Genomic DNA, 288,358 nt, shown 5'->3' with positions numbered 1-288,358 from the left:
AGGAAAACTTACAGAATATTTTTTTAAGTATAAAATTAGACTTTTCAAAAAAAGTTTCTAGCATAAAAATTGAGCGACTATGATCAAAATAAGGTCGGTATAGTATTTTTACTACAAAAGCGATATTACGTAGGTCAAAATTTTTGACGTAATAGAACTGTCAAAACATTAGAATGTGACTTTTCATTATTGCCATGTTTATAATAAACACGGCAATAATGAAAAGTCACATTCTAAAGTTTTGACAGTTCTCTTACGTCAAAAATTACGTCATGGCAATAATGAAAAGTCACATTCTAATATTTTGACAGTTCTCTTACGTCAAAAATTTTGACCTACGTAATATCGCTTTTGTAGTAAAAATACTATACCTACTTTTTTATACGAAAAAATCAGTGAAAACTATCCTCCTAATTCAAATTGATCTTCGGCCTTCTGTAATTCTTTTTATATATGTATTATCAATACACCCAAGAAGTTTGACCTATTTAAAATTTAGAAAAATTGGAGTTAAAAGAGATAAAATTGGAGATTGGAGAGATAAATTTTTTTTGAAATTTCTTCAAATATCTCTTATTCAAAATATCTCTTATCTTTTATTCAAAATATCTCCGAAAATATTAGGGATACAAAAAAAATATAAAGTATGTATTAAATTGTATCTTTTTTTAATAACTAAAATTAACATTTGCAAAGACTTTCTTTACAGTGAACATTTAGCGCGGTATAGCTGCTCAAAACCTCTAGTTACAAGCAGACAACTCCTTATTCGAGCCCTTTAAACTCATCCTACTTAAAACCTAAGGGATCTTACGGAATTTAATTTACAAAGTCTTTATATATAATTTAGCTCTTATAAGTAGCTATAAGATAGCCCACCAGTTATAGAAAAAGACGAAGATGGCATCGATCTCGATGAAGATGACTAAAAAACTATTTGCATTTGCATTTGTAAATTCGTATTTTTGTGTAAATAAATGTTTTTGTACGTAATTCTACTTTTTTTCTGTATTAAGTAAGATCTTTTAAATTACTTATAAAAATTGCAATGTTATTAAGGGTGATTTTTAAGGGTTGAAGTATTATAATATTATATCCTAAAGCATGATACAGTCATTATTTAACCAATCAAAACCAAATTTGACCCATATTAAGGTTTACAATGTTTTATATAATTTTTGACAATAAGGGGTAGTTTACACCCCTAAAAATAATCAACGCCCTTGGACATGATATAGAATATGAAGTAAAGGGTGAGATGATCCTAATCCCAAATTTTTATGCAAATCGATGCAAGCCGAAATCATTCTTTTACGATAAATAATTTTTTTATATATAGCTCCAACAAGGGTGGTTTTAAGAGTTGAAATATTATAATATTATATCCTAAAGCATAAAACAATGATGATTTAACTCATAAAAACTAAATGTTGACCATATTAAAGTTTAAAATGTTATTTTATAATTTTTTACATTAATTAGGGGTAGTTATCACCCTTAAAAAACCAAAAGCGTACAACGGCTCAATATAGAAAATATATTAGAGGGTAAAATGAGCCCAATCCCAAATTTTTTGTACAAATCGATGCTGGACGAAAAAATTGCGAGGTTTTTCCATTTTTTCAGCTTCAGTTCCTGGCCTATATGTTCAAATCATGATAAGTAGTCAAAACAAAGAGAGTCATCAAAAAAGCACGTGAGATTATACTCGTATAATCAACATTTACTGAATCGATCCAGGAATAGTCAACTCAAACTAGTAAAAGTTGAATTCAATTTTTCAAATCAACTTTTACTGCTCATTTTAGTTGGAGTTGACTCGAACTAGGAATAGTCAACTCTAACTGAGAATCAACTTGAACTGTAACATATACATTAAGTTCACTTTATTTTTCTAACACTCGGGTTTATTGGGTTGATTTTGTCTATCTATGGTGTAAGCTTCATGAATTTTGGACCTTCTTGGTGGGATGATTTCCCCTATTTCCCCCCGTAGACCCACCACTGCAAGCATATAATCTGGTGTTGCAAAATCTAACACCAATTTCTGTCTACGAAAATTAGAAGCTATATTTATGTTTAAATTCAATTCAGGTTTCTCTTTATGGTATCACTTTGGTAAAAAACTATCAATTAAGATTGTCTTTAATATACCACCTAGCATTTCAATAAATCGAATTCGATCCGTAATTAAAGCGGCATCTTCATTTCATTAACTATTGTCAGTTGAGTTTTCGTTTATTTATAGAGTTGAAGACCCTGTCCTATACATAACGGAGATTGTGCCTCTCAAATGACCAAGACCGTTAATTGAAGAGATACTTGGGTTTGGTCTAATGTTAGCATTGAATTCATCATGAAGATTAGTGAAGAAAAGCACAGGTCCGACTTTTGCGAACTATACAAATGTTCATAATTGTTTATTGAAAGATGAATGGAACAATTTTTTATAATATTTTTTTCGTAAAATTGCTATTACAATATTTAATTCTTCTTTTTAAGGGTCGATCTTCTATCAGAGGTTGGATGTCAAAATGGCAATTCTTATTTTACTTCTCTATTCAATCCTGACCCCCCGGAGGGAGTGTAGTGGTCGACGTGATGTCGTATATTGTCTGTCTCCAAAGATCTCTGTCTCTGGTCATTTCTTTTAACTCATGCATAGGTCTTTTGCATATTCCTGTAATCTGATCGATCCATCTTGTGGGGGATCTTCCTCGTGATCTTCGGCCTTCCACCTTTCCTTGTATAATGAGTCTTTCCATGTTTTCTGTGTTGGCTCTCATAACATGTCCAAAGTATTTTAATTGTTGAAGATGGACTTTACTGGAGAGCCGTTGGCTAACTTTTAGCTCTCTTAAAATCGAATTATTTGTTCTATGGTCGGTCCAAGGAATTCGTAGCATTCGTCTCCAACAGAACATTTCAGTGGCGTCTATCTTTCTTCTTTCCGAGTTTCTCAGGGTCCAAGATTCACATCCGTAAGTCAGTATTGGGAATATTAAGCAGTTGATCAACCTCATCTTTAACGCTCTTGAAATTTGACAGTCCTTCCATATTGTGGTCATTTTTGCTGTGGCGACTTTTGCTAGATCACAACTATGTTTTATTTGTTCCTGTAGTGACCCTGTGTTTGTGATTAATGATCCCAGATATAAGTATGAGTTCACAACCTCAAACCGATCAATTGTGGTTATATGTGGATGATTGTTATGTAGTCTATCCACTATCATGATCTTTGTCTTTGATATGTTTAATTGCAGACCAAATATTTGACTTTCGTTTTCAACCAGTCGTATAAGATCAATCAGCTCTGCTTGACTATTTGCAAGAAGGGCTGTGTCATCTGCGAAACGTAGGTTGTTTATTTTATGACCATTTATTGAGATGCCTTTTTCCCATCCTTCAAGTGCTCTTCTCATAATATGCTCTCCATATATATTGAATAATTGTGGAGACAGTATACATCCCTGTCTGACACCCCGTTCTGGATGAAATTCGTTTGAAAGTGTGTCAAGCACTTTAACTGATTCAGTAGTGTGTTCGTATAGTTCAGTTATAAGCGAAATAAGGTGTTGGGGTACGCCCACTTCTTTTAGTATTTGCCATAAGTGTCTCCACTTGACCCTGTCGAACGCCTTACGATAATCTATAAAGCATATGTACGGTGGATTATTGAATTCCCTAGATTTTTCGATTATCTGTCTTATATTTAACAGGTGTTCTCTAGTACCTCTACCTTTGGTAAATCCAGTTTGCTCTTGTGGAATTTCTCTTTGAAGGAATGTTTTTAGTCTCTCGTTGATTATATGTAGCATTATTTTACTGGCATGTGATATAAGAGAAATAGTTCTATAATTGTCGCATTTATGGAAGCTGCCTTTTTTATGAATTGTGGTTATTGTAGATTTTGTCCAGTCTTCAGGCCATTGTTTTGAATGCCATATTTGGTTACAGAGTAGATGAAGTAATTTTACGCCAGTTTCTTCTGTGGCTTTGAGCATTTCTGCTGTTATCATATCTGGACCTGGTGCTTTATTATATTTGAGCTTACTGATCGCGAGTCTTACTTCATTTTCAAGTATATCAGGTTCTTCTTCCACCTCGTCAGAGATTTGGTTAACAGGTTCTTGGCCTTGATCATCTTTATATAAGTCCCTGCAATACGATCTCCATGTCTCTGCTATATCTTCTCTGTTTGTTCTCAGAGTTCCAGTGTTGTCTTCAATGGCCCAAGTTCTGGCTTTAAAGTCTCTTGTTAAGTCTCTTATTTTACTTACAGCAGTTCTAAATAGTTGGTTAGAGCTCAGACTGAACCATTTCCTTAGATTTCGTAACCAATTTTTCGTAATTCAAGCTTCCGCCTTTTAATTGTCTGTATAATTTCTTTCCTCTTATTGACCCTATCAGGGACTTCAATGTTGCTAACTTTGTCTATCCATGATATTCGTAGCATTCTTCGATAACACCAACGCTCAAGAGCTTCCAATTTCTTAAGCTCTAATTGCTTCAATGTCCAGGCCTCAGATCCGTAAAAAGTTGTAAAAAGCGTAGCAGCGCAACAACCTTATCCTTAGATCCATTCTTAGGTCTGTACTACATAATAGATATTTTATTTTCACAAATTTTGCCATTTCTATATGGCTTTTAATCTCTTGTATTTGTTCTTCGTTTTGACTAACCAATGTTCCTAGATATTTGTATTTATCTACCTTTCTATCTGGATATTATAAATATGGAGTGTCCCGTTGTCTTTTAGATGTTTTGTAATGACCATGAATTTTGTTTCCTGTCAGTTCATTTTAATACCATATTATGGTACACTTTTGGTTCAACCGTTCAGCCACAAATATTTCACATTTACATTTTATGTTGTATTGTGTTTGTATGCAGTTTTTATGCGACAGCTCATTTACAATATTGTATGCAAACATAATACAACATAACATGTAAGTGAGCTGTGTCATAAAAACTGTGCTATCAATAATTTTCAAACGGAGTATAGAAAAAAGATAACACTACACGCCGTTCTGAGGACACCACACCAAGAGGACAAAATGTGCATACTTGGATGGTGGTGGTCTCTGTATCGTAACTAAAACTTAAAATGTCTTTCTCTACCTTCGTTTTCTCACAAATTGAGTACCTACTAGGAATCAAATTCGTTGGATTTTTATTTAGAACCTAGATACAATGGCGTATCGTGGAAAGAATATTGTAGATTCCCCACTATAGTACATTGTTTCACGGTTCTTGCTGTAAATTTTAAAGAACCACTTGGATTGACATGAAATTTGGCATACACATAGGTAACATATCAAAGAAAAAAAGTGATATTGTGCCGATGTGTGCTTTTGCCGTGGGGATGGGTTTCACCCCTTCTCGGGGGTGAAAAAACATACGCCCAAAATAAGTCTAGAAATTGATAAACTGACTAATTTTAAGCAACTTTTGATCTATAGAGTTTTTTGATTACATAAGTCAATACTTTTCGAGTTATTTGTGACTGAATATGTTCATTTTTTAACAAAATAACCACGTTTATAGACGGTTTTTCGCAAATAACTCAAAAAGTAAGTATTTTGTCGAAAAAACATTCTCGGCAAAAATATAGCCTGAAAAAAAGTGAAAACAAGGGTGTATGCATGAGGTCTCTAGACCTGATAGAAGCAGAGTTATAGCTAATGAAATATATGTAGGCTCATATTCGCCAAATTTCAAATAAAATATTTCAACGTGAAATATCCAAAGAATAAAGCCCTTTTTGGAGAAAACTCATTACAACTTCTTTAAAGTGTATAAAAAAATTCTTTTTTCTGTTTTTCTAAAAAAGTTTCTAGCATCAAATATAAATATGCACATTAGGATCAAAACTAAAGTTAGTCCCTTTTGCTTTGGCAAAAAAAAATCGGGAAAATCACCCCTAATTAGCAACTAAAATTAAATTAATCTTTATTGCTTTACAAACTGCTTTAGTTGTGCCGTGTTTATATGATCTGTAAGTTTTATCGATTCAAAGTGCTTATTTTTGAACAAATTTGGTTTTAAAGTACAATCTTTAAAATTTTTAATTTTGAAAAAAAAGTTTTTTTTTTCAAAATAACTTAAAAATTGTTCGAAACACCAAAAATCTTAAACAATGAAAAAAGTCGCATTTTCTATTCTAAATATTTGGTATTTTTTGATTTCACTGTAAGACAAAAATTGGTTAAGATATGGCTATTCAAAATGTTGAGTACACTCGTGTTTAGTGACTCCTTCAAGCCCTTTCATCTACAGCCCTTTCAAAAATAAGGACTTTAAACCGAAGAAACTTACAGATCATATAAACAATACATTTGCGAGTAAATCAACTTGTGAAGTGGTAACGATTAAGTTCATTTGAGATGATATTACGGGGTCCTTTTTCCGATTTTTTACCAAAAAAAGGGACTAACTTTATTTTCAGCGTAATTTGTTTACTTTTGAGGCTAGAAATTTTTTTTATAAAACAAAAATAAAGATTTTTTAAAACACTTTAAAAGAGCTGTAATGAGTTTTCCCAAAAAGTGCTTCGTTTTTTGATTATTTCACGTTAAAATATTCGATTTGGAATTTGACGAATCTATTTTTCATTAGCTGTATCTCTGCTTCTACTAGGTCTAGAGACCCAATATATACAACACTTTTATCACCTTTTTACAGGCTATATTTTTGTTAGGATATTTTTTCGACAAAATACAGTCGAACCCGCTTATTAGCGTACCGGTTATAAGTATATCCCGGTTTATGAAATATAAATTCGAGGTCCCGAAACATTTCCATTTACCCTTTAATAAATTTATCGGTTTATTGGAATATGGTTTATTAACCTAATACCGCTTTTTAGAATAATTTTTTCAGGTCAACAAATAAATTTTTACGTACAATTTCCTAAAAATTTTAAATTTGCCTGATATAATGGTTTGTCGGCAAGAGCTTCGAAAGCCTGCTGTTTTGTATATTATTACGGTTTGTCAGGTACCTAATAAACACTTTATTACTGTGTTATGAGTAAACGCTTCTTTCCCACAGAAAATTACAAGGTCATAAAATAATTTCATTTGTCTACAAATTTCTATAGGTACATAATGCCACCCATACTTGACTGTTTTTAGAAACAGCATTTTTCTATAAGATTATTTATTACCAATAGTTGATCGTTTGTTCAGAAGTTTTTTCTAAAACCCAATTCCAATTTATTGTCTAATCGTTTCGTAATTATTTTTGTAAATAGATTATAAATTTTTAATGACATAAAAAGACCTAAAACCATATGCATATACATATTGACATAGTATGTACTACGATGACGTATATTCGGGACACTTATTTCAGCTAGCCACCAATGATCGGTTATTAGAATATCCCGCTTATAAGAATATTTTTGATTGGCACGAAGGCTATTCTAATAAGCGGGTTCGACTGTACTTACTTTTTGAGTTATTTCTGAAAAGCCGTCTAAAAACATGGTTATTTTGTTGAAAAATGAACTTATTCACTCGCAAATAACTCGAAAATTATTGAATTAATAAAAAAACTCTATAGAATAAAAAATGCTTAAAATTAGGCAGTTTATCCATTTTAGTTTTAGTGACTTATTTTGGAAGTATATTTTTTCACCCTCGAGAACGTGTGACACACACCCCTAGGGCAAAAGCACACATCGGCACAATATCACTTTTTTTCTTTTACTTGTTAGCTATGTGTATGCCAAATTTCATGTCAATACAAGTGGTTCTTTAAAATTTAGAGGTTTTGCAATATTTTACCGTTAAAGAACGTACTACTAGTGCAGTCACTGAAGGTGGATAAGAGTTAGAGGATGTCTCAAGGAACAAAGGTGACATGGTGCCAACTTGCGCTTTTACCCTGGTGATGGATGCCACCCCTTCTTGGAAGTGAAAATTATTTTCTTAAAAATAACCCCATACTTCGATAGAGGGACAAATTCTAAGCAAAATTTGTTAGATAAAGTTATTAAAATAAATTAAAACTTTTTGAGTTATTAAAGATCAAAGATTTTAATTTTTCGTGAGAAAAATGCATGTTTTTAATCGATTTTTGATAAATAACTCAAAAACTATAAGTTTTAACAAAAAAGTTATTATTACCAAAATTAAATCTAATAAAAATGAAATAAACTCCTTACTAGAAAAACCTTTTAGTGTTAACTAAAAGTGAGGTATAGGTAATTGAATGTATATTTTTTTCGGCGAGTACCCAAATATAAGTATTCAAGCTTAAAAAACGGGAAAATGATGCATTTTATAACATAAACTTATTAAACATTTGTCAAAGTACTTAGAAATATCCATCAACTGAGCCCCCGAACAAGTTGATTGCATTAAAATTTATGCTCCAAAAATTTGTCAAAATTTATCTTTTAAAAATTTTTCCAAAAAATGTTATTGTATTTTTTTAAATAACTCCATTAACTTTTACGATATCAGGTTCACTTGAAAACTGTTTAAAGTTAATTCCAAGGGCTATTAAACCGCGTTGAACTTAATCTTAAGCCACCTTTACTTTTTTAAAAATAAAAGGTTAAATGGCCCCGGTTACATGGTTGTCGCAGCAAAATTTAAACTTTAAACGTTTCTATCTCAACAGAAATAGTAAGGCCCGGTACTTTATGTCTCCGTTAACAGGCGGTTAGTTAACCGGGGTTTAATCGGGACAGAAATATATGCATAACATAGACATAAACGCAATTATACTTATTATTATATTCATAAATAATTATAATAATAATTATAATTGCTTTTATTACAACGCAAGAGGCCCTATGAGATACTTTTCTGTCCCGATTAAACCCCGGTTAGCTAACCGAGGTTTAACCAGGACATAAAGTACCGGCCCTAAAACTGGTAAAATATTCGATACAGAAAAAACTAAAATTTAGTTATACAGTGATGAGCGTGCTAATAACCGGCAAAATAGCGCAAAATATGGAAAACATAACACATTGCGAAACAAAAAGAGATGAAACTAGTGGAGGTGGAAATGATCGTTATATACGTATAAATTAACATTACATTACTTAGTTTCCCCACCTTTAGACGTCTGTGACAGGAATATTTTATAAAATTCTACTGTCACAGTGACAGTTGTCATACTCCTCTGATATGTCTAAAGGTGGGAAACTATGTAATGTAATACTAATTTATACGTTTATAACGATCATTTCCATCTCCACTAGTTTCCTCTCTTTTTGTTTCGCAATGTATTATGTTTTCCATCTTCTGAGCTATTTTTCCGGTTATTAGCGCGCTCATCACTGTGTATTATTTTTTGCGTATATTGAGTATTTTTGGAGTTATTACCAAAAGAAAATGAAAACTACGATAATTTTAAAAATTCTGATTTTTTTAAATTAGATCTTTTTTTCAAAAATATGCATTCTAAACCGGTCAAGATTGTTGAAATCATTACTTATGCTAATATAAAGAAATTATAGTAAGGATTACTATAAATTTTAATTTTTGTGGAAATGGCGTACGTTTTATTTTTCACTTTTTCCTAAAAAATTCAAAAGGGTTCTCTTATTTTCATCACAACTTGCGTAATTTTAATTCTATTAACTTCTTCTGAAGCTGATTTGATAGGTATTCCGAAGTACTTTGACAAGTGTTTAGCAGGTATATTTTATAAAATGCATAGTTTCCTGTTATATAAGATTGAATACTTAGATTTGAGTAAGTACACGTCGAAAAAAATATACATTAAATTACCCATCACTCACTTTGAATTAACATTAGTTTAGTTCTTCAAGTGAGGAGTGTATTAAATTTTTTATTATCTTCAATTTTGGTAATAACTTTTTTGTAAAAGCTTATATAGTTTTTGAGTTATACGTGAAAACAGCTTTAAAACATGCATTTTTTACGAAAAAATAAAAATTTTCATCTTTAATAACTCAAAAAGTATTGATTTATATTAATAACTTAACAAATGTTGCTTATAATTTGTCCCTCTATCGGTTAGTGGTATTATTTTTAACAAAATAATTTTCACCCACGGAATGGGTTGGCATCCACCCCCAGGGTGAAAGGGCAAGTTGGCATCATGTCACCTTTGCTCCTTGAGGTATCTTCTAACTACTCACCAATTTTCATGAAAATCGATGAACGTTCAACGAAATCGGAAGTGAAAACCTTCAGTTACTGCACTACACGTCTATCTATTTTTCGTCCGTTTGCTGTTCAAATTGTACAAATCTCGGATTAAGGTTGTGGTCAGAATTTGTTTTCCAGCGTAAGAAATCTTTCGATCTCCGGCTCTTTTGGTTTCGTTTTGCTTTTGATATATTAGAAAATTGAAATCTTTTAAGAAAGTATAAGATAAACTAATCTGTTTTTTTTTGACGTAGTACGGTTCCCTCCATTATCCTTTTTCGTTTCTTAATTCTGCTGAGGGCGACTTGTCTGAAAGTTCCCTCCATGTCTTCGATAACTTTCTTAAGTTTTTTTATTTCGTTCGTAATCTCGACCCTCGTATATGTATGGTCGGATATTAGTTTCCTTAACCTATTTGTAACTCTGGCAAGTTTTTACGTTGCTCTTACCATGGCCGTTGTATTCCTCTTATTCAGGTTTCTACCACTGACCGAAGATCTCCCAATATATCCCCTTCTTTCAAAGATCATAATGTCCTCCTTCCCCTTTTCTTCACCCACCTTCATCACCAACATTATACTTGGAGTAGAGCTTATCAACTAATCAGTATAATGGTAGGGGAGCCCAAGCGGGGATTTTTGCAGTTACTCAAGTGCGTCAGATTATCATATGGGGGGAAACCTGGTACCCTGCAGATGTACCTCTACTATATATTGGCTCTTAACGCAGGGAAGTTCGTTAAGGGGGCCCGAAAAAAAAATCTATCCTTAAAAATACTTGAAATTGTCAGATTAACATAATTTAAGTTAAGCACATGCAAAAGAGTGTAGGTATATTTCAAAAATTTGACGATTTGAGTGGGGCGTAAGGAAATGGATGAGTCAAAAAGTTTCACAAAAAAAGCAAATATTTCGCGAAATAAACGTCAGATCGAAAAACTAAAAAATACGACTTCAATATTTTTCAAAAACCTATCGAATGGTACTAAACATGACCCCCACGGAGAGGGGTGGGGGTAAATTTAAAATTTTAAATGCAAACCCCGCGATATTTCCCAAAATGAACATTAGATCGAAAAACTACAAAATATACTTTCAAAATATTTTTGAAAAATCTGTCAAATGGTACCAAATACGACACCCTACGGAGGTGGGGTGGGGGTTACTTTAAAATCTTAAATGGGACCCCCAAATTTTTATTGTAGATTTGGATTCTTTACGTAAAAATAAGCTAAGTAACTTTTATTCGAGATATTTTTTCGAATTATGGATAGATGGCGCTATAATCGGAAAAACTATTGTTGGAAACGGAAAATTTAATTAAAAAGTGAAAAGTCCCCACTAAAATGGAAAATTTTACTTAACTTTTTTTGGTTTTAGGACTTAATAATCACAACCCAATAGGTTCCCATAACGCTCGAGTGACTGCAAATTTAGCATACTATTTGCTCCCCTATCATAATAAAACATGCGAATCCACAGACGAATCCCTAATAGAAGCTACTATTACTCATACACTGCGAGGCACATAGATACACAGGGCCGCACAATAATAATTCATAAATACATAACACATAAAAATAATTTTATTGATCCTGTTAAACCCGACGCGTCCACGAGAGCACTGGGGGGTTAAGAAATGCCAGATTTGCTTATATTCATCATAATAAATCAGCCAATCGCGTCCACCGCTGGACATAGGCCTTCCTTAATTGTTTCCAGTGTTCTCTACACTAGGCCTGACTGTGGGTCAGAATCTAGAGACGGTGGTCGTTTTCGACTTCTTTTATAGTTTCTGGCCCTACATTCCATGGTTCGTCTTCTCCAACGTTCATCTTGTGTTCTAGCTAAGTGTTCTGCCCAGTTCCACTTAAGCGTCGTAGCTCTTTCGATGACATCTTGAACTCCTGATCTTTGCCTGGTTTGTTGCTTGTATTATTTATTCTTTAATGTCTGTTGAGTGTTCTGTTTCCATTAGTTATTTAAACTGGTGCTGAGACATGTATAATGCTCGACTCTTTCAAACTTCAGATGCTTATAAAGTGCAATGCAACTGTTTGTACTTTATTTCGTATTGTTGTTGTCCTTCGCAATACTTCCGCTCTATATTCATTCATTCATTCATAATCAATGATCCTCTTATACCGTAAGCTGTCGAGGTGTCTTCTTTACTCGTTATTCTCTGCGAACTTACGCCACTTTTTTCGGTCCCTAGCTAATTCTTTGGCTTCCTGCCACGATTTTCCTCTATTCTGCAATATTTCCATCACACTTGTATTCCACGTTTTCCTTGGTCGGCCTCTCCTGTTTTTCCCTATCGGCCTCGCTTCCCATGTCATTTTAACCTGTCTGCCGTCGTTCATTCTAAATAAGTGCCCATTCCATTTTAATTTCCTTTAATGAATTTTTTCCTTTAATGATTTTAATTTTAATTCTCTTCTAATATCTTCGCTACGCCTTTTATTGGTTCTCTTAGCTCCCACGACTTTTCTTAAATACCTCATTTCCGCGGCTTGCAATCTCTTTTCTTGTTTGTCGTTCAATACCCAATTTTCTGCTCCATGTGTAGTGATAGGTACGTAAATTGTTTTAAATATTATCATTTTGGTTTTCCTAGTTATTTCTTTTTTATTTAAGAAGTTTTTATACAGCGAATGATATGTTCTTGTGTCTGCTTTTATCCTATTTCCAATTTCGTCTTCTTGTGTCCCCTTCTTATTTAAAATTATTCCAAGGTATTTAAATGTATCTACCTGTTCTATTTTTTTGCCTTGGATTTCAATATTTAGGTAAACATCTTTCTTGGATATTGCCATTACTTTTGTTTTTTCCATATTAATTATTAGATTGTAATTTTTTAATTCTGCCTCCCAGATTCTTATGTTCTCCTCCAGAGCTCTTTCAGTTCTTGCCACAATAACATTATCATCTGAAAATACACAGGCTTCGATTTTTATTTGTTGTAGGTTTCTGTATCCTATGGTATATTTTTTTTTGTTTTTGGCCAGCACTTTTTAATTACTTCGTCTATTACACAGATAAACAGTAGGGGGCTCAATACCCCTCCTTGTCTGATTCCGTCGTTATTCGTAAATTTGCTGGAAATAAGATTGCCTGTTTTTACCTAATTTATGATATTGCAATACAAACTCTGGATTGTGGTTATCAGTTCCATATCCACTTCCTTATTTGTCAAGCTTTGCCATATTCCCTCTCTGCTCACCACGTCAAAAGCTTTTTTCATATCTAGGAATCCCCAAATATAGAGTGAAGATATGGTCCTGGACGGCTGGACGCTATGTGCTGGCCTAAACCCACTTTGAATATCTGCTAATCTAGGCTCGACTAAATTCCGGAGCTTCTGCTCTAGGATAATTTCGTAGACTTTTAATGTTGAACAGAGCAACGATATGCCTCTGTAATTTCCACATTCTCTCGAATCTCCTTTTTTGTGTATAGACAATATTGTGTATAGGCCGTGTTCCAGTCACTCGGTATTTTTTTAGTTTTTTATGTTAGGTTTAACAGTTCATAAAGTTCCTTTTTGCCCAATTCTATTACAACTTGTACTTCTGTGGTTGTATTATTTAACGTTACTGTTTTGATGTCTGCTGTTGTCTTGTCTTTGCTTAAAAGTTCCATAAAATATTCTTTCCATCTTTCTATAATGTGGTCTTCTTCAGTTATTATATTCCCATTCCGATCTTTAACCTGCTGCAGCTTCATTTGTGATTCCTTTCTCATATTTTTTAAGACTCGGTAAAATAATTTATTATTATGGGTTCTATTTTCTTCCATACTTTTCCCAAAATCTTCCCATGCATTTTGTCTTTCTTGTTTAACCATGGTTTTAACTTTGTTTCTTTGATCTTTATATTTATCGTAAACCAACTGATTTCTGTTTTGTAGATACATTTTCCATAAACATTTCTTCTCTTTCACTTCTTTTTTAATATCTGCATTCCACCAGCTCTTCTGTTTTTTCTTGTTGTTTCTCTTGTAAATCCACAAACGTTTTCTGCCGTTGTTAAGAGTATTTCTTGAAATCTAGTCCATTTAACTTCCACATTGTTTATATGTTCACTTTTATCAATCTGTTCAAACTCTTTTTCTGTTTCTGTTAGATACTTATTCCTGGTTTCGATATTCCTTAGTTTGTATGTCCTAATTCTTCCGCTGTAGTTTCTTGTAGGTTCCTGAGTCTTATCAACTTCGTTTCTGCTGATTTTAATTTTTCCTTCTAATAAATAATGATCACTACTTATTTCGAAGCTTCTCTTTACTCTAACATCTTTGATCCTAGTTCTTGTTTCCCGCGAAACTATGATATAGTCTATTATTGATTTTTCATTGCGTTGGGGAACGTCTCTGGTTATTTTATGTATTTCTTTATGTTCGAAGAAAGTGTTTGTGATGATTAGGTCGTTATCAATGCAGAATTTTAATAATCTTCTCCCATTTGTATTTATTGTTGTTTCTCCATGTTTTCCAATAGTTCCTTGCCATTTTTTGTTTCATTTCCCACTCTGGAATTAAAATCACCCAATATTATAAGTGATCCCTCATAATCATCAATTGCTTGTTGCAGTTGGTCCCAAAATTTATTTTTATTTTCGACATTATCATTTTCGCCTGGTGCGTATACTATAATTAATGTTACCACTTCATTTTTATTGCAGCTCATTGATACCTTCAGCAATCTTTCATTAATAAACTCCCAATTTCTTATCATTTTTATTTTGTTTTCGGGTATCAAACAAGCTACTCCTGCACAAGCCCATTCCGTTTCCTTTACTCCTCCAAAAATTAGAATATTACCATCTCCTATTATTTGAATACCGGTGCCTTTTCTTTGTCTCTGGGATGGCTACTGCGCTGTAATCAGTGTTACAAAGGTTTTCTATTAATTCCAATTCTTTACCACTTATTCCTCTGACATTCCATGTTGCTATTTTCCATATATCTGACGTTTTTCATTACTTTTCTTATTTTCGTTTTCTACATTTTTTAAGTTCATTTTCATTTCCTTTTTCGTTGCCAAATTTGTCTCCTTATCAGGTACCTTTTTATCATTAGTTTTTTGAATTTGTTTCATTGCTTTCCTTTTTAATCGAGTAGGTAACCTTATCCCATTTCCATATTTCATCATTTACTAATGATCTTTTGATATCTGACTTCCGCTCCATATAGGGTAATATTCAGCACTATGCTCTAAAAGACCATTTTAAAACGTTTTTATATATTGGGCTTGGTCTTTGAACTATGTCACTATATCCGCAAATGTTGTAATCCATTTTAAAAATAGTTCTATGCTACCTAGGCACCTGAAATTTTCAGAACAGCTCAGAACTAGCTAACAATGCAATATTTAACTGCTATTATATATATATATATATATATATATATATATATATATATATATATATATATATATTGTTACACTTGAAGTTTCCGCGGGAGCTATATGTGCTTTCTGTTGTTTTCCGGGTTTGACTCCGCGTTGAATAATTTTGGTTTTGATAAAAACCATTATTTTGACGACGTTTCGGCAAGATCTCACTTGCCATTGTCAAGTCAGGTAGTTCCGCTTCTCGCTGCTGCTTCAATTTGAACTTCAAGCAGCAGCGAGAAGCGGAACTACCTGACTTGACAATGGCAAGTGAGATCTTGCCGAAACGTCGTCAAAATAATGGTTTTTATCAAAACCAAAATTATTCAACGCGGAGTCAAACCCGGAAAACAACAGAAAGCATTTATATATATATATATATATACATACATATATATATATATATATATATATATATATATATATATATATATATATATATATATATATATATATATATATATACGTCAAAAATGATTTATTTCGAATGTCACTTCTAAATATTTAAATTGTAAAAATTATGGTGAAAATGGATAAAACACCTTCAAAATATCATTAAAATTCTTATTCGCGGTGTGCAAGTACTTGGAAGGGAATTGAGAAACGATCGTGCGCGAATAGCGGAGAAATATTGCAACTTTCTTAAATAATTCATATTGTCAAATTGACGTACATTTCATATCTACTGTCACTGAAGAATAAAAATTATATGTTGCTCCACAATATTGATATGAAATGCAATTATTATATAAAGGTAAATTTAATTAATTGTATTTTGCTTGCAGTACTGCATTTTAATAACTAATTTTATTTACTACATACAATTGTTTGTTTTAATAACATAACCTGAATCTTATTTTTTCTTCTTATTATTTTTTTGGACTATGGCCTTGACAATTATTCAGTAACCAGGACTAATATAATTGGCCAATATAATTAAAAGTGCGAATAATATTGCACAGCGTAGAAATAGATGTCGCTTTGCCGAACTTGCACGGTCCCAATAGAAAACGAAGTCCCGCCAGAAGAATCCCGTCGGAAGTTTTTGCAATCCTGTGTTGAATTTTATTAGAAATTTTTGTAGATCCGATAAACAAAATTTAACGTTAACTGAATTAGTTAGAAGAGGAGCCCAAATTTAAAGACATATGAGAGAACAAGAATGAACAATATTATATTCGATTCCTTTTTGTAAACTTTAAGATAAATTCATGTTGTTTTATAATCTAAATTTAACCCTCACGCACAAGTTGTAGTCCATGTGACTAACAACTTCAGTGAGAAACTGGGTTTATTTATTATGTACTAGGTTGCTACAAATAAACTCTATCCAGATTTAGCCATACGGCTCACACTCCCTCTAAGGGGAAAATTGACTCATCCCAGATACCTACGGTATCAAAAGGATTGAGCTCTGGTGGGACTCTTTCCGTGTTATCGAGCCCTAGGTGACTTGGTATGCAGGTGTATCTCCCAAAAATTTTCGTACACATCTGGCCGTTGCGAGTAGTACAGCTTTCTGCATGGTCTTGTAAAGATGTTAATTTAGACCCAGCCTTTTTATGCTTTCGAGGAGGTTCTTCGGAATGACTCCAGTAGTAGATATAACAATAGGTATCGTCTGGGTACTTTGCATTCTCCATTGCCTTCGTATTTGAATTTCTAGATCTCTGTACTTGGCGATCTTTTATTACGTAGATTATTGTTGTTAGGTATCGCCACATCAATTAGTGTTGTTTGTCTTGTTAATTTATTAACTAGTACGAGATCTGGTCTATTATGTGCCACTGTTTGGTCTGTGAGCACAGTGCGGTCCCAGTATAGCTTGTAGTTGCCATCCTCAAGCATACTCTCAGGGACGTATTGATAATACGGGAGATGGTCCGTTTGGAGAAGTCCCAGCTTGATAGCTATCTCTTGATGAAGGATTTTTCCCACTGCGTCATGCCGTTCCTTGTATTCAGTTGCAGCAAATGCCTGGCAGCCCCCTGTAAGATGTTGGATGGTTTCTTGGGCTTGACATCCATATCGGCATCTGTCGTTTTGAACCTGAGGGTCTTTGATGATATATTTCAGGTAGTTTCTGGTTGGTATAACCTGATCCTGAATGGCCAGTAATGAACCCTCCGTTTCAGGGAACATCTTTCCTGATGTCAACCAGTAGTTCGACGCTATATTGTCGACATAATCTTGGCTGACCTCATTGGGATGTCGCCCGTGCAAAGGTTTACCCATCCAGGCGCGCACTTTTTCGTCCTTAGTAAGGTGGTTTATGCGCAGTTCTGCTTCCCTCAGTTTGATCGGTGTTGTGTCATCTACTGCGCAGATAGCGCGATGTAGAGTAGATGTCTCAGCCTGCATCTGAAAATAAGTTCTTAAATTAGCAATTTGTTTATCTAATTGCTCACCTATATCCATAAGTCCTCTTCGTCCTAAATACCGGGGTAATGTTGTTCGTTCTACTGCACTTTTAGGGTGGTGTTTTTGTGCCTTTGTGAGGTGTGTTCGTACTTTTCGCTGAAGATTTTCTATATCCGTTTTTGTCCACTTAACAATACCAAATGAATAGCTAAGCGCGGAACAAGCGTAGGTGTTTAGTGCCTTAAACAAATTTTTACTGTTAAGCTGTGAACGAAGCAGCTGTTTTACCCTTCTTATAAACTCAGTAGTTATCTCAGTTTTCATTTGCTTATGGTCAATTTTCCGCGCCTGCTTTACTCCAAGATATTTGTACATATCGTTGTCGCCTATGGCCTCGATGTTCTGGCCATTTTGCATATCGAATCCACCGGGCTGTACCTTTCCTCTGACTATATTCAAAACACGGCACTTGTCTAGACCGAACTGCATACTAATATCATTAGAAAATATTTCTACAGTTTTTAGCATCTTCTAGGTGTTCTCGAGTGGAAGCCATTAATTTCAAATCATCCATATACAACAGATGATTGAGCTTCGCTACCACAGTATTATTGCTTTTAATGCTAAAACCTGAGTCAGTGGAATTTAATAGCTGGGAAAGGGGGTTCAAAGCTAAACAGAACCACAATGGACTCAACGAGTCTCCTTGAAATAGGCCCCGGTTGATTGCGATATTTTCGGTTTCGATATTGTTTTCACCAGGTATTTGGAGGTGAATTTTAGTCTTCCAATCTCTCATTATATGCCTTAAAAAGGTCACTATGTTATCATCTACTTTGTATATTTTCAATATATCTATTAGCCATTCATGCGGTACTGAATCAAAGGCCTTTTTATAGTCAATAAAAGCAGTAAAAAGGTTCCTTTTTTTAGTGAATGCCTGGTTAGAAATGACTGAGTCGATGATAAGCTGTTCTTTGCAACCCATGGAACCCTTAGCGCATCCTTTCTGTTGAGGCTCTATGATATTGTTTAGAGCACAGTGTTGATAGATACGCCGGGTTACACAGGATGTGACCAATTTATACAAAGTTGGAAGACAAGTAATTGGGCGGTACTTGGATGGATCTTGGGTGTTATTTTGATCCTTGGGTATTAAATAAGTAGTTCCCTGAGTTCGAAATAATGGTAATTCCTGCGGATTAGAAATAACATGATTAATTAATGTTGATAAGCACTCATGAATACTCCAAAACTTTTTAAGCCAGAAGTTCTGAACTCCGTCTGGTCCAGGAGATTTCCAGTTATGAAGCTCTTTGATGACATTTGAGACTTCTTCAGTCGTGAATGGTTCGTAGTTAGCAGTGACGTAGTGGTGACAGTTGTGCGTCGTATCTTCTATCCAGCCAGCATTGTTGTTAAAAGCAGCTGGTGTGGAAAGTTGATTTCCCCAAAACTCATGAATTTCTTCTTGGCTTGGGTAAGACTTGTCGACACTTTCTACGGTGGAATTGAGTTTTCGGTAGAACGCCTTCTCAGAGTTCTCAAAAAGTGCGTTGTCACATTTTCGGCTGTTACTAACTTTATACCTTCTTAATCGTCCTGAATAGACGGAGAGTTTTTGTTTTAATGTATCCAGACACTGTTGGGCTGTGTTATTTTCCGGATCGTATCTCGAGTGTCTTGCAGTGCTCCGCATTATTTCTTCAGCTCTTTTAATGACTTTTCTACTTGTAACACCTCTTATATATTCTGTGACTTGACCAATATCCCTACGCAGTAATTCAATTTTTCCGAGAAGTCTTTTTTCCCAGGGTGCAATTCTGTTACCAGTCCTTCCGTTATTAGTACCCCGTCGTGTTCTGATCTTAACGCCCATTACATTGGCAATTGCTGTAGCTGCACAGTAGATTAGCATATGCAGATATTCCAATGTGTGGGCTTCTACGACATAATTGGGTAGGACTTCAGTATTCACAATTTGTAACAGGGCACCTAGTTTCTTACAAGAGTTTATTCGTGGTAGCGGTGGTCTGCTAAGTGGATTTGTTCCATTAAACTCTTGTACGGCACGAGCCATTTCGTTCTCTAGACTATCGCGCAACTCGTTGTTTTCCTGCTGTGTATTGTCAGGTTGAGTTTCTGGTATGGGAATCTCAGGAATCTGCTCATCAAGGATTCCATTAGGGATTTGATCTAAATTTAGCTCTTGGTTATTAATCTCCCGTTCGACTTCGCTTTTGATCGTATTGCGTCTAGTCTCTGGGATAAGGTTGTTTCTTACGATTACCCGGTATTGATCTGATACTCTTTGCTCCGATACTTGAATATCTGGGTACTCCCTGCAAAATTCGGCATACAGCTGTTGTCTGTAGCCGATCGTTTCTTGACCGAGGTTTGTCACCTTATAATAGAAGCGCAAAATGCTTTCGTTAATGGACACAGTCCATTTCATGCGCTGCCTCGGTCGTCCCGCTTGAGTGAGCGCCGGCTGATGTTCCGGCGCAGCACCTTCAGCGAGTGGAGCTCTTGCTGTTGTTTGGCTCGCTTGTGGTTGTTGTTCTTGTTGTTGGGCTGTAGCTGTTTGTGTGACAGGGGCCCGCCTCCTCAACACCCTGCCACCGACGTCCCGCATGCTGTCACGTCCAGCGTCGGCTCCAGACGTGCCCTGGCGATCCCCAGGCAGCGGCCCTAAACATAAACTATTAGTCTCCATTCTCATGGGTGTGCATTTTATACCTACTGCCAGGTGTCAGTTTTTGTTCCACGGCAAGTATTCCTGCTACTCTCTGGGTATTGGCGCTACGAATACCCAGAAAGCATTCCCCATTCGCAGGGGGCCGCGCCTGATAGAAGAACTGACATAAAACTCCCACAGGACTGACATAAAACTCTATTATTATTATTATTATTATTATTGTTATATATGGATAAATCGATTTTTTTAAATTTCAAACTATTTTAAAAAATATTACTAATGCAATGATATTTAAATTCCATTTTAAAGTACGTAAATATATCGACAGGTGGTGGCTCAGTGGTAGAGCATTAGATTGCAGATCGAGAGGTCCCGAGTTCGAACCTGGCTATACGTATCTTTTTAATTTTTTTAATAAATAATTAAAAGTTAATATACTAAAAATTCATATTTTATAAGTTAATTATTATATATAAATATTATATATACCATTTTAAATATTTTCTTTGATTTATATAAGTTGATCATTTTATATTGGGTCCTATAAATAATGAAAACGTTTTATAATAAAAAGTTCTTTTTTATAAAAGTGTAATTAATTTTGTTTTCTTTGATTAGAGTCTTGTTCCATATTAATCCATTGAAGTGCTTTCGTGGCTTCTTTTCCCCGTGCTATTTTCATTTTTGTATATCATTCATACAAGTACCATCTCGGCCTATCATTGACCCTAAATACTTAAAAGGCTTACAACTCTTAATAGTCTCTGTTAAACATAAATTCAAATTTGCAACCTCAGTTCCCATATACAGGGTGTCCCGAAAAGATTGGTCATAAATTATACCACAGATTCTGGAGTCAAAAATAGGTTGATTGATCCTCATTTACCTATATATAATAGTGCACACAAAAAAAGTTACAGCCGCTTGAAGTTACAAAATGAAAATAGATTTTTTTTATATCAAAAACTCTTAGAGATTTTTTATTGAAAATGGACATGTGGCATTCTTATGGCAGCAACATCTTCAAAAAAAAAATTAAAGTGAAATTTGTGCACTCCATAAAAATTTTATGGGGGTTTTGTTCCTTTAAACCCCCCCCCCCCAAAGTTTTGTGTACGTTCCAATTAAATTATTATTGTTGCACCATTAGTTAAACACAATGTTTTTAAAACTTTTTTGCCTCTTAGTACTTTTTCGATAAGCCAGTGTTTATCGACATATTTTGAATATTTGTCGAATCCACCACATATTTGTATATGGTTAAGTAGGCTTATTAGTCTGGGCTGATTATCGGAGAATAGGCCATTTTTGGGAAAAGTTATTTACCAGCAATTTTATTGCTGGAATCGAATTATAAGATCCTATATATTAATAATATAGGTATGCAAAGTCCTCAGATAGTGTGCTACTTTTTTTATAAACAAAATGGCGCCCGAAAATCGTGTTTTTTTTCAATTATTGCTCTAGTACACCGAAGATTTTAACTTTACAACAAAAACACTCAAATAAAAAATCCCCGTGATTAAATTCTGCATAGAGATGTGTTTTTCCCGATCTGCTGCGACGAAAATTTTCCTCGGAAAATGCGGGATTTCCCAACAAAATCTTTTATTTTCAAATAAAGTTTTAGATAAGTAATTATTTACCAATAATTAAATAATTTGATGACTTAAAATCCTTCTTGGTTTAGATTATAGTTCCAGAAGCTGGTGAAAATTAAACGAATATTTTAGCAACAATTCAATTGTTAATTAATAATTTACGGTCGCAATAATAACCAAAATAATTATGATGTACTGATCAAACTTTGAAATCTTATAAAGATAAGATGCCTATTTAACATTTTGTCTACAAAATATAAATTTTTTATTTTTTTGCACAATCTTTAAATGTTAAAAAAAATAGTTATAAACAAATTAACGTTTCTCAGAAAGTTTTTATTATATTATAATTTTAAAAAATAGCTAAAATGCGCATTTCAAATATCTTGAAAATGAATGCTTTAAAACTTTTTTGCAACCATTTGCAAAAAAGTTATGAAACAGCAAAGTAAACATACTATTACTACGGTGTTAATAATTTTTTTTTAATTCTTTCAAAGCGTAGAAGTGAGTTTAAAGTTCAAGCTAATTATTTATAAAACAATATCGATTATCAGCTCAATGGTTATATTTTAATTAAAGATTATAAATATATTTTTTGTAATTTACACGCGCGAAAGTAGAATAATACAGTACCGTAGCTACCCGCCCACATACACAACTCGCGCGAGTTTAAGCGTGTCAGTCGCTTCGAGTGAACATTTTATCTCCGGCTCTGTATCAAGCCTACTTTCGCGCTAAAAATTACAAAAAAAAAGTATTTTTAATCTTTGATTAAAATATAGCCATTGCACTAATTTTTGACATTCTTTGTGAGTAATTAGATTGTACCATAGACTCACTTTTAAGCTTTGAAACAATTAAAACAAATTATAAACAATGGAGATATCGTATATTTATTTTGCTGTTTCCTAACTTTTTTGCAAATGGTTGGAAAATTTTTTTAAAGCATTCATTTTCAAGACCTATGGAATACGCATTTTAAGTATTTTTTAAAATTAGAATATAATAAACAATTTCTAAGAAATGTTAATTTGTTTATAACAATTTTTTTAAACATTTAAAGATTATGCAAAAAAATAAAAAAATTATATTTTGTCGACAAAATATTAAATAGACATCACACCTTTATAATCTTTCTAAGTTTGATCAATGTCTCATGATTATTTTGGTTGTTATTGCGACTGGAAATTGTTAATTAACAATTGAATTGTTGCTAAAATATTCGTTTCATTTTAACCGGCTTCTGAATTTATAATCTATACCAACAAAGCTTTTATTTCACCAAGCTATATAATTATTGATAAATAATTACTGGCCCAAAAAATTTATTTGAAAATTCGAGATTTTGTTGGGAAAACCCACATTTTCCGAGGAAAATTTTCGTCGGAGCAAATCGGGAAAAACATGTCTCTATGTAGAATTAAATTGGGGTGAATTTTTATTTGAGTATTTTTGGTGTAAAGTTAAAATCTTCGGAGTTATAGAGCAATAATTGAAAAAAATACGATTTGTCGGCGCCATTTTGTTTATAAAAAAAGTAGCACACTATCTGTGGACTTTGCATACCTATATTAATAATATATAAGATCTTATAATTCGATTAAAGCAATAAAATTGCTGGTAAATAACCTTTCTTTGTACTTTACTAATTAGACCAATGTATTATAACTATTTTTTTTTCAAAATTTAAAGATTATGCAAAAAAAAGAAAAATTTATATTTTGTCGATAAAATATTAAACAAGCATCTCATCTTTATAATCATTATAAGTTTGATCAATGTATCGTGATTATTTTGGTTATTATTGAGATCGTAAATTGTTAATTAACAATTGAATTGTTGCTAAAATATTCGTTTAATTTTCACCGGCTTCTAGAATTACAATCTATACCAAGAAATCTTTGATGACACTAAGTTATTTAATTATTGATTAATAATTACTTACCTAAAACTTTATTTGAAAATTATAGTTTTTGTTAGGAAAACCCGCATTTTCCGAGGAAAATTTTCGTCGGAGCAAATCGTGAAAAGCATATCTCTATGCAGAATTTAATTGCGGTGAATTTTTATTTGAGTGTTTTTGTTGTAAAGTTATAATCTTCGGAGTTATAGAGCAATAATTGAAAAAAAATACGATTGGTCGGCGCCATTTTGTTTATAAAAAAAGTAGCACACTATCTGCGGACTTTGCATACCTATATTATTAATATACAGGGTGTCCCAGACTAATTTACCCACGCTATATCTCTTAAACGAATAGAGATTTTCGAATGTGACAAAAAGTGATATATTCTACTTGTAATACACTTTAATATGGCTTACAAAAAAATCATCCCCTAAATATTCATCCCTTAGTTACAACCCTTAACTTTAATTTTTTAAATAGCACTCTGCATATTTTTTTATAGTTTTGGATGTAGTCTTTTATCGTCTATTCAACACATTTTTTGAAAATAAAGTCGGTTCGTAAATAACCAAGAAACTATCAGTTTATTTTTGTTAATTGTGTGTCCCAGACTAATTTATCCAGGCTATATTTCTTAAACGAATAGAGATTTTCTAATGGGACAAAAGCTGTTATATTCCATTTGTAATACACTTTCATATGGCGTAGAAAAAATTCATCCCCTAAATATTCATCCCTAACTTACAGGGTGCTATTTAAAAAAAATAAAGTTAGGGGTTGTAACTAAGGGATGAATATTTAGGGGATAATTTTTTTTCTACGCCATATTAAAGTGTATTACAAATGTAATAGATAAGTTTTTGTCCCATTCGAAAATCTCTATTCGTTTAAGAAATATAGCCTGGATAATTAGTCTGGGACACATAATTAACAAAACTAAACTGATATTTTCTTGGTTATTTACGAACCGATTTTACTTTCAAAAAATGTGTTAAATAGACGATAGAAGACCACATCCAAAACTATAAAAAAATATACAGGGTGCTATTAAAAAAATTAAAGTTAGGGGTTGTAACTAAGGGATGAATATTTAGAGGATGATGGTTTTCTACGCCATATTAAAGTGTATTACAAGTAGAATAGACCACTTTTTGTCCCATTCGAAAATCTCTATTCGTTTAAGAGATATAGCGTGGGTAAATTAGTCTGGGACACCCTGTATAGGATCTTATAATTCGATTCCAGCAATAAAATTGCTAGTAAATAACTTTTCCATGAATTTTGCTAATTAGCCCAGAGTATATAGAGACCTGTTAATGATCTGAAAATTTATTTATAATTTAGATTTTTAGGTATATTTTGAAAAAGAAGCCACATCTCGATAAAAGGTGCCTTGTAAAAAAATACTAAGAGGCAAAAAAGTTTTAAAACACTGTGTTTAACTAATGGTACCACAATAATAGTTTAAATGGAACGTATACAAACATTTGGGGGGTTTAAAGGAACAAAACCCCCATAAAAATTGTATGTAAATATATTAAAAAAGAATAGGAATTGGCTTATCGAAAAAATACTAAAAGGCAAAAAATTTTTAAAAACGGTGGGTCTAACTAATGGTACCACAATAATTGATTAATTGGAACGTACACAAAAGTTTGGGGGGTTTAAGAGAACAAAACCCCCATAAAATTTTTATTGGGTGGACAAACTTCACTACAATTTTGTCCATGTATTATTATTGTAATAATAATACATGTCCATTTTTAATAAAAAATCTCTAATAGTTTTCGATATATTGAAAAAAATCGATTTTCATTTTGTAACTTCAACGGGCTGAAAAGCACATTTGTACTAAGGTAAGTTAGGTTCAATCGAACTATTTTTGACCCCAGAATGTGTGATATAATTTATGACCAATCTTTTCGGGACACCCTGTATAAGTATTCGCTCTTAAACATATTTATCTGTAGTTCTATTAATTTATTTACGGCTCTTATTTCTAAAATGTCTTGTTCAATTTAGATCTTTCTACGGTGTGTCGAAAACTCTTTTAAATGCAATAAAAATTATGTGAAAATTCTTATTATATTCCCTAGATTCCTGTAGTATTTGTTTCAATATATTATAGTGAGAGACAAAATTATGGGATACATTAATTTTTTCGAGGATGGGAAACTTTGGAGAGAACTCCCGAAACAGATCGATTTTTATTTTGAAATTATTATTTTTGGCATATATATCATAATAGTGACGTCATCCATCTGAGCGTGATGACGTAATCGATATTTTTTTAAATGAGAATTGGGGTCATGAATACCTACTCGCAATCTTTGAGTTTGTATATAGATAATGTTAAAAAATGAGGGCGCCCCACAGTTTTTAACGTCAATTAAATACAAACTAAAAGATTGCAAGTATTGACTTAATTTATTAATTGTTTAATTCCAATAATTGTTTATTAATTTTTAAATGCAGTATTTAATCATGAAATTTCATATTACAACACTGCATTTCAAAGTGAAGATGGCCTTATTGAAGATGACAAGGTTATGTATGTTATACTTAGTGTAATACACTTTCCTTATTTGTCTTATACAAGTTTCGTTACTTTCAAGGTATTAGTTAAATCAATTAATTGTTTAAATGTATTAATGAAATCAGAGTAGGTATTAGGTATAAAGTTTTTACTACAGTGTTCTTGCTTACCTACTTATATAATCTTTATTTAACTACGGTCTTTTTATCTCGTGGCGAGAAATTATTCATTCACCACATTGATCAGCAACTTTACTTATTTATATATTGTTATCTCCTATATAATCTTATTTTCAAAAAACATCTAAATTACCTTGAAAAAAAGACAATAATTCCCATTTGTTTTATTTTCAAGGGGCATCAACCTCTGCATACAGTCTGCAGTCTAGCTCAGTCACTCAGGTGTAAGTTCGTCTTATCTTAGTCAAAAACATGCGAAACAATGAGTTTTGGTAAGAACGAATAAAATATTAAATTAATTAATCATATTTATTTAGGATTTAACTATAAAATGTAATGAAATTTTATTAATGCCCGGTTTCATAATCAGTTAAAGAGGACTTTAAATTTTAAGTTGGTACCTTTATCAATGCAATTCATATGGGCAAATGTCAACTTTAATGTGAACTTTACCCACATAACAATGACGTTCGCATCATATTCAAAGCATAATATACCACCAACATTCGTCGGAGTATATTCTTTTTAGTATATGCGTAGTACAATCAAAGCATGTACCTTAAAAAACATTCTAAATGTCATGTTCTTTGCATTTACTTTAAAGAATATTCTCGTACCGAATATACTGAGCACATTCGTGTAGTATCTTGGAATATTCGTAAAAGTTTATTCTTAGAATATACCTTTATCGAACGTTCTGTATAAGTATATTCGTGTCAAAACCCACAACCAAAGGCTTTCGTGTTGCCAACCGTCGAGTAAGGTTTTTCCCTCAATTTATCTTAAAAATTCCCACTTTTATGAAAAAATTCCCTCCGGTTTACAAAATCTGAGAAGATATGTTTAATTATTTTCAAATATTTTGATTTTTAAAAAATATTTTACAATTTAGACTGGAGAAAAAATTCCCTTTTGAGTTAACTTTTCCCTTTTATCACCTTTTCTGTTAAAAATTCCCGCAAAAAAGGAAATTTCCCTCCGGTTGGCAACAAAGGATGTTGTTCGGTGAACAAACTGCAAACGGCCGTCGGCCAGTCTCATTCTTCTGTCCACTTCCTACCTGAATAGAGATTAGTGATAGGATATGGAAACAAAGGTAAGTTATGAAAACGAAAACAGGCATTACTTGTATTTATGCAGTGGACGAAGACGAACAATAAAGTACTAGGATTAAAGAACATAAAAATATCTTTATTTTGTTTGCGGTGCTTCAAAATATAATTCATTTTACTAACTCAATATTACTTAAATATTTAGTACCTATAGTCTGTCCGCTCTAACTTTTCCCATGCGTTACGACTTATTTTCAAACAAATTAAGTCAAAACCTAAAGTGAACCGAACATCGATGTGTATATACATTTTGTATACTGTATACTATATACTACACACATCAACGTACGTTTCACTTTAGGTTTTGACTTAATTTGTTTGAAAATAAGTCGTGACGCATGGGAAAAGTTAGAGTGGACGGACTATAGGTAAGTACATATAAGTATATAAATTTTAGTTACTTATAGTTTAGTTTAGCCAAATATTATATAATATTTATATAAATAACTAGAATTTATATATTATATGTACTTACTTTTTAAGTAATATTTTAGAATGCACTAACTACATTCTCATAAGCAATTGAAATATGTATGTAAATATAATAGGTAGGTACTTGATAAAACCAGTAGAACCTAAGATGAGATTAGGCGATGCTGAAAACATACTTTTGAGCAATATATGACTTTCTTGGAATATTCTTAAAAGTATATTTAAGTATATTCTTCCAATATACTAAAAAAGTGCGGTAGTACGTTCTAAGTATATAAATAGAAGGTTTATAGCACTTCACTGGAATATTCTAAAAAGTACATTCTTGGTATATACTGAAAAGAAATGCGGTAGTACAATACATTCTAAGTATATAAATAGAACGTTTAAATACTGTAATGTAGTATATATTAAGTATCTCCTCTGCATATTCCCAATGGTAATTACGCATATTCTCAGCATATTACTTTTTCTGAAAAGTATGTTCTATGAATCTACTAAGAACATGAAATTGTTATGTGGGTAGTTAATGTTCACTTTAAGTTGATTATGAAACCGGGCGTAATACAAGCAAATCCGGCCTCTAGATTTACAATAAAATGATACTTATGGCACTGTTGGATTTCTTGCTGGATGTGTAGGAGGATGCTGGATTTAGTTGGCTCCGGATGATGTAGGTGGATCTAGGCAATTGCCATATTGAAAGAAACTGCAGTTTTTAGTTTTTTTTGTAGATTTGTCCACGTGGTTGTACCGTCGATGATGATTTTAAAAGGCTTCAGAAAGCCCCTTCCGAAAACAAGGACAAAAATTACTATTAGTCTAAAAAACAGTAAAAGGCTCAAAACCTACCAAATTTTTGCCCTTACGCGAATCTCAACGAAACTTTTAGCATTCGAGTCTTAAGAGTCTTATGAAACTTTGTGAACAAAAATAATGATGATGAAATGAAAATTGCATTATTGAACAAGGAAAATGAATTTTCCAAAATACATTTCGAAGTGGAAAATAATTTTAAAAGTTAACGTGTTAGCTATTGGGCCCACCATTTAAAAAAATAATTATTTCCACATATCTCTACCGAATTATACTTTTCCGGACCTGATTGTAGCAAAGTCGTACTTTTCCTCCCTAGGGAGTAAAAGTAAAAGTGATGTCATGGTATGTCATTGATGAAATAGCTATTTGTATAACAAGGGAGGAAAGTGCTACTTTTCCTCCCGAGAATGAAGTTTACTGCCCAACGCTTAGCGGAGGGCAGTAGTCATTCAAGGGAGGAAAAGGCACTTTACTCCCATGTTATATGGTTTTTCTACCTTCCTAAAATAACAAGTAATTTTTTCATTTTTACTTAATTTATTTATGTAACTAACCAACAAAATTTATTAAAACTAAAACTAACAAGTAGGTACAATATAACTCAACTGTCAAACATAAGTCAAATTATTAATGTAAACATTGTTAAATCAAAATAACAATTTACTGTTGTTTTACCATTCTGCAAAATACAGGGTGTTTTATAAATAAACGTTAAAATGTATAGATACTTACGTAATAGAAAATAGATAGGTATTGTACAGGGCGTCAACAAGTTATATTTCATGAATGAAATACCATGACGTCACTTTTACTTTTCCTCCCTAGGAAGGAATAGCTATTTGTATAACAAGGGAGAAAAGTGCTACTTTTCCTCCCGAGAATGAAGTTTAATCATTCAAGGGAGGAAAAGGCACTTTACTCCCATGTTATACATATGGTTTTTCCACCTTCCTCAAGGAAGTAATCATTCAAAGGAGGAAAAGGCACTTTACTCCCATGTTATACATATGGTTTTTCCACCTTCCTCAAATTAATAACAAGTTATTTTTCATTTTTACTTAATTTATTTATGTAACTAACCAACACAACTTATTAAAACTAAAACTAACAAGTAGGTACAATATAACTGTCAACTGTCAAATATAAGTCAAATTATTAATGTAAACATTGTTAAATCAAAATAACAATTTAAGTACTATTTTTTACCATTCTGCAATATGTTATATGTTATATATATATATATATATATATATATATATATATATATATATATATATATATATATATATATATATATTGAAGGGGGCGAAACACATTTCTAAGAACTAATGTTTGGATCTTTGATTCTATTCAAAAAAATTTTCCCAACCCGAAATGGTGGATGTGTGAATTGTTCGTAAGGGGATTTTTCCACATTCTCTATTTCATCTGTTTGATTTCGTACGAGTGGTCGTCAAACCATTAACCTTGGATCTTTTGATCACTGAGTGTGTTTCAAGGATCTACATCTCATGTTTTTAAATATATATATATATATATATATATATATATATATATATATATATATATATAGAACTGGATTCGAAATCCGATGTATTTATCGACCGTGCAAGTATATTCTATAACACTATAAAACAGTGTTGAAATTATCGGGAATTGCGGTCTGTGGCTTAGATTGAAACTACATTTAATTCTGTTGAATTCGATATTTCGATGAGTATTTATTAATTTTTCATCTTCATCAGGAACAAACTACAAAATTAACTAACAGTTAGGTACAAACATAATATTACAATGATATAACTTACGAATTGTTGTAGGTATGTTATATAAAGCAATTTAACTTAAAGCTATGCATGTCGTTTCACGAGAACGTCGAGGGCGGCACTGAGTCAGGTATCTTTTCTCACATGTGTTAAGGGTCAAAAGTTCCAATATCGAGCCATCTGTTTAATATTCTGCTATTTTTCGAATTTTAAAACATTGCAGTAAATTTCGCTTAATCTACTTGTGTCTGATTTGTAATTAATTGAACGTTTATTACTGTTTATGTGGTACATCTCGAGGAACAATCTTTTCTTATAATTGCTTTCTGAATCTAAGATCTTGATATCTGACAAATTAAATTGGTGTCCTGTTGTTATGGAATGGTGTGCTGCTGCACAAGTATTTTTGTGTGTTTTACAATCACTTTTGTGCTGCGTTATTCTTTGTTTCAGCCATTGCGATGTTTGTCCTATATACTGCCCATCACATTCGAGACAAGAAAGTTGATAGATGATATGACTCTGATTTAGAAGCGGTGTCTGGTCTTTAAGCTTCGAGAATAAGCTGTAGTTGGATATGCTATTGTATTTCGCTATTTTGATTTTAGGAATTCCGTTCAGCAGCTTGATTATATTGTTGGTTAAGCCATATATATATATATATATATATATATATATATATATATATATATATATATATATATATATATATATATATATATATATATATATATATATATATATATATATATAACAGGTATATAATCTTTGCTGAACAGTTAGGAAACAAGGTTGAAATATTGGGGTAGCAGCAATCTCAAAGAAAACTCTTTATAATAATTCCAAGCTTTCGATAATGTTTATTATCATCTTCAGGAAACTACAAATATAAATATACAGTATTTAACAATTAGTCTAACTAAAATCAATAAAAATTGTTATCTTTGTGCCATCAAAAATCCAAAACACCATAGTTTTCTCTCACTAAACTAGGTGTCTAGGATCCCCAGAAACACAAAAATAACAAAATATTGCTCTGAGAAATGCAGAGCTAATACTCTCACTATAAACACCGCATATCACAGAACAACCTTACTAAAAAAATTATTTATATGTTTTGGTACTTACATTATTTGAGGATGTAGAGCCTAGTTGTTAAATACTGACATAACAATGAAATTTTGTCTTGGTAAATAGTAAATAATAAATAAATTCTTCTTTAATTTGATACATAATTTGTAGATTTTTTCAGTATACTACATAATAATAAAAGACAAGGACTATGAAACAATTTTGCATTTATTAAAACTTTTATATTATCATTTCGCTCTTTTCCTATTTCAAAATTATTAGAAATTTATAACAAAATTGTAATTGGTTCAGTGAATGTGACGTTTCCGTATGAATTCAAAGAAAAATGAATAAACATCCATATCATTTTGTTAGACATTTTGTAAAATGCCAATTAGACATACATAATTTTTTAAAAAATATTTTAGCTTTTATCGCTTTATACTCAGATTTTTATAAGTTTTTATATAGTTTTTACTTTAATTTATATTATTTACTATTTACCAAGACAAAATTTCATTGTTATGTCAGTATTTAACAACTAGGCTCTACATCCTCAAATAATGTAAGTACCAAAACATATAAATAATTTTTTTAGTAAGGTTGTTCTGTGATATGCGGTGTTTATAGTGAGAGTATTAGCTCTGCATTTCTCAGAGCAATATTTTGTTATTTTTGTGTTTCTGGGGATCCTAGACACCTAGTTTAGTGAGAGAAAACTATGGTGTTTTGGATTTTTGATGGCACAAAGATAACAATTTTTATTGATTTTAGTTAGACTAATTGTTAAATACTGTATATTTATATTTGTAGTTTCCTGAAGATGATAATAAACATTATCGAAAGCTTGGAATTATTATAAAGAGTTTTCTTTGAGATTGCTGCTACCCCAATATTTCAACCTTGTTTTATATATATATATATATATATATATATATATATATATATATATATATATATATATATATATATATATATATATATATATATATATAATATGACTTGTTATTTGAGGAAGGCGGAAAAATCATATTTATAACATGGGAGTAAAGTGCCTTTTCCTCCCTTGAATGATTACTGCTAATTTGACTTATATTTGACAGTTGACAATTATATTGTACCTACTTGTTAGTTTTAGTTTTAATAAATTGTGTTGGTTAGTTACATAAATAAATTAAGTAAAAATGAAAAATGACTTGTTATTAATTTGAGGAAGGTGGAAAAACCATATGTATAACATGGGAGTGAAGTGCCTTTTCCTCCCTTGAATGATTACTGCCCTCCGCTACGCGTCGGGCAGTAAACTTCATTCTCTGGAGGAAAAGTAACACTTTCCTCCCTTGTTATATAAATAGCTATTACCTCCCTCATGAGCCTTTTTTATTCAGTTCAGTAGTTTTTATTTACATCGAGCCGGACAACTTTTCTATTTCGGAAAACTTTGGGAAAGAGGGGGGGGGTTTCGTAAATAATGAGGTTTTTAAACTGCTTCCGACGACTGAAGTACCCTTAAAAATGTCTCATACCTACCATAATTGTAAATATTTTTATCAAACATCCTGCAAAAATCAGCTGTGAGGGAAGGGTATAAATTTTATGACTCTTTATGATGCGTGCGCCACCCACCCCCTCGTATGGAGAGGGCACTATAAAGTCATAAATGTTGATGTTTTTGCAGGATTGTTTGATAGAAATATACACCAGCATTTTTTTTATTATTTTCTAAAATAAGGACATGGACAATTCTATTCCATTAGTAGGTATAGTTTTCACACTGCAAAATTTTACCCTGTAATATTCATAATCGATCCTACATGATATAGTTCCTTGTTGATTGAGATCGGGTTGTTAAGGATCTTTTAAAAATATACAGGACACTCCATTAAATAAAGCTTATGGACTATGCTAGGCTTACGTGAATCACCCTGTTCATTTAAATTTATGTTAAAAAAGCATATTTATCGTCTCAGCGTTTTTTATAATTTTTTAAAACAAGGAGAGAATTAATGTTATTCCATAGGTGCGTTCCACACTGTATGTACGTACTGGTATAGTCACAGGATATAACAGATTGTATGGAGGCTTGCATATAAATAATCCTTTGAAAGTTAATTAATATCACTATTCTCTATTGTCAAGTAATGTTTAATGTTTGTTAATTGAAGTTTTGGATACGGATTTGTCTTTAAAAAACGAAAGTTATATGATCCGTTCCATGAATTATAATGAAGTTTTCACTTGAGCAGTACCAAACAAGCCGAACCTTAAACGCTAATCGTTGTCACATGATGGAAAGTTTTATAAAGGGTAATTTAAAGTAAATAATATGTCTGTGCTTCGCACATTTTTAAAGGTGCAGCTGTCTTTTACATTAGTTTATAAATGCGAATCTATACGCAAAAGAATTCGAACTTATTTCGTATACAGTAGCTACTGAGTGACAAAAAAAAAGGTAAACACTTACATGGTGACCAGAAAATCCATTTACAGTAATAATTTAATAATAATAATGTTTCAACACCGCGCCAATCTTTATTGGCGTTCCGGTGCATGAACCGTAAATTGAGAGCTCAGTGTACTGCTGACTGTTGTAAATCGTTAAAAAGCTCTTTGTTGCTAAAAAAAAGAAGAAGCTGCCAGATGATAGATTATAGGAGTTGTAAGATGTAGTTTAATATGTACCTAAGTGTATTTTCTGAAATTCTAAATAATCCTGGGAAATAAAATGCCAATAAGAGAGGAGCTGGTTTTATTGAAATACTTATGCAAATTGATAATAAAAGAAAATAAAACTGGCACTGTTTATTTTCAACAAAATGGCGCTCGACCCCATTTTGCTCTCACTATCCGCAACCGCGTGAATTATTCTTCCCGAGCCGATGGATTGAACGAGGTTCTCCAAAATGTCCTGTACCAATTCCTTGGCCTCCAAAAAGTCCAGATTTGACAACGCTACAAAACGCACTGTGGGATCTCATAAAGGGGGGAGGTTAGAAAACGCAGATATGTTTCTAATGAGGACTTACGAAATGGAGTTCACCAAGCTTTTATATCAGTTACTCCGGACATGAGACGGATGAACATACAAACATGACGTCGTATCAAGTTTTGTTGCGACAATGGAGGTATGCATACTATACCAATATTTTGGATAAGTAAATAATCAATAAATAACTCACAAACACAATTGTTTATTATTTTTTCCCTGTGTAGTTCAACAAAAACAATTCATTACTGTAAAGGAACTTTCAGACCACCCCGTATACATTATATTTATTCGATTTTAAATATTTTTGGTTATGTTCAGTATCCCTTACTACTTAATAAAATAACTAAATTTTTAGCTTAATTCGTCAACTTACTGCAGACACTGGTTCAATACTGGTGTTGAGGATCCAATATTATTTGACTCATTGACAAGCTAATCGTTCTGATGAGGTGGTCGATATCCTGTTAGGGTATCTTATTTCAAGCTACCTACTGCAACTTCGTGATTAAGAGCTGCTAAAATCTATGGATCGAGTTGTAAATTCAAGAGCCTGTAATCTATCGTTCCCCAGACATGTTCAATAAATGAAGATAGATCGGGCGATCATGATAGCCAAGTTAACTGATTGATGTAATGTTCCATGACAGCTAAACAGTTTCTGGTAACTAGTGGTCTATGCAGAATAAGATGAGGCTCTACTACTTCCTGAATATAGTTTCATATTGCCTCTGTTGGAAATTAATGGTGATCTATTACCATAAGCAACAGCACTCGATACATAACTTCCAAGGTGTAGTGAAACGAACCGCTCTCTGTCACATTGTGGGTCACGTCTTTTACCATGTCGATTTCTCACTCTTGTCCGACAATTGTGCATCCGCAGATAGAAGCAGGTTTCGTCACTAAATACCATGATTCCATTCTAAGTCCCATAGAATTCTTTCTCTACACCAGAGTAAACGGTTAGGCTGATGTTCACCTGTGAGACATATAGATATATCACCCAATATGAGCGATAAGAAAAAAGGTCAAACTGCCGTATTAGGTAATACATATACCATACGCATACCAACCTTCCTTCCATGCTCTTCAAAATACTATTTTATATACTACTGAATCTGTCTTTTAGCGTCAAAAGTCCGAATCGAAGATCTTGTCGCTCTTTATCCCTCCTATGATGTCCAAAAATCCGCGATGGTTCACCAGACGATCACCAGGTCCTAAGAGTCTTAGGCCTCCGTCTTCTGAGCTAGTTGATCAGCAATGCGTTTGCCTTTATCTTCATTGTACCCTTTAACTCACCTCAGGAGAATGATACCATCCGAAGCTTGGAATAGTGACTCATGCCACTCGATAACTAACCGTGTAGTGACAAGTGGTCTATTTAAGGTTAGTAGCACTTGTGTGCTGTCCGTGCAGATTATTATGGTTTTACTGGCCTATACCTTTTCGGCTTACCTCTTTTGCGGTTGTGAATGTACCAGCCAGTTTCGTCTGAACTACGCTGCCATTTGTTGGGGATTTGCCACGTTTGACTCCCTATGTTTTCTTGTTTCGTTTTTGTAGCCAAGGAGGCTCTGCATATTCCCACAAGGTGCAACAGAAGGATATCCAGTCCTCACCGTAGTAGGGCTGGATATTATGCCGTGAGGCCCTGGTAACTTGAAAGGGGTGAATCACGGTATGACCTACCTTACTTTTTCCCCACTAATCACTATTTTGGTGAGGTGCCAGTTATTCAGAGATGATATGATTTGTCTTTCGTCCACGTCCAGTTCGGTGTTGTTGACGCGCTAGAACCAGAAAAGTGTGTTTTTATCAGGATCTCAGCACTATCGCTACAGTGACAAGTTTTGCTTCCATCTTGGTGTATTTCATCGATGTGTGTACTTTTTAGGGCGCTTTTTGTAGCCTGGAAGCCTGCGGGAAATCTTCGATCTCCTCACAGTAGGTTTTCTAAGCAGCTCTTTGTTTTTATCTGCAGACTTTCTTAAACTCTGAGGTTTGATTGATAAAAACCCCTATTAACTTTAAGTTTGGTGAGTTTTGTTATATTAAAAGCTGGTCTTGATTTCTTCCTAAAGTGTTCCAGTTCAGTACACTACCAAGAGTTGGTTTTGCAACTTTTCTGGACCATTCCTATATTAGTTCTTGGAGTTAAAGCCTGTTCATTCCGCAAAGTATCTTTTAGGAATCAGTTGTAGAGTTCTACATCCGTCTTTCTAGGGTCGTGAGATTTGATAGTCATTTTTCCAGACTAATAGTATAGGTTCATAGAAATGTCTTCTGACACCCGACAATTCTGAGTTCTATTAGATATTTCTGTAGTTTCTAGCTTGATATATATGACTATTCGGCTACCCGTGCCTCTATTTAAGATATAAAAATCTTTTTTAATAACATAGTCATAAAAAATTTACCTCCACCGTTATTATCTCTGCTGCCCCAGCCTAGATAGTGAGAGCTGGTGAGAGTTCGACTCGCAACCAATAATGAGTTCTAATATCTGACTGAGACAATGATCTTCCATCTCCTTTGTGCAGGGTAATGTTGCATCTGAGGGTAAGTAGACCAACACTAGTATCTAGTATCAACTCTCTATTATTTTTGCAGTTACCCTATCGCCATTTCACTTTAATTGCAGTTACGTCTGAGATGAAAAACTGAGACTTTAATTTTCCTGGAAACATAATATATGGCTATTCCCGGTTGTTGGTTGCTTGGTATGCTGAAAATTTGACCATTTAGATTTCTAAAACCAGTTATTAAATTCTTAATTATCCAAGGTCCTTGGATTAGTGCTATTTAGATGGGGCTGTATCGTCGCCCCCGTTAGCCAAATTATTCCGATTTGATTTTTTTGCACAAACTTACCCAAAAAAGAGGTCCTTATAACAAATCCATAGGGTGCCAAGCAAAAAAATTGTTTATACAATTTTCTTAAACAGATTCACACAAACAATTTTTTTACTTCAAACAAATTTTTTTAGATCATTTGGGTCATTCGGATCTCTTGTGATTTTTCTCTAAAATTGATTGCTGTCGAGTTATACGCGATTTAAATTTGAAAAATGCGAAAATGGCCATTTTTCAAATTTTAAATCGCATATAACTCGACACAATCAATTTTAGAGAAAAACCACAAGTGACCTTTTTTGCTCAAAATGACCCAAATTATCTAAAATAAAATTGTTCGAAGTGAAAAAATTATTTTTGTGTATTTGTTTAAAAAAATTGTTTAAACAATTTTTCGACCAAGGTACCGCCTGGCACCTTGTGGATTTGTTATCTTCTTCTTCACGTGCCATATCCGCGACGGAGGTTGGCAATCATCATGGCTATTCTGATCTTAAATGCAGCTGCTCTGAATAGTTCGGTTGATGTGCATCCGTACCATTCCTTCACGAGATTCGTCTCCTTCCTACACTTCTCTTGCCCTGGATTTTCCCCTGTATAATCAACTGAAGTATGTTATATCTCTCATTACGCATAACATGCCCCAGGTACTGCAGCTTTCGTGTCTTGATGGTTTTCAATATTTCCAGTCTTTTGTTGACTCTTCTCATGACTTCGGATTTGTTATAAGGACCTCTTTTTGAGTAAGTTTGTGCAAAAAAATCTAATCAAAATAATTTCGCTAACGAGGGCGACGATAAAGCATGGACTATAATAGCGCTAATTGTTAATAATTAAAAATAACAGCTTTGTAATAAAATAATGACAAAGATTTCTTCATGATCTTGAAGGAGGGTTTTTAAACTTTAATTTGATCACTTTCTGACTTTCATAGTATATTTTTTAATCGAGTTATTAAGCCTTGAAAATGGCTAATTTTACATTTTTCAAATTATAAATCGGTCAAACTAACGTCAATACGTGTATGTATCGATCTGTAAATTGGTGCCGAAATTTGTAATTATTACTGTAAATACTAGTTATTAAAATTAATTTTCGCTCAAATAGTGACTAATAACAATTGTGTTACGTGTTAATCATCAAGAACAAGCTGTAACTTTAGTCAGTAAGAGATGTTTTACTTAGTAATCTTCCAACTTAAACACATTCAGTGTCAAACTGTCAATAGTTTTTCACTGTTGCTATCCCGTCCCAACGGACGCCAACGGTTAGGCAACCAGTATTGCAGTGATGTATCCGAGGTTATCACTTATTTCCAGACATCCAAAGCGTAATTTAAACAAATTCAAGTTGAAAATGTATACCATTTTTATTCAGTTGCAATGCGAAGGCAAAACAATCTCACTTTTCAATTAGAATACGGAGTGCAGTCCAGTCCCTTGAACCGCGATTTTCGGCTCGTATTGGAGCCTTCATCGGAAGGAACGTATGCACTGTTCTCCATATTTTTTTTTTAACTGATTCGTATCGAGAGGTTTTCCCACCCATTGCAACTGAAGTGATGATAGTAGGTGGCTAGCGCCATCTGGCATTGAAAGACGAAGTAGTTTTCAATCCTAATAGTAAATTATTAATATTGAAAATATTAAAAATATTACTAAAAGATTTTTAAATTGAAAACTGAAAACTTATTGGTACACTTTCCTGGTGACACCTCCAAGACTTCTACAATTTGCAAGTCAAATGGATGCTGCAGTGAAGACGAGAGGGAAGGAATTCTACACTATGCAATTCACATCCCCCGTCTGCAGCTGGTAAAGTTCCAACGGAAAAATGCACCTATAGTCGTATTACTCCGTAGAGTAACTAGGTGCATTTTTCCGTTGGAACTTTACCAGCTGCAGACGGGGGATGTGAATTGCATAGTGTAGAATTCCTTCCCTCTCGTCTTCACTGCAGCATCCATTTGACTTGCAAATTGTAGAAGTCTTGGAGGTGTCACCAGAAAAGTGTACCAATAAGTTTTCAATTTAAAAATCTTTTAGTAATATTTTTAATATTTTCAATATTAATAATTTACTATTAGGATTGAAAACTACTTCGAAATTCAAGTTACTTTTGACTACATGAGTAACAATTTAAATCAATGTTCCCCCACTGTTAGCATCACCATGTCTGGACCCAATTCTTCCAGTAATCTTACTAGTTCATATGCAACTGCTACTATGACTAAACAACGTCCGAAGTATCCCAAGAAGACCGAAGCAATTTTATAATTAGTTGTACGTCTCTATAGTATCCAATGATTGTATATCTAATTTTTTTCTTCATAATTAATGTTATTTAAGATTTAGAAATTAACTGTTATAATAATTAGTTTTAAGTCCTTAGTGTAATTAATTATTGTATAACCAATATTGTTTGTGTCAATGGCCATTGCTGCCGAGACACATAAATTTAAATAAAAAAAAATTATAAATCGCGTACAACTCAACAACAATTAATTTTATTAGAGAAAAATGACAAAAGGCTTTTTTTGCTCAGAATGGTCCAGATTATCTAAAAAAAATTGTTCGAAATGAAAAATTTTTTTTGTGAATTTGTTATAAAAAAAAATGTTTAAACAATTTTTCGACCACGTCACCGCCAGGCACCCTGTGAATTTGTTATAAGGACTTCTTTTTGAGTAAGTTTGTGCAAAACAATTGAATCGGAATAATTTCGCTAACGGGGGCGACGATACAGCCCCGTCTAATTGCATCCTCCTTACATCCAGGCGGCGGCATTGTGTGACCGTTGCCACCTTTGTATGTTCGAGGTTGCATTGAATAATTTTTACCTTCTTTTCTTTTTTCCGACGGCCTTATCCATGGTTTAGGTGTCGTTCTAGTTCTTTTAGATCTCGTTTGAGGAGGCCTTAGTCGTTTCGGCGCCCCTCCTGCAGAGTTCGTCGACCACCATCAGATATTCGTCCCCCTGCTGTAAGACCAGTGGCCGTCTCCGGCTGCCGAGTGTCTGAGGTCCCTGGTCCCGAGAAGGCGCCCTCCACTTTGTTTAGACTTGCTTTTAGACTCAATGAGGTGAACGCGTTCCTCAGCGTCATTACTCTATTTCTAAGGACAGCCATGTCCTGGTCTCCGATTCCGAAGATGAACAGATATCCTTTAGGATAGTTACCTCATTCATGATGGAAGGTGCACCATCTCGCAACTATCATGTCTGGATTTTGCACTATTAGCCTACTCAGGTAAAGAAATCAAGGAAATTAAAAAATAGAAAATCAGCAGGATATGACAGAATATCAAACGACCTCCTAAAGTACGGAGGACAACATCTGACTAAACAACTATTAAAATTAATAAAAAATAGCACAACCAAACAGAATACCACAATAATGGAGATCAAGCATCCTAATACTTCTCTTCAAAAGCAGACAAATCGGATCCGGAGAATTACAGAAGAATTAACTTATTAAACACAACATTAAAGTTAACAAACAAAGTGATAACAAACAAACTATGTAAATGAAATTATAATAGCAGAAGAACAGCAAGGTTTTAGGCCGGGAAGATCATGCACCGACGCTATATTTATAATGAGGCTAGTTCAAGAGAAATCATTAGAATACAACAAACCGGTATATTTATGTTGTGTGGACATTAAGAGGGCATCTGACAAGTCAAATTAAAGGACGTTATCTATTTGTTGGATGCGATGGTCGGATGACTAAAGAAACACACTGTGTCAAAATGGATTCAAATTACCCAAGATAGAAAGGCATGGAAGAAGGAAGAGGAGGCCTATATCCAAGGATGGATGTTTAGGGCTGATTAGATAGATATCTATATTTGTTATACTTTAAGAGAGGTACCTCTAGGAATCATTAAAGAGATCGAAAACATTTACCAGAACAACACAATAAACGTAAAAGTAAAAGATGAACTAACTGACCCAATTGAAGCTGGAAATAGGATAAGACAGGGGAGTTTCCTGAGTAAGAGCTAAAAAGGGATACCAAATGGGAGAAAAACAACTTAAAATAATCTGCTATGCAGATGATGCAAAAACCCTATTCCACGAACATACGCCTGTTTTGGATTTCTTCGACAACGAATATTTTACTGTGCAAAATAAGAAGAATGAAAGTAAATTGCAAATTACATTCTTGTTTATTGGAATAATTATTAGCGCCATTTACTTTCGTACTTCTTATGTTGCACAGTAAAATATTCGTTGTCGAAGTAATCCAAAACAGGCGTATGTTCGTGAAATGGCCCATTTCTAATCTTTCAAAGTGAAGATGATTTACAACGTATGCTGCACCAATTTAATGCTAAATAAATTTAACATGTTAATTTTCCCAAAAAAAGACAAGATGCATGGTTTGGTTATGACAGCAAATCCAATAAGATGTAAATTAGAGCTGGAGAGTCATATAATAGAACAAGTGATGGAGTTTAAATATCTATACAAATCATGATTTCCAAAGTTTATACATTGTAAATTATGATTCGGGGGTACTTCTAGTAGCGTTTAACGTGTCTTGGTTTGTTTATTTCTACTGCATCTTGAATGTAAAAATGTAGTATAGGCATCACACTATCAAGCTATGGAAAGCTCTAAGCAGAAGTGGAAGATCAAGTGACTATAGCAAACAGAGTCGCAGGTTGCCTGAATGAGACAATATGGAGAAATACAAAAATCGGAAAAGAAATTTTTTTTTTTTTTTTTATTTAATTTAAATTTATTTTGCAATCTGTTGAGTGTCAACAATAAACAAAAGTAATTACATTGACTAAGGACAAGAAAGATTTTACCCACTGGCAAAATCAAAGTACAATTTTTATAAAGTTCTGTACAAAATAATTACATTTCATAACTACTAACTCATTAGTTTAAAAGTTTACTCTAAATGGTAAGTCCAATGGTTTGAACTTCTTTAACCTATACGGCCACTGATGGGGCCAACTATATGGTGTAGTACCCTCAGCCTACACTGAGGGGAACATGCCAAAGAATACCATCAGGGCCAGCCCTGTCTCTCGTAAGAGGCGAGAAATGGGCCTGAACGAAAGGTGCTTAGGCCGTCGTTTGAGGTGTCGAGTTCGTAGAAACGAGTGCAGGGCGCGATCCACTTGCTGCTTGCAGTAAGGGTAACGTGGCCGTCGTTTGAGGTGTCGCCAGGCGGGAGGGGCCTGATAGTATCCGAGACGAGCCATTAGTCGCACTGACCAACGGTCTACGTACTTAGTATCCGAGACGAGCCTGACGGGGGACCACTCTACTTTCGTTCTGTATAACCTCGCCAATGGTTAGGCGCAGTCCGGGAACGACAAACCCTACTGTGACTTTGGGTTAGGCAAACAGCAAACCCTGGAGGCGCTGGTAAGGCGTTTTAGCATACCCTGCGACTCTCAGGTTAGGCGACATGCAAACCCCACTGACGCTTATAGGTTAGGTCACATGTTCTTAAACGCTGGATCCAAGGGCCAGCGTGGACATAGCAAACCCAGAAGCGTGGAGAGAGTGGTACAGGAGTAGGCTCCTGGAACGGTTATCCTGTCAAACGTGCTATGCTGGTGGACCATTCCACCAAGATGTCGACCTGTTCTGCCGGATAGGACTTCATCTAATAGCGACACAGGTACTACGGGGAAGGGGAGCCCCACGTGTTCGGCCAGCGTGCCCCTTCACTGGAGACGGACTCGTAGGGGCAGTAGTCTTGCATGATAGGACAGTTTCTTCTCCTGATGCGGAGACACTCTCGGCGTGCACCTTTCCTCCCAAATGGGTGTTTGCTGAAGACTCCGTATCGGGGAGACCCCAGACTTCACCACCTGGGGGGGGATGTCTCGTTATCCATTTGTGTTGACACGACATCCTTAGTAGGGCAGGGGGTTGATGGGTCTCCTTGGCTTCCATCGACTTCTAATCCCACACTGACGCGCAGGTGCGTCCTTCTAACGAGGGACGCGTGCGACGGTGCCGCTCACAGACCGGAAGATCGTCTGTACATAGTCCATAGTTCCTCCTGGAAAGGCCATCCAAGGCGTAGCGCCGCACTCCAGTTCCCGCCACTTGGAGCACTTGCCACGGCATTTAGCGACGAGGAATGGTGTAACGGATTCCCGGGGAGGAGTGGTCGGTATTGCGGGCAAGTTGCGAGTACGGGAGGAGGCCGCATCTGTCTCCACAAAGACTTTCGAACGTTTACGGGGGTCCTTACGGGATCAAAAGCCTCTTTTGGTTTTGGGGGGGATTACCATCCCCCCCAAGCCCCCCTGGTGCGGTCGTAACTATGACTCTCTTATGGTAAAGAAATGAAAAGCAGAATTCCTAAAACAGTCATTAGACCAATAATGACATACGCGGCAGAAACATAACCAGACGAGAGGACAAACAGAATGCTCGAAACAGCGAAAATGAAAACCCTTCGAAAAATCGATGGTATAACATTATCAAACAGACCTAGAAGTACAGATATACGACGGAGATGCAAAGTGGAGAATATTAATAACTGGCTAAGAAACAGAAGAGTAGAAAAGAATGATCACATAAGCCGAATGACAACAAGTAGGGTAGTAAGGACGGCGAGAGACGGTTCCCCGATAGGAAGACGATCAGTGGGAAGACCCCGAAAACGATGGAACGACAACTTACCTACTGGAGGCACATTGAAAAACAGACAGTCTATACAAAAAGAAAAAGAAGAAGAAACCTATTCACACTTTTTCTGGGTCCTAGATAATAATAATAATCTTAGCGTTATGACCAGTGACGGTTTAAGGCATCCTGGGGCCCTAGGAGGCCATGAGAAGTAGGCTCCTTTATAGCGACCATTTACTTAAAACAAATTTACAGATATTTATGTTATTTTGGGAAGTAGTTACTCCAAAAATAAATTACGACAATGTAAAAAAGACCATTTTTCTTTTTTTTACTTCTGTTACTTTGCTAAAGATTTAAGTAAAATAACTGTATCTGATAAATTTATAGTTGAATCTTTTAATGTTATCTAGTAGCACTAAAACGTTCTACTACATAATAGTTAAAAAGCTATTTAATACTTATTCATTTTCCTATATATAATTTGTACTCCTGTAACAGCATCAAATCTAGCTGACCATCTAGTATAAAGTATTTTAAACGACACTTCGCAACAACTTCTCATTAATAGTCCATAGCTAATATGCCAAAGAAAAAAAGGGATATTGTGTCGATATGTGATTTTGCCCTGGGTATGAGTGCCACCCCTTCGGGGGTGAAAAAATATACATTCAAAATAAGTGCAAAAATGGATAAACTGATTAGTAATTGTAAGTAACTTTCGTTCTATAGAGTTTTTTCACTAAATCAATAATTTTGAGTCATTTGCGAGCGAATATGTTCATTTCTCAACAGAAAAAAAAACACGTTTTTAGACGGGTTTTCGCAAATAACTAAAAAATTAAGTATTTTATCGAAAAAATATTCTTAGGAAAATTATAGCGTATACAAAAGTAAAAAAAATGGTGCATGAATGAAGTATGTAGTCCCAGTATAAGCAGAGCTGGAGCTAATGAAAAGTAGATTCTTATTCGACAAATTCCAAATAAAATATTTCAACGTAAATAACCAAAAAATGAATCACTTTTCGGTGAAAACTCATCACAACTTTTTTAAAGTGTTATAAAAGCTTTATTTCTTTTTTTTTTTCTAGTATCAAAGTTAAGCAAGTAAAGCTCAAAATAATGCTGATTCCTTTTTTGGCAAAAAAATTTTGAACATCACACCTTATTTATATAATCTGTAAGTTTCACCGGTTCACAGTGCTTATATTTCAAAACGTTGGGATTTAAAATAAAACAAATTTTTTGAAATTTGGAAAAAAATATATTTTTTTTCAAAATAACTTATGAGTGATACCAAAAATCTTAAAGAGTAAAAAAATGCAGGTTTTGCTATTCTGAATATTTCAGATTTTTTCTTTTTTGGAAGATAAAAATTGGTTAAGATATAACTGTTCAAAATTTGCATAGCCTGGGTAGAGAATTTTTCGTTTATTAAAAATTAATAAATGAAAATAGAATATATCCTTGTGGGATCGATACTCACCGGAGGGACCGTAGACGTTCCGATACAATTAGCGTCTCTTTGCAAAAACAATGACGTCGACTTTGCTAAGTAACAAGACATTTACTCAACACACACACACTACACATTACACTAGGTACCTGATTGGAAAAATCCACTGTACCATCCCAAGGGCCATTAGTTGTCGAGGCATTAAGCTAATGTTGTTCTGAAGCTATTTCCTTGTGACATTTTTATAATTAACTATTTTTAATGGGAAATAAGCCACAATTAAATAAAAAAAAATGATTTTATTAACGTTTCGAAGCCCAAATCGGGTTTCGTTGTCAAAATACAAAATACTACTAAAATAAACAAAAATGTTGTTGCTAAGTAAAAAATTCTTCTAATAATTTATTTAATCTGACTCATTTATATTGGCAATTCAGACGTATATTATACATTTTAAAGTAGAAGACTTTAAAATGATATCGCCAATATTTATGAATTGCGTTCCTGAGACGACTTTACTAAAAGATAGTTCATTCGATTACATGAAATCAATCCCAACTCAAGAATATCTGTCGTAAAAAAAATCATAGCATGTGATCTGTCTTTAAAAAGACAACCAAATGCAACGATGACAGTAAAATTCTCGCGTTAGAGATTCCATAGTAAATCACGAGGGAAAACCAGGAAAAGATCCTCGTGATACTATCCCGACATCGTAAGTATTTGGTCTTACATTTAATTTACTTTCAAAAAAATAATACCAAATTCTGACTTTAATATGTTTAAAATATAAATAATATTAATAATACATAGATAGGTATACAATAAGTAATACTAAAATATAAAATTTGTACAACTTGATATGTTATTGACTTACTACTCGTGGTATTTTCTTTCTATTGACTTCCTCTTTCAGTATGCGTAACCACATCCTACTGCATTCTACCGAGGAATTTGCGACAAAATTGGTTTCATTTAGCATAATTAGAGCCGCTTCTTTGATTTTTCTCTTTTTAGTATTAAGCTAAATAAAAAAATTGCATACACTCGTGATTAGTGACTTGTTCAAGCCCTTTCTACTACAGCCCTTTTATAAATAAGGACTTTATACCGATAAAACTTACAGAGCATATATATAAACAATACATAATAAGTAAAGTAGCTTGTGAAGCGGTATAGTATAGTATAGTTGATCCAAAAGATGGCTTAACCCAGACATCCAAAGTGAAAGTTATCCTTCAACACCAAATTGTTCTATATGGTCCACACAATGTCCAGAAAAAAGTCACACCATTTTGAGCGTCGGGTTTGGGGGGGAGAGGGGGGAGAAATCGGTAAATTCGTAGTTTTTTATGTTTTTCGTCAATATTTCTAAAACTATGCGGTTTAGCATGAACAACCCTCTATACAAAATTGTTCTACATTAAATTTGAAATAAAAAAGGTCCTATGCATAATCTTTCTAAAATGCATGGTTCCAAAGTTACGGAGGTAGTATAGTATAACTGGTCCAAAAAAGGCCTAACCCAAACATCCAAAGTAAAAGTTTTCCTCCAAAACCAAATTGTTCTGTATGGTCCACATATTGTTCAGTAAAAAGTTACACCATTTTGAGCGTCCGGTTTGGGGGCAGATGGGGGAGAAGTCGGTGAATTAGTAGTTTTTTTTACGTTTTTCGTCAATATTTCTAAAACTATGCTTTAGCGTAAACAATGTTATATACAAAAATGTTCTACGTGAAATTTAAAACAAAAAATCTTGTATACATAATTGTTATAACATCAACGGTTCCAGAGTTACGGAGGGCGAAAAGTCGAGGTTTTCGATACTTTTTATATTTTTTGGGCAATGTATGGTATAACTATACCAAAAACCCAGACATCGGAAGTGAAAGTTATCCTCCAACACCAAATTGTTCTATATGGTCCACATAATGTTCAGAAAAAAGTCACACCATTTTGAGCGTCGGGTTTGGGAGGGAGAGGAGAGAAATCGGTAAATATAAAAAGTATCGAAAACCTCTACTTTTCACCCTCCGTAACTCTGGAATCGTTGATTTTATAACAATTATGTATCGAGCCTTTTTTGTTTTAAATTGTATGTAGAACATTTTTCTATAGAACATTCTTTACGCTAAAGCATAGTTTTAGAAATATTGACGAAAAACGTAAAAAAGCTACTAATTTACCGACTTCTCCCCCCCAAACCGGACGCTCAAAATGGTGTAACTTTTTACTGAACAATATGTGGACCATATAAAACAATTTGGTGTTGAAGGAAAACTTTTACTTTGGATGTCTGGGTTAGGCCTTTTTTTGGACCAATTATACTATACTACCTCCGTAACTTTGGAACCGTTCATTTTAGAAGGGTTATGCATAGGGCCTTTTTTATTTCAAATTTAATGTAAAACAATTTTGTATAGAGGGTTGTTCATGCTAAACCGCATAGTTTTAGAAATATTGACGAAAAACGTAAAATAAAAAACTACGAATTTACAGATTTCTCCCCCCTCTCCCCCAAACCCGACGCTCAAAATGGTGTGACTTTTTTCTGAACATTATATGGACCATATAGAACAATTTGGTGTTGGAGGATAACTTTCACTTTGGATGTCTGGGTTTGGGTCTAACTATACCATACTAGTAAGGATTAATTTCATTTGGGATGCTAATTAGGGGGTTAAAATCACCAGTTTTTTTACCAAAAAAAGGGATCAACTTTATTCTGAGCATATCTTGCTTACTTTTTATGCTAGAAACTTTTTTAAAAACAAGAATAATGCTTTTTTTAAACATTTAAAAAAGTTATGAGTTTTCAATGAAAGGTGCTTCATTTTTTGATTATTTCACGTTGAAATAATATTCGATTTGGAATTTAACGAATAAGAACCTACTTTTCATTAGCTACAGACAGCACACATACACCATTTTTTCAATTTTTTAAAAACTATATTTTTGCGAAGAATACTTTTTTCGATAAAATACTTACTTTTTGAGTTATTTGCGAAAAACCGTCTAAAAACGTGTTTTTTTTTTGTTGAAAAATGAACGTATTCACTTGCAAATAACTCGTAATGTATTGATTTGATGAAAAAACTCTATTAAACAAAAGTTGCTTAGAATTAGTCAGTTTATCCACTTCCGGACCTATTTTGACGGTATATTTTTCGCCCCCGAGAAGGGGTGGTCTCAACCTTAGAAAAAAAAACACACATCGACATAATATCACTTTTTTCTTTGACATGCGTATGTCAAATTTCATGTCAATTGTCAATCCAGGCTCTTCTTTCAAATCAAAAGGTATTGCAATATTTTACCGTGAGTGAATGGATTATAATGCTCATCGGTGGGTAGAAATTGAAAAAAGAACGTACCATACCAAAATAATTACCAGCTTCTAAGCAAAATTTGCTTGCAAAATGATTACCAAATTGAGGGAATGATTAGAACATGGAATATAAAAATGCCTTTGAAGATAACTGCTTAATATGTCTTGAGGTCGGTTGTATTTTCCTGATATTTGACAGAAGACAAAGCAAAAAACTAAGTTTCATTGGAAATCCTAAATTAACCATTTTCCTTTTTTTTTGTCTCAGTTAGTACTATTTGATTTATTTAACATGTTATATTTTTTTAAATTACTGCTTAAATAATTCAATATTAATTAATGCATTTGAGCGGGATGCGGGCCCCATCAAGTGCCCGGGCTCTAGGTGGCGCCTAGTCCGCGTAATGGTTAATCCGGCGCTGGTTATGACTCGACAACTAATCGCTATTGGCATTATCCAAATTTAATACATAATAATAATAGATTAATATTTTCCCTGGCATACACAGCAGATCTTGAATATTTTATGTGTAAACATTATACTTTTAGGCCTAGATCCCGCCTACCAAAGAATGTTTATTAATAGTAAGCTGAAAATTTGTTAATAGCTTAACGGTGTCTAGTCGGGCAAACTTTGATGTACGGGAACACTGGAACAGAGAAAGTTTTAATTGTGGAACAAGTTACAGGTTTCGAACATCAGCCTACGAAAACGTCCCATGTACGGTATCCGCCAAAATAAACAGTACCGAAATTAAGAGGGCTGTGAAATTGCGCACGCAAGTTGCATTTATCATAATTGGTATACTTGCCATTAGTTGTTAACTTGACAATACGTTACCGTTAAAATCTTTGTCATTATGGTTCTGTCTACCGAAGGAAAAGTTTTTTTAATAGAACATTATTTTCGCTCATATGGAGTTACATACATAAGAAACGTATGATTTTCTGACGAAAGTCACATTCTCCTTAAAGGTTACATAAACTGACAAACAAATCAATTCCTTGAGTTTGAACGTCCTGATGTCATTGAAGAAGAGCCTCTCCACAGTGCTCGAATAACCATTTGGGTTGAAGGTGTCTTCTGAATTCCATATTTCGCTCGGAAAATCCGCCAGAAATTGTTGGAGAACTACGGCAAAGAATAATACCTAATTTTCAAAATTTGCAGCAACCACTTTTCTTAAATATGTTTAATGATCTTCAGAAACGTTATGAAGCTTGCTACAACGCCATGGTGCACATTTTGAACATAAGTATTATAAAAATTAATTCATAAATATATTTTATTATCTTCGGTACTGTTTATTTTGGCGGATATAGTACCGGGTGTCCACTTATATTTTCCCCCATTTTAACTGCCTATAACTTCTAAACGGTTTAAGATAGAAATATGCGGTTTTCGCTGAAATGTTTTATTTTAGTAAAAGTTTTGTCTGAATGGATTGAATTTTTATATCACTTTCAAATACAAAATAAAAAATGGCGGATTTTTGAAAAAAAACTTTGTTGACTTTTTTTTTAATGGAACACCCAGTATATTTTTTTGTAAATTGAAAGCTAGTTCATTCACCTATCCAGCAATATAAAGTTTTTCAAAATCGGTTGTCAAATCACTGAGTAATTAATTTTTAAAATGAGGGGTGCAACGTAAATATCACATACCTAAATAACATAACTGAGCAAAATGATATTATGTAATGTGATTTCCACATTGCATCTCTCATTTTAAAAATTAATTGCTCAGTCATTTGGCAACCGATTTTAAAAAATTTTATATCGCTGAATAGGTAAATGACCGTTTTTTCAAGACACAAAAATATACTGGGTGTTTTAATAAAAAAGTCAACGTTTTTTTTTCAAAAATCCGCCATTTTTTATTTAAAAGCGATATAAAAAATGGTCATTTACCTAAAAACTTGAAAAACCGGTCATTTATCTATCCAGCGATATAAATTTTTTTAAAATCGGTTGTCAAATGACTGAGCAATTAATTTTTAAAATGAGAGATGCAATGTGGAAATCACATAACTTGCTTATATTAGTGCTTAGTTATGTTATTTAGGTATGTGATATCCACGTTGCACCTCTCATTTTAAAAATTAATTACTCAGTGATTTTGAAAAACTTTATACCGCTAGATAGGTGAATGACCATTCTTCCAATCTACAAAAAAATATACTGGGTGTTACATTAAAAAAAAGTCAACAAAGTTTTTTTTCAAAAATTCGCCATTTTTTATTTCGTATTTGAAAGCGATATAAAAAATTCCATCCATTCAGACAAAACTTTTACTAAAATAAAACATTTCAGTGAAAACCGCATATTTCTATCTTGAGCCGTTTAGAAGTTATAGGCAGTTAAAATGGGAGAAAATATAAGTGGACACCCGGTATAGTATAGTTGATCCAAAAGATGGCATAACCCAGACATCCAAAGTGAAAGTTATCCTTCAACACCAAATTGTTCTATATGGTCCACACAATGTCCAGAAAAAAGTCACACCATTTTGAGCGTCGGGTTTGGGAGGGAGAGGGGGGAGAAATCGGTAAATTCGTAGTTTTTTAAGTTTTTCGCCAATATTTCTAAAACTATGCGGTTTATCATGAACAACCCTCTATACAAAATTGTTCTACATTAAATTTGAAATAAAAAAGGCCCTATGCATAATCTTTCTAAAATTAATGGTTCCAAAGTTACGGAGGTAGTATAGTATAACTGGTCCAAAAAAGGCCTAACCCAAACATCCAAAGTAAAAGTTTTCCTCCAACACCAAAATGTTCTATATGGTCCACATATTGTTCAGTAAAAAGTTACACCATTTTGAGCGTCCGGTTTGGGAGGGAGATGGGATAGAAGCCGGTAAATTAGTAGTTTTTTTTATGTTTTTCGTCAATATTTCTAAAACTATGCTTTAGCGTAAACAATGTTATATACAAAAATGTTCTACATGAAATTTAAAACAAAAAATGCTGTATACGTAATTGTTATAAAATCAACGGTTCCAGAGTTACGGAGGGTGAAAAGTCGAGGTTTTCGATACTTTTTATATTTTTTGGGCAATATTTATGATATAACTATACCAAAAACCCAGACATCCAAAGTGAAAGTTATCCTCCAACACCAAATTGTTCTATATGGTTCACATAATGTTCAGAAAAAAGTCACACCATTTTGAGCATCGGGTTTGGGGGGGGGGAGGGGGAGAGGGGGGAGAAATCGGTGAATATAAAAAGTATCGAAAATCTTCACTTTTCACCCTCCGTAACTCTGGAACCGTTGATTTTATAACAATTATGTATAGAACCTTTTTTGTTTTAAATTTCATGTAGAACATTTTTCTATAAAACATTCTTTACGCTAAAGCATAGTTTTAGAAATATTAACGAAAAACTTAAAAACACTACTAATTTACCGACTTCTCCCCCATCTCCCCCCCAAACCGGACGCTCAAAATGGTGTAACGTTTTACTGAACAATATGTGGACCATATAGAACAATATGGTGTTGAAGGAAAACTTTCATTTTGGATGTCTGGGTTAGGCCTTTTTTTGGACCAATTATACTACCTCCGTAACTTTGGAACCGTTCATTTTAGAAGCGTTATGCATAGGGTCTTTTTTATTTCAAATTTAATGTAGAACAATTTTGCGTAGAGGGTTGTTCATGCTAAATTGCTTAGTTTTAGAAATATTGACGAAAAACGTAAAAAACTACGAATTTGCAGATTTCTTCCCCCTCTCCCCCCAAACCCGACGCTCAAAATGGTGTGACTTTTTTCTGAACATTATGTGGACGATATAGAACAATTTGGTGTTGAAGGATAACTTTCACTTTGGATGTCTGGGTTTGGGTCTAACTATACCATACTAATACGGTATTTTGTCGGACAGAACTTCCAATTGATTTGTTACCCTTTCATTAAAATCTCATGCAAAAATCAGACTGCTATTTACCAGAAATATAATTCCTGTCATTTGACATGTTCTATGTGTCGGACGTATTAAAATGCCCAGACAAATGTCAGACAAACATTTATTATATATTATATAAAGTTTACTGTTGAATCAACTCAAAAACAACCTGCTAGTTTTCACAATCATAAACTTGTCAGGATGACACGTTCCAAAATTAAAATCAAGTTCCACAATTAAAACTTCCCCTGTTCCAGTGTTCCCATACATTAAAGTTTGTCCGACTAGACACCGTTAAGCTATTAACAAATTTTTAGCTTGCTATTAATCAACTTTTTTTTGGTACGCGGGATCCAGGTCTATTTTATTTAAAGCATTTTTATATTCTCATTGTTTGGTTCTTTTTAAACTCGCGAATTTTATGTTTTTATACTATGCATAGCGCACATTTTTACCCAACAATAATAAATATGATATTATATAAGCCCCCATTCTTTAGCATTAAATAATATGATGTACGTATGTGTACTGTTCGTAATATATTGTTATCTTCTTAGGAAGTAGGTCATAGACTTTAAAAACAATTGCATATAAAAATGTGAACCAGTCGAACGTTATATCCAGAAAAAATGTGTTTGAATATTGAGAACTTAATTTAATAATAATTATGTTTAACTAATTGTTTGAATTCCCAATGAAACTCATAAACCTTACGAAAATGACAATGGAAGGATCGACGGCAGCAATAATACTCGTAATAGATGACATCTCCAAAAATATAGAAATAGCAACTGGAGTACGACAGGGCAACTCTCTATCAATGTCACTATTTAATGTCTCTATAGAAGGAACAATAAGAGCTACTGAAATAAAAGGTACATTAACATCGACATCGCAACTTGTGGCGTACGCCTGATTAGCAGTAACTTAAACAGCTTAAAGGAAGAATTTGCGAAGTTGTGCAACGAAGCAACCAAGAGAGGTTTGGCAATAAATCAAAATAAAACAAAATACCTAATATGCTCAAGAAAAAATCCCCTTAAGTGACAAAGTTAAATATCTTGGGTCTCCTTTAATGGAACTAATGCCAGAAGTATAGTAATCAATGTTAGAATCATGGCAGGAAACAGAACCTACTATAAATACAACAACTTCCTCAAAGATAAGAAACGTACTTAGAATACCAAACTGAAAATTTACAGAGCAGCAAGTAGACTAGTAATCACATATGGTGCTGAAGTAATGTGCTTGATACAGAAAGATGAAGAAATATTGAGGACCCTAGAAAGAAAAATCATTCAGAGAATAGCAGGCCCGCTAAATTTAGGTAATAATGAATTTAGAAAACTGATGAACTACGAAGGAATATAACTTTTGAAAGGAGAAGACATCGAGAGATTTATCAAGGCACAGAGACTCAGGTGGATGAGACATATAGAAAGAAGAAGTCCAGAAGCAGTTATCAAGAAAATCACTAAATGAAGACCAGTATCAGGTAGGAAGACCAAAGAGGACGAGGAAGACCGAAAATGAGTCGGAAGAACCAGATAATTGCAGACCTTAACACGTTCGGTGACCATGACGCACGAGTGTCATCACGAAGATTTCATCGAGGGTACCGGCGACGCACGAGTATCGTCAGTTGTACTGTGTTACTAAATGAACGATTTAAGTACGTGATAAAATAGGGCCAAATAGGGGAGATATGCCTGAGACGGCATACTCGCTGAGATGGCATATAACGCATTTTTCTTAAACTATTTCAAATTTGGTGCCTAGTTTGACAGTTTTCAGTTCCTCAAGTTAGAATTTGTCAATATTGCTGAACTTATACATGTTAGTTTTATTTTGACAGCAGTAGCCTTTGGAATGTTTAATAAGTAGGACAATATATTTATTGGCTTTTTTGTATCACATTATAATTCGCGAGTCTTTACACTTAAGTTAAGTTTTTAAATTTTGTGATGTTCGTTTGCCTTTATTATGCCTATCACGCCTGCATCAATTTATATCTTAAAAATGTGCTTAAGAAAAATTAGGTTAAAAAACCGATCTGATTGCAATGTTGCCTGAGATGGCATAGTAAGTTGGTGGATTAGATGGCATAGGTATGCCATCTCACCCTTATGCGTTTTTACACTGCATTAATTTTGTTATATGATTGGAGTTTATCGTTACAGTTATGCTTGCATTTTTTGTAATGGCCTCTTTTCATTATCTCGTTTTCGAGAAACCTGACTAAGATGCCAAATTTGTGGCAAGTGGTCATATTCCGAATGTGCCGGTGTACCCAAGACTGCAAAAAATTTATTTGTGACTTATGTCGAGATTAGTGCCTTTATTTCAAGGGTATGCCAGCTTACCCACATGTATGTGGGTGAGATGGCACATGTAATACTTTACAATTTATTTTTTCAAAAAAAAACTATAATATGTACATTGTTAAAAAATAATGTTATATTTATGTAAATGGTCCTAGCACTGACTTAGATTTTTATTACATATCTAACTCTATCGTTTATCGATTACAAAACATTTAAAAAAAAAAGTATGCCGTCTCAGGCATATCTCCCCTAGCGCTTGATCAAAATGGACACCGAAGGTGTTAAGGAGGGTAAGGGCAAACATAAGCAAAAACTGGAACGAATGGAGAAATATTGTAGAATACGCCAAGCCACACAACAAATAATTGTAAAACCAAAATGTTAATGCGGACTCATTCCCCGCGACAAATGAATCGGAAGAGCCCAAACAGGGCGGCAATCACTCCGCCATGATGATGAATCAATTTTTGTTTAATTGAATGATAACGTTTTAACTTTTCAAGTTAATTTAGAGTTCCCTCAAGCTCTCTGGGATAAACAATTTGAATAAAATTTAAACAATTGAATGAATCGCTTTGAAATTTTTGTCATCAAAGAACCCTCATTTGACAAATATTTCAAAAGCTGTACACTTATTTTTACAATAGTTATGGCAAAATTAATTTTTTTGGAATTTCGACAATTTTTCGCAATTATATTAACAATAAATGAGTGTATTAAACTATGTAATACGCCATTGTAAAGCTTTTTTCTACGGCCGCGTCTTCCCCGCACTTGACTGCTTGCCCGAACTCCGCTATCGCGGTGTTCTGGTCAACGGCAGTCTCGTGCGTGAAAGTATCACTTTCCGCACTAGTTAGGAAAATAACTATTTCCATTCTCTCGAAGATGGTTGTACTAAGAAAACCATAAGTCTTATTGTTTTCCATTTAGTTGAAAAAAAAAAGGAAAAAAGACCGTTTTTTGACACTAAATTGTTTATAAATAAAAATGGCCGTCAGATACTACGCAGGAAATAGTTACAGTTTGTTGTTATAGGTATTACCTGTCGAAAAAACGCTTCAGTACCTACCCTGGCTGTTGGTTATGGAAAAACCTTATTACCCTGGACTACAAAACGCTGTATTTACGTCTTGCGACACGTCCGTCGTAGTTTATATTCCCGTCTGGCCATGATTTTTATTGCAGCTACTGCCGCTTCATTTTACTGCTCTTACAGCGCTGTAAATATCGATTGTCTGGCCGTAGCCTAAACATAAGATCGACTTCACGAAAGTCAAAACACTGACCAAACAAGAAAATTATCAAAAAAGATCCTTCCTTGAAATGTGGGTTCACCACAATGCAGGTTTACCACTCTCTCATCTGTATGGGGAATTCTGTATAGGCACGTATAGACACTGTATAGACACTCTCTCATCTGTATAGGCACGTGTTGAAGCGAGCTTCAAGTGGGTCCTAATTTAAACGTCGGCAAAGAGAGATATAATATATATATAATAGTGGAAAAGAAAGAGAACGCAGATACCCTACAGGACGGTAAAATTAGTAATATTTACTTTGTGATAAAATGTCCCGAATATGTCCCGAAGAATACAGGCAACCAAAAAGTTGACCGCCCTCAGTGGTGGAGATAAAAATATTAGTTGGTTTTTTTAATTCTCAATGATAAAAATTAGAACAAAACGTAGTTTGACCATAAAATTACCACGCCACTGATCGTACCCTCGGCTGACGAGACATCCACACTATCCACAGGCTAATAAATTTTAGCATTTGGTGTTATTTTAAGGGTCATAAATACCAAATTTTGACAGAAATTTCTCTATCTCTTATTGCGTTTAATCTTTTTCACGTTGGGTTGAATCCCGTCTTCAGTTTTTATCTTTTTCTGTTACATTTTTTTATTTCACTCATAATGTCGCAACACGCTCTGTCAGTTTTCCTCTTTACATAATAAATAATATAACAACATACTGCGTATTCTGGAAGTAAACAAACCTTTCAAACAAATTTTTCAACTAACCCCGTATAAAGGCCGGGACACACATATCCGCACCGAGCAGAGACAGCAAGGCCGGCATTTCTGTCTCTGCTAGGTGCGGGCGCGGTGCGCAGGGCCGCCGCTACCATGTGTGCAATGTGTGCATCGCACACAGGCGGCCGATTATAGGGGCGGCCAAAAGCAGGCCACTTTGATGATAATACTTTTTTTAAAACGAAAATAAATTCAAAAAATTAAATAGTAATGATTCACATATTTTTATACACTCTATAGCCCAAACAATGTAAACACAAATGCCAGAAAATGTTAGAACTGTCCATTTGCAGCTGTAGTCATAAAGTAGTTACGGGAATGCTTTTATGTTTTTAGATACGCTTTTGATAAACGATTTTGTTTGTAATATATAGTAGTGTGACCGTTTTTTTTTGCACACTACTGTATTTCAAATAGACCTGGATCCCGCGTACCAAAAAAAGTTGATAAATAGCAAGCTGAAAATGTGTTAATAGCTTACCGGTGTCTAGTCGTACAAACTTTGACGTATGGGAACACTGGAACAGGGGAAGTTTTAATTGTGGAACAGGTTAAAAATTTGAAACGTCAGACTACGAAAACGTCCCATGTATTTTGTCGGACAGAGCTTTCTATTGATTTGTTACCCTTTCATTAAACTCTCATGCAAAAATCAGACTGATATTTATCACCAACTGGGCATTTCAATAAGTCCGACACGTAGAACATGTCAAATGACAGGAATTAGGTTGGTGATAAATAATAGTAGTGTGATTTTTGCATGAGAGTTTAATGAAAGGGTAACAAATCAAATGGATGTTCTGTCCGACAAAATACATGGGACGTTTTTGTAGTCTGACATTCCAAATTTTTAACCTGTTCCACAATTAAAACTTCCCCTGTTCCAGTGTTCCCATATATCAAAGTTTGTCCGACTAGACACCGTTATGCTATTAACAAATTTTCAGCTTGCTATTAATCAACTTTTTTTGGCACGCGGGATCCAGGCCTATATATTTAAATATATTAGTAAACAATTAAGCAAGCCGAATGTTGGAAGTACCTTGTCTTGTAAACAAAACTTACACATGTAGGTATTAGTTGAGGATTGCATTTCTGTATATTATTATTGACATAATAATAATAACTTTTTTTAGGGAAGCGGGATCCAGGTCAAAAAGTAACGCCAAGATCAGAGCAATTATTATTCATATACGCATTACGGTCTCCTGTACATTTCTTTAAATACTAGTATTATACTTATGTTGAAACGACTAAAGTGTTGAAAGGGGGGCGGCAAATATTAAGTTGCACACGGGCGGCCAACATTTTAGCGGCGGCCCTGTCGGTGCGGATATGTGTGTTCTGGCCTTAATTCAATAATCCAACGCTTAGGTATGACCACCGGGGTTATAAGTCATTCACATATTGTGTCAGTCCAGTCCGTTGGCATAGGCAAAATCTCTGTTTCTATTTCGTCTTACTGTATGTAGTAACAAACTAAATGAAGCCTTTTAAAAATGAACAATAGTGCACGGTTTACTTTTTATTGTTTCTAGTTACAGTGGCGACGCGTGACTTTTCCTAAAGTGTTACCAAAACCAGATGTAAAAAAATCTTATTTAAAAAAAATATTTTGAACCTCCCAAATATAAGTTTTTGTTTTCAATCCTGTGGGATAAAATTAAACAAATCACTATTCCCAAATTATATGTATGTAATTATGTATATGTAACAGGTATAACAATAAATAATTATAAACAAACTAAACATATTATTCTACCATAAAATTAACATAAAAAAATAAACAAGTACGAAAAAGAACAGATTTTGAAAACTATTGTTTATATTTTAATTCTTCCACTTTCAATAATATCATTTTTTTCTTTAAACTAATATATATATATATATATATATATATATATATATATATATATATATATATATATATATATATATATAAAATATACAAGTAGAATGACTTTTCAAGTAGTTGATCAATTACGTAATATGTAGCAACACTCTTCCATGTTTAAATGCACGAACACTGTAATCTATAATAGGTACTAAACCAACGTTACCAATCTTCAAAATGATTGCAATACTGATATGCACAGCGTGCCTGCGCGCCGTCTCTAGACCCGTCGCTCCTTCAAAATTTTCAGAGTTAGTCCCGAGCGATAGCGAGGTTTCTCCCGCGTACCGTTACCAGTGCTAGTATTGGTAACAGCATATGATAACGTACCATGGATTCACATATCTCGAGAAAATTTTCGTGCGTCTAGTTGGCTATTTACTGAATTAGGTACTATTTAGAAGTATTTCTGTTGGTAAAAAATATAAATGGAATTATTTCGTAGTAGTCATAAAATATTTATTTGCAGGATTTCTAACTGTTACCAATGGTAACAGTGGTTACATGAACGCTTCGCCACTGTCTCGTTAGAATAGTTGTTCTGTATGTTGGGTAGCTGTAAAGCTGTAACGTTTTTTTAATTCCTAAAACAAACTAAAATTGTTTTGTATACCACACCATTGTAAGTAAGTATATGTTATACTTATAGACTTTATCTTAATTTGTACCTAGTGAACCGATGAAGCTTTTAATTTTAAAGCGAAACCTTTTCAATAAATCAATGAAGTAGGTAGCTGATTTCTGTATTTTTTTAAATAGGAGTAGGTTGAAGACTCGAATATATGAAATTTAGAGAAATAAAAGGCAGATATCGAGCACTTAGTTTATTAAATCTTGCCCTAGTATAATTTCGCTCCTAGAGCACCATCAGGAGCGTTTCGTCAAATCAGAAAGGTATATCAGCAAAATGTAACATTTGGATAACTGGACAAGGGACAAAATAAATTAAATTAATAAATGCCTGTACTACATCATTAGCAAGTCGAAGATGAAGGAAAAATGATATTTTCCATCATATTTAACATATCTGTCATAGTAAGAATTAATCATACTTTAAGACATTGAAATACCATCGTTAAATAGTGATTATTAATAGCAAACGAAATATATTGCTTAGTATAAATAACTTTATAGAGTAGTAAAAATATTGCACAAGTATTTAAAATGTATATTACCTACATTTGATACTTACTTTTTCACTGAAAGCAATAATTAATAGTACATTGTGCAACGAGCATTTAACGGTAGTCATTATGATGTGAGTATATGAGGGACATGCTTATTTATGATCTCGAGATCTAATCTCCAGTCTTCTGTTTATGCCCGAAGAGCAGAGACTAGTCTCAAGTTGGTGTTTAGTGAAAAAGTAATTATTGACTTGCTAAAAAATAAGTGTATGACATTGGACCGATTATAAAATTTTGCAATTAATTTCTCTTTATGAATAAAAAGAATTTTCATGACATGATTTTTATAACCACAAGTTATACAGGAACCGCGTAAAAAATGAGTTTGAGTTTGTATGATGAGTTTTCAATAGTTTTAGATATGATGCAAACAAAAAACAAAGCAACAATTTAAATTTATATTCCCGTAAATCTGGTGTTTTGCTAAATCTAAAGGCCGTAAAAACTGCACAGCAGACATTCGAATACAATTTTTGAATTGCTTTGCGTCCTCCAACCGCAACTTACCTTAACCTTACCTACTACCAAGTTAATTAGATGATCCGCGCATTTTTTCATCCATTTCATTTTTTTTTCACCGTTTTTTTTTTCGTTTTTGTATAATCGTATACGCAATTGTGAAAGCTAGTGCCTGACGCGAATCCATTTTGAAAAATGAAAATATGTATACGCGAGATGAAGTCACACAGTGGGCTGTGTGTTGACTCTCTAGTCGACACGGATTGTCTTAGTCTCGAGACTAAAGTACCAGCGAGTCTCTCATGCCGATCTCGAGACCGTAAGTGATCTCAGATGGACAACACCTTGAGTTTTGAAATCCCGAGATTTTCTCTCGGGATTTCATCTCAAGTGAATAGTTAGCTTTAGTGCCACTTTTTACAAATATCCCTTTATTGTTGTTAAGTGGTCTATGTCCAACTGCTGAAATATGTATGTGCCAAACACTCTCCAAACGGTTACAAAAAATTCCAACAAGTCAGTGTGTGTAACTCCATAAGTGGTGGAAATGCCATTGGGACTATGTGCCAAATTGTAAACAAACAATATTCAAGGCTAGCATTAGCTAAATATAGCATCTCTAAATCAGAAAATGAGTGTAGTTCAGATTTAAATATGACCAGATTGTTTACATAATTTAAAGATATACACCCTAATAGTATCGCATGTTAAAAGATTTATCGTACCGTTTTTCTTAGAGACAGTCCCAAATTGTCTTTCAGCAAACCAAGAGTAGATACATACAAAAAATATGATTACCTGCATATGCAAACCAAAATCAGAAATAGCTTTTGGCAAACAAAGCAAAAAACTATTACAGGTACATCTAGTCCCAGGGCCCAGTTTCTCTGCTGCAGACAGGGATCTTGCGACAATAGAAAAGAAAGCAAAAGTGTCAACAATGCAGACTGTTCAAGATGTCAAACATGTAATTAGAATGGCACGAACTTCAAGGTCCTTGTTGGCAGCATGGACAGTTTTTTTTTACTTTGAGGAAGCTGACTCAAAGTACTCACATTATATAAGGGCATAGGAGCAAAATGTCGCCTGTTAAAATGTTTAACGTGTTTTCAATGTAAGTAGGTATTCATTTTTTTCAAATCCTGAGAAAACTAGGGGAGATATGCCTGAGACGGCATACTTTTTTTTAAATGTTTTGTAATCGATAATCGATAGAGTTAGACATGTAATAAAAATCAAAGTCAGTGCTAGGAACATTTACATAAATATAACATTATTTTTTAACAAGGTACATATTATAGTTTTTTTCTGAAAAAATAAATTGTAAAGTATTACATGTGCCATCTCACCCACATACATGTGGGTGAGATGGCATACCCTTGAAATAAAGGCATTAATCTCGACTCATAAGTCACAAATAATTTTTTTTGTAGTCTTGGGTACACCGGCACATTCGGAATATGACCACTTACCACAAATTTGGCAAGGTTAGTCATTTGGCACATCTTAGTCAGGTTTTTCGAGAACGAGATAATGAAAAGAGGCCATTACAAAAAATGCAAGCAGCATCTTCCTCGTCACTTGTTTCAACATCGACGGAATCGATTTTGTCGGTTCGAATTCCTCTTAAAACGACCCATAGCTGTAACGACAAACTTCAATCATATAACAAAATTAATGCAGTATAAAAACGCATAAGGGTGAGATGGCATACCTATGCCATCTAATCCACCTGCTTACTATGCCATCTCAGGCAACATTGCATTCATACAGTTTTTTTAACCTAATTTTTCTTAAGCACATTTTTAAGATATAAATCGGTACTGGCGTGATAGGCATAAGGTAAAAGAACATCACAAAATTTAAAAACTTAACTCAGGTGTAAAGACTCGCGAATTATAATGTGATACAAAAAAAGTCAATAAATATTTTGTCCTACTTAATTAACATTCCAAAGGCTACTGCTGTCAAAATAAAACTAACATGCATAAGTTCAACAATGTTGACACATTTTAACTTGAGGAACTGAAAACTGTCACACTAGGCACCAAATTTGGAATAGTTTACGAAAAACGCGTGATATGCCATCTCAGCTAGTATGCCGTCTCAGGCATACTTCCCCTATTAAGTATTTTTGAAAAAAATAAACTCAGAATGAAAGACTACATTATTACCGGGGCTAGAAAGTCCCCTAGAATAAACAAAAAGTTTCTTTTAAATGAAATATTTAAAATTAAAAATCACACTAAATTTTCTCTTTTTTTTTCACCCCTGTAACTTTTTGAACAATAATTATAGAAGTTTTCAGGGACTTTCTACCCTCGGTAATATCGTAATCTTAAGAGCCTACAGGCTCGTTTTTTTAATATTGTATTTATTTATGGAGTAGTTTCCACATACTATACTAAATTTACAATCAAGATGCAGTAGAAATAAACAAACCAAGATACGCTAAGTGCTACTAAGAGCACTCCCGAATCATAATTTACAATGTATATACATTGTAAATCCCAAATCATGATTTCCAAAGTTTATACATTGTAAATTATGATTCGGTAGTGCTCCTAGTAGCATTCAACGTGTCTTGGTTTGTTTATTTCTACTGCATCTTGATTGTAAATTTAGTATAGTATATTTCTCAAATTGGGCTCTGTACCGCCATTCTTTACTATATTACGAATATGTGTGCCAAATATCTCGACAAAATATTCAAAATTAAAGCCGCAATCTTGGACCGCGTCTTCCGTTTTGATGATGAGCTACTGTAGCCTCTTAATACCAAATTGATTTTATATGTAGGTATATATTATTTTAAAATATAAATAATATTAATAATACATAAATATATAAATAATATTAAAATATAGGTGATGCATCCACGATATGTTATTGACTTACTAATCGTGGTATTTTCTTTCTATTGATTTTCTCTCTTAATGTGAGTAACCACATCCTACTGCATTCTGCCGAGGGATTTCACACAATTGGTTTCATTCAACATAATTAGAGCCACTTATTTGATTTTTCTCTGTTTACCATCTGATTCTTTCTAGTCCATGTGGTGAGACCGCTCCCGTCTGAAAAACATTTCTAATTCGGTTTCTCTGCGGATTCATATTCAAAAATGTCCCCTTTAAATAAATCTGAAGGGTGCCGGACGGAATTTTTGGGCAGAAATTGTTTAAACAATTTTTTTAAACAAATACATAGGATCACGTTTTTTTGCTCTGGAGCATATATTTTTAGGTTTTTTGGGCCATTCTAAACAAGAAAGGTAACTTGTGATTTTTCTCAAAAATTGACAGTTTTCGAGTTATAGGCGATTTAAAATCTAAAAAATGCGAAAATGCGCATTTTCAAGGCTTAAAAACTCATATTTAGATTAGTATTTTTAAGGGTGCCAATAACTTGGATTAAAGTTTAAACATTCCTTTTCAAGATTCCAAAGAGTGATCGGGTCTAACTTCAATTTAGACCGTAGTTTTTTAATTGTTAATTATGCGTGTCCATCCGGATTTTTGCCGGTGCGGCGCGCACTATTTTCAAAAATCTCCTATTTTCCTCCGAAAAATATTTTTTCTAGATTCTTTGGAACACTTTAAATAAAATAAGTTTCTTGAAATTTTTCTAAAAAGTTATATATATATATATATATATATATATATATATAGAGGTTGAAGAGGGCGAAACACATTTCTAAGAACTGGTGTTTGGATCTTTGATTCTATTCAAAAAATTTTTCCAAACCCGAAATGGTGGATGTGTGAATTGTTCGTAAGGGGATTTTTCAACATTCTCTATTTCATCTGTTTGATTTTATATATATATATATATATATATATATATATATATATATATATATATATATATATATATATATATATATATATATGATTTTTATTTATTTTTTATTTCATTTATTCATATATATATATATATATATATATATATATATATATATATATATATATATATATAAAAACATGAGATGTAGATCCTTGAAACACACTCAGTGATCAAAAGATCCAAGCTTAATGGTTTGACGACCACTCGTACGAAATCAAACAGATGAAATAGAGAATGTGGAAAAATTGGAATGTGTCTAAAGATATTCAACCTCTCATCTTTATTGATAAGCCCAGAGAGGTTGAAGAGGGCGAAACACATTTCTAAGAACTGGTGTTTGGATCTTTGATTCTATTCGAAAAAATTTTCCCAACCCGAAATGGTGGATGTGTGAATTGTTCGTAAGGGGATTTTTCCACATTCTCTATTTCATCTGTTTGATATATATATATATATATATATATATATATATATATATATATATATATATATATATAGTGATTTTTTGAATAACTATATATATATATATATATATATATATATATATATATATATATATATATATATATATAAAATGATGTTGGATAATCGAGTACAAATATAAAAATAAATAAGCAAAATTCTTCTAACAATCTGACCAAAAATGGTAACCTTGCTCCTGTAGTAATCCTTTTACAAGTTAACAAACAACTTTTTTAACTTGCTACACTATACTGACGAAGCCCAAATAGGCCGAAACACCGGTGTATATAGTTGCACAGAAATGTATGGAATGATGACCCTTCATCATTTTATATAATTCCAACTAAATTCACATTCACTTTACGAGTATTAGCCAATGATTTTGCTTATTTATATTTATATATATATATATATATATATATATATATATATATATATATATATATATATAAAACAAGGCTGAAATATTGGGGTAGCAGCAATCTCAAAGAAAACTCTTTATAATAGTTCCAAGCTTTCGAAAATGTTTATTTTCATCATCAGGGAAACTACAATCATAAATATATATATATATATATATATATATATATATATATAATATATATATATATATATATATATATATATATATATATATAAATTATATTTTTATAATCTAAATTTAACCCTCACGCACAAGTTGTAGTCCATGTGACTAACAACTTCAGTGAGAAACTGGGTTTATTTATTATGTACTAGGTTGCTACAAATAAACTCTATTATTATGATTATTATTATTATTATATTATATTATATATATATATATATATATATATATATATATACAGTTTTTGGTTATTGGGTTATTATATATATATATATATATATATATATATATATATATATATATATATATATATATATATATATATAATATATGGACCGTTCACTCTTGTTAGAGTATAGGTCGCTCAAATACTATGAGCTTTTTTAATCCATTTCACGCGGTGGATTAGTCCGCAGTTTCCTTTAGGTCATCGTTCATAGGTTGTGATGTTTTTTTGCCTTCTTTACTATCTTCTTCCACTCACTCCGGTCTTGAATCTTTTTTCTCAGTTTGCAATTTCCATCTTTGATATATCGTCTAGCAGTTGATCTTCCCATCTTATTTTTGGTCTTCCTCTTGGTCTATTTGTTACTGGTCTCCAGTTCACTATCTTCCTGATCAGTTCTTCTACCCCTCTTCTTTGTGTGTGTCCAAACCATCTGAGTCTTTGTGCTTTAATGAATTTTACTATATTTTCTCCTTCAGTTATATTTATTATTTCATGGTTCATCAGCCTTCTATATTCCCCTGTTTCTGTCATCACTGGGCCATGTATTCTTCTCAAAATTTTTCTCTTAATTATTCTTAACTTTTCTTCGTCTTTTTTCGTAAGGCACATTACTTCTGCTCCATAGGCTATCACTGGTCTAATTGCTGCTGTATATATTTTTGATTTTGTTTTTTTGCTCAGGTTTTTGTCCTTGAGTAGTCGGTGGTGTTTCCAATATACTCTATTACCTGCTTTAATTCTTTCGTTTATCTCTATACTCCTTCCGTTTTTGCCGTCCACCATCACCCCCAGGTATTTGAAGCAATCTACTCTCTGGAATGTATTTTCACCTATCTTTATTTCTGTTATTCTGTTTACATTGTCTCTTGTGCTTATAAGGTATTTTGTTTTATTCTGATTGATTATTAATCCTCTCGCCTTTGCTTCTCTTACAAGGGTTAAAAGTGCCTCTTCTAGTCTTTTTTTTATCTCGTGCTATCAGTCCTAGGTCATCCGCTTTGAATAATTGTCTTTTTCAGGCCTGTGTCCCTAATTACTCCTTCTAGAGCGATATTGAATAGTGTCGTTGACAGACTGTCTCCTTGTCTTACCCCAAGTTCTATTTTGATGTCGTTTGTATCTCCCTCATTTGTTTTAACTTTTGCTGTTGAGTCTTTCATTGTCATTCTAGATAGTCTTATTAATTTTGCCGGTATCTCCATCTTTTTCATTTCTTTTAATAATTGTTGTCTGTATATGCTGTCGAAGGCCTGTTGGAAATCGATGAATAGTATGTGTAATTCTATGTCATGTTCATAGCTTTTTTCAATTGTTTGTGTTAGGACATGTATTGCATCTATTGTTGATCTTTCTTTTCTAAAGTCCTGTTGGTATGGTCCTATAATTTTTTCTGTGTATTGATTTAGTCGGTTATAAATGTTATATTTGTTATAATATATAGTTATAATTGTGGTCAATATCTTATACGTTGTATTTCGTAGCATAATTTCTCTGTAGTTGCAGCACTTAGTTGGATCTCCTTTCTTAAAGATTGGTGCGATATGCCCATTTTTCCATTCTGTGGGCATGCTTTCGTCCTTCCAAATTGTAACCATTAACTTGTGCATTGATTCGCTTCGTGAGCTCCTCTCCTCCGTTGATGATCAGTTCGTTGTTGATTTCATCTGGCCCTGGCGTTTTGTTTACTTTTAGTTGTTTTAGTACCTCCATGAATTCCTGATAAGTAGGTACACCTTCCTTTTCATCTCTGTTATCTCTTATATCCTCATCCTCTGAATCTGCCTTGTTGTTGTTTTTGTATACGCTGTGAGCTCGTACGTAGAGGGGATATTTACAAATTCGCGAGCGCTAGTAGTGGCAAGTCTGTAAACGTTTACCGGAAATTTGACATAAATGTCAAAGTGATTAATTTAAAATTAAAATTAAAAATATTAATTATAAAAAATATTAGTTGGTCAAAGCTGTGGTATATATTTTTACCTTAAATATACTTACGTTTTAAATACTGAATTAAATTTTTTTAATGTTCCGTAATATGTAATTATAAATTAATATATTAATCTGCACGCGCCATCTACACGATAATTGTGAAAGTATCCGAAGTAAGAAATTCATATTTTATCAATAGAACGTCAAAATGATTAGCAAAATCTTAAAAAAATCGATTACAATTTAATTACTTTTTTGCGTTGTAAATATTAAGCGATAACAATTAAATAATAAATTTAAAAATTACCGGTGAAAGTTGAATTAGTAATCCGCTAGGAGCGCCACCAGCGAAGCTCAGAGCGTATAGGTTCGTGAAATGTTTTTCCCAATCTTTTTTGTTTATTTTTGTGACAGTTTTTTTGGTGTTGTATTGTTGTTTTATGTATTCGAACAATTTCTTGTTGTCTTTATTATTCGATTCTAATTCTTGCATTTGTTCAATGATCCATGTGTTCTTCTTTCTTCTATAGAGTTTCAATGCTTCTTGTTTTTCTTTTCTATATTGGTCCAATTGTTCCTGTTCGGCACTCTGTAGCCATTTGTTTCTTGCGAGGTGCTTCAATTGACTTTTTTGGTGACATTCGTCATCAAACCATTCTTTCGATTCTTTGTTTTTTTGGAATCCTATTATTTGTTCTGCTGTCTCTATTATGCTGTTCTTAATGTTTTTCCATTCCTCTTCTATTTCTATGTTATCGTAGATGCCCAGTTTCTGTTCCAGTTGTTCTGTATATTGTTGCTTTTTTTCTTGCGTTTTCAGTTTGGCTATATTCCATTTCCTCCTTTTTCTATCCTTATGATTATTTGCTTTGATTATTTTCATCTTAAGTTTTGCTATCAACAATATGTGATCAGTGTCCGCATTTGCCCCTCTATATGACCTTACGTCTTGTACTATTTGTGTCCACTTTTTTGAAATTAGAATATGATCTATTTGGTTTCCATCCATTCTTCCTGGTATCATCCATTGTATTTTGTGTTCTTTTTTATGTTTATGCCTAGTACTAACTATATATGTGTTTGTTGCTGCTGCTAGGTTGCAGATTTTTCCTCCATTGTCGTTCGTAGTGTCATGAATGGTTTCTTTGCCCGCTACATTACTATTATAGTCCTCCTTTCCGATCTTTGCATTGAAGTCACCCAATATTATTAATATATCATTCCTCGGAATATTTTCACAGGTTTCTTCCAGGATGTCGTAGAATTCTGCTTTATCTTCTTGGCTTGCTTCTTCCGTGGGTGCATAGCAGTTGACTATCGAGATGTTGGCTTGTTTATTTTCTATTCTTATGTAAGATATCCTTCCATTAACTGCTTTGAATTGTATCACTTTTTCCCTCATTTTTTTGTTCACCATAAATGCCGTACCATTGGTTCCCTGTTTGTTTTCTCCCGCATAGTATATGCTAAAGTTTTTCTTCTCAATTTTTCCTTCTTTCTTCAATCGTATTTCTTGTAGGACTAGGATTTCTAGTTCGTATTTTTTCATTTCAAGGGCTATTTCTTGCATCTTACCTACTGCTAGCATGGTTCTAATATTCCAAGATCCCATTTTAATGGGTTTCGTTCTTTTCTTCTTATTGAGATTCTTTCTTTCTTTTGTGTGCGTTATTTTGTTTTCGTTAACTATTTGCATTGCCGAGTCTGTTTCCAGTGGTACTATCTTTTGATTTTCATCAGCTAGTTTTTTGGGAATGTTTCTACTTTACCGTCTTTTCTCCATCTCCATTTTTCATTACCATCCACGGTTAATCCATTGTAGTCCCTTTTAACATTTCTCCCCATGTCTCTTAACTCCTTACACTTTGCTCCTATTTCTTTCTGAATATTTCTTTCTAAGACTGTCATATCTTGGCTTTTGAAAATCTTCTCCCCTTTGATATGTCTTAATTTACTTTTCTTCTTCATTACCTTATTTTTTTCTTCTATACTTTCCATTTTCAGTAGACAAGTTCTGTCTCCCAGTTTAACTGCTTTCTCTATTTTTGTGTTCTCTTCCAAGTGCTGTTTGATGAAGTTTGTCATTTTTTCTTTTAGTTCAGCTTCATCATTCGCATCTATTTTGAGACCCGTTATTACTAGGTTGTTTTGCTTCATTTCTTTTTCACACCGTTCTACCCTAATTTCCAAAATATTTAGCTTTTTCTTTGTTTCCTCGAGTTCTGTCTTTACCTTGTTGTTTTCTTTCTTTAATTTTAGTATTTCATCTCTAAAAACCTTGTTTTCTTCCCTCGTTTGTCTAATTTCATTCAAAACTTGTTTCAGTAAGTTATTTGTTGTTTCCTTTTCTGTGTCCATTGTTTTCTCCATGTCTTCCGTTTTTCCCTTTGCGATTTGCAGCTTTTTTGTTGGGTTTGGGGGAGATACTGATTCTCTGTCTTTTCTCTTACGATATTCGATCAGAGGCTCGGCCCTTTCCAGCTCCAGCTTTATTAATTTTTTTTACCTATGTAATATAATATACCTAGTTTAAATTACGTACTATTTCTTAAATATATACAGATTTTAGAACTACTAGTTTACCAAACAACCGCGAAAAGGGTTAATTTCGGACTATCTCCGCGGAAAATTAACCCCTATCGGTTCTCAGTATGTTTTTATTTATTTTTTTTTTGTATTATCTATTCTCTATTTTTTTTGTTTATATTTCTCATGTATTCTTACAAAAAAGTTCTAATAATGATTGAAATTTTACTAACCGTTCCTTTGGAGCGTTGAATCCCACCTTTATATCTCCGCCAACACTTACAAGGTAAAGGTAGAATTTTGACACAAAAGTACTAAGTTTTATCACTATTCACTAATTACTAATTGTGTGTAATGTTTTTTTTTTGCCGAACAAAAACACTATTAAAAATACATAGATCTTTCTTATAGCCACTTTACACCATGCAACTAATTGCGCAATTAATTGCACAATTTCTTGCAGCAATAGAAATTGCATCGTGTCATACGCGAATTGCACAGAAAAGCTGCAACTCCTTGCTGCAAGAATAAGTTGCAGCTAAATAGAACATGTCCTATTTTTCATGCAATTTTTTCTGCAATTTGGTTATATTTTTAGTAACTTTTAAGGCTACAGTGTTTGTTTTTACTTTTCTGCTGTCAACAAATAAAAGATTTTGATGACATTGAACTTCTGTCATCTTAAATTTCAAACCAAACAATTTATTAACAAAACTAGAGGAACTTTTTACCAATTTCACGCTTCACAGATAATATTATTCAGGTGAATAACTTTAATTATGCAACATAGGGATTAAAAAAAACTATTTTATTTCTTACAACTTGTTTCCTTTTGTAAATGAATAATATGTATTACATACTTGGATTAGGTATTAATTGATTTTGTTATACTTAATACATAATATTATAATTTTCTCAAATTATAATCTAACATCTTTAATCTAATATCTGATAATTCTACTCAAAAAATTACATTTAATTTGTAAAAACAAACATAACCTAAAATTTATGCTATTTTGTCAAAGTTTCTGTCTATTTCATGCAGTGTTGCCAACCTTCAAGCGAGCTTTTTCCCTCAACTTACCCTAAAATTCCCACTTTTATGAAAAAATTCCCTACCGTTTACAAAATCGGTAATTTCCCTCATTTTTTCTAAATATTTTAGATTTTGGACTGGAACAAAAATTCCCTTTTGAGTTCATTTTTTCTCTTCTTACCTTTTTAACTGTTAAAAAATCCCGCAAAAAGGGAAATTTCCCTCAGGTTGGCAACACTGATTTCATGTCAGTTTATGCAATTGTTTGCACCGTGTAATCACTTTATTGCAGAAAGTTAGTTGCAACTTATTGCACAAGTTCTTGCGCAAGAAATTGTGCAATTAATTGCGCAATTACTTGCATCGTGTAAAGTGGCTATTAGGACGGTAACAGCAACCCTTGCACTTTCATAAACGTCCCATTTTCGTAAAATTGATAATATTAATAATAAAACTCACGTTTTTGAACGCATTCAAATAAAATAAATAAATGTTTTTCTCGGATAGCTTGTTAACAGGTTTGTTTATCACAACTTTTTCGTAGAACCGTCCGCTTCGGCTGCTAATTCTTCTAAAAAGTTACTAGTTTTAAAGTTATAAGCGATTTAAAATGCGAAAACGTGTTTTTTTTTCATTTTTCGGATTTTAAATCGCCTATAACTTTAAAACTATTAACTTTTGAGAAAAATGTCAAGGAACTTATTTTATTTAGAATATCCCAAAGAATCTAGAAAAAATATTTTTCGAAGGAAAATAGGAGATTTTTAAAAATAGTGCGAGCCGCACCAGCAAAAAAACCGGATGGACACGCATAATTAACAATTAAAAAACTTTGGTCTAAATTGAAGTTAGACCCGATCACTCTTCGGAATCCTGAAAAGGAATGTTTCAACTTTAATCCAAGTTATTGGAACCCTTTAAAATACTAATCTAAATATGAGTTTTTAAGCTCGAAAATGCGTATTTTCGCATTATTTAGATTTTAAATCGCCTATAACTCGAAAACTGTCAATTTTTGTGAAAAATTATAAGATACCTTTCTTGTTTAGAATGACCCAAGAAACCTAAAAATATATTTTTTGGAGCAATAAAGGGTGATCTTATGTATTTGTTTAAAAAAATGTTTAAACAATTTCTGCCCAAAAATTCCGTCCGGCACCCTTTAGATTTGTTTAAAGGGGACATTTTTGAATATGAACCCACAGAGAAACCGAATTAGAAATGTTTTTCAGACGGAAGCGGTCTCACCACATGGACTATTCAGGAATATACTTACTTGAACCTTTCCACTGAACTCTATGTTCATTGCCCAATCCGTGTTTACATATTGGAGATCTATCAAATTCTCTATTTTTAATGTAAAACGGATGTTCACTTATTCTAACGTTTAAAATGGTCTTGATGTCTCACCTTAATAAAAATATTCGCATTCACATGGTATTTTATAAATACAATTATTTATTCTTTCTTGTTCCTTGTTAGGTTTAGTTTTAGATAAAATAGATCTCAATGTGTTTTTTTATGTGTTCTATTATTTCTTGTGAATGTTATAGGATCCCGTTTTAAGTTGTTATGTTCCATTCGGTCCATTCTTGACAATTCCTTATAATTTATAAACGACAAAGGATAATCATTTTTTAATAAAACAAATGTTAACAATAATTGTTTTTCTTCTAAGAATGAATTTTCGTTAGAACAAATAATTTTGGCTCTATCGTATAAGGATTTAATGATTCCCTTTTTAACATTTTTAACATTGATGTCTGATTTGATTTTGTAATTTAGATTTTCTGTTTGTGTGTGTTGGTTTTCTATATACATACTTAAGTGTCATATCCAGTATCCCTCTTTGAGATTTAAAACATCAAGGGAAGGTAGTATATTATATTCTTTTTCCATGGTAAATTTTATTATCTTTTCTTTATCGTTTATATGATTTAGGAATGTGTCCAATATTCTGATGCATTCGTTTTTTTTCCTTTTAACGGGCATTGTATAATTTTGTTGGTTGTGAAAACCGATGTGTATGTATCCTGTTTCTTAGCATTGACCTTCGTCTCATCAGTAACACTTTACCAGAGGTTGTCAACCTCTTCATTAATTTGCAAAATGCAAAATAAAAGTCGTTTTAAAATAAGCAAGAGATGTTTATGTAAATTCAATACATTACCGAATTTTGTTAGTGGGAGACATATTTTATCTAAAATAAATAATATAAAAAATAAATGTTAATATTAAGATTATCTTATTTGTCTTATCTACCTTTTCTACCTTTTTTAAATTCCTTTTACCAGAGCATTTAGCAATAAAAACACCGGAATAAATATATTTTTAACTACGACATCTAGAGACTTACAACTTTTTGTGTTGTGTTCAGGATAACGCCAGGAAAAAGTCTACAATAGAAAAATGAGTGAAAATGCATCATTGCATTTTAAAGTGCATAAAAATGCATCTAAAAGTGCTTAGACATGACACAATAAGTATATTAAGGACCAGATTTTGTTACTCGGAAGTTTTTGGAGTCGCTGAACGCAATACGTCATCAGAACCGAAACCCAGAATACCACATGCCCAATGTCAATGCTAATTCACTACCATAGATTTAAGAATCTAAGTTCACTACTAAGGCATGTCATCTTCTGCAGTTTCGACGGTTTTCGGCATTAAATTGATACACTCAGACTACTCGAGAGGTTTTGGGGTTTGCTTAAATCGAGTATGCCACCAGTACCGACACCCTGAGCACCTGGTGCCTAGGGTCACGTCATCTTCTAGAGTTTCGAGGGATTTCGGCACTAAATTGATGCAAACAGACTACACAAGGTTTTTGGGGTTGCTGAATATGAATATGCCATCAGAAACGACCTCCGGAGCACCTTGTGGCGACGGTCACTGCTAAGTCATCTTTTAACGTTTCGTGGGTTTTTAGCACTCAAATATATTGCAAATATATTACTAGGCGGTTTTTGGGATCGATGAATACGAATACACAATCAGAACCGACCCCGGATCACCTAGTTCCCAAACCTAGTGCCGAAAACTCTCGAAACTCCAGATAACGTACCTTAGCAGTGAACCTGGGCACCAAATGCTCCGGTGGTCGGTTCTGATGGCGCATTCGTCTTTCGGGGCGACCCAAAAAACCATCGAGTGACAAAATCTGGCCCTTAATACACTTTTCTCGAGATGTTTATACACTTTTGGATGAATTTTATGCAATTTAAGATGCAATTATGCATTTCCACCCATTTTTTTAATTAAGACTTTTTTCCTGGCATCATCCTGAACACAATGCAAGTTGCAAGTCTCTAAGTGATGTACCGATTTAAAAATCGATTTATTTTTTCCTAAATACCCTGGTCTATTAAAGCAATTAGTATTTATATACCTACTTCCTACTAAATAACTCTCCATTCCATGATTTCCAGATTTTATATACACATTTCCACTTTTCTCTTTATAGAATAGATTGATACATACAGAGAGGGACTAAATTATGGAATAAATTCAAAATGGCCGTTTTGGAGATAAACTCCGAAAGGGGTCGATTTTTACTTTTAAATAATAATTTTTTGTCATAATATATACCATATAGTGATGCCATCCATCGGGGCGTGATGACGTAATCGATGATTTTTTAAATGGGAATATGGGTCATGTGACAGCTCATTTGAAAAGTTGTTCAATTCTCTATTCATTAATATAAACATTAACATCATTATTTATACAGGTTGACCAAAAAAATAATTTTTGAATTAAATTAATTGACGCAAAAAGAAGAATGTATGTAGTGTAAATGTTCAAACTGCCACGAGGCAGGTGGAAGGCGGTACCCCGTCAAAATAGCCCCGTCAACAAAGCTCCGACAAAATAGCCCCGACAAAATATCCCGCACACAAAATAGCTCCGACAAAATAGCCTGCAGACAAAATAGCCGCGGAATAATAGCCCGCCGACAAAATAGCCCCGACAAAATAGCCCCGACAAAATAGCCCCAACAAAAAAGCTCCCTTCAGAATTCATCATGAAATAATTCCTTAAAAATACATTTTTTCGGAAATGGTAATTATCCCCTATTCAGATGTTTATCTTAACCACATTAAATAAAAATGGTCTTTTCAGAGAACTCGAGTCCTGTCTTCCCTGCCTCTTGGAAGTTGGAACATTTAAGTTAAGCAAAAATCAATGTTAATTTATGATATAAACATTTTTTCTGTTTTTCGGGCAACAGTAAAATGCATTTTAAATTAAATAAATTAAATACATTCTTCCTTTTTGTCAAATAATTTAAATTAAAAAAAGTTTTTGGACACCTTATATAAATAATTATGTAATTGTTTATAAGAGGCTGTTTTAGCCGGGGCTATTTTAGCCGGGGCTGTTTTGACCGGGGCTATTTTGTGTGCGATCTATTTTGTCGGGGCTATTTTGTTGGCGGGCTATTTTGTCGAGGCTATTTTGTGTTCGGGCTATTTTGACGGGGCTTTTTTGACGGGGCTGTTTTGACCGGGCTATTTGACGGGTCACGGTGGAAGGCTGTTTGACATTTAACTTAAGCGCAAATCAACGTTTATTTGTGAAATAAATATTTTTTCCTACTTTTTGACAGCACTAAAATGTATTTTGAGTTAAATTATATACTTCCTTCTTTTTGTGTCAATTAATTTCATTAAAAAATTATTTTTTTGGCCACCCTGTATAAATAATGATGTTATTGTTTATAGTACTGAATAGAGAATTGAACAACCTTTTAAATGAGCTTCCACACGTTCCTATTCCTATTTACAAAACTTATCGATTATGTTATCACGCCCAGATGGATGACGTCACTAGTATGCTAAATATGTAAAAAAATTGTAATTTAAAAATAAAAATCGAAGTGTTTCGGGGTTTATCCCCCAAAACGGTCATTTTAGAGAAAATTAATTTATTCCATAATTTAGCACGTCTATGTATATGATGATTTCCGTCAAGTGGCTTTTAATAAAGTCCAAGATCTCAGAGGCCCCAGACGTTACTTATTTTCTCTCAAATAAAATGTACAGAATATCGTAGTGTTAGTAATCACATACTTTGAGTATATGGAAACCTGCTATCTTGGTAGCAAGGTAGATACGATTGTAGATATGAGGAGCTAAAGGTAGATAAAAACTACTAGGTTATTTTTACGTAAACGTTTTTTTTAGAAAATATTTATTAAAAATTAATAATTGAAATAAAGTACGCACTCTAAAGCCGGATCCACATCAATAAAAATTTATGTTGTACCTTGTATTTGACACAAATTTGCTCGTGTGCATTGAACTTTTTGTTGATGTGGACTGTGCGCCGCATGGATTTATGAAAAAATATTTTCGCGACGAACAATGCACGCTATCCGTCACACTGTCGGTTTTTCAGTCGACTTCAAAGAAATTTTCGCCGCATAGCAGTGTTAATGTGGACTTGATTATATACTTGGCGCTTAGTGGATTCGGCGGTACAACACACAAAATAAATATTTACGTCGTAAAAATACTTGACCAGATTTAAATTTGTACCGCAAAATTTTTTTCTCTATTTTAAAATACAACACAGACACCAATTTTTGTTGATGTGGTTCCGGCTTAAGATAAACCACAAAAATGTTTATTCACACAGTAATTAAAGGTTAACATATTGGACGCGTTTCAACCAACACGAGCCATCATCAGCAGTTACAAGAACCAAACTGACCAACATGAAAAATAAAGAATTGATTAAGCTTAATCAAGTTAAATCCATAAACACGTTAAAATTTAGTAAAAATTATTGTAATGGTTTACATTTTGTGATTCTGGAGAAGTGGTTGGTAGTGAAATAATTTAAGAACACGCTCTTAAGAGCATTCTGGAGGATCCATCTTGAGTAGTGATGAGCGAGACTGGTCTTGGTCTTGCGGTCTTGGTCTTGGTCTTGCAGCAAGACCAAGACCGCCTTTTGGTTGCAAGATCAAGACCAAGACCAAGCTTGCAAGAACAAGACCAAGACTAAGACCGAACCTTGCAAGACCACGCAAGACCAAGACCAACTTGCAAGACTCTTGCACTTTTTTGAGAAAAATTGGTTTTTATTATTTATCTTTATTTTTTTAGTTCAATAATATATACTGACATTGTCAGAAACCTTAAACAATATCGAATTTTTAAAATACATAATATTTTGGTTATATTTTTAAGTCGTTTTGATTAAGTCAAACGGTTTGCATTTTCTCAACCTTCAAAGTGTCCAGAAGGCAAGTTTTCAAACGGCGACAGTTCAAGGACAATTGAAATTACTTTTAAGACAAAAAAAATGTAATTATAGATAGGGTAATCCATTTAAAAAAAAATGCAATTAAAAACGGTTTTTATGTACCAGTAGTTTTCGCTATTTTGTCTAATAAAAATACTGACATTTATTTCAATTCTTTTCGCATAATCGAGGAAAAATGTAGGTCATTAAATTTAAAATGAATACAAAAAATATCATAATAGATTTTGAAAAGGGATTCACAATGCTGTGAAAGCATTGTGGCCTGAATAAAAAATAACTGGTTGTCGATTGTAATGTGTCAAGCTTGGTATCGCAAAATCCAAAGCTTAGGTTCAGTTTCTGAATATAATGACAAAAATTCCGATACTGGGAAATTTTTAAAATTATTTTTTGGATTAATTTTTTACAATCAACGAAAGTTGTAAGTTGAATTATTTGTGAAAATCCCGGATGACAAACGTGTAAAGAATTTTACTGATTTCATAGTTGAAAACTATTTGGAAGAATCTAGGTTTTCCCCAGAAAGGGCCAGTAGTACAAATAGTATGTGCCGCACTTGAAATGCATACGCATCATTTCAGTGTGTTTTAAATTCTAGTTTTTACTACCCACATCCGAATATTTTCAACTTTTTAAATGTCATAATGGGTATTCAATCCAAAAATATGTGAAAATAAAAAGTGCGAATAACTCGTGTTACGAGAGCAATGTAGTTTAAATAAAATTAAAGAACTGCAAGATAACAAATTACAGAATTAAGCGTTTATAACTCCCCATTAGGTTTAGTTATTATGCTATAGTATTAGGTCTATAAATAGGTATGGTAAATATGTACGTATTTACTAAAAAGTATGCTTTAGTTAGTTTATAAAAAAAGTTAATTATATTAAATAATGATTAAATAGAGTAAAAAATATTTGATTTTTGTGTTCTCTTAAAAAAATTTAATTTATGTTCTTAAATTTGACCCTCGTAGGATAAATACGACAGTGTTAGAGTGAAAGGATCAGATCATTATCTGTTAACAACTATAAACCGTTTATCCCTTTTCGTAAAATACGTGAATTGAAGGTCCCCGACCATTTGTGGCACCTTTAAGAAGCTCTTTTTCTTTAACATTTTATTAAAATACAGCGGCAATAGACAATAATCCAGACTCAAGACGTGGTCTGAAGGCAGGCGGCAGGTATCGACAGCATGCAAAACACAACGTGATACAACCGAAGGCCGGCAATTGCAACAAGGGTTGTAAATGCAGGTTTTTCCTACTGATAAACATTACCATTATAAAAATATACTCTAATCTCTTTATATATAGAGAAATAATTAGGTCATTAGGTGAATGTATAATGTTAAAATTGGTATCCATTTGAAACTACATTCTGTTAAAATTTTAAAGCAAAAAATATAGTTTCATTCTTCACATCTTTATTTATTTCAATGTACATTTTATTCGAAATTGTTTGGTTCAAATTATTACTACCAAAATAGCAAGACCAGCAAGACTCTTGCAGCAAGACCAAGACCAAGAACAAGACCGGCTAGTGCAAGACCAAGACCAAGACCAAGACTGCCTTTTAGCTGCAAGACCAAGACCAAGACCAAGCTTGCAAGAACAAGACCAAGACCAAGACTAGCCTGGTATTGGTCTTGTTCTTGTATTCTCATCACTAATCTTGAGTGATCCCTCTCCGTAGTGTATCTGCACTTCTACCTCCATCCCATATATTGTAGTGCAGAGGTCGGCAACGTTTTTAAGGGGGTATAGTATTTTTGATTATTTTTTTCGATTTTTTTTATTGGCTTATTTGATTGTAAATATTTTTAATTAATTTAACCCTACCACTCTCAAGGGAAAACGTTTTAAAATTATGCAAAAAAACGTAGAATTAACTATACCCCCCTTAATGTAAAGAGTGAAATACTAAATTAAAAATTCATGGCGAGCGCCAACTACACACACCGGCAAAATTAGCTGAACACCTTAAAAATGGGACATGTTTGATGTCTCGAATTTCCTAAACCTGTTGTCCGATTTTAGTGATTCTTTTAGTATGCTATAGCCTTATTATTTAAGAATATCGGTGTAATAATATTGTTACTAGACAGGTAAACGTCATTTTATACCGGGTGTAAAAATCATACTGTGTTTTTTTCTTAAAGTTCGGAACACCCTCTGGAATATTCTAGCATATCTAAAATATTGAAATTAAAACCCAATTATAGCCTTAGGCTTTCTTAACATTTTCTTTTTTGATTAATTTGCTTATGTTGGAAAATAAAAAAATTTTGGGCTTTAACAACTAGCCATGTTTTTCATCAACAAATCCTCATAGTAGGGGAGGAAAGTATGCTAAATTTGCAGTTACTCGAGCGTTATGGGGACCTATTGGATTGTGAAGAGTGGGTGCAAAAACCAGAAAAAGTTAAGATAAGTTTTCCATAAAGTGTGGGACTCTCCATTTTTAAATTTAATTTTCCATTTCCACCAATCGTTTTTTCCGATTATAGCCCCATCTATCCATAATTGGAAAAAATGTTGCGAATAAAAGTTGCTTAGTTTTACGTCAAGAATCCAAATCTACAATAAAAATTTGGGGCTCCTATTTAAGATTTTAAAGTAGCCCCCACCCCAACTCCGTGGGATGTCGTGTTTGGTGCCATTTGATAGATTTTTGAAAAATATTGAATACGTGTATTTTGCAGTTTTACGATCTGATGTTCATTTCGCAAAATATCGTATTTAAAATATTTAATTTACCACCCACCCCTCTCCGTGGGGTGACCTGTTTAGTATTATTCGATAGATTTTTGAAAAATATTGAACACGTATTTTTTAGTTTTTCAATGTGACGTTTATTTCGCGAAATATTCGCTTTTTTTTGTGAAACTTTGTGACTCACCCATTTTCTTATACCCCGCTCAAATCGTCAGATTTTTGAAATATACATTATTTTACATGTACTTAACTTACCTTATCTTAATCTGACGATTTCGAGTTTTTCTAATAGATTTTTTTTTCGGTCCCCCCTTTTTTTAGGTACATTTACAGGGTACAAGGTTTATCCCCATGTGATAATCTGACGCGCTCGAATAAATGCAAAAATCCCCGCTTGGGCTCCCCTATCATCATTATCTGCTTAGTTTAATAAACAAGCCGAAAGTAATTCAATAGATGTATTAAATAAATAAATTACTAAGCGATGTAAGCGATGTCACAATGACGACCTCTCGTGGATTTCAGCTGATTTCAGCTGCATGCATTTGAATCAAGTATGTAGGTAATATTCAGTATTTATTTTGCATGTTTTTTTTTTACAAATTTTATATACAACATCGACGAAAAATGAACATCAGATCGAAAAACTGCAAAATACACGTATTCAATATTTTTGAAAAATCTATCGAATGACATCAAACACGAGCCCCCACGGAGGTGGGGATGGGGGATTTAATTTAAAATCTTAAATAGGAGCCCCAATTTTTATTTCAGATTTGGATTCTTTACGTAAAAATAAGAAACTTTTATTCGACACATTTTTTCAAATTATGGATACATCGCGCTATAATCAGGAAAAAACGATTGTTTCAAATGGAAAATTAAATTAAAAAATTTTAAAAGTCCCCCACTATATGGAAAACTTAACTTAACCTTTTTCTGGTTTTAGCACATACTCTTCACAATCCAACAGGCCCACATAACGCTCGAGTAACTGCAAATTTAGCATACTTTCCTCCCCTACTATGAGAATTTATTGATGAAAAACATGGATAGATTTAACGCACATAACTTTTTTATTATCCCACATAATTAAATGAATCGAAAAAGAGAATGTTAAGAAAGCCTGACTCTACAATCGAGTTTTAATTTTAATATTTTACATAGGCTTGAATATTCCACAGGGTGTTCCAAACTTTAAGAAAAAAAAACAGTATGATTGGTACACCCGGTATAAAATGATATTTACCTGTTTAGCAACAATAATATCAAAACAATATTCTTAAATAATAAGGCTATAACATACTAAAAGAATCACTCAAATCGGACCACTGGTTTAGAAAATTCGAGACATCAAACATGTCCCATTTTTAAGGTGTTCGGCTAATTTTGCCGGTGTGTGTATTTTTTACCTAACAAACCATGACCATATAAACGTATAAAAAATATACATTTTGAATTTCTTGTCTAAATTAACAATAGTTTAAAGGTGCATTAAAATTTACTGAAGGGAGCAGTGGCGCCCGCGGGCGCCGACCTCTGTTGTAGTGTCTTACCTTCGATTTTTCGAGGCGTTTCACCTCTGCTGTTTCTAGCATTCTTTTGACCTAAGTTCATTTTTGTAAAAGTTATAGCAAATTTTTTATTTTCGAAATTTTAGCCTTATTTTGCAATTTCCGAAGCAAGAAATTATTGGATCATTATTAAAAAACTGACATTTTAATCCTTTGTCCATCTATTAAAAGATGAATATTCTCACTAATATATTAAAGCACTCTACTTTTACCAGTAGCGATTTAAACGAAAAAACTGCCATTTTTACCATTATTTTTTGATATCTACTATTATACATATACAATAAATATGCCTCCGAAGTGTAACGGGCATTTAAAAAAACTCATATGCAACCTGGCTGACTCAGTATCCCGAACATGGTATTTTTTCCTTATTTTTCTGTTTTTCTGGAGTAGTGCTTAAATAAGGAAATAGAATATGTTCTTTTATTTAACATAAGTGTTGAAAAAATACTTGCTCACAATTAATTTCATGAAGACAACACTCGATAGTGATAGTGGTCACAAGTCGATGGAAGACACCGCCGACAGCAGTCAACGGGTGAGAGGGGGCTCTTTCCCCTGGGGGCACAATCGTCTAAAATCTAGGTTAGCGATCCGTGGGGATGTAGGCCGAGTATATACGCGGCTTCATCGTTCGACTGACAGTTCATTCATAGTGATTCTTTGCTGCTACTCTTTGGAATAACCTTTGGTAAGTTTTTGTGTCATTCAGTGTCTTCCTTGGAGTGCTTACGTTGTTGTATTTGAGTAACGGGATCGGGTTACCGCTCGCGCGAGCATTGAAGTCTTCCAATATGAAAATAATGTAAAAAATCTGTGAAGTGAATCGACAAAAGTGCCGCATTTTGAGTAAAGGATATAATAGTCCAGGCTGTGGGTGAAAAAATGTGTTATAATTCAGGAGTTTTTCAAACCAATCAGGAGTTGTAAAGGACGATGTCAGTAATAACTTCTACTAAAATATAACACCTAAGTTTAGGTGCTTATTTATTTATTACGTTTTTAGGTTGTAAAATTTGAAATTTTTAGAAATTTTTAATTCATTAGCTTATGATATTCTGTTTAGAGAAAAACTTTTGAATAGAAAGTTGTAGGAAATTAAAAAGCCTACAGTTTGAGCTATTAAATTTTAATGGCAAGTTAAATTTCGTTAGTTTGATATTGCCAAACAGCCCGCGAAAGGTCCAAAGTGGTCGTTTTTTGCAATTTATAAGTTTTTTATTAAAAATGAATAACCATTTTCAATTTCGTTGCAAAACGAAAATACAGCCGAACCATATTCCAGTCCAATCAGAGAGTGCTGCAAGCACCTCTACCGGTTTCGAAACTTATTAGTCTCTCATCAGGAGGCACATATGCTGCTCTCCATGATCCAACCAAAACAAACCCCAGCGTGCAGTCCCGAATTGCAACGAACGAAATGGCATAGATGCCCTAGCGGCAACTGCTAGCAAAAGACTAAGTTTTCACTCTAATGGCATATAACATATCCCACCAGAATGAAAACAATGGGAACCTTCTCTGGTTACACCTCCGAGGCTTCTACAATTTGCAAGCCATACGGATGCTGAGACTAAGGAAGATGAGGGAATTCTACAATTTACAATTCACGTCACATCTGCTCAGCGCGGTAAAGTTCCAACGAGACTGGTTCCCTTCATACTCCACACAGAGTAAATGTAAATCAAAAATGAATAACCATTTTCAATTTCGTTGCAAAACGAAAATACAGCCGAACCATATTCCAGTCCAATCAGAGAGTGCTGCAAGCACCTCTACCGGTTTCGAAACTTATTAGTCTCTCATCAGGAGGCACATATGCTGCTCTCCATGATCCAACCAAAACAAACCCCAGCGTGCAGTCCCGAATTGCAACGAACGAAATGGCATAGATGCCCTAGCGGCAACTGCTAGCAAAAGACTAAGTTTTCACTCTAATGGCATATAACATATCCCACCAGAATGAAAACAATGGGAACCTTCTCTGGTTACACCTCCGAGGCTTCTACAATTTGCAAGCCATACGGATGCTGAGACTAAGGAAGATGAGGGAATTCTACAATTTACAATTCACGTCACATCTGCTCAGCGCGGTAAAGTTCCAACGAGACTGGTTCCCTTCATACTCCACACAGAGTAAATGTAAATCAAAAATGAATAACCATTTTCAATTTCGTTGCAAAACGAAAATACAGCCGAACCATATTCCAGTCCAATCAGAGAGTGCTGCAAGCACCTCTACCGGTTTCGAAACTTATTAGTCTCTCATCAGGAGGCACATATGCTGCTCTCCATGATCCAACCAAAACAAACCCCAGCGTGCAGTCCCGAATTGCAACGAACGAAAAATTTTTCGTTCGTTGCAATTCGGGACTGCACGCTGGGGTTTGTTTTGGTTGGATCATGGAGAGCAGCATATGTGCCTCCTGATGAGAGACTAATAAGTTTCGAAACCGGTAGAGGTGCTTGCAGCACTCTCTGATTGGACTGGAATATGGTTCGGCTGTATTTTCGTTTTGCAACGAAATTGAAAATGGTTATTCATTTTTGATTTACATTTACTCTGTGTGGAGTATGAAGGGAACCAGTCTCGTTGGAACTTTACCGCGCTGAGCAGATGTGACGTGAATTGTAAATTGTAGAATTCCCTCATCTTCCTTAGTCTCAGCATCCGTATGGCTTGCAAATTGTAGAAGCCTCGGAGGTGTAACCAGAGAAGGTTCCCATTGTTTTCATTCTGGTGGGATATGTTATATGCCATTAGAGTGAAAACTTAGTCTTTTGCTAGCAGTTGCCGCTAGGGCATCTATGCCATTTCGTTCGTTGCAATTCGGGACTGCACGCTGGGGTTTGTTTTGGTTGGATCATGGAGAGCAGCATATGTGCCTCCTGATGAGAGACTAATAAGTTTCGAAACCGGTAGAGGTGCTTGCAGCACTCTCTGATTGGACTGGAATATGGTTCGGCTGTATTTTCGTTTTGCAACGAAATTGAAAATGGTTATTCATTTTTGATTTACATTTACTCTGTGTGGAGTATGAAGGGAACCAGTCTCGTTGGAACTTTACCGCGCTGAGCAGATGTGACGTGAATTGTAAATTGTAGAATTCCCTCATCTTCCTTAGTCTCAGCATCCGTATGGCTTGCAAATTGTAGAAGCCTCGGAGGTGTAACCAGAGAAGGTTCCCATTGTTTTCATTCTGGTGGGATATGTTATATGCCATTAGAGTGAAAACTTAGTCTTTTGCTAGCAGTTGCCGCTAGGGCATCTATGCCATTTCGTTCGTTGCAATTCGGGACTGCACGCTGGGGTTTGTTTTGGTTGGATCATGGAGAGCAGCATATGTGCCTCCTGATGAGAGACTAATAAGTTTCGAAACCGGTAGAGGTGCTTGCAGCACTCTCTGATTGGACTGGAATATGGTTCGGCTGTATTTTCGTTTTGCAACGAAATTGAAAATGGTTATTCATTTTTGATTTACATTTACTCTGTGTGGAGTATGAAGGGAACCAGTCTCGTTGGAACTTTACCGCGCTGAGCAGATGTGACGTGAATTGTAAATTGTAGAATTCCCTCATCTTCCTTAGTCTCAGCATCCGTATGGCTTGCAAATTGTAGAAGCCTCGGAGGTGTAACCAGAGAAGGTTCCCATTGTTTTCATTCTGGTGGGATATGTTATATGCCATTAGAGTGAAAACTTAGTCTTAAGTTTTTTATTCTTTAAGGCTTCAAAATGAAGATCTTTCAATTTCAAACATAAAAAAATTGTAAAGCCCGATCGGTTAATTTGTTGCTTAGATATTATAAATTGTTTATCCCGAGAGGTCATATGCCGAAGGTTTATATTTTAATATTATGAATATAAATAAATGCATAAAAATTTTTCAACGCCTGGGTTTGTAGAAATTCTGTCAAATTTAGTTCTAAACATGCTGCAGCGGCTCCTATACATAATACGAGCTTCTAACTTACAGATTATTGTTGCTTAAAATAAAAGATTTCTATAGCCAAAGACCATGCTTCTGCAGGATTTGCTTTTCTTTCTTTCTTTTATTGTTTTTTTTTAAACTGGGGTAGCTTTAAAAATAATAAATAACTGAGTAGTTCATTTGCCTATATAATGTTTTTATTGTGCATTTTAGAGCAAATAATAATGTTCCTATTCTTATATGTTTTTTAACAATAATAACTTGATTTCAATATATCGCTTCTCAATTCTCAAAATAACTTATAGAACTAATATAATCAAAATGGGGGTTGAATAATGTTTTACGCATTTATTTACATCAGAATATGAAAATATAAGCAAGAGAATGTATCTAGAATAAACTTTCTCCGTTTTTTTTCACAAAGTTAGAGCCTTAGACGTGTGACCTCCCGGGATAAACAATTTATATAATCAACAAATTAACGGATGGGGCTTAACAATTTGTTTATGTTTAAAATTGAAAGATATTTATTTTAAAAACTAAAAGAAAAAAAGATATTTTTGCAATAATAAAACAATTGCAAACAACGGCCATTTTGTACCGTTAAAGAAATTAAACTTGCCAAACCTAAAATGGTTGTTTTAATTTCCTACGACTTTCTATTTGACGACTATCCTAGGCTGCAGAATTAAAAATCTCTAAAAATTACAAATTTTACATCTTACAAATGAATAAATAAATAATAGGCACCCAAAATTAGGTGTTAAATTTTAGTAGAAGTGCCTACATCGTCCTTTACCATGCCTGATAGATGTCAAAAATTCTTGAATTATATCCTGAAATTGACCTGTTTTTCACCCACAGCCTGGACTAACACAATGAGTAATAATATTAAGATACATATATCATGAAGAGCTTTTAATAATTTTTCCAATTAAATATATATTTTCATTTTCAATAAAATGTAGTACGCTCGGAGATCAGCTAGAAAATTTAAACCGAATAAAATAAAATTCAGTTTTAGCGACATGTGTGAATACCAAGTAGTCTTCTAGGATATCAACAGAACGTAATTTAGTCCAGACAAATTAATATATTTTTTACCAACCAAATGAGATGTTTTAACCAAATATTGTTTCTAATACGATGTGCAAAATAATTTTAAATTCGGTTCCGCTAATAAACTTGCTTTTATTGTTCTTTGAAATAGAAAAACCTTTAATTTCTCTTGCATAATATCTATCGTCTAATTATTTAAGAAGTGCTGGCAGAAGCATACATTTTTTAATTATACATACACATTACATTTTAATTACACACATACATTTTCTAATTACACACACATTTTAAATCAATATTTTCATTTTTACTGGTGTTCTTTTAGAATGACTAATAAATAAAGTATTAATCATATTTCACATTTTTATTAAAACAGAAAACATGTCGGATAAATTTCCAGATGAACATAATAATGTGTCTCTCACAGACAGTTCCCTTACTGTGGATATTTCTGATGCTCTCAGTGAAAAAGACAAAGTTAAGTTCACTGTCCACACTTGCACTTCAATGAAGAATTTACAGAAACAGGAGTTTTTAGTAGTCAGTTAGCATGAAGAGTTCATATGGCTTCATGATCTTTATGAAGAAGAGCCTAAATATATATTATCCCACCACGACCCCGTCCAAATTTAGATGCTTCTTATGAAGAAGGTACCATGACCAAAGAGTAATTTACGAAAATGGAACAGGAATTAGAGGCGGAATACATCGCCACCTTAAAAAAACGGTTGCGATGCACGAAGTATTCCTCACTTGATTAGCTAGTCATTCCATATTTAGAGAAGACCAACACCTTCACGTTTTTCTCGAATATGATCAAGATTTGTGTGTCCATCCTAAAGGGAAGCTCCAGAAGTCGGGAGGTCTTTTGAAATCAGTAGGAACCTCTTCTGATCAATATTACCTAAAAGCTACAGTTAGAGATGTGAACAATTTCTTTGAACAGAAGAACTCCGTTAACCACAATCCGTTAAAGGATGCAACTTATCGGACTGATAAGATGATAAGATTATGATGTTGAAAAGCACAAAGAACTAGCCGATAGCTATATTAAAACATTCGAGGGATTAATTTATTTAGATATTTTAAATGTATCTACTAATTTCCAAGTATTTACTGTAAGTTCTAAAATGACTAATTTAGAATGATTAATGAGATGTCAAAATATCTTATCTAAAGCGGCTTCTCGAAACATCTATACCAAATACGATACAGCCACTTTGTTGCGCATTCTGACCGATTTCCGTTTTTAGTATACTTAACCTACTCAAATCTTACTTATGTTATAATTTATACATTGATTAAGTCTGATGTTATTTAAATTAAAATGTCACTGAAAAACTTCTATTCCTTAAAAAAGTTTTCATGTCTTAATTAATATCATTAATGATTATGCAACTCTGTTTACCGCTATGTTTTTTGTGTTTAACAACATTGTAACATTTATCTTTTATGGCGTCCTTAACATTTTGTTTTGAGTAGTAGTATTAATAAAAATAAACAGAATCTTTAATTATGTATCTATATTTCTAAATAGATGAAATATTTGTTTCGTAACAGTTGCATTATTCTTATTTTTGTAATATTGTTCAAAAATATATTCTGCCTTTTGACAATGACATGATAAAATATATCATCTACAAGTTCTATACAACATATCACTATATCAATGAAATTACATCGATAGTCTAAGATCCAATGTAAGAACGACCATCACCGATCTGTTAATGCATAAAAATTGTTTGATATGTAATTTAGTATATTGAAATTTATAAAAAAACAAGGGGTGCTGATATAATTTTGTCCAGACCATAATTAATTATTAGATAATAGGGCTTTTCATCGATTGTTATTTTTGTTTCGAGCTTCTGTTATATGTTGTGTCATAATTTATGTATTCTGTCATAATCTGTGTATAATATTAATATACACGGATTATACGACATATGACAGAAGTTCGAAACAAATGAATGTGAATGAAACGCCCTATTAAAAATTAAAACTTTTTTTACAAATTCCACTAAAATTTTTTGAGACCGAGCAAATATTACTTTAGATTTTTTTAGATCATTATGCATTAATAATTCATAATATAATTCGTATTATAAGTACCCAAAATTTAAGTTGAAATCTTATTCTATCAGTTTTTGATAAGCATTTTGAGCTTATTTAATTTTAAAACATTGATTTTTAGTTGTTAATATCGCCCGTCTTCCCACAAGAAACCCTCCTCCAATTGAAAAAATATAACTTAGAACAAGACATAGCAAAAATTCTTGTGGACCTAATAGAAGAAAGTTTGAACTTGAGTTTAAGTACTTGATGACTACAAAAATAATTTTTGTTACTTTTGTTTTAAGCCTTTGAAAAATCGTCATTTTTCGTTCCTTTTTCAGTTTTAAATTGTTTATGACCTTTTTTGTTTCGAACGATCCCAAAAGTCTAAAATAATATCTGCCCTGCCGAAAAAATTTTAGTAGATTTTATAAAAAAAATTATTTTTTAGTTATAGTCTGGACAAAATTATATTGGGCACCCCTTGTTTTTTATAATTTTTAACATACTAAATTACCTATCAAATAATTTTTATCCATGAAACAGATCGGTGAAGTTCGTTCTTATATCGGATCCTCTACTACGAGAATTTGACGAGAAGGGAAAAATTAAGGAGTATAAGGTATTCAGAGCTAAACACAAATATGTAGCAGGTAAATTATAATTCAAAACATGAAGAACTTCACACAACCAGATAAAACATTAGTATTTCATATTAATTTCGTTGTTACTAGCTAAGCTACAATATAAAAAAAATACTCTTTTTATATTTAAAAAATGCCTCACACAAAATGACTCACACAATGTAAACATAATAGTATATTTAGGTTTGTTCTAGCATCAGTTTCAAACGGTTTGAAACCATCAGCGAATAGTCGACCAGCGCGAGTAGAGGGGATAGCACTGGTGACTGTATTATGTTCTCTCACTGACCAACTGTTTTCTGACGGTTTCTGACTGGTTTGACTGTTTGCTAGAACAAACCTATTATTGTATGACAATGATATAATATAAACTTCAGTCGGAAAAATGAAAGAATAGGGCTTTTCATCGATTGACATTTGTTTCGAGCTTCTGTCATGTGTCACATAATATTAATATATCTACGTCATACGTCTTTGGTTTGTATCATTGGGAATACCAATAACGTATGACGTAGATATATTGAACGATGAATGATCACATCAATCACTTATTTTGTATTTGCTGTCTTTTTCTATAAATAACAAACGTTTGTTATAGAAAAGGATAGCAAATACAAAATAAGTGATTGATGTGATCGTTCATGGGCTTTTCATTCACAGTCATTTGTTTCAAGCTTCTGTGATATGTCGTATAATCCGTGTATATTAATATTATACACAGATTATATATCATATGGCAGAAGCTCGAAACAAATGACAATCGATGAAAAGCCCTATTCTTTCATTTTTCCGACTGTATCTAAATACTATATATACAAAAAAATTACTATCTAAATTCAGAGTACTTCTACCATCGGCTTCTGATGGTGTACAGATCTTTTAATCCCAAGTAATTTTGGAAAAGCTGTACATAAGTTAAATTTACAATCGTACAACCGTATGTAGCATCTTTAATGATTCTAATAATTATTAATATTCCGTACCAAAATAACTCTATAGACCCATCATTAAAAAAATTTACTACCTCTCTCATGAACTTTTTTTTATTCAGTTATTCATGTCGAGTCGGACAAATTTTCAATTTTGGAAAATTTTCGTATATACAGCTTGTCAAATATACGGGGAAACTTGGCGATTTTGTCCACTTGCCTAGAAAAATAATGGTAGGGTAGCCCAAGTGGGGATTTTTGCAGTTACTCGAGCGAGTCAGATTATTACATGGGGAGAAACCTTGTACCCTGAAAATGTACTTCTACCATATATTGGCTCTTAATGCAGGGGAGTTCGTTAAGGGGGGGGGGCCGAAAAAAATCCATCCTTAGAAAAACTCGAAATCTTTAGATTAAGATAAGGTAAGTTAAGTACATGCAAAACAGTGTATATTTAAAAAATCTGACGATTTGAGCGGGGCGTAAGGAAATGGGTGAGTCCCAAAGTTTCACAAGAAAAAAACGAATATTTCGCGAAATGAATGACAGATCGACAAACAAAAAAAAATACGCACTCAATATTTTTCCAAAAATCTATCGAATGATACCAAACACAACTTCCCACGGAGAGGGGTGGGAGGTAAATTTAATAATCCCGCGATATTTCGCGAAATGAACATCAGATCGAAAAACTAAAAAATACACTTAATCAATATTTTTGAAAAAGATATCGAATGGCACCAAACACAATCCCCCACGGAGGTGGGGTGGGGGCTTACTTTAAAATATTAAATGGGAGCCCCCACTTTTTATTACAGAGTTAGATTCCTTACGTAAAAATAAGTAACTTTTATTCGAGACATTTTTTCGAATTATGGATAGATGGCGCTATAATCGGAAGAAACGATTGTTGGAAATGGAAAATTAAATTAAAAATGGACAAGTCACCACTAAAATGGAAAACTTTACTTAACTATTTTTGGTTTTAGGACCTACTCTTCACAACCTAATAGGTCCCCAAAGCGCTCGAGTGACTGCACATTAAGCATACTTTGCTACCCTACCATAAGTAGGAACGCATTCGATGAATTGTGTTGACTGCGCAACGTAGATGTGGCCGTATACAGGGCCGGATTTACATGTTGAACCCTACTAGGCATTAATATTTCTGGCGCCCTACGCCTTGATCTCCCCCTCCCCCCAACCCCCTTATAACCAACCAACTTTTGGCTTAACCAAGCTCTACCAAAAAACCAGCCAACGACTGGTAATATCCTTTTACTTTACTTAAAGTTGTTGTTTCATACTGAAGCTTAGTACTGACTTTTTGTAATCGTTCTAAAACGGTACTCCAAAATATGGAGAAAAATACTATCTCTAGTGATTCAAGGTTTAATCTTAGAGCAGATGCATCACTACGGCATGAAGGTTTTTCGTTCCTGTCATTCTCTATTAGTTTCAAAGATTCTGTAATTGCCGGCCAATTTTCTTTCAGAGCTCGACTCGACAAGCATCGTTTCTCGCTAACCAAGGTGTTTTAGATAGGCTTTGAAGTACCACAGAGCATTTTGGTTCAAATAAAGCTTCCATCGATGTGTTGAACTTGTGAAAAAATTGTACAGTTCTTGAAGTAGAACAGAAAAAGAAAAAGCAACCACACATGAACTAACGGCCACAGATCCTATTAGATTTAAGGAATAAGCGGCACGTGGGACATACTCAGCCTAAGGACATAGTTTTTTGATTCTGGTTTGAACAACTGAGTCCCTGCCATATTACTGGCATTGTCATATGACTAACCACGGCATTTTGTGATATCCAAATCGAATTTATCACAAACATCGATAATAGCATTTTCAATATCTTCAGCTTTGTGTCCGACATTAGGCAAAAAAGACAAAAAGCGTTCTACGGGTATGCGATCTCTAGTTATATTCCTTAGTACCAACGTTAATTGATCAATATGAGATATGTCTGGAGTGTAGTCTACCATAATCCCAAAATATTTTGCTTCCTTAGCTTCATTTAATATTTGTCTTCGAACATTTTCAGCCATAAGAAGGATAACTTCTTCATATGTTGACTAAGAAATGTATGAAGTTGTACCTGAACCTCCATCGCCTTATACTTTCATCTGCTCTACAAGAAAGGAGTCAAATTCGAATAAAAATTGTATGTATTAAACCTAAAAAGATGCCTTGATCAAACAGTCCTAAATATTCATGGCTACCACGGAAAGCTAATATTTTGTGGATAGAAATTTTACAGCGGCAACAACACGCTTAAGAACATTCCTCCAGTTTTTAGTTTCCTTATTTAACTGATCAGCAAGACTTGAACTAACATGTCCTTTTATTTGACCTATCAATTTTAATGTTTTCTGGTGTGACTTATGACAAGCAGAATTTTCGTCGACCACTCTTTGTGAAACATTTTTCCAATCATTAAAACCGGTTGTAAATGTATTTGCGTTAGCAGAGCAACTGAACAATATGCATGGTACACAAAACACAGACCCTTTTCTCTGAGAAAATGACATCCAATTTCTATTTATTATTTCTCCATTTTTAAGTTTACGAGAAAATAGCTTATCAGTTAAATAACTGTCTTTTTTATCTGATGGATAGTGCTGCTTTGATGATGTGTAAGTTGGTTGCCGGTTTTGTGATGCACCGAACAAAATCTGCCTGGTCCGCGCCCTAACAAATTTGGCGCTCTAGGCCAGTGCCTAGTCGGCCTAGTGGTAAATCCGGCCCTGTCCGTATATGAATATGGCCAAGTATCACCGTATATTTGACAAGCTGTATTTATAGAGGTTTCTAAGCTTTTTTGCGTCCGACAACTGGAGTACTCTTAAAACATTGTCGGACAATATTACCAGTTAATTATAAATATTTTTATCAAACAATCCTGCAGAAAAAATCATCTTATATATTTACAAAACGCTCCCCTCTAGAAAATTTTCCGAAATAGAAAAGTTGTCCGACTCGACAAGAATAAAAAAGTCTTTCGACCTAGGTAATATTTTTTTAAATTGTGGGCCCAAGACTTACAACTAATAATTTAACATTCAATTTAGCAAATAGGAATAATCTCTATATCCCTAATATTGGGTGTTCTATTTACAAAATGTATAAATATAAATAAAAAATACACATACACAAATATGATAAGTATACAGGGTGTAACAAAAATACAGCTCATAAATTAAATTACATATTTTGGGACCAAAAATAGTTCCATTGAACCTAACTTACCTTAGTATAAATATGCACACAAAAAAATTACAGCTCTTTGAAGTTACAAAATGAAAATCGATTTTTTCCAATATATCGAAAACTATTAGAGATTTTTTAATGAAAATGGACATGTGGCATTCTTATGGCATGAACATCCGAAAAAGAAATTATATTCAAATTTGTGCAGCCCATAAAAATTTTATGGGGGTTTTGTTCCCTTAAACACCCCCAAACTTTTATGTGCGTCCCAATTAAATTATTTTTGTAGTACCATTAGTTAAACACAATGTTTTAAAACTTTTTTGCCTCTTAGTACACTTTTTCGATAAACCAGTTTTAATCGAGATGCGGCTTCTTTTTTAATATGTTTACATAAAAATTTTATGGGGGTTTTGTGCCTTTAAACCCTCCAAATATTTGCGTACGTTCCAATTAAACTATTATTGCTGTACCATTAGTTAAACACAGTGTTTTTAAAACTTTTTTCCCTCCTAGTATTTTTCAGATAAGGCACCTTTTATCGAGAAGTGGCTTCTTTTTTAATATGGTTCAAAGTATGCCTCAAACTGTAATTTATAAATAAAGTTTCATATTATTAACAAGTCTCTAAAATCGTACTTAACAGTACACAAACATGTGGTGGATTTGACAAAATATTCAAAATATCTCAAAAAAAACTAACTTTTCGAAAAAGTACTAAGAGGCAAAAAAGTTTTAAAAACATTGTGTTTAACTAATTGTGCCACAATGATAATTTAATTGGAACGTACACAAAAGTTTGGGAGGGGGGGGGGCGTTTAAGGGAACCAAACCCCCATAAAATTTTTATAGGGTACACAAATTTCACTATAATTTTTTTTTCAGATGTTCCTATCATAAGAATATCACATGTCCGTTTTCAATAAGAAACCTCAAACAGTGTTCGATCTATTGAAAAAAATCGATTTTTATTTTGTAACTTCAAAGGGCTGTAACTTTTTTTAGGTGCACATTTGTACTAAGGCAAGTTAGGTTCAATCGAACTATTTTTGGTCCCAGAATATGTGATTTAATTTATGATCTGTATTTTTGTTACACCCTGTATAATCAACACCTTATTTTTAAATCGGGAATAGCGGTCGTGTGGTAGCTCATTTAAAAGGGTATTCAATTCTCTATTCAGTAATATAAACATAATTATTTATACAGGGTGCCAAAAAAATTCTTTTAAATTAAATTAATTGACAAAAAAGAAGAATGTATGTAATTTATTTTATTTAAAATACATTTTACTGCTGTCAAAAAACAAAAATAAATGTTTATTACACAAATAAACATTGCTTTTCGCTTATATTAAATGTTCAAACTTCCAAGAGGCAGGTGGATGGCGATAGCTGCTTGAACATGAGCTACCACACGACCCCTATTCCCTATTTAAAAATAAGGCGTTGGGGACGTGGAAGGGAGGGGGTTGACAAATGACAAATGTATGTATCGTAAAAATGTGTCCCCCTTAGAACAAAAATCGACCTGTTTCGGCATTTCCTTAAAATCTAATAACTACTGCCGAATATCGAGGTGGACTCTTTTCTTTGGCCCACCCTGTATAATGATATGTATAAACACATATACAACTGAAAGTGTAATTAATTAATATGTAGCAACTAATCTCACCGTATTAAAAATAATCTCTATCTTTAAAAAGAACTTGAAAATGGGAAGATATAATTCGCGCATAACTTTTAAAAAACTCGTTTTCTGCTCTGACTCTTTATGCATATTTTTAGTTGATCACACTCTATATTGTCTGTAGCTAATAATTTTAGAGTAAATATTACCAAATTTTTTACCGCCCCTAGTAATTAAGCTCTGGTCATATATTATAACTCTAGTACACAGCACCTAAAAACATAAGTACATAATAATAAAGCGTTAGATAAATCTAGGTTACAAAAATTCGTGGAGGTAAAATAAAAATTTAGGACAATAATTAGACGATACGATCTCGTAAAAATACTTAACCGAGTATTTTGTAATCATTTATATTCTTGTGTTATTCTTCGTCTTAAGTCGCCTTTGTTATTTTTTCAAGGATATTTAATGATGATGCTATATGTACTTATGTACTGTGTAGTAAAGACAGAAATATTATTTTGCCCTGAAGATACATAGTCACTTAAATTACATATTTCAAAATAGCAAATGATATTATGATATATCAACACATAATATAATACGCTATTGATTGCCTGGCTAGAGGCCTAGCATTTGGCCGCGTACCAAAAAAAGTTTATTAATAGCAAGCTGAAAATGTGTTAATAACTTAACGGTGTATAGTCGGACAAACTTTGATGTATGGGAACACTGGAACAGGGGAAGTTTCAATTGTGGAACGTGATTTTAATTGTGGAACGTGTCATTGTAACAAGTTTATGATTGTGAAAACTAGCAGATTGTTTTTAAGTTTATTCATTAGCAAAATTTATATAATATAGGAAAAAATGTTTGTCCGACAAATATGTTGGACATTTTAATAAGTCCGACACGTAGAACATGTCAAATGTCAGGAATTATGTTGGTGGTAAATAGCAGTCTGATTTTTGCATGAAATTTAATGAAAGGGTAACAAATCAATAGGAGGTTCTGTCCGACAAAATACATGGGACGTTTTCGTAGTCTGACGTTCAAAACCTGTAACCTGTTCCGCAATTAAAACTTCCAATGTTCCAGTGTTTCCGTAAATCAAAGTTTGTTCGAGTAGACACCGTTAAGCTAAACGCTATTAACAAATTTTCAGCTTGCTATTAATAAACTTTTGTTTGGTACGCGCGATCCAGGCATATTAATAATATAGTATAATATCTAACTTATTTTCCATATTATTCCTATTCTGTTTTTTTAAGCAAATGAAGTTTGTCTCCAATATTATGAAGAACTTTAACACCTTGGAAAAATTCTCACACATATTATTTGTTCTCGCTCTGTTATTATAATTATTGCATTCTTTTAATCTATGGTCTCTTGCTAATACCATCTACACTAAATACGAAACAAATAATGCCTTTGCATTAATACATAATGTGAATACCTAGCAATTTATTAGACTCTAAAATGGACGATTTCTTATAGTGTAAGATACGATAAAATAAGGTCGAACTTCACATAGCTGTTCACCGAATAAAAATTATTGGATATGCAATTTAGCATGTTAATAATTGCAAAAAACAAGGGGTGTCTGATTTATTTTTTTTCTATCTCTACAATTGAGTTTTAATTTCAATATTTTATACACTCATTGACAAAAATATTGCATATTTTGAAACTAACGTGTAAAATAAAAATTTTTGTGCTGCCCCCAGTGTCATAGGAATAGGATTTCTTTTCCGAATGTGATGTTTTAAAGTATCATATAAATGGTACATATAATCGGATTTAAATTTGATATGGGCTATATGGTACCTTAAATAAAACCTCGGCTACCAAATCAACAGTCATGCAGAGAAGAATAATGTCAATGTTAGGAATAACTCTGCGAGACAAAATCAAAAACGAAAAAATCAGGAGAAGAACAAAGGTGACTGACGTCATCGAAAGCATAGCCAGGTTGAAGTGGAGATAGGCAGGACTTCTTCTTCTTCTTATGGTGCCTATCCGTTACGGATGTTGGACACTAACATGGCTATTCTAACTTTGTTGACTGCTGCCCTGAAAAGTCCGGTAGTGGTTAAGTTAAACCATTTTCGCAGGTTATGCAGCCAGGATATTCTTCTTCGTCCTGGACCTCTTTTCTCATGCACTTTACCTTGAAGTATGGTCCGAAGTAGGTCATATCGTTGTTCATTGCGCATTATATGGCCCAGGTATTCCAGTTTGCGACGTTTTATGGTTACGACTAGTTCGCGCTCTTTACCCATTATATGTACAACTTCTTCGTTGGTATCTTTGTCTATCCAGGAAATCCTCAACATGCGTCTATAGCACCACATCTCAAATGCTTCGAGTCTCTTCAGTGATGCTTCAGTTAAGGTCCATGACTCCACGCCATATAAAAGAACGGAGAATACGTAGCATTTTAGTAAACGAACTTTTATTTCCAATTTTATATCGTGGCTGTTAAAGATCTTTCTCGTTTTGACGAAAGCTGATCTTGCTTTCTCGATCCTTATCTTAATTTCCGTCGATTGGTCCCACTGTTCATTTAAGTTTGCACCCAAATAACAAAAGTTGGTGATTTGTGTTATAGGTTGTTGGTTAACTAGTAATTGACCAGGTGGTATCCTATTTTTGCTTATAACCATGTATTTGGTTTTTTTGATGTTAAAATCAAGCCCAAACCTGCTGCTTACTTCTGCCACCCTGGAGACAAGTGTCTGCAGACCTTCAAGACTGTCTGCAAAAATGACAGGACACAGCCAGAATGACAGATGGGCGATGGACAAAGAGGTTATTGTAATGGAGGCCAAGAGAAGACAAGAGAAGCGTCGGTCGACCGCCTACAAGATGGACTGACGACTTAAGGGGATGGGTACGAACTTTCGGCTTCAATGCTATTTAAATGGGATTCATTTTTTCGAATCCTAAGAAAACTAATAAGTATTTTTGAAAAATTTAAACGCAGAATGAAAGACTATGTTATTACCGAAGGCCGAAAGTCCCTGAAAACTTCTATAATGTTTATTTTAATAAGTTACAGGGGTGGAAAACTAAGAAAAAATTTAGTGTGATTTTTAATTTCAAATACCTCATCCAAAAGAAACTTTTTATTCATTCTAAGGGACTTTCGGCTCTCGGTAATAAAGTAATCTTTCATTCTGAGTTTACATTTTTTTAAAATACTTAACTACTTATTAGTTTTCTCAGAATTCGAAAAAAAGATTCCATTTAAAAAACATTGAAAATTTTGACAGGCGTCAAAATGTTCCTTTCCTCTTAAGAAAGCTAAATACAAACTGGATGAGAGCGGCGCAGGATAGACGGGGTTGGAAACGAGGGGAGAAGGCCTACGTTCAGCAGTAGACTTTTGAGGATGAATGAATGAATATGGTCCAATATAATTTTTAGATTGAATCTCATCAAGGTAAGTACCTATTCACTATTCTACCGAGGTGAAGACCTGCGTCATGGTACATTAACACGAAATTGATATCCAATATGGCTAGCAAATGGCAAAACATGATCTTCTAAAATATTTTTAATGTACATATCAGCTGTCATTCACCCAATCACCTCCAAAAGTTGAGTATCTCCTTTCCAAGAAATACCACTCCATAGCACTATGCCGCTACCACCAAAATTAACATTGTGTATGAGGTTACATGTGGCATAGCGTTTATCATTTGGAAGCAAGACTTACCAAACTTCACCTACAGAAGAGTTAGCCAACAGTATGTCAGTTTTAACCTCATACAGAGCGTTAGTTTCTGTAGTGGCGGCATAGTGCTACGGAGTGGTATTGCTTTGAAAGGACATACCGAACACGTGGAGGTGATTAGGCGGATGCCAATTGATATGTAGATTGAAAACATTTAAGCAGATCATGTTTTGCCATTTAAAAGCCATGTTGGATATGCCATATTGTTATTAATGCACGTCTTCATGTCGCTAGCAGAGTGAAGACTTACCTACCTTGATGAGATTCAATTTAAAAGTTATACTGGCCAGCATAAAGCCCAGATTAGAATTAAATCCGATTATAGCATTTATATGATACTTTAAAACATCGCATTCGGAAAAGAAATCCTATTCCTATGATACAGGGGGGCTAAGGATAACAGCACAAAAAATTTCATTCCACATGCATGTGCAATATTTTTGTCCGTGAGTATATATGCTAGACTAGAATATTCCACAGGTTGTTCCGACCTTTAAGGAAAAAACATAGTATGATTGTTACACCCGCTATAAAATGACATCTATCTGTCTAACAACAATATTATTACACCGATAGTCTTAAATAATAAGGCTATAACATACTAAGAAAATCACACAAAGTCGGACAATTGGTTTAGGAAATTCGAAACATCTAACATGTCCCATCTTTAAGGTGTTCCGTTAATTTTTCCGGTGTGTGTATTTACTCCTTTTGAAAATTGTTTAAAATAAAAAGAAACTTCGTTCTATAACAATTGCTTTTTTTCTTATACAACAGGGCGTTAGAGGCCATAACACCCGCTTATTGTGCCCTAGGATATAACCAGTGTGTTTGTGGTAACTATATCCAAGGTAAAATAAACAAATAATTACGGTACTCACTTGCACTGGTGCCGAAATTTTTCAAACTCGTGAGAAATCAATGCCTTTCTGTACTGCTGCACAATATACTATTTTTTACGAATATTTGGTAATGTTCGTTTACTTTTCAATCGCATATTGTTTTATAAACTTTAGTAAGTTTTTTACTTCTTTAGAAAAGTTTATTGTGTAACTTTAATTATTGAAAATTTCAATTAAAGAACTGATAACCACCAACTATTTTTTAATTAGATAGCGGAACAAACAATTATTTTATAGAAAATTTCTAGTTATAAAAGGTATTGCGTAATGCTGTAAATGTAGAGTAAAATTATAAATAAAAGTATACATTTTAACCAAAGTTCTTCAGTGATCTTCACTCGATTAATCAAAATAAACTTTTACGACATTTAGCAAAAAAAAAATATATATTTATGTATAATATATATAATAGTATAAGCTTTTTATGTATTTTTGGTTCCTCATTATGATTTTTGAGGGTGAATTTCGATCCGAGTGGTCAAAAAATTGTTATAAACAATTTAATTGTTTGTAAGGCTCTAGCTCGTAAACTAAAAGAGATAAAACAATTTTTTCAGATAAAATTTGTCCCTCGAATAAAAATAAAGAAAATGGCGTATGGCGTTTACTAAACTTTAATCCAATAATAAATGGTTGCAAAATAAGTATTTTTCGAAGCTTTTTCAATCGTAACTTGATTTTGACGCATGCAAATGAGCCTTACAGATTCTCATTCTAAAGGTTAAAACTTTTAACTTGAAGTGCAACCATTTTGCACTAATTTTACACTATCTTGAGTTTTAATTATCGGATTAAAATTTAGTAAACGATATTTTCTTTGTTTTTTAAAGAAACACATTTTATTTGAAAATTTTTTTTATCTCTTTAGTTTACGAATTAGAGACTTATAAACAATAAAATTGTTTATAACAATTTTTTGACCACTCGAATCGAAATCCACCCTCGAAATTCGTAATGAGCAGTCAAAAATACGTAATAAATATTTGGGTTTGCCCATCAGAATTGAAAAGGCCACGGTGATCTAACTGGCACCTAGAAGACTATACCATAGATTATACCCAATTTTTTTTTATTTATTTTGCTAATGCCTCGACAACTAATCGCTATTGGCATGGTAGGTACGGTGAATTTTTTTGCAGTCAGGTACCCAGTGTCATGTGTAGTGTGTATGTTGAGTCAGTGTCTTGTTACTATGCAAATCGACGTCATTGTCTTTGCAAAGAGACGCTAATTGTATCCAAACGTCTGCGGTCCCTCCGGTGAGTACCGATCCCACAAGGACAGAAACTGTTCTCATTCATTAATTTATAATAAACGAAAAATTTCTGATCCTGGTGAGATTCGAACTCACGACCATTTGGACCTTTCGATCCAAAGGTAGGCGCTCTTACCACTGAGCCACAGAGGGGGTTTCTAAAGATGTTTAAATCTAATCTTATAAAAGATTAATGCGACACGTCGTGCATTGATAATGAATAAACATAAAATCGTGAAGAATCAAATAGACTAAAATAAAATAATCTTCGTTTTTCTATTCTCATACTATAATATATTAATTATGATGTCACTACCTGTATCATAATGAACTTCATTATGATACAGATTTTCATTAGATAAGATACAGATTTTTAACAAATAGAATCGCGATATGGCATTCACGATAAAGGTGGTACACGCGCAGTGACCAATGGCCAGTCAAATACATACGCTTCGACAGTTCTCAATATAATAATAATAATAATAATAGCTTTATTGCCCAACAGTTTCCCATTTACAGGACAATGATAAAAATATTACATAATTTATAACACCTATTATAGGTAAGATAAAGATTTAAGCAGTAGTACCAAAAAAAAATAACATTAATAATACAAGTTAGACTAAAATTAATATAAATTCAAACAGAAAAAGAAAATAAATTAATAAAAAAAATAAAATAAAAAATTAGTGCTTATTTCAGACACTCAATAGCTACTTTTATAAAGTTCCTTTGAGAACATGAAAAAATGTCACAATGCTTACCAATAACATTAAAATTTCTACACATTACATTAATAGGAGCCTTACATAGAATATTTGTACGAGCTCTTGTACACCTAAATAATACATTTATTCTTAAATTTGACCTTGGAATATTAAAATTAATGTTTTCTAATATTGAAATACAATCAATTGCATTATTAACAAGTTTGTACAAAAAAATTAAAGATGCAACTTTTCTTCTTAATTCTAAACTACACATACTAAAACGATCACACAAGTAATTATTATCTACACCTCTAGCCGGATAAAGACCATTTACTTTAAACATTAAAAATTTTAGAAATTTTCTCTGAACGCTTTCAATTGCAATGTTATGACAATCATAGAAAGGACTCCATACAATACTGGCATATTCAAGTTTAGAGCGGACATAAGTATAATATAGCAATGTTAATGACTTTATATTATTAAATGACTTACAATTGAGAATTAAAAACCCATAAGCCTTCAACGCTTCAGAAACTTTAACACACATATGTTCCACAAAAGTGAGTTTTGTGTGAAAAATTACACCCAAATCCTTAACCGTGTTCTGTCTTTCGTGAATATTATATCGTGACAACTATAGTTAAATACAAATAAACTTGATTTCCTAGAAAATGTAATCAAACTGTCAAACTGACAAACTACTTAATTTGTTTGTGTTACAAAATTAATAAATTTGAATATATTATTTGTTGTGAATGATCATAGAAAAAATAGTGTATACAACTTGCATTTAATTATCATTGTGAAGCTCGTACTCTATACGAAACTCGCCACATACGGCTCGTTTCGTATCCCTCATACTCGCTTCATAATGATCATCATTAAATGCTCGTTGCATAATATACTATTATTCATCATAAACCAGTAGTTTTATTTTTACAATATAATAATAATCAAAATAAGTAATTAAACATAAATATTTGATATTAATGAAAATGCAAACAATGAATAACTTCTATATTATATTTTTAATATATTTTAAAAATTACTGAAATCATTAAACACAATTATTAAAGATAAAAATAAGATTTTTAAGAACTTAAATGTGTGGCGTTATTGAAAAAAATATTAATAATTTAGTAAGACATAAAATTTCATTAACCCATATACAGGGTGTTTGGTAACGAATGGCCTATAGCTTATCTTAGATTCCTGAAAGAAACACAGGGTGTCAAAGTTAAACTTTTATTTTATTTATTCTTGAATATTTCCTGAGAGGCGTGGGATACAACACGAAATTTGGTAGGCGGGTGTTTTTTGGGACGAGAAATCTAAATTCGCCACCAAAAATGATATATTACCCAGAGGGCGCCACGTACGTCTTTCAGCGCTCATTTAATTACGTTAAATTTTTTTTATCCCCCACTCTACATATTTGTTGAATCAAAACTTTTATTTTCTTAATATTTTTACTTAAAAAGGTATACCACATTCACGTAGCTAAACTTAACTGTTTTCGAGATAAACGCATTTTAAAATTGCGATGCAACATTTTTTTTGCATATCATTGTACACTCTGGGCCAAAATTAATCGTCCACCTTAAAAATGGATCCGCTGTAATAATATTGTTGCTAAACAGGTAAATTTTCATTGTATACAGAGTGTACGATCCAAACTGTTTTTTTCTCAAAGTTCACATCACCCTGTGGAATATTCTTGCATTTATAAAATACTGAAATTAAAACCCAACCATAGTTTCATGTTTTCTCAACATTCTGTTTTTTGATTCCTTCGTTTATGTTGGACCATAAAAAAGTTAGGTACTTTAACAACTAGCCATGTTTTTTATCAATACAGGGTGTTTTTAAATAAGTGTGGCAAACCTTAATGGGTAATTCTGCATGAAAAATAATGACAGTTTGCTTTATAAACGTATGTTCGCAAATGATTCGTTTCCGAGATAGGTGGTGTTGAAATTTTTCTTACAAACTGACGATTTATTTATTGCTTTAAAACCGGTTAAGGTGTGCAAATGAAATTTAGTTGGTTTTAAGACGCACCATTGGCGCGCATAAGGGTAATGTGAGCCGTCATATTACCCGTATCCGCGCCAATTGTGAATATTAAATTCTTAATTTTATGTCAAAAAATGTGCAATAATTACGTCTTAAAACCCACCAAATTTCATTTGCACATCTTAACCAGTTTTAAAGCAATAAATTAATCGTCTGTTAGAAAAATTTCAACACACCCTATCTCGGAAACGAAGCATTTGCGGACATACGTTTATAAAGCAAACTGTCATTATTTTTTCATGCAGAATTACCTATTAAAGTTTGCCACACTTATTTAAAAACACCCTGTATTGATGAAAGACATGGCTAGTTGTTAAAGTACCTAACTTTTTTATGTGGTCCAACATAAGCGAATGTATCAAAAACCAGAATCTTAAGAAAACGTGAGGCTATAGTTGGGTTTTAATTTCAGTATTTTAGAAATGCTAGAATATTCCACAGCTGGATGTGAACTTTGAGAAAAACCACAGTTTGATTCGTACACCCGGTATACAATGAAAATTTATCTGTTTAGCAACAATATTATGACAGCGATATTGTTAAAGAATAAGTCTATAACACATTAAAAAAATCACGTAAATTGGACAACAGGTTTAGGAACTATGAGACATCAAAAATGACCAATTTTTAAAATGGACGGTTAATTTTGGCCCAGAGTGTAGTTGCATCCGAAAAATAAACTTGACACCATAATAATTGTGCAAGTTCTCATATTGATGGCATTGCATCGCAAATTCCATTTGGAGCAATTTGCGATACATTTTTGGAAATTATTATGGTTTTAAGTTTATGTTTAGGGTGTAACTGCAATGATATCAAAAAAATTATGTTACATCGCAGATTTAAAATGCGTTTATCTCGAAAACGGTTGAGTTTAGCGAGATGAGTACACCTTTTTGTAATAATACCCCATAAAAGTGTTGATTTAAAAGCTATGTAGGGTGGGTAATAAAAAAAATTTAACGTATTAAATGAGCGCTGAAAGGCGTATGTGGCTCCCTCTAGCTAATACCGTCCTAAAAAACCCCCAAATTTCGTGTTGTTATCCCATGGCTGTCAGGAAATATTCAAGAATAAATAAAATAAAAGTTTAATTTTGACACCCTGTATTTCGGTTATTATCAACTTTTGTACTAAGGTAAGTTAGCTTAAATCGACCTATTTTAACCGCAAGGAATCTAAAAGCTATGGCCCATTCGTTACTAAACACCCTGTAGAGTAATAACGCGCTATAAGAAGTGCTCACTTCTGTCGATACTCCCCAAGTGCCACGCACCGTTATTTATTATCTTTCATTTTTGAAATCTGTGTCTATATTAAAAATAAATTAAAGGAAGTGAGTAAAAGTTTGAGGGTGTCAGGAAAAATTGGAAGGATTCAGAAAAATTTTTAGGGATGAATACGATAAACTAGGAGGAAGTCAGAAAAAATTGAGTGCAGTGACCGTAGAGGGTAATTGACTGATTTTATCCCCCGTCACCCCCGCATGGCGACGAGCCATATCACTAGTTATTAAATAAAACGAAACTTATTTCATCACATTCTATTCTTTCAATCTATGACGACACACACTGCTAATGTTCCGAAGCTTAATTGCAATCACAATATTAATTCTCATGATAATTACGATAATTACACCAATAATAAATGTTTCTTCTTTTATTTGAACTGCAAGTTATTTGTCTAGGCATTACGCAATTTCTTTTTAAATGTCTTGGGATGCGGTATTAACAATAGCAGGTTCTGATGAAGTTGTTAAACATACGTTACAACATAGAAAACATAATGGTGTAAAAGTAATTATTTTGGTTTTTAGTAATACAGTAAATTACTTGTTGAGAAGTTGAGGTTTTGTATTTAGGTATATCTTAATGTCATTTTGCAATATTCCAGTGATATTAACCAATAATGTCAACTTTTATAAATATAAAAGTAGGCATAGTGACAGTAAATTTTAAATAGAGGAAAGTAACCAAATATGGAATAGTGCCCTAATATGGAATTCCTTGATTTCTCCGAAAATATAAGTTGGAACCGCACTACAAGACCATCCTCTATTTCAGTCGCTCTCTTTATTATCTTATTCACACCTCTGTGTCAGATGCGCGAATGATACGTGTCTGACAGGCGCGTTTTGTTTTATCGTCTTGCAGAAAATTTCAAAGGTAAATAATATATTCAGCGAGTATTATTGGTTATTATGCATGAATACAGACTTGTTATGTTATTGCGTATATCAATAGTACCTTTATTTTGATATTTTATGACCTTCTGTAATTAAAATATTACGACTTGAAAAAATGTTGATACTAGTTTGAACTAATGTACAAATCCAAATATGGACAGTCGTTGGTGCCTAATTATGGAATAGTGGATTAAGTGTAAGTGGGCTCATTATGATTGTGCTGGTCCAGAGTTTCATACATGGATCTGTGATGTCTGCAAGTGAATTAAGCTACTTCTTTAATTTTCACAATTTTCTTATTTAAATTTATTTGATCTCAGATGTTTATGTCTATTTTTGTTATTGATATGTTGGTGTATGCCTATATTCCATATATGGGTACCTATTCCATATTTGGTTACTCATTTGGGATTTTGTTTTTTTGTTCGATTTTTTTTGTTAATTAAGATATTTAATAGAAGGCTTTTAATTACTACATAAAAATGTATGACTGATGTGTCATAACATTAAATTGTTTTCATTTCTCTAAACCTAAAGGTATTATTTTATATCCCCAAAACAAAATGGTATTCCATAATTGGCGACTTTCCTCTATAGTTTTATTTAAATCGATGCGGGCGGATATGTCCATAAATAGGCATTTTTGACATTTTGACAGAAATCTATTATAAGTACTAAGATGCGCCGTTTTGTAGGGAAACCGGACGTATCTTCGTACAAATAATGCTTTTATCGGTATTAGAGATTATGATATTGCGAAAAAAACCGGTCCTGGTTATATCCACTTTTTCTACAAAAGCTACCACGCATGTCTATTCGTCCCATAATGGATTATATTAAAACATATTTGAGAAAGTGAAACACTTTCACATTTTATCTGATGGAGCTGGAGTCAAAACAAATAACACACAGTTTAAGGTTCGTCAGAGCCTTAACCGGCCTCAGAAGATTTGAAATGGTGAACCAGTACTACCCTCTTCGTGGTCACTCGTTCATGCCTTGTTACCGTAACTTTGTTGTAGCAAAGAGAACAATAAGAAAGGTTGATAGGATTTACCTACCCATTAAAAGAGTAAAGTACTATCAAAGATTATAAGTTCTGGTGGACAAGATATTACAAAAGAAATGTTTTAACACAAGGATCATTAGGTAGGCATATTCCCAAAGAACAAATTTTTTCTTTTTCTATCAGCTTTTCTTATCAGCAAGTTTATGCACTTTTCTTGTAACTCGCAGTTCAAATTGTTGCCGTGAATTTATTGATAGAATTGTTTACCTTTTAATTGTTTTTTTTTTATTTTAAACAATTTTCAAAGGTGTAAATATTACAGAACTAATATTTTTAACCTTTATACCTAAATATTGAAAGTCCAATTTTCGAACTTTCCTGAAAAGTTATACTCGTAAATTCTGAAATCCTCCGAGTTTTTTTTTATTTTTCGAAGAGAAAACTTGACCACTACTACCTTCCGACATATCTGAAGGATATATCGAAATAATATATCCTTCTGGCAAATATGCACTTTTCCATTTGCCATGCATTTTTAGGGTCTCGAACGATGGCTTCAACCAAAAGGGTTGTATAGTACAGTAAGTAAATTTCCACTTTTGTTTGAAAGTCTATAAATTAAGCTTTAAAATGAGACATTGTTACGATTGAAAAAGCTTCGAAAAATTCTTATTTTGCACAAATTTTACAATATCTCGAGTTCTCATTATTGGACTAAAGATTAATAAATGCTACGTACGTACGGGATCCGATTCTAAGTCGACCTTCACCTTCACCCATCTCTTTACCGGATGAAACATTATTTTTTTTATAAAATTTGTGGGTTTCCTATTAAAAAATATTGGCATAGCTATCCTTAAGGGATAGAAATAGGGTTTGAAATAAATTTCAAGCACATTTTTGTGAATTTTTTTGAAAGTATGGTAGAAATTTTTTTTAAAACCTATTCATTATAATTGATACAATATTAAAAAAAATTCAAGTTAATATTTAAAAATAAGCCAACGATGGCAAATTTTTAAAGAAAAACAATGGGTTTTGCGGTGAACATGAGAACTCACCATTGGATCATGTGAAACAAAAAATTAAAAAAGTATTTTAATAGCTTATGAGATTTTCAAGGTAACGCTATCGAGTTTTTTTGGTTTTAAGGATTTTTGACTTTTTGATATCATTCGGAAGTCAAAACAACGACTTTTTTGCAAAGAAGGGGTGAAAATCAACATATTTATTATTGGTAAATGAAAAATAGGCATAAAACAAAAAAATATCTCAACAGCTTTACCTCACGGAATGTCTATAGAAAATAGATAGAACATTTCAGGGGGTTGGTCAAGTAGTTTTTGAGCTACAATGCCCACCGCTTTTCAAAAAAGCAGTTTCCAGGAAAACGCTTTTAAAGTTTTGTCAACTTTCATTTTTAATTTCTTTTTGTTTGTCAAATCGTAAAGTGAGTCGAAGGAAGGGATATTCAGCACCCTTTATTTCCGGTAGGTAATTTTGCTCCTGACATTTTTAGAGAGTATTCTTGAAGTTTTGTACGGTGACTTAACTGGCGCCTACACTATGTGAAATATTATTCGTAATTTTTTATTGTATCTACACTCACGGGCACAACATTCCGCCACCCAAAATTTTTGATTAAGTTTGACAATCTATAACTTTCTCATTTGTACTCCGAATTTTAAGATTCTTGCATCAGTTTGTAGGTACATGTATTCGTGTCGTTTGTTATTATTCCGGTAACAAAAATTTTTTGCTTAGATGGCAATATACGGGGGTGAATGAAAGCGTTATATTTTCTCCTAATTTTAAAAAAATCTGTGGAAAAATTTGAGACTTGATTTTGTTTCATACTCCTTTTGTATTATCCTGAAGGTATCACTAAGGTTTTGTTTTTTGAATTATCCGAATATCTCTTTTCTTGTAAGAGCCGTAAACTAAACACTGCTTTGAAGTTTTTTTTTTAATTAAAAATAATAAACTCACTCAAATTAACAAAACAAAACAAAATTAGCAACAAAACAAAACAATTGAATAGCGGGTATGTCCACCTATTGCAGCAATGACTGGTTGCAATCTGTTTGGCATCGAGTAAAGATGTATTATCCTTGCCTGGGGAATAGCCCGATATTCCTCTACCAGGGCCATAACTGTACCAAGTTTTCTGGAGGCGTAGGATGACGGCGACTAGCTTTTTTTAATTCATCCCATAAATGCTCAATAGGATTGAGATCTTGGCTGCATGCGGGCCATTCTAATCTTATCAATTCAACCTCTATTTTATGAGTCCATCAGTGTTTTTATCTACAAAAAATGGTACAACTCTTACAAGAAAAGAGATATTCGGATAATTCAAAAAACGAAATTTTAGTGATGCCTCCGGGATAATATGACAGGAATATGAAAGAAAATCAGCTCTTCCATTTTTCCACAGTATTTTTTAAAATTAGGAGAAAATACAACGCTTCCATACACCCCTGTATAATGCCATGCAAGCAAAATTTTTGTGTTGCCGGAATAATACCAAGCGATAATAATACATGTAGGTACCTACAAACTGGTGCAAGAATCTTGAAAATCGGAGCACAAATAATAAAGTTATAAATTGTCAAACTTAATCAAAAATTTCGGGTGGCGGAATTTTGTGCCGGTGAGTGTATATGAAAATATTATATTGTGTAAATTTGGCATTTCAGTAGTATAATGGGGTAATCACACTACCTGGTTGTTATTGCAAAACAAAAACGTGGAATATTAGATTGCTTGGAAATGAATTTTAATTTTTACAAAAAACTAGATAAAATTAAGAATTACGCAAACCATTGTATTTCCCTCCCATCAATTTAATAACCCGCAGAACTGAACGTTTCACACGGTAACCTAAATTCACATGCAATTATCTAGTTACCTACAATAAAGTTGCGTAATAATTGATGGAGCTGCTTCTTGCGGACAATACGGTGATTCGTTCAATAAAATGTACAAGCCAAAAACGTTTATGGTCTATAAAGCAGCATAGTTATGATTTTACTATTTAATTTCAGAAGCTTAATGAATTAATATTATTATGGGTACTACAGACATAAACAAATAAAAGGCAACTTATAATAGAAATTTAAATTTTGAGATTAATATATCCATTTTACTACGTTTTCTATTTTAATTCATTCCTTTACTGATATATTTAATATCTCTTCCAAATCTTATAATAGCGAGTTCAAATATAAATTTACCATATTGTCATTAGATCTTTTAGGTATCTACTGGATGACATTTCGAAAATGAACCGCAAGGCAAAACAGTTTGGAAAAAAAGGTTGTCGGAAAATCAGAAACAAATCAAATTTGCTTGTTCAGTTCACATTTTTTACGGAAAGATGATAGTCAGAAATCGCTGTATAAAATTTTAATATGATTAAAAACAGAGATAAATCAATTAATAATATACTCCTGCGGTACCTCGTTCTATGTCCTAATTAACTCCTCCCGAAGTGCTCCCAAAGTTAGAGGAGGATACTCTAAATTAAGTAGCCTCCGACCCACAATGTCCCACACGTGTTTAATTGAATATTTCGGGGCCAGGCAAAATATTGACTCCAACTTGTTCAAATTTGTTGTTTATGGTGACTTGTATGGCCTTGCGTTATCCTGCTGAGAAATTGGATATTTTAGCGCCTGAAGGTAGGATATGAGATGAAGTTTAGGTACAAACCCAAACAGTAACCATACCAAAACAGACCCCATACGACGACCTATCAGCTGACGTGAAATCATTATTCTTCTTTAAATGCCGTCTCCCAATAAAAGGTTGGATATCATCATCACTATCTTTACTCTATCTACCACTGATCTGAAGAGTTCTATAGAACTGCATTCAAACCCGCCCCTTCAATTATTTAGTCATGACACTCTCCTTCTTTGTATACTTCTTCTTCTTCTTTTTATTTTTACCTGTTTTATCAGTCTTTGTATTTCATATCGCTGCCTTCTTATTATATCGTATTTTTGTTGTGTTTCGTATTTGCCCATTTGTCGCAATACTTCCGTGTTCGTTTGACGTTATATTTATGCAGTCACGGATTTCCACCATAGAAATATGCTTTATTGTCACTGAAAATTATACAATTTTATGGACAAAGCTTAACATAGATTCACGAAAAACATATACATAACAATAACAATAACAAATACAATTTTATAAAATTAGATAAATCGTCAATAAAAAAAATATATAAACAATTTAAAAAAAAGTGAAGTAAAAAAACAAAAACCAATATATTGCAAAATTACTATAAATTGCAAAATTGAACCTACAACATAATATAATAAAACACAAACAAAGGAACTAATAAGTTTAAGCTGCTGTATGTGACACCCAAATATAGATAAATACACTTTAGTTACTTGTACATTACTGTGATTTCTTAGTTAGTCATTAAGAAACTCTTCTACTGAATAATATGGTCTTTTAGATAAATGAGCTTTTGTCATTTTACGGAACTTGAGAAAGGATGTTGCAGATTTAAGTTGTAAAGGGAGATGGTTGTATAGTTTTTTTGCGGAATATAGTATAGATTTCTTTACTAACTCAGAAGACGGGATCGGTAAATAGACATCAAAAGTTGAATTTCTGGTGGAGTAGTCATGATGAGGCCTTGCTGGGAAGACATGCATGTGTTTACGAATTAAGCAAACAGTTTCTAAAATATACAAAGATGGAAGGGTTAAAATTTCGTGATCTTTAAAGTAACTTCTGCAATGGGTTGTTCTTCTGAGGCCAAACAGATATCTTATTGCTCTTTTTTGTAATTTGAAAATAACATCAAATTGGGCAGCTGTACTAGACCCCCAAAAAGGAAGACCATATCGAAGATGAGACTCGAATAAAGAAAAATATGTTATTTTAGAAGATGCTAAATTGAGTTCCTTCGAAACAGATCTTATGGCATAGCAGGCCGAGGCGAGTTTCTTACTTAACAAATCGATATGAAGGGACCATTTGAGGTTGCTGTCTAAAAGAATACCAAGAAATTTTACAGAATCAACGGTAGAGATCTGGCTGCTATTCACAAGCAGGGGTTGAAGAGCACCTTTATATGATAATGCTACCGTTTTATTCACGTTAAAGGAGAGTAAATTAGAGTCAGACCAGGTTTTTATCGTAAGAAGATCAGAAGTTATAGTTGCATGAAGAGTTGCAATAGTTGAGTTGCTCCAAGTGATACTGGTATCATCAGCAAAAAGAAAAATTTTTCCATCGATTTTTAAATTAGTGATGTCATTTATAAAGATCAGGAAAAGTAGAGGACCCAATACTGAACCTTGTGGTACTCCACATATAATGTTTTTGAGACTAGAGTCAGTATCATTTGCTCTAACCAATTGTTTCCTATTATCTAAGTAAGATTTAAACCAATTCAAAGAAATACCTCGAATTCCATAGTAATTAAGTTTTTTAATCAAAATGTTGTGATTTACACAATCAAAAGCTTTGGAATAGTCACAGAAAACAGTGGCAGTATAAAGATTATTGTTTAGTGCTTGGTAAACCTCGTGAAGTACAGAAAACATGGCATCAGTTGTACATTTATTAGTTAAGAAGCCGAACTGATTTTGTGATAAAATATTGTTATCAAAGAGAAAGGACATAAGTCGGGTTTTTATGAGCCTCTCAATAATTTTGGAGAGTACCGGTAGTAGGGCAATAGGTCTATAGTTGCAGGCATTAGATTTTTCGCCACCTTTATGAAGAGGAATAATAATGGCTGTCTTTAGGCACTCTGGAAATTTACCGTTTTCAAAGGAATCATTAATTAGTGACACGAGGAGTTCTAACACATTATCTGTGAGATTTGAGAAGATTTTTATAGATAGTCCATCAGTACTACAAGATGATTTGCTTTTGATACTATTGATCGTTTGGATCAATTCAGATTTATAGATTGGTCTTATAAAGAATGAATTCGAGACAATTTCTGAATTAGGGAGATAGGAAATGGGATCTTGTTGAGACTGAATAGTGGATGTTATATTTTTACTCACGTTAATGAAGTATTCGTTTAGATTTTCAGGGTTTGGAAGGGCAAATGTTTGAGCTGCGTGGGTTTTGTTTCGAAGATCGTTTATTATGGACCAAGTTTCTTTTGCAACACTTTTGGAGCTTCCCAGACGATTTTGATAGTAGGCTTTTTTAGCTGATTTGATGAGTTTTAAGTATGTGACTCTGTAATTGGTGATATATTGAGTGACAGAGACGTTGGTAGTAAATTTCTTGATATAAAGTAGTGAACGCATATTTTTTGCTGATATGCGGATACCTTTGGTAGTCCAGGGTTTGCGACGTTTTGGCTTAATCGTAATTAAAGGAAATGCCTTATTGAAGATACAGACAAGCTTCTCCAAAAAATCACTGAAATTATAGTCCACGTCCGTAGAAGGAAAATGCCAGTCAGAAGTTAAACATAAATTTTGAAATTTATGAAAATTCCGAGCGGAAAAAATCCTACCTAAACGTCGGGTTTTCGAGGAGGGTTTGCTGAAGATGTTAAATTTCGTATATACTGCTTCATGATCCGATAGTTCCGCATTAATAACTGTAGAGCAAACATCAAGGGGTGAGAAATCGGAGACAATATAATCAATTATGGTAGATGTAGTTTTTGTAATCCTTGTAGGAGAATTAACGTGCATGGAGAGACCATATGATTCAAATATGTTGACCAAGAACATTTGGGTAGCACAAGCAGCAGCATAATTTATGTTGAAGTCTCCGCATATAATTTTTCTGCTTTTGTGAGGCAAGTCATCTAACAAATTTAGCAGGTTCTGAAAAAATAGTTCCACGGAAGAGTTAGGTGATCTATAGATGCAAATAATGTAAAGATTAAGATTTTTATTAAAAACTAAGGAAAATTCAAAGAAGGCTTCATTCAACAAAAAGTCATATTTTGTTATCAGAGAAAAATCATTGTTTGCAGAAAGAATTAGGGTGCCTCCATGAGCTGAGTTTGGACGATCATACCTAGCAATTGTGGTATAATTCTCTACAAAAAAAGGCTCGTTGACTGCAAGCCAGTGTTCTGTAACAGCAACTATCTGGGGAAATCCTAATTCCTCTAGAAACAAAAACAATTCGTCAGTTTTATTTCTTATAGAACGAATATTAATCAGAACCATACTAAAGTTGTCATCACTAAAATTATTCGAGGTTTCTAGTTCCTCAGAACACGTCGTATTATTTAAAAATTTCGTCTTGGAGAGCTAGTGGAATAATAATTTCGGTGACATTCCCTTGATTTTTGCAGGTGAATAATTCTTTCCGAAGTGAGAAAAGACCTAAAAGCAGCAAGATCAGCGTCTACTTCATCTGCACCGATTCCATAAGCATCGTTGAATTCTAGAAGAATTTTTCTTAGATCTTCATTCTTAGTCGGAAGTCCTTCGGAAGCCAGAAAGAGTTTAACACTTGTGTTGGTATACCCATCATAACCTACTTCATTCGACGTATCTTGCTGAGGTTGCTAAATCCTTATCGGTTAATTGATAATTATAAAATGTTTATTAAGAAAAAAGTTGTAAAATAAAAAAGTTGTTACATCCATAATTTAATTTCTATTCGATAATTAGTATAATAAATGTCTTACATGTTATATATTTGTCTACACTTTAACCACAGATCTAAACAGAAGATATAACGTTACTCAGAATAAGGTAGCAGGTAGTCATTTGTAGAATACCAAATGTAAAGTTCAAAAATAATGTATTAAAGTAGCGAATTTTCCAGATTTTTCGGACATGAGATGTAGTTAAATCGGATCTTTTTTTAAAAGTACTATAAAATCTAATATCTTAAATAAAACCATTCCATCAAAACATGTTCTAATATTTATGATTCTTTTGTGGAATGTAATGGTACTGCGGTACTGTGCAGAAACTGCATGTACTGGTGCAGAAAAGAACTTTTTCTACAACCACTATACAAAATGCACTTTTCTGCACAATTTTATGTTAGCAAACTTGATATTTACTCACAGTATAAGATATTTGACATTAGTGTGCAGAAAAGTGACGTTTCTGTGCCGCAAAGTGACGTTTCTGTGCCGCAAAGTTCTTTTCTGCACAGTTGACTACCTCATTCTGAGTAACGTTATATTCTGTTTACATCCGTGGTTAAACTTTAGACAAATATATAACCTATAAGACAATTATTATATTTAACTATAGCATAGAAACTAAATTATGCATGTTACAACTGTTTTATTTTACAATTTTATTCTTATTAAACATTTTATAATTACCAAATAACCAATAAGGATTTAGCATCATCTGCAAGAGACGTCGAATGAAGTAGGTTTTGTGTAAATCCGTGACTGCATAAATACAACGTCAATAATGTGTACCTAATAATTTTTTAAAATAGTTTAAATTTAAACAAATTAAGGCAGTGCATTAATTTTTTAACTGATTTCTGTGCAATTTATTTGGGTATAAGGAATTTAAATTGATTAGTATTAATTAAATACAGTTTAAAATTTATCACATAGGTACCTATTATAATTAATCTTCGTTTGGAAATTGTGATTTTTATTTTTAGAAAAAACTGTGCTTGTAGAAAAAGTATAGTGTGTAACACGTGCAGAAAGGTAATTTCTCACTCGTTTGAATTGCGGCACTCGCTTGTGCTCGTACCGCAACTTTTCAAACTCGTGAGAAATTAGTACCTTTCTGCACTTGTTGCACAATATACTATTCCGGTACAGAAACGTCACTTTTCTGCACACTAATGTCATATCTCATACTGTGAGAAAATATCACGTTTGTTAACATAAAACTGTGCAAGAAAAGGGCATTTTGAATAGTGGTTGTAGAAATAATCTTTTTTCATGTAGTACTCTAGTAGTTTTATTATATTGTTAATGTTTACTTTGATTGAATTAGGTTTTTGGATACTGTATCTTACTTGTATATAAATTAGATTATTTTCAAAATCAAATGCAATAATATAAAACAATTTGTAGTATGACGTTTCATTTAACTTATTATAGATAGTACATACTTTAACTGGAGAAATTTACAACTATTTCCATTATTAAATTCAAATACATTAGATACCGACATGATAGTATATATTGCTGTAAGTTGAAAGTAAAAGTAAAACCAGCACCTGCATCATCTTGAGTATATAAAATGCACATAAAATACATCAAAGCAACTACCTAACAAAAAAAAAGAACAAATTACCTTCGAGCCATTATGGAAGCAAAGAGAAAATAAAGGCAATACACTAAGAACACTTTCCCATGCAACTGAAGAATAATTGCAACAGTATAAACATGCATAGACGTGCCATTAAATTGTAAACATTTAAATAAACGTATATAAGGCATTGAATGCCAAATTCACCTAAATAAATTATACCTATTATAAAATTTATAATTATAGATTAATTTAATAACGCTTCTTGTTCTTTTTGTAGAGATATGACATTGCCTGTTTTTTCAACGTGCCTCCAGTAAATTATCGTTCCATCGTTTTCGTGGTCTTTCCAATGATCGTCTTCTTATTAGGAAACTGGCTCTCGCCATCCTTACTACTCTATTTGTTGTCATTCGGCTTATGTGGTCATTCCATTCTACTCCACTGTTTCTTACCCAGTTATTATTGTCCTCCACCTTGTATCTCCGTCGTATATATGGAATTCTAGCTCTGTCCCATAGTTGCTTACCATCGATTTTTCGAAGGGTTTTCAGCACTGCTTTGTCTAGCAATATTTTCTCCTCTCTGTGCCAGATCGTGTTTCTACCACGTATGCCATTATTGGTCTGATGATTGTTTTGTAAATTCTACCATTCATTTTTTTTCCGACATTTTTATTTCTCCATATTGTTTCAATCAGACAATCTGCGGCTCTATTCACTTGATCTTCCACTTCTGTTTCGAGCTTTCCGTAACTAGATAGCGTGATACCTAGATAATATTTAAACTCCATCATGTTCTATCGTCTGACCCTCCATCTCTAATTTACATCTTATTGGATTTGTTGTTATAATCATGCATTTTGTTTTTTTTTTGGGAAATTATCAGTAGTAATTGCACAAGAGCTCTGAAATTATTGAAGTTTTCCCGAGTGTCACTTTGACAGTTTTAATTTCACGAGCCGAAGGCGAGTGAAATTATGTCAAAGTGTCACGAGAGCAAATATTCTATATTAATTTCAGAGGTCGAGTGCAATTTGTTGCGATTATTTCATGAATAAAACTGTTCAAAACCAAAATTTTATTGTAATTTATTTATGTAAGTACCATTAAACACACAGTTTTTATAAATATTTGACGATTGAAAGTCATCACTTTTATAATTTTTAAAACATTAATTGTCATTAATGTCACTGAATGTATTTTTTCGTAGCAACGAAGGGCATCTGACGTAATATACTTAACGACGGGAGATTATCAAAAATTATCGATTTAATTCAGATTTCTGTAGCTTTCTATTGGTCAGAATCTCCTATGAATGAAATAATCAGTAGTAACTGCACAAGAGCTCTAAAATTCTATATTAATTTTAGAGATCGAGTGCAATTTGTTGCGATTATTTCATGAATAAAACTGTTCAACACCAAAACTTTATTGTAATTTATTTATGTAAGTACAGATTAGTACAATTAAACACACAGTTGTTATACATATTAATTTGACGGTTGAAAGTCATCACTTTTATAATTTTTAAAACATTAATTATCATTAATGTCACTGAATGTATTTTTTCGTAGCAACGAAGGGCATCTGACGTAATATACTTGACGACGGGAAATTATCAAAAATTATCGGGTATAATATCACAAGAGAGTGAGAATAAATTGAAAATAATGCGACAGTTTTTCGAAAATTTGTTGTCTGGCAATAGACACGAGACCCCACAGGGCTCGAGTGACTATTGCACAATGACAAAAAATTTGAGTAAAAATGAAGCATTATTTTCTTATTTATTCTTACATCCGTGTGATATTCGTAAGATTATTTTTTAATACGTATATTAGGGATATTTTCTTAAATGTGACAGTTGTCAAAACTAGGAAACTAGTTGCCATTAAACAGAAACAATCTACTTAAAAAAATTCTATCGGTAATTTTCTACAGTAGATAATTCTCAGTATAATTTTAATCTGATTGGATAGAATTAAACACGTGATCAAATATCTTACTATACGATTGGAAATTAAAATCATCAAAAAATAATCGGGTATAATATCACAAGAGAGTGAGAATAAATTGAAAATAATGCGACAGTTTTTCGAAAATTTGTTGTCTGGCAATAGACACGAGAGCCCGCAGTGCTCAAGTGGCTATTGCCCAAATGACAACAAATTTGAGTAAAAATGAAGCATTATTTTCTTATTTATTCTTACTGTCGTGTGATATTCGTAAGATTATTTTTTAATACGTACTTATATTATGGATATTTTCTTAAATGTGACAGTTGTCAAAACTAGGAAACTGGTTGCCATTAAACAGAAACAATCTACTTAAAAAAATTCTATCGGTAATTTTCTACAGTAGATAATTCTCAGTATAATTTTAATCTGATTGGACAGAATTAAACATGTGATCAAATATCTTACTATACGATTGGAACTTAAAATCATCAAAAAATAATAATCGATTTAATCTAGATTTATATAGCTTTCTATTGGTCAGAATCTCCTATGAATGAAATAATATATTAAATTGGTGCAGCATATGTTGTAAATCATCTTCATTATGAATGATACGTATCGCATTTTTATTTTCTACCGTTTGGCACCGGCGAAGCGTCCATGTAACCACTGTTACCATTGGTAACAGTTAAAAATCTTGCAAATAAATATTTTATGACTACTATGAAATAATTCCATTTATATTTTTTTCCAACAGAAATATTTGTTAATTGTACCTAATTCAGTAAATAGCCAACTAGACGCACGAAAATATTGGCGAGATTATGTGAATCCGTTGCACGTTATTATACGTTGTTACCACTTTTGGTTGTGGCAACGCAGGAGGATGCTCGCTATCGCTCAGGACTAGCTCGTTTCTGAAAATTTTGAAGGAGCGACGACTCTAGAGACAGCGCGTGGGCACACTGTGTATATCAGTATTGTTACCATTTTTTGGTTTGGTAACGTTGGTTTAGTACCTATTACAGATACAGTGTGCGTGCGTTTAAACATGGAAGTGTGTTGCTGCGTATTGCGTAATCGATCAACTACTTGAAAAGTCATTCTCCTTGTATATATTTTTTTATATATAATTTTGAAGAAAAAAAATAAGATTATTGAAAATGGAAGACTTAAAACATAAACAATAGTTTTCAAAATATTTTTCTTCCTCCTTGCTCATTTTTTTATGTTAATTTTATGGTAAAATAATCTGTTTAGTTTGTTTATTATTTATTGTTATACCTATTACATAATATACATAATTATCTACATACATATAATTTGGGAATAGTGATTTGTTTAATTTTATCCCACAGGATTGAAAACAAAAACTTATATTTGGGAGGTTCAAAATAATTTTTTTAAACAAGATTTTTTTACATCTGGTATTGGTAACACTTTAGAAAAAGTCACGCGTCGCCACTGCCGTTTGGCATCCTTTTTTAGTCCTTACTTCTTTTATTGTTTCAGTTTCATCCAAGATCAGGTTAAACAATAAAGGAGTCAAGAAAACCTACTCTCTTATCCCAGTTATCTCAATTATTGGAAATTATTGCCACTCTACTTTTACTTTTATTGTGTTGTTCTCTCAGATGTTTTCGATCATTCTAATTATTCCTAGAGATACCTCTCTTGAGTACAATAAATGGATAACGTCCTTTAATTCGACCCTGTCAAATTCCTTCTCAAGGTCCGTGAAACATAATTATGTCGGCTTGTTGTATTCTAATCATTTCTCTTGAACTTGCCTCATTGATATAGCATCGGTGCATGATTTTCCTTACCTAAAATCTTGTTCTGCCTTCTGTTCTGCCTTCTGCTAATGTTACACTGACCGGCAAAAAAGTGGCCACCCTATTTTCCAAAAATAAAAATTCATTGGAAGCTTTATGCACTGTTTCATATTGCATCTCAATTTAAATATTTATTGCGATCATGTATGCTTGGTTTTGACAGTTTGTGATAGTTTTGACGTTTATGTTGTTGTTTTATGTAGTCGTTGTTTATCTTCTAAGTTGAAATAATTAAATTAAACAGTAATTTAGCTTTTCAAACTAGACGAGGGCATTTAGCACAAAATAAATAAATTTTTAAATACAGCACATAGAGACTTACAGTTTTTTGCATTATGTTCAGGATGACGTCAGGAAAAAAGTCTACTATTCAAAAATGGGTGGAAATGCAAAATTGCACTAAAGTGTTGTAAAGTGCATAAAATGCATCAAAAATTGCATAAATATAAAAAATAAAGTCAAAAACATAATAAACAACATGTGCAAGTCAATAAAAATTCTGCTAAAGCAAAACCTTAGTCAAATAAAGAAATAATGTCTCCAAATCTATACCATTCCATTTATGAATTTCGAACCAAATAACATTCCATACAGGTAATAATTGTTTTATTGTTCTTTAATAATACATTAACAAAATATTTTAAAATCAGTCTTTTTTAACTGACTTTAACAGAAAGTCGTCTTTTTTAGTCTACGAATATTTAACATTCCGTATATGAATTTAGCAGCGAATAACATTCCGTATACGTGTTTGGCACCTCGCCGCCTATTGGTTGAAATATGGCATCGTGCTGCAAGCTGCAAAGAACCAATAGAAAAGTCCTAGGTGCCAAATACATATACGGAATGTTTAGATGCTATCGGGTATTATGTATTTCGAACCCTACAATGAAGTTTATCCCAAAGATGTTCGATGATATTCAAATCAGGGCTGCAGGCTGGCCATTCTAAAGTATTAATTCCAACTTCCCCCAAGTAATTTGTCACGATTCTTGAAGTATGCGGCCGTGCATTATCATGCATAAAGACGAAATTGTCCCCAATAAATGGACCAAATGAAACTACTGCTTCTGCCAAACATTCTCTATAGACCGGTGAGCCTTCAGGGAATCGTTGGTGGAAATAAGTTCAGTTCGAGCTTCAAATGAGATTCTAGCCCAAACTATGACACCACCACCGCTAAACTTTCTTCTTTGGGACATACACGCTTGGGAATATCTTTCATTTCTCCGTCTCCAAACTCTCTTACGGCCATCGCCAGACTTCAAAGAGAACCGCGATTCATCAGTAAAGAGGATTCGGCTCCAATCCTGTATATCCCAGTGTTGATGTCGAAAAAATATTATCGATTCTTATAGTATCTGGGTTGTAATTCGGGAACAATAGCCGGCCTTCTTGCCGTTAGGCGTCTTCTAACCGTTCTCTCACTTATATTCACATTTCGAACCTAGTGCAGACGGTTTCTTGCAGCAATTGCAGTGGAATGGCGATTTCTTAAAAGTTCCATCACAATAAGGCGATCATCTTTTTGCGAGGTAACTCTTCTACGACCGGAACCAGGTCGACGTGAGTATGTACCAATCTCCATAAAGCGATGGAAAGCTCTCCGCACTGTAGTTCTCAGAATACCTAAAGTTTCGGATACATAAACTTGACTTCTTCCGTCTTGTAGCAATGCAATAATTAGAGCAACATCTCCTGTAGATAACACCATATCTTAATTATTCACACATATTTAGTCGAAATCCACGTTTAGGCCAGGGCATTTAGCACTAAAAACACCCGAATAAATAAATTTTTCAATGCAGCATCTAGAGACTTGCAGTTTTTTGCATTATATTCAGGATGACGTCAGGAAAAAAGTCTCCTATTCAAAAATGGGTGGAAATGCATAATTGCACTAAAGTGCTGTAAAGTTCATAAAATGCATCCAAAATTGCATAAATATAAAAAATAAAGTCAAAATCAGTATATTAAGGAACAGAATTTATTATTTGGGGGGTTTTTGGGGTCACTGAATACGATTACGCCGTCAGAATTGATCCCCGGATCACCTGGTGCCCAAGGGCACGGCAAGAGACGTCATCTTCTGGAGTTTCGATGGTTTTCGGCATTAAATCGATGCAAGCGGATTACTCATGGGTTTTAGGGGTCGCTAAATACGAATATGATATCAGAATTGACCTCCGGAGTACCTGGTATCCAGGGTCGCTACTAAGGCACGTCGTCTTCTGGAGTTTGAGGGATTTCGGCAATAAATTGGTGTAACTGGACTACTCGGGGGGTATTTGAGGTGGTTAAACACGAAGATGCCATCAGGATAGACCTTAAAATCACCTGGTGCCCAAGGCCACTGTAAGGGACGTCATCTTCTGGAGTTTCGATGGTTTTCGGCATTAAAGCGATGCAAACGGATTGCTTACGGGTTTTGGAGGTCGCTAAACACGAATATGCCATCAACACCGACTCCCTGTGTACCTGGAGCCCAAGCTCACTGCAAGGGACGTCATCTTCTGGAGTTTCGAAGGCTTTCGGTATTAAATTGATGCAAATGAATTACTTACGTGTTTTTGGGGTTGCTAAACACGAATATGATATCAGAATTGAACTACGGAATATCTGGTGACCAGGATCGCTACTAGGGCACGTCATCTTTTGGAGTTTCGAGGGTTTTCGGTATAAAATGGATTACTCGGGGAGTTTTTGAGATCGCTAAACACGAATATGCCATTAGAACAGACCCACCGAGCAATTCGCGCCCAGTGTTACTGCAAGGGACGTCATCTTATGGAGTTCAATTATGATAGCATATTCGTGTTTAGCGACCCCAAAAACCCGTAAATTATCCGTTTGCATCAATTTAATACCGAAATCCCTCGAAACTCCAGAAGATGACGTCCCTTGCAGTGACCTTGGGCACCAGGTGATCCGGTGGTCTGTTCTGATGGCATATTCGTGTCTAACACCACAAAAACCCCCGAGTAATCCATTTTTATCAATTTAATGCCAAACTTCCTCAAAACTCCAGAAGAGGAAGTCCCTTGCAGTGACCTTGGGCCCCAGGTACACAGGTGGTCGGTTCTGATGGCATATTCGTGTTTAGAGACTCCAAAAAACATGTGAGTAATCCGTTTACATCAATTTAATGCTGAAAACACTCGAAACTCCAGAAGATTACTTGTCTTAGTAGCATTCCTGGGCACCAGGTAATCCGCATGTTCGTGTTTAGCGACCCCAGAAACCCGTAAGTAATCCGTTTGCATCAATTTAATACCAAAAGCAGTCGAAACTCCAGAAGATGACGTCCCTTGCTGTGACCTTGGGCACCAGGTAATCCGGTGGTCTATTCTGATGGCATATTCGTGTTCGGCGACCTCAAAAACCCCCGAGTAATCCGTTTACACCAATTTAATACCGAAAGCGCTCGAGAGTCCAGAAGATGACGTCCTTTGCAGTGACCTTGAGCACCAGGTGATCCAGAGGTCTGTTCTGATGGCATATTCGTGTTTAACCACTTCAAATCTCCCCGAAATAGTCCAGCTGCATCAATTTAGTGCCGAAATCCCTCGAAACTCCAGAAGATGACGTGCCTTAGTAGCGACCCTGGGCACCATGTACTCCGGAGGTCAAATCTGATGGCATATTAGTACTTAGTGAACCCTAAAACCCGTGAGTAATCCGTTTGACTCGATTTAATGCCGAAAACCATCGAAACTCCAGAATATGACGTCTCTTGCACTGACCTTGGGCACCAGGTGATCCGGGTGTCAGTTCTGATTGCGTAATCGTATGCAGTGACCCCAAAAGACCCCCAAATAATAAATTTTGTTCCTTAGTATACTGATTTTGACTTTATTTTTATATTTATACAATTTTGGATGCATTTTATGCACTTTACAGTGCAATTATGCATTTCCACCCATTTTTGAATAGGAGACTTTTTTCCTGACGTCATCCTGAATATAATGCAAAAAACTGCAAGTCTCTAGATGCTGCATTTAAAAATTTATTTATTCGGGTGTTTTTAGTGCTAAATGCCCTGGCCTAAACGTGGATTTCGACTAAATATGTGTGAATAATTAAGATATGGTGTTATCTACAGGAGATGTTGCTCTAATTATTGCATTGCTACAAGACGGAAGAAGTCAAGTTTATGTATCCGAAACTTTAGGTATTCTGAGAACTACAGTGCGGAGAGCTTTCCATCGCTTTATGGAGACTGGTACATACTCACGTCGACCTGGTTCCGGTCGTAGAAGAGTTACCTCGCAAAAAGATGATCGCCTTATTGTGATGGAACTTTTAAGAAATCGCCATTCCACTGCAATTGCTGCAAGAAACCGTCTGCAGGAGGTTCGAAATGTGAATATAAGTGAGAGAACGGTTAGAAGACGCCTAACGGCAAGAAGGCCGGCTATTGTTCCCGAATTACAACCCAGATACTATAAGAATCGATAATATTTTTTCGACATCAACACTGGGATATACAGGATTGGAGCCGAATCCTCTTTACTGATGAATCGCGGTTCTCTTTGAAGTCTGGCGATGGCCGTAAGAGAGTTTGGAGACGGAGAAATGAAAGATATTCCCAAGCGTGTATGTCCCAAAGAAGAAAGTTTAGCGGTGGTGGTGTCATGGTTTGGGCTAGAATCTCATTTGAAGCTCGAACTGAACTTATTTCCACCAACGATTCCCTGAAGGCTCACCGGTCTATAGAGAATGTTTGGCAGAAGCAGTAGTTCCATTTGGTCCATTTATTGGGGACAATTTCGTCTTTATGCATGATAATGCACGGCCGCATACTTCAAGAATCGTGACAAATTACTTGGGGGAAGTTGGAATTAATACTTTAGAATGGCCAGCCTGCAGCCCTGATTTGAATATCATCGAACATCTTTGGGATAAACTTCATTGTAGGGTTCGAAATACATAATACCCGATAGCATCTAAACATTCCGTATATGTATTTGGCACCTAGGACTTTTCTATTGGTTCTTTGCAGCTTGCAGCACGATGCCATATTTCAACCAATAGGCGGCGAGGTGCCAAACACGTATACGGAATGTTATTCGCTGCTAAATTCATATACGGAATGTTAAATATTCGTAGACTAAAAAAGACGACTTTCTGTTAAAGTCAGTTAAAAAAGACTGATTTTAAAATATTTTGTTAATGTATTATTAAAGAACAATAAAACAATTATTACCTGTATGGAATGTTATTTGGTTCGAAATTCATAAATGGAATGGTATAGATTTGGAGACATTATTTCTTTATTTGACTAAGGTTTTGCTTTAGCAGAATTTTTATTGACTTGCACATGTTGTTTATTATGTTTATTAGATCTGTTTCAGCTATTCAATTTGTTGAAGTTTAGGGCTGTGTGCTACCAGACGAAAATACGTTAACTTGGTTATATGTTTGCAATTGTATTTTAAATATTATTTATTCTATAAAATATTGTTTATTTATATATTGGATTTGCCAAAAAGTTTTAAATACATTGTAATCAATGTAAATAAATACAGAGGCCACATTAGAAATGAAAAAGACATGAATAAATGGTTAAATGAATTCAAAGCATATGAATTTCGCACCAAATAACATTCCAAATACTATATTGTTTTATTTTTATTTAATAATACATATATTAAAAAATATTTTAAAATCAATTTCCTTTTAACTGACTCTAATAAAAAGTTGTCTTTTTCGGTCTACAAATATATTTAACATTTCGTATATGAATTTCGCACTGAATAACATTCTGTATACGTGTTTGGCACCTCGCCGCCTATTGGTTGAAATATGGCCGCGTGCCGCAAAGATCCAATAGAAAAGTCCCAGGTGCCAAATACATATACGGAATGTTTAGATGCTACCTGACAGGTATTAGACAATTTTGTTCAAGTTAATTTGTAATTTTTATGTTTGTAGGTAATTCGTTTCGATATTGCACTATTTTCTTTTGTAGCCTTCTAATTAAATAAGTTATGCTAAGGAATCAAGCAGTAATGACCATTTTTTGTTTTAAAACTGAAAGATGTTGAGTATTATATATACAATATATATATATTCATATATATATATATATATACAATATGAAACAGTGCATAAAACTTCTAATGAATTTATGTAGGTATATTTTCGGAAATTTATAGGGTGGCCACTTTTATGCCGGTTAGTGTATAATTCCATTCAGTTTGTTATCACTTTGGTTGTTAATTTTAATGTTGTGTTTAATAAGTTAATTTCTCTTTAATTCTCCGGGTCCTACTTTTCTCTCTTTTTGAAGAGAGGTAGGTATTAGGATGCTTGATCTTCAATTTTGTGGTATTCTGTTTTTTTTTAATATTTAATAATGCAATGTTCACAAAATGCATCATGCCCAGTAAATAAAAACAATTAGAAAAGACGATTGAAAATGAAAAAGTTGGTTAAACGCGAATTCTTGGCTATACGCCTGATCAATCATTTTCCTAGTTAGGAAAAACAATATTCAAATATTTAACAATTTCGTCATCAGTTTCTAAACGGTAATCATTAGATTACCACCGATAGACGTGAAGTCATTATGAGAAATTGAAAACTTTCACAGGTTACTCGCAAACAAACTCACTGTGACATTGTTTCTTCGTATTGGTTAACGACTTGGTATTTGACAGTGAAATCAGTGATATACAGTTAACGTCGGACGTATTTTTAAAACACTAAAAGAATTGTTTATCAAGTTTCTTTTTTGTCATTTATAATTAAGTAGGCGGATAAGAATAAGTTCAGACAATTGTTTAATAGTGGAGTCAATGGAGTTTTTACTTACGGAAAAAAATCAAACAAGATACCTAGAACTTTTTATAATTTCATTAAGAAATGTATAATAAACAACATATTTATCAAAAATTTCTACTCTAAAAGTTGGTGCCTAATTTTTTAATAAACAATTTTTTATTAACTGCAAAGTTATTGTTTTTTTTAATACCTACGAAAAGATAAATTTTAGAAAAAACTCACTTTCAGAGCCATCATATATCAAAATTTTATCCTTTTTATATGACGTACCTATGTCAAAAAATATGAGTTTCTCTTAAGAGTAAAGTACCTTTATATTTCACAATATCATAATTGTTATTATAAAAAGTTGTTATAAATTAAAAATTATGTTTGAATATGCAACTACATCATTCTAATTGAAATATTATGAACTATAAAGGTACTTTACTCCTGAGCAAAATGCACATTCTTTAACATACCTCGATTATGACTTCTTCAAATTTTTCACCTTCGATAAGATACAGAGAAATGTAGACAAAAAAAAAAGATTAAATAATCAGAGAGTATCATAATACTACTCATCATATGGCAACAAAATTGGAACCATTTGATGAGAGGTCTTCTTGGTCCATACACCTTTGACAATTTAAAGCTATTGCGACAGTTAACCATTCACCGAACAAGAAAATGCTGCTTCGAGGTGATGCTACTGATATCCTATGATCGATTAATATGCGTCAAGAAAAATGTTACCAGGCCCTATTAACTCGACTAGAAAAACGCTATGGAGATTCCCATCTATAAGAAATCTCAAAGCACAACTAAAAAGTCGAATTCACGAGCAAGTGAGAATTTGCCAGAATTTGAAGCAGATATTGATAGTATAGTGCGGTTAGCTTATCTATGAAAGACCGTGAACTACAGAAAGCTTTACTTACTACTTTATTATATTATTATTATATCAATGGCAGCCTCAACAGCTACAAGACGCCCAAGCAGATGATCCATGTATAAAACAGTATTGGATTGGATACGTCACGGTGAGAGACTTGGTAGTCCTACGGAAAGAGTAGCAATCAGCATTGTTATAAATAAATAAATAAATAAATTGAAAACATTTATTTATTACGTTTTACACATATGTATTATGAAAATAACATTATTAGGCCAGAAAATGAAGCTGAAAAAAAAATGATAAAACCTCGCAATTTTTTCGTCCAGCTCGATTTGTACAAAAATTTGGGATTATGCTCATTTCACCTTCTAGTTCATTTTCTATATTGAGCCGTTGTACGCTTTTGGATTTTAAGGGTGAAAACTACCCCTAATTGTAAAAAAATTATAAAATAACATTTTAAACTTTAATATGGGCAACATTAATTTGGTTTTTATTAGTTAAAAATAATGGTTGTTTTATGCTTTAGGATATATTATGTACTATCATAATATTTCAACCCTTAAAGCTACCCTTGTTGGAGTATATAAAATTTAATATGTATGTATATAAAAAATTAATTTATTCCAAAAGAATTATTTCGGCTTGCATCGATTTACATAAAAATTTGGAACCAAGATTACCTCACCCTGTACTTCATATTCTATATCATGCTCAAGGGCGTTGATTATTTTTAGGGGTGTAAACTACTCCTTATTTTCAAAAATTATTGTAAACCTTAATATGACTAAAAGTTGGGGTTGATTCGTTAAATAATATGATTGTTTTATGATTTTGCATATAATATCATAATATTTCAACCCTTAAAAACCACCCTTAATAACATTGCAATTTTTTAAAATAATTTAATAGATCTATACACACGCAGACACATGTGCAGACGTTTTTTCTTTTCTATCTTTCGATTTGAATGGATAAAGTGGAACATATTAACATATTACTGCCGAAAAACCGGTTCTGTGGTATTATATGAAAATACTCACAAGAGAGCTATTCGAATTTTTCGAAAAAAAATTCGGTTTATAAACATAGCTCCTTTATTCTTGGTGATAAAAATTTTTTCAAAAATGATTTTGTAGGGTATTTTGAAGAGCTAAACGGCTGTGTAAATTACATTTCGTAATATCTCTTACTGCCTTACTAATAAAACACTCGTATTCTAAGGTTATTCCGTATTTATAACTGGAATAGTTATCCTAGGTATAAGGTAGATATAATACGAAAATAATTTGTTACCAATAAACTCGGTACACCGAGAGAACAATTTCTTTTCTCCTAAAACATCGATTTCTTTGAGCAATATTTCTTAAAAGTTAACATATCCCATTAACTTAAACATACCGGTTCACATATAAAGAAACGAGTTTTTTAAACACAACTCAATAATTTCTTACAGATAATTTCTTCAATACTAAGAAATACATTAATGGTTACATTTAATTTTCTTATCCTAAAGTTTTTATTTCTTAAATTGAAAACTACAAATATTTTGCAGTATAAGAAATATAATGTTAAGTTAATCCATATTTATATTTGTGAACAAGAAATTTTCTTGCAATCAAATAAATATTTTAAACCACAAGAAATAATTCTTCAGAAATACCCTCTGTAGTAACTGTGGTTATAAAATAAAAACTTTGTCATTAATGTCGAAATGTTACTTGCAAAGAGATTTTCTTCCACAAAAGAATTGCGCAGATTAACTATTTATGATTTAGTCGTCAGTGTTTGTCAAGATGGCGTGATATGTTCATGTTCATATAGATGGATTTTTGATTTATTGGTGTTCCTTAAAAATTAACGGATATTTTGAAGGTACGTACATATATAGGTATTAAATAAAAGTAAACTGAGTAATTTAAGATGTAATAATAATATTGTTGCGTATCCGAATGGTTAAAAAAGAAACATAATAGTATATTTTTTATGCTTTTTAGGTATAATGATGGACGACTCTGAAATAAAGGAGCTTATTATTTTAACTGGGAAATATGCCACAATTTAAAGCTGGGACAGAATGATATTAAATATATAGCTTCAGAACAATATTAAGAAAGGAGTTATTAACCAACTGCGGGGCCTTCCAGAAATGGTAGAACTTTATACATGTAAGTACCTTTTTAAAAATGTGTATACTTATGCATCAACTATAATAGGTTTCATGAATGTATATCTATAAAAATATACAAGACAACGCTATATCAAACATGGCGGGTGCAACGCTGAGGATGTTTTCTGTTCATTTATTTGAGATAAAGAAATCAGTTAGTCTAAAAGAAATATATGTTTATGGTTAAGAAATGTTATTGCCGAAAACCGTGAATTAGTTAATATGTATTAAATGACTTAGATGTAAACTAATAATACTTTCCCGTAATAAAATTTCTTAATGATTAGGTATGCTGTCTCTTTTAGATTATAAAAATTAAGAAAACTACATATTATTATTTCTGCTTCAATGTTTTCATTGGTTGTATTTTCCCTCTTGTTTTAGCTAAAGAATGTTTATTGTGTGACTTAATAATACAGATAAATAATTATTATTTCATTAACAAAAAGAAAAAATAAACAAAGATGTGTAGTTTAAGTAATGCCATGTTTGAACTAAATATGATTGATTTATTAGTATTAATAGTTCTTATGTGGGGCCGTGTATTTGTTTGGTTTTGTATTTCCTAAATTTGTCAAAATAAATATCTAAGTATATCTTTATAAAAAAATTTTTATTAAAGTAAGTTTACTCTTTCTACATAACGATTTTGTTTTAGTGAATTGCTGATATACAAAGTGCTATTAACAAAAGAAGGAAAATTTGAGGAAGTTGGATTTGCCTCTCCATCCTTTTATTGTTGTGTAGAAGCCAGTGGTTTAAGAGTGGAGAAAATATTTTTATGTAATAATAACGTTTCATATATTGTTTTATTAATAAATAATGATTTTACCTTAACACAATGATTTATTTCGCCGTATGTAATATCACTTTATTTTCAAGAAATATTAACTTAACTTTAAATATACGTTTATCTCTGCGAAATATATTTCTTAACATTAAACACATTAATTATTAATAGTAAAATAATAATATTCCTTACTAAGAAATATTATTGCTCAGAAAGAAAAGTTTTCTAATGTGTAGAAAATATATTTTTATGACTAATAAAATTAATTAACATTAAGTGTAATTTCTTTCTGATAAATGGGTTTGACGTTTGCCAGAAAGTGATAGTTAAATCATGTTTAAGATATATTTCTTTGGCTATAGTAGAATTTATTTGAAATATTCTAGAAAATTATATCTTACATACAAAGATATATTTCTTAGGCAATATGCCAAGTCGATCTTTCTTAAATATTAATAAAGTTTCTTTATGTCAAGAATTTTTTTCTCTCGGTGTATAAGTTAGTTATAAGTATTCCCGCTTTATTCCGAAATAATAGTTTGGCAACGGCGCAATCTTCTACACAATTGCATAAAACAACGATATATTAGGTGAAATATGTCAATTTTGACTTTTCTCTACAGCTGACAAGCCAAATTCCGTCATTTTTCGTACTTTGTATTTTCTGCTATATTTTAATAAATCGTTATTTCGTATGTTGTATGTTTAGTTTGACTATTTCATAAAATGGCTTCAAATAAAAGAGAACGTTGCATTAAATGGGATAATAAAGAAAAAGTAAACAAATTGATTTATTTTACTTATAAATGCAATGTAAATATGTTAATTTCAGCATATTGTGAAGAATATTGTGAGAGATTTTCTACATATTATAGAAAATAAAGACCTTATTTTTCTTGTAGATTGGAGGATATGCCTCCGCTTGTTCACAATAAGTGAATCACCTACTAGTTTTTCTAAAAACCTTACATCATCTTTAGGAAACCGGATTTTTATTCTGCATTCTTTGAAAAGGAATTTATGATTTCTTTGAAAGTTTTCCTTTTTCGTGTATTTTACATCATGTTAATTAAATTATCAACTTCCTCGTTAGCCGCAATACCTCTTAAACACATTTTTTTATTATATGTCTACTCAAAAGACAAATCAAAAAATAATAAATTTTTGTCTGTGATGACTTTGACATTCATAAAATAGGTTATACCAGACTTAAACAAGGATGTGGGTCGGTATAAACTTGGACATAAATTCTTATACCAAGTATAACCTATACCGAAGTTATTCCATGTTTATTAGTAGTGATTTTGCCTATACTTCATTTATTCTCAGTATAACTTTTATACTTGGTTTATTAGTAACAGTGTAAAGTGGGGTGAGTTTAAATGGCTCGAATAAGGGGATATTTTCTCGTGAATAGAGGTTTTAAACAGCTATACCTCGCTAAATATTCACTGTATAGAAAGTCCATGCACATGGAGACTTTAGTTATTAAAAAAGCAACAATTTCGTACTCTACCCTTTTTTTCGCATCTCCAGTATTTTCGGAGATATTTTGAAGAAAATGGTAAAAATAAGAAATTGCAAAAAACCAATTTATCTTTAAACTCAAATTTTTCTAAAATTATGCCTTTTAAATGAGTCAAACTTTTTCTGTGTATTGATAATACATATATAAAAAGAATTACAGAAGGGTGAAGATCAATTTTTATTAGGAGGTAGTTAAGGGGTTGTTTTCACTGATTTTTTCGTAGAAAAAAAAGTGGGTACTGACCTTATTTTGATCATAAGTCGCGCAATTTTTATGCTAGAAACTTTTTCCAAATTATGCATTTGGTGAAAAAAGCTAACTTTTAACATGCCGTTTCTCGGTTTCTATTGGTCGTAGAAAAATTATAAAAAAGTATTTTGTCTGTATTTTTAAAAGATACAATTTCTATATGTACAGTTTTTTTTGATTAAATGCATATTTTTAGAGTTATTCTCTCAAAAAAACCTTCTAAAAAATTCCATTTTGTCGTCGATAAACTGTTACTTTTAACCGCGAATAACCGCTGTTAGTTTTACGAAGAAAACGTAAAGAATATTTTTTTCTTAGAATTACCTTTTCCATCGATTTCCTTGATTAAAATGTAATGAAAAATTCCCGCCCCCCGAGATGGGGTGGCAACCACTCCCAAGGTTTCAGCGTAGGTACAGCGGCATGATATAGAGAATGATCCTTGGGCTATTCCCTACCTTATGTGATTTCAAGTAAATCCATCCTGGACGAAAAAATTGCCAGCTAAAATGCTTAAATTTCTGGCCTATATGTATTTTCTGTAATAAATAGTACATAGACTTAAATATGAAAAAATGGGGTTATAGTGTGACTAAAATGATTACTTATACATCTACATAATGGTATTCATTACCAGGAAAATGGACTTCTTCTTGTTAAGGTGCCTTCTCCATTACTGAACGTTGGCTATAACTAAAGCAAATTGCTCTCTATCTTGAGCGGTTCTTAGTATCGAATGTGTGTCCATGCCTGTCCAGTCTCTTACGTTCTTCAGCCAGGAGCATTTTCTTCTTCCTGGACCCCTTTTTCCTTCCATTTTCCCTTCCATTACGAGTCGTAAAAAGTTGTATCTTTCTCGTCTGTAAATCTGTCCTAGATAGCTCGTTTATCTGTTTTTTACAATATTTAGGAGTTCAATCTTAGTCACCATTCTTCTCAGCACCTCGTTGTTGGTCACGTGATCTGTCCAAGAGTTCTTCAGCATTCTTCGAAAAACCCACATCTCAAAGGATTCTATACGCCTCATACTTGTAATTATGCGAGTCTATGTTTCCACTCCGTATAGCAATATGGAATAAATGAATGTTTTTACAAATTAGTATCGTGTATCCAACGTTGTTATTAGGAATTTTTTCATTCTTTGAAAAGCGGACCTAGCATACTCTATACTCTATACGAGCACGTATTTCGACCTCGTGGTCAAGATCGTTTGTTATCCAGCAACCAAGATACTGGAATCTTTGTACAGGTTCTATCTGTTTGTTATAGATACGAATACTAATGTCAGCATTTGAGGCACGTGTAAAAGCCATTACTTTGGTTTTATTTGTGTTTATATGCAGCCCCAACTTATCTCCCTCTCTATTTATAGTCATTACATTCAAAAGTCGTTGCAAATCCTCAGTACTGTCCGCAAAAGTAACGGTGTCTTACGTATTCTCCGTTGATTTTTATTCCTTTTTCAATATTTTCGAGGGCACTTTGAAAGATCTTTTCGGAATATATATTAAATAATAGTGGAGAAAGTATACAGCCCTGACGAACTCCTATTTTTATTGACATTCCTGCTACTAGACGATTCTCTATTTTGACTGACGAAATTTGATTCCAATATATGTAGGTTTTTAATAAGGGCCACATTGTTATGGTATATACTCTATACCATGTTGCGTTAGGGTTTTTATGACATCTGTGTGTTTTATTCGATCAAACGCTTTTTTGAAATCGATAAAACAGAGAAGCACGTATTTTCGCTAATCTCGGTATTTTTGTAGTAATATCTGGGAAAAGGAAAAGAGACACGTAACTATTACTCAACCTCACGGCTTCAGCAATCATATTGATTAATCAGTCAATAAAGGAAACAAACAGTTTATCTCAAATTTATGTACAATTTTGGATGTCCCTTTTTCTTACAGTGATTTTATAAACGCTCTTTATTTATTCTATAAAATGTTACTGACCTTTCACGAGTTTGTGTTCTAATTACCTATTACCATATTCATCAAATTGCACATTTACTTTTCAACATTATTTTTGATATACGATTTATCTATGAGTGCATTAAGTTTATGTAACACTAATTACCTACTCAAGATTACTTAAATATTAAATATCAGTATAACATATTAATGACACCATTTTTAATAAGTATACAGAGAGAGTCTGTAATTTGGAATAAATTCAATATCTCAAATATTAATTGTTTTTTTGAAAAATGCTCAGACCCGTCGATTAGTATTTCAAATTGTCCTTTTTGACATACAATAATACAGGGTGTCCCAATTTAGAGATATGACGTCATCGTTGATTTTCTTAAATGACAACACTGTCATTTTGATAGCTATTTTGATAGGGTGTGTAAAGTTATACAAAACTGCAAAATATCAAATTTTTATTCTCTACCATTTACAAGATAATAGAAAATAACAAAGTTATGTCTGTAATTTGGAATAAATTCAATAATTAAAATACTACATAATTGTTTTTTTGAAAAATGCTCAGACCCGTCGATTAGTATTTCAAATTGTCATTTTTGACATACAATAATAATGTATACAGTGTGTCCCAATTTAGAGATATGACCTCATCGTTGATTTTTTTAAATGGCAACACTGTCATTTTTGGTGTCATAGGGTGTGTAAAAGTATACACAACTGCAAAATTTAAAATTTTTATTCCCTACCATTTACAAAATAATAAAAAATAAAAAAGTTATGAAAAACAAGTAATCAAATAATAATTAAATTTAATTATTTCAATTAAGCAAATGCTCATAACGTTGCCCATTGACAATTAGACAATAATTGAGGGCAACATTATGAGTATTTGCTTAATTGAAATAATTAAATTCAATTACTATTTGATTACTTGTTTTTCATAACTTTGTTATTTTTTATTATCTTGTAAATGGTAGAGAATAAAAATATGATATTTTGCAGTTGTGTATAACTTTACACACCCTATCAAAATAGCTATCAAAATGACAGTGTTGCCATTTAAGAAAATCAACGATGACATCAACTCTCTAAATTGGGACACCCTGTACACATTATTATTGTATGTCAAAAAGGACAATTTGAAATACTAATCGACGGGTCTGAGCGTTTTTCAAAAAAACATTGAGTATTTGAGATATTGAATTTATTCCAAATTACAGACTCTCTCTGTATATAAGTAGGTATATTTTTATATACAATATAAATATAAGTAATATTTTATATAAGTGTATTTAATTCAGGAGAATAATAGCGCAGAGTTTGGTTGTCAATATCAAAAAAGGGAGTCACTAAAAAGAAGATACCAACATTTAGTGAAATGTAAATCTGGCTTAATCAATATAACATCTAAAATTGAAAAAGAAACAGAAGGTAATGTGAATCACATCAGTTATGACTGCAGGGATATCGAAGGAGTCCTAGAAGGAATCGAAGGATATCGTAGGAATTTATCGAAGGAGTCCTAGAAACAAAGGAATCAGTTATTTCAACGAGTAAAAATCTGGTTTTACAGTTTGGTGCCCATAGGTTGCTTTATGAATATGAAAGATACATTTATTAAAAAACGTTTTCCAGCAACAACGAAAAAGATACTTTTTAATATAAAATAGTTGTCGATAGCAAAACTTGAAAACAAACATTTATTAAAGGTATCTATTACAACAAAACATGTTCTAATTCATTATTCTTTTCTTCACCGAGGAGCGTCCAACTGTATTAGTGTATTGACCGTGAAAGCCGTCAGTTGACTTAGCCTCAGGTCAATGATTGACCTAGATTTGTGAGACCACCAGGTCACGCCATGCGACACTACCTGGTATTCCAAGTATCAGAATCGGACTAGGTCACTAAAATATTACTGTCTTTTACCAAAACATAAAGTTGTATTTGGTTAACTTAATAAAGCAATTATCAATGGTACTGAGGATGTTTCCAGTGATTTTGTATCCTGCTTTCTAAAAGTAGGTACTACTAAACCTACTTAATGGGAATAAAATATAAGATTTATTGTACTTATTTGCAGATGATTTTATACATTGCCTAAATGAAATCTCTTCTATACTTCAATAAAAATGATACTTTATGCATCTCCACTGAAGCAGTTGTTATAGTAATATGTATTGAAATTATACATACGCTAAATAAAAGGTAATAATAAGAGTCTCCCGTTTTATAACGCGAATGCGGCTTTGGGATTATAGCAAGGTAGTCTGCTATATCTAAGGCCTACTGTTTACAAGGAAGGTAACAAGGCCAGTGCTACGCATCAACCAGTCCAACCGTCTATTATCACCCCTGGTTTTACCGAAGGTACTCATATTATGGTAGGGGAGCAAAGTATGCTAAATGTGCAGTCACTCGAGCGCTTTGGGGACCTATTGGGTTGTGAAGAGTAGGTCCTAAAACCAAAAAAAGTTAAGTAAAGTTTTCCATTTTAGTGGGCGCTTGCCATTTTTTAATTTAATTTTCCACTTCCAACAATCGTTTTTTCCGATTATAACGCCATCTATCCATAATTCGAAAAAATGTTTCGAATAAAAGTTACTTATTTTTACGTAAGGAATCCAAATCTGCAATAAAAAATGAGGGTTCCCATTTAAGATTTTAAAGTAACCCCCACCCCACCTCCGTGGGGGGTCGTGTTTGGTGCCATTCGATAGATTTTTCAAAAATATTGAATAAGTGTATTTTGCAGTTTTTCGATCTGATGTTCATTTCGCGAAATATCGTGGGATTCGTATTTAAAATATTAAATTTACCCCCCACCCCTCTCCGTGAGAAGACGTGTTTGGTATCATTCGATATATTTTTAAAAAATATTGAGCATACATTTTTTAGTTTTTCGATCTGTCAATCATTTCGCGAAATATTCGCTTTTTTCTTGTGAAACTTTGGGACTCGCCCATTTCCTTACGCCCGGCTCAAATCGTCAGATTTTTGAAATTTACACTCTTTTGCATGTACTTAACTTACCTTATCTTAATCTGACAATTTCGAGTTTTTTTAAGGATAGATTTTTTTTTTCGGGCCCCCCTTAACGAACTCCCCTGTGTTAAGAGCCAATATATGGTAGAGGTGCATCTACAGGGTACCAGGTTTCTCCCCATATGATAATCTGACGCGCTCGAGTAACTGCAAAAATCCCCGCTTGGGCTCCCCTACGGTCGAACTGCACCGATCTGTTTAATGGATAAAAATTATTAGATATGTAATTTAGCATGTTAACAATTACAAAAAACAAGCGGTGCCTGATATAATCCTGTTCTGACTATAATTAATTAATAATTAAAAAATTACTTTTTTTTATAAATTTGACTGACGTGTTTAACAAAAAAATTAACACTATCGGTAAGTGCAAAGCCTATAGGATATGTAAACATAGGGGTGCCTATTTTTATCCTGTCAAAACGATTGGGTTGCCAGGTGTAAACAGGTGTCTTGTTGATAGGTATTTGAACCTACTTGTTTAATCTATCAACCAAACATAACAATAAGCACTGTTTAAATTGCAAATACGATGATATAGGGTTGCCCGTAAAAAGCGTGTTCTAAATGAGGGTTGCCTAATTTTTAAAATTTTACGGCGTCTACTTATGGATAATTGAAATATGTAAAACTTTGTTATTACTAATTTTACGAAAAAAAGTTATTCTTTATAAAAAGTTCTGAATGATGTACGTCCTCTGATTTAACCGTCAGATGTCAAATTTTGTCAATCTTATATGAGTTATGTCAAAAAATGTTAATTTCGGTCAAAAGTGACTTCGGCCATTATTTTTCACAAATCGAAAATTGTTATTATGAAAAGGTATTAATAATCAAAAGATATGTTTTAGTGCGCAATAGGGATGTTCACTAATTTTTATATATATATATATATATATATATATATATATATATATATATATATATATATATATATATATATATATATATATATATATAATCAAATTCCCTTCTACCTATTGGTGTCGGGATTACAATAATAACTTAGATATTGTGTACAAATTTACGCCACTGTCTTCTATTTTGTGCCAATACTTTTGCTTCTTTCCAGGATTTGCCTTTCTTTTGTAGAACTTTTCCAATAGCTTGGTCCCATGTTTCTCTTGGTCTTCCTCTCTTCCTCTTGATATTTACTTTCGCTTCCCAAATCATTTTTACCGGTCTTCTATCGTCTAGTCTTTGTAAATGTCCCCACCAGCTGATTTGTCTTTTTTCTATGAATTCTAAGATTGATTCCACCTCCAGATCCTCCCTTATCTGCTCATTTCTTACCCTGTCAAGTCTTGTAACTCCTCTCGCTCTTCTTAGGTACTTCATTTCCGTCGCTTGTACTCTGCTCTTCTGCCTCTCTGTTAATGTCCACGATTCACAACCTACACTAATTTTTTAAATATAGTTAAATTCAATAGATTACAAGGTATATAAAAACGTAACAATAATAAAACTGTTTAAAAATGTATATTTTTTAAGATAAATGAGTTCATAATGTTGATTTTCTTGGAGGCTAGAAAAACGGTACCCTGCAGCGAGGCAACGGTCTGTGACGTCAGCAGTCGTAACGTCTTTGATCGACGACTAGTTTTGTATACTTATTTACTCAGTGTATTTGAATGTGCGCAGTTTTTTTCGTATTTAATTATTAAAAATAAAGCCAAATAAGTGGTGTTTTGTTCCTGGGTGTGTAAATACATAAAAAAACAGTTCTGACAAGATTTTTATTACCGTTTCAGCCAATTTAAAACAGAAAAAGAAATGGTTTGTTGCAGCTAGAACTTAAAATAACTAACTTAAAGAACTAACTTAATAAAATAAACATTATAGAAGTTTTCTAGAGACTTTCGGCCCTTGGTAATAATGTAATTGTTCTTTCTGCATTTACATGTTTCAAAAATACTTATTAGTTTTCTCAGGATTTGAAAAAAAAATTAATGATTTTAAATAGCATTGGACCAAGATTTTGCACCTACCCCTTAAAGAGTAAATGAAAAAGTTTCGGGACCTCAAATTTGTATTCCTTAAACTGGGATATTCCTAAAAACGGGATTCTAATAATACATACAGTAAAAGTAAACCTTGAAATAACTACATGTGGATGTAGGTATGACTTTATATTATATTAAAATCATTAATAATTTAGTGAAAAGATTGGTTGAAATGAAAATGTATAATACCCAAGTTCAAAAATATTTTTTACCTTGGAACAGTTGTCAACTCGAAATACGAAACAACCGAAATGAGATCTAGAGTTGAAAAGGACAGAGCAACATTTAACAACATGCATGAGAAATATTTTCACCCATTGCGACATAATATCTCTCCCACTAAAAATGCGGCTGCTAAAATGTTATTATTTCCGGTCTTGCTATATGGCGCAGAGGCCTGGACAATAATGGAAACATTAATGAAAAAGCTAGAGGCATTCGAGATGTGGGTGTACCCACGTATCCTCAAAATATCCTGGGCGACCCACACCAACGTACAGGTATTGCGTCGAATGGGAAAACAAAAAGAAATCTCTTTTACAATTAAGAAACGAAATCTTAAATATTTCGGTCATATCATGAGGCATGATAAATATCGTATACTCCAACTGATAACGCAAGGTAAAATAGAGAGCAAACGCGGACCCCGAAGAAAAGACACTCATGACTTAAAAACTTACGCCAATGATTTGGACAAAAATCGATCGAGTTATTCAGAAACGCCTCAAATGAAATTAAAATTGCCATGATGATAGCCAACGTCCACAACGGACAAGGCACATGAAGAAGAATAAAAATATTTTTAATACACCTACCCAAGGTAAAGTAATAACCAGCCAATGTATGTATACAATATGCATGCGTACAATGCATGCATACAACTTTCTCTATTTTTTTAGTATTAAGCAGTATTAAGTATTTATTTTTTTAGCTTAAAGAAGACATGGAAAATTATATGGAATATACACTCAGTAAAGCTGTGGTAGATTTATTTTTTTACAAGATGGCAATAAATCATACACCATTGTTAAATCTACACTACAGTCGGTAGTTTATACGAATCGGCTTTCTGAAAACCTTCTTCCATTTTATTTGTTTATTTTTGTAAAACCCAAAATATGTCCTTACAAACAGTCTGTCCACTTTAAACTAAACAAATTCACTATAAAACTCCACTTTAACCCTGATAAAACAAGAAGAGAACAAAATAAAATGACCTGAAACGTCAATCAGGTAAACAGTAACACTATGAGAATGGCGCGCGCTTGGGGTATGCAACTAGTGACGTCAGGCCAATAGAGAAGCGTTCTTGAAATTTAAAATAACGCTAGATTTCTAATCAAGATTTTTTATAGAAAGGCTTTTTCAATTTTGTTGAAATTTTGGACAATTATTCCTAGGGTGTTTCTTAATCGTTTTACATGTTTGAAATGACTTTTTAATTTTTTGTGAACATCCCTATTACATCATTATAATTGGAAAAAAAATTGCAAATTTTTCTGAGATTAGATTCCAAACCTCATTTTTATTTCTTACAAGTAGGATAACTCTTTTATTACCAATTTTGCGAAAAAAAGCAATTGTTTATAAAGAGCATTGAATTGTCTAAACCCTAAGGTGCAGCCATCATCAATTTTATAAATTTTATACGAGGTATGTCAAAAAATATGAATTTCGCTCCGGAGAAAAGTTATTCAGCATTAAAAATATGTTACAATATAGAATTATTATATCCTTATAATTGGAATATTCTGAAATATAAAGGTATAAAAAACTCTTGAGCGAAATTCATTGGCAAAATTGGCAAAACAGAAAATCACTGGCAAAAACTTCGCATAATATGGTCGTGCATTGGGTATAAATATTTTAGATACATCCCATATGCACGCCAATGGGGAATATAAAATTCTTAATTGTATGTTAAAAAAGCTCAATAACTACCTCTTAAAACCTACCAAATTCCAGTTGCATATCTTAACCGGTTTTAGAGCAACAAATAAACCGTCAGTTTGTAAGAAAAAATTCAACATCCCGTATCTCGAAAATGAAGCATTTGTGGATATATGTTTATAAAGCAAACGGTCATTATTTTTTCATGCAGAATCAACACAGAGTGTTCCGAACTTTAAGAAAAAAACACAGTATGATTGTTACACCCGGTATAAAATGACATTTACCTGTCTAGCAACAATATTAACACATCTTAATTAAGCTATAATATACTAAAAAAATCACTCAAATCGGAAAACAGGTTTAGGAAATTCGAGGCATCAAACGTGTATAATTCATCTAGTGACCTAAATTTTTTGCCCGCCAGTGTATCTTTTTTTTTTCTGTAACATTTTATATTGTTCGTCCGCTATAACTTTTCAAATATTTAACAAACAACGCGCGATTGTTTTAATAATAGCAACTTATTCCAAGAGATCTTGCTATTTTCTTATTACTTTTGTAACTTGACTGAGATGAATCACCCGTGATGCTTGTCCAAGATGCTATTAGCTACAATCCTGTGTCTTCGTTTACCGCACGATATACTACTCTCTGACCTCTTTATCGCACGTTCCCAGTCGCATTAAAATTTTTAAAATTCAGCACCTATCATTCTGGGCGGACTTTTTACGAGCATCCCTATATTATCGTATTTACAATATTAAAGAGCACTTATATTATATTTACATTTGGTTGATTGATTAAACAAATAGGTGAAAATAGCTACGAACAATAGGTATACTTGCTTACACCTAGCAGTGTAAACTAAAGCATATTTTTTATACTTATGGTTTCTTCTCCTTCAGGTGCCATCTCCGCTACGGAGGTTGGCAATTATCATAGCTATTTTAATTTTTGAGGCAGTAGCTCTAAATAGTTGTTTTGAGCTGCATTCAAACCATTCTCTCAGGTTCTTCAACCATGAAATTCGTCTTCCTCTGATGCGTCTTCTGCCATCTATCTTTCCTTGCATTATGAGTCGCGGGATGCCATACTTTTTGTATGGCATCACATGTCCGAGATACTGTAGCTTTCTTTCTTTAATTGTAAGTTCAACTTCCTTCTCTTTACCTACTCTTTTCAGTACTTCATTGTTCGTAACTCTATCCCAGGAAACCCTCACAATTCTTCTATAGGTCCACATTTCAAAGGCGCTAAGTCGTCTCATTTTCTCCACATTTAACGTCGATGGTCCATAACTTATGGTTTAGAATAATACAATTCTTGTACTGAATAAAATATTATTAGTAATTATTTTTTATTTTTAATTTGAAATTTTCGACAACTCACATTGTTCATTTTTATTTACATCCCTGAAAAAGATAAAAGTTTCAAGTAACTATGTGTTGCTTTATGGTTGCAATTTATAACGACATTTAAATGCTGCATTTGTAATGAATAATATATAATATATTTAAATATTTAATGTTTACATTTAAATTAAACTAATATAAATAAATTTTCAAATTATTGGATATTTCTTAGTACTTGTAATTATATATACATAGATTGCGAGTTTTTGGCAGTGATTTTCCTTTTTTGCCAATTTTGCCAATTTTGCCGATTTTGCCAATGAGTTTCGCTTAAGAGTTTTTTTTTATACCTTTATATGTCACAATATTTCAATTATAAGGATAGACTTCTATATTGCGACATATTTTTAATGCTGAATAAATTTTTTCCGGAGCAAAATTCATAATTTTTTGATATACCTCATATAAGGTTTATAAAATTAATGATGACTGCACCTCATATTTTAGACAATTCAAAGCTCTTTATGAACAATTGCTTTTTTTCGAAAAATTGATAATAAAAGAGTTATCCTACTTGTAAGAAATAAAAATGAAGTTAAAATCTAATTTCAGAAAAATTTGCAATTTTTTTCCAATTATAATGATGTAATTGCGCACTAAAACATATTTTTTGAATAATAATACCTTTTCATAATAACAATTTTCGATTTGTAAAAAAATAAAGGCCGAAGTCACTCTTGACCGAAATTAACATTTTTTGACATAACTCGTATAAGATTGACAAAATTTGACATCTGACGGTTAAATCAGAGGACGCACATCATTTAGAACTTTTTATAAAGAATAACTTTTTTTCGTAAAATTAGTAATAACAAAGTTTTACATATTATGTTCAATTATCCATAAGTAAACGCCGTGAAATTTTAAAAATTAGGCAACCCTCATTTAGAACAGGCTTTTTACGGGCAACCCTATATCATCGTATTTGCAATTAAACAGTGCTTATTTTTATGTTTGGTTGATAGATTAAACAAGTAGGTGCAAATACCTATCAACAAGACACCTGTTTACACCTGGCAACCCAATCGTTTTGACAGGATAAAAATAGGCAGACCTATTTTTACATATCCTATAGGCTTTGCACTTACCGATAGTGTTATTTTTTTTGTTAAACACGTCAGTTAAATTTATAAAAAAAAGTAATTTTTTAATTATTAATTAATTATAGTCAGAACAGGATTATATCAGGCACCCCTTGTGTTTTATAATGTGTAACATACTAATTTACATATAAAATAATTTTTTTCCATTAAACAGATCGGTGCAGTTAGACCTTATATCGTATCCTCTACTATCATTTTTATTCAGGCTGAGTCGACCTGGGGCCTATAGACATTTTAAAAATGTCTAGATGTTCTTGCCGGCGGCGCTGGGTTTCGAACCCTGGCCTACCTGCGTGGAAGTAAGACATATTACCGCCTGAGCTATCCAGGCCCAGGATGCCTAAAGTTCAAAAAGAAGATAATTAACGTGGCAGCCAAGTTACTATTTGTTGAATGGGTTGCAATCGTAAGGATTATTTTCATTGAATTACCTTGTGATATACCTACTTTATTTTTCTTGATTCTTCATTTAGACGTGATGTCAAAAATTCAGCGGAAACGAAAACAATGCATTCGATTGTAACATGGTCATTGCCTATAGCCAGTAATTGCTTAGGCTTAGAGAACTCTTCAATAAAATGATTGTTTAACAATCATGATTGTTTAACAATCGGTGGCGGTTTATACTTATGTAGATGGAGCGCATGCCGTATCGACTGGAGCAGTTGCAGGGAGCACGGAGCACCAACATAGTAAATACGTGCCTTAATCAGTGTTGCCAATCGCATTTCTCTAGATTATCCGATGACGCTTGAAAAATATCCGATTTGTCAGGAAAAGGTACGCTAGGTCAAAAATTATTCTGTTATTAAAATCAATGTTGCCAATGTTATTCTTTTAGTCCCCTTAACAACCATCAAATAACAAAATCCGTTGTTCGTACGCCAATCAGTTGATTGTAATCAATTATCATTATGATAATTAACATAATTGATTGATTAATTAATTATTAATTATCAATTAACGTAACAAGTACTAACATAATTGATTAATTAATCAATTAATCTCATAATTGTAATCAATTATGCTTTCAGCAAACCAATCAAAGTTGACATTGACAGTAAAGAAATATTTGATAATGATCAGTTGATTCCTTTTCTGATTAGCGTTCGAACAACCGGCCCTTTAATCTACTGGATTCTCTATTTCACAGTTTAAAAATTTTCGTTTATAGATGAAAATCTCGTATCCTAGCTGATTATTACCTAATTCATGTATGTAAATACTATTTACTTACTATTATTATATTATTCGTATTTTGTATTATCGTAAGTGTTAAATTCTAAATAAATAAATAAATCTAAATATTTCATTATTTGGATCGTTATAGAAATTTATTATAATTATTTAAGTAAAAAAACACTTTTAAATATTATTTTATTAAAACGTAATAACTAGATACCTAAAGCTAGATACTGGAAAAATAAATAATAAATAAATCAATACAAAATAAACTACAGCCACATTAATAGCATAGGCGCAAAATTTCTGGTCAATGCTTTTAAAATGCATTATTTTTTTCGAGTCCTGAGAAAGCTAATAAGTATTATTTAAATATTTAAACGCAGAATGAAAGATTACATTATTACCGAGGGCCGAAAGTCCCTGAAGACTTATATCATTTTTATTTTAATATATTACAGGGGTAAAAGGAAAAGAGAATATTGAGTGTGATTTTTAATTTCAAATATCTCATTCAAAAGAAACATTTTGTTTATTCTAAGGGACCTTCAGCCCTCGGTAATAATGTAATCTTTCATTCAGCGTTCAAATTTTTTAAAAATATTTATCAGTTTTCTCAGGATTCGAAAAAAATTAATACGTTTAAAGATTATTGGTCCGAAATTTTGCGCCTACGCTCTTTTAACAATTAAAGATTTATTACAACTAAAACAATAGAAATGTATTTGACAGCCTTGTAGTTATTAAGGTATCAAAGTTATTATCCACAATACCCGTGGTGCGTTCAACGTTAATGCCCGACTAAATAATTTTTATAGGCAAAAAATTTGAAGGATTTTTGAGTTAATTAGTAGATATCTAGATATTACTAGTTTCAAATAAGTAGATTTTTCTACAACCACTATTCCAAATGCATTTTTCTGCACAATTTTATGTTAACAAACTTAATATTTTCTCACAGAATATGAATAACTGATAGTAGTGTGCAGAAAAGTGACGTTTCTGTGCCGGAAAGTTCTTTTCTGCATAGTACCTTACCCACCTTAACGTTTTTTATTATCCATTTATCCATTATAAAAAAGTATTTTCACAAACCAAAACTTATTTCAACAGACGAGACGTTTACTTAAGCACTGCACTACATAAAATGAAAATAAAACTAAATCGTGTGTGAATTAGCTTTCATAAGTTTAAAGACTAAAAACTAAAAACTCATAAATAACATCGGACGGCAGACGGTTTTTGAAATTTGAATTGGATTAGTATGGGCCATTCCACGAACATACGCCTGTTTTGGATTACTTCGACAACGAATATTTTACTGTGCAACATAAGAAGTACCTAAGTAAATGGCGCTAATAATTATTCCAATAAACAATAATGTAATTTGCAATTTACTTTCGTTCTTCTTATTTTGCACAGTAAAAGATTCGTTGTCGAAGTAATCCAAAACAGGCGTATGTTCGTGGAATAGGGTATATGGCTTAAGTGGATGCATTTGTGCATTGCAATTCTAAACAAAAGAATCGGTACATAACCCTTTTGTCAAAAGATGAAAAGTATGGGATGTCACTAACATTCATCCAGTATAGGCTATTTATAAAAATTTGGGTGGAACCAAACAAAATTAATGTGTTGTTGGTGTTGGGAATATATGGATGAGAAAGTTTTAGTCGATGATAGATACACTGAAAAATATCCGCAAATATCCGATTTATTTAAAGGTACGAAGAAGATACGACAACTCTCAAAAAGGTACGCAAATCGGATAATTATCCGCCGATTGGCAACACTGGCCTTAATACATGTCTTCGACCAAAAGCAAAGCATGATTTTGTATCTTCTAATTCAACTTTGGATTGAGATTCCTTGAACTGGCACGAATTCGATGTAAAAAGTCATCTGATAATATGTTATCCCTGTACTGGACATTCTTTTTATTGTACGGCTAGTACCATTATAATATAATGATATTATCATGAATATAGTAATTATACTGTATTTAACAGACATTAAAAATAACTTTAAGATAAAGTTTAATTTTTTCTTTGTTTTAAAAATTTGTGTAAAAAGTAAAAAAATAACATGAATGATGCAACAAAGTGCTCTCGACTGTATCATAAAATTGAGATATTAAGAATTTCAAAAGATAAATCAGTACAATATATAATATGATTCTATTCAGCTGAGAATAATTGCTTGAAGGAAGATAAACGAGGTAATTAAATTGCCACTGAAAAAATGGCCACAGGAAATCGAGGATAAGAATGTGATATTTTAAATTGAATAACATTTGCCGTTGACGACCAAAATGAATAAAGACAAGAAAAACTTATACAGTATGGAGCGATTTCGTAACTTTTATCTGTACACGTATTAAATGTATGTAGGATTTATTTTTTTTTTGTTTTTTAGATAGGACTTTTGTGGCTAGGTGAGAATTTATTGTATAGGTATAGTCGTATAGTGGGTATTGTAGTCATCAACTGGCGTTTGACTGAAACTCTTGAAGATTTTTGTTTAAGCTTTCGAGTTTATTGAACTCTTTATTAAAAACTTCTACAACAAATTAATAACAACATTATAGCCTAAAGTTGTTAACTAATTAATGTTATTATTGTAAGGATAAGCCTCTGTAGTAACATTAACATGTTGACGGACAGTGCGTCAAATGTATAAACAAGTGTTCTGACATTATATGTACTTTGCAAAGTAGAATAGGGAAAAATGCAACGTCTGTAGACGTTATGTCACATTATATCAACGGAAATTAGACGTCTATAGACGTTCTATCCCTCAACGTGTTAATAACAGCTTTAGGCTATAATGTAGTCATTAATTTGTTGTAGAAGTTTTTGACAAAGAGTTAAATAAACTGGAAAGCTTGAATAAACCTTTAAAAGTTTCACTCAACGGCTAGTCGATGACTACAATGCCCACTACAATATAGACTATTATATTTCTATGTTGTCACTTCTGGGCAGGAATTTAAGCGGGTAATTTATATCATCACTTCTGATCCGTTTCGAGGGGGATTATTCCGCCTTTTCTTTGTTTTCTAGTTCTGCGTTAGTTGTGCTCTTTTAGAGGTTGTTGTGTAATATTGCCCGATTAGTGATTAAGGTCCATTCGTTTCTATATTTTTTTGTTCTATAGTTTGGTAGGTATGTTCATTCGGTTGATAACGTCTCTGACCTGATCTTACCATCTGCATTTGGTCTCCCTCTAGGTCTTGAATTTGTAGAATTCCACTTACTTTATATACATCTTATCCATACATCTGATTATTGTTCTCGTTGTTAGCCAATGGCCTAAACTTTCCGGCATGGATTATTTGATCTAAGAATTCTTCTGGGCAGCTTTCTTTCTCTATTATTTTTCACTTCTTTTCGTCTCTTTCAGCCAGGCACATTGTTTTTGCGACGTAGGTTATGGCAGTTCTGACGGGTTGCTGTTATATTATATATATTTTCATTTTGGTGTTGATATATGTCTGCCTTTTTGTACTTGTTGATATTTCCAATATGCTCTATTGCCCGATTTTACTCTTTAGGTTATCTCTGAGTTACTGTCGTTTGTGCAGTCCATATTGTTATGCCTAGATATTTAAATCGCTCCACTTTCTGAAATATGCATTGTTTAATCTTTATATTTTTTGGTTACAATTTTTTCTTGAGATTAGAGTGTCGTCTATTTTCTTCATGTATTTTTAGTCCTCTAAGTTTCGCTTCTCCTATCAGAGTCATCAAGGTATTCTAAGCGTTTTTGTCTCTTCCGGCTAGTATCATGTCGTCAACGTATCCTATAATTTGTGTAGAGCTTTTTATTATCATCTTGTTGATTCCAGTGTTTTAATCGCTCCATCCAGTGCTACGTTAAAAAGTTTTGTAGACCTTGTCGGACTCCTACTCTATACGCTATGAGCTCGTAGGTAGAAGGGATAATTAAAAATTCGCGAGCGCCAGTAGTGACAAGTCTGTAAGCTTTTACTGGAAATTTTACATAAATGTCAAAGTGATTAATTTAAAACATTGAAATTAAAAACATTAATAGGAAATAATATTAGTTGGTCAAAGCTGTGGTGTATATTTTTACCTTAATATACTTACGTTTTAAATAATGAATTTAAGTTTTTTTAATATTTCGTAATATTTAATTATAGATTAATCTAAGCGCCATCTACACGATAATTGTGAAAGTATCCGAAGTAAGAAATTAATATTTTATTAATACAACGTTAAAATGATTAGCAAAATCTTTAAAAAATCGATTACAATTTTATTACTTTTTTGCTTTGTACATATTAAGCGATAACAATTAAATAATAAATTTAAAAATTACCGGTGAAAGTTGCATTAGTAATCCGCTAGGAGCGACACCAGCGAAGCTCAGAGCGTATACTGATAATCTCTGTATTTCCCTCATCTGTTATAGCTTCTGTTAGAGAGTTATTCATTGTCATTTTCGCTAATCTAATTAGTTTTACTGGTGTATTTATATTTTGCAGTTCGAGTAATAGTATATTTATTCAGGCAATTCACTTCGCAATTCTAAAGGCCTTTAGACCTCTAAAGTAACAAACCTGACTTGGTGTCTATGTATGCTTCCACCCCGGGAGTGAATGCCACCTTTCTCGGGGGTGTAAATTTAAAATAAATTTCAAAACGACACCGGAAATCGATAGAGAATTGAATTTTATGAAAAAAATGTAGAATAAAATTTTTTCTTGACTTAATAATTTCTGAGTTATTCGCGATTGAAGATTCCAAAAAACAACACGTATTTCAATAGTTCTTCGCGAATAACTCGAAAATTACGCATTTTCAGGAAAAAATCATCCTTATTAAAATTGTAGCTTATAAAATAACAAAGAAACTAGTCAGTTTTAATCAAATTTTTTAAATAAAATTAAGCAACTTATGAGTAATTGAAAACGAATTTTTTGTTTTTTGTAAATTTATGCAAAGATTTGAGCTCAAATAACTGAAAATGTTAATTTTTCATAGAAAATGTTAATAAGCATTTTTCAAGTACTTTTTTAGAAATTCAAAATAAGCTTCGATAAAAGCCTCTAGCATGAAAATTTAGCAAGTAGCAAGTTATAACGAAAATTAGTCAAATACCTCGAATTTATAAAAGAAAAAATGACGGTAAAATGTATGCCATGTGCGGCAAAATTAATATTAATCGTAGACCATTTAAAATTAACTTTATTTATGATCCAACAACACATTCCAAAAGTTTAAATTATTTAGAACAATTGCATTTTGAAAAAACTTGTTTTAAGTAAATTTTTTTTTCGATTTTTCAAAAAATACGTTATTTTTTCAAAATATCTCAAAAAATATTGGATTTATGAAAAAAGTGTTGTGACCAAAAATTTAGCTTTTTTTTACTGAATATTTTGCTTTATTGTAACTCACGTAGCTCATAAATTAAGAGAGATATGAGCGTTTAAAGTATTGATTTCAATGCAAAGGGAGCGTCTTTTTGCCATTTAACATTAAAATTCTCTGAAAAAAAGAGTCTACAAAGATTGCAACTCTCATGATCTTATAGCTTATGAAATTCTCTACAAAATCTACAAATCTACAATCGGGCAACAAAACTCTCAATTTTGCTGATTGGGGATGAGCAAAATTGAATGGCACCTTGGTACCAAACAAAATGACGGATTTTCCTGCACCAGAAGAACTACTTAAAATAATATTTTGCAATTGTAAAAAAGGATCAACTTGTGGGTGTCGCAAACTTGGATTTTATTTAGGGTTACCATACGTCCGGATTTCGTCCGAACAGTCCGGATTTGAATGACATGTCCGGATTGGCGTCCGGATATGAGAAATGTCCGGATTTTTTCTTTACTAAAAAAATGGAAAATACTAGGCCCAACGGCGGGAAATTTCATTCTGCGCAGCACTTTAGGTCTAAAGTATGTTAAAACATAGGTGTACTATATGTATTTTAAACTGGCAGAGATTTTCGATGTTAGTTGCATATTGTAGCGAAACAGCTGTGCTTTTAATTGTGCCATATGCATTTCGTATATAATGTACAACGTAGAGGTAGCAACACAGTCAAATTCACATTTTATATTTTCTACAACCCCTTGGACTACCCTGTCCGGATTTGGCCCTAATAAATTATGGTAACCCTAATTATATTGCAATCAATTTTGCGATTATTTGTCTGGTGAAGCTGCCAAAATTGTCCTACTGTCGACCAAGAAGAAAAGAAAGTTGATGCAAGAAGAAATAGACGAATTTGGAAGTTGAAGTTAAATTATTGATAAATACTTTAAAAATCATATTAATTTTATACTTAGTTTAATGTCGTAAAATAAATATTTTTCATTATCATCAAAATATGAAGTTTAAAAAGTTTAATTTCCCTCAAACGTATATTCTTATCGGATTCAAATTTTATAAATATATCATTATATTTATCATAAGCAACAATTAATTCCATTACTTCAAGCTTTCAAAAAGATTTTTTTCCTAATTTTTATAATACCAGGTAGTTTTTAGGGGTTAAATCAAATTAAAAACTTGTTTGTATCAGGCATTTTATATTTAAATAATATATATTTTTTCTATTTAAGATTAGGGCAGTCAATGAGGGTATTTGGCTCCGAATTCCATCCTACTAGATCAATTTACTTGATATTTTCACAGTAAGTAGGAAATAGCTCAAGAAACAAAGTCTACCCAATGCCGATGTGCGCTTTTATATTGGGGGGTGGTTCCCACCCCTTCTCGGGGGTGAAAAATGTTTTTTATATTTAAAATAGCGACGGATCAGGCTAGAGAACCTAATTTTAAGCAAAAACTGTTCTATAATTATTTTTTGAAAACTCAATACTTTTTGAGTTATTCGTGGTTGAACATTAGCCATTTTCATTGAAAAATGTTTCGGACGGATTTTTGCGAATACCTTAAAAACTATGCATCTAACAAAACAACTATATAAAATATTTCTGTAGGTTATAAAAAAAAACAAAGAGATTCGTTCCTTCATAAATCTTCTAGTTAAAATACAAAGAGGGATATGGTAGGTAAGAAAAGTTTGTTTTTTTGCTGCATGCTCAAATCGATGTATTCAACTTGAAATAACAGAGAAACTGTCGATTTTAAGTGTATAATGATACTAATAACTTTTGTAGTGCTTGAAAAGACCTTTAAAACGAGCAATACTAAATGTCGATTACCTTCAAACTAAGCGAGATATTCTGCAAAAAAGTTGATGAACAATGTATTTTAAGAAGAAATGAGAAGTATATTTAATATTTAACCCCTCATCCATCAGAATTTAAATACATCGTTTTCCTTCTACAATACTTTTTATTATAGTGTTATTTATATGTTCAAAAAGTTGGACTGGCTTAAAATGAATGGTTTTTGAAAAAAAAAATAGGATCAAGTTATAGAGCGCATTTTTAAATTTTCTTAAAAATCTTCCTTTTCCTCCTTGTAACTCGAAAAAGATAAGAGATACGAGAAAAAGATACCACACGAAAATGTAGGGCTTTTTCAGATAAAAATTTCCTTTTTATTTTTCATTACTGTATCTCTTATCATTTTCAAGTTACATGGAGAAAAAGGAAGATTTTTAAGGAATTTTAAAAATGCGCTCTATAATTTGATCTTTTTTTTTTCAAAAACCATTAATTTTAAACCCGTCCAACTTTTTGAAAATAGAAATAACACTATATTAAAAGGTATTGAAGAAGGAAAACGATGCATTTACATTTTGGTGGATGGGGGTTAAAATTACTTCTCATTTTTTCTTAAAATACATTAGTTATCAATTTTGTTTGCAGCGTATCTCACTGTGTTTTCATGTAATGGACCTTTAATATAGCTCATTTTAAAGGTCTTTTCAATCACTACAAAACGTATTAGTAGCATTATACACCTAAAACCGACCGTTTCTCTGTTATTTCAAGTTGCATACACCAATTTGAGAATGTACCAAAAAACAAACGAATTTCACAAAAGTATTATGTTTCAATGAAAATTCCACACCTGTAATTTTGAACCAATCAAAATACGTTATTTTGACAGATCACCATGGCAACGGAGGTATTTTATCGGAAATTTTTTGCTCGTGGGGTACCCAACAGCGAATTATAGTGGAAATTTTTTGACGTTTACAATAACAGAACATTTTTGACAGACTGGTTTTTATTTGTTTACATAATTTAAAATAAAACGCCAAAAAATAATTTTCTATCACTTGTAGTTACTCAAAACTTATGTAAAATTGAAGAATATACTATTTTCTATCTTGAAATGGTATTCCCATGCAACTACAATGAGTAGAAATTACGAATTTGAAAGCCTAAATAATTGCTGACAAAGCTATGGCGCGCTATTAATCTGTTCATGCAGCTTTGGATTTTCAAATGCAAATTTGGTGTGGAATTTTCTTACCGAATACCACGCGAAGTCAAATTAATATCCGGAAATTTTTTTTTGATCATGAATATTTTTAGAAAATTTTCAAAATATTCATGATCTCAAAAAAATTTCCGGAAATAATTTGACCTCTAGTGGTATTACTAGTGAAAATTTTTTGCTCAATTAGAAATCCAATGAAATCAATTAATTTGTGGTCATCTGATTGAATACAACCAATAAAACCAACATTATACTGAAAACAGATCCCATGGGCTGTTTTCACTCAATCATGTAGCTATGGATACCTACATTTCGTTTCATTTCGATTTTGACATTTCAAATATTCAATATTTCAAAATGTCACGATTTGGTTGTAATACTGATGAGAATATTAATGCAATTATCGAATCAAATATACCAAAAAATACTGTTTACAGTAAAAAATTTGTATGGAAAGCGTTTATGGACTTTTGCAATGATAGAAAATATGAATTAGATGGAAATCGGACGGTGGAAGAATTGTTAATTGCACATTTAAATAAATTGTTTCTGCTCTGTATTTTTTTTCATAACCAGCAAAAAATTTTCTATCCGAATAACCCTCGAACATTGATAAATGCTCAAAAATTTTTTAACAACTTTCTTAAGAACAACTTTTGACTGTATGTAAGCTTTGTCCATAAAATTGTAAAAATTTTCAGTGGCAATAAAGCATATTTCTATTCTATTCTATTCTATTCTATTCTAAGCTTGCTGCTTACAGGCAACAGACCTCCGCCTACGGCGTCGGTCTGTTTCCAAGCAACAAGCTTTCGAAATCTGTTATAAAATTTTTTCGAACAATTATCAATGTCCTTAGGTTATTACTACTGAAAATTTTTTGCTCAATTAGAAATCCAATGAAATCAATTAATTTGTGGTCATCTGATTGAATACAACCAATAAAACCAACATTATACTGAAAACAGATCCCATGGGCTGTTTTCACTCAATCATGTAGCTATGGATACCTACATTTCGTTTCATTTCGATTTTGACATTTCAAATATTCAATATTTCAAAATGTCACGATTTGGTTGTAATACTGATGAGAATATTAATGAAATTATCGAATCAAATATACCAAAGAATACTGTTTACAGTAAAAAATTTGTATGGAAAGCGTTTATGGACTTTTGCAATGATAGAAAATATGAATTAGATGGAAATCGGACGGTGGAAGAATTATTAATTGCACATTTAAATAAATTGTTTCTGCTCTGTATTTTTTTTTCATAACCAGCAAAAAATTTTCTATCCGAATAACCCTCGAACATTGATAAATGCTCAAAAATTTTTTAACAACTTTCTCAAGCTTGTTGCTTACAGGCAACAGACCTCCGCCTACGGCGTCGGTCTGTTTCCAAGCAACAAGCTTTCGAAATCTGTTATAAAATTTTTTCGAACAATTATCAATGTCCTTGTGTGGTATTATAATATCACCCTGTACAAAAGATGTTTAAAACTCATTCAAAGTCATTAATCCATGTAGTATCTGTTCTTGGATTCAATAACCGCAAGTAACATTGAATTGTCATGTTTTGTTATTATTTAAATGTGTATATAAACATTAACTCGGTCGAGAAAGATTATTATAAGTATTGATGTAGTTGGAAGGTATTCACGTATAGGATAGGTCAAGTTAATATTGTAAACAACTTATGTAGTGAATCATCGACTTCGAATTAAATATAATGTTATCGGAAAACCTGAGTTTTAATTAATTGGGACCAGAAGGCATAACATCACACTATTTAATACACTTGGGTTATTACTACTGAAAATGGCCAATTTTCAACCACGAATATCTCAAAAAGTATTGAGTTTTCAAAAAAAAATTATAGAACAGTTTTTGCTTAGAATCAGGCTCTCTAGCGAATTCCGTGGTAATTTAAACCAAAAAATGTTCCACCCCTAAGAAGGGGTGGGAACCACCCCCAAGATAAAAGCACACATCGGCATAGGGTAGACTTTGAATTAGGAGATAAGTAGAGGCTAGGCCCAAAATTTTATTAAAATCCATGCAGTAGGATAGAATTCGGAGGTAATATCCTATTCTGGCTCCCATTGACTGGCGTAGATCGAAAATAAAATGATTTCATAATCTGTCAGCCATTTTTTTAATAACTGTATAAGTGGCAGTTTTAAGGGTAGTTTTATAAAAATATCGAACTATTAGTTACATTGCAAAAAAATCAACAAAAATTTAAGATGTTTAAAAAACATATCTATTGCTGATTTTTGGTGGTTGCATTATTAAATAAATTAAGTGTCAGATTTCTTATACTTGAAGGAAAAAAATTATCCTATTACGATCCAAAATAAAATTTTCATGTTTTTCGACCATATTTTTTAAATAATCTTTGTATAAGGGGTTGTTTTTAAGGGTTGGTGAGCTGTAAAATATTAAAGTCATGATTCAAAACAATCAGCATTTAACATATATTATTTGAACATAATTATAGCCCATTGCCCATTTAATTCGTTCATTTTCAATTTATTGGAGTATGGGGTAGTTTTCACCCCTTAAAAATAAAAAGCATACTTTGCGACCAAGTCAGGTTTGAAGAGTAGGGTAAAATGAACTTAATTCCAAATTTTGAAAAGGATTGATGCAGGCAATTAGAATTGCGAGGTTTGGATCCATTTTAAGCTTGAATGATTGTACTATAAGAGTTACTGTCTATTTACAGAGACAATGGGCTGCTTTAAGTCTATAAATAGTTGATGTAAATTTATGCCATGTTCGTAGCAGTTTTCAATCAGTTATGTTAATAGGTGAATGGTATCTATAGTCGATCTTCTTTTTCTGAAGTCTTGCTGATATATAATATTATCCTAAGGTATTTTCGGTTTATTTATCTAATAATGACCAGAAAAAATGAATACGGAGCAATTTCGTAACTTTCATCTGTAGGTACATATCAAACGAATATCATTTGTATTAATTTGATAAGGTTGATAATAAATAAATTCGAACAATTGAAAAACACATACCTTTGCAAATGCAAATTCAGACCAATAAAATATATTGAATATTAAAATGTATGTAACTATCTAGGAATATAATTAACTCTGCCTGTTATGTTTCAGAAAAATGTTGCGGCAGTTGATGTTGCTCCTTGTAGGAGCTGTTGCAGTAATGGCACAAAGAAGGTTAGCTCTTCCTGATCCCAGGAGTTGTGCAAACAGTAAGCGCTGATATAATTTTTATTAATAAGTATTAACATATTATCTACCATTGTTTATACAGTAATAGTTGGTCAGCCCAATAGGTAAATTTGTTTGATTGGAATTAAGACAGTCACCCACCATTTCTGTCAGGATCCCAACGTCACGCGTAACTAAGATACATTCAAAATGCATAGACACCAAATTCGATACGATCCTTTTCATAACACCCCATCTCGCATACATATTAAGAAAAATAAATATATGGAAGAATATATCATTGAATTAATGATCTCATGCTACTCTACATTATACATGTAATAGCATGACATCATTATTTCAATTTCTAAATATATTCTTCCATATTATATTTATTTTTCTTAATATGCATGCAGGTGGTAGTTTGTAAAATGTGTTTAGCATGACTTAATCGTGCTAAACACATTTTACAAACTACCACCTAGACGCCTGTATACGTGGAAATCACCTAGAGACAAGTTAAAGAAAATACGCGGAAAAACTGTAAAAGAAACATGACATGAGAAAACTGAAATGTAGCGTAGTAAAAGAAATAGTCAGCAAAATATTAAATAAAAAATTCAAAGAAATCGATAATACAATGGAAAGTACAGAAGATAAAATAGAATCCCTTAATAAAACGATAGACGACATTAAAGACAATTTTATGAAGAACGAAGAAGGTAAGAATAAGACATGGATGACGACAGAAATTCTGCAACTAATGGAAGAAAGAAGGAAAAGCAAGAACGATAACTCCATGTATAAAACATTACAGCGAGAGATACAGAGAAAGATCAGAGAAGCCAAACAGAAAGAACTGGAGAAAAAATGCCAAGAAATCGAAATTCTGCAAAGTAAATACGACGACTTTAACGTGCATAAGAAAGTAAGAGAAGTTACAGGCAAATGTAAAAACAGAAGAATAAGTAAACTTGTTAATGACAATGGAGAGATAATTGTGGACAAAGAGAGTATCAGTAATACCTGGAAAAATTACATACGAAATTTATTTTTTGATGAGAGGGAGAACCAGTCCCCAATACCTACGGAAACAGGATCACCTATACTAGTGGCAGAAATAAGAGCAGCCATAATATCACTAAAATAAGGTAGAGCTCCAGGACCAGACGGAGTACAATCTGAATTTCTTAAACTTCTTGATGATGAATCTATACGAACACTAGGTAAAATCTTCAATAATATCTATGACACAGGCAATATCCCAAAAGATTGGCTAGCATCAGAATTTATTACCTTACCAAAGAAACGGGGAGCAAATAATTCGGAGAATATAGGCTAATAAGTCTAATGAGCCATACATTAAAACTTTTTCTTAAAATTATACATCGTAGAATATACAAGCTATGCGAAGAGAGAATACAAGACACACAGCTCTGATTCATGAAAGGCGTAGGTACAAGAGATCCACTGTTTAGTCTACAGGTTTTATTTCAAATATGCAGAGATATGACTTGCGATATTTACACCTGTTTTGTGGACTTCCAAAAAGCATTTGATACAGTTCAACACCGAAAAATGATGGATGTTCTAACAAAAGCCCAAATGGATGATAAAGACCGACGTATAATAAGTACAAAATTTATACTTGAACCAATCAGCCACAATAAGAACGAATCTTGGAGGTGAACCAACGGAAGCGATCCAGATTCTATGAGGCGTTAGACAAGGTTGTATACTTTCACCTATATTCAGAGGAAATATTTAGTGAAGCCTTGGAAAATTGCGAACATGAAATATTTCTAAATGGAGAACGCCTAAACAGCATCCGCTATGTAGACGACACCGTTGTTGTTGCAGACAGTTTGAACAGTTTACAGCAACTAATAAACAAAGTAAATGAAGTAAGTGAAAGATTTGGACTTCAAGTAAATATATCAAAAACTAAATTTATGATCATCAGCAAAAATAAAACTAGAGACGCCCAAATACTTATCAATAATACACCAGTGGACCGAGAAAAACAGTATAACTATCTTGGAACAATAGTAAACGAACAATAGGATCACTCACAAGAAACAAAATGTGGAATAGAGAAGGCTAGGAGTGCATTCAATAACATGGCCAGACTCTTTAAAAGCCACAACCTTAATCTGGAGATAAAAATAAGGCTCCTACGATGTTATATCTTCTCAATATTGTATTACGGAGTTGAATCCTGGACACTCACTGAAGCAATGGAGAAAAAAACTTGAAGCCTTCGAGATGTGGCTATACAGGCGAATCCTAAGGATATCATGGACGGACAAGATAACCAACGAGACCGCATTACTAAGAGTGGGCAAAAAAAGAAAGGTGATGTATACCATTAAAAGGAGAAAGTTATAATATCTCGGACACAATGAGAAACGGCACTAAATACAGATTACTGAAGGTAATCCTTCAAGGTAAAGTATTCGGAAAGCGAGGAATTGGGAGAAGAAGAATATCATGGTTAAAGAACCTGGGGAAATGGTTCTCCACAACAACAACTAATATATTTAAAGCATCAGTTAATAAAATAATTATAGCCAGAATGATCACCAATATTCCAAACGAATAGCCAGTAAAAGAAGAATATGCATGCGAGTTGGGGTGTTATGAATAGGATCGTTTCCAACTTGGTGTCTATGCATTTTGGATTTATCGTAGTTACGCCTGACGTTGCGTCCCTGACAGAAATGGTGGTGACATCGGGTGACTGTCTCATTTAGAATCAAACAAATTTACCTACTGGGCTGACCAATTATGTATTACTGTACAGTGATGAACGAGCTAATAACCGGCAAAATAACGCAAAAGATGGAAAACATATTAAGTTGTGAGATAAAAAGAAATGAAACTGGTATAGTTGGGAAATTTAGCGATAAAAACGTATTAATTTACCTTCTATTTATTGTCTCCTACCTTTAAACGTATCGGACGAGTTTGGCAACTGCCAGTGTGACAGTGACAGTTTTAGTTGACATACTCCCCTGATTAGGGATGGGAAAACCTACCGGTTTTAACCTAAAACCGGTTTTTTTACTTCGCAATAACCGGTTTCACCGGTTATTTTTTTGTCCCGGTTATAACCGGTTTTTCTTTTTAAAGTAAAAACCGGTTATTAGGTTTTTACGGTGATTAGGATTAGGTTAGGTATTATTTTGGATCCCAATCATAATTATTATTCTTAAGTAATTATTCCAAACAAAACCATAATTCAAATTTTATTTTATAAATACAGAAGCAAATTGAAAGTGCAAACTCACATCAGCCAGAAACAATTAAGTTTTATTATAATATTTCGTTGAAAAGGTATTTGTAATCATCATATTTACATAAGAAGTGATCTGGTTGAAGTAGACGCAAACGTCATCTATTTTTCACACTTGACTCTTGACATTGAAAGTGGGTAAATGACTTTTTCTGGTTATCAAAAGTAATGTTCTGACTATAAATATCGAATTACCGATTACGAATACGGATCTCCAAGGATTTCTCTACCTTTTCAAAACGATACACCCATACAGGAAGTATTAAATGAGTTAAAATGTACCTATTATACAAATATACAAACGTGTTAAAAGAAATACATGATAAATTTTTTTTGATGGTAGTAAAAATAAAAGATAAATTGCATTATCCAATTTATTTTTAAGTAAAATATTTATGATGATATTATTTTTTTTTAAATCCCATTTGAAAGAGTCTGGGAAATTTTTTGTTGTAATGGTTGGGTTAAATTGTATATTATTGCAATATGTATATATTAATCTTACGGTATATTATATTTAATAACAATCAATAGATATATAATAATAATAAAATAATAAATAAATATAATAATTAATAGAATAAAATGGTTTTATTAAAAATTGTGTTTTATTTATATTGATATCGATGTTCTTTCGATAGTACTAATTTTGATCATATTGATATCGAGTATCGAGTCGAGTGGAGTATCGCAAACTAAAGTGCATTGCAAATTTAACATTGTAACCTATTGGATTAAAAAAAACCGAAAACCGGTTTTTGGAAACACCGGAAAAAAACCGGTATAACCGAAAACCGGTGTTTTGTCAAAAACCGCCTTTCATACCCCTGATACGTCTAAAGGTGGGACACAATAAATAGAAAGTAAATTAATACGTTTTTGTCGCTAAATTTTCCAACTCTATTAGTTTCATTTTTTTTTATCTCACAACTTAATATGTTTTCCATCTTTTGCGTTATTTTGCCGGTTATTAGCGCGCTCATCACTGTTTAAACAATGGTCGCATTCAGGAGACGAAAAAGTGAGGGAGCGGTTCCGGGTGGAGCGGTAACAGTTGTGTTTCGTCTTGTGAACGCTCCTCTCCCTAAATTCGTGACAGCCTATCACTTTCTGTTGTATGTGAAGGTTTTTTACTTCATAATCATGGTCAAAGCTCAGGATTGTTTACCATCTGCGCTATTTTCCAATTGATAATTAGTACTTGACGCCATCTTTCAACAAGTCTATTGACAAATTCACAAAAGTAGCATACGTTGGACGGAGGTAGCGGAATTAAAATGAGCTCACTGTCATGGCGACCGTTCCGTAACACGTTCCGCAAGTAGTGTCACATTCAGAGAACGAATTCCCAACAGTTGCGGAACCGCTCGGTCACTTTTTCGTCTCCTGAATGCGACAATGGATATTACTAAGGTTCTGAAACTGTTTTCTTGTGGCATGTTTAATTTAGTATTATGTTTATATGGAATTAAGCCACAATTGTTGCTGTAATGAAAAATACATTTTTTAATTAACTATCTATTGTTTGACGTTTCAATTTCCACTCTGGAAATCGACCTCAGAAAATTAGGTTTAAAATTCTGCGAAAATTCTCATAATCTGATCTTTTTAGGTTATGTGTACCTATTTTCCTTACAAATGTAATTTTGGACTCCACCTTAAGGACCATAGCTACAGTTGAGTCCCTGAATCTTTACCCGTGTCACTTACTGTCACTTGTTGCGTTTAGTAAATTTGAATTTTCGACTTATCATCGACTTATTTCGTATGCTTTAAATAATGACGCACGGGTAAAGATTCAGGGACTCAACTGTATCTGTGGTTGAGAAAACCTTGTTTGAAATGGTATTACTGCCATCAGGGATATCAAATTATGACTGTTTTTGTTTATTATTTTTTGTGTTAGTTTATTTGTGTAATTAAACTAATCAAAATCAAAAATGAACAAAGATCATACAGTCGAACCCGCTTAATGGAATTTCCTTCGTGCCAATCAAAATTATTCTTATAATCGAGATATTCTAATAACCGATCATTTGTGGCTAGTAGAAACGTTTCGGGACCTCAAATTTCTATGCCTTAAACCGGGATATTCCTATAACCGGTATTCTAATAAGCGGGTTCGACTTTATTTTTAATTTAGATTAAACTTAGATTAAATTTAAAAATTTGATATTGGAATTTAATTTTAAATTTTATTTTTTTCAAAAATCACACCTACGATGCACATTAGACGTCGACTTTTATATACAGTGTGTTTCGTTAAGAATATCCAATCTCTGAGTTGTAGATTCTAGACCTCAAAATTTTAAGATTTAACCCAAATCAATTAAGTTACAAGGTGTTTTATTTAAAAATTTTAAAACTATTTTTACCCCGTAATTTAAAACTATTTGACGTATCCTTATCATACTTGACAGAAAGTGTGGCTTCTATACACCCTACTAAATTAGGATTAATGAACGTTTCTAGCTACTACCAGAGGCGTACCATAGGTAGTGTGACCAACTCCAATTTAGTCGAATCCGGGAGAAGGCGGAAAAAGTACCTGCAATCCGGGACTTTTCAATGAAAATCGGGCCATTGTTTTTTTTTCGGAAGACGATAATTAAAAAACTTCTTCTTCTTCTCGTTGTCCTTATGCCCAATAAGAGCGTCGGACTTTGCTATAACCTATCTATCTTTTACCCATTTCTTCCACGCCTTCCGGTCTCCTGCGATTTCCTTCATCTGTTGCACTGTTTTCCCTCTCTTGGTCCCGATTTCTTAGATTTGTTCCATCCACCCCTTTCTAGGTCTGCTCCTTATTCTTTTCCCCTGTCTTTTCACATCTGTCACCTTCTTTACTAGTCTGTTCTCGTTCATTTTAATTATGTGTCAAAATCAATTTACTTTTTTTTCCATTTTTTCCTTATTGGTTCCTATCTTAGCATGTTTCTGATGTTTTCGTTCTTTTCCGTGTACAGTTTCGTCTTTCCAGCTATTTTTCTCATCTAATTCATTTCTGCTGCATTTATGGCACTTTCATATCTTTTATTTGTAACCCATGTTCCGCTTACATACATAGTTGGGATAAAGTATGGAACCAAGCAAATATCTTTGAAACGAAAAGAACAATATTTATGAAACTTTGCATGCAAGTACAGTGACGCAAAAGGCATCTGATGCCATATTTTTTGTTACTACTCCACTTCCGGTTTCACCGGAAATACTCTTAACTTATTTACTTTGGGACCGACCATTAATCACGTGATGTTTTTTTTGGCATTTTTTAACCCCCCATCCCCTTGGTGATACATGGTGAGGCTTTAGGCGAACCGCCCCTCCACCCCTATATCACGTGTATTTTTTAGTATCTACAAAAATCTATTTTTAGGTATTTATAAAATACACGTATCTATAAGTATCATCTAATTTTATTATACAAAATTAAACCCACTGAAGAATTAAAACTGACCTAGCAACCCTGTTTACCCATGTGTTCAGTGACAAAACAACAGAATAACTGACAAGACTACCAATTCATCAGATAGGTAATAGGTATAATAAATACATCATGTACAGACTGAAACCTCATAAATAAAATAGAAGACGGCGATAGGGTCAGTATTCCTAGTGGAAACACATGGTAAGAAACAAAACACTTCGCAAGTGTCCCTTCTTATCTTTAAGATAATTAACCGTGAAGAGTAGGAGGTATCCCATGTCGCTTTTAATTAACATCCAATATTAATAAAACTATTTATAGAAATTTGGGTGAAAGGAAAAAAATAATGTGTTGTTGTATTGTAGAATATTATGAATGAAAAATTAATTTTCTTTATCAGTCACACCAATGCCACTTTCGATTTTTGTTCAGGGGTGACGAAAAAATAAATACACGTGATGTATTACTACACCCCCCCCCCTTGTGATGTTTCGTGAGTTTTTATGGACCCCACCCCCTTTCGAGACTCACGTGATTAATGGACAGCCCCTTTAAATGGGACATCCTGTATATTTTTGCAGATTTTAAAAGAACATATTATTTTTAATTCATACATACCAAGTTTGGAAGAAAAAACTATTAAAACAAGAAATAAATCTCTTTAAAGTTAAAAAATAGGTTAATTTATTTACGTTAGACCAATGATATTAAACATTAAAAAAAATTCAAATGTTGAAAATATTTGCTGTGTTGAAAATATTTGCTGTTCACCTCCTGATAACGTGCAAGCCTATAAATAAATTCGTGAGTCACTTTTTGCCAGATTTCTCCACGTATTAGTTCACATTCATCAATTATTCTTTGTCTCAAAAAAAATCTTAACGGGTTGAGGTCCGGAGAACGAGCGGGCCACTCTATGAATCCCCTACGTCCAATCCATCCATTTAGAAAATTCACTTTTAAAAAATGAAAATTCACCATAACCGATTATCATTAATATTTCAATACGATCTTTTTCACTTAAAGGAACCATTTTTAATACAACTTATTTCTGTCAATTATTTCAGTAACAGTTTTACCTACTATACTAAATTCAAATAAGTCATGCAGTGCATGCAAACAACGATTTTAGTCTACAGTATAGATGGTACTCGTTAATTTCCTACTACGTTATATTAATACAAAAAACTATCTACAGACACTTTTAAACAAATTTTTTCTACCAAATTTGGTATATATGACTTAAAAATAGCAAATTCTTTTAAAATCCACAAAATATACAGGGTGTCCTATTTAAATTAAATAAGTTAAGGGTATTTCCGGTGAAACCGGAAGTGGAGTAGTAACAAAAAATATGGTAACAGATGTCGTTTGCGTCACTGTCCTTGCACGCAGTTTCATAAATATTCTTCTTTTCGTTTCAAAGATATTTGCTTAGTTCCATACTTTATCCCAACCCAGTATGGGTATAGTGCTACTGTGATGGTATTATGTACATGTATTTTTGTTTCCTGGATGATTTCCCTTTTCCCAGTATCGTATTATTAATCGCATAATATATTCTCGTAGCTTTCTTTGTCATATTTGCAATTTCTAGACATGTAAAATGTAAAAGAACCTACGTCAGACCTGTGAGCGAGAAAAAGACAGAACACCTCCATAATCCCAAAATACTCCCAAAACAAATCAACAGAATCATTCCTGCGAACAATTCTTCTGTTGTACGGGACTACAACCGATGTTGCCAACCGTATCGATGTAACATGCCAACTATCTCATAGGAACTAGCATAGGCGTAACCAGGAGGGTTTGAAATATTTAAATGTCTTTCGGTTTAATATATATATATATATATATATATATATATATATATATATATATATATATATATATATATATATAGTGGTTTGAAGTTTCAGCAATTCGGTCATGTGAAATAAAAATATATATATAAAAATGTGAAATAAAAATATTTGTACAAATATATATATATATATATATATATATATATATATAAAATGATGTTGGATAATCGAGTACAAATATAAAAATAAATAAGCAAAATCATTGGCTAATACTCGTAAAGTGAATGTGAATTTAGTTGGAATTATATAAAATGATGAAGGGTCATCATTCCATACATTTCTGTGCAACTATATATACCGGTGTTTCGGCCTATTTGGGCTTCGTCAGTATAGTGTAGCAAGTTAAAAAAGTTAACAAACAACTTTTTTAACTTGCTACACTATACTGACGAAGCCCAAATAGGCCGAAACACCGGTGTATATAGTTGCACAGAAATGTATGGAATGATGACCCTTCATCATTTTATATAATTCCAACTAAATTCACATTCACTTTACGAGTATTAGCCAATGATTTTGCTTATTTTTATATATATATATATATATATATATATATATATATATATATATATATATATATATATATATATATGAAAGGAAACGGCGATTGCATTTTATTTCACTTCGACCACCACCGATATTCTACACGACGTGTTTCGAGCTCATGTCAAGCTCTCGTCAGGAACATCTAGGTGGATGGTCGAGGTGTAAGAAAATGCTTTTGGCCTTTCTGGTAATAATAAAATAACCAGACTTCAGTACACTTGGTACGACATCTATATGAATTAAACGAAAAAATTTCTCTGATATACAGAAGAAATCTTTTCCGTAGCGGACGCGAAAATGTAAATTTCAAAGTCTTCATAAAAGACGATGAACGGCAAAAGACACCTCTTTGTGTCACAGATTTGTCTACAAAGCCACGTTATTCGCTACACATTCGTCAATAACGGAGAAAAACCGTGATATGAAAGGAAACGGCGATTGCATTTTATTTCTCCGTTATTGACGAATGTGTAGCGAATAACGTGGCTTTGTAGACAAATCTGTGACACAAAGAGGTGTCTTTTGTCGTTCATCGTCTTTTATGAAGACTTTGAAATTTACATTTTCGCGTCCGCTACGGAAAAGATTTCTTCTGTATATCAGAGAAATCTTTTCGTTTAATTCATATAGATGTCGTACCAAGTGTACTGAAGTCTGGTTATTTTATTATTACCAGAAAGGCCAAAAGCATTTTCTTACACCTCGACCATCCACCTAGATGTTCCTGACGAGAGCTTGACATGAGCTCGAAACACGTCGTGTAGAATATCGGTGGTGGTCGAAGTGAAATAAAATGCAATCGCCGTTTCCTTTCATATCACGGTTTTTCTCCGTTATTGACGAATGTGTAGCGAATAACGTGGCTTTGTAGACAAATCTGTGACACAAAGAGGTGTCTTTTGTCGTTCATCGTCTTTTGTGAAGACTTTGAAATTTACATTTTCGCGTCCGCTACGGAAAAGATTTCTTCTGTATATCAGAGAAATCTTTTCGTTTAATTCATATATATATATATATATATATATATATATATATATATATATATATATATATATATATATATGTATATATATATATATGAAATAAAAATGTATACCATTTTATGGTATACATAATGTAAACTTAGTCTTTTATAAATTAAATATTTGATTAGTCACTCGTATGATTTGACATATATCTTATAAGTTCTAAAGTATGAGATTAGAATAGAAAACTATTAGTATTTGACAAAATCAGTTAGTTATAGGTTACTATACCTAAGCTGTATGAAATCCTAAGAAGCAAAAACATCGACAGTCGCGACATTAACATCATATCCAGGTTGTACTGGGGACAAACAGCAAAAATCAAGGTTGATAATGAGTTAACCGAAGAAATTGAGATTCGTCGAGGTGTGTGTCAGGGTTGTGTGCTTTCTCCACTACTATTCAATATATATACATATAGCGAAACAATATGTCAGGAAGCGCTCCTAGAGCAAAACATTGTTATGAACATTAACGAAGAGTTATTAACAATATACGATACGCTGATGACACGCTAATAGTAACAGATAACCTAGCTAATTTACAGTATTTGATGGAAAACATTAACACTCATACCAATATGTAGATATGGTCTAAAACTGAACATCAAAAATACTAAATTCATGATTGTAACAAAGAAGCTATACATCAATGTGAATTTAACCATAAATAATCAGCCAGTTGAAAGAATTACGTCCTATAAATATTTAGGGGTTTGCTTCACTGATACTAATGACCAGAAAAGAGAAATCAAGATGCGAATAGAGATAGCTAGACAATCGTTTGTCAAAATGAAAAAGTTCCTATGCAGCCGGGACATAAATATAAACTTAAGAACGAGAATGTTAAGGTGCTATGTTTTGTCCGTTATGCTGTACGGCATGGAAGCTTGGACACTGAAAAAGATAAACATCAAAAACATTGAGGCATTCGAGATGTGGTGTTACAGGAGAATGTGGAAAATACCATGGACAGAAAAAGTAACAAATCAAGATATTTTGCTGAAGATGGGGAAGGAATGCAAAGTCATAAAAACCATACAAACGAAAAAACTGGAATATCTAGGCCACATAATGAGAGGAGAAAAGTACTCTCTGCTAAGACTCATAATCCAAGGAAAAATCTCGGGAAAGAGAAATGTGGGACGTAGGAGGATTTCCTGGTTGCGAAATTTAAGGGAGTGGTATGGGTGCAGTTCAATACAATTGTTCAGAGCTGCAGTCAATAAAGTTAAGATTGCTGTGATGATGGTAGCCAACCTCCGATAGGAGACGGTACTGCAAGAAGAAGAATAGGTTACTAATGGTTACAAAACCAGTGCAAGTATAAATGATTTGTGAAGGTTGCATAAAAAACCGTAACAATATTAAATACATACAATTTAAAAATTAGTAATGTATCACACTTTAAAAATAATGATATTTTGTTTAAAAAGTGGCTAAATTTTTCAAACTTAGTATGTATTGATGTATTGGGTTTTGTATTTAATTTTTTGAAAAAGAAATCAATAATTTCAAAATATCATTTTGTATTATTCATAATAATATAATCCAGTGAAACATGAACGATGAACAAATCGGAACAAGTCATACTCCAAGTGTGGGAACGAAAAGTCCTCAGGCAAATATTTGGAGAAAAGCTATGGAATAGAATGTGTATAAAAAGACCAAATACAGGAAGCAGCATATTTAAATGGGAAGCTTGGTTCTGTTTCGATTCAGATGTGTTCATGTAGCCCCACTGAAGAGGTCTGAAGAGATCGAAACGGGCGTATGGGGATGATGGATCATCTCTGAGCTGAAATGAAACATACGCTTTTTCTAATTTTTCATTTCACTCATATTTTGAGTACACGGAATCAAGTTTCGTTGGAATTTTTCCTAGACGAATATAAGAACTGCATATTGACTGCATATTATAGAGTCCCTTTCGTCTTCTTTATTCGCCGTCTCCTTGCCTTATAAATTATAAAAGGCAGATATTAAGGATGTTACCAGAAAGTGGATTTCACGAGAATTTTCAGATTTATTGTTTAGATCTGGGACTTGTCATTTCTCTTACGCAATACGCAGAATTATTTTTATAATTCTGCTTAAATATGCAGATTGCTTTCGTTTCGATTCAGAGGTGTTCATGTATCCCCACTGTAGAGGTCTGGAGAGACCGAAATGGACGTATGGGGATGGTGGATCATCTCTGAACTGAAATGAAACATAAGCTGTTGTTAATTACTACACAAACAATTTATAATTGATATTAAAACCACAAAAACAAAAACTACGCTGATAATGGTTTTTAGAAATTAGAGTGAGGGGCCCTTTTTATAACTAAAGCTTATCGAAACAGCAACAACAACAAGCACATTTTTTCCAAGCAATTCGTTAGCAAACTATGGTACAACCGAAAATAGTTTAAAAATTATAATGACTTCTAAAATAAATTAAAATTACGAGGTGACCCTAATTTGATGCTCGGTGGTATATATTGATTTTATTATTAATATGGTTCGAAAACTGATAACTTGTGGCATGTTTGGATTAAATATTATGTTTATATGGAATTAGCTCTAGTTAGGTTGTAATTAAAGTTACATATTTTTACCTGAAATACTTAACGTTTTTATTTTCACTTCGGAAATAGTCAAAAGTTATTAAGAATAATAATCAGTGGCGGCTCGTGGCCTTGGAGACAGGGCCGGCAAGGTTTTTTTTTTGTCTCCTCATATAGGTATACCATCAAACTAAAAGACTTAAATCACCATAGGAGATTTTGTTGTTTTTTGTTTTTTTTTTTTATTTGACATTCTCTCTTGTTTCATGGTGTTTCGACAATACGTGTTGATTCTTTTGAGACAAGATAAATCCCGTTTATTTGAGGCAGAAATTGGTGGGAATGAGAAAATTGATGAACAGTTTGTTGTAATGAATTGCAGTACTTACTACATAGAATTATACATACATATTTTGTAACTTATCCCACTTTCTGAAAATATTTGGATCGGCATAATTTTTAAGTACCTAACTTGTAATAATAAATATCTTGGAAATTCTTTGGCAAAGGGAACTTTTAAATTTTGAATCGTAAAAAAGGTCAAAAATTTGCAAATCTTCGAAAAACGAGTATCAAAATTCGAAAAACGAGTATCTATTTGCATATAATAGTAGATATCCAAAATTTCAAGATATCCCTACTCGTTTTTCGAGATATGTATCATGTCGGTGTCTTTTTTGGGATAGTTCGGAAATATCAAGCGAATCCAAAACGTCACTGCGTATATATTGGAAACTACTATCATTACGGAAATCTCTGAGATTTTGCACCAGCTTTTGTATTCTATTTTTGGAATTAATAATATCAGTTGACTGGTTTTGAACAACAATAAATATCTTGGGCAAACTCTGTCTTAAAAATATTTAAAAGAATATTAAAAGAGTAATCATTTAATAAAGTTCTCAAACCGATTGCTTCACGGATCGAGGTATCGCCGCTTTCAAAATCGTCGCCTTCGATAATAAAATCAAAAACTTTCAAAAGCTGTTCACGAAAATCTGCTATAGATATTAAAACTACTAGAGATAATCTGCTTAGATAAAACTAACCGAGATTTAAAATTTCATCGCGTCTGACAAACTGTTCGCTGTTTTTTCGAAACAAATTTGTTCTAAATCAGTAATCCATTTAGGTGAGCTAAACTGGCAAGAAAAGACGATATTCTTTATTTTTTACACGTATCATGCAAAACTAAATTCATTATATGCGCATCATCATAGTCAGCAAATAAAGCTTGTGATGCAATAGTTTTAACTTTTCCCTGGAGACCATTCAATTCACCACACATCACAGCAACGCCGTCATAAGATTGCCCCAGTTTGCCCTACCAATTTATCTTTGATATCAAAAAATTTTAATCTGTTCTTTATAACACCAAAAATATATTCTGCCTTATTGCTTTTACTCACGTCTCTAAAACCTAAAACCCTCTCATAAATATTACCACGTAACGCGTATCGAACAACAATAATTGATAATTGTAAATGACATGATAATCAGAAGTTTCATCTACTTCCAGCGAAAAGCAAATGGTTTTCTAAATCTCAGATTCAATAACGTTATTCAAAATGTAACTATTTGATTATATGTATTAGTTCATTCTGTATTACGAATACACTTCGAATCAGAAAGTAAATATTTCTAAAACAATTTTATTAATTCTCTATAATTACTTTGATTTTTAACAAATGCTTCGATCCATCATGTCCACTAAATGATAATTGCTGAGAACTTTAAAAAATTTCAATATCAAACGGCGTAAAACGGCGTGATTATTTTTGACAATTTCTGCCGATGCGATGCTCCAAATGAAACACCGACCGGCAGATTTAAATGGGCCGTACCTGGCCGCTTATGGCCCACGGAGAGAATGTATGTATGTTCGCTTTCGCTTGCTCATCGACTTGTTATTTCGTTGAGTTTTACGTGTAAATCGTCAACCTACGGATAAGTTGGGTACGGCTAGCCGAAAAGTCAGATGAATGACTCGGATCATTCATTTTTTGAGAAGTCTGTTATGCGCAGGGATCACTTAACGCTGGGATTGATCAAATCCTTTTAAAAACCATGAATAAAATTTAGTCAGTAATATCTGACAGATTTTTTTACTTCACAGATACAAATATTAAACAAATTTATATCTATAAAATGTGTGGGTCGGCACTGCCGACCCTGACCGGCCGCCACTGATAATAATATAATTCGGTAAAAAGGTGTGTGCAACCATAACCGCCAAATTGTTATTGTTGAGTTCGTGTCAAGAAAATATTGCACTTTGCTTATGATGGTTGTAGGCAACAACCAAGTTCAGCATCAGCCAACCTAAGTGTCACGATCAACGAACATGAAACATACATCAAAAACAGGGATTTCGACAAATCACAAATATGCAAACATGCATGGGACAACGAACACAGACCACGGTGGAAAGATGCATCAGTAGACATGAAGGAAACGGACATGAAAAAGAGAAAAATCAAAGAAGCAGCCCTCGTCTTACTGGACGAAGAAAAGTGTGTAGCGAATACATTAGCAGAATGCAGCAGACTTTGGTTGCCAATTATTGCACAAATACACAAAATAATCAGAATTTGATGTATTACAGAGCATAAAAACATCCACCCTCATACTTTACAGCCATAGTTAGCTGTTGCCTACAACCATCATAGACAAAGTACAATCTTTTGTTGACAGACTCAACAATAACAACAATTTGGCGGTTGTGGTTGCACACACCTTATTAACGAATTATTGTTCTTAATATCTTTTGATAACGATTTCCGGAGTTGAAGACGAAACGTTAAGTATTTCAGGTAAAAATATGTAATTGTCATTACAACCTAACTGTGGCTAATCTTGTATAAACATCATATCGCCGGTCCGGAATAAGAATGACTTCTAAAATACTGTGTACAGATGATAGAAAAGCGACAGAACTCTAACTGTGTGCTGAGCCACCACAGGGTAGTTGCGAGTTGCGTCGTTATTGAAATACGCACCATTTTAGACCTTGTTTCAGATGAATAATGACGCAACTGTAAATAAGGTTGAAAATGGAAGGGCTAAATTAAGATAATGAAATTCGAACCAATAGGGATGAAAATAGCCATCGCTGTAAGAATAAATAGTCCAGAGAAATAATATTTTTCTCGTGGCACATCCCCCCTCAAGGCCGAAACCAAATTTTTTGAGTAGTATGGACATCTATATTAATAACCTATACGTTTTCTGCAGCCGATTTTGATGATATACATAGTTATAAACAAATGAAGATCAAAAAACGGTAAATTTTTGTTTTTCTTCGTCTATAAACAAAAAGTTAAGCATTTTAAACAAAGAGAGTAAGAACCTCATAATTCGTCTAAAAAATTTCAATATGACGTTCGCTGAATATGTCTATCCTTATTGGTTGCTTAGAAAATTGCAAAATAAATCATAAATTTTGAGTTTTTATATATATTCATAACTTATGTAAAAATTAACTTAGAACCTTCTTATTACACGAATTGCTGAGACTTCTGCTGCTTAAATTATATTTTAAATTTCAAAGCAATTGGTCAAATAGTTTAAAAGTTATTTAATACTTATCCCAAATTCATTTTTTTGCAACAATCAGAAAATTATGAGGTTACAGTAAGACTTCTGACAGTTTATGGAAGAAGAACACTTATACTATTGACTTAATTAAAAAAAAAATAACAAAAAGTAATTTTAAACAGTGTAAAATTATTTTGCAAAAACACGTCGAGTCTTTGCTTACTTATAAACAATTAGAATAACTTTTTAACCGTTACCCGTAGAAAAATTATTTTTTCATATTTGGAAAGACTGGATTTTTATACACATTTAGAAAGAAAAACAATTGTCCTAGGACACTTAGGGACGAAGTTAGCCCCTTCCCCCCTTTTTTTTAACTCACATGTTTTGCAAAATAATTTTGCATATTTAGAATTATTTTTTGTCATTTTTTTTTAATTAAATTAATAGTATAAATCTTCTTCTTTCATAAACTATCCAAAGTATTACTTTAACTTTATCATTTTCTGACTTATAGCATTGCAAAAAAAATTAATTTGGGATAAACAAATTAAATACCTTTTAAACTATTTGACCAATTGCTTTAAAATTTAGGGTATGATTTAAGCACCAAAAGTCTCAGCATTCCGTTTAATAAGAACGTTCTAAGTTAATTTTTACATAAGTTATGAATATTTGTAAAAACTCAAAATTTTTGATTTATTTTGCAATTTTCTAAGCAACCAATAAGGATAAACATATTCAGTGAACGCCATATTGAAGTTTTTTATACGGCTTATGAGTTTCTCACTCTCAAATTTGTTTAAAATACTTAACTTTTTGGTTATAGACGAAAAAAGTGAAAATTTACCGTTTTTCGATCTTCATTTGTTATGTATAACTATGTATATCATCAAAATCGGCTGCAGGAAAGATATAGATTATTAATATAGATGTCCATACTACTCAAAAAATTTGGTTTCGGCCTGGAGGGGGTTGTGTCACCAACACGATATTTTTTTCCTTATTTCTCTGAACTATTACGTGACGCGCTGTCGGGGGGATTGTGTCACGAACATGATATTTTTTTCCTTATTTCTCTGAACTAAAAAGGCATAATATTTAAGAATAGTTTTTTTGTACAGAAAAATTTTCAGGTCAAGGATGACGCAACTATAGATCGGGTTGAAAATGGGGGGATTAAATTGAGATAATGAAATTCGAAAAAATGAAACTAACCATAATGAAACTAAAAGCCATCATTGTAAGAATAAATGCCATACCAATGCTCCAGACCAGCGGTGCTCAAACGGTCGATCGCGATCGACCGGTCGATCGCCAAAGTTTTTGAAGTCGATCGCGATTCACGGAAAAAATACACATGGAAAATGCGCTAACTTGTCGATGATATATGATATGCAGTGCCATGCACTTCATCCAAGTAAAATTAAGATGAAAAACATCTTTAATTACAGCTCTCTGTAGTTACAACGTTTTATCAAATAGAAATGTGAAATAAAGTTTTTTATTTTCAAACTTTTTTTCCTAGCAGTCGATCGCTGGATGTTTGCAGTTTATGTGGTAGATCTCATGCAGTATAAGTCTGAGCACCACTGCTCCAGACGGTTACTTTTTATTTAATCAATATTTTAAATATTTAAAAATTTTTAGATGAAGAATGACGCTACTGTAAAAAGGGTTGAAATGGGGGGATTAAATTAAGATAAGGAAATTCGAACCAACAGGGATAAAAATAAAAGCTATTGTAAGAATAAACGCTATACCGTTGCTCCTGGACGATTAATCCTCATTTAATCCATATATTTTAAATATTTAAAAATCGTTTTTTTTACTCTCTTGAGAAATTTGGCTTTTTACAGTTACGTCATTCTTATTCCGGACCGGCGATATTTGATTTTTTTATTGTTTTTTATTTTTATATTATTTCTAAATCCCTATTTTTATTTAAGGGGTACGTCATGCAACATACAGGGACGCTAGAGGAGTAACTCATTCATATTTCTTCAGTTGGGAACATGGACCAACAAGGGGATTAGAAGTTGACTGGCTCGATGCTAGAAACATTTGCAGAAGACATTGCATGGATGCCGTTTCCTTGGAAACACCTCAAGAAAATGAATTTATTAAACAGAGGATAGCTAGAGGTAAGTCGAATAATTTATTTTCAAACGAAAAATTCAATATACAGGGTGTCCCCAAAAATAGTGCGTTCCTTAAAGGTATAGATAGAAGGCACAATGTAGAGCAAAAAAGTCTTATAACATTTTTTTCTAAATTCAGCCGTTTGACCAAAAAACGAAAATACATTTTGATATGCAAATTGAAGTCTGGCAACACCGTGGAACACAAAAGATAAAGGTTGACACATTTAAAAATAGTAGGTTTGTAAGTCATTTGTATCTGGTAGGTAGTACAGTAAAAAGGTAAATATCAACCAAATGTTTACATTTTTCTCCCCGTCCTCGTCCCCCACATCAAACAAACCAAGATATAAATAGCAAAAATGCCACATTATTAAAGCAAGAAATAATTATTTGGCAGGTAGGCACGTACATCTAGGGGTGTCAATAACCCTAAATCACACCTCAAATAGTAAATAAACAAGGGGTTTCATTAGATTAAATTTCCAGTTACAGGTTCTTCTACGCCATGTTGCCAGCTCGTTTAAATTAATGAAAATAAAAATTCACTCCTATGGAGAACAATGTATTTTTTTTTGAAACGGTTAACTTTAGGAAAAAATGATATAGGACTTTTTTGTTCTAAACTGTGTATTATATCCACACCTTAAAGGAACACACTATTTTCGGGGGCACCCTGTGTATTTTTTTTATTCAGTTTCTTTTATTTTAAACTAAAAAGGGATAGTTCCCTGGGTTGGCTGTATACCATACATGCAGTTGAATAAACTCTAACATTGAAGTAAAACAACTTGTGTACAACCGGCTATGATGTACGGAACTTAATGTTGGGCAGTGAAAAAGAAAGAGGAACAACGAATGCATGTGACGGAAATGAGAATGCTTAGATGGATGAGTGGAGTGACAAAGAAGGATAAAATTAGAATGAGTATATTAGGGGAAGTCTATGTGTGGCACCAATTGATGCCAAAATGAGAGAGCATAGGTTAAGATGGTTTGGCCATGTTCAACGTCGAGACGTTAATCACCCAATACGTAGAATAGCTGAAGTGCAGATTCCTGGAAGGAGTAGGAAAGGAAGACCAAAGAAGATCTGGGGGAGACGATAAGGCAGGACATGTTAGTAAAGGAGATTAACATTGATATAACCCAAGATAGAATTGTGTGGAGAAATGCAATTAGGGAAGCCGACCCCGCATAGGGATAATACAAAGAGAATTATGAATGAAGTCAAACAACTTCTACGTAATAGGTATAATTTAATGAAATCCTAAAAAATCAAAATGGATCGTATAAAATATGTACAGAACGAACGTTTTCGGACCTATCAGTCTATCATTAGTGAACTTAAAATAGAATAAGTTTTTTTTTTCTCTGATTCTGGCCTTGGTTTAGAACTAGAACCTTTAACCACGTAATTGTATAACTTATCGCTAACTCAGGTGTAATTTGTAGTGTGTGTTGAGTAAGTGTCTTGTTACTTTGCAAAGTCGACGTCATTGTCTTTGCAAAGAGACGCTAATTGTATCCGAACGTCTGCGGTACCTCCAGTGTGTACTAGGGATGGGAAAAACCTACCAGTTTAAACCTAAAACCGGTTTTTTTACTTCGCAATAACCGGTTTTACCGGTTGTTTTTTGTCCCGGTTATAACCGGTTTTTTCTTTTTAAAGTAAAAACCGGTTATTAGGTTTTTACGGTGATTAGGATTAAGTTAGGTATTATTTTGGATCCCAATCATAATTATTATTCTCAAGTAATTATTCCAAACAAAACCATAATTCAAATTTTATTTTATTTTATAAAATACAGAAGCAAACTGAAAGTGCAATCTCACATCAGCCAGAAACATTATTAAGTTGTATTATAATATTTCCTTGAAAAGGTATTTGTAATCATAATATTTACATAAGAAGTGATCTGGTTGAATTAGACGCAAACATCATCTATTTTTCACACTTAACTCTTGACATTGAAAGTGGTTGAATGACTTTTTCTGATTACCAAAAATAATGCTCTGACTACGAATATCGAATTACTGATTACGAATACGAATCTCCAAGAATTTCGCTACGTTTTCAAAACCATACACTCATACAGGAAGTATTAAATGAGTTAAAATGTACCTATTCTACAAATATACAAACGTGTTAAAAGTAATACATGTTCTTTCGATAGTACTAATTTTAATCATATTGATATCGAGTCGAATGGCGTATCGCAAACTAAAGTGTATTGTAAATGTAACTTTGTAACCTATTGGATTGAAAAAACCGAAAACCGGTTTTTCCAAAAACCGTTTTTTTTGGCCGGTTATAACCGCCAGGTTAAACCGTAAGCAAAAAAACCGGTATAACCGAAAACCGGTGTTTTGTCAAAAACCGCCATCCCTAGTGAGTACCAATCCCACAAGGACAGAAACTATTTTCATTTATTAATTTATAATAAATGAAAAAATTTCTGACCCTGGCGAGATTAGAACTCACTACCATTCGGAACTTTCGATCCAAAGGTTAGGCGCTCTTACCACTGAGCCACAGAGGGGATATAGAATAAGTAATCCCACTATTAAAATTGAAAAGATGGCTGAAATTTTGAATGTTGAAAAATTGTGGTTATGATTACTTACCCATATACTTGACTGACTAGTGATGTTGATTATAGTTACTTTCGAGTATTCGTTACAAATCGTTACTTTTGTATAAAGTTATCATTTACAGTATTCGTTACTTTGATTACAATTATTACTTTTGTTACTTTTGTATTTGAGTACCGTTAATCACATCGAGAATCGTATTTCTCAGTAGGTAGGTATTTTTGTATAAAGTAATCATTTACAGTATTCGTTACTCTGATTACTATGGTTACTTTTGTATTTGAGTACCGGTAATCATATCGAGAATCGTATTTCTCAGTGGGTAGGTAATTTGTATAGGTATTCCGATATAACAAAAACCTTCACCGATCTGTTTAAGGGATAAAAATGATTTGAGTACTATGATTACTTTTGTTACTTTTGTAGTTTGTAACGAAGTAATCAGAGTAATCAAAGTAACGATTTGCCTCTCTGTATAGTAATCGTTACTTTCGGTATTCGTAAGTAACGAGTACTTTTTAACGAATAGTTACTTTTTCAACATTACTATTGCTGACTAGCCCCAGAACCAAACAGTGGTTGTAATTATAATTCAATCTACATTCTAAGGTAGTGAAATTGAAATGGCTTAACGCCGATGTTAGTAAATAACCTCCGGGAACATGGTGAAACCTTACGCGAAAACTTTAACCAACCATCTTGCGCCACGAATGTCTGCCAAGTGTCAAAAGTTCATAAGGAAATACTTGAAGTGACATTTGCAGTACAGGAAGAAGGTAGTCGATTTTCAAAAGTTACAACACAATCGTTATGATCAAAATAATGATATGATAAAAATTTTTATATCTGAAATTTTCTATGGTTTCAATCTATTGTAATTAAAAGAAAGTGACAAATTTTGTTTTACAAAAATTTAAAATTTAAAATTTAATTAACTGTTGACTACAAATTGACTATAAAATTACATTGATTAAATTAGTTAAAAAAGAAGAAATGTGAATTAATTAGTAATAGTGATAAACATGAGGATAAATCAGATGGTAATGAGAGAAAAGAAATAAAGTTAAATTTTGGATTGGTATACTATTATAGAGAAAATAAAATGAAAACAAACCTTATGTGAACATTGTGTTGCTGGTTGTATATATCGAGGAGACATTTATATACAGGGTGTTTCATTAAGAATTGTCCATATAGTAACTGGAGAAACCTCATCACAAAATATGAAGATTTAACCTGACACTTCAATAAAATATTCCTCTTTACCGAGATACAGAGTGTTTTATTACAAATATTATAAAATGATTTTAGCTCATTATTTTAACACCTTTCAATATTTTTTCTTCAAACTTAACACACAGTATACACATGTCAGGATACATTAACTAGTGTATAAAGATATTTTTACGCTATTACCAGAGGCGTGTTTTAGGGATATATACTTCTTTTTCCCTCTCACAATCTACGCCTATGACGTAATAATAATTTCAGCATGATTTTTGGATTATTCGTTACTTTTTACGTAAATATCTTCCTTGTGTCTCAATGCGATAGAGTAAATAGTTTTTAAGTTATTTGCGTTTAAAGATAATGGATTCAATAAGATTATGTAGGTATTTTAAACAACATTCAATAAGATTATAATGTGTTTAAAATACACAGTCTTATCAAATGCATTGCCTTTAAACGCAAATTTGAAAACTACTTACTCTATCGCATTGAAAAAAAAAAGATGACATTTACGTAAAAAGTAACGAAGAATCAAAAAACACGCTGAAATGATTATTATGACAGTGGCGTAGATTGTTAGGGGGAAAGGGGAAATAAGAAAGTATATATCCCTACAGCACGCCTCTGATAACAGTGAAAAACTATCTTTATCAATTCTTTGTCATATTATGTATAAGTTTTTAGTTTGTGAAAACTGTCATTATAGATAGCAGTGCGTGAAGGGTTTAAAGTGTGCGTGAAGTAACAATGTATTTTAAATGGGATTTATTTTTTCGCACTGTTTTTGGCACACTTTCATATAATCAAATATCCTTAACTTTCGCGTTGTCATGGTGATGACATAATGAGCAATAAATTACAACAAAAGTTTTGACAGTTTTGTGGTTTGAAAGAAGTTAGAATTTTAATATGTCAAAGTTCTAAAAATTGTAGAATAGAAATTAATTTCAGTAACGAAAAGTTACAGTTTTTTTAATTTGTTTATCGTAGATAAAATATTGTATGAAACTGTGCGTGAAGTACTTTTTGCGAACTTACGCGATGTATAGCACTCGTACCGCTGTCGCTCGTGCTCTAAACATCGCGTACGTTCTCAAAAAGCATACTTCACAAACTGTTTGATACATAACAAACTGTTTGAACAAAAAATATTCGAATATGTTAAAATAATGGGCTTAAATCATTTTAGAATATTTGTAATCTCGGTAAGGAGGAATATTTGATTTAAGTATTTTAGGTTAAATCTTCGTATTTTGTGCTAAGGTTTCTCCAGTTACTATATGGAAAAATCTTATTGAAACACCCTGTATATGTGAATAGAAAATTGTTAAAAGAAAGTAAATTGGGGTGATGGTATAGTCAGTCTTTTAGTAGGAAATGTATACGATTTAAAAGATTACAATGCTTAGAAAAATTTTAACAGTTAAAGGAAAATTCTTGTGAGAGTGTGGTGGGTATGTAAAATTAAAGTTAAAAATTGTAAGATTAGAGGTAAGCCCAGTTGATACAAGAATAAAATTAAATTAATGTTCAAACAGGTGTAATGAATAAAATAAAAAATTAATAAAAACAAAATTAAGAGAAAAGGATATTCTAATTTAGGTTCACTGATAATGGACTGATAGGTCCAAAATCGTTCGTTCTGGACATATTTTATACAATCTATTGTGATTTTTTATGATTGTATTAAATTATACCTATTACGTAGAAGTTGTTTTACTTTGATGTTAGAGTTTATCTTTTATTTTACTCATGGGATGGATAAAATATTGAAAAGTAATACGAACGAAACGTTTCCAAAAATATAATATGTTAGCAACGCACTAAGATATAAGAAATTAAAAGTAAGAAACAATCATACAAACACGACGTAGATAATTGAGTTAGCACTTACTTTAGAATACTTAGTTAGAACTTAGTTAGAATAAACTGACATTACAACTGAATTAAAACATTTTTAAAGCATGTATATCATTATTTACACAAGATTGGGATAAAGTGTGTCAAAAACTAAATATCTTTGAAATAAATACGACTTATTTAATTTAGATGGGCCAATCTGTATATTTTTTCAGAGCCTATTTAAAAATAAGTCTATAAGCCTATTTTCGACAGTTTCCATCCAAAAATTCAACTATATATACAGTCGAACCAGCTTATTGGAATAGCCTTCGCGCCAAGCAAAATTTTTCCTATACCCGAGATATTCTAATAACCGATCATTGGTGGCTAGTAGAAACGTTTCGGGATCTCAAATTTCTATTCATTAAACCTGGATATTCCTATAACCGGTATTCTAAAAAGGCGGAGAAAGGCTCGTATATTCTCTTTGTCGAGCTTTCGGCGTCCTCTCTGACGTCATCTTTAGGGCTTCCGGGGTCTCAGTCTCCCGAGGCGCCAGACACTACTACACTGCACAATGGACAATGCAATACTGTTGGAGCGTTTATTTGTCCCGAGGTTCGCTGGATTGGCGCTTGGGTAGGGGCTGGCGCGAAGATTTTTGATGGTGGGATTTGGATTGGGGCTTGGGTAGGAGTTAGCGCAGAGATTTTTCCTCGCGGCGAGATTTAAATTGGTAAATGGAGCGGTTTTCTTTAGAAGATGTCTCCATTTCGAAGGCAACCTGATTCCGATATCTTTTATCATTACCGGATTCCAACACTGAGTGTTGTGTATTTGTGATGTTGTCTTTGACTGATCGGACAAGGGATGAAAGTTTTTGATGGGGGGTAAATATTCCTCGTAGCATACTGAACACGACAGGAGGAGCAAAGGAGGATATTCAAACACGAATTGGCAAAGAACAGACAGCATACTATAATGTTAAATAATATATGGAAACCTAATGAGATAAAACTGAACACCAAAGTAAAAAATCTTCAATAGTAATGTAAGGGCAGTACTATACGGATCCTTGGAGAATAACAAAACACAACACTGGAAAGATTCAATCCTTCATCAATAAATGCTTACAAAGAATTCTAAGAATATTTTGGCCCAACCGGATCACAAACTCAGACTTATGGATAAAAACGAAGCAAGAACCAATACATAAAAAAAATAAGAAAGAGAAGATGGAAATGGGTGGGCCATACTCTGCGGAAACCAGATACAGACATAACAAAACAAGCATTTGAATTCCAACCTCCAGGAAAACGGAAACATTGAAGACTGATAAGTACATGGAAGAAAACAATTATTACAGAAGCAGAAAACGTCGGCCTAACCTGGGAAGGAGTTTGAGAAAACGCACAAGATCGGCAAAAATGGAGAGTGATAGTAGATGCCATATGTTTCAGTGGGAACGAAGAGGATAAGTAAGTAGGTAAGCAAGTATTCCTCGTGGTTTGAGAATTGTGTTGATTTTGTCAGTAAAGGCCGCGTCCCACCATCAAATAATTTGATCAAACTGGTTTGAGCAAACTGAAAGTGACAGTTAGTGACGTCACATCCTGAGTGTTCATTGTGGATAATAATGAAAAATTTTAATTTTAAATAAAGTACAAACAAGTTAGACAACTCAATACAAAAAATTTGATCAAACTAGACTGATAGTGAGAGCACAGATTTTTAGAATTTCAAAAAAACTGCAATTGTGACGTCACTTTGACGTACTTCCGGAGTTTGCTCAAACTGTTTGATCAAATTATTTGATGGTGAGACGCGGCCTTAATACCTTTGATGTATGAAATAAAAGCTTTTGTATGATCAGAGTCTTATTCTTTGGGTTGAGATTGAGCGGGAGATTGAAATTATGGAATTAGATATCGACATCATTTTCGCGTTAACCGTTTTGGAAAAAACCGGGAAAAATCAATACTGGGATTTTCTGGGTCCCTTCCTGGTTTTAACAAGGCAAGACTTTAATTTTGCTCCAAAATTTTGGATTTTCGCAGACTTTACAGCAGGTGTTATAGAGTTGCAAGATCCAGTTTTTTCTCATTTGCCTAGCTATATGCTTTAGTTGTTCACTGCATATATCATCTACAAATCTACACCTGCAGCTTTCCCGTTTTTTAACCTTTTCATACCATCGTGGAGTTTTTTTAGTGTAAGGTTTAAAACAGAAGAACCACTCTGCAGCGCTACTCTGTGGATCCACAAAGTGGCTGAAACGGGCGATTTTGTAGTCCCAATGATTTTGTAATGAACGCCAAAGTGGCGAGGATCGGCGACCGTAACCAGTCACTGTCGCCAGCCACTGTAGCTCGTGTGGAATGGTACGTACATAAGAATTTACGACTAATCATCGGAAGCTACTTTGTGAATCCACAGAGTAGCACTGCAGATGGTTCGTCTGTTTTAAAAGGAGTTCCTAGGTGGTTTGTCTCCTGATTCAATGTTCTGCGAGTATTTGGGTCCTTATATTGGTTTTTAGCTTTTCCATTCCTAAGTAGTTGAGTAGCGACTTGGTTTGCTGTAATCTTGCATAGATCACCGCTTTTTTTTACAGGGGTCCATGCTATTTGGCTACTATGTGTCATGTCCATTTCTCCCGGGTTTCAATCCACTTTTCCTTTCTGGCTTGACTCAACTGTTGAGGTAAGACTGCTCCGCAGGCAACCATTTCTTGGTTAAATGGGTCAGTGGAGGGTTTCGTATGTTCTCATTAGTTCTTTGGACCCGCTGAATATCCCGGGAACATATTGTTGTCTAAATCCACTGGGGATAACTTTTCTAGATACATTTTTTATTACGTTTACAAATTGTTCGTAGTTCTCTACTTTTGGTTTAAGATGTAGCATTCTACTCATTGAACAATATAAGAAATCTCTGAATATTCAAACGTAATGGCTAATTAAATGATACAGTCGAACCCGCTTTTTAGAATACCACTTAAAGGAATATCCCGGTTTAAGGAATAGAAATTCGAGGTCCCGAAATGTTTCTATTAGCGACCAATGATCGGTTATTAGAATATTCCGGTTCTAGGAATACCTACTTTTGATTGTCACTAAGGCTATTCCAATAAGCGGGTTCGACTGTATACAAAATGATACGCTATTATGAAATATTACGAAACGAAAACAAATTAGGTACACTGTTATATTACAAAATTTTATTGCACAGTTGATATTTATGGAGGTATAAAGACCATTAGCAAAAGCAAAAGGCCATTAATGCCTGTAACTTGCATTAATGTTTAATGGAGTTATAATCATCAGTTATCACTAAATAATATAAGATATATGATATTTAGGTTTGACATAAGAATAATTTGTGCTAAAAGTTAATGTAGTGTTTATCAATGTATAATTTTATGAATTTTAGGTAACAATACTAGTAGACAAAGAGCCGGGATAGGTAAAATTAGCTAATCATTTTAGGCACCGTAAGAGTTAAACTTAAATAGTAGAACCTAAAAGAAAACGTAGCAGCACTATGCCGCCAATTTTCAATTGCACATGGGTCGACCGACGACGGACGGTGGAAAATCTAAGTTCCACAATTTAACCTGGGAACAGTCGTGCTCTCTTCTGTCACATAAGCAGTTGCGCGTTAGATTAAATCCAGCAATACGAATGTAACTACGAATTTAAAACAAATTTTTTATTTTATAATATTTTTATTTACTTGTTATTTTAAAAACATTTATTTCTAACAATTTCAAAGCTAATTGGTTTTCACCAAAGCCATAAATTCAACAAAAAAAAAATATAAAAACACATTACTATATTTTTCCTCGAGGCACTTACGAGTGGAAAGCAATGTTGCAAAATGTTTCATCAAGTTATCACGGAAAAGGATAAAATGTTGGATTTTTTCTAATGGCGCCACTGCTCCCGGGTTAAGTTAGGTATAGATTCTTACGATGCCTAAAATGATTAGCAAATTTTATCTATCCCGTCTATAGAGTTTTATACAAAGGACTTCAAGTACACCGCACCTTAAATCCCTCAAAATATTTGTATTTGAAATCTGAAAATTTATATTTCTACATAGTACGATTCGCATATGACACCGTTATTTTTGCTGACAGTTTAGAAATGAATTTGTATGAATATGAATAAATCGTTACAAAGCAATGTATGCAATGGAGACTAGCCATCGAATGAAAACAACTAGAAACCATTAAAAACTACAACTATTTATAAATAACATAAATTGTCACACTTATTTACAAACACCCCGCATATCATACGTGATATGACAGGCTATACGACCAATAGTTTCTTCTTCTTCTTGATGTGCCTATCCGTGACGAATGTTTGCGATCATCATGGCATGGCAATCTTTATTTTATCTACAGCAACGCGGAAAAGCTGCACAGATATTGTGTTAAACCAGGTTCTGAGGTTCTTTAACCAGGATGTTCTTCTTCTTCCTGGACCTCGCTTCCCAAATATTTTTCCTTGCAGGATGTCTTGTAGGAGGGCATATCGGGATTCATTTCGCATAATGTGTCCAAAGTATTCCAACTTTAGAGATTTGATGGTGGTTAGTACTTCTCGGTTTTTCCCCATTCTTCTAAGGACCTCCTCATTTAAGACCCGATCAGTCCATGGGATTTTAAGAATTCTCCGATATAGCCACATCTCAAATGCTTAATTTCGTCACATATCTTGGTTCAAGGTCCATGATTCAACACCAAAGAAAAAGACAGAGAAGACGTAGCATCTCACCATTCTTACTTTTATAAAAAAAAGAAAGGTTGTGACCAATAGTTTAACTCGCCATTATTCGCTATATGAGATTTTAAAATCCATAAGGAAAAATTTCCTGTAGCTGGCTGTATACTAGGGTGGTTCGAAAAAAACTTTTTTTTTATTTGAGATCGCTATAGCGCGCAAAAGTTGCCATTGGTATAGACTTGAAAAAAAGCACTAATTATTAATTTTTTATTAATTTATCTTCCGGGCGCGCAATGCCATCGAAGTTAGCAAAAATTGTGAAAAACCTTAATTTTTCAATTTTTTTTTAACAGGCCAGATGGTTTTTATTGCGTTCCTATACCATGAATTAACTACTAAAAGTATGTAAAATCAATATAAATGCACTTATTATACATTTGTTTCATACCTTCCGGTCGCGCAACGTAATACAAAATGAGTAAAATTAGTAGTTTTTGCAAAATTTCAAAGTTTGAATGTTTAGAGTACAATTTAATCATACGACTTTTAGATATGCTATAGGTTAATTCAAATACAATAATATATTTAAAATCCAAGCATCTAAGATACATTTTGATATTCAAGTGGAATTAGGTCGCGCAGCTTCGTCAAAAACAGCAGACTACCGAGAGGCGAGGCGAAAATGACGAATGCCAGCGAAGCTCGCGCAGCCACAAATAGGGATACATGTGGGAAGACCTCCACAATGGAGTATTTGTCTTCTCCATTACAACGAACTGCCATTCCGCCACCTTTTCCAACACTTAGATGGAAATACAACAGGCACTATAGGATATCCGGACCGATTGGAAAGACCCTACCTGATTGTGAAAGACTACCAGTTGTTGTTGTTGATTTTAATCGTTGGCATCGCTAAGCCGTGCAATAATGTGGTTCTAATTTAGCCGTCTCTGGAACTGTGTCCACACACTTTACTTGAAGCTACGGTCACTAGCTTAACGCATCTTTCAGCTGCCTGTGTATGGCATGGCAAAGTATCTATACTCATAACATGCTTGAAGTCATTGCTCACATACTGTTTTATCTCTTCATTAGTCAATGTTTTTAGCAGTAGAGGGGAGTCAGTGTACTGGTGTTCCATTTGATAATTTCGTAATACTATTTAGCTTCAAAGTTTAAGTTTGGTGGTTTAAAGATTCTGATAGAGTCACTTTCAGATATTGCTTGCTTTTCCTTCATGATACGCCTAAAGCTCAGCTCTCGTGTATGGTTTCTGTCATCAGTTACCATAGCCAAAATAAATTTAATTTTCGGGATGGGCAAAGTAAGCATTCCGTTGTAAAACGGGATCAACAACTTGAAGAAGCTCTTATGGTAAGTACCTTGAATATTCAATGATTTTGTAATCATGTCTAGGCCCATCTGTGAATTTGTGGTTTATTTTTGTGGCAAACCACATAGGCATATTATAACATTTGAGAATGAATGTGACAATCTCTCTCAGATTTTCAGAACGGTTGGACACACTAATGTAGAAACGCAAAACTCGGTTTGCAGCAGTAAGCCATCTTGAATGTGACGTTGGGATAGGATCACGTACCCACTACAAGGTCTTCTGAACAATGTCCTGACTTGATGACTTCTGATATCTCAAGCAAGTACAATTATTGGTGATTGCTAAGAATACACTTGTCATATTTTGGAATCTCACAATCAATAGGATTAAAATCAATAAATGGTAGCCTTTCACAATCAAGTAGGGTCTTTCCAATTGGTCCGGAATATCCTATTGGGCCTGTTGTATTTTCATCTAAGTGTTGGAAAAGGTGGTGGAATGGCAGTTCGTTGTAATGGAGAAGACAAATACTCCATTGTAGAGGTATTCCCATATGTATCTTTATTTGTGGCAGCGCGCGCTTTGCTGGCATCCGTCACTTTCGCCTCGTCTCTCGGTAGTCTGCTGTTTTTGACGAAGCTGTGCGACCTAATTCCACTTGAATATCAAAATTTATCTTATATGCTTAGAGGTCAGATAATAGAACAAGTGATGGAGTTTAAATACCTAGGCATCACACGATCTAGCTACGGAAGACTTGAAACAGAAGTGGAAGATCAAGTGAATAGATCAAACAGAGCCGCAGGTTGCCTGAATGACACAATATGGAGAAATAAAAATATCGGAAAAGAAATGAAAGGCAGAATTTACAAAACAGTCATCAGACCAATAATGACATACGCGGCAGAAACACGACCCGACACAGAGAGGACAAAAAGATTGCTCGAAACAGCGGAGATGAAAACCCTTCGGAAAATCGATGGTAAACTCTATGGGACAGAGCTAGAAGTACAGATATACGACGGAGATGCAAGGTGGATAACATTAACAACTGGGTAAGAAACAGAAGAATAGAATGGAATGACCACATAAGCCGAATGACAACAAATATGGTATTCAGGACAGCGAGAGACGGTTCCCAATAGGAAGTCGATCAGTGAGAAGACCACGAAAACGATGGAACGACAACTTACTAGAGGCACATTGAAAAAACAGGCAGAGTCATGTCTATACAAAAAGAAGAAGAGGAAGCTTGGATTTTAAATATATTATTAAAATTAAATTAAACTATACCATCTCTAAAAGTCGTATGATTAAATTGTACCAAACAGTCAAACTTTGAAATTTTGCAAAAACTACTAATTTTACTCATTTTGAATTATGTTGCGCGACCGGAAGATATGAAACAAATGTATAATAAGTGCATTTATATTGATTTTACATACTTTTAGTAGTTAATTCATGGTATAGGAACGCAATTAAAACCATCTGGCCTTTTTTTTTTTTTTAATTGAAAAATTAAGGTTTTTCACAATTTTTGCTAATTTCGATGGCATTGCGCGACCGGAAGACAAATTAATAAAAAAATAATAATTAGTGCTTTTTTCCAGTCTATACCAATGGCAACTTTTGCGCACTATAGCAATCTGAAATAATAAAAAAAGTTTTTTCGAACCACCCTACTGTATACCATTAATTACAAAAATTGAATAAAAAGATCTTCTGTGTAAAAGGTATATTTGTTTAATGTAGCCCTTTATTGGGGTTTTAAATAAATATACCTTTTACACAGAAGATCTTTTTATTCAATATGAGATTTTCTCTTACGGTTTCAGAATATTGCACATAACTTTTTCCCTGGTAAATTACACATGCTGCAATTCCTTCTAGTCTCCTAATTATCCTTCCTCTACAATCGAATAGACTCGTGTGCTCAGATGGTGGTTCAGTTCAATTCAGTTGACTTAGTATGGCCCGGTTTTTAAGTCAGTGCGCTTCACGTGAGATATTCTCTCATCGCGCAACCACCGTGTATAACATTATTTAGCATTATTTTATAGCATTATTTTGTATTGTAGCATTATTCTACTTTGTATTTGTAATATAAATCGTGCAAAGATAATTTTAGAACTTGCCCTTTTGTAGGATAATAAAATAAAGGCACTAGTACAAATTTAAAATTTACATACAGTGGAACCCCGATAAGTAGGCCCCCGATAACCCTGAAGTCCGGATAACCCGGACCGATTTTCATCAAACATTTCAACAATAAAAATGTACTATCCGTTGCAAGATAATTCGGATGGATTTCCCCAGATTATTTTGTGCTTGATATCGGCCCAGTCCCAAAAATATAATATTTTTGAGAGATAATGTGTATTTGTGTAATTTGAACTATGTATACGATAGTAAAAATGACTCATGGCACACGGCGGCGGCGGCAGAGCGACGGTCATTGTCTCGGATTTATCGGAAACAACAGGCACCTGTTATTCCTTTATTTATTTCAAACTGTCTTATCATTGTTTAAAAAAGACTAAAAGACTATTTAAAAAATTCTTTTTTAAACAATGGCCTTAGTTTTCACTGTTCATAACATCGTTCCGATTTTGACTGTTTTGTGGGTAGTACAGTCTTGTATTGTTTGCTTCGGTTTGTGTTTGCGTGTTTTTAATAATTTAGATGTGTAGTTCATGTTATTTCAATTATAACGGAGTTTATCTGTAAGTATGTATACCGTATTTTATTAATTTTTACCATATTCTCCGACTAACCCGGATTTTCGATAACCCGGATCGGCCGCGGTCCCGATTAATCCGAGTTATCGAGGTTCCACTGTATATTGAAAGATTAAGATTAATATTATTTCTACATTTTTAGATTAAAATGTACAATCGCATCAAAAGTCGCATTGTGTAAAGCTAATAATACCTTTATTGAGTTTAAAATCGATTTTGAAAATTGTATTTCGTAAAAGAGGCAAAAGTTGGACATGTGAGAGAAAATCTCATGCGCAACCACTGACGTAAAAGCCAACCTAGCTACTAATGCCGGGTAAAAAAAGAATATTAGAATATTGACAAAATCTATAAAGCTTTTGTAGCCACCAAAAGTATGACATAGTGACATAATGAGAATTAATTTTTCAAATACCGTGAACTTACACCGGTACTTACAAAACATACGTGAATCTTGAATGAGGAAATATGTAAGAAAAACTCACCCTTATTTTTACTCGTAGGCAATGTTCGTTACATCTGGACTTCTGGTAGAAAATGCAACTTTGCTGGTTGCGAACGAGCTGATCTACAGCCACCAAATATCAACGGATGGTTCTGGTCAGGATCTGGTGCTAAAATTGGACCTACCACTCAAAGAAATACCGGCGATTGGAGTTATACTGGTGGGTTTGGACAACAACAACCGGACAATAGAGAAGCGGCACAAGTAAGTTTTCGAAAAATATATCTAAAGCTTTTAAGTATTCAACATATGCCTTCATATATTATCAATATGAAATATCATCATCGTCAAGGCTTTTCATTCCGGATGGAATGATGGCCGCTTTTACTTAGAATTCTCTGATTCGCATATTGCGGTTAATTACTTCACATTATTTTTGTATTTTGTCAAAGTTACAAAGTGTTTTCGTTACAATTTTCTTCCAATCATTTCGATATGTGCATAGTTCCCTCCAGTTTCTTACATTCAGAATTTTGCTGTCTCGCATGACCTGGTCCTCCCATCTCTCTCTCTTTCTTGAGGCTTTTTCTAGTAGGATTTGGTGGAAACCCGACATTAGGTCTAGGACTGAAAACCACCTAGATCTTCCCAATTGATCTAGAATTGCATCTATGCGCGGTAACGGGAATTTATCTGTGACTAACTTCTTATTAAGTTGTCTAAAATCGATGCACAATCTCCACGTCTTGCTTCCGTCTATTGATTTTTTAGGCACTAAAACTACTGGACTGTTGTATTCCGACGTTGAAGGTTCTACGATACCTTGCCTTAGCATTCTGTTTACCTGCGCGTTGACTTCCGATGTTTGAGAATGTGGGGTAAGATAATTTTTAATGTATACTGGGGTAGTATCTTTCACCCGTAGCTTCTGTTGGTAAAAATTATTATGTGTTAATATGTCGTCTTTTAACGCAAAGATGTCTGCAAAATCTTCACACAAGGCTACTAGTTTCTCTTTCGCATACTCAGAAACTTCTAGATTCAGTGATTCCTGCAATATTTTCTTCCTGTTTTCGATAACATTCTCCACCTTGTATATGTTGAATAGGTTCAGCTCCAATGTTTTGATGTCATTTGTGTTGATATTCGCACTCTCATAGTTTGTATTCAAAATTTTGATATAGGGGTTTTTCCTTGAAATGATCGATCTTGCTATGAAAACTCCTTGTATAATTTTCTGTTGTTCTACGACTATATTCTCATTTATACCTTTAAATCCATTGATTAATCTATAAACTTCGCATCTCGGTGGAATTGCTATGTTGTTCTGATTTGTGTTATCAAAAATATTAAGACTAATGTAATAATCATCGTCAGTTTTTACGTGTAGTTTCAGGTTGGAATAGTCATACAGTTGGAACATACATTGATATTTGGTTATGAAGTCTCTCCCGATTATTCCATCTGTGGGTATCGGAAAGTCTTTCCTAACTACCTGGAAGCTAGGAAGAAAAGTGTTTCCATTTATGTTTAGTAAAGTATCTACTCTTCCTAACGTTTGCAATTCTCCTTGCGTAACTCCCTTTATTTTGACTATTGAGTTTGTTTGTATTGCTTGGCGTGGGAAATCATCCTCAATTTTTAATAAGGAAATATCTGCTCCTGTATCCAGTATAAATGTGTGTATTTTATTCGAGATTTTTGTGTAGATTTCTACAAAGTTAGAGAGTGTTAAGTCAAAGTTGTAAATATAATGGCTACTTTCTTTTGTGAGACGGTTGGGATTGACCCTAACCCTATTTCCATTCAAAACCCCAACTGCGTTTCCTCAGGCGAATTTCTACTTGTACTCTCGCTTTCGCAAGTTCTAATATTGGCATTATTTGCTCTGTTAAAATTTGATCTACTATATTCCTGATTTCTCCTATATCTTGGGTCTCCTCTATATCTAGTACCGTTGTTATTTCGCCATTCTCCTTGCTGTCTCTCATAATTGTTTCTATTCCAATTTCTGTCCTGACCTCTACTACTGTTTCCTCTAAAGTTGGTCTTATAGTTCAGCACTCTATTCTGCTGCTCATCTGACGTGTCTATTGACAAAAATTTTGTCAATGCCTCCTGTGGTATGTCAAACTTCCCTGCTTCCATTATTATCCTTACCCTTTTCGAACTTTTTTTTTTTTTTTTTTTTTTTTTTTTTTTTTTTTTTCATCACTAGGTGGGGAATCTGCAAACAGACGACGGAGGTAAACATTTCCGACAGTGCTGGGTTCCTGAGCTGAAACCTCATCAGTGTCACGTCGACCAGTTTGGCCCTAAATCGGACCTCCCTGCCCTCCGTAACTCCGATGTGGCCGGGACCAGCTAAACCCCACCCCTCTCATACTAGGGCATCAGGTTGGAATCGCCCGTTAAGGCATGACTTCTCCCTGATGTCCTTCTTTTACCCGATTCTCAATCACTCGTCATCACGCATTAGCTTCCGTCTCTCGCACTCATCCGACCACTACGTCCTTCAATCATATGCTGTCAACCTCTTATTCTTACTACCTATGCGGGCCCAGCTCTGCCTCCTCGATACCTGCCAGAACTGCGTCTAGCTCCCGCGCTTCCTTCTCTTTTATCGACAAAACCTTTCTCACATAATTGTGGATTTTGTCCCACCATCGCTCATCAATCACCATTTTCTCTACCATCTCTCTCACAGACGCAAACACTCTTTCCAACTCATTCCTTTCCCTTGCCCATCTGACACACTCCAGAAGGGTATGTGACACAGTGTCCGAAGTCCCACAGTACAAGCAATTGTCCGATTCGGTCTTTTTGAATCTGTGTAAGTAGCTACGGAAGCTCCCATGTCCTGTGAGCACCTGCGTCAGATAATAGTCTAGGCGCCTGTGCCCGCAGTCCAGCCAGCCTCGCAGATTCGGTATCAGTGACTTCGTCCACTGCGCCACATGCTCCGTTACATCCCACTCGGCCTGCCACATCTCAATAGATGTGGCCCTCTCCTCACTTCTAACGTTCTCCCCTTGTAGTTCTCTATTTCTCTGCTGGAACATTCTATCTCTCTCACTCACCAACACATGTAAGGGAACACAGCCGGTGATCACCCACAGGGCAGCAGCAGACACAGTCCTGTAAGCACTTGCCACCCGCAGCAAACTAGTTCTGTCCGCGCGTACCAAAAGCCTCTTGTATGCCTGTATTTCCACAGCGGCACTCCAGACTGGTGCCGCGTAGAGGATGACAGATTGAACAACACCGTGTAGAACCCTCCTCCTTTCGGATTTAGGTCCCCCGATGTTAGGCATTATCCTCCCCAGCGCAGCCGCTCTTTCCGCTGCCTTCCGGGTCACCTCCCGGACGTGCTCTCCCCAACCACCATTCGTATGTAAGACCACTCCCAAGTACTTGACGTACTTCTTAGGAGTGATCCGCACGCCCGCACAGTCAAACACCATTCCATCTCTCTTTCTCGGGCCTTTAAGGATTACCGCCTCCGTCTTCTCCGCCGCGAGACTCAAACCATGGTCATTCATCCAGTCCTGAATCAACACACTTGCATGCCATACCCGGAACAGGAGTTCCTCCCTATCCCGCGCTACTGCCAGCACCGCGAGATCATCCGCGAATGCAAAGGGGGTTACCCCCTCTCCGAACTCGCAGTGAATGACACCGTCGTATGCCAAGTTCCATAGCAACGGGCCAAGGACGGACCCCTGGGGCACCCCAGCCGTAACGTCTACAACCACGCCTCTCTCTACCATAATTTTCCTTTCGGACAGATAGTCCGACACGATATTCATCAAATATGCGGGACAGTTCCTCGCCGCCAGAGGACCCAGCACAGAGGACCACTGTAATGAATTAAAAGCGTTCCGAACGTCGAAGAGGAGCAGAACCGCCCACCTGTTGCGATCTCCCCTCCCCTCAACAGCCCGAAACACCTCCATCACCGCATCTACCGTGCTCTTACCCTTACAAAATCCGTACTGCCTTGGGGACAATCCCCCGGATCTCTCTATCACCCCTTCGATTCTCTTACGCAACATCCTCTCGTACAGCTTGTTTATACTGGAAAGAAGACAAATAGGCCGATACTTTCCGGCACCTTTCGGCAGGAGTACGAGCCTAGAGATCTTCCAAGACTCGGGAAACACCTGTGCCTCAAGCAGGGCATTTATGTGGCCCAAAAGCCACGCAGGCTCCAATCGCTCCAGACACTTAATCGCCTCTGGCGGTATTCCGTCTAGACCGGGAGCCTTGCGCGACTTGAGGGACTCCGCCGCCTCAGCGAGCTCCTCAGGGGAGAAGGGTACACCCCGCTGCGCATTCACGTCCCTCCGCACGCCATGCCAAATTCCGGGCGGGAATAACTCCCCGACAATCTTAAGTTTCTCGTCCAGCGGCATGTCGTACGGACGATACGCTTTAAAATGCTTCATTACGATTTTATACCCGTCCCCCCAGAGGTACTCATCCAATTTGCTACACAGATCACTCCAGTGCCTCTTCTTCTCGGCTCGGATCGTTCTATTCAAATCCTTCTTCCGAGCTTTATACTCTCTCTCTTTATCTCTCGCTACTTCTTCCTGTCTTCTACTCCTCGCTCTTGTCATTTGCCGGCGTAGCGTGATGCACTCTCTTCTCAGTATTGCAATTTCATCATTCCACCAGTAAGGCATTCTGCTGGCGTGCACATTGCTCGTTCTACTATCACTCAGCGCGGCTTTCATAGCTCGTTCAAGACATTCCACCGTAGGTGGTTGGTCCCGGACGCATTGCACCTCCCACTGCACTCTCTCTTCATATACGTCCCAGTTTATCTGACGGCTTCCTTGAATACCCGTCTCGCGCGCGGAGGACCTTCTTGTGGGAATTCCTGCCCCGCCTATCGCGAAGCCGATAAACCTGTGGTTGGTCCCAGTGTAGTCCGGTAACACAGCCCAATCTTTCACGCATCGCGCTGTCGCCTGCGTAGCGCAGGTGACGTCGATATATGTTCCAGACTCACCTCTCACAAACGTAGGCTCCAGGCCTGTATTTAGCACAACCAGGTCAAGAGCACCCACATACTCCATCATCACTTGCCCTCTGGTGTCGGTGATCGGCGAACCCCAAGCCGCGGATTTCGCGTTAAAGTCGCCGAGCACTACACATCCGTTACTACTCTCTTTCCTCACCTCCTCCATTATTTCATTCATTTTCCATTCGAACTCATTCACTGGTATATTTGGAGAGATATAGCAGCAAACGAGACTCACTCTCTCCAGCCTTACGCACAGGAAGCCCATATGGGCTTCGATCTCTCTCACTCTTAACTTTGAATTCCGGATCCATACAGCGACGCGACCCGAGTCGTCCACATACCAGCCACGATTCCTGACCAATGTAGGGTTTGGTTCCGACGCCACGAGAATGTCAAACATTCCCTCAGCGGCGGAAGCAATGGCTAGATCGTGTGCCAATCTTGCCGTACCCACGTTGGTCTGGAGAACCCTCAACTCAGGATAACGATTTTTATTCGCCATTTCAGACAAAGAGCTCACATCTACCGCACTGCGTTCGCAGACCTACGCCTGGCCTCGTCAACCAAACGCCTGAACTTCGGGCACTCTCTACTCTGACCTCTATGACCTTCTACGTTACAGTTCGCGCACCACAATTTACTCTCATTGCATTGTGTGGCTATGTGACCCTCTTCTCCGCATCTCCAACAACCCTTATGCTCACTCTCTGCCTTACACTCCGCTCTTATGTGCCCAAATGCCTGGCATCTGTGGCATCTCGCGATAAAAACCCTTTCCTTTACTAGACAGGATATTATTCCCACCCTCAGTCTCTCCCTCCGAATCAGTCTCTCTGCTACGCAAAGTTCTACCTCTACCCTGGCAATTTTGCCACCGTGTGACGGTCGAATATCCTTCACCTCACATTCGCACTTTCTCCCTGCAAAGTCCTCTATCGCGTTCATTACGTCTTCCTCCGTGGTTATCAAGTCCATGTCGATCAGGGAGATCATCTTTTTTGGCACTCCACCCTTCGCCACCGCTTTGGTAACACAGGTGTTGCCCGCGGAGACGATCCTCCTGACCTCCTCAGCCATCTCTCTTCCACCGTCCAATTCCAAAACCATGCCCTCATTTTTTGTTTTCCTCATTCGCTTTACCACTACATCTTTCCTCTCTCCCAGTCCCGTGCGAAGCCCTCGCACCATATCAGCAAAGGATTTATCCTTGGCCTTGCTTAGCACAACTACCCCGTTTTTGACAGCGGGTCTTCTCTCACTCTCTTTCTCTCCGAACAGGGTCACCGTCAAGCTCCTGCCTCTCACTGCCAACTCCGACAGCTTGCGGGCTACCTCCATCCCCAAGGCTGTCGGGGCCCACACATTTACACTGCTCCTTTCATCCTTCTCCATTTTTTCCGTCAACAATCTCATCGCTGACAGGAACTTGACAGCGTCCGGTTCCTCACCCTTGCCGAGGATGAGTTTGTGCGCGCGCCTTTCAGTAGACACTCGCTCACCCTCCTCGTTGTCGTGCTGGACCCTTACATATACCGTCCCCACGCCTGCGGTCTCGTTACCGGAAACAGGGGAGCTTGGCAGCTCTGGATAAAGCTCCTTGAGCTTCTCAATCACCCTCGCATCTCCAGCGTCACTCGTTATGGCCACGGCCACGTCGCTCCCAGATGAAAAGGGACTTCCTTCTTTCCGGATCGTCCTCCTGAACAAAGCCTCCGGCCAATCCTCGCTAATCACCGCCATTATATCTTCCGCACTCGCATTCGCTCCCTCGTTCATACTCTTCTCAATCCTTGCCACTCGTTGTTCCTCCGAAAACTCTTCCTCCAGGTTGGTCTGAATTCCAATATCGATACTCGTTGGAGCCATCGATGCAAACGTCTGTGTTCCCTCGCTTGTTGTACAGACGGAAGACTCCTTAGATTTCTTTTTTTTGTTTCCACACATCTCTGCTACCTCTCCTTCCATTTCCTTAAAAGACCGCTCCAGCCTGGTGAGCTGCCAATCTAAGCCCGCCACCTCAGTCTTGATTTCAACTTTGGTGTTGGGATTGACCTTAGTCAACCTCAGCACCTCAGTGATCGTCTCCTTTAGCTTTTGCAACTCTGTTCTCATCTTTTTGACACTCTCTAGTCGTTCTGGGGTTTGTCCTGGCCCTATGCCCGCCTCTCTCTTTCTTTTGCTGGTAGTTACCGGCGTCCCTTTCTGTTCTAGGTCCGTGTGGACCTCCGGCACTTCAGAAGAACTATTAGCCCCCTCACTCTTACTTATTTTTTCCGCCTCACTCTTGCTCTTTCTTGCCGCCTTTTCAGGGGTTCTGTCGGTCCTCATAGATCGGGAGAAAATTGAGAAAAATTCTCCTTCCACCGCAACTGTATTGTCATTATTTTTTACTTCCATTCTAATTCCCACGAGTCGGGCCGAACAACAGTCCAGCGGGGCCGTGCGCCCTTGCCGCGCTAAGGCTAAGTTACTTCGGGAGGTCGCCAGGTATCCCGAAGGGATCGTTTGTGATGCTCTAACCCTCACATCTTTCATACCTTTGGCACGATGCCTTCCACCGTGATAATGGGGATTATTTTATTGAGGTTTACTCCTCTAGGCTTTTTATCACGGTTGCCTCCGGACGCAGTAGCAGTCTGTATTCACAGGCTACTTGGAATTTCCGCGTTACTGCTGCCTCCCCTGTAGCGCGGGATTTGGAAAGGATTTGCGGTGGGAAAGGTGCTTAGGTGGGGTAAGACATGGCGGCTACTCACGATGGGTATGTCGAGAATGTCCTCGAAAAGAGGTTTGTGATCGGAGCCCGACGGAGGACCCCCTGCCCAGTGCGTGGGGTCCCTCCACCGGGCCCCGGCCAGAAACTCTTGGGGGTGGGCGAGATTAAATTTATGGGTAAGGGTAGCCGCAAGGAAGTTGGAAGGAAATGTATAAGTGCTGAAGGCGAAGGTGCCGCAACTGCTCGCCCCAGTTGCGGCACCTTTTAGCGTCCAGCGGCGGTGTCCGGCGACCACCCGGTGCACAGTCGCTGGACGCTGGGACCGTGTTTGGTTTCACTGGTCGTGCTCCCCTCACAATTTCAGGGACCAAGACCACTTACTCGGCCCTCTCACCGGCGTCGAGGAAAAAATTACAGTCCCAGAGAGGGACCCTTTTCGAACTTGCATTTCGCGTTAATGTATTGACTGTTGCTTCTGCCGCGTATTTTATAACCAGGTCTCCGGGCATTCCTTCCGCTATATACGCTGTTTTCAGTTGTTCTACCAATTCTTCTATTTCTGTAGCTTATGTTGTCGCGTCCCTATGGGCTTGTTTCTTCCTATTCAGCTTGGCTATTACCAATTTAGGGCTATCTCCTTTTATATTTTTCTTCAATGTGTCTATAATTTTCTCGATGGAATCCTCTGTCGTGATTAGACTTCTTGCTTTTCCAATAAGCCTTGATTTTACCAGTGTTATTGCTGTATTTTCGTGCCCTTCTTGTATCGATTTTACGAATTCTAATGCATCCACGAATGCTTGCAGCTTCCCGATTTCTCCATCGAATTCTCTGGGTAACACCCTACTCGCTGTAGTTAGAAAGTCATTCATATTTAAGGCCATGTTTTCCTCAGTTTCGCTGTCGCCCTGTGCTTCCACTATATCTTCTTTTATATGTTGTGTAATCGTCTCGGGAACTATTATCCTTGATTTTGCAGAAATAATTGCTACAAATAGTACGCTGAGCGTCGTTAAGGATTCCTTCGTTCTTGCTTACCAGTGCAATAAACGGTTATATGTAGTGATTAGGTTGCTGGTTATGTCCAATCGTACTTCTATATTTTTGGGTATTGCTTTTTTCAATGCTCTTTTACTCTGTTTATCACTTTCTTTTAACAGGCTATCTAATTTATTTTCAAAAGTTTCCCAATTAGCCGACATTTAAAGTAAATCTAATCATTGCTCATTATATTAAAAAGTATTATGTTATATTAAGTTAAATCATTAGTAAAATGTCATGTTAATGAATATTAAATAATATTGTATTTTAGAATCCCTATAAAATAATGTCAATATCTTAAACTCGGTTCCATCATGATAATAAAAAATTTGAAAATAATAATAAAAGTTCGATAAAGGAAGTATAAAAATAGGATAAATTCTTACTTTGTCTCTTTACACCTGGATTGCTTCTTTGGATTGTCCTCTTAAAGTTTCTCCCTTGTGTCGACTTTGGTTCGTTCCTCTATTGGACGTTTTGCTTCCCATTTCTAGTTTATAACAATAATTTTCTGCATATTTTTCCTTCGGGTCCAAAAGGCTGGAGCTTAGCATGATTTTCCAATTAGGCATATCGCCATGATGTGGTACTACGTCTGGTGGCTGAGCTATTGTACCCTAAGTGCGGGATGTATAATAATATACCATTCTCACTATATAAATATATTTGAACTTCACAGTGTTCGTTTGTACAATTAAACAATAGTCTATATGTAAACAATAACTAAGGTATTATTGCTTCATCGTGACTAATCGATTGATTACTGAATGTCTCGTCACTTCTCTGGTTCGTTTATATATGCAACACTAAATAATAACATGGATAAGTTCAATAGCGGTCAATTTGCTGTCTCGCATGACCTGGTCCTCCCATCCCTCTTTCTCTCTCTCTCTCTCTCTCTCTCTCTATCTCTCTCTGTCTATCTCTCTCTCTGGGTTTTCCCAGTGGTCTTTCAGACTCTGGAACCATCCTGCTTCCATCTTTTTAGATGGAAGCAGGAACCATCTGGTGAACTTGTTAAACAGTAGGTTGTCTTTCTTCTCTATATGTTTCCTAGCCATCTCAGTCTCTACGCTTTAATAAATCTAACTATATCTTCTCCCTTCATTATGTCTCTTAGTTCTTGGTTGATTATTCTTCTCATTTCTCCATTTTCCATTCTTATAGGACCCATAATTCTTCTTAGGATTTTCCTTTTGACTATTCTTAACTTTTCTTCATTTTTATCTGTGATACACACTGTCTCATCTGCGTACCTATGTAACTGCTGGTCTGATTTCTAGATCAGTTCTTATCATTCATTAGCCTATGATATCCAGTATGTTTTGCTGCCTGCTAGTATTTGCTTTGTTACTTCTTCACTTCTCTTATTTTTGCCATTCACAATTATTACTCCCAAATATATAAATTGTTAAACTGTTTCAAAATCCTAGTTTGCTCTCTTGATTTCTCTCGTCTTTTTATATTCTCTTCTGGAGCAGAGTAGATATTTTGTTTTTCCTTCGTTAACTGCTTCCTCTTTATCTTTCTTTGTCTCTTTCCATAAGAACTATGAACTATGTCATCTGCATATTATGCTACTATTTGTGTTGGGGAGTGGGCTATAGTTCCTTTAGTTCCACTGGCCTTGACTGTTCCTTCTACTGCTATCTTGAATAGTTAGACAAGGCGCAAACGGCGGGTTCTTTGGAGAAAATATTCCTATGAGATTTTTTTGCATAATCACATTCGTGAGACACCCTAGAATAAGGTTCAAGAAGTCGCCCACGCGAAAAGTGGTCCAAATTTTTTTTAACAATTTTTTTTAATCAAATTGCAAAAATCAATATTTTTGGCCGGAACAAATTTTTTTTAGATTTTTTAGATTTTTTGGACCATTCTGGATAAAAAAGGTCTCTTATAATTTTTCTCTAAAGTTAATCGTTTTCGAGGTAAAAGCATTTTAAAATTGAAAAAAAAAAACGAAAAATGGCGATTTTCAAGGCTTAATAACTCGGTTAAAAGTTATTACTATGAAAGTCAGAAAGTAACTAAATCAAAAGTTTAAAGCCCCCCTACAAGATCCTGAAGAAATTTTTGTCATTATTTGATTACTAAACCGTTATCTTTAAGTAAAAATAATGAGCGCCATGCACGTATTAGGCGGCCGTTCATGATGAGTGCGAAAGAGATGCCATTCAGGCAGTCCAATGGCGCATCTCACTCGCACTCATATTTACAGCCGCGTCAATACGATCTTACCACTCATTATTTAATAATTAAAAATAACAGCTTAGTAATAAATTAATTACACACATTTCTTTAGGATCATGAAGGGGGGCTTTAAATTTAATTTAGTCACTTTCTGGCTCATAATAATCATTTTTAACCGTGTTATTAAGTCTTAAAAATGGCCATTTTCGCGATTTTCAAATTTTAAATTGCTTATAAAAATTATAACAGACCTCTTCTGTCCGGAATGGTCCGAAAAATCTAAAAAAAAAATCTCCGGGCCGAAAATATTGATTTTTAAAATTTGATTAAAAAAATTGTTAAAAAAAATTGGACCACTTTTCGCGTGGGCGACTTCTTGAACCTTATTCTGGGGTGTCTCACGAGTGTGATTATGCAAAAAAACCTCATGGAAATATTTTTTCCAACGAACCCGCCGTTTTCGCCTTGTCTAAGTGTGGTTGACAAGTAATCGCCTTATCGCACTCCTGTTTCTATTGTAATTGATTTTGTGCTAGCTTATTCTCTTGTTAAATACTTTAGCTCGAGATCTATCCATAGACATTTTTGTTAATCTGATTAGCTATGCCGGTATAGTATAATAATGTGTTTCTTCCAATACAGTCAACGGCTTGTCTAAAGATTTTGAATAAGGTGTGGAGTTCTGTTGTGTTCGTAGCATTTCTCGATTGTTTGTGTAATTATGTGAATTGCATCTGTATACGATCTGTCTTCTTCGTAATTCGAAATATTTGAAATATACTTACTGCTTGATATAGAGTTTTCCTGGTCTTATATAATACATAATAATAACCATGTTGTGTGGTCTCTTTAATCTTCTGTTTTTTTTTTTGGGAGGATTCGTCTATTGGAAATATAGATCGGGCTATATCGTCGCCCCCGTTAGCGAAATTATTCCGATTCGATTTTTTTTGCACAAACTTACTCAAAAAAAGGTCCTAATAACAAATCCACAGGGTGCCGGGAGGGGCGGAGGTAAATTCCTCACCAACCAGTAAAAACATATAATCCGACAGGTATTTTCCTCACCAAATTTAAGGGTTCCTATTAATCCGGTAGGTATTTTCCTCACCAACTCACTCAGGTAATAAAATAAAAATATACATTTAATTTGGGAATGTATATTATGAAAGCATCCGAAATCCGAATACAAGACATTAATTTCCTTACATTATAATAATAGTTTTCGTACTTCCGGGCCTAAAGTGACAACTTCACTCCCTTGTGACAGGTACTAAAGTGTCACATTTAATCCCTCCGGGATTAAATATTGACGAAACTCCCGGAACGATTAAATCACAAACAAACGAATTTAAGGGATATTTTATTGAAAAATATAATTAATTAGAATGGTAATTAACGTTAATATTCAAATTAATATTGTGACAGTTCGTCATATTGACCAGTCTTTCCTGGGTTAATGCAGCAGGTAACTGACGAGTAACAGATAGGTCCTTTTCATATTGAACTGGTGTTTGTTTCGAAGATCCTGCGGAAACAGGAAGCGAGAATGAGGACTGTGGCATAACTATAGTGGACGAATCGGCGACTTGACCAAATATTTTATCTGAAATTTTTTGTTTATTTTTAATAGACGATTCAATATATCCCTCGGCCACGTTGGAGGATTTCCATCCTCCATGTCTCTTCAGCACGTCTATTGTTGCTCCCGAATCAGCTAACAAAGACGCAGATGTGCGTCTAAAACAATGTCCCGTATAAGACGTCGCATTTTCTAATTTCAAGAAAGCTGCTATTTGCCGTGGAATTGTACCAAACATGTTTTTTCCTACTACTCGCGTAGTACATTCTTTGTTGATGTATTGAACAAAAAATTTTGAATGAGTTGTCCCTGTCTTTCGCAATGCCACATATTTCCGAAATATCGCCACAAAACTGATGGCACTGTTTTCTGAATTTTTGATCACAAAATTTCGGTCAATTTTATTTTTGGTGTTTCTAATCGCAATTAGGAAGGAATCGCCCAAATCTCTCACATCGTCGATTTCTAAATCAACCAACTCTTTTCCACGACAAGCTCCCGCAACGCCCAAAATAAGTGCAACCTACAAAAAAATTGATTTCTTAAAATTTCTGAATATAAACAAATTTCCAAATTTACCTTAAGCATTAAATATTTATCATCCGGAGCCTCCCGTAAGAACTGATCTACCTGCTCAGACGTGAGAATTCTTGACTTCTTTGGCTTAAATCCCTCATTTCTTCTCTTCAAAAAAGCTAATAATTTTGGAAATTTACTTATATCAATATCTTCTCTAATGTTAATAACCGATTTCAGCATTGAGTAATGTGCCCAGAGAGTTGAGGCACAAACCGCTTTTGATTTATCATCGAAGTAGACTAACAGCGCATTTTCAGTAGGTTGTCTCACATTTTTTAAGCGGCACCACTTTTTAAAAGCATCGTACTGCTGCTCGTATAGTTTTCTAGATTTCGGTGGTAACAATTCTTCACCTACTTCGGCTGCTCTTTTATCAATATCAGATACACCTTCTTCACTCATGATACCAATAATTATCAATAACAATGTTTCTTTACAATGACACTAGTAATGACAATGTTTCTAAATTATAACTGTCACAACGCAATGTTACTATGGTAACTTATTTTAAAGACAGTTTATTAAATGAGTTGAAGAGAGAAAAAACTGATTGAAATTATTGAAATAATTAATAAAATCATACCGGAAGTACGAAAAGTATCGTATATACCTTGCGACTGAAGTACATTTAATCCTTCAGGTAAATTATGGCCCTCCCTGCGGTCGGGCCATAAACTTTACCTTCAGGATTAAATGTACTACTTCAGTCCCGCGGTATATAATGTACTATTATAATATAGATAATATTATACAAGACGTATAAATTATTATTTAATATTTACTATAATAAGACAGACACTTTACAAAATCCCTTCTAGTCATTTGATTAGACTGATATTTTATTAATAAATTTTCTACATTTTTCAATTTCAGTTTAGCTTGTTTATCTTTGATATGTTTTGCAATATGCAAACTTTAAATTTTAACATACGTATCTACCTGAAATTCTTTAATTTTTTCAAAGGAAATATAATATATGGATGGATGCGTATTACAAAACGATAAATTCAAATGCGAATGAAAATATTCGCAAGCATTCGTAATACGAATAACACAAGAATTTGCCTCTGTCCACAAATTAATATGGGGAGAATATGGCAGTTTCGTCTATATAAGTTTCAACTAAATAATCGACATATCTATCTTAAATTTCATTTTCTGGTTTGCATGACATTAAATCAAACACAAAACAAGCTAATACGTCTTCTGGTTTTATATGTAAGGCCAAAAGTATGTTTGAGCCACTTGCCTTCTACAGAATAATTTTTATATTCTGATGCAGGAAACCAAAACATTTCTATACCAAGCTTGGTGTAGGTGAAATTTACAACATGTATTTCAGTGTTCGGACATATTTCAATGATTGCATTATGTATAGCCTTTTCAAAATCTTCAAAAATTTTACTAGCATTAAATTCAATTTTGAGAGCTTTAAAAATTTCTGATTTTAACAAATAAAAAATATTGTAATTTTTTTTTGTTTGGCAGTAAAAAGTATAATAAAGAAATATAATGCCCATTAATTAGCCCATGAATAGTGAATAATTGCAAATAATATGTGGTACAGTAAGAAAATATGCCATCCATATAATAAAATTCAATGTGGCTAAAAGTCTTATATTTGTTTCACAACTAATAGGTCTGGATCCCGCGTATGAAAAAAAAGTTGATTAATAGCAAGCTGAAAATTTGTTAATAGCTTAAGGGTGTCTAGTTGAACAAACTTTGATATATGTGAACACTGGAACAGGGGACGTTTTAACTGTGGAACAGGTTAAAAATTTGGAACGGTCAGAACACGAAAACGGCACATTTATCTTGTCCGACAGAACAGACTTAAACTCTCCGAACAGAGATTACACTCTCATGCAAAAATCAGACTGCTATTTATCACCTATCATAATTCCTGTCATTTGACATATTCTACATGTTCCACTCATTAAAACGCCCATTTGGTGATAAATAGCAGTCTGATTTTTGAATGAGAGTTTAATCTCTGTTCGGAGAGTTTAAGTCTGTTCTGTCGGACAAAATACCGTTTTCGTGGTCTGACCGTTCCAAATTTTTAACCTGTTCCACAGTTAAAACGTCCCCTGTTCCAGTGTTCCCATATATCAAAGTTTGTTCAACTAGACAGCCTTAAGCTATTAAAAAATTTTCAGCTTGCTATTAATCAACTTTTTTTTTTCATACGCGGGATCCAGACCTATAACTACAATTATCCTACTTTTGACACAGTTTATAAAGAGAAAATTTTCCCTCTTGGTCTTGGTTATTTTTTGAGCACACCTCTTCACAAATTCTTGAACCTCATCAATATTGGAAATAAGTCGACCAGGCATCATTTTTCGTCGATAATTATATATTTTTTCTTATGTAACTGACAACAATCGCAGTAATTGTTTCAGACAAATTAGCTGCAAGCGCTTGGCGTATAATTTTTGCTGGTTTTTCAATAATATTCTCTTTGGCTTTACGTTTGCAATAGTTAGAAATAATTTTTCGATCTAACTTTTGACAATCTGGTTCATGATTATGTTGTAGGCTACTTCTAGATATTGTAAAAGTTGCACCAATAGTAAAAAATTTCGCACTATAAGTTGTTTTATCCTCCGGAACACTTCTTCACTTTTTAAAACTTTCACTTTATAAAAAATAAAATATTCAAATACCACTACCGTGTAAGGTTTACCGCGATCACTTTCTATTAAACATGCCATTTTTGTCAAAATTCCAATTGGGACTAAAAATAATATAATATAATTAATTAATTAATTGTTATAGGTACCTACTGTAATTTAATAGTATAAGAGCTGGGAGCGGATTTTGTGCGTGATAAGTAATATGGAAAAACTATACGGGGATATGTTGAATTAGTTGTGTACATGACTTTCACCAACGCCCGGAAACCAGAGTTGGGGCCGAGGGTAGTTATAAGGGGTCAAATTCGCGGATTTTATTATTTTTTTTATGACGCTCATGATCGAGATAGTGCACCAAAATTTGGGAATAAGTAGGTCATGACGTACCTAAGTAAAATCTTTAGGGGCGGAACGCTGCGTGGCCGACAAAGGGGTGGGGGTAGGGGTGAATATAAAAAATATAAAGGGTTTTTTGCGCTGTTCGTAATTGAGATAGTGGACCAAAATTTGGAAATAAGTAGATCATGACATTACTAAGTAAAATCGCCAGAGCCGGAAACCAGAGTTGGAGATGAGGGTAGTTATAAGGGGTCAAATTCGCCGTTTTTATTATTTTTTTTTGTGACGCTTATGATAGAGAGAGTGCACCAAAATTTGGGAATAAGTAGGTCATGATGTAACTAAGTAAAATCTCCAGGAGTGAAACGCTGCGTGGTCGACAAAGTGGTATGGCAGGGGTGAATATAAAAAAATGTAAGGGGTTTTTTGCGACGTTCGTGATTGAGATATTGCACCAAAATTTGGGAATAAGTAGACCATGACATAACTAAGTAATATCTCCGTAGGCGGAAACGAGAGTGGCGGACGAGGGTAGTTATAAGGGGTAAAAGTCGCTGTTTTTATTATTTTTTTGTGGCGCTCATGATGGAGATAGCGCACCAAAAATTTGGGAGTAAGTAGGTTATGACGTAACTAAGTAAAATCTTCAGGGGCGGAACGCTGCTTGGGGTACAAAGGGGTGGTAGGCAGGGGTGAGTATAAAAATATATGGGGGTTTTTTGCCGATCGTGATCGAGATAGTGCACCAAAATTTGGGAATAAGTAGATCATGACATTACTAAGTAAAATCTACAGGAGCGGAACGCTGCGTAGGGGACAAATGTTGTGCCGGGTCACAAAAAATAATACACACTGCGACTTTGACCCCTTAAAACTAGCCTCATCCCCAACTCTGGTTTCCGGCTCTGGGGATTTTACTTAGCTAAGTCATGGTCTACTTATTCCCAAATTTTGGTGCACTATCTCAATCTAGCACGTCGCAAAAAACCCCTTATATTTTTTATATTCACACCTACCCCTACGAAGCCAGCTATTTATCGGCCACGAAGCTTTGCACCCCTGGAGATTGTACTTAGTTACCTCATGACCTACTTATTCCCAAATTTTGGTGCACTATCTCGATCATCAGCGTCACCAAAAAAATAATAAAAACGGCGATTTTGACCCCTTATAACCACCCTCATGCCCAACTCTGGTTTCCGGCTCTGAGGATTTTACTTAGTTATGTCATGGTCTACTTATTCCCAAATTTTGGTACACTCTCTCAATCAGGAACGACGCAAAAAACCCCTTATATTTTTTGTATTCACCCCTGCCCCACCCCTTTGTCGGCCACGCAGCGTGCCACCCCTGGAGATTTTACTTAGTTACGTCATGACCTACTTATTCCCAAATTTTGGTGCACTCTCTCGATCATAAGCGTCACAAAAAAAATAATAAAAACGGCGACTTTGACCCCTTATAACTACCCTCATCTCCAACTCTGGTTTCCGGCTCTGGGGATTTTACTTAGTAATGTCATGATTTGCTTATTCCCAAATTTTGGTTCACTATCTCAATTACGAACAGCGCAAAAAAACCTTTATATTTTTTATATTCACCCCTACCCCCACCCCTTTGTCGGCCACGCAGCTTTCCGCCCCTAGAGATTTTACTTAGTTACATCATGACCTACTTATTCCCAAATTTTGGGGCACTATCTCGATCATGAGCGTCATAAAAAAAATAATAAAATCCGCGACTTTGACCCCTTATAACTACCCTCGGCCCCAACTCTGGTTTCCGGCCGTTGGTGAAAGTCATGCACACAACTAATTCAACATATCCCCGTATAGTTTTTTCATATTACTTATCACGCACAAAATCCGCTTCTATCTCTCCGACTATAATAGTAGATAAATAATTCAATTGAATGCCTTTTAGTAAAATCTACCTGAAATAACTGAAATAACCATTTCGGTCTTGGTGAGGAAAATACCTGTGGGATTATGACATACCCTTCTAAACGCAGGAAAAAGATTATTTTGGTGAGGATATTACACCCGCCGGCCGGGAGGTAACGCGATCGAAAAATTGTTTAAACAATAACCAGTTTAGAACAGAACAGAATGGAGAAAAATCCTAGAACAAGCCAGAACCCAAAAAGGGTTGTCGAGCTACTGATGATGATGAGTTTAGATGCTTCGATAAATGCGAGCAATTTATCGTAACAATAAATCGCTAAGATTTATCGATTTTTATTACGGTATGACGATACACATGACGATAAATTGAAACAACTCGATCTTTACGATAAATTGCTGGCATTTATCGCAGCGTCTAAACCAGCTGTTATAAGTTGTGAGATAAAAAGAGATGAAACTAAACTACAATCACAATAAAGATGCACTAGAAATAAACAAACTAAAACACGTTGAATGTTATGAGTAGAACTCCCTAATTATAATTTACAATGTATACAGAGAGGGGCAAAATTATGGAATAAATTCATTTTCTCTAAAATGGACAATTTTGGAGAAAAATCTCGAAAAAGGTCATTTTTATTTTTAAATTACAATGTCTGCCATATATCTCATACTACTGACGTCATCCACCTGAACGTAATATCGTAATCAAAAAGAAGAATGTATGTAATTTCTGTAACTCAAAATACATCGCACTGCTGTCAAAAAATAGAAAAAAATGTTTATTTTACAAATAAACATTTGTTTTCGCTTAAATTAAATCTCAAACAGTCTCCCACCAGCCTCTTGGCAGTACATTTTAACATTTAATTTAAGCGAAAAGCAATGCTTAATTGCCAAATAAACATGTTTTTCTATTTTATGACAGCATTAGAATGTATTTTGAGTTAAATAAATTACATACAGTTATGGTGGCTCCTGTCTTCTGAGCCACCCTGGATACTTAGGGGTGGTTACCCCGACTATGAGGGTTGATGTAGTAAATATCGTTCGTTGTTAATACATTTATTTACACGTTAAATATATCACAGAAAGTAACTGGTGGTATAGTATTTACTTGAAATCGATGTTACCCCCTGGAATCTCAACTGCTAATTGATTTTTCTGTTCTCGTAAAAATATAATTAAAGTCGATTATTGTTTATTTACTGTTTTGGTAAGCCAAGGTGAACGTGATTCAAAAGTGCTGACTGTTAATAAACACCCACTGAATATTATTGCAACTCAACCTTGTATCAAATACTAGCATGCATCGATGCAAAAACTAGGTTAAACGTATTTATTAAAAACAAACATTACCACGGGCATTTAATTATTAAAAGGTTTATTTTTAATATGATGTTTACTGAGATGCTGTGTATCCCAATTCATCTTCCCCTTCCCCCGAAAATTTTCTGACTACGGAAAAGGAAGAAAATTTTTCTAATAGTACCACTAATTACTTGCTGCGTTTTACGAAGTACAATATATACATTTTTCCTATAAATACTAATTAAATACAAAAAAAATAAAATTGAAAATGTTTGTTATCTACACTGTTCCCGTTTCACTTGTCACTCACGGTGTTCTCGGATTGTAAGCATATAATCTATTCTTATGTATTTCCTTCATTTTATTGTTTTCCGATCTGATCTTACAATTAACATTATTTACCTCTGTTATTGTGAAAGGGCCTACATAAAGACTATCAAACTTACCATTCTCTTCCCTTTTTACCAGGACTAGGTCTCCTATTTTAAAGTGTTGTGGTGTTGCTTTGAGCTTATTCTTTTCTTGTCGCTCTTTTTTGTGCTTTAGTAAGAAGGTTCTAGCTCTCTCGTGTGCGCTTTGTAGTTTGTAACGTAACTCATTGTAGTAAGCATCTATATTGTAACACGGTTGAACCTCCTGTGTAAGGTCTTCTGGTAGGTTAACCTTCCTGCCATATAATAGTTCAAACGGTGTGTAACCATGATACGCGTTAGGGGTTGTATTGTAGCAGTATGTGAACATCCTGCAACACACATCCCAATTTTCTCTGTCTTCATCTATGAATGCTCTTACGTACTCGTTTAATGTTCTGTGTAGTTTTTCGCAACTTCCAATGGACTGTGGATGGTATGCCGTTGAGAAGTTGTGATCTATTTTTAATAGCTTTGTTAATTCCTGCATTACTTCATTTTTATATTCTGTGCCTTGGTCTGTTCTTATTTGCTTCATGAGTCCGTATGTTGGTATGAAATGATCAAAAATTCCTCGGGCTATTGTATCTGCTCCTTTATTGCACACGGGTATGCTGATCGCGTATTTAGTAAGTTCACATAACATTGTTATACAGTATCTATTACCTTCGTTACTTTTAGTGAATGGACCTATCGTATCTATGTATACTATGTCCCATGGTTTGGAAGAAGTGTCCGATATCACGAATTCTTCGACATGTGTTTTTTTCGGTTTATTAATTTGACATTTATGACATTGTTTAACGTATTTTCTTACGTCTTTTTCCAAATTTTTCCATCTAAATCTTGCTTTTAGCTTCTTTATTAGTCTGTTATTTCCTACGTGTCCTCCAAACATCGGATGATTGTGATATTCTTCTATTAGCCTGTGTTTTTCTTTGTCTTCTTCTATTGTTTCTGGTACTTCACATATGTATATTTCAACATTCTTTAATATTTTGTTTCCTTGTTTAATAAATTCCTCAATTGTGCACACTTTAAAAATAATATCGTTTACGTATATTTTTACTTTACGTACTGCATTCTCTACCGCCAGCTTATCAAGCTGTGCCAACGTTTGGTTTAAATCGAAATGATTGAATCCTGTGGCTATGCTCTTGCTGCACTTTATTTTGTTTTTGACCCTAATGCTCAGCCTTGGTGAGATTAGTTCTGCTCCAAAAGACAAAATTGATAGTCTATGCGCCTCTAAATTGTTTAGTACCTTTCTTACTGTTTGTTTGTGGGCTTCTGGCTGTAGTGCGAGTTCACTTTCTGCCTTCGTTTGCCTTGCTTCCTTCTTTTTTTCTCTTGCTTGAGCTCGTGTTATAGCTAATATATGGATATTGTCTATGTATAGGTTCTTTAGTTGATGTAATGTTATTCTTGAAAGACTATCTGCATAGTTATTTTTCCCTGTTATGTATTCTATTTCGAAATCGTATTCCTCTAAATCTAATCTGATTCTTGTAAGTTTCGAAGTTGGTTCTTTCATTGCAAATAAATGTGTTAGTGGTTTATGATCCGTTTTGACTAAAAATGTTGGTGCTCCATATAAATAACATTTGAAATGATTAATTCCCCAATGAATCGCTAGTAATTCCTTAACGATTATAGGTTTATTACATTCTCCGTTATTGAAACTTCTTGATGCGTATGCTATTGGTAGGTCTATTCCGTTATAATCTTGACTTAAAATTGCTGAACAACTCTCGTTGGATGCGTCTGTTGTTAGGATGAATTGTTTATTGAAATCTGGATATTTTAGGATCGGTGGCTTCATCAGAGATGATTTAAGCTTATTGAATGCCTTTTCACATTCTTCTGACCAAAAAAATTCTACTCCTTTTCTTGATAATCTGTTGAGTGGTCTGCATATTTCAGCAAAATTTTGAATAAAACGTCTATAATAGTTACAAAATGCTACGAATCTTTTTGTTTCTTCCGCTGTCTTAGGTGTCGGGTATTGTTCAATCGTTGCATATTTCGCTTTGTCTGGTGATACTCCTTCCTGAGAAAGATCATGTCTTAAATATGTTACTTCTCTTCTAAAAAATTGACATTTTCCTGGGTTAAGTTTCAAATTGAATTTTCGACATGTCTCGAATGTCTTTTTCAGGTTGTCTAGGTGATGTTTTTCGGATATTCCTATTACTACTATATCGTCCATGTAAAGAAATGCTTTGTCCGGTGTTAATCCCGAAAATGCTATTGACATCATCCTTGAAAAACTATTTGGGCTTACATTTAATCCAAAAGGTAATCTGGTAAATTGAAATGCTCCATTTTCTGTGCTAAACGATGTGTATTTTCTCGATGATTTTTCTAATGGTATCTGATGAAAACCTGACATTAAGTCTATAACTGAAAACCATTTTGCTCTTCCTAGTTGATCTAGTATCGAGTCTATCCTTGGTAAAGGAAATTTGTCTGTGACTATTTTCTTGTTCAGTTGTCTAAAATCTATGCATAATCTTCATGCTTTATTTCCATCTATCGCCTTTTTCGGTACCAGTACTACTGGGCTGTTGTATTCTGATGTAGACGGTTCTATTATCCCTTGGTCTCTCAGCTTTTGTACTTGCCGGTTTAATTCCTCTGTTTGTGCATGAGGTGTCCTATAGTTTTTAATGTATACCGGAGTTTGGTCTTTAACTCTCAGTTTCTGCTCGTAGAAGTTGTTACATGTTAGCATGTCATGCCTTAGGGCGAATATATCTGAATAGTCTTCACATAAAGATACTAACTTATCGCGTATGTATTCTGGAATGTCTAACTTCAATGATTCCCGTAATTCCTTTTTCCTATCCTTGCTGTCGTTGATCAGTCTATATATGTTGAATAATTTAATGTCTAATGTTTTGATTTCGTTTGTCTCTACTTTTACTGTTTCGTAGGTTGTGTTCAAAATTTTGATGTACGGATTATTACTTGAAATAATTGCTCTCGCTATGAATATTCCTGGTTGTATTTCTTGTTGTTCCACTATCCTGTCGTTCTTCAGCGTTTGAAAAATTTTTACAACTCTGTAAATTTCACATCTAGGTGGTATTATTATCGTGTCATTATCTATATTATCCAAAATGTTTGTACTAATGTAACAATCGTTGTCCTCTTTAATGTGCATTTTAAGGTTAGCGTAGTCTAGTATGCATTGAAAATTTGAAATAAAGTCTCTCCCAATGATTCCGTCGGTTGGAATAGGAAAGCTAGGTTCCACTAACTAAAAGATATGCTCAAATCGAGATCCTTTTACTTCTAGCGTTGTTTCAACTTCTCCCATTGTTTGTAATTCTCCTTTAGTTACTCCTTTTATTTTCGCTTTTGTGTTTGGTTTCACATGTTCCTTCATAAAATCTTGTGAACACTTCAGTATTGAAATATCAGCTCCTGTGTCTATGATAAAGGTATTTGTGTTTTCTAGGATTCCTGTTTTCATTCGTACAAAATTCGTTAGGTTTAAATCGAAGTTGTAAATATTATCTTCCACTTCTGACTGTGTACTTTCCTTTTTTCGTTCATTCAAAACCCCAACTGCTGGTTTTCTGGTTCCTCTTGGCTGTCTTCTAACTCAAGTAGCCTTACGTTTCTGTTTCGTCCTCCTCTCTGGTTCCCCCTGTACGTTTGGTTGTTAAATTGTCTATATCCTCTGTTAGGCCTAATAGAGTCCGAATATAGCCAATATGAAGAAGAAGAACAAGGGGGCTTTAGAGCTGGCCGCTCCTGTACAGACAACGTATTTAGTTTAAAACAAATTATAGAGAAAAAAACAGCCAGAAACAGAGAAGTGCACCTGACATTCGTTGACTTACAAAAAGCTTATGATAACATACCCTTAAATAAGATGTGGGAAGTTCTACATGCTTCACCAGTAAGCTACACTCTCACCAATGCATTAAAAAATCTATATGCAGGATCATGTTCACGAGTAAAGATAGGAAACTCACTTACTAACAGCTTTCCAGTAACTAAGGGGCTTAGACAAGGATGTTGCATATCTCCGACCCTGTTTAAAATCTACGTTGCAGCAGCACTTAAAGGTTGGAAGAGGAAAGTAAATGGAATGGGCATCGAGCTAAACAATACATGCCTCTACACGCTCCAGTTCGCGGACGACCAGGTCGTAATAGCAAACGACAGGGAAGACATAGAATACATGATGCGTAAGTTGGTCGAGGAATATTCAAGATGGGGATTGGACGTCAATATAGATAAAACAAAGTACTTATGTGTTGGTTCAGAAGAGAACGATATTCATCTTACTATGGAAAATAATCAAAAAATGAAAGCCTGCCAAGATTATAAATATCTAGGAGTAACATTTGATAAAACTGGAACTGATGACAAAGAAATTACTTCCAGAATTATACAAGCAAAAAGAGCAATCCGATGTCTCAATAATATTCTTTGGAGTACTCAAATATCGAATAAGAGAAAATTTAATATCTACGAAACTATGATTAAGAGTAGTTTATTATATGATGCTGAAACTTGGAGGCTTACAGAAAAAAACAAAAACAAAATTGAAGTAGTGGAAATGGATGCAATCAGAAGGTCATTACGTATCTCCAGAAGAGAACATATCAGAAATGCAGACATTAAAAATCGAATGGGAATAGAAGGAACAATAATGAAAGATATAGAGAGAAGACAACTGATCTGGTATGGACACGTAAACAGAATGAATGACGAGAGACTTCCAAAACAATGTCTGGAATGGCAACCTCCTGAACATCGGAAGCGATGGAGACCGAAAGTTAATTGGACCACCGGCATCCGGAAAGCGATGAGCGCGCGAGACCTCAGGGATGACCTGTGGCAAAATAGGAAGGAATGGAATTTGGGAATCGGACAACGCCGCAAGACGTTCTAAACCGATCATATATATATGCTCGTCGGTATTGCTGTTGTCCTCTCCTATTTTCATAGTTCGTCCTATAATTGAACACTCTTCCCTGTGTGTTCTCCTCTGTCGTATCAATCGATAAAAATATAGATACTACTTCCTGCGGTGTTGTGAAATTACCTGCCTCCAGTATTAACTTTGCTCTATCCGTATTAACGTTTCGCTTCATTGTTGCTACAACTGTTTCCGTTGTGTATTTTTTCGCTAGCTCCAATGGCATTCCTTCCGCTATGTATGCTACCTTCAACTGTTCCGCTAATTCCTCTACTTCGGATGCGTACACTGCTGCATCTTTGTTTCCTTGCCTTTTCTTTGCTAACTTGTCTATTATCGTTTTCGGATTGTCGCCTCTTAATTCCTTCTTCAGTGCCGCTGCTATAAGTGGGATCGTATCCTCTGTGGTTATCAGGTTTCTAGCCTTATTAGTCAATCTTGTTTTTATTAATGTTATTGCTGTTTCTTCATGTCCTTCTGCTATTTTTCCAAGTAACTCTAATGCGTCTAAAATGGTTGTAGTTTCCCTGCGCTTCCATCAAACTCGTTGGGCAATACCTTGCTTGCAATATTCAAAAATTCGTTGATTGTCAGAGCCATGTTTAATATTTTTATATCTTGTTTTATGTCGCTTTTTCCCTCTTTTATTTCCTCGTCAATTTTTTCCTCTATCTCCTCGTCACTTTTTTCCTCTTCTACTTCTTCGTCGCTTTGTTCTTCCTCTATTTCCTTGTCGATTGGTTGGTGTATTGAACTTGGAACTACTGTTCTTAAGTTTACAGCTTGAAATGAGCGTATAACTTTGTCTCTTATTTTTCCGAAATATTTGTTGCACGCTTCTCTTTGTTTGTCCGATAGCGCTTCCCAATTTTTCTTCGTTAACTGTGTGAATTTGTTATACAATTTAATTAACTGTGTCGTTACTTCTTCTTGTATATCCTTAGATTTAGGTACTTTCTTCTTCAAGACCCTTTTGCTTTGCGTTGTTACTTCTTGCGTAATCTCCTCAACTATTTTGACGAAGTCTTCCCAAGTAACTTTGTTGCCACTCATTTATTCATAATTTTCTTATTCTTGTACCCGTAACGAACGCATAAATTTGACAGTCTTACGAGGTATAGTAAATATATATGAAAAATATTATGTCAAAAATAGTAAAAAATATAGTAAATTGCCATAAAAAAAATCAGTATATCACTCAATATAAATCACCATTAAAAGCAGTAGACCAATAAAAATGTAATAAAAATCAGTAGTCCAATAATAAATGGATAAGAATCAGCAAAGATAAAATATGTTGGTAAATATATAAAAAAATCATATAAAAATCAGTATCAAATAAAAATGTATCATTACGTCCTATAATAACTAATATCAGGGTTAAAAAAAAATTCTGTATATTTTGGTAAATATTGGTATCATAAGGAAATTAAAATAGAATAATTAAGTAAAAATAGGTAAAACTTAAAAGGTAATGTGCGTCTTAAATTATAATTAAAATTAATATTACTTTATACTTTATACTTTATACGAATCAGGAAATACCATAAAAATAGATAATATGGACTCACCACTTTTACACGTTTGTGTTCGTATCACGCAAAAAGTCCTCGCTGCACGTTCCATAGCATTGTCCATTGTCCATTGTCCACACGAAGTACCATCTCCATACCATAATCATCTCCGTCTCGGGCCTGATGTCTCCATCCTTTTTCTATATACCACACTGTTCTAGGGTGGTCGAGGTGCCAGAACATTGACGTGTTTTCCCATTTCTCGTTCTAGACTGCTTGTTCCTTACGTTCTCGCCTGGTCTTGGATCGCCATATGGTGGCTCCTGTCTTCTGAGCCACCCTGGATACTTAGGGGTGGTTACCCCGACTATGAGGGTTGATGTAGTAAATATCGTTCGTTGTTAATACATTTATTTACACGTTAAATATATCACAGAAAGTAACTGGTGGTATTTACTTGAAATCGATGTTACCCCCTGGAATCTCAACTGCTAATTGATTTTTCTGTTCTCGTAAAAATATAATTAAAGTCGATTATTGTTTATTTACTGTTTTGGTAAGCCAAGGTGAACGTGATTCAAAAGTGCTGACTGTTAATAAACACCCACTGAATATTATTGCAACTCGACCTTGTATCAAATACTAGCATGCATCGATGCAAAAACTAGGTTAATCGTATTTATTAAAAACAAACATTACCACGGGCATTTAATTATTAAAAGGTTTATTTTTAATATGATGTTTACTGAGATGCTGTGTATCCCAATTCACAGTCTTCTTTTTGCGTCAATTAATTTAATTCAAAAATTATTTTTTTACCACCTTGTATAAATAATGATGTTTATGTTTATATTACGAAATAGAGAATTAAACACCCTTTCAAATGAGCTACCACACGACCCCTATTCCCATTGAACAAAATTATCGATGACGTTATCACGCCCAGATGGATGACGTCACTAATATGAAATAAATGCCAAAAAAATTGTAATTTAAAAATTAAAATCGACCTGTTCCGGGATTTTTCTCCAAAGTGGTCTATTTTGGAGAAAATGAATTTATTCCATAATTTTGCCCCTCTCAAATGAAAAATAGAAAAGAGAAAATATAAGTGGAAATTCGGAATTGTAAATCCCAAGTCATGATTTAAAATGTTTATTCATGGTGAATCATGATTCGGGAGTTCACCTCGTAACATTCAGCGTGTCTTGGTTTGTTTATTTCTAGTGCATCTTTATTGTGATTTCAGTATAGTAGAGGTGTAAAATTATCTATAGGAACCTATAAACTATCATTACATTACATAGTTTCCCACCTTTAGACGTCTGTGACAGGAGAATTTTATAAAGTTCAGGAGCTTAAGTTTCCATGAAAGAGTCCCATTGTATGGGGGTGTATCTTGATTGACTAATGTCGATTAAGGAAGCCCTTAAGGAAGTCGATTAAGGAAGATTATGACTCTTAGCTCATTCCTGCTAATTTTTCGTAGTATTTCGGCCCTATTAGCAAATATCCGTTCAATATACTACATATATACTTTTCTTCTTTACTTTATAATATCAATATACTTTTCTTCTTCTCCAAGTGCCATCTCCGCGTCGGATGTCTGCAATTATCATATAATATTATAATAAGAATAATTTATTCATTCTTTAAGATCATTTACAAGGACAAGTCCATTTAAAATACAAACATACATTATACGGTGATGAGCGCGCTAATAACCGGAAAAAAACCAAAAAAATTTAATACATATTAAGTTGTGAGATAAAAAGAAATGAAACCAGTAGAGTTGAAAAATTTAGCGATAGAAACGTATAAAGTTACATTTTACTTATTATTTCCCACCTTTAGACGTATTAGAGGAAAATGTCAATAAAACTGCCACTGTCACAGTGGCAGTTGCTAAACTCGTCGGATACGTATAAAGGTGGGAAACAATAAATAGAATGTAAATTTATAAGTTTTATCGCTAAACTTCCCACCTCTACTAGTTCCATTTCTTTTTATCTCACAACTTAATATGTTTTCCATCTTTTGCGTTACTTTGCCGGTTAAATTATTACCGCGCTCATCACTGTATAAAACATCTCTTCAGAATTATTAAAGATAAAAATATAAAAAGTGCCTACATAGGATTAATTATTTACATCACCCATATATTCGCTTATACCTACTATAGAAACAATTTTGCAATAGGTACGATTTTAGGTTGCCTCGAAATGTATTTGGGTATATTTCAGATTTAATAGTGTTGGGAAGATGATTGAAAAGTCGGACAGATTGTATAATATTAGTTCACCCATAAACGCCGTCCACACTCTCGCCGAAGTCGATCGAGGTGCAACAAGTACGAGAGTGTAGACGGCCACCTTGTCTAACTTTGCCTAACTTCATTCTACTTCCGAAATCTGTCGGTCTGGCGCGTCCGTGTCAAAGGATTATTTGTCGGTATCGCACCGCTTGAATGTGTTCCTCGCGAAGTAGAACGAGTGTGTAGAGAGGCACTTCTGACTTCGGTCAACTTTGGCGAAGTAACTTCGCCGAGAGTGTGGAGCCCGTTTAATATTTATGTGCGTATTTTGGCATTGGACCCGAGCTTGACATGTAACACCGTTGCCATAGCCTCTATTTTTTCATACTATCATACTACATTAAATTTCATTTAAAAAATAGTTTTGAAACACCAATTATGTAAAAAAATTTATGTTGTTGTTTTCACCAATTTTGAAAAAATGTGAAAACGTTGAATTATCCACGTCCGTCTGTCTGTCTGTCTGTCTGTAAACTCAACTCCTCCGTCAATATGCCAGGTAGAATGACAAATTATGTGTCAAATGAAAGCTTATAATCCAAGGATTGTACCAACGAATATTATACTCTAATAGAAAGGTACGGCCCTGTAACGTTTTAGCATAGGATATTGCATTACAACTGAGTAGGTGCTATGGAGGTGCATAGACCTGACAGCGACTACGACAGTGCATCCCTCGTCAACAAGCCTGCTTATAAACGTGACCATCTGTTTCATATAAAAGCTTCTTCTACTTTGATGGTACTAAAGGTGAGAAATTTGACCTAGACTGTCTGTCCGTCTGTCCGTCTGACCTCGAATATAACTCCTCCGTCACTATACCAGGTAGAATGACAAATGAGGTGTGAAATGGAAGCTAATAATCTAAGGATGGTACTAAAGGTGAGAAATTTGACCTATGCTGTCTGTACGTCTGTCCGTCCGACCGCGAATATAATTCCTTCGTCACTGTACCAGGTAGAATAAACACATGAGGTGTCGAATTTCTCACCTTTAGTATCATCCTTGGATTATAAGCTTTCATTTGACACCTCATTTGTCATTCTACCTGGTATAATGACGGAGGAGTTATATTCGCCGTCGGACGGACAGACGGACAGACAGCCTTGGTCAAATTTCTCACCTATAGTACCATCCTTGGATTATAGGCTTTTATTCGACACCTCATTTGTCATTCTACCTGGTATAATGACGGAGGAGTTGTGTTTACGGACAGACAGACAGACGGACAGACGGATGTGGATAATTCAAAGTTTTCACATTTTTTCAAAATTGGGTTCAATTTAAACGTTCTTATAAAATTATTCTATTATTCTTGTAGGTACATTTAATATTGATTGAAATTATGAAAGAAATCAACAGAAAAGTAGGGCAACACTGTGATGCACAAACAAAAGATTCAGATGTAGGTTACCTAGGGTACACTAATATACAAGCTGTCCGAAAAGTCTTATACCCATATAATTCTGGGATTTTTCATATCGTGCTGTATTGTTTTGGTAGTCTGATGAAGTCATTTTGCCTAGTTGGGTACGGATGATAATAAGAGTTTAATGAAACCTATGGTAGGGGAGCAAAGTATGCTAAATGTGCATTCACTCGAGCGTTATGGGGACCTATTGGGTTGTGAAGAGTAGGTCTTAAAACAAAAAAAAGTTAAGTAAAGTTTTCCATTGTAGTTGGGACTATTTTTACTTTAATTTTCCATTTCCAACAATCGTTTTTTTAGATTATAGCGCCATCTATCCATAATTCGAAAAAATGTCTCGAATAAAAGTTACTTATTTTTACGTAAGGAATCCAAATCTGCAATAAAAAAAAGTTCAATAAAAAATCCCATTTAAGATTGTAAAGTAACCCCCCACCCCACCTCCGTGGGGGTCGTGTTTAGTTACTTTATCTTATTCTGACAATTTAGAGTTTGTCTAAGGATAGATTTTTTTCGGTCCCCCCCTTAACGAACTCCCCTGCATTAAGAGCCAATATATGGCAGAGGTACATTTTCAGGATACAAGGTTTCTCCCCATGTAATAATCTGACGCGCTCGAGTAACTGCAAAAATCCCCGCTTGGGCTCCTATACCACTAGTTACATATATATTAGATTTTACATATACCTATAGGTAGTATACATTTAACAGTTATTTATGATATAAGTGTTAAAAGTACAATTTTAAGGCACGCATGTGAAAGTTTGCAGAATGAGCGAAGCGAATTCTGCAATTCACATGACTGTCTTAAAAATGTACTTTTTAACACGTATATCATACAATATTTTTTCTACAAACGTTATAAATTTATAAAATACAATATCTTTGTTAATTGCTGAAACCATGAAATCTATGACCCGTGAAAGGTAGAACTGGTTGCCTACACTCGAGTGGAATGTCTAAAAATTCTTAGCGAAAATATTATACCGTAAAGGCGGAGATAGATATACGCGCCGCGAACTCCGCGCCGTGTGAGCGCCGGGCGTTCGTGGCGCGGTTAATGTTCGTTAAAATTTTTCATTTTGACGAACCTTCCGCAATCCAGAGGAAACTTACGAACCTTTAGTAATTGTAGATAATTAGTATTAAATGTGGTGCCTACATTGGATCCGTTTTTCTCCGATCAGATCAGATCCGATATCGGCCGACGTCGGGAGTAGCTTCTCCTATTCTCATCGAGAAGTGTTTGGTTTCATTCAGATTGGTTGCAAGTTGAGTTGCAAGTTGGTTGCACATTGGTTGCAAGTTGGTTGTAAGTTGGTTGCAAGCTGGTTGCAAGTTGGTTGCAAGTTGGGGGTTGCAAGCTAACATGTTTAAATATATTCAATGTCATCATCTCCTTAACACATCTTCATCGGAACTCATTGTCGTTGGTCGGTGGTCGGAAGTTAACGGAACCAATGTAGGCACCCTCGTCGGAAAATCGGTCTATATCGGATCTGATCTGATCGGAGAAATACGGATCCAATAGGGCTTTTCATCGATTGTCATTTGTTTCGAGCTTCTGTCATATGTTGTATAATCTGTGTATAATATTAATATACACGGATCATACGACATATGACAGAAGCTCGAAAAAAATGACTGTGAATGAAAATCCCTATGTAGGTGCCGCCTATCGAGAGAATAACGGATCCAGTGTAGGTGCGGCCTAAGACCAAATGTTTACCTTATCAAAATCGTAAAAATTCTTGAATTTTAAGGGATTGTTTCAGACCTGAAAATTTTAGGGACTACCTTTTTCGCTTTCCGGTGAAACAATTATAATATATCTGCTTGTTTCAACTGCGTTGCTTCACCAGAAACAAAGTTAAATTTTTAATTTATGAATGTTTTTCTTATATTGATAACGATTTCCAAAGTGAAAGTCGAAACGTCAAGTAAGCTTGATTTCAAACTTGAATTGTGGCTTATGCCCAAATAAAATAGTAAATATAATTTTGTATTTCTCACGCCGATAAGAAGATAACAATGAAATGACCTTTTTTACATTGGTCCGCATGAATATTTTCTATTTTAGCTTCTATTTCCCTTCAGATATCGGCTTTAAGTTGTTTTTTTAAATGGTCCTTTGTTGAGGATCCCACAATAATGATTTTCCACGGTAAACATCAATAAGTTTGATATTTCCTTCCGACCACTCCATTACTAACAAATATTCAACTCAGGCGCCCCAAAACCAACAAACCACTCGCAAACTCGTCCAAATACGTATTGCGAACCATCAAAGCATTTGTTGAAAAGCCGACAGAAGTTAGATCATGGTGCGCCATGTGCGAGCCGTTTGTGTGCCACTTGAAAACACGTACTAATCTAACAAACATGCTGCGCGCGAGCGGCTCTCACACCGAGCGGAGCGCATATGTATATCCGCCTTTACATAAACTTGTTTTTTCTACAAACGTGTTAAAAATGCAATAATACAGTTTAAATTAAATTTTAAAAAACCTTTTAAACCACCTTTTTCAAATTGCGCAAGTTGTACTATTAATATTAATGTTAATAAATGAAATATAAATATTTTGACGTTTCACAATTTGACAATTCACTTTTAACTGAAGTGCCTTAAAATTTTTAAAGTACTATGGTTTGTTTTTAAACCAAGAGGAGTGATTCAAATTTACCGCAGTGTAATGCTTGTTTGTCATTGGTCCACCCGCAGGCAAGTTTACTCCACTCTTATAAAATTTTGACACTAATGACATTTATCAAATTTGGACACAATTGGATTTCATAGGTTAATTAACTTATATCGGCGATTATTTGTGTTTTCTGCGTCATTTCTTTAATTTTTAGATCTTTAGTATACTTTTATATAAAAATCAGGTGTTTTTAGAACTCTTTAGCGACATATTATTATAACATAATATTTATGGATTACCGTCGAGGGCTGATATGATCAACCAAAAAAGAAGATGTATTTGATGATTATTCTAGTGACTTTTTTGGGTGTGAATCTGTCTTTTTAGTTTACTTCTCCTGGTTAAAAAATAAACTATACTTAGTGCTTTAAAGTAGCATTTTTAACGCTCCTATGGAGTGCTAAAAATTGCATTTTTAACACGGTTGTAGAAACAAATATTTTTCTACAACCATGTTAAAAATGAAATTTTTCTACGAGCGTGCAAAAATGTCTACTTTAGCGCACGCATTTTAGTTTAGAAAGTTTTACTTTTCCCCACGCGTGTTACTTTTCCGCACGCGTTTTACTTTTCCTTTTTACTTTTCAATTTAGATATGTTAATGTGGCCTTAAAGTAATTATAATACATGCAATAAACTAATATTTAGATATTATTTACTAATTTATTTCAAATATATCTTATTATGTTCATGTTTTAATGAAATTAACGCGAGAATTCGATGAAATAAATAAATTTTGACATAATATTCGAAAGTCAAATCAGTAGACAATAACAGTGGTTTTGAATAATCGTCATGGAAACCAAGATCGTCGTCATGCTAACCAATTATGCTGAAACTTAGGTTTTGACAACCTTGTCAAAGAATTAATTTGTGTATTTTCATATTAATTAAATTAATTGATTAAGATTTGGTCATTTTTTAAAGACTCGTAGAAAAAATATTGTTCCTAACGCTTGCAGAAAGTCTCTTTTCCGCACTCGACTGCTTGCCGAACTCCCGCTTCGCGTCGTTCGGCAAACTGCAGTCGCGTGCGGAAAAGTATGACTTTCTGCACTTGTTAGGAAAATAACTATTTTAGCACTCCACACGAGCGTTAAAAATGCTACTTTAAGGCACTAGTGCTTTAAAATTTTTATGGCACTGCAATTCGTATTGACCGTATAGGAAATTTTGATGTAATGTCAAAAAAATATAAAAATGGAATGTCAGTCAAGTTTAAGTAAAAGTTTTTGTAGATATTGTCCTGTAATTACGTTTGTAGAAAAAATATTGTATGATATGCGTGTTAAAAAGTACATTTTTAAGGCACTCATGTGAATTGCAGAACTCGCTATCGCTCATTCTGCAAACTTTCACATGCGTGCCTTAAACGTGTACTTTTAACACTTATATCATAAATAACTAATAAAGAAGGTAGGTACTATTAAAATGTTATATTTTTTAAAATGTTGTCGACATGAATACTTGTATGGCAAATTAAAAATTAACCGAATTATCCTTTTCTGAGAGACACAACACTCTTGTAGCATTCACAGCAATGCCCCAAAGGTTTATATTATAGGACAAGTTAGAATACACAATTGAAGCTGATGTAGCAATAGTGGTGTTATCTGCATATATAAATATGTTATTTGAACTGACATATCTGGGCATATCATTAACATAGCATAGGAATATTAAAGGAGGATATTGAACTCTGAGGAATCCCAATATCAATATCACCATAATCTAATCGGTAGACATTAATTTAATGAGAATTTTCCTAGAATGTAGAATGAGAACTGACCCCGAAAACCAAGATTTAACTTCTCTATAGCAACTCATTAACTCAATCATAGCTATTTGGACTTTGGAGATGGCAGCTCTAGTTAATTTGATGTACATCCGTTCATTCGTACCATTCTCACAAGTTGCAAAGCCACGATCTTCTGCGTCTCCCTGTGCTTCTTTTTCCTTGAATCTTTCCCTGCATAATCAATTGGAGCAAGTTGTATCTCTCTCCACGTGTAGTATGTCCGAGATATTCTAATTTTCTAGTTTTGATGATATTTAAGATTTCCCTTTCTTTATTAATCTTTCTTAGAACCTCTTTGTTTGTGACGTGTTCTGTCCACGATTTTTTTGAGAATTTTTCTGTACACCCACAGCTCGAATAATTCTAGTGTTTTCATTGATGCTGCATTCAAGATCCAAGCTTCCATTCCATAAAACAGAGTCGAGAAAACGTAGCACCTAGCCAACCTAACTCTTAGCTCCAGCTTCAAATCTGTTGTACAGAATACTTTTTTCATTTTGTTAAAATTTGCTCTAGGCTGAGCCTTTTCTATTCTGATTTTGATTTCCTGGAAGTAATCTCCTGTGGAGTTAACCATTGTTCCAAAATATGCATATTGGTCTACTCGTTCGACATTCGGTCTGTTTATGAAGAGGTTCTCGTTATTTCTTTGAATTTTGAAATTCTCATAAATTTTGCCTACTTGACGTTCATTGTTAGGGCAAAAACAGACGGACCACTCTGCAGCGCTACTCTGTGGATCCACAAAGCAGCTTCCGATGATTAGCCGTAAATTCTTATGTAAATTAAACATACCCTTCCAGACGAGCGCTAGTGGCCAGCCACAGTCGCCGATCCTCGCTGCTAGTGGCGTCCACTAGCCGCAAAACCTATTCAGACGGACGACTTTTGTAGCTGCCGCAGATATTGACGAGAGTTCACATGGTGAGCACGTAAAATGAATTTAAAAACAGACGGGCTATATGGGATACAAGAACCAGAGGGTATAGCAATAGGGCATTAAAAGGAAAAGCGTAGGACGAGATCTGTGAATTATTCGTTCCTGATTTTAAAGAAGGTTTATTTACAAAATCTATATTTACATTTAGTTTAAGAGCTGGGAGCGGATTTTGTGCGTGATAAGTAATATGGAAAAACTATATGGGGATATGTTGAACTAGTTGTGTACATTACTTTCCCCAACGGCCGGAAACCAGAGTTGGGGCCGAGGGTAGATATAAGGGGTCAAAGTCGCGGTTTTTATTATTTTTTTTTGTGACGCTGATGATCGAGATAGCGCACCAAAATTCGGGAATAAATAGGTCATGACGTACCTAATTAAAATCTCCAGGGGCGGAAACCTGTGTGGTCGACAAAGGGGTAGGGGAAGGGGTGAATATACAAATTATAGTTGGGTTTTTTGTGACGTTCCTGATCGAGATAGTGCACCAAAATTTGAGAATAAGTAGACCATGACATAACTAAGTAAAATCCCCAGAGCCGAAACCAGATTGGGATACGAGGGTAGTTATAAGGGGTTAAAGTCGCGGTTTTTATTATTTTTTTTGTGACGCTCATGATAGAGATAGTGCACCAAAATTTGGGAATAACTAGTTCATGACGTAACTAATTAAAATCTCCAGGGGCGGAAACCTGCGTGGCCGACAAAGGGGTGGGGGAAGGGGTGAATATAAAAATTATAATTGGGTTTTTTGTGACGTTCCTGATCGAGATAGTGCACCAAAATTTGGGAATAAGTAGACCATGACATAACTAAGTTAAATCCCCAGAGCCGGAAACCAGAGTGGGGGACGAGGGTAGTTATAAGGGGTCAAAGTCGCGGTTTTACTATTTTTTTTCTGACGCTCATGATCGAGATAGTGCACCAAAATTTGGGAATAACTAGTTCATGACGTAACTAAGTAAAATCTCTAAGGGCGAACGCTGCGTGTCCGACAAAGGGGTGGGGGCAGGGGTGAATATATAAATTATTAGTGGTTTTTTGTGACGTTCGTGATCGAGATAGTGCCCCAAAATTTGGGAATAAGTAGATTATGGCATAACTAAATAAAATCTCCAGGGGCCGAACGATGTGTGGGGGATAAATGGGTGGGGGCAGAGGTGAATATAAAAATTATAAGGGTTTTTTTGTGACGTTCGTGATCGAGATAATACACCAAAATTTGGCAATAAGTAGATCATGACATAACTAACTAAAATCTCCAGGGGCGGAACGCTGCTTGGGTATAAAGGGGTGGTGGGTAGGGTTGAATATACAAATATAGGAGTTTTTTGTGACCTTCGTTAACGAGATAGTGTACCAAAATTTGGGAATAAATAGATCATGAAAAAACTAAAAAAAAAACTCCAGGGGCGGACAAGGGTGAATACGCAAAATTTGTCCGTAACTTGCACAATTAATTCATTGTAGAATCAAAATCCAAAAGGGCGGACAGCTAGGTGGGGTCAGCTAGCTTTGTTAAAAACGGTGTCACAATATTTTCATAAAAAATGTAGAGAAAAAATTAAAATTTCTTATATTGTTCAAAAAAATAATTTATAACATTGATTTATGCAAATAATTATAATTATTGTTCTCGAAATTTTTATTATTAATTGATAGAAACATTGATGAAATTAGAAAAAAATCATGGTTTTTCATTGGAAAATATAATTTTATTTACATCTACAAGTATTAAGAGGCTACATCAGTGTGTCATTAATATTAATTCGAGCGAAAGTTTTGCCTCACCGTTTTTCGAAAGTTTTGCGAACCTTTGGCATTAGTGCGTCAGAAGTAGGTGACACTATCAAAGACGAAAGCACAATATTGTAATAATAGGCATTGTCCCTAGAGATTTTGCTAAGTTACGTCATGATTTAATTATTCCCAAATTTTTGTGCACTATCCCGATCACGAACGTCACAAAAACCTCTTACAATTTTTACCCCTTTGTTCCCCACACAGCGTTCCGCCCCTAGAGATTTTGTTTAGTTACGTCATGACCTATTTATTCCCAAATGTTGGTGCACTATCTCTATCAAGAACGTCACAAAAAAACCCTTAAAATTTATATATTCATCCCTGCCCCTACCCCTTTGTCCTCAAAAGCAGCGTTCCGCCCCTGGGTATTTTACTTAGTTATGTGATGAACTCCAAATTTTGGTGCACTATCTCGATTATGAGCGTCAGAAAAAAAATAGTAAAACCGCGACTTTGATCCCTTATAACTACCCTCGTCCCCCACTCTGGTTTCCGGCTCTGGGGATTTTACTTAGTAATGTGATGGTCTACTTATTCCCAAATTTTGGTGCACTATCTCGATCAGGAGCATCACAAAAAACCCCTTATTTTATTTTTATATTCACCCCTGTCTCCACCCCTTTGTCGGCCACGCAGCGTTCCGCCCCTGGAGATTTGAATTAGTTACGTCATGGCCTACTTATTCCCAAATTTTGGTGAACTATCTCGATCATGAGCGTCAGAAAAAAATAATAAAAACCGCGACTTTGACCCCTTATAACTATCCTCGTCCCCCACTCTGGTTTCTGGCTTTGGGGATTTTACTTAGTTAGGTCATGGTCTACTTATTCCCAAATTTTGGTGCACTATCTCTATCAGGAGTGTCACAAAAAACCCCTTTTAATTTTTATATTCACCCCTGTCCCCACCCCTTGTCGGTCACGCAGCGTTCCGCCCCTGGAGATTTTAATTCGTTACGTCATGGCCTACTCATTCCCAAATTTTGGTGCACTATCTCGATCATAAGCGTCACAAAAAAAATAATAAAAATCGCGACTTTAACCCCTTATAACTACCCTCGTCCCCCAATCTGGTTTCGAGCTCTGGGGATTTTACTTAGTTATGTCATGGTCTACTTATTCCCAAGTTTTGGTGGGAACTATCTCTATCAGGAACGTCACAAAAAACCCAATTATAATTTTTATATTTACCCCTTCCCCCACCCCTTTGTCGGCCACGCAGCGTTCCGCCCTAGAGATTTTAATTAGTTACGTCATGACCTACTTATTCCCAAATTTTGGTGCACTGTCTCTATCAAGAGCGTCACAAAAAAAATAATAAAAACCGCGACTTTGACCCCTTGTATCTACCCTCGGCCCCCACTCTGGTTTCCGGTCGTTAAGGAAAGTAATGTACACAACTAGTTCAACATATCCCCATATAGTTTTTCCATATTACCTATCACGCACAAAATCCGCTTCTATCTCTCCGACTTATTGTATTATACATTTTAATTTATATCTATCCGATGTTATCGGATGCATCCATAGTGATCGTCGTATATGACGACGTTTACTTCGACGACGCCGTAATAAAAGAAGTAGAAGGAGACCTTCCTCGTCTAAATCCATCGGTGAACTGAGCAAAACGAATACTCATAATCTTGTTTGTTTATTTATTTAAATAGTGGGGTCCCATCCTTAGACCAAAAAAGGTTTTATTGTTTGTTGTTGAAAACAAACGGACATGACGAACATACTTTTTTAAAAAAATATCAGCCGGCAAGTTTTTAATCATTTGAACAAACTTACTTTTTTTTCTCACTCATTACGCTAAACGCCAAACCCTTTAAAATTATCCACTTCGCAGCGTAAACATCGGCGCTATAGTTTCAGCCACTTTGTGGATCCACAGAGTAGCGCTCCAAACCGTATTCTTGTCCAAACTCCGCTATTCTGGTCACCAGCTTTTAAAGAACCTCAATATTTTCGGCTAAGATGACAGTATCATCCTCATATCTAATGTTGTTAATGGGAACTCCATTTACCTTTATTACAGCTGTTTCACTCTCAAGAGCTTTTTTCAAGATATCTTCCGAGTAGGCATTAAAAAGAATTGGCGATAACACGCATCCCTGTCTCACCCCACGTCTGATTTCAATTTCCTCTGACAGCTGTTCGTTAACACGTACTTTTGTTCGTTGCTTATAGTATAAATACGATACAATCCTGAGGTCATTGTAGGCTATCTCCTTTGATTTCAAAACATGCATTAATTGTTCATGTACTTTGTCGAATGCTTTATTATAGTCAATAAAACAAGCTTTTACACACTTTTACCATATGATTGACCGTTAATTTTTTTTCCAATGAGAGTTGTGTTAACTTCAGATTCAGGTTTTTTCCCGGTCGGGGATGATGTATTCTCGCACTCCCCGCGTCAGTATTCTCGTCAGCTCTGGAGAGTCATTCTTCTGGCAAGGTTATCAGCTCTTTCATTGACTTGTACTTCCCGGTGAACTGTAACTCACAGCAATGTAATTCTATTATGTTCCATCAGTCTGTCAAGTTCCTTTCAAAATTACCACATTAGTGTAGAGTCTACCTTATGGCTTATAAGATCCCCCAGTGTGTGACTATCTTTGCATATAGTGGATCGCTTCAGTTCGAAAGTCCTCATGTCAGTTCTATTGCACAGTGCAAGATTGAAAAATTCTGCCTGAAATAAAAAGGTACCTATATTCTTCTAAGATTAAGATTAACCTGTGGTGGCCAAGCATCCTTCAGTAACGTAATATCACATGATTCCTCACCACGAATTCTATCCATCTACAGCTTGTTTCGTCTATTCCTTTTAGACGAATTGCCCTTGTTATTCTTTCCTAGGAAGTGTTGACAAATTCTACGTCTATATATATATATATATATATATATATATCTAAAAATGCGTCCGCCACCACCTCTTAGTTTTTTTAGAGCGTACTCTACATTCTGTATGAGATCGTGCAGTGCCGTTTATATTTTTTTCTCATTTTTTTTGTATAGTTCTCTCTGGAACCATAAGTCACTCAGAAGAGTGCACCCTGAAAGGTTCTTCCAGGGTCCAGAGTGAAGAAATACTAGTCGCTAGTAATCTTTAGAGTAGTGGTATTTGTTATCTTAAGATCGTTTTTGTTTGTGTTTTGTTATTTACTTACTCCACCATTATTAAATTATAATTATTATGGTTTTATTGTTCCATGAGTAGCAAAGGAATGTCAAATAAATAATTATAATTCGTGTATCGCCATACATATGCAAATAACGAACGAACAAAGATTATTATTATAACAAAGACTAAAAAGTAAAACATTATTCGGACAAAAATAGGCTAATGCCATATATTTCCTTTATAATTATATAAAAAATCATTTATTTTAAAGATAATTTTTATTTTCTTTTTATTGAAAGTTGGAGCCTTTAGCTAACTTGGTGAGTCAAAAGAAATCAACAAATCAATAACATTCTGTGGAAGCTTATAAAAAAATATTTTATTTTAAAATGAAAATTTTAAAATACATTACCCCCCTCTGTTGCTCAGTGGTAAGCGAACCTACCTTTAGATCCAAGGGTTGAGAGTTCGAATCTCAGATGGGTGGAAAATTGTTCATTTATTAAAAATTAATAAGTGTAAATAGTTACCATCTTTGTGGGATCGGTACTCACCGGTGGAACCGCAGACTTTCGGATATAATTAGCATCTCTTTGTAAAGACAATGAAGTCGACTTTACTAAGTAATAAGACATTTGCTCAATACACAATACACATTACACTATCTGACTGCGAAATCAAGTATACCATGCCAATGGCCATTAGTCGTCGATGCATTTAAGCTAAATAAAAAAAATACATTACTTTTGTCAAATATCGCTAGATAAAATTTCAGTTAAGTTTAATTTTTCTCATGATTGTTACTGTATTAAAAAATTATTTCCTGGAGTCACTAAGGATCAACCATAAGTCAATAATTAAAGAGAAAGTGGTTTGCTATAGTTTAGGAATTGATTGTTGCTTATACCTACAAAACTTTCATTAATTTCTCACGAAATTGTAATTAAATTGTTCAATATAGGTAAAAGTAAATAGCCGATGCTAATCCTTTATATTTGTTATAACATTCCTAAATTATAATGATTACCAAAAAAGATACATTATGTAATAAATCATACTTTTATTTATCTCCAACTCAGTTTCTAGCCAACCACTTTTATGTTATATATTTTTATTATAATGGTTACTAAAAATCGTAAGTAGCTATATAGTCTGGGCTGATTATCGGAGAATAGGCCATTTTTGGGAAAAGTTATTTACCAGCAATTTTATTGCTGGAATCGAAGCTTATGATTATATATATATATATATATATATATATATATATATATATATATATATATTGCATTTGCGTCCCTCGTGGCTTCTGTATAGTTTTGACTCTTCGTGACTTCCGATCAATATACAGCGTGTATATTAACAAGAATAATTTCATACAGTTAGCGCTCGCTTTGGCATCCGTTATACTGGCAACAATGTACTTATAGTATCAAGTAAAATATTTAACCTTGGTCGTGTTTATGTGCAAATTTAGTTGTAGAACCCAGACCAATTCTATTAATAACTTTTGCCAATTAGGTGGTTTTGCTCGGATATACGATAAGGATTTGCTGTAAATTGTTTGTTTTCGTTTTTTTATACTCTTAAATCAAGTTAGAAAAACTTATTTCTTGGGTGTAGTTATGAAAGATGTATTTTCTAATTTTTTAAATTTTCTATTTTATTTCGATGGAAGAAGATTATGTATTATATATGATAATGTAATGTTATATTATGTATGATAATGTAATGTACTTAACAATACCACTATATACCCTTGACAACTGTTTATTTTTTAAAGTTAATAATTGTTTGATGAGCCTTTCGATAGGTTAGGTTAGGTTTATTATTAAATTTTATTTTGATAAATAATCGGTATTGTTTCTCTCTCTCTCTCTCTCTCTCTCTCTCTCTCTCTCTATCTCTTCCTGTAATCCCTTCCCAGCGCATCCTTTTCTGTTTTATTCTTTCGAAATTTGCTATACAAGTATTTTCCATTGCTCTCTGTTTCTCGCTCTCTGTTGGACTTCTCTCCATCTCAGGCCAATTCTTTCATGATCTCTTATTACAGTTCTTCTCCAGCTATTATCAGGTCTTCCTCGTCTTCTTCTTTCGTCTGGTTGGTATTCGAGTGCTTGTTTGGTTATATTATTTCGATCCTTCCCCAGAGTCCGTATAATCCATTTCCATTTCATATTTTTAATCGTGACTGTTATTTTCTCTTATTTTGTTCTTCTCCGTAGATCTATGTTTTTTATTTTATCTGGCCAGTATATTTTTAGGATTTTCCTCAACGATTTTTTATAAAGGTTTGTAATTTTTTGCTAGTTGTTTCTTCCTGTAAATATTTTGATTTTGGTTAATTCTGATATATCGCGTGTGTTCCAGTTTTTCCTTAATGCATTATGATTATACAGGGTGTTAGTAAATAAGTATGAAAAATTTTAAGAGCTATTTCTACATGAAAAATTAATGACAGTTTGCTCTATAAACATATGTCCGCAAATGCTTATTTTCGGAGATACGGGGTGTTGAAATTTTTATTTCAAACTTCCAATTTATTTATTGCTCTAAGACCAGTTGAGCTATGAAAATGAAATTTGGTGAGTTTTAGGGGGTAGTTATTACAAATTTTATGACATACAATTAAGAATTTTGTATTCATCATTGGCGCGCCTACGGGCAATGGTCTGAATTATTTTAAAGAAAAAAAATAGTACGCCACTGAGATATTTCGAATTAGAAATTATTTTTAAATTTCGCATCTAATTTATGATAAAAAACCTTTCTTGCCTTTTTTTCATATGATGCACCTTTTTTATGCAGAAAAATAAAACATCTTGGCGCATATTTTTCATTTCTTAATACATCATCAAGAACTATCCAATATAATAATACTTAACTAGAACAATAACAGAAAATATTACTAATACCATTTCAACTAGGTGCAAAGCTGCAAGAAATGTTTAAAATGATCTCCTTTACAGGTAACAGAAGAATTTTATATTCATCATTGGCGCGCGTACGGGTAATGGTCTGAATTTTTTTAAGAGAAAAATAGTACGCCACTGAGATATGTAAAACTAAAAATCATTTTTGAATTCCTCCTTCAATTGACGACAAAAAATCTTTCTTGCCTTTTTTTCATATGCGGTGCTGTTTTTATGCAAAAAAATTAAACATCTTAACGTTCACAAAGTATTTGAACTAATTTTCTATGAATATGGAAACTACCTCAAATACTTGGTAAGCGTTAAGATGTTTTATTTTTTTGTATAAAAACGGCGCCTCATATGAAAAAAAGGAAAGAAAGATTTTTTATCGTAAATTGAAAGAGGAATTCAAAAATGATTTTTAGTTTGACATATCTCAGTGGCGTGCTATTGTTTTCTTCAAAAGATTCAGACCATTACCCGTACGCGCGCCAATGATGAATATAAAATTCTTCTGTTATGTGTAAAGGAGATCATTTTAAACATTTCTTGCAGCTTTATACCTAATTGAAATCTTATTAGTAATATTTTCAGTTATTGTTCTAGTTTAGTATTATTATATTGGATAGTTCTTGATGATGTATTAAGAAATGAAAAATACGCGTCAAGATGTTTTATTTTTCTGCATAAAAACGGTGCATCATATGAAAAAAGGCAAGAAAGGTTTTTTATCATAAATTAGACGTGGAATTTAAAAATAATTTTAAATTCGAAATGTCTCAGTGGCGTACTATTTTTTTCTTTAAAAAAATTCAGACCATTGCCCGTAGGGGCGCCAACGATGAATACAAAATTTTAAATTGTATGTCAAAAAATTTGTAATAACTACCTCCTAAAACTCACCAAATTTCATTTTCATAGCTCAACTGGTCTTAGAGCAATAAATAAAGTGGCAGTTTGAAATAAAAATTTCAACACCCCGTATCTCCGAAACTAAGCATTTGCGGACATATGTTTATAGAGAAAACTGGTATTAATTTTTCATGTAGAATTAGCCCTTAAAATTTTTCATACTTATTTACTAACACCCGTATAATGAGTGCATATTTTGCCTTTACTATCCTTTTTTCTACATCTGATCTACTAAATAGCTTTATTCCGCTAACTGTTCACTGTAATGAAAATCTATGCACAATGGAATTTTACTTATTAAATAATAAGCTACAATTTAGTAGTCCATAAGTTTTTTCGTATCTCCAGTATTTTCGGAGATATTTTGAAGTAAAAGGTGACAAATAGGAAATTGCAAAAAGTCAATTTTTCTTTAAACTCCACTTTTTCTAAAATTGGGCCTTTTAAATAGGTCAAACTTCTTGGGCGTATTGATAATACGAATATAAAAGGAACTACTTACAGAAAGGTGAAGATCAATTTTTAATTAGAAGGGTAGTTGGGGGGCTGTTTTCACTGATTTTTTCATAGAGAATAGCAGGTACCGACCTTTTTTGATCATAAGTCTCTTAATTTTCATGCTAGCAGCTTCATATTATTTTTTGAAAGGTCTAACAGTAGACTCGAAAAAAGATTGTTTAAGTTTAATTTAATTTGTGTTACTAAAAGATTAATTTTTGATATCTACAAGTTTTTTATTAAATGCATATTTTTCGATGTATTCTCAAAAAACCCTCTACAGTGGAGTCACTGAAGGTGGATATGAGCTATTACCTCCGATTTCATTGAACCTCCATCGATTTGTATAAAAATTGGTGAGTGGTTAGAGGCTATCTCAAGGAACAAAGGTGACATGGTGCCAACTTGCGCTTTTACCCTGGGGGTGGATGCCACCCCTTCTCGGGGGTGAAAATTATTTTATTGAAAATAACCCCATAATTCAATAGAGAAGCAAATTCTAAGCAAAATTTATTATATAAAGTTATTAAAATAAATCAAAACTTTTTGAGTTATTAAAGACCAAAGTTTAATATTTCTTGAGAAAAATGCATGTTTTACACCGATTCTTCATCAATAACTCAAAAACTATAAGTTTTTACAAAAAAGTTATTATTACTAAAATTGAAGCTAATAAAAAATGAAATAAACTCCTTACTAGAAAAACCTTTTAGTGTTAACTAAAAGTGAGTTATAGGTAATTGAATGTATATTTTTTTCGGCGAGTAAAAAATCTACGTATTCAAACTGAAATCACGGGAAAATGATGCATTTTATAACATAAACTTATTAAACATTTGTCAAAGTACTTAAAAATATCTACCAAATGAGCCCCCGAACATGTTGATAGCATTAAAATTTATGCTCCAAAATGTTTTCAAAATTTATCTTTTAAAAATGTCTCCAAAAAATGTTACTGTTTTTTTTAATAACTCCGTTCATTTTTACGATGTAAGGTTCATCTAAAAACCGTTTAAAAGCTAATTTCAAGGGCTATTTCATCAAGTTAAACTTAATCTCTTAAACCCCTTATTTTTTTAAAATAAAAGGTTAAATGGCCCCGGCTGTATGGTTCTCACAGCAAAATTTAATATTTAAACGTTTCTATCTCGGTTATTTTTTACCCTGTAGAAACAATAAAACAGGTAAAGTATTTGTCACAAAAAAATCTAAAATTTGGTTATATATTATTTTTACGTGTATTGAGTATTTTTGGAGTTATTATCAAAAGAATATAAAAATTACAATAATTTTAAAAATTACAATTTTTTTTAAATTATATCTTTTTTTCAAAAATATGCATTTTAAACCGGTCAAAATTATCGAAATCATTACTTATGCTAATATGAAGAAGTTCCTATAAGGATTATTATAAATTTTATTTTTTATGGAAAATCGCGTATGATTTATTTTTCACTTTTTCTTAAAAAATTCCAAAGGGTTCTTTTATTTTCATCATAACTTGCTTAATTTTAACGCTTTTAACTTGCTTCGCAGCTCATTTGATAGGTATTCTGAAGTAATTTGACAAATGTTTAGCAGGTATATTTTATATATTGCATCGTTTTCCCGTTATTTAAGCTTGAATACTTAGATTTGAGTACTCGTCGAAAAAAATACACATTAAATTGCCAATAACTCACTTTGATATAACATTAGTTTAGTTCTTTAAGTGAGGAATGTATTAATTTTTTTTATACAGCGGCATGATATAGAAAATGATCCTTGGACTATTCCCTACCTTCTGTGAAAATTTCAAGTAAATCCATGCTGGACGAAACAATTGCGAGTCAAAATGCTTCATTTCCTCGACTATAGAAGGAGGAGAAACAATCAGTAAATGTAACGAATATAAATACCTGGGTATGAATATGAAAATCACGAATGATGGAACACTGGACGGAGCCGTTAAAGAACGAAACACTCAGGGCAGGAAAGTAATTAGGCTCCTAAACTCAGTACTCTGGGACAAGCAGATAAACAACCAAAACAAGAAAAAGATCTATAACGCCGTAGTGAAAAGCATTATAACATACAGCTGCGAAGTATGGCATATGAAGGAAAAATCAAAATGAATGTTAGAGGTCACCGAAATGGATTTCTGGAGAAGGGCTGCAGGAAGATCAAGAAGAGAACATGTCACCAATGAACGGATACGAGAAATAATGAACGTCACACATACAATAAATGACGAAATTAACGAAATACAACTACGATGGTTTGGTCACGTACAAAGAATGCATGATGACAGAAAACAAATAATAATACTATACACTTCGCGCTCGTTTTGGCATCCGTTATACTGGCAACAATGTACTTATGGTATCCGGTAAAATATTTAACCTTTGGTCGTGTTTACGTGAGAATTTAGTTAAAGAACCCAGACAAATTATATTTATATCTTTTGCTATTTTGGCGTTTTGTCATAGAAAATCAGTTTTATATATAAAAATCTTTTAGAATCCTAAATTTATTCTTTAAACACTTGCTCTGTAGAATTTAGAATTAACAGGAAAAATTATAATTTTATAATTAGGTAGTTGTATTTTGCTTGACCGGTTTCACAAAGTTTGTCTTTGCATCATCAAACGGTTTAATATAATTAGATTTTTAATGGTAATGGCCAACGTTACACTAAAACAAATAATATGGAGAATAGAAGATTATGTAAGGTACATTCCATGTCAAATCACTCAGGCAAAAAATTTTGGATCTCCGATTTGTCTGAAAATTGGTATATAGCTTCTGCGTGACGTAAAAATAAGATATTTAAGGTCAAAAAATCTTCTTCTTCTTTTTTTTTCTCAAAATGTTATTTTATGCGATTTTACAGTGATTTGGTGTTTATTTAAACAAATTTTCTGTGGCAAAGTATCAATGAAAAACATAATATTTTAATAGAGGGGACTCAAAAATGTCATCATATGGCATATGGCACAAGTTATTTTGATTCAGAACAAGGTTTTGATCAAATTTTATAGTGAAGAAAACGTTAAAATACCGTTTTTTTACATTATTCTCCATTCCCAAAATACATCATCATCGATTTGGCTAAAAATTTGCCCACAGATAGCCAAAATATAGGACTTTAAGTAGTTAGAAGGATTTGAATTATATTACAATACCAAAAAAGTTACATGCAGTAATATCAGACTCAAAAGTATATTATTCCAGTCACAGTCGGAATAGCATTTGACCTTGCATGCCGAGCTGCCCAAAATTTTATTTTTCTAACCTTTAGGGGAGTCAATAGTAGCCTAAATTTAAAATCACGAATGAATTCCTTCTTTACGTTAGCCGCCATCTTGATTTTAAAGGAGAACCTGTTTTGCTCAATATCTCAATTTTTAACTTTTCGACAAAAATGGTAGAAACTGAAATTGTTCCTATTTATTTTACTATTTACTATTTACTATTTACTATTTACTATTTACTATTTACTATTTACTATTTACTATTTACTATTTACTATTTACTATTTACTATTTACTATTTACTATTTACTATTTACTATTTACTATTTACTATTTACTATTTACTATTTACTATTTACTATTTACTATTTACTATTTACTATTTACTATTTACTATTTACTATTTACTATTTACTATTTACTATTTACTATTTACTATTTACTATTTACTATTTACTATTTACTATTTACTATTTACTATTTACTATTTACTATTTACTATTTACTATTTACTATTTACTATTTACTATTTACTATTTACTATTTACTATTTACTATTTACTATTTACTATTTACTATTTACTATTTACTATTTACTATTTACTATTTACTATTTACTATTTACTATTTACTATTTACTATTTACTACTTACTATTTACTATTTACTATTTACAATTACTATTGAAACTATTTACAATTACATATTACAATTTCTTTTTACCAATGTTTTCCATTTATACTTTACGATAGAAAATGCAAATTTGGTTAAATAAACACCAAATCACTGTAAAATCGCATAAAATAACATTTTGAGAAAAAAGAAGAAGAATATTTTTTGACCTTAAATACAGTCGGAAAAATGAAAGAATACCCATGAGCGATCACCTCAATCACTTATTTTGTATTTGCTGTCTTTTTCTATAAATAACAAACGTTAGTTATAGAAAAAGAGAGCAAATACAAAATAAGTGATTGATGTGATCGTTCATGGGTATTGTTTCATTTTTCCGACTGTATTTAAGGTCAAAAAATCTTCTTCTATCCTAAGGTCTTCTTATAATAGCTTCTGCAACCTTGTTTATCCAAGTATTTTCTACTCTGCGTACGTGGCCGTACTTTACGTGGCCGTACTATTTTAGTCTTCTCTCTTCTATATATTGCAGGGCATCTTTTTCCACTTGCATTCTTCTCCTTATCTCCTCATTTTTTATTCTGTCTCTTCTGGTGAGACCACAGCATCTTCTCCAGTATTTCATTTCGGTTGCCAGAATGCTCTTTCGGGCTTTTTTGTTTATAACCCAAATTTTTGCGGCATATGTCATGATCTTAATCTCGGCACAAGTACTAAAACAACTTCCTCGTAAGGCCATTATTATGCTAACAGTAATATTTAATCGCATGCTAAGTTTATCATACTTTCCAAAAATATGGAAATTTGCAGAAATTATAATGATCCTTAAGCCAGGCAAAGCTCCCAATGAAGTAACATCTTATCGACCCATCAGCCTACTCCCAATCGTTAGCAACGTTTTTGAAAGATTGCTGCTATAAAGAATATACGCAGATCATGAATTCCTAACATTACTACCAGAACATCAGTTTGGTTTTCGGGAAAATCACTCTACTGCACAAGCCCATCGAATAGTAAATGAAATATCAAAAACTCTCGAAGAAAAGAAATACTGCAACGCTGTATTCCTAGATATCTCAGAAGCGTTTGACAAAGTTTGGCACAGAGGACTGCTTTACAAAGTAAAATTAGCACTATCTAGTAACTATTTCCTCCTAATCAAATCCTACTTATCAAATAGATATTTCTCAGTAAAATTCAAAGACCAACAATCCAGCCTCTATCCTATTAACTCCGGAGTTCCGCAAGGTAGTGTTCTCGGACCGCTGCTTTTCTCACTCTACACAGCCGATATACCGGAGTCTCCTAATACTACGATCGCTTCCTTTGCTGATGACGTAGCAATACTAGCAGTAAATGAAGATCACATACAAGTCTCACAAGACCTGCAACACCATCTGGACATACTCAGTGAATGGTACACAAAATGGTGAACTAAAGTAAATAAAACAAAAGCATCTCAAATAACGTTTACAAACCGCCACAACACATGCCCACCTGTAAGAGGAAAATGTACGAATACCAACAGTAACAGAAGCTAAATACCTTGGCCTCCATCTTGACCAACGTCTTACTTGGAAAAAACATATACAGACTAAAAGAAGACAACTAGACTGGAAGTTTCGGCAAATGTATTGGCTCCTTGGACGCAGATCAAAACTCAATATCCAAAACAAAATTCTGCTGTACAAAGCAATAATCAAACCTATTTGGTACTACGGACTACACCTCTGGGGCTGTGCAAAGTCAACATCACTGAATATCATTCAAAGATTTCAGTCGAAAGTTCTAAGATCAATAGTGGGTGCACCCTGGTATGTAACTAATCAAACACTTCACGAAGACTTAAATATACCTTTCATCAGAGAAGAAATCCATCGAGCCTCGGAATCACAAAACGAGCGTACCATTCACCATGACAACGAGTTAGTAAGGGAATTATTTCATAATGGCCCTGTCACAAGGAGACTAGATAGAACCTGGCCTCAGGACCTATTTTAAAACTTTAAACGTAAATAGAATAAGATGAGACATCATTGGAAGTCTCTTCTTCATGGCCAAAAACATGGAAAAAATTTACTTAATACTCTTTTAATGATGTAGATTGTAAATAAACATAATTACATAAAAAAATATGTCATGATGCTTCTTCTCACTATTGTTTGGTATATCATTTTTTTTATTTCCCGTAATGTTCTTATTTCAGATTACATTATGGAGTTGTCTGAAGCAAGATCTTGTTTGTCCCAATCTATTTTTTATTTCTGCTTCTGTTGTTCCGTTTTTTGACATTATACAGCCCAAATATTTAAAATCCTTCGTTCCTTTTATTTCTACTTGTTCTTCTATTTCTAAGTTTTTGACGTCTTCTTCCGATATTGCTAAGTGCAGTAGAACCTCGATTATCCGTCAGGGCACCGGACCAAGGGTATGACGGATAATCGAAAAGACGGTTAACAGAACATTAAAAAAAAATTCAAAATTCATAGTATAACTCACAAATTTCATTTGTATGTTTTGTTTGACAATATAAGAGGGATTTGTATTCGTAAGATCGAATCAATTTAAAATATTCTGAAGTCTTTGTTTGTTTTACTGTTGCTTCACATTTTGCGACGGCTGAATTTATTAATCAGCGTAAGATCATGCAATCTACTTTATTGGCTTCTTCTTGTTGAGAATACCATTGATGAATTATTGCAAGTGCGATGCAGCTTCTCTAGATTATTTAGGCAAATCTTTATCAGTTACAATAGGTTCATCAACATATCTACAGTCAAATTCCAAGTCTGTGTCAGCTTCTGAATCTGTTTGGTCCGCCTTTGTTGCCATTTCAACGATTTCTTTATCTGTCAGCAATGGCTAGCCCTTTCTGTCCTCATCACAAATCAAATTAACTTTTTTTTATTTTTTTACATTAAAATTTTTGCTTATGTAGTCAATACAACGTCTGTATGTACCCTGACGGTTAACAGAGGTGACGGTTAGTGGAGAGACGAATAATCGAGGTTCCACTGTATTCCGTTTTCTTCATATAAATTTCCAGGCTCACCTTTTGTATTCCTCTTTTAGTTTTCTGCAACTGATATCCTCTGCAACATGCAAATGGTATCCTCTTCATCTTGAGACATAACCACCTGATCGTCTGCGAAACACAATGTGTAGAGGTAATCGTCTCTTATCGGTATTCCCATACCCCTACATTTTGTTTTCCAAGTTGTTAGTGCGTGTTCTAAAAATATTTTAAATACAGTTAGTGACGTTGGGCATTGGGCATCCCTGTAGTAATCCTATTGTTGTTTTGAAGATAGCAACTGCCTTGTTTTCTATTTTTATATTTGTTTCATTTCCACTCTACATGTTCTTGATGCTTGTGTTAGGTTAGGTGGTATCCCTATTTTAGTCATTGCTTTGTACAGTTCTTTCCTTGGCACAGGTCGTATGCCTTCGTAAGGTCTATAAACACCATGTGTAAATCTTTGTTCTTATCTCTTCTTTTTTTCTCTATTGGCTGTTGTATTATATGTATGGATATGATCTAGACATGATTTCCCTGCTGTGAAACCTGCTTGTTCTTCTCCGATTTTACGTTCTATATTTTTATCTATTTTGTTCCTGAGGATCCTGCCATACAGTCTTCCCATTGTAGTGATGACGCTTATCCCCCTGTAATTTTCGCAATCTTTTCTGTTCCCTTTTTGTATATTGATGTTAAGTAGGATTCTTACCATTGTTTAGGGATGTCGTCTCCATTTATTGCTCTTTCCATGATTCGGCATATCATTCTTCTTAATTTCTCTGTTCCATATTTGATTTGTTCCACCATTCCATTTTAATTAAATGTACGTTAGTATTATGCTTTTCGTCTGTTCTTAAATTTCTAAGGGTTTGCCAAACTTCAGATACTTTCGTTCCTCCCATATATCTATTCAATTCAGCGCATTTAATTTCCCACATTTCGTTTTTTCTTTCTGCAACTTTCCTTTTCACTTCTCTGTTTAACCGGGCATAATATATCTTTCTACCTTCACCGTCTTGTGAAACTAACCATGTCTGGTAAACTTTCTTTTTGTTTTCTATCAAGGATTCTAGATCTTGTGACCACTATTCTGGGTATTCTCTTTTAATGTTTTCCTTTTTTCCTAGCCCTTCTTCTGCTGCTCCATGAATGGCTTTCTTTACCTCCTCGTATATCGCTTCTGCGTTTCTATCTACTATGTCATGTTGTTTAGTTTTGCAACTAGTCTCCATTTACCTATACATAAAATATTATATAAAAATAATAATTAATGTTTAATTATTTAAGTAGTAAATATACGAAAAAATATAAAATTTTTTCATTATCATAAATAATTTCAATTCAAATACTGATTTGAAGACGTGTCTGTAGATTGTAGATTGTAGATAAATAATTTGACCAGGGCGTCGACGTCGGACCGTTGAGTATCGAGAAGTTATATCTTTAACACATGCCGACACAGAGTTGGTGACATAATTAAGAATTTAGTTGTTTAGTCTACGATGATTTATGGTTAACGGTGCGAATATGATTTTGAGAAAAAAATATTTGAAGATGATATTAGGTTCATAAAGTCAAAATCTATTCACTTGTCATCATTTTTTTTTTGTTAAGAAAAGGTAACAACCTCGTATTAATAGAATCACATTATTAGCCTTCACTTTATTTTATTATTTGGTATTATCTAATAAAGTTATAAACTTCTCATTATAAATTTAGAAAACATTACAAGAATAGAACCAAATTTAAATAAAGAACCAAAACACGGACCCACTTTAAATAACTTTTTCAAATACTTTTCAATTACGATTAAGTGAAGGACGTTATAACAGTAGAATAGGGTGACCAAACATTCCGTAAAAATGGGATTGTCCCGTTTTTTAACGATTTGTCCCGGGGTCCCGAAAAAGTCTCTCGGGACGCCTAAATGTCCCAAATGTTTGCTTTTGGTTGATTTTTTGTAACTGACCATATTTTCCCTCTTTAATTTTTCTTCAATTGCGGCATTTGTTTTCATTCGTATTTCTCTCTCTTTTGCTACATTGTGGCCCAGTATTATTCTCATTCTGTGTTATTAGATAGTTCTGAGTTATTGTGTGATCCTTCCCTACCGTCATGTATTTTGTTTTTTGCTTGTTTATCTCTAGTCCTATTCTCTTCGCTTCCTTATGTAATTTTCCAAGTGCTTTTGAAAGTGTCATCTTTGCCTTCTCTATTATGACTACATCATCTGCATTATGTTACTAGTTAAAGTTGATCTGTAATGTTTTTTTTTGCACAGTTTGTCCTTCTCATGATTACTTTCAATATAAGATTAAATCATGTCGTAGCGAGATAGAGTCACCTTGTTTCACACCTTTGTTTTCATTAATCTTCTTAGAAGTTGTTCCGTTGAAACTGATCCTTGCTCTGGTGTTCTTTAGGCTCACTGTTAGCATATGTCTTAATTTTTCTGGGATTCCAACATTCTCTAGCTCCCCCATCATTTTCTTCCGATTGATTGTATCAAAGCGCTTTTGAAATCCATGAATATTAGGTGTGTTTCTCTCGATTTTTGAATTATTTGCTCCACTGTATGTATGGAACTAATCATCGACCTTCCCGGTCTGAACCCGTTCTGGTATTCTTCTAATATTCGTTTAGCGCATGATTCAAGTCTTATGTTTAGTATGTTTGCTAGAATGTTATATGTGGTGTTAAATAAAGTGCTTGCTCTGTAATTCTCGCACTCCTTCCGATCTCCTTTTTATATACAGTAGAACCCCGCAAATCAGAACCCCGCTAATCCGAACGTTCGGCAAATCCGGACCAACGGCAAGTGAAAAAAATTCAAGACAAAAACTTAAAAACATGTTTATTATACAGAGTAAAACCAGAAAATTGAACAATCTACATTTAATAGGTCTTTGACTCCATAACTTTGTTCTGACGCATGGAAGTGTAGCCAATTGACGCAGTGATGATAAACTATTTACACATAAACATTACATCTACTGGTAACGCAGCAGAGTTATGCTCCACGTAACGTAGAGCCACACCCAGAGCTTTAGTGGCATCTGCGTGTGACACCCAATATGACAGGGAAACTTCTTTCTCGCTTTCTTCATCTTCATTAGTCATTAGGGTTGCCTTGAGGTTGAACCAAGTCTACAATGTATTCATCCGTAAATTCTTCGCCCCCTTTGTCGTCAGCTTCAATCCATTCTGTAATTACACTTTCTTCTTAGTTTTCTCATCCATCTTGTATAGGGGAACGGGGAAAATGGAGCTTATTCAAATTAGAAATCAAGCCATGGAGTTAACGACTAAGCACAAATGATGACACTGGCTCTGCATCAGTGACATCAATCTGAGATGGGTGGAAGAGGGAGAGAGACAGGCACGGCGACTCAAAATCAACGACAAAGTAAACTTTCAATTATTAGTTAGGCTAACTTTCGGATAATCCGAACTTTTCGGAATCCGAACAGGCTGTCCCCCCAATTAGTTAGGATTTGCGGGGTTTTACTGTATATAGGTACCTACTATAATATCTGCGTTCCAATCGGCTGGTAGTCTGTTTTGATCATATTTTTTGTTGTATTAGCTGGTTTATTTCCTTATGTAATTCTCTTCCTCTGTATTTTATTCCACTGTTATTTCATTTTCTTCTGCTGCTTTTCCGTTTTCTATGTTTTTAATATTTGTTTTTGTACGTCTTCTTCTGTGAAAATTTCTACTTCGTTGTTATCTTGTTCTTCTTCATCTGTTTCCTTCATAGCGAATAGCATTTTTTCGTAATATTCTTCTCATATTCTGCTGATCTGTTTGTCTTCAAACAGCGTTTCTCTTTTTTTTTTTTTGTTTTTTAGTACTCTTATTTTAATGCTGGACATATTTTTTTTATCTGACTTTTTTGTAAAATTGTTGTATTTGATGGTTTTCTCTGTCTTTTTTAATGTCCTCCAGCGAAACCCGTCAATTTTCTTCTTTTTATTTGTTGAGTTTGCTGTGTTTCTCGCTATTTTTTATTCTTCCCTGTTTTGTTTTGACGGATTGGTTGTTTATACACGTCATTCTAGCGTAGTTTTTTAGTTTTCTGCTGTTTCGCAGTCTTGATCGTACGTAAATTACACATTTAAAATTGAAAAGGATTTATAGGTTCCAAATTAGCTAAAAGACGACGTTTCAATCTCTGTTTGGGTATCGCTCCAAACCCTTCTTGGCAGTAGCGCACCCAGGGGGGGATTTGGGAGGTAAACCCTCTTTCCCCCAGGGCATATGAAAAATATATAAATAATAGCAGGAAAATGTAACTTGTCTTTCACAAAATATAGAAAAAAATTTCGAAGCCCAAGCCAACCCCCTTCTCCCCAGAGAAAAGTTATAGGTGCGCTACTGCTGCTTGGATGTGTCCCGTTTTTTCAAATTTATGATATGGTCACCCTACAGTAGAAACGCTTCTTAATTCACGAGAGTATTCTACACACTTGTTCTTAATCCAGAATACAGTTTTTTGTGTCAAATTAGAATTTCATAATGGTAGATAAGTTTATTTTAATTTTCTAATTTATTTCAACAGTAAGGCCCCCGCATAATGAAGACTTTTTACCTGCCGATAGTTTAGTCGGGTTGGGCAAAATTAAAGATTTTTCTTTTAAAAATATGTAAGAATGTAGTTCGTTTGGTATGGCATGAGTGCTTTAATTTTTTTAAGTATTCTATTTGTTTTTAATTTTGTAGACTAGCAGACTTAACTACTTTATGTAATGTGAAATTTAAGATTTATTACTATATTTTAAATATTTTTCAAAATATTATTTTCTATATCCTTACATAAAAAAATACATTGAGTGTATGAAATAAGTAAGCAATATTTTAAACATTTTTATTATTTTCCAGACACTTTTGCACGTATTAGTTGAACAAATTATATTATTAAAAATGTTGTACTTATGTACTTTACTTAAGCCGTCCTGTTGTACCCTACGCTGTCGAGGTAAAAATTTTGTAATAAAAAATTAAGAATTCAATTTTAACACTTCTATAATATGTTACAATTGAGCAATTAGACCAGCAGATTCGGCAACTGGCTATGATAAATTCATCAATTTTAATGAACATACTTTTTAATTTTTTATTTTTGCAGTGAAAAAAAAATACATTGTTAATTATACAAAAAAATATCATTGATATATCACAACAACAATTTTTTCAACATACTACAATAATCAATTATAAAAATATCCGAAGTCTAAATTCCAACATTTGAGGTGGCAACAGCGCAGTGGAAGCCATGAGGACATAAACTCAAATATACGGAGACCACCACAACCGCAAACTGAATAAATATATATTTGGATGCCATCAAAACCGTTAAAGTGATTTTAGATATACAGCAAGCGAACATGGCGCGCCTGACGGCAATTGCTCCAAGTAATGTGTATATTATTATACAGATAACGTGACTGAGGACGTCCGGCCAATATTTTGTGTAAGCATTGTAGGAAGTGGTACCTTTCATTTGCGATACATTTTAGGGAAAGTCCTCGTGGCAACCGTATATCGGAGTTCACGAAGACATGGAAGCCACGAGAGACTACGGTTTAACATGGGAGGACGTCATGAGATGCTAATATATATATATATATATATATATATATATATATATATATATATATATATATATATATATATATGAAACTTAAAGCTAAAATCAATATCAATAAAATAATTAATATTAAAAATAAACTCACCAGGCTTCCGGGTTGAACCGCGTCGTTGATTTCTAGGCCGAGCTTTCGACGTCCTCTCTGACGTCATCTTCAGGGCTTCCGGGGTCTCAGTCTCCTGAGGCTCCAGACACAACACTCACTACTCACTGCACTACTGTTGTTGTTGACGCTGGGGCGGTTATTTATACCGTGGACTGGCGTGACTGACGTGGCTGTCGATGACGTGGCGGAGTGGGAATTAGCGCGAAGACTATTCGGAGCGGGATTTGGATTGGCGCGAAGATTTTTGACGGCGGAAATTGGAGCAGACGATGTTTTCTTTAGGAGGGGTCTTCAAGTCGAAGGTAAACGGATGCCGTCATCTCTTTTATTGAGACAATTTGGCCGTTTTTCGATTTATATATCTTCTCGGATAATCCTTTGTTTATAGAAGCGAATGGGGGCTATGGTTCTGGAGTGTTCAAAGTCAATTTTGTGACCTGTATGAAGATGGTGTTGGCCTAGGGCTGAAACTAAATCAGATTCAGTCTTCAGTCAGTTCATCGTCTTTTATGGAGACTTTGAAATTTACATTTTCGCGTCCGCTACTGAAAAGATTTCTTCTGTATACCAGAGAAATCTTTTCGTTTAATTCATATAGATGTCGTACCAAGTGTACTGAAGTCTGGTTATTTTATTATTACCAAAAAGGCCAAATGCATTTTCTTACACCTCGACCATCCACCTAGATGTTCCTGACGAGAGCTTGACATGAGCTCGAAACACGTCGTGTAGAATATCGGTGGTGGTCGAAGTGAAATAAAATGCAATCGCCGTTTCCTTTCATATCACGGTCTCTCCGTTATTGACGAATGTGTAGCGAATTACGTGGCTTTGTAGGCAAATCTGTGACACAAAGAGGTGTCTTTTGTCGTTCATCGTCTTTTATGGAGACTTTGAAATTTACATTTTCGCGTCCGCTACGGAAAAGATTTCTTCTGTATACCAGAGAAATCTTTTCGTTTAATTCATATATATATATATATATATATATATATATATATATATATATATATATATATATATATATATATATATATATATATATATATATATATTATATATATATACAGCGTGTCTACTTGAGTTGGAAACATATGGGAAACTTTTTTATTATTAATTTTACGAAAAAAAGTTATTCTTTATAAAAAGTTCTGCATGCCCCAAAACCTAAGATTCAATTATCAGATATCAAATTTTCTCAATATTATACGAGGTATGTCAAAAAATATGAATTTCGGCTAAGGGTAAAGTACCTTTATTTCTCTCAATATCGAAAATTCTTATGATAAAAAGTTGTTTGGAATTAAAAACTAAGATGAAATATGCAATTACATGCTTCTTATTGAAAAAAAATATTTTTCTCAAATTTATGGATACCCAACATCGTTTTTAATTATTACAAATATCATAACTCGTTTATTATAAACACATTGTTTTTTAAACTTTTTTGCCTCTTTGTACTTTTTGGAAAAGCTAGTTTATATCGAGATATTTTGAATATTTTTCAAATCCACCACATATTTGTATACTGTTACGTATGATTGTAGAGACCTGGTAATAATATGAATTTTTTTTTATAAATTACAGTTTGAGGTATATTTTGAACCATATTAGAAAAGAAGCTACATCTCGATAAAAGGTGCCTCATCGGAAAAATACTAAGAGGCAAAAAAGTCTTAAAAATATCCTATTTAACTAATGGCACCGCAATAATAGTTTAATTGGAACGTACACAAACATTTGGGGGGTTTAAAGGCACAGAACCCCTATAAAAATTTTATGTAAACATATTAAAAAAGAAGCCGCATCTCGATTAAAACTGGTTTATCGAAAAAATATTAAGAGGCAAAAAAGTTTTAAAAATATTGTGTTTAACTAAAGGCACCACAAAAATAATTTAATTGGAACGTACAAAAAAGTTTGGGGGGGTTTAAAGGAACAAAACCCCAATAAAATTTTTATGGGGTCGACAAACTGCACTATAATTTTGTTTTAAGATGTTCCTGTCGTAAGAATGCCACGTGCCCATTTTCATTAAAAAATCTCTAATAGTTCTCGATATATCGGAAAAAATCAATTTTTATCGTGTAACTTCAAAGGGCTGTAACTTTTTTTGTGTGCATATTTGTACTAAGGTAAGTTAGGTTAAATCGAACTATTTTTGGTCCCAGAATATGTGATTTAATTTATGACCTATATTTTTGTTACACCCTGTATATATATATATATATATATTATATACATATACAGGGTGTCTGCGTAACTTTGCACCATATGGGAAACTTTTTTAATATCAATTTTACGAAAAAAAGTCATTCTTTATAAAGTGCTCTGCATAGTCTAAAATCTAAGATACAATCATCAAATATCAAATTTTGTCAACAGTATACGAGGTATGTCAAAAAATATTAATTTCGCTCAAGAGCAAACTACCTTTATACTTCAAAATATCAAAAAATTTTATTATGAAAAGTTATTTGTAATTAAAAACCATATTCAAATTTGCAATAACAGCCTTCTACGTTAAAAAAAAATTTCTGAGATTTTCCCAAATTACCGATTCCGAACATCATTTTTATTTATTAGACATGTAATAACTCTTTTATTAATAATTTTAGGAAAAAACTTATTCTTCATAAAAATCTGTGCATGGTCTAAACCTCTAGATAAAACCATCAGTTTTTCAAGTTTGTTAATGTTATACGAGGTGTGTCAAATAATATGAATTTAGAAAGAATATAGAAAGAATTCTTTCTAAATTCATATTATTTGATACACCTCGTATAAAATTAACAAACTTGGATAACTGATGGTTGCATCTTGAGTTTTAGACCATGCACAGATTTTTATGAAGAATACCTTTTTTTCCTAAAATTATTAATAAAAGAGTTATTACAGGTCTAATAAATAAAAATGATGTTCGGAATCGGTAATTTAGGAAAATCTCAGAAATTTTTTTTCTCGTAGATGGCTGTTATTGCATATATGAATATGGTTTTTAATTACAAATAACTTTTCATAATAATTTTTTTTATATTTTGAAATATAAAGGTAGTTTGCTCTTGAGCGAAATTAATATTTTTTGACATACCTCGTATACTGTTGACAAAATTTGATATCTGATGATTGCACCTTAGGTTTTAGACTATGCAGAGCACTTTATAAAGAATGACTTTTTTTCGTAAAATTGATATTAAAAAAGTTTCCCATATGGTGCAAAGTTACGCAGACACCCGTATATATATATATATATATATATATATATATATATATATATATATATATATATATATATATATATATATATATAATAATGTAAATAGTTCTCACCATTCAAATTACGAGGTAACCCGCATGTCGTTAAACCAATAACCTTGGATCTTTGGTTCACTGAGTGTGTTTCAAAGATCTACATCTTATGTTTTTAAACATATATTTTACTTACTTTAAGTAATTAGGGAATTAAAACTTGAGACTGTCATTGTCGGATTTGCCGTAGACTTACGCACCTTCTATGTCTAGGTCTCGAATGTTGTTTTTTGATTAGAATGTGTCTAAAGATATTCAACCTCTTGTCTTTACCGACGAGCCCAGAGAGGTTGAAGAGGGCGAAACACATTTCTAAGAACTGGAGTTTGGATCTTTGATTCTATTCGAAAAATTTTTCCCAGCCCGAAATGGTGGATGTGTGAATTGTTCGTAAGGGGATTTTTCCACATTCTCTATTTCATCTATTTGATTTATATATATATATATATATATATATATATATATATATATATATATATATATATATTAATAATATAGGTATGCAAAGTCCGCAGATAAAGTGCTACTTTTTTTATAAACAAAATGGTGCCCGAAAATCGTGCTATTTTCAATTATTGCTCTATAACTTCGAAGATTTTAACTTTACAACAAAAACACTCAAAGAAAAATTCACCGCTATTAAATTGTGCATAGAGATATGTTTTTCCCGATCTACTCCGACGAAAATTTTCCTCGGAAAATGCGGGTTTTCCCAACAAAATCTTTAATTTTCAAATAAAGTTTTAGATAAGTAATTATTTACCAATAATTAAATAATTTGGTGACTTAAAAGCCTTCTTAGTTTAGATTGTAGTTCAAGAAGCTGGTGAAAATTGAACGAATATGTTAGCAATAATTCAATTGTTAATTAATAATTTACGGTCTCAATAATAACCAAAATAATTATGATACACTGATCAAACTTTGAAATCTTATAAAGATGAGATGCCTATTTAACATTTTGTCGACAAAATATAAATTTTTTATTTTTTGCATAATCTTTAAAATGGAACGAATGTTAAACGAAATGGTAACAGAAGGAAAAGTAATGGGATTAAAAATAAACCAAGAAAAAACCAAAATAATGAGATTTGACAAAAACTTTGAAAACAGAAAGGTTAGAGTAGGAGAATACACTTTTGAAGAAGTCGAAAAATTTAAATATTTAGGAATATTAATAACAAACAATGGAGAAAGAGAAACCAAAATCAAAGAAACAATTATTACAGCAAATAAGAGCTTCCATGCAAATAAAAAATTACTTAAAAATAAGTTATTCAGTAAGAATTCAAAAATGAAAGTATACAAAACAATAATTCGACCGACGATGATGTATACAGCCGAAACTATTAGCATGACAAAAAAAAAACGAGAGGAAATTAGAATACAAGAAAGAAAAATACTAAGAGCAATATTAGGACCAATAAAAATAAATGACAATGAATTTAGACAAAGAACGAACCTTGAGCTACTGGAAGAAATTAAGGAGGATATAGTGTGTAAAATAAAACAGCAAAGAGCAAAATGGCTAGGACACATATGGAGATCCGGATCAACTACGACGATATTCTCAATATTGGAATGCACACCAGCTGGCAAAAGAAGACGGGGAAGACCAAGATCTACATGGTTACAAGAAGTAGTAAGTGATCTCAACAAGGCGGGCATACGACATTGGAAAGAAAAAAACAGAGACAGGAAAGAGTGGAGAAAAATTACCGAGAAAATTAAATAACGAACATGAGGACTGATCTACCTCTAATCATAGATCTAGAGAGCGTAAGCGGCGTAACCCCTAAAGGGGTGTTTAGCCACTATATATATATATATATATATATATATATATATATAATATATATATATATATATATATATATATATATATATATATAAATATATATATATATATATATATATATATATATATATATATATATATGTACAGTGCTAGTCAAAAGTCCGTACCCCCCTCGTATCTTTTGAACGGTTATACCTATAATAGTGAAACTTGGAGGGAGGAAATAAACGGACGTAAGCTTCTTAACTAGTCATGGCAGGTGACGTAATAATGACAGATGGCTTTACAGCGCCACTGTGACAAATAATTTTAAATGGGACCTTATGGCAAGTGACACCTCGTTTGAAAGGTATTGAAAATACCTATTCAGTCATAGTAATCTTGTTTAAGTTTAAGGTAATTTTGATGAATAAATGAAATAAATATAAAATTGTAGTTTCGCCTTTAATTAATAAAAATTCAAAATTCCGCCTATGTTAACTTGTCAAAAAAGTTGACGTTGACGTAAAAAGTACTAGAGAATTGAAAAACGTCAACTTTTTTGACAAAAAAACCATAGGCGGACATTTGAATTTTTATTAATTAAATGCGAAACTACAATATTATATTTATTTAATTTATTCACCAAAATCAAAATCAACTTAAACCAAAAAAAAAATAGTATGACTGAATAGGTATTTTGAATGCCTTTCAAACGAGGTATCACTTGCCATAAGGTCCCATTTAAAATTATCGGTCACAGTGGGTCTGTAACGTCATCTGTCACTATTACGTCACCTGTCATGACTAGTTAAGAAGCTTTCGTCCGTTTATTTCCTCCCTCCAAATGTCACTATTATAGATATAACCGTTCAGAAGATAAGAGGGGGGTACGGACTTTTGACTAGCACTGTATATATATATATATATATATATATATATATATATATATATATATATATATATATATACAGTATGTCCCTGTAAGTTGTATCCATATGGAAAACATTTGTATTATTAATTTTACGAAAAAAAGTTATTCTTTATAAAAAGCTCTGCATGGTCCAAAACCTAAATTTTAACCATCAAATATCAAATTTTTTAAATATTATACGAGGTATGTCAAAAAGTTTGAATTTCACTCAAGAGTAAAGTAGCTTTATTTTTCACAATATTGAAAATTGCTATTATGAAAAGTCGTTTGGAATTAAAAACTGTATTCTAGTATGCAATTACATCCTTCTAATTGAAAAAATTTTTTTTGAAAAATTATGGATAACTAACATTATTTTCAGTTATTTTAATTCAGATAACTCTTTTATTATTAATTTTACGAAAAAAAGTGATTCTTAATAAAAAGTTCTGCATGGTCTAAAAACTAAAATACAACCATCTTTTGTCAAATTTTATCAATTTTATACGAGGTATGTCAAAAAATATGAATTTCGCTCAAGAGTAAAATACGTTTATTTTTCACAATATCGAAAATTGTTATTATGAAAAGTTATTTAGAATTAAAAACTTTGTTTCAATATGTAATTACATCCTTCTAATTGAAATATTCTGAACTATAAAGGTACTTTACTTTTGATCTAAATTTATCTTTTTTGACATACCTCGTATAAAATTGATAAAATTTGATATAAGATGGTTGTATTTTAAGTTTTAGACCATCCAGAACTTTTTATTAAGAATCACTTTTTTTCGTAAAATTAATAATAAAAGAGTTATCAGAATTGAAATAACTGAAAAAATAATGATAGTTTCCATAATTTCTCAAAAAAAAAAAATTTCAATTAGAAGGATGTAATTACATGTTGGAATATAGTTTTTAATTCCAAACAACTTTTCATAATAGCAATTTCCAATATTACGAAAAATAAAGCTACTTTACTCTTGAGTGAAATTCAAACTTTTTGACATAACTCGTATAATATTAAAAAAATTTGATATTTGATGGTTAAATCTTAGGTTTTGGACCATGCAGAGCTTTTTATAAGGAATAACTTTTTTTCGTAAAATTAATAATAAAAAAGTTTTCCATATGGATACAACTTACAGGGACATACTGTATACATAGAAGAGAAAAATCATTGGCAAATAACTCGCAATGTGAATGTGAATACAAAATTAACAATATAAAAAGATGGAATGCAACTGCAGACACGTGTTTCTGACTCATTAGTCGTCATCAGTACAGTATAGCCAAGTTAGAAGAATAATAGTTTAACTTGGAAAAAGATCACTACAGGAGCAATATTACCATTTGTGACAAAAATGTCAGAAGACCCTGCCTTTCAGGGCGACGACCAACACAGTCACGGAGGTAAAGCTACCTGAGAAAATAAAAGCCAAAACCTTATGCAATAAAGGATGTTAAGTAAGCGAGTACAACTATAAACATAGAAAAGAAAAATCATTGGCAAATAACTCGCAATGTGAATGTGAATACAAAATTAACAATATAAAAAGATGGAATGCAACTGCAGACACGTGTTTCTGACTCATTAGTCGTCATCAGGGCCCTGATTCTAAATCAAATTTCGACCAAAAACAAGTCGCTTTCAATATGGCGACTGTCGAAATTATTTGACACGGAGACAGGGATGCCAGGTCTGGGGAATTTTCCCCAGAACTGGGGAAAATTGATAAACTTTGGGGACTGAGGAAAAACTTTTTTAAAATGACTAATATCTGGGGAAATCAAACTGGCTAAAATATGTTATTAAATTTAGTAAAAGATAGTTATTTTAGAAAGTCCAATAATTATGTGAATATTAAATGTTTTACAACGACAAGATCGTGGTGACTGATTCCACATATAGGCCACTCTCAATACAGTTTGGAAGGCCGCGTCCCACCATCAAATAATGTGATCAAACTGGTTTGAGCAAACTGAAAGTGACAGTTAGTGACGTCACAAAGTCACAGTTAGTGTTCATTGTGGATAATAATGAAAAATTTTAATTTTAAATAAAGTACAAACAAGTTAGACAACTCAATACAAAAAATTTGAGCAAACTAGACTGATAGTGAAAGCACAGATTTTTAGAATTTCAAAAAAACTGCAATTGTGACGTCACTTTGACGTACTTCCGGAGTTTGCTCAAACTGTTTGATCAAATTATTTGATGGTGAGACGCGGCCTTAATATTCCCTGGGGTTCCCCAAACAAAACCGTTCTTTAACAGTTACGAGTATGCGCAGTAACGAAAAATGTGTAACTGCGCATAAATTTTCGTCATTCCGCATGCGCGTAACGATTTAAGAACGGTTTTGTATCGAGTTGGAAAAAATCTTATAAACCTGGGGAATTCTGTTGAAAATCTGGCAACTTTTAAAACACAATTTGGGGAAATAAATTTTTTGGGCCTGGTAACGCTGCACGGAGATGAATGAATGGCCAAAAGCGAGGTTAGGTTTAGTTTAGATGTGTTTTGTTTATTTCTTGCAAGGAAAACTAAATCAAAAGGTATTATAATATAGCTGGGTTTAATTGAAATTTGCTTGTTTTGAGGAATTAGATAGAATAGTATTAAATTAGAAATATAATAATTGAGAATGTCCACAACATGAATCATCAACTCAATGAAAGATGTGAGGTAATAATCTGGGAAAATTAGTAAAAAACAAGGAAAATTAATTACCAGCTATTTTATTGCTGGACATGCTGAAATCAAATCTTAAGATTTCCTATATTAGTAATATAGCTGTGCAAAGTCCACAGAAAGTGTGCTATTTTGTTTATAAACAAATTAGCACTCCGAAATCTTTTTTTTATTATTGCTCTATAACTCCGAAAATTTTAACTTTAAACCAAAACACTCACATAAAAATTGACAATAATTTAATTCTGCACATTGATAATTTATTCCAATTTCCTTCGACGGAAATTTTCTTCGGAAAATTCGGGTTTTCCAAACAAAATCTTTAATTTTCAACTAAAATTTGAGGGAAGTAATTATTTATCAATAATTAAATAATTTGGTGACAGTGACATAAATCTTTTTTGTTATGAGTGTCTTGAAGATATGAAAATTTGTATGTACAAAGAGGACCGGAATTAAAAGGTATCTAATGGTTCAAAGATTAAAATCCTGTTGTTTATAACTCTGTCGCAAATGCCGGTCAAATTTGACCGGTTATACCTGGAATCACTCCTCGCAATTCAATTTGTTTTTCTTCGAAAAGGACACAGAAGCCGTGCTCTTTTCAACAGCGTTACAGTAGGAAAAATGAAAGAATACCCATGAAAGAACATATAAAACACACTGTATTTTCCTGTCACCGTGTCAGACAAAAAATTGGCCAGCGCAAGTACATGTAATAATTATTGTTACATGTACTTGCACTGGACAATTTTCTTTGTGACACGGTGACAGGAAAATACAGCGTGTTTTATATGTTCGTTCGTGGGTATTCTTTCATTTTTCCGACTGTAACTTAATTTAATTTAATCTAATATTTTCTGAGGGGTTCTATTTGTTTATAAGCCAAAAAATTGTTTCTTTATAACATTCCTGAGACCGCTCAAATGGTCCAATTTCAATCCTGTAAGGTACGTTGAATAGGTATAGTGCTTTTTTATATGAAAATCATAGTTATTCTGGTGTATCATAATCTTTCTGGTTATTATTTCGACCGAAATTTTTTAATTAACATTTTAATTATTGCTAAACTATTGGTTAGATTGTCGCCGGTCTCCTGATATACAGAGAGGGGCTAAATTATGGAATAAATTCATTTTCTCTAAAATGGACGATTTTAGAGAAAAATCCCGAAACAGGTCGATTTTTATTTTTAAATTAAATTTCTTGGCATATATTTCAAACTAGTGACGTCATCCATCCGAGCGTGATGACGTAATTATTTTTTTAAATAGGAATATGGGTTCGTGTTGTAGCTCATTTACAAAGGCGTTCAATGCTCTATTCAGTATTATAAACATTAATATCATTATTTATACAGGGAGGCCAAAAAAAATTTTGAATTAAATTAATTGACGCAAGAAGAAGAATGCATGTAATTTATTTAACTCAAAATACATTCTATTGCTGTCAGAAAATAGAAAAAAATGTTTATTTTGCAAATAAACATTGCTTTTAGCTTAAATTAAAAGTTCAAACTGCCAATAGGTAGGAGGGAGGCTGTTTGTGATTTAATTTAAGCGAAAAGAAATGTTTATTTGTGAAATAAACCTTTTTTTCTATTTTCTGACAGCAGTACAATGTATTTTAAGTTAAATAAATTACATACATTCTTCTTTTTGCGCCAATTAATTTAATTCAAAATTTTTTTTGGCAACCCTGTATAAATACCTAATGATATTAATGTTTATATTACTGAATAGAGAATTAAACGCCCTTTCAAATGACCTACCACACGACCCCTATTCCCATTAACAAAATTATCGATTACGTCATCACGCTCAGATGGATGACGTCACTAGTATGAAATATATGCCAAAAAATTGTAATTTAAAAATAAAAATCGACCTCTTTCGGGATTTTGCTCCAAAATCGTCCGTTTTAAAGAAATGAATTTATTCCATAATTTAGCCCCTCTGTATAATCTACTATAATAAATCTTTCATGTCTTCAATTATTTAATTATTGATAAATAATTAGGTACTTCCCTAAAATTTTAATTGAAAATGGCAGATTTTTTGGGAAAACTCGGATTTTCTGAGTAAAATTTTTGTTGAAGGAAATCGGAAAAAAAATAACTTTGTGCAGAACTAAATTACGGTGAATTTTTATTTGAGTGTTTTTGGCTCAAAGGAAAAATTATAGGAGTTACAGACCACTAATTGAAAAAAAAAGAAGATTTAGGAGTGCTAATTTGTTTATAAATAAAATAACACACTTTCTGCGGACTTGTCATACCCCATATTACTAATATATGCAATCTTAAGATTCGATTTTAGCAATAAAATAGCTGGTAAATAATTTTTCCCAAAAATGGTATTTTTTCGATAATTTTCCCAGACTATCAACAAAATCCAAGAAACCGAAGCGCCAACCCAAATTCTGAGCAGTCTCAACATGATAAGGTTAATATCCCCAAGAATCGCTATACTCTCCGGCTGTCATGGCGGTGTCGAAATGAAATTGCGACTGTCGAAATGAATTAGAATCAGGCCCCAGTACAGTATAGCCAAGTTAGAAGAATAATAGTTTAACTTAGAAAAAGATCACTACAGGAGCAATATTACCATTTGTGACAACAATGTCAGAAGACCCTGCCTTTCAGGGCGACGACCAACACAGTCACGGAAGTAAAGCTACCTGAGGAAAGAAAAGCCAAACCCTTATGCAATAAAGGATGTTAAGTAAGCGAGTACAACTACAAACATAGAAAAGAAAAATCATTGGCAAATAACTCGCAATTTGAGTTTCCTCAACCCTTCTTGAGTTTATGAAACAGTAGTAGTTGTCATTAGTGTCATGGTATATAATTTCGGTGGCTTTTGAAAATAAGACATATTTTAAGGCAATTACATGAAAAAGAACGTTTGCTCCCAATGAAAATCTATTGTACAATCAACAGTAAGTGAAACATAATGCATCGATATAAATTTCACATCCCTAAACCCTTTTACGGAATTAGAAGCCAAATGTTTATGTTTACCTTTTAATAACGTCAATCTTAAAATGTCAAATGTTAAAATTTAAACGTAAAAATATACTAACCCATTGTTACAGTCAAAAATCCTTTAAACATTTTTCGAAATTAATTGTTGATATAAATTACAATGGTTATTTTATTAAATAAACAAGTTTAAGTAATTTTATTTGCTAATAATAAGTAGGTACCTATATTAAAAAGGCACCACTTGAATCTAACTTCAACCTGTGAGTAATGACCCGTGAATAACTTCGACCCGTGAGTAATGAACTATTACTCACGAGTAAAGTAATGGGTGTTATTATCTATTCAAAAATAGTGAATAATGAGCATATTTTAAACGGTTGTAAAAAAATAATTTTTTCCATTCTCATACTTTAATATATCAATTATGATTTCACTACCTGTATCATAATGAACTTCATTATGATACAGATTTTCTTTACGATACAGATTTTTAACCAATGAGATCGCGATATGACATTTGCGATGAAGGTGGCACACGCGCAGTGACCAATGGCGAGTCAAATACATACGCTTTGACAGTTCTCAATTTGTAAACAAACTGACTAATTTAAAAAGTAAATCTTGAAAAGTCAAAATAAATAAATTTGAATATATTTTTTGCTTTGAAGGATCATAGAAAAAATCGTGTATACAACTTGCATTTAATTATCATTATGAAGCTCGTATTCTATACTAAACTCGCCGCTAGGCGGCTCGTTTAGTATTCATCATACTCACTTCATAATGACCACCATTAAATACTCGTTGCATAATATACTATTATTAACGGTTCGACGTCCAAATCGGAAGTCAAATTGGCTTATTTCCCAATCAAAATAGTTAATTTGCGGTTTGAGATTATTAGTTAAATTTATAAATCAACCCGACACTTGTTATTGTTGGCGTGCTTATTTTTAGGAGAAATAGAGGAAATTTCAATTAATTTAAACTATACTTTTTTAGGGTAATGATGAATCCTGCCTATCCATCTTAAATAACTTCTACAATGATGGGCTCAAATGGCACGATGTTGCTTGTCACCACGTTAAACCATTCGTTTGTGAAGACAGTGAAGAACTTCTTAACTTTGTTGCGTCGAGAAACCCTGGAATTCGCCTTTAATCTGAAAATTTCAGAGAATCTTAAAAAATATGTTGTACCTTTGAAAACGGCCAAGTCTATAAATATTAAGTGAGAAGTGATATTATTCTGAACTTATTTTTTTTGTCCATCTCAAATTTTCAAATATACCTACTGAATAAACGACAAATCATAAACAAAATGATTTATTTCACGTTTGGCGCTCGTCCGAAAGAAAAGTAACACAAGTCAAAAAATGCATAATTCAAGTTACCCTGTAAAATTTACACTAAAAATCCAAAATTTTGCTTTTATAAAAGTGACCAATATCTTAAAAGAAAAGTGACATAACTCAAAATGTTGATTTTTTCTTTGTTAAAATAAAATATCTTGGTTTTTGGTTTTATTTCTTACACAATTAGAAATATTCACTCATCAATATTCTTCGTTTTTAAGTTATAAATTTTAGCCTTTACCGTTTAAAACTCACAGTTAAATTAATACAAAAAATCCATTTTTGCCTCTCCTGAAAAAAATTGTTTTTTAAGTTGTGACACTTTTCCTTGATGAGCGATGTATTGTTATATAGGAAACAAAACGTACGTTATGTGTAAATTTAAAAATTTATCGTACAATTTACTGTCTATAACTAAAAATATATTTGAAAAAGAGGTGACGTTATTTATTTATTTATATTAGAACTTTTTTAAGAATCACTATTATTAGGAAAGATGCTGTTTTATTGTAAGATTAAAAGTGGGCAATACTTTTTAATAAGGGTGTATATCAAACCAGAAATAAAGTATAAGGTTTTCAGAATTACACGATTAAATCAGAGATTGTTAAAAAAACAACATGGTGTAAGATTTGGCCACTCTAAATATTTCGTTTTATTTTCTTCTTTAATATATCCTTGCTGTCAGATTTTGCTTGTGAATATTTGCTTTTTATATTTTAGATTGTAGATTTATATTTACTTTAAATTATATTTAATAAAAAATATTAATATAGTTTCGTTTTTATTGAGAAAGTCTCCTGTATTTTGTTAACCATACCATACATGTCAACAATACCTACTGTAAAAAACAAGCAACGACTTCGTAAGTCCTAGGTTTTCACCCAACGTGACCCGAAGTAGAGATACTAGAAGTCGATATTTGAATTGTTTGTTTAACTTTGTGTCGATGCATATTAGCCCACTAAATGACCGTTTTGGAGTGTAATTTCCAGCGGCAACTCCGAATTGCATGAAAATTTGGATTTAGGTTCTACTTACCCTCCACTTCAAAGTTGAATTTGTGCCGTTGGTTGCTTTTACTTGGGGGGTGACATTTACCCCTTCTCGGGGGGTGAAAAACGCGTGTTTAAAATAAGGCCGGAAATGGATAAATTGACTAATTTTAAGCACCTTTTGTTCTATAAAGTTTTTTACGTAAGTCAATACTTTTCGAGCTATTTGCCATTGAAAATGTTGATTTTTCGACAAAAAAAAAAGTAAATATTTTATCGAAAAAAATATTTTTAACAAAAGTGTAGCCTATAACAAAACGAAAATAACGGTGTACCAGTAAAGTCTACAAATTGAGTAGAAACAAAGTTGTAGCTCATGAAAAATACGTTCCTATTCGTCTAATTCCAAATCGAATAATTCAACGAGAAATCACCGAAGAAAGAAGCGTTTGTAGGGAAAACCTTATTAAAATTTTTAAAGTATCGAAAAAAAGCATATTATTTGTTTTTCACAAAAGTTTACAGCATCAAAAATAAACGAGTTACACTGAAAAAAAAGTTGGCCCCTTTTTTTTGGTAAAAAAATCGTGAAAACCTCCCTCTATTTAGCACCCTAAATGAAATTAATCGTTTGGCTTTACCATCTATTTTAACTGTATGTGTATTGTTTATATGATCTGTAAGTTTGATTGGTTTGAAGTGCTTATTTTTGAAAACATTTGGTTTTATAGTAAAAAAAAATTTTCTAAAAATTTTTGAAAAATTTCATTTTTTCAAGATAACTTAAAAAGTATTAGTGATAAGAAAAACCATAAAGAGTAAAAAATGTAGGTTTTGTGTGTGGCCACGTGTTGTTAACAAGACGTTTAGAAGTGTTCTCTCTCCCAAAACATAAAATTCTGGTATGTACACATTAAATTAAAATTAAAGCAATAAACAATATACCAATACCAATTACAAGCAAGAGCCTGAAATAAAATTAAAATTGAATAATAAGTTAACAACGAAGAAATAAAGAAAATCTCATATAAATATCTATACAATTATACAGAATTTGTTTACTGAATTAAGTTTTTATTTACCAAAAGTTTTTATACCAAAGGTAATTATTAAAGTTCATTGTAATAAAGGTGACCACACACTGTAAACTGTAAATATTAAATATAATGGGAGAAAACGAAAACAACATAACAATTCATGAAGTAATATCAGAAATTAGAAAAAATAGAACAGAGATAAAAAATGCAATAGAGGCTCTGGAAAGTAGATTATTAATACAGATTGCAGACTTGAAAAAGAAAAATAATACGTTAGAACAAGAAAATCAAACATTAAAGAAAGAAATTGAACAAATAAAAATAAACAGCAACGAAAATAGTATTGTAGTCTTTGGACTACACACATCTGTAAACAAACTAACCATTCAAGATATTTGTTTGCGCATATTTTCCCTAGTAGAAGTTGAAATTAAACCATCTGATATCAATAATTATTATACTTTGGGAAATAAATACAACAGCCCATTAAAAATAGATCTAGTAAACCATTGGATGAGAAGAGATATCCTAAAGAACTGTTTTAAATTAAAAGAAAAAAAGGGTATTTCCATTGCACCGGTGTTAACAAAGAAACAACAACAAGAATCCAAAATACTGCGACAAAATTTATTCCTAGCAAAACAGCAGAATAAAGAAAACAGCTACATAAAAAACGGCAAACTCTACGTAAATAATCAGCCCTATACCATTGAAGACTTAATTGAAGCTGAAGAAGTAAGCACTGATAGACTTTCAAATAGTGCTCCATCAACACCAAAACTAGAGACAGACACCCGTGCAGAAAACAACCCACTACCAGGAAATACCGAAAAGCCGAAATTTATACCAGAAGAGAAGAGTGACCTAAATACAACACCATCATCTTCAAAAAAATACCAGCAAGCCCAATACTCGCTTTCAAGACAATAAAAAGAGAAATAACTCCACTTCCACTTCTCATAGCATAATTAAAAAGTAAACTATTTTGCTTAATTCACATATCCAGTGAGACTATATTTTAATATATTCTAGATTTATTTATATACCATATTTTATTTTAGATTTACAGATTATTATTTTAGATTACTGTAATTTAGATTTACATATAAATTGCAATTTCTGTCATTGAGAAACAGGAGAAAAAGTGAAGTTTATTAATTAATTATTTCTTTCTAATATTTTTTCCTCACTCTTTTGAATTATTTTATATTTGTATCATATTATAACATATTTCATATAAGGAATATTTTGTTGTATATATTATGGATACATACATTAGGGACATTAATCACATACCTTTTGAAACAAAAGAAATTAATAACTTATCAAATTTAAAAATTTACTTACAAAATGATGATCAACATTTTAAAATTTTACACCAAAATATAAGGAGCATTTACAGGAATTTTAATGAATTTGAAATTTTGATAAAACAATTAGATTGCAACTTTGACTGTATCGTGTTAACGGAAGCATTTCGTATTGGCGACGTTGGTTGTCATAAGCTTGAAGGGTACGAAATAATTTACAACCAAGGAAATATTAATAAAAATGATGGAACAGTACTATACTTCAAAAACTATCTTGACCACTGTACAAAAATTATAGAAGTAGGGGAACATAAAGTAATACAAATGCTGGTAACATGTAATAATAACAAAAAAATACTAATCAGTGCTCTTTACCGACCACCTTCAACGAATGTAGAACATTTCGTGTCACACCTAAAGGAATATGTAGAACAAACAAAATCATGTCATGCGGACTGTCATATTCTGGTTGGAGATATTAATATAAACATATTAGAAAATAATGATAATGCTAATGACTACTTAAATACTCTCTCTGAATACAACTTTAATTCTTTAATAAATAAACCAACAAGACTAAATAACTGTCTGGATCACGTATTTGTAAAATTTAAATCCAAAGATCCAATAAACGATTGCAAGGCAGCTGTTCTAGATACAAATATTACAGATCATAAGGCAACTGTAGTCACTGTGCCACTAAATATTATAAATAATCTACCCAACAGAAAGAAAGAAATATTAAATTACAACAACTTAAAATTGGACATTAAAGATTTTGATTGGACTGAATATTATAACTTAAAAGATATTAATGATTTAACGGAATACTTAATAAAGATATTAACGTCTTACATAAATAAACATACTGACACCATTAAAATAAAACGTTATAATTTTAAAAGAAAAAAATGGATTACAGCAGGATTAGTAAACTCCATCAATAAAAAAAATAAACTATATAAACAACATATAAATATGCCAGGTAACAAAGAGATAAAGGAAACTTATATCAGATACCGTAAACACTTGAATATAGTTATTAAAGCTGCAAAGAAAGATTATTTCAGACAAGAAATTATTAAAAATAATAAATGTTCCAAAAATCTGTGGAAAATAGTTAATAACTGTAATAACGAACAAAATAATACCAAAAAGTTCAAAGAAATAGTTACTGAAAATAACCAATCTCTTACGAACATTGATGAGATAGCTGAAGAATTTAATGATTATTTTTCCACAGTCGGAGAAAAATACGCGCAAAAAATAATAAAACCTTTATCTCAACCTCCAAAAAGATGTACTACATTGAATTCCTTCTTTTTAGCAGATGTTAATGAAAATGACATTAAAATTATAATAAACTCACTGAAATCCAACAAAGCGCCAGGAATGGATAAGATAAAATCAGAAGTACTAAAAGAACTGGGGCATATTTTAACTCCCCCATTACACATTTAGTAAATAGCATTTTTGCTGTAGGAAAATGGCCCGAACAGTTAAAGCAAACCGTAGTTGTCCCCATACACAAGAAAGGTGATCCTAAATTAACAAAAAACTATAGACCAATTTCCATAATTAGTTCACTTTGTAAGATTTTAGAAAAAGCTTTAAAGAACCAGCTAGTAAAATACCTAGAAAAATTCAAATTAATATCAAACAAACAGTATGGTTTCAGAGAAAGGTTCTCCACGGAAAATGCCATATCATATCTATCAAATAAAATATATAACTTAGTTGATAACAACATACCAACGGCTTGTGTATTCCTAGACTTGGCAAAGGCTTTTGATACAGTAAGTCACACACAATTACTAGATACTCTGATAGACACAGGTATAAGAGGGAAAGCATATAATTTGATGGACAGTTATTTAAAGGACAGGCAACAAGTAGTGAGAATAGAAGGGACACAAAGTAGTACAAGGAACATTAACTTTGGTATACCACAAGGAACGGTATTAGGACCAGTTTTATTTATTATATATATAAATAACATACTGACTTTCCAAACTAAAGGCGACATTTTAAGCTTTGCAGATGACACTGCCATCCTATACTCTGCTGACACTTGGACCAATTTAAAGCTTAAAATGGAAAGGGACCTAGGAAATATTATAGATATATTCAGTCATAAACTACTCACGGTAAATATTGAAAAAACACTGTATGTCCCATTTACCAGTTATAAAAGTGGCTTACCCGATTATAACTCGTTAATTATAGGAAATCTGATGATTAACAGTGCAAGTAGCACAAAGTATTTAGGAATTCAGATTGATTCATATCTTCGCTGGGATAAGCACATAAATCAAACTTGCAAAACTTTAAGATGTCTTTTATATAAATTTAGATATCTACAAAGTATATTAGATATTCATCATTTAAAAATTATTTATTTCTCCTTAGTAGAGTCACGTATAAGGTATGGAATTCTTAGTTGGGGTGGCATTGCAAATACGCACCTAAAGCAAATGAACATTATACAAAGAAAAATATTAAAAATTATTTACAATAAAAAACTAGGGCACAGTACTGACGATCTGTTTAATGAAGCTCAAGTGTTAGATATAAGGCAATTGTTTGTACTTGCAATGTTCACTAATCTATATAAAAATAAACAGTTACTTGTACCACTAGAACACACATACGATACCAGAAGTAGATCTCAGTCCTTTATTAGAACAAACTTAACAAAGAAAGTAGTTGGACAAAGAAACTTTGAATACCTTCAAATAAAAATATATAATTTGCTTCCTCAAACATACAAAACCTACTTAATTACTATAAATTCCTTTAAATTAATAAAGTGCATATTTCAGACGTATTTAAAAATAAATAATAGAAAAATGTTTAACCATCTTTTTGAATAAATAAATAATATAAACCTGTAAACCTATAATTAAACACAAAAAAAAATAAAAAATAAACGCTCAAAAATTGATGAACTTCACTTCATACCATGTTGTTTTTGTTTATATTAATTTGTATTGTTCTTGCATGTAAAAATTTTACTTCTTAAAAATAATAATTATTATATCCAACACAATAAAATAATTGTTATGTTGTATATCTAACACAACTATACTAAAATGGCCCATGCACAACTTAATTGTTTTAATGGGTTCTATGGTTTGTTTGCGTTGAATACATAACAACATATCTAAAACGCATAGATATTATATTGCATAATAATTATATATTTTTTTATATGTGTATATTTTTCAAGTGAATAAACGTTATTATTATTATTATTATTATTATTATCCAGATTTAGCCATACGGCTCACACTCCCTCTAAGGGGAAAATTGACTCATCCCAGATACCTACGGTATCAAAAGGATTGAGCTCTGGTGGGACTCTTTCCGTGTTATCGAGCCCTAGGTGACTTGGAATGCAGGTGTATCTCCCAGAAATGTTCGTACGCATCTGGCCGTCGCGAGTAGTACAGCTTTCTGCATGGTCTTATAAAGATGTTCATTCAGACCCAGCTTTTTTATGCTTTCGAGGAGGGTCTTCGGAATGACTCCAGTAGTAGACATAATAATCGGTATCGTCTGGGTACTTTGCATTCTCCATTGCCTCCGTATTTGAATTTCTAGATCTCTGTACTTGGCGATCTTTTCAGTAAATTTACTACGTAGATTATTGTTGTTAGGTATCGCCACATCAATTAGTGTTGTTTGTCTTGTTAATTTATTATTATTATCCCAGATTTAGCCATACGGCTCACACTCCCTGTAAGGGGAAAATTGACTCATCCCAGATACCTACGGTATCAAAAGGATTGAGCTCTGGTGGGACTCTTTCCATGTTATCGAGCCCTAGGTGACTTGGTATGCTGGAGTATCTCCCAGAAATTTTCGTACACATCTGGCCGTCGCGAGTAGTACAGCTTTCTGCATGGTCTTATAAAGGTGTTCATTTAGACCCAGCTTTTTTATGTTTTCGAGGAGGTTCTTCGGAATGACTCCAGTAGTAGACATAATAATAGGTATCGTCTGGGTACTTTGCATTCTCCATTGTCTTCGTATTTGAATTTCCAGATCTCTGTACTTGGCGATCTTTTCAGTAAATTTACTACGTAGATTATTGTTGTTAGGTATCGCCACATCAATCAATGTTGTTTGTCTTGTTAATTTATTAACTAGTACGAGATCTGGTCTATTATGTGCCACTGTTTGGTCTGTGAGCACAGTACGGTCCCAGTATAGCTTGTAGTTGCCATCCTCAAGCATACTCTCAGGGACGTATTGATAATATGGGAGATGGTCCGTTTGGAGAAGTCCCAGCTTGATAGCTATCTCTTGATGAAGGATTTTTCCCACTGCGTCATGCCGTTCCTTGTATTCAGTTGCAGCAAATGCCTGGCAGCCCCCTGTAAGATGTTGGATGGTTTCTTGGGTTCGGCATCCATATCGGCATTTGTCGTTCTGGATCTGAGGGTCTTTGACGATGTGTTTCAGGTAATTTTTAGTTGGTATTACCTGATCCTGAATGGCTAGTATTGAACCTTCTGTTTCAGGGAACATCTTACCCGATGTCAACCAATAGTTCGACGCTGTATTGTCGACATAGTCTTGGCTGACCTCATTGGGATGTCGCCCATGCAGAGGTTTGCCCATCCAGGTGCGCAGTTTTTCGTCCTTAGTAAGGTGGTTTATGCGCATTTCTGGTTCCCTCAGCTTGATCGGTGTTGTGTCATCTACTGCGCAAATGGCGCGGTGTAGATTAGATGTCTCAGCCTGCATCTGAAAATAAGTTCTTAAATTAGCAATCTGTTTATCTAATTGCTCACCTATATCCATAAGTCCTCTTCCTCCTAGATACCGGGGTAATGTCGTTCGTTCTACTGCACTTTTAGGGTGGTGTTTTTGTGCCTTTGTCAGGTGTGTTCTTACTTTTCGCTGAAGGTGTTCTATATCCGTTTTTGTCCACTTAACAATACCAAATGAATAGCTAAGCGCGGAACAAGCGTAGGTGTTTAGTGCCTTAAACAAATTTTTACTGTTAAGTTGTGAACGAAGCAGCTGTTTTACCCTTCGTATAAACTCAGTAGTTATCTCAGTTTTCATTTGCTTATGGTCAATTTTCCGCGCCTGCTTTACACCAAGATATTTGTACATATCGTTTTCGCCCATGGCCTCGATGTTCTGGCCATTTTGCATATCGAATCCACCGGGCTGTACCTTTCCTCTGACTATATTCAAAACACGGCACTTGTCTAGTCCGAAGTGCATGCTTATATCATTAGAGAATGTTTCTACAGTTTTTAGCATCTGTTCTAGGTGTTCTCGAGTGGAAGCCATTAATTTCAAATCATCCATATACAACAGATGATTGAGCTTCGCTACCACAGTATTATTGTTTCTAATGCTAAAACCTGAGTCAGTGGAGTTTAATAGCTGGGAAAGGGGGTTCAAAGCTAAGCAGAACCACAATGGACTCAACGAGTCTCCTTGAAACAGGCCACGGTTGATTGCGATATTTTCGGTTTCGATATTGTTTTCACCGGGTATTTGGAGGTGAATTTTAGTCTTCCAATCTCTCATTATATGCCTTAAAAAGGTCACTATGTTATCATCGACTTTGTATATTCTTAATATATCTATAAGCCATTCATGCGGTACTGAATCAAAGGCCTTCTTATAGTCAATAAAAGCAGTAAAAAGGTTCCTTTTTTTTGTGAATGCCTGGTTAGAAATGACTGAGTCGATGATAAGTTGTTCTTTGCAACCCATGGAACCCTTAGCGCATCCTTTCTGTTGAGGCTCTATGATATTGTTTAGAGCACAGTGTTGGTAGATACGCCGGGTTACACAGGATGTGACCAATTTATACAAAGTTGGAAGACAAGTAATTGGGCGGTACTTGGATGGATCTTGGGTGTTATTTTGATCCTTTGGTATTAAATAAGTAGTTCCCTGAGTTAGAAATGATGGTATTTCCTGCGGATTAGAGATAACATGATTAATTAATGTTGATAAACAATCATGAATACACCAAAACTTTTTAAGCCAGAAGTTCTGAACTCCGTCTGGTCCAGGGGATTTCCAGTTATGAAGCTCTTTGATGACATTTGAGACCTCTTCAGTCGTGAATGGTTCGTAGTTAGCAGTAACGTAGTGGTGACAGTTGTACGTCGTATCTTCTATCCATCCAGCATTGTTGTTAAAAGCAGCTGGTGTGGAAAGTTGATTTCCCCAAAACTCATGAATTTCTTCTTGGCTTGGGTAAGTCTTGTCGGCACTTTCTACGGTGGAATTGAGTTTTCGGTAGAACGTCTTCTCGGAATTTTCAAAAAGTGCATTGTCGCTTTTTCGGTTGTTACTAACTTTGTACCTCCTTAGTCGCCCTGAATAGACGGAGAGTTTTTGTTTTAATGTATCGAGACACTGTTGGGCTGTGTTATTGTCTGGATCGTATCTCGAGTGTCTTGCAGTATTCCGCATTATTTCTTCAGCTCTCCTAATGACTTTTCTACTTGGTACTCCTCGTAAATATTCTGTGACTTGGCCAATATCCCTACTTATTATTATTATTATTATTATTATTATTATAAATATGCTAGTTTCATTTTGTTTCTCCGTAAGACAAAAATTGGTTAAGATATGGCTGTTCAAAATTTGCATACACTCCTGATTAGTGACCCATTCAAGCTTTCTCAATTATAACCCTTTCAAAAATAAACTCTTTAAACCGGTGAGACTGACAGATCATATAAAAAATAGATAGGTAAGTAAATTGTTTGTAATAAAGCGGTAGCGATTAATTTCATTTGGGGAGCTAAACACGGCGAGATTTTCATGAGTTTTTACAAAAAAAAAGAGGGCCAACTTTATTTTGAGCGTAACTCGCTTATTTTTAATGCTAAAACTTTTGTTAACAATTAAAACAAAGCTTTTTATAAACACTTTAAAAAAGTTTAAATGGGTTTTTCCCGAAAAGTGCTTAATTTTTCGGTGATTTCACTTTGAAATATTCGATTTGGAATTAGACGAATAAGAACGTATTTTTCATGAGCTACAACTTTGTTTTTATTTGATTGATAGACTTTACTGATACACCATTTTTTGGGTTTTTTATAACCTACACTTTTGCTAAGGGTATGTTTTTTAATATAATATTTACTTTTTGAGTTATTTGCGAAAAACCGTCTGAAAACGAAGTTTTTTTGCCGAAAAATCAACATTTTCAATGGCAAATAACTCGAAAAGTATTGACTTACGTAAAAACTTTATAGAACAAAAGTTGCTTAAAATCAGTCAATTTATCCATTTCCGGTCTTATCTTGAACGTATGTTTTTTCACCCCCGAGAAGGGGTGACTGTCACCATCCAAGTAAAAGCAACCAACGGCACAATTTCAACTTTGAAGTGGAGGGTAAGTAGAACCTAAATCCAAATTTTCATGCAATTCGGAGTTGCCCCTGAAAATTACACGGTATCGCCGAATTTATTTATATTTATCCCCGTTCATTTACTGGGCTATATACGATTTCACTAATTTTGAGTCATTTTTGACAAACTTCCGGTCAAAACTTTATAACCTTAAATTGTCACCCCCGCCCTTCAAGCTGCTAGCAAGAAGAAGGGACGACATAGGGGTATGTCCAGCTAGTTGAACTGCTGCAGCATATGATTATAATCAGACGCTAAATCAGATGTCCGTTGCAACGGACTACTCCTGAACTAAGAATGTTTTATTTTCGTAACAGAAAAGAAATAAAACGAGACTTAAAGTAAACCAAACATGTAGGTATGACTCTTCGTATAAACAAAAAAAATAAATAGGTAAATGAAAAGAATTACGGAATTGGTAAGTCCTGGAAAAACAAAATAATAAATCAATCCCAATCCTCTTTCCCAAAACTCTATAACATTTTTTTAAGTTACTTATGTTATACAGGTTGTGTAATTTATATTTTTATTACGAGGAACTTATCTTATTGATATATTGTTATAGAGTTTTGGAAAAGGGGTGCAAATTTTTTATTATATTTTGACCACAAAAATTGGTAAACAGGTTAATTCTAAGCAAAAAATGTTCTATACATTTTTTTGATAAAATAAATAGTTTTCGATTTATTCGCTATCGAACGTGTTAGTGTTAAGGCGGAGATACATATGCGCTCTGCTCGGTGTGCGAGCCGCTCGCGCGCAGCGTATTCGTCAGATTAGTACGTGTTTTCAAGTGACGCACAAACGGCACGCACACGGCGCACCACGATCTAAATTCTGTTGGTTTTTCAACAAACGCTTTGATGGTTCGCAATACGTATTTGGACGGGTTTGCGAGTGGTTTGTTGGTTTTGGCGCGCATGAGTTGAATATTTGTTAGTAATGGAATGGTCGGAACTGTCGGAAGGAAATTGATGTTTACCGTGGAAAATCATTATTGTGGGATCCTCAATAAAGAACCATTTAATTTAAAGAAACAACTGATTTAAATCCGATCTGAACGGAAATAGAAGCTGAAATAAAAAAATGTAAATGCGGACCTTTTTAAAAAATGTTAGTTCATTGTTGTACTAAAAATAACATGTATTAAAAATAAGATTTATTATTTTATTTGGGCATAAGCCACAATTCGAGTTTGAAATCAAGTTTACTTGACCTTTCGACTTTCACTTCGGAAATAGTTATCAATATCAAAAAAACATTCATAAGCAGATATATATTATGTGTCACCGGAAAGCGAAATAGGTAACGCACGACTTGGAGAACCTATAGTTTTCTAACTTCGTGTCTGAAGAAGCAACGCAGTTGAAACAAGCGGATATATTATAATTGTGTCACCGGAAAGCGAAAAAGGTAAGGCACAACTTGGAAGACCCAATAGTTTTCTAACTTCGCTTCTGGTAAAGCAACAGAGTTGGAACAAGCAGATATATTATAATTGGGTCACCGGAAAGCCAAAAAAGTAACGCACAACTTGGAAGACCCAATAGTTTTCTAACTTCGCTTCTGGTGAAGCAACGGAGTTGGAACAAGTAGATATGTTATAATGGTGTCGTCGGAAAGCGAAAAAGGTAACGCACATCTTGGAAGAGCTTATAGTTTCCTAACTTCGCTTCTGGTGAAGCAACTGAGTTGGAACAAGCAGATATATTATAATTGGGTCACCGGAAAGCCAAAAAGCTAACGCACAACTTGGAAGACCCAGTAGTTTTCTAACTTCGCTTCTGGTGAAGCAACGGAGTTGGAACAAGCAGATATATTATAATTGGGTCACCGGAAAGCCAAAAAGGTAACGCACAACTTGGAAGACCCAATAGTTTTCTAACTTCGCTTCTGGTGAAGCAACGTAGTTGGAACAAGCATATATATTATAATTGGGTCACCGGAAAACGAAAAAGGTAACGCACAACTTGGAAGAGCCTATAGTTTCCTAACTTCGCTTCTGGTGAAGCAACGGAGTTGGAACAAGTAGATATGTTACAATTATGTCGTCGGAAAGCGAAAAAGGTAACGTACATCTTGGAAGAGCCTATAGTTTCCTAACTTCGCTTCTGGTGAAGCAACGGAGTTGGAACAAGTAGATATGTTATAATGGTGTCGTCGGAAAGCGAAAAAGGTAACGCACATCTTGGAAGAGCTTATAGTTTCCTAACTTCGCTTCTGGTGAAGCAACTGAGTTGGAACAAGCAGATATATTATAATTGGGTCACCGGAAAGCCAAAAAGGTCACGCACAACTTGGAAGAGCCTATAGTTTCCTAACTTCGCTTCTGGTGAAGCAACGGAGTTGGAACAAGTAGATATGTTATAATGGTGTCGTCGGAAAGCGAAAAAGGTAACGCACATCTTGGAAGAGCTTATAGTTTCCTAACTTCGCTTCTGGTGAAGCAACTGAGTTGGAACAAGCAGATATATTATAATTGGGTCACCGGAAAGCCAAAAAGCTAACGCACAACTTGGAAGACCCAGTAGTTTTCTAACTTCGCTTCTGGTGAAGCAACGGAGTTGGAACAAGCAGATATATTATAATTGGGTCACCGGAAAGCCAAAAAGGTAACGCACAACTTGGAAGACCCAATAGTTTTCTAACTTCGCTTCTGGTGAAGCAACGTGGTTGGAACAAGCATATATATTATAATTGGGTCACCGGAAAACGAAAAAGGTAACGCACAACTTGGAAGAGCCTATAGTTTCCTAACTTCGCTTCTGGTGAAGCAACGGAGTTGGAACAAGTAGATATGTTACAATTATGTCGTCGGAAAGCGAAAAAGGTAACGTACATCTTGGAAGAGCCTATAGTTTCCTAACTTCGCTTCTGGTGAAGCAACTGAGTTGGAACAAGCAGATATATTATAATTGGGTCACCGGAAAGCGAAAAAGTTAACACAGGGCTTGGAAGAACCTATAGTTCTCTAATTTCGTTTCTAGTGAAGCTACGCAGTTGAAACAAGCAGATACATTACAATTGTGTCACCGGAAAACGAAAAAGTTATCGCATTACTTGGAAGTACCTATAGTTCTCTAATTTTGTTTCTGGTTGTAGGAACAAGCAGATATATTATGGTAGGGAAGCAAAGTATGCTAAATGTGCTCGAGCGCTTTGGCGACCTATTGGGTTGTGATTATTAGGTCCTAAAACCAAAAAAGTTAAGTAAAATTTTCCATTTTAGTGGGGACTTCCCATTTTTTAATTTAATTTTCCATTTCCAACAATCTTTTTTCCGATTATAGCGCCATCTATCCATAATTCAAAAAAATGTTTCGAATAAAAGTTGTTTATTTTTATACAAACAATCCAAATCTGCAATAAGAAACGGGGTCTACCATTTAAGATTTTAAAGTAACCCCCCACCTCACCTCCGTGGGGGGTCGTGTTTGGAACCGTTCGATAGATTTTTCAAAAACATTGATAAAGTGTATTTTGCAGTTTTTCGATATGATGTTTATTTTGCGAAAGATCGCGGGATTTGTATTTAAAATTTTAAATTTACCCCCCACCCCTCTCCGTGGGGGGTCAAGTTTGGTATTTTTCGATAGATTTTTGAAAAATATTGAACACGTAGTTTTTAGTTTTTCAATCTGACGTTCATTTCGCGAAATATTCGCTTTTTTTTTGTGAAACTTTTTGACTCTCCCATTTCCGTACGCCCCGCTCAAATCGTCATTTTTTGAAATATAGACTCTTTTGCATGTACTTAACTTACCTTATCTTAATCTGACAATTTCGAATATTTTAAGGATAGATTTTTTTTCGGGCCCCCCTGAACGAACTCCCCTGTGTTAAGAGCCAATATATGGTGGAGGTACATCTGCAGGGTACCACGTTTCTCCCCATATGATAATCTGACGCGCTCGAGTAACTGCAAAAATCCCCGCTTGGGCTCCCCTACCATTATATTTGTGTTGCCAGGAAGCGAAAAAGGTAGTTCCCGAAATGTTCCCAAACTGTGGCTTATTCCACATAAAATAGTAAATTGCATAAGATGACACAAGAAAATAGTTTCAGAACAATACCAAAATAAGATGTAGTAGAAGTACAGGACAGAGACATGATTATCTACAATTACTAAACGTTCGTAAGTTTCCTCTGGATCGTCAAAATGAAAAATTTTAACGAACAATAACCGCGCCACGAACGCGCGGCGCACACACGGCGCGGAGTTCGCGGCGCGGATATGTATTTCCGCCTTTATATGGAAAAAATCAATGTTTTTAATCAGTTTTCTGCTAATAACTCAAAAATTATTCGTTTTATCAAAACAACTGTAATTAGTAAACATATACCTTTTGAAAAAATGGAAAAAACCAAATGGTTTATTTTAATTTTCTTTAAGACTATAATAGTAACCGAGCTAACTTTATTATAGTTTAGCTGTTCTTCGTCAAATGTCAAATGTTGTAGTTTCAAAGTTAAAAAACTGGAAAACTATGCATTTTTCGAGGATACCTTATTAAAACTAATTTTTTCTACGAGCGTGCAAAAATGTCTACTTTCGCGCACGCATTTTAGTTTAGAAAGTTTCACTTTTCCGCACGCGTGTTACTTTTCCGCACGCGGTGTTTACTTTTCCGCACGCGTGTTAATTTAGATATGTTAATATGGCCTTAAACATGCAATAAAATAATGTTTAGATATTATTTACTAATTTATTTCAAATATATCTTATTGTGTTCCTGTTTTAATGAAATTAACGCGACAATTCGATGAAATAAAATTATTTTGACATAATATTCGAAAGCCAAATCAAACTCACAAACAGTTGTCACCTAAACTTTGCCATGTAAGGTTCTACCTACAATTTCCCAATCAATATGGTTGATGTCATGTGATGCCAGGGGTTAATCTGGAAATATTTTTAACATCCTTTAAAATCAGATTATATAATGTAACCCCAACTGTTTAAAATCAATTTAAGGGTTTTTACCCGTACATTTTGGTGACTTAAAGCATGTAAACCTGTGATAACAATGATGATGAAATATTGATTCCGAAAACGTTTTGTTGTGATACAGCCCTTTTTAGGGATTTTAAATTACCTTTTACAAAATAAGGTTTTTATTTATTTTTTTTTTACAAAACAAACAATAGTCCAGAATGCCACTGCGCATCCGCTAGGAAAAATATTCTAATTCGGATTTTTTGCACAATCTTACTCAAAAAGGACTCCTTTTAACAAACTTGCATGTTGCCAGGACCAAAAGGTGGTCAAAAATTTTTTAAACGTTTTTTTTTGTTTAAAATGCAATCGCCACTTTGACGAAAACGAGCCTATTGTACAAAAATATGTAAAAATGGGTATTTACAGAATAACATGGAAATTTATATTTACAGAATAACATGTGTATTGAGAATATTTACATGGAATTGAAGAGATTTTAAATATCTTTCATTATAAAGAAATACTTAATTCTAATTTTTAAAGCTTACAGAGCTTACAAATTAGGAAATCTTTAAATATTTAAAAAATGAAGGGAGATAGGTATAGGAAACCCTAATAAGAATTGAAAGCTAAGTAAATTTTCTACGCGATAGACTAGTAAGACACAAGGTGTTCCATTTAAAATAAGTAAGTTATTACAGCTTGAATTTGTTAATAGAACAATCTAATATTTTGACCACCCTGTAAAAAGATAGGTATAGGAAACCCTAATACAAATTGAAAGCTAAGTAAATTTTCTACGCGATAGACTAGTAAGATACAGGGTGTTCCATTTAAAATAAGTAAGTTATTACAGCTTGAATTTGTTAATAGAACAATCTCATATTTTGACGACCCTGTAAGAAATTTTGTTGCAATAAGCATCTGTTTAAGTATGCTAAATAGTCTGTTATTAATATCCAAAAAATAATTTGTTACCGCTTATTCTTAGATTCGTAGATATTTATTTTTTTCTGAAACCTTACATTTCAAAACACCCTGTATTTAGGTATAGGGAACCCTTATAGCTTATTTGTTAAGGTGAATTCAATAATATCATCAGATATAGGGCATTCCATAAGAAAAAATATAACTTTGATATACCACTCTTTTTTGGAGCACCCTGTATAATTTACATAATTTTTAGATTGTAGTATTAAAGGCCGTGTATATTTATGTGAAAAAATGTTTTTTTAATATCAAGTGGTTTTCCGTACAGACACCGAGGCGAATAAGATAAACCACCCTGTATATTTCCATATGTCCTCTGTGATATTTGCTCCTGTTAGATTTTCCTTTAGGGTTGTCTCATATTGTTCTCTTAGTTCTTTAAATAGCGTCTGTGAGAAGGCAGCGAAAGTCATGCATTGCATTGCAAGCCTAGCACAAAGGGAATATAGAATTCCGTTCCAGCATATGCGCGTATACCTGAGTACGATACTTGCCTCAATTGTAGGGTACGGTGCAAGTGTATGGGCACACAGACTAACAAATAATACAAATATTGAAAAACTGAATAAAGCACAAAGAGGTTTCCTTGTTAGAATGACAGGAGCCTTCAGTACTACAGCAACATCAGCTTTAACAGTCTTGACTGGTGTAATGCCCATGCACTTGGAAGCACAAAAACGTGCATGTAGATATTGGCAAAGAAAAGAAAATTATGAAAAAATAATGCAATTAATGGGAATAGAAATCAGAACAAAAAGACAATTAGAAGAAATATTAAATAGAAAATGGCAAAACGAATGGAATAATTCACCTAAAGCAAGACGTCTCTATAATTTCATTCCAAATTTAAATAATATACCAAATTATTTTAACCCAAAAAAAGGATTAATACATTTTCTTACAGGGCACGGTCCGTACCCTACATACCTACATAGATTTAACTTAAAAGACAATGAATATTGTGAATGTGGAGAAATAGGCACACCAGAACACATAGTATTTATTTGCGAAAGACAAACAAATACACAAGAACTACAAAGAATGAGAAGAGACCTTCTTGGCATAAATATAGAAAATATAATACAAAATGAAGAATTATTTAATACATTAAACAATTTAGCGGACATAATATCAAAGAAACAATTAGAATTATATAATATTAGACGAAGAAGAAATCAAGTAAATAATATCCAACCTCTTTGAATTTAAATAAGAAATTATACAAAAAAAAAATTAAAATTACCTATAAAAATATAAAATAAAATATTGGAATAATTAAATAAATATTTATATAATAAAAAATTAAAAATTAATATCAAATATAAAATAAAATAAATCAAAAATAAAAAAATTATTAATCAAACAAAAAAAAAATAAACTAAAAGCCTGAAATTTTAAAACTCAATGGTCTGAGGCTCACCGAAATACCATTAAGAATATCATAAAGTCGATTAGACCTGCACTTAAAATTATTCGTGACTATTTTTAGATGAAGAATGCTGGCATTTCTCATCTGAGAATGAGAAATGGGAGCACTTTTATAAAAATTATATGTTCAAAAAAAAAAATTAATAATTTATATTTTGTTTATTGGTTTTTGTTTATTTGTTATTATTTGTTCATTAGAATTATTTATTAGAATTGTTTACAATTTGTAGTTTTCATAATTAGTAGTAGATTAGGGCTATTGTTAATTAGTCAAATATAGAAAATTCTTAAAATAATAATAATGTAAAGATAAACTACTGTAATCCCATCAGGAAACGACCTGGATTAGTCACAAGAGGCCAGGTCATTTGTATAGTACTATAAATAAATAAATAAATAAATAAATGTTCTCTTAGTTCCTGTACTTTTATCTTCTCCAGATTCCATCTTCTTTTGTTTTGTCTTATTCTCTCTGCTTTAATTATCTTCATTTTGATTTCTCCTATTACTAGAAAATGGTCTGTGTCCGCGTTTGCTCCTCTATATGATCTGGCATCGTGCATTATTGCTTTCAATTTTTTGGATATTAGTATGTGATCTATCTGATTGCCATCTGTTGTGCCAGGTATCAGCCATGTTACTTTATGCTCTCTTCTGTGCATGACGTTTGTGCTTATAATATAACTGATTGTTATTGCTGCTAGTTGGCATAATTTTCTTACGTTATCGTTTGTCTCGTCATGAATAGTTTCTTTCCCTGCTACTTCCTTATACTGGTTTTCTTTGCCTACTTTTGCATTGAAGTCACCAACCATTAGTACTATATCAATTCTTGGCAATCTTTTATATAATTCTTCCAGTTGTTCATATAATTCAATTTTATCATTTTCTGGTGCATTTTCTGTGGGTGCATATATGTTTATGATTGCCATATTGACTTGTAGTACAGAAAGCCATTGCGCATCCGCTAGGAAAAATATTCTAATTCAGATTTTTTGCACAATCTTACTCAAAAAGGACTCCTTTTAACAAATTTGCATGTTGCCAGGACCAAAAGGTGGTCAAAAATTTTTTAAACGTTTTTTTTTTGTTTTTTTCCTAAAATTATTTTTTTTGCATGGAAAAAAGTTTTTTTAGGTTTTTTGGATCAATCCAAACAGAAAAGGTCTTTAGTGACTTTTATCTAAAAATGATAGTTTTTGACATATAAGAGATTAAAAATTGAAAAATTGCGAAATCGGCCATTTTTAACCCTCAAAAACTATGTGAAAAACTGAAAATTTGAATGTTGCCAAGGTAGGTGGATATTCTTTAAACATCGATTGATGAAATCCCGAAGAGTTTTTTGCAATACAGTATTCAAAACTCCTTTGTTTTTTAATTGCTAATCAAGCGTGCGCGACACTATTTTCCACCGACAGTATGGTGCAAGTGAAAGGAATAAATTCGTTATATCGTAAACCGGCGACTTTAAGGAAAAATCCCGAAACCGGTCGATTTTTATTTTTAAGTTATGATATTGTGGCATATATGGTATACTAGTGACGTCATCCGTCTGGGCGTGATGACGTAATCGATGATTTTTTTAAATGAGAATAGGGGTCGTGTGGTAGCTCATTTGAAAGGTTCTTCAATTCTCTATTCAGTAATGTAAACATTTACATAATTATGTATACAGGGTGTCCTTCTACTTCTTTTTTTGTCAAATAATTTAATTTAATAAAATTTTTTTGGACACCTTGTATAAATAATTATGTAAATGTTTATATTACTAAATAGAGAATTGAAGAACCTTTCAAATGAGCTAGCACACGACCCCTATTCTCATTTAAAAAAATCATCGATTACGTCATCAGGTCCAGATGGATGACGTCACTAGTATACCATATATGCCACAATATCTTAACTTAAAAATAAAAATCGACCTGTTTTGGGATTTTTCCTTAAAGTCGCCGGTTTACGAAATAACGAATTTATTCCTTTCATTTGCACCATACTGTCGGTAGAAAATAGTGTCGCGCACGCTTGAATAGCAATTAAAAAACAAAGGAGTTTTGAATATTGTATTGCAAAAAACTGTTCGGGATTTCATCAATCGATGTTTAAAGAATATCTACCTACCTTGGCATCATTCAAATTTTCAGTTTTTCACATAGTTTTTGAGGGTCAAAAATGGCCGATTTCGCAATTTTCCAATTTTTAATCGCTTATATGTCAAAAACTATCATTTTTAGAGAAAAGTCACTAAAGACCTGTTCTCTTTGGAATGATCCAAAAAACCTAAAAAAACTTTTTTCCATGCAAAAAAAATAATTTTGGGAAAAAAAACAAAAAAAAAAACGTTTAAAAAATTTTTGACCACCTTTTGGTCCTGGCAACATGCAAATTTGTTAAAAGGAGTCCTTTTTGAGTAAGATTGTGCAAAAAATCTGAATTAGAATATTTTTCCTAGCGGATGCGCAATGGCTTTCTGTACTACAAGTCAATATGGCAATCATAAACATATATGCACCCACAGAAAATGCACCAGAAAATGATAAAATTGAATTATATGAACAACTGGAAGAATTATATAAAAGATTGCCAAGAATTGATATAGTACTAATGGTTGGTGACTTCAATGCAAAAGTAGGCAAAGAAAACCAGTATAAGGAAGTAGCAGGGAAAGAAACTATTCATGACGAGACAAACGATAACGTAAGAAAATTATGCCAACTAGCAGCAATAACAATCAGTTATATTATAAGCACAAACGTCATGCACAGAAGAGAGCATAAAGTAACATGGCTGATACCTGGCACAACAGATGGCAATCAGATAGATCACATACTAATATCCAAAAAATTGAAAGCAATAATGCACGATGCCAGATCATATAGAGGAGCAAACGCGGACACAGACCATTTTCTAGTAATAGGAGAAATCAAAATGAAGATAATTAAAGCAGAGAGAATAAGACAAAACAAAAGAAGATGGAATCTGGAGAAGATAAAAGTACAGGAACTAAGAGAACAATATGAGACAACCCTAAAGGAAAATCTAACAGGAGCAAATATCACAGAGGACATATGGAAATATACAGGGTGGTTTATCTTATTCGCCTCGGTGTCTGTACGGAAAACCACTTGATATTAAAAAAACATTTTTTCACATAAATATACACGGCCTTTAATACTACAATCTAAAAATTATGTAAATTATACAGGGTGCTCCAAAAAAGAGTGGTATATCAAAGTTATATTTTTTCTTATGGAATGCCCTATATCTGATGATATTATTGAATTCACCTTAACAAATAAGCTATAAGGGTTCCCTATACCTAAATACAGGGTGTTTTGAAATGTAAGGTTTCAGAAAAAAATAAATATCTACGAATCTAAGAATAAGCGGTAACAAATTATTTTTTGGATATTAATAACAGACTATTTAGCATACTTAAACAGATGCTTATTGCAACAAAATTTCTTACAGGGTGGTCAAAATATGAGATTGTTCTATTAACAAATTCAAGCTGTAATAACTTACTTATTTTAAATAGAACACCCTGTATCTTACTAGTCTATCGCGTAGAAAATTTACTTAGCTTTCAATTTGTATTAGGGTTTCCTATACCTATCTTTTTACAGGGTGGTCAAAATATTAGATTGTTCTATTAACAAATTCAAGCTGTAATAACTTACTTATTTTAAATGGAACACCTTGTGTCTTACTAGTCTATCGCGTAGAAAATTTACTTAGCTTTCAATTCTTATTAGGGTTTCCTATACCTATCTCCCTTCATTTTTTAAATATTTAAAGATTTCCTAATTTGTAAGCTCTGTAAGCTTTAAAAATTAGAATTAAGTATTTCTTTATAATGAAAGATATTTAAAATCTCTTCAATTCCATGTAAATATTCTCAATACACATGTTATTCTGTAAATATAAATTTCCATGTTATTCTGTAAATACCCATTTTTACATATTTTTGTACAATAGGCTCGTTTTCGTCAAAGTGGCGATTGCATTTAATTGTTTGTAATTGCGATTCAAAGATTCAAACAAAAAGTAGTGTTCTTAAATTTACTCACTAACCGTTGGGTTAAGATATGGAAAATACTTATACGGAATGAAATATAATTTAAATATATTCCAGAATACGGCATCCAATATAGGGTATGCAGTTTAATATAAACATATTATTCAATGTCACGTGTAGGCCAAAATCAACTAAAATAATACAACACTCTGTGTGATTACATGATAACAATGAAAATTTTATTGTGTTGGTGATGTGTTGTACATAAACACGACATAGGTACTTAATTCTGATTTTTAAAGCTTACAAATTGGGAAATCTTTAAATATTTAAAAAATAAAGGAAGATAGGTATAGGAAACCCAAATAACAATTGAAAGCTAAGTAAATTTTCTACGCGATAGACTAGTAAGATACAGGGTGTTCCATTTAAAATAAGTAAGTTATTACAGCTTGAATTTGTTAATAGAACAATCTAATATTTTGACCACCCTGTAAAAAGATAGGTATAGGAAACCTTAATACAAATTGAAAACTAACTAAATTTTCTACGCGATAGACTAGTAAAATACAGGGTGTTCCATTTAAAATAAGTAAGTTATTACAGCTTGAATTTGTTAATAGAAAAATCTCATATTTTGACCACCCTGTAAGAAATTTTGTTGTAATAAGCATCTGTTTAAGTATGCTAAAAAGTCTATTATTAAGATCCAAGAAATAATTTGTTAGTGCTTCTTAGATTCGTAGATATTTATTTTTTTTTCTAGAACCTTACATTTTTATAAAAATCGAAATAAATCAAAACACCCTGTATTTAGGTATAGGGAACCCTTATGAAAGTATAGCTTATTTTTTAAGGTCAATTCAATAATGTCATCAGATATAGGGCATTCCATAAGAAAAATATAACTTTGATATACCACTCTTTTTTGAAACACCCTGTATAATACACATTATTTTTAGGTTGTAGTATTAAAGGCCCTGTATATTTCTGTAAAGAATTTTTTTTTAATATCAAGTGGTTTTCCGTACAGAGACCGAGGCGGATAAGATGAACCACCCTGTATAAAAGAATCCATTCTGATTTCAGCTGAAGAGGTGCTAGGACAGAGGGAAATAAAAAGAAGGAAAGAGTGGTTTGATGCAGAACGCGAAATCAAAATCAAACAGAAAAATCAAGCAAGAGATAAATGGATATCAACTAAAGAAGAACATCATCGAAACGAATGTAAAGAAAAAAAGAAAGTAGCTAATAAATGTTGCAAGAACAAAAAAAACTGTGGATGGAAGAGCTGTTAAAGGACCTAGAAAATAATAGTTACGACAGCGCCAAACTATTTGGATACCTAAAGGCTCAACAAAGAAAAGGCAGACCAGTAGTTAAAATTGACAATGGATCATGGGAAACACACTTCACAGAACTATATAGATGCAAAGAAAGCCCGGAAGAGGAAGTAGGCGCAATGGAAGACATTAGAGATAATGAAATAGGGATACCAACATATGATGAATATTTAGACATCATTCAAAAAATGAAACAGAAAAGTACACCCAGTGCCGGCGCTTGGGTATAAGGTGCCCGCCTGCAAAACTAGCACAGGCGCCCCCCCCCCCACACACATACACACACACACACACACATTCTTATGGGCGCCCATATAAAAATTTTTAGTATGGCGCCAGACGTGAAGATGTTGCACATTACATTTTGTATACTTTGGATGACAATATATAGTTTAAAGCACCCGAAAAGCTAGGGGGTGGCACGGCCTCCCTGACAGCGTGCCTGAATGAGTATCTGCGCCCATGCAGATACTCGTACAACCCCAGCCTTGGGGACATTATGTGTGTTTTAATGAAACAGTGAGACCCACATTTCCGAAGATCAAACCGGTCACTGACCTACCTATCTGACCGCTAATAACCTGGAGTGGTATCTATCTAACCCCCAAGCTATAACACCACCCCACCCCATCCCAATACATAACGAATGAGGAGGCTTTGTACTGAACATTTCCTTGGATGCCCTGGGTAATGGGACATCCTCTGTATTACTTTATGTGGTTAAACCACCTGATTTTAGGGGTAGCTAGAAGAGCTTTTCTCCATATTAATGACTTGATTTTGGACTTGTGTCCTAAAAATGTGTGTTCCAGGCAGCGAGGCATCGACTTAGTCGGTGTTCCCCTATCCGCAAATGTCCCCGGTAAATAATGTTCGGTTACAGTTTTATTGGATCCATGATCTGACAGAATAAATTCATTTTAATTTTTTTAAGAAATTTGCTAAGAGAACTAAGATTGGTTTTGTTATTTCTTCTTTTTCGGCTTTTCTTCTTTAGTGTAGGAAACAGAGGCTGAACCTTGCAAAATGGACACAAGTCCGGTTTTATTTTTTTTCTGGCATATCAAGGGGTGCTTATTATAAGACTAACTTTTTCTGAAAAAATTTCGCCCCGGAACCCCCCTTTTCACCCCTTTAAAGGGGGTAATTTATGGTTTTTGCAGAACGTAGCCCTTCCTGTACCTTTAACAAAAATTTCTTTTATAGAAATATGAAGAGGACTATATTTTCTACGATTTATTTCCGACAGCATCTCTCTATCATCCGACGTTTAGCAAGGGTGGCGCCCCAAAGTTGACAAGTTTTTAAAAAAGATGTTTTTAAAAAATATATATTTTTCCCTAACTGTAACGGAAATTAAAAAGAAATGCTGCGGAGATTATTCACAAATAGATGATTGATTTTTTGGTATAGGTTTCACTTAAGGGTAATTGCCCTTTTTTTAATTACAGGGTGTTACATTTTAAAAAACCCCTTTTTATACCATCTGAACCGTTTATGCTAGAGTAAAAAGACTTTCAGCGATTACCCGTGTACTGGTGTTATTTACAAATTTGTATAATGCACCCCCATTTTTCCCCGGAACCACCCAAACAAAAAGAAGAATTAATAAATAAAGTGATTTTCTTGGAATCCTTCACACACAATGCCCTTCATTAATATGCTTCATATATCATTTTGTGCAAGTTATTATTACCCATGCATGGACACTAAAAGCGATTTCCTAGTGCAACCCCTGTAGCCAAAAACAATAAATAAAATGGGGGGTTGAAAATTTTTTTTTGTTTTTTGCTTTTTGATTCATATGGGCATATGCTTCATCAATAGTGCTTTTCAAAAATATATATGGTTATTGCAACATCCCTGCGCAAACCACCCCTATCCTTGAAAATATACTGCAGAAACTACCCCTATACCTTATCCAGCATGTTTTTACGATTTTCTCATTACCTATTCATTTTTTTTAAACAAAACTTATACAAGGTTAAAGACCACTATTTACTCTAAAAATTAGGTCCTATTCATTTTTTTCGTTTAAGCAACCGTTACGGCACAGTGGCGCCGTAAACCTCATATATGCTTTGACGGGCTCCAGTTTTTGTTTATTTTTTCGTCATCTGTTTGTTTTATTGATAAAGTACTTATGTAAAATAAAACAACACAGTGTAACCTACAAATCATGACCTATGCACATTTTACATTCTTTGCTCCCCAAAGTGGTGGCCCAAAATAAATTTTTTCATATTTTCGCCACCTACACGCATTTTATTGCGTTAATGCTATCTTAATAGCACAATATTCACCCCTAAGTGGTCGCTAAGCAGTGGCGGATCCAGGGAGGGGTGATGGGGGCGATCACCCCCACCGCTCTCAAACCAAGTGATATTATATTTGAAGATTATAAAAATATTCATTTATTTTTATAGAAATACTTATATTATATTAATATTATTTTTATAAGAATGACTTTTTATGCTTTAGCGACAGTGGCGGATCCAGCATCGTTAAGAGGGGGGTGCCAATTAGTTAAATTTCTATAAAAATAAATGAATATTTTTATAATCATTGAATATAATATCACTTGGTTTGAGAGGGGGGGAGGTGATCACCCCCATCACCCCTCCCTGGATCCGCCACTGCGTAGCGACTACCTAAGGGTAAATATTGTGCTGTTAAGGTAGCATTAATGCAATAAAATGCATGTAGGTGGCGAAAATATGCAAAAATTTATTTTGGGCCACCCCTGTGGCCTTGGGGAGCAAAGAATGTAAAATGTGCATAAGTCATAATTTGTAGGTTACACTGTGTTGTTTTATTTTGCATAAGTACTTTATCAATAAAACGAACAGATGACGAAAAGAAAAACAAAAACTGGAGCCCGCCAAAGCATATATGAGGTTTACGGCGCCACTGTGCCGTAACGGTTGCTTATACGAAAAAATGAATAGGACATAATTTTTAGAGTAAATAGTGGTCTCTAACCTTGTATGAGTTTTGTTTAAAAAGAACACATAGGTAATGAGAAAATCGTAAAAACATGCTCGCCAAGGGATAGGGGTAGTTTCTGCAGTATATTTTCAAGGATATGAGTGGTTTTCGCAGAGATGTTGCAATAACCATATATATTTTTGAAAAGCACTATTGATGAAGCATGTGCCCATATGGATCAAAAAGCAAAAAACAAAAAAAAAATTTCAACCCCCCATTTTATTTATTTTTTTTTTGCTACAGGGGTTGCACTAGGAAATTGCTTTTGGTATCCATGCATGGGTAATAATAACATCCACAAAATGATATATGAAGCATATTAATAAAGGGCATTGTGTGTGAAGGATTCCAAGAAAATCAATTTATTTATTAATTCTTCTTTTTTTTGGGGTGGTTCCAGGGAAAAAATGGGGGTGCATTATACAAATTTGTAAATAGCACCAGTACATGGGTAATCGCTGAAAGTCTGTTTACTCTAGCATAAACGGTTCAGATGGTATAAAAAGAGGTTTTTTAAAATGTAACACCCTGTAATTAAAAAAAAGGGCAATTATCCTTAAGTAAAACCTATACCAAAAAATCAGTCAATTATTTGTGAATAATTGCCGCAGGATTTCTTCTTAATTTCCGTTACAGTTAGGGAAAAATGTATTTTTTTTTAAAACATCTTTTTTAAAAACTTGTCAACTTTAGGGCGCCACCCCTGCTAAACGGTGGATGATAGAGAGATGGTGTTGGAAATAAATCGTAGAAAATATAGTCCTCTTCATATTTCTATAAAAGAAATTTTTTGTAAAAGTTACAGGAAGGGCTACGTTCCGCAAAAACCACAAATTACCCCCTTTAAAGGGGTGAAAAGGGAGGTTCCGGGGCGAAATTTTTTCAGAAAAAGTTAGTCTTATAATAAGCACCCCTTGATATACCAGAAAAAAAATAAAACCGGACTTGTGTCCATTTTGCAAGGTTCAACCTTTGTTTCCTACACTACTTCGGTTCGTGCCCCACATATTTTTTTTTGAATCCATTTTTATTTAACTAAATAAAAATAATAACTTTAAAACCTCAAGATTATGTTTCTGCAGTAATGTGAAACAGTAATTTAATAATAGTACTGAGTACTTAACAAATATAATTTT

At 33.5% G+C, this 288,358-nt stretch overlaps 2 protein-coding genes and 1 pseudogene across 5 annotated transcripts; 2 read left to right on the top strand and 1 right to left on the bottom strand.

Annotated features, from left to right (window-relative positions):
* Positions 1-69,854: 69,854 nt before the first annotated feature.
* On the bottom strand, positions 69,855-70,484 carry LOC126888621 (uncharacterized). The gene has a single exon (XM_050656977.1). It carries the CDS (start codon positions 70,482-70,484, stop codon positions 69,855-69,857), a length of 630 nt encoding a protein of 209 aa, XP_050512934.1.
* Positions 70,485-82,804: 12,320 nt separating this feature from the next.
* On the top strand, positions 82,805-261,548 carry LOC114337618 (uncharacterized). Of its 4 annotated transcripts, none has more exons than XM_028288111.2 (5): positions 82,805-82,939; positions 157,099-157,196; positions 175,350-175,544; positions 190,519-190,724; positions 260,422-261,548. In XM_028288111.2, exons 2-5 carry the CDS (start codon positions 157,103-157,105, stop codon positions 260,578-260,580), a joined length of 654 nt encoding a protein of 217 aa, XP_028143912.1. In that variant the 5' UTR covers positions 82,805-82,939; positions 157,099-157,102; the 3' UTR covers positions 260,581-261,548. The 4 variants fall into 4 exon arrangements, with proteins under 4 accessions (XP_028143912.1, XP_028143914.1, XP_028143913.1 ...); XM_028288113.2 differs by lacking the exon at positions 82,805-82,939 and adding an exon at positions 83,079-83,097; XM_028288112.2 differs by lacking the exon at positions 82,805-82,939 and adding an exon at positions 144,772-144,791.
* Positions 87,619-88,385, top strand: LOC114337619 (sorting nexin-6-like; annotated as a pseudogene).
* Positions 261,549-288,358: the final 26,810 nt, after the last annotated feature.

This window comes from Diabrotica virgifera, chromosome 7, assembly GCF_917563875.1.
Source record: "Diabrotica virgifera virgifera chromosome 7, PGI_DIABVI_V3a".
Lineage (NCBI taxonomy): Eukaryota > Metazoa > Arthropoda > Insecta > Coleoptera > Chrysomelidae > Diabrotica > Diabrotica virgifera.
The sequence above is the reverse complement of the archived record's forward strand: the minus strand, read 5'-3'. Positions and strand labels throughout refer to the sequence as shown.

Excerpts from the sequence above, each read along its gene's own strand:
- LOC126888621 (XM_050656977.1), bottom strand. The coding sequence starts at position 70,484 with ATGGAGAAAACAATGGACACAGAAAAGGAAACAACAAATAACTTACTG.
- LOC114337618 (XM_050656060.1), top strand. The coding sequence starts at position 152,182 with ATGAGGGTATTTGGCTCCGAATTCCATCCTACTAGATCAATTTACTTG. Across the intron at positions 157,197-175,349 it reads TCCCAGGAGTTGTGCAAACA|GGGTACGTCATGCAACATAC; the intron begins GTAAGCGCTGAT and ends TTTTTATTTAAG. Across the intron at positions 175,545-190,518 it reads TAAACAGAGGATAGCTAGAG|GCAATGTTCGTTACATCTGG; the intron begins GTAAGTCGAATA and ends TTTTACTCGTAG.